The sequence below is a fragment of the Macaca nemestrina genome, chromosome 2 (genome assembly GCF_043159975.1).
Source record: "Macaca nemestrina isolate mMacNem1 chromosome 2, mMacNem.hap1, whole genome shotgun sequence".
In the NCBI taxonomy this organism is placed as follows: domain Eukaryota; kingdom Metazoa; phylum Chordata; class Mammalia; order Primates; family Cercopithecidae; genus Macaca; species Macaca nemestrina.
The window spans coordinates 100,153,654-100,421,936 of NC_092126.1; the positions used below are offsets into that span (position 1 = coordinate 100,153,654).

The 268,283-nt window shown below is 40.8% G+C and overlaps 4 protein-coding genes, 2 non-coding genes and 3 pseudogenes across 40 annotated transcripts; 6 read left to right on the top strand and 3 right to left on the bottom strand.

Moving 5' to 3' along the window:
* Positions 1-7,278: 7,278 nt before the first annotated feature.
* LOC105480175 (EPM2A interacting protein 1) lies at positions 7,279-12,888 on the bottom strand. Its single transcript, XM_011738694.3, has one exon. The coding sequence runs from the start codon at positions 12,736-12,738 to the stop codon at positions 10,915-10,917; it is 1,824 nt and encodes a 607-aa protein (XP_011736996.1). The 5' UTR covers positions 12,739-12,888; the 3' UTR covers positions 7,279-10,914.
* Positions 12,889-13,019: 131 nt separating this feature from the next.
* Positions 13,020-68,813, top strand: LOC105480174 (mutL homolog 1). 4 transcript variants are annotated; one of them, XM_071091419.1, is made up of 19 exons: positions 13,020-13,326; positions 16,304-16,394; positions 19,940-20,038; positions 23,400-23,473; positions 25,911-25,983; positions 27,574-27,665; positions 30,044-30,086; positions 30,234-30,322; positions 32,355-32,467; positions 34,771-34,864; positions 37,853-38,006; positions 43,190-43,560; positions 46,335-46,483; positions 58,135-58,243; positions 60,518-60,581; positions 65,472-65,636; positions 66,453-66,545; positions 66,815-66,949; positions 68,445-68,813. In XM_071091419.1, the coding sequence occupies exons 1-19, from the start codon at positions 13,211-13,213 to the stop codon at positions 68,610-68,612; spliced, it is 2,292 nt and encodes a 763-aa protein (XP_070947520.1). In that variant the 5' UTR covers positions 13,020-13,210; the 3' UTR covers positions 68,613-68,813. The 4 variants fall into 4 exon arrangements, with proteins under 4 accessions (XP_070947520.1, XP_011736993.2, XP_070947521.1 ...); XM_011738691.2 differs by having other exon boundaries at positions 66,836-66,949; XM_071091420.1 differs by having other exon boundaries at positions 30,237-30,322.
* Positions 68,814-69,627: 814 nt separating this feature from the next.
* Positions 69,628-199,628, bottom strand: LOC105480180 (LRR binding FLII interacting protein 2). 31 transcript variants are annotated; one of them, XM_071091422.1, is made up of 31 exons: positions 199,326-199,602; positions 197,820-197,886; positions 177,071-177,118; positions 171,927-172,071; positions 146,577-146,663; positions 145,147-145,197; positions 138,627-138,683; positions 138,484-138,528; positions 134,824-134,892; positions 132,076-132,117; positions 129,911-129,976; positions 127,964-128,038; positions 126,633-126,683; positions 126,507-126,551; positions 125,620-125,667; positions 125,058-125,114; positions 121,799-121,867; positions 119,275-119,364; positions 112,935-112,979; positions 111,191-111,307; positions 107,771-107,842; positions 101,493-101,663; positions 92,873-92,965; positions 90,649-90,741; positions 84,076-84,177; positions 83,662-83,794; positions 81,589-81,638; positions 76,736-76,856; positions 73,053-73,132; positions 72,370-72,474; positions 69,628-71,927 (listed from the first exon to the last, which is right to left on the bottom strand). In XM_071091422.1, the coding sequence occupies exons 4-31, from the start codon at positions 172,014-172,016 to the stop codon at positions 71,817-71,819; spliced, it is 2,235 nt and encodes a 744-aa protein (XP_070947523.1). In that variant the 5' UTR covers positions 172,017-172,071; positions 177,071-177,118; positions 197,820-197,886; positions 199,326-199,602; the 3' UTR covers positions 69,628-71,816. The 31 variants fall into 31 exon arrangements, with proteins under 31 accessions (XP_070947523.1, XP_011737005.1, XP_070947525.1 ...); XM_011738703.3 differs by lacking the exon at positions 177,071-177,118; XM_071091424.1 differs by lacking the exon at positions 177,071-177,118 and having other exon boundaries at positions 126,633-126,680; positions 199,326-199,601.
* LOC105480179 (ubiquitin-conjugating enzyme E2 D3 pseudogene) lies at positions 152,471-152,936 on the top strand (annotated as a pseudogene).
* Positions 158,148-158,251, top strand: LOC112426449 (U6 spliceosomal RNA). Its single transcript, XR_003017781.2, has one exon. It is a non-coding gene; the product is annotated as a U6 spliceosomal RNA (small nuclear RNA).
* On the bottom strand, positions 158,510-171,920 carry LOC139361936 (NEDD8-conjugating enzyme UBE2F pseudogene; annotated as a pseudogene).
* A 19,001-nt stretch (positions 199,629-218,629) lies between the features above and the next one.
* Positions 218,630-221,315, top strand: LOC105480177 (small ribosomal subunit protein uS9). The gene is given in 5 exon segments (XM_071091441.1): positions 218,630-219,582; positions 219,584-219,687; positions 219,690-219,729; positions 219,731-219,818; positions 219,820-221,315. Coding segments are annotated over 5 exon segments (507 nt in total). The 5' UTR covers positions 218,630-219,496; the 3' UTR covers positions 220,009-221,315.
* LOC112426471 (small nucleolar RNA U13) lies at positions 220,008-220,111 on the top strand. Its single transcript, XR_003017800.1, has one exon. It is a non-coding gene; the product is annotated as a small nucleolar RNA U13 (small nucleolar RNA).
* Positions 221,316-249,832: 28,517 nt separating the features above from the next.
* LOC139361937 (actin, cytoplasmic 1 pseudogene) lies at positions 249,833-251,295 on the top strand (annotated as a pseudogene). Its single transcript, XR_011619958.1, has one exon. The product of XR_011619958.1 is annotated as an actin, cytoplasmic 1 pseudogene (transcript).
* The last annotated feature ends 16,988 nt before the right edge of the window (positions 251,296-268,283 follow it).

Here is a 268,283-nt window from a genome sequence, read left to right on the forward strand (position 1 = left end):
TCACTATGTTGCCCAGGCTACTCTGAAACTCCTGGGCTCAAGTGACCCTCCCACTTTGGTTTCCCAATGTGCTGGGATTACAGGTGCAAGCCATCTCATCCAGCTATCATTTTAACAGTAATTCTTCCAGTCAATGAGCAGGGAATCTCTTTTGTGTGTGTGTGTCCTCTTCAACTTCTTTAATGCTTTATAGTTGTCCTTGTATAGATCTTTCACTTCTTTGGTTAAAATGATCCCAGGTAATTAATACTCTCTGCAGCTACTATAAATGGGATGGCATTTTTTTCCCAAATTGTTCTCTTTGGGTGTAAATAAATGTTACTCTTTTTTGTATCTTACAATTTTACTAAATTTATTTATCAGTTCTATTTTTTTTGGTGAAGTCTTTAGGTTTTTCTAAATATAATATCATGTCATCTGTGAACAAGTCTAATTTGACTTCTTCCTTTTCCATTTTTCTTTTTTGAGATGGAGTCTTGCTCTGTCACCCAGGCTGGAGTGCGGTGGTGCCATCTCGGTTTACTGCAACCTCTGCCTCCTGGATTCAAGTGATTCTCCTGACTCAGCCTCAGGAGTAGCTGGGATTACAGGCACCCGCCACCATACCTGGCTAACTTTTGTATTTTTAGCAGAGATGGGGTTTCACCATGATGGCCAGGCTGGTCTTGAACTCCTGACTTCAGGTGATCCACCTGCCTCGGCCTCCCAAAGTGCTGGCGTTACATGCGTGAGACACGGTGCCCGGCCCTTCCTTTTTCATTTTGGTGCCCTTTATTTTTTTTTCTTGCCTAACTGCTCTGGCCAGTCCCATTCCTTTCAAATGTTTATTTATTTATTTTTTTTACATTTTTTAAAATTTATTTTTATAGCAATAAGGGTCTTGCTCTGTCACCCAGGCTGGTCTCGAACTCCTGGGCTTAAGTGATCCTCTCACCTCAGCTTCCTGAGTGGCTGGGATTGCAGACATGCACCACTGTGCCCAGCTAGTTCCATTATTTTCAGATAAATTTTTTCAAATCCTCTAGAAACAGGTAATATTTGTGCTTTTTAAACAGTTCATAATACACACAAAATATAAAATGTTTCTAATATTTATTATGTATATAACATATTGATAATCTCAAAGAATTCTAGATTCCTAAAGGATTTCTGTGTAAGTACTGAGAGATAACCTGTCTTAGCTATTGCTAGTCAGAACCAAAGAAAATACCATGAAGATTCTGAGGTCTTCCACCAAAAAAAGTTTCTTAAAAGAAATGGAGGCATGCGGTGGCTCAAGCCTGTAATCCCAGCACTTTGGGAGGCCAAGACGGGCGGATCACAAGGTCAGGAGATCGAGACCATCCTGGCTAACATGGTGAAACCCCGTCTCTACTAAAAATACAAAAAAACTAGCCGGGCGAGGTGGCGGGCGCCTGTAGTCCCAGCTACTCGGGAGGCTGAGGCAGGAGAATGGCGTAAACCCGGGAGGCGGAGCTTGCAGTGAGCTGAGATCCGGCCACTGCACTCCAGCCTGGGCGACAGAGCAAGACTCCGTCTCAAAAAAAAAAAAAAAAAAAAAAGAAATGGAGGCATGAAGGCAGTCAGGTAGTGACAGCAATGACAGAATGAGAAAAGTACTGCAACAGGTCAAAAAACTGCTTTTTTTTCCTGGTTCTGCTACACAATTCAAGATAATTTTAACCACTTCTCTGAGGCCCAATTTCTTTACATTGCGAAGAAGTTGGAATAAATTATCTTTCTGTGGACCCTTTAATACTCAGTTCCACAAATTCTGACTCAGAGGGGTCAGTGAGAACTCCGATCATTGGGAGGCAATAAACTCACTGGATGGCTTTGAGTAAGATGACTTTTGGTGTGCCTGTCAGTTCAAATCCTCCTATAAAGTCTCCAACCTCAACTCATCCCAACCACAGGGATGAGCTACAGATTATGGATCCTTTTAGGAAAAAGTATCTTGCTAGTCACAACTATGTTCTCCCTTGAAGAAAAATGAGCAAGTGAAGCTACTGTTTAGAGAGAATGAAGCAGATGTGCAAAGGGATCACAGACAACCATCAGGGTAGGAAATACATCTTGCTTTACTGCTGAATCTCCAGTGCCTAGATCAGTGCCTTGGGCCTAGCAGGCTTTCATGAAATAATTATTGAATGACCACTGAATTTCATTCCCTCATGTGGCTTCCATGAGATACTTCTGTATTTCTCTAATCATTCCATTATTCCTCCCCCTTACACTAGTGCAAGTTGCTTTCTTACAACCAGAAAGCTCTTCCAAATACACTATGATATTCTCCCCTTCATAACCACCACTTACTTCACTACAGGTACATGTCACGCCTCAGGAAAGACAACACCAGAGACTGGATCACATGTTCCCCGCTCACGAATATAGAATTGGCACGAGATTAGGTCGGTTGGTCAGCGGCACTAGAGTAAAGGTGGTGACAGACATCAATGCAGTGCATAAAGGCTGGCCAGCAGGTGAAGTGATAAGAAAGCAGACACAGAGAGGAAAGTAGACAATGGTGGTTCTGAGACATCCCTGTATTTTCCTGCTACGGACTGAACGTTTGTGTCTCCCACATCCCCATTCATATGTTGAAATTCTAACCTCCAATGGTATTTCGGGGTGGGATCTTTCACAAGCAACTAGTTCATAAATGTGGAGCCCTCATGATAGGATTAGTGCTCTTGTGATGGTTTCATAGGTTTATGTCAAAACCAATAAAAATTTATGCTTTAAATACATGCTGTTTCTTGTACTTCAATTGTACATGAAAGTTGCTAAAAATGTGGAGAGTTCAGTTATTAACTGATTTTAGTTAGAACAACCAGTAACGTATCAATAATGGAACAACATTTAAGGCGGTCCCTTATGACTGTGCTATTTTGGACTTAATATCAACACTTACTGATTTATTCCACTGCTTTGCTAACTCCCTTTGCCCTCTGCTCCCATAAAAGTGAACAATCATGAATGCCATAACAAAATTGGTAAACTCGGGCTGGGCACGGTGGCTCACGCCTGTAATCCCAGCACTTTGGGAAGCCAAGGCGGGTGGATCACTTGAGGTCAGGAGTTTAAGACCAGCCTGGCCAACATGGTGAAACTCCATCTCTATAAAAATACAAAAAATCAGCCGGGTGTGGTGGTGTGCATCTGTAGCCCCACCTACTTGGGAGGCTGAAGTGGAAGAATCGCTTGAACCCAGGAGGCGCAGGTTTCAGTGAGTCAAGATCACGCCCCTGAACTCCAGCCTGGGTGACAGAGCGACACTCAAAAAAAAAAAAAAAAAAAAAAAAAAATTGGTAAACTCTAATTCAGAATTAATAGAACTAGGATGCAAGATCTTATATGTTCCTCAAATTTGTCAAGGTTTTGCATTTTAATCTCTAAATCCCTTCCAGGAGTTAAACATCAGTATAAACTGGGGTAACTGATTTTAACATAAACCAGTGTTATGGTTTATGTCAAAACCATCTACTTAAATTACCATCTCTTTTAAGGACAAGGCCACATATTAATTTTAATTCCCAAGTTTACAAGCACCATGTCTAGTACAGAGGAGAGTGAGAAGGAACAGGGAAAGGGATAAAGGATACAAAGTAAGACAGAGTAGGAAGAAAAAGGGTATGTGTGCAGAATATGTGTGGGTACTGATTATGCAGGGTCTTGTAGGCCATGATAGACATTGGACTTTAGTCTGATTGTAATACAAAACCATTGGTGATTTTGAACACACAAGTGGCATGGTCTGATTTATATGTATATACACACATACACATACATTTTGTTTTGAGATGGAGCCTTGGTCTGTCACCCAGGCTGGAAAGCAGTGGCGTGATCTCGGCTCACTGCAACCTCCAACTCCTGGGTTTGAGAGATCCTCCTGTCTCAGCCTCCTGAGTAGCTGGGATTACAGGCACGCGCCACCACGCCTGGCTAATTTTTGTATTTTTAGTACAGATGGGGTTTCACCATGTTGGCCAGGTTCATCTCGAACTCCTGACCCCAGGTGACGCATCTGCTTCGGCCTCCCAAAGTGCTGGGATTACAGGCATGGGCCACCGCACCTGGCCTAATTTGTATTTTAAAATAAGGATCACTCTGAATGCTATGTAGAGAATAAATTACACGAGGAAAATATAGAAGCAGGGTATATACCAAAGAGTATGCCAAGAATGGGTGCACATGTTCACTGAAAGACAGGGTGATAATTTTCATAGTAACTTTATTCATAACGACCACAAGCTGGAAACAACCTAAATTTCTATCAACGGTAGAATGGGTAAGTTGTGATGTAGTCACACAATGGACTACTACACAGAAGTAAAACATGAACTGCTACTACATATAACATGGATTACTCTCACAGATACAATGTTGAACATGACACGGAAGAGTGCATATAATTATCTCACTTATGTAAAGTTTTAAAACAGGCAAAGCTAATCCATGGTGATAAAAGGGGTTGGTGTGGGGGCCTGGGGAACATAAGCACACCTACTGAAGTGCTAGAAATATTCTACATTTTGACCTGGGTGGTGCATTCAAGGGCATATATAAAAATCCACTGAGGTGTACACTTAATATCTGTACATTTTAAAATTTTACCTCAATAACAAGTTAAAAATATATTGGAAGCAAGCATATAAATGAAGAAGTGGTGGTGTCTTCCAAATATTTCTGATTTTTCTCCCAGGTATATATAAGGACCACACTCTTCCTAGAACTTCAATGTGGCTATGTGATTTGCTTTGGCCAATGAAAGTGCTTTGAGAGTCCTTAAGTGATTTGCCATACTCTCTTTTTTCATTTCACAGTTAGCAGCCACACTCCTGATGGTATCTGCTTTGTCAGCCTGAGACCCAGAATGAAGGCAACTTAAGAGCACAAATTGGTGAACTTTGTCTGTAAAGGGCCACAGAATAAATATTTTAGGTTTTGTGAGATGTACACACACTGTGTCGCAACTACTCAACTCTGCCATTGTACAACGAAAGTAGCCACAGATATAAATAAATGGACAAGGCTATATTCCAGTAAAACTTTATTTAGACAAACAAGGAGCTAGACAGATTTTGCCCGTGGGCCATAGTTTGGTCATGGCCAACCTATGATCTAAACCAAAGTCCCTAGGCAAGTTGCAATAGAAAAGTTGTGTGAGACAGTAAGATTTTGCCTTTGTTACCCAATGGCAAGCTAGCCCATGCTGACACAGAAATTGGTCCCTTTTTTTTTAAAATGCTAAAATACTGAATACTGGCTTAATGGTTAGCTGGAAGGCATTCAGGAAATTGCTATCAAAGAAGGAAGAAATAATTTACGCAAAAGTAATTTATATTATGGAAAGGTGAAACTGCCCCTTGAGATAACCTGAAAGGCAGATCATCTTACCCTTTACTAAAGAAAAAGACAGAGAAACAAAATATTTTGTAGTTGCTGTCTACTGCACTTGACAAAACGTATAGAAAAGAGATGAACTCAGAACAGATGGGTCAGTTTGCAGGCAGAAATGAAAAGGAATACAGAATTCACAAATTCAAGTAGTTACTGGGTAGGATGAGGCAACATTTTAATAACAAAAAGATAAAAATGAGAAATCTTTTTTTTGTTTGTTTTCTTTTTCAGACGGAGTCTGGCTCTGTTATCCAGGCTGGAGTGCACTGGCACGATCTTGGCTCACTGCAAGCTCCGCCTCCTGGGTTCACGCCATTCTCCTGCCTCAGCCTGAGTAGCTGAGGCTACAGGCGCCCGCCACCACGCCTGGCTAATTTTTTGTATTTTTAGTAGAGACGGGGTTTCACTCTGTTAGCCAGGATGGTCTCGATCTCCTGACCTCATGATTCGCCCACATTTGCCTCCCAGTGCTGGGATTACAGATGTGAGCCACCGCGCTGGGCGAGAAATCTTTTAAAAAATAAAAAAAAAGAGAAATCCTTTAGCCAAAAGGCTGATTAAAAGCCAGTTTTGCAGCCAGGTGCAGAGGCTCACACTTGTAACACCAACATTTTGGGAGCCCGAGGCGGGCAGACTGCTTGAGTCCAGGAGTTTGAGACTAGCCTGGGCAATATAGCAAGACCCTGTCTCCACATAAAAATACAAAAATTAGCTGGGTGTAGTCGCATATACCTGTAGTCCCAGCTACTTGTGAGGCTGCAGTGGGAGAACTGCTTGAGCCAGGAAGGCAGAGATTGCATTGAGCTGAGATTGCACCAGTGCACTCCAGCCTGGGTGACAAAGTGAGACCCTGCAGCAAGGACCAAATCACTGGATGACTATGACACCTACTGTTAAGATCTCTGAATGACTTAGTATGCCTCAGACTAGAAGTCCAACTAAGATTATACTAGTTAATCCCTTAAATTGGTCAGAATGGCTTAAGGAAATAGACTAAGGGTGTGGCTTTCCCACCCAAGCCTGAAAAGCCTCAGTTACCCAGAAATTAAGTTCAGAGAGGCATGGGAACAAGAAGGCAAAGAAATACAACAAACTTTAGAAGTATACATTAACTAGATGTTACTTTTGGGTCATCTCCCTTTGGGTGATAAGGACATTCTGCAGGTATAAAAACAAGTGAACTGAAAATATAGTGACCAGAAGGGCTGAGTCAGTCCTCTATTTTGTTAAATTTACTTACTTTTAAATCCCAGAAGAGCCAAAAATCATCTGTAAAGGAAAGTAGCAAGTAAATAGCATGCCATTTTCTCCTAGTGTTGATGCCTACAAAAGGAAAAATGATTATTAACTCTTAGGCGGCATTATCTTTTTCCAATACTAAACGTAATATTTTAATCACTTAAGTATTGTTTTAGTTCACTAAATAGTTGTCCAATCTTTTCCATCTATATGTAGGTTCCTTTGGAAATTAAAAAAATATATATATACACACACATATATATGTATGAAACACTGTTCATAAAGGGCAAAAAAAAAATAAGATTCTATACATGGATATACAAACTTAATATTACATAGTGGATTTGGTGTGTATATCTGGTTGTAAATCCTGAGTTTACTACTTACTGTGTTTACCACAGAAAACCGCAGTTTGTTTAACATTCACATAGTAAATATTTGAGTCACATGCTAAGCGCTACACTAAATTCTGGGAATACAACAATGAGGTCCCTAGTTACAAAGAAGTTATCTTCATTTTTCAATTAGTAATATGAGGATAAAAGTTACCCAATGGACAATCTAAGGCAGAATGACTGTGAAGGTCAAATAAGACTGTGAGAGAGCTTCAAAAATTGTAAAACACTACACAAATACTCGTTTGTCCAAACATTTATTGAAATGCCAGGCATTGTGCTAAGCACTAGAGATATAACAGTGAACAAGGCTTATATGGTCCCTGCCCTTACAAAGCTTACAGTCTAGCAGTGATCAATAAGCAGTAACAATAAAGTGTGCCAAGTGTATGTTTGGGAAAGAACAGAATGTATAGGGAATGGAGAGTAAGGGCACCTAATCTAGAGAGCATCAATGAAGGTTTCCTAGATGAAGTAGCATACTGAGACCTTAAAGATGAAGATAAATTTGTATAGTACCCTAAGAGCAATGGTGAAAGCAGTGCAGTGATATGATCAGTAAGTCTTTTGGAGCAATTTAGTTGTAGTGTAGAAAGGAATAAAAATAAAAACAGGGAGACTAATAAGGAGGCTGTTGCTATAATTAGGTAGGTTAATGGCCTGAATTAAAGTGGTAGCATTGGAGAATTGGGAAAAAGGACAAATGAATGGTTGGTAGTGGTAATGCCATTTAGTGAAAGAGGAAACATGAGAGAAGCAGGATTGGGGGCAAGATCAATAACACGTAGTGCCTGAGACAGCAAAGAGGATTTGTTAGCAATTAGATGTATCAATTAGGGAAGGTCTAGAAAGGAGAAAATGAATCTGAGAGTCATTTGCATATAAGTGGTAACGAAACCATGGAAGGAAATAAGATCAGCTAGCGAGATGACATAGAATAAGGCAGTCTAAAACACATTTTTAAAAAAATACGAAGAACAGATATTTAAGGGAAGAGGCGCCTGCAAAGACTAAGCATACGCGGAGATGGTATCTTCTCAAAGCTAAAGTAATCAAGTGTTCAAGTGTTTCAAGGAGGGTAAGACTATTAACAAGGACTTAGTGAGCATAGTGGAGCAATTTGAGTAGCAATACGGGAGACTGGGAATACAAATTTGTCAAGAAAACTAGTAGGAATGAGCTACAGGGCAGTAACTGGTAAGGACATATTTTTTTTTTTTTTTTTTTTTTTGAGACGGAGTCTTGCTCTGTCCCCCAGGCTGAAGTGCAGTGGCATAATCTTGGCTCACTGTAACTTCCACCTCCCGGGTTCAAGCGATTCTCCTGCCTCAGCCTCCTGAGTAGCTGGGATTACAGGCGCACACCACCACGCCCAGCTAATTTTTTTTTTTTTTTTTGTATTTTCAGTAGAGATGGGGTTTCACCATGTTGGTCAGGCTGGTCTCGAACCCCTGACCTTGTGATCCCCCCACCTCGGCCTCCCAAAGTGCTGGGATTACAGGCGTGAGCCACCGCGCCTGGCCGATTATCGTTTTTTTTAAAAGGTACTTATTTTAACTATATTCACTGCTACAACAGGACCAGTAACAACTGTATTTATAAAAACAAAAACAAAAAAAAACTGCCATGCAGTTACAGAATTACTTAATACAGAAAACACGAAAATACACTTTTTTTTTTCTACAAACAAGACTAGCTTATAGCAAATTCTCTATAGCTAAGGGTCAATTTAAAATCCTTGGCTTATATCTCCCCCTCACTCAATGACTATACGATACAAACTAATTTTATTAACACCTTAAGCAAAACATAGTAGAATTTCACAAAATGTACAAGATTTCAATATTTAAAGAACTGGTGTTAGAAAGCGGAAGTGGCTTTCAGGTCTTCCAATCTTTCTCTCAAGTAATAAAGCTCTGCCGTGGGAAATTACCTGCAGATTTTTTTTTTTTTTTCCGTTTTCCCACTATGTTGTTTTTCTAGATATGTAAGCTTACTCTATTAACCAAAATCTCAGCTTGATCATTCTTGATAAGTACCTAATCGATATACAATTTTTTTCTGCCTTAAATATGTATAACAGGACAGAGCCCTTAAATCTGATTCAATTATTAATTCCCAATTTACAGGTGCTACTGTGAGCTAACAGAACTTATCAATGCCTTTATTGTACTTTACCAGCCAAATTTAGAAGGTTGGAATTAGTCTCTCCTATGTAGTATTCTGTCAGTTTGTCCACCTTGCACTTTTAATTTTGCTTCTAATGGTAAAGTGCCCTATCCCTTGAAATAATCTACATTTTGGGAGGGATAATTCTTCATTGTGCCAGGCTGTCCCATGCACTGAAGGGCATGAGTGTCTTTAGCCTTAAATGCCAACAGAAGCCCCGAGTAAATATGACAACCAAAAAAGTGCCCCTACACATTTCTCAGCATCCTCTGGAAGGACAGGTTACTGCCTCTATTTGAAAGCCACTGGCACAACTTTGGTTTTCAGGCTCTTATGGCATTTATTTTAATTGCCCAGACATCAATTCCATCTAAATTCTTAGTTGTAGCCTGGTTCCTTGAATTTGCTGGAAGGTGTTTCAATAGTTTAAGACAGGACTTTGGAACAATAATTTTTAAACTGTATAATACTTGAGAGGATCTATGAATATAAGTTGGGTCCTGTTTATAATTAGTTTTACATAGCAAACTTTAAGATTGCCTTTTCACGGTTAACAGAGGTTTAGAAATTACCGTTTTGGCACAAAGCAGATTATCTTAATGGAAATACAGAATTATTGAAATCTGTGAATAAGACTGCTTTTAAATATTTCTACTTGTGTGCTATCTTAAATATAGAACGTGTTCCACAGTTCCAAATTTTAGAATCCATTTCTAGCATCTAAAAAAATCTGATACTGTATCATTTTAAAACAAAGTGTTTACTTTAAGCAGGATTTTTTTAAATACAGCAGCAACATCCACGCAGATAAGACAAAAAAGCTAAAACATCTCACACCTCCTAATCCCGGAGTGCAAAAATCTTTTTTCCTCATCCTTTTTGATAGGGCCAAACTTGTGTCTACAGTAAAAAAAAAAAAATTACTAACTGGCAACCATTAAGATTCTATACTTACCATAGTCCTTTAATAGGCAAGCTGATAAAATAGCCCCTAGTTATAAAAAAAAATCCAAGGAAAACCCCCAATAATTAGTCTTATCTCCAAATTGCAGGAAATCTCCTATATCAGCAACTTAAAAATGATTCTAATGACTTCCTCTATCAGTAATGTCGGTATCACTGAGGTGGGTGATGGGGAGGGAAAAGGGAAGAAATTTGTCAGTATTACCTTCGGACTCAGAAATGTTTAAAAAAGAGTCTCAAACATTTTGATAGTTACAAAACACCTCCACTGTATGTATCATCTTCCTTTTCGGAAACTTATGAACTTGCTATGTGAGTTTCTGCAAATTGGTTCAAAAGCACATTTAACGAGTTGATAATTTAAGACTATATGAATCAGAATTTTAACACTCCATTAAAACAAGAGCTGAAATTTTTGGCATATATCTTCAGAACACCTAAAAAACAGACCGCAAATTCAACTCACATTAATACTAAATCTCTTTAAAATTAACTATATCATAAAAGACAACGACTTTGTCATTAAACTAAGTTTTAAAAAAGGTGGCATTCTCATGTTTCAGTCCCATGCTGCCATTTGAGATGAAAAAAAAAGGCAACTGTCAGAATTTTAATTGTGATCAGTTTGGACGGCTGGTACTTGGTACTTTCTCACAATCCAAATTAGTAAACTTGAAAACTCAAACCGATTTTTGCTTTTAGAATTAAATTCTTGTTGAGTTTTTCAATCTTGTACTACAAAGTCTTATGGATTAGATTCATTTCTTTCTCTCACAAGATCATCCCAACCCGGCTCCATTTCAGTTGTGGCAACCCGAAACAGGGCTTGGAGATGCTCATCTGTCAACGGCTGACTCAAAGTGTGTTGGTTTCGTGTCAAATATGAAAAAGCCTTTTCGCAGATTTGGTTACTATCAAACAAGGATGCGACCTTACAGGCAACCCCTTTGATAATTGGGTAAGATTCAGCAGACAATCCAGCATAAAACTGCCCCAAGTCTTTGACTCTGTATTCATTCCAAAGATTAGTGTTTGCCTGAAGTTTTGTCAGCTCCACCCTCACTGAAATAGGTGCATATTCAGGTTTAAAGTTAAATGGATTTGAAAAAAGTTCTAAGTCCTTTTTAATGAACCTGAGGTCCTTAAAATGCCTCTCAAATTCTTTTTGTAGACGACAGATCACCATTTGATACCTATCAGGATCAAATATTTTCTGATCTTCCTTATTTTGCTGTTTTAGCTCATCAACAACTTCTCTGAGGGCAGGAAAGTCTGTTAGATTTTTTTCCTCAATATGTCTTTGAAATAAATTCAGCTTAACTTCGAAAGTACAAATATGGTCAAAGGCAGCAGCAGCAAAGACTTTACTAACTCCTAATTCTTCACTGAGTTCTCGAAGGTGTTCCATAATGTCTACCAAGAAGCCAAAGTCACAAAGCCATTGTTTGTCTGAGAAGTGGACTGTTGTTGCCCCTACTGAAACCAAGAAAGCTTCCAGTTCTTTTCTTAGAGAGAATATTAGTTTTAAAGTTTTCCCTCTCCTAAGCCAATTGTTCAGACATCGTCCATTAACCCTTTCGCCATGCTCTGATTCAGATTCAGTTAGTAAAGTCTGAAATTCAGGTCGCCTAACGCCTCTGGTCTTAATCAAAACTATCCATTCAGATATGGTATTTATGATCTGATTAACATCTACATCATAGGAGCTCAACAGTTCCAAGTGAAGAAATCCTGAATAATGAATCACATTCCAACAGTTGGGGCTTACAGCCTTTTCTCTCATGTATGAGACGAGTCCTGAGTTCTCACCAATCATCCTCAAAGTATGGGTCGTAGTCAGTCCAACCATTCTCTGCAAGCTAAGCCCTGCTGTCTGCAGGGCCTCTAGGATTGCCGACATGAGCGCACCAACACTGAAATGATTAGTCAGGTTGATTATGGTCAGAAGATCTTCTTGCACCTCCAGCTCAGGGCCTACCCCGCGGATAAAGACCAGGAGGTAGTTCTCATAGGCCACAAAAGCCTGGTCGTCCAAGGCAAGAGAATAGGCTTTAAAGTCCCTGGCTCGGTTAAAAAGCTGGCTGCGTAGATTCTCGTCAATGCTCAGGATCCTCTGCCTTGTGATCTCTGGAGATAAGTCAATGCCTTGCAAGACGCTTACATGCTCGGGCAGTACCTCTCTCAGCAATACCTCCATACACTGGTATACAAAGTCCCCCTCACCCCAGCCGCGACCCTTCAAGGCCAAGAGGCGGCAGAGCCCGAGGCCTGCACGAGCAGCTCTCTCTTCAGGAGTGAGCGAGGCCACGGGCAAGTCGCCCTGACGCAGACGCTCCACCAGGGCCGCGCGCTCGCCGTCTGCCACATACCGCTCGTAGTATTCGTGCTCAGCCTCGTAGTGGCGCCTGACGTCGCGTTCGCGGGTAGCTACGATGAGGCGGCGACAGACCAGGCACAGGGCCCCGTCGCCCTCCGGAGGCTCCACCACCAAATAACGCTGGGTCCACTCGGGCCGGAAAACTAGAGCCTCATCGACTTCCATCTTGCTTCTTTTGGGCGTCATCCACATTCTGCGGGAGGCCACAAGACCAGGGCCAACGTTAGAAAGGCCGCAAGGGGAGAGGAGGAGCCTGAGAAGCGCCAAAGCACCTCCTCCGCTCTGCGACAGATCACCTCAGCGGAGGCACACAAACCCAGCTCCGGAATCTCTGCCCCTATTGGCTGGATATTTCGTATTCTCCGAGCTCCAAAAACGAACCAATAGGAAGAGCGGACAGTGATCTCTCTAATGCGCAAGCGCATATCCTTCTAGGTAGCGGGCAGCAGCCGCTTCAGGGAGGGACGAGGAGACCCAGCAACCCACAGAGTTGAGAAATTTGACTGGCATTCAAGCTGCCCAATCAATAGCTGCCGCTGAGGGTGGGTCTGGGCGGCGTAAGCTACAGCTTGAAGGAAGAACGTGAGCACGAAGCACTGAGGCGATTGGCTGAAGGCACTTCCGTTGAGCATCTAGACGTTTCCTAGACTCCTCTGGCGCCAAAATGTCGTTCGTGGCAGGGGTTATTCGGCGGCTGGACGAGACAGTGGTGAACCGCATCGCGGCGGGGGAGGTTATCCAGCGGCCAGCTAATGCTATCAAAGAGATGATTGAGAACTGGTACGGAGGGAGTCGAGCCGGGCTCACTTAAGGGCTACGACGTAACGGGTCGCTCCTTTCAATGGTGCGGACACGCCTCCTTGCCCGAGCAGAAGCATGTACAGCGCATGCCCACAACGGCGGAGGCCGCGGGGTTCCGTGACGTGCCAGTCAGGCCTTCTCCATTTCCACAAACCGTGTGTTTTCTTTACCGCTCTCGCGAGACCTTTTAAGGGTTGTTTGGAGTGCAAGTGGAGAAATATACTCAGTGTTGTCGTAATGGTACCGTTAACTAAGGAAGCCACTTAATTTAAAATGATGGTATGCACAAGATGCAAAGTTGAAAGATGTATAAAAGCTTAGGATGGGGAAAAAAACCTTTTTTTCAGAGGATACTGCGTTACTATTTTCTTGCTTTTCATTCATTCCAGAAATCATCTGTACACATCCAAAGGCACAATTCATTTTGAGTTTCATTCAAAACAAATCGTTTGTAGTTTTAGGACAGGCTGGTGCACTCTGGGCTTGACTTCTGATTACCCTATTGTTAGATTAGTGACCCCACTTAGTGTTTTCCTGTCCTTTACTTGGGAGGGCGCAATTCGAAGATACCAGATTTCATGGGTCATCCGTGGATTTTGAAGCTTATAACTGTCACAAAAAATGTGGAGGGAAGAAATTTGAAACATGTGGAAGGAAAAGTGAGTGTGGACTATAAACTTCCAAAAAGACATGCCCAAAATACACCTAAACGTTATGTCAGATCATTTTGTTAAAATCAGTTGATGTTAGTGAAGTCCGTATATTAATAGAAAAAAGAATGCTTCAGTTAGGAGTGGTAGGTTTCTAGAGGGATTTATTGTGAAAGTATAAACTATTCAGGGCAATGGGACTGAAAGAACAGTGGGTAGAAAGGACCACTGAAGGAAAGGAAGAGAATTGGAAGGTAGATGAAAGAAGGAACAAGAAATGGGGGGATGTTTTCTCCTTTTCACTTGTAATAGTAGTAACAGAAGCAGTGGCAGACTTGCATTTGTTTCTACTATGTTAGAATGAATGACAGAACAACTGGGCCTATTATTGTACTGTGCCAGAATACTGTAAAACAAAACTGAACGTACTAGCTTGGTGGCTTGTAATTAATTCCTTAAGTGGAGATTTTTTATTTTATTTTATTTTATTTTTTTGAGTTGGAGTCTCACTTTGTCACCCAGGCTGGAGTGCAGTGGCGTGATCTCAGCTGACTGCAATCTCTGCCTCACGGGTTCAAGGGAGATTCTCCTGCCTCAGCCTCCCGAGTAGCTAGGACTGTAGGTGTGTGCCACCACGCCTGGCTAATTTTTTGGATTATTGTATATTTTTTTGAGATGAAATTTCACTCTTATTGCCCAGGCTGGAGTGCAATGGCACGCTCTCGGCTCACCGCAACCTCCACCTCCTGGGTTCAAGTGATTCTCCTACCTCAGCCTCCCGAGTAGCTGAGATTACAGCCATGTGCTACCATGCCCGGCTAATTTTGTATTTTTAGTAGAGACAGGATTTCACCATGTTAGTCAGGATGGTCTCGATCTCCTGACCTCAGGTGATCCACCCACCTCGGCCTCCCAAAGTGCTGGGATTACAAGCGTGAGCCACCGCGCCTGGCTCAAGTGGAGATTTTTATATGGAGTCCAGCTATACTCTTTTTAATATATAAGTTGAGCTGACTAATACAACTTCAATACAGGGGCCCATGAGAAGGGTCTATAATGTTTAAGTAAGTTATTGTCTTCTTTCTTTTTTTTTTTTAAGATGAAGTCTTACTCTGTTGCCCAGGCTGAAGTGCAGTGGTGTGATCTTGGCTCACGGCAACCTCTGCCTCCTGGTTTCAAGCGATCTTCCTGCCTCAACCTCCAAAGTAGCTGGGAATACAGGCGTGCACAACCACGCCGGGCTAATTTTTTTATTTTTAGTGGAGATGGGGTTTTGCCATGTTGGCCAGGTCTTGAACTCCTGACTTCAGGTGATCCGCCCACCTCGGCCTCCCAAAGTGCTGGGATTACAGACATGAGCCCCCATGCCCAGCCTATTGTTTCTGAATAAAGAATTGTCTATGTGGGGAAGAGATAACTCTTTCTCGTGCAGCCCATGAGAGAAAATTTGTTTTCTCTAGCAGGTGGTCTATGCTTGTAGGCTACTCTTTGAAAGCACAAAAAATGTATTGACTTCTTTTTTTTTCTTTTTTTTTTTTTTTTTTGAGATGGAGTTTTGTTCTTGTTGCCCAGGTTGGAGTGCAATGGTGTGATCTCAGCTCATCGCAACCTCCACCTTCTGGGTTCAAGTGATTCTCCTGCCTCAGCCTCACAAGTAGCTGGGATTACAGGCATGTGCCACCATGCCCGGCTACTTTTGTATTTTTAGGAGAGATGGGGTTTCTCCATGTTGGTCAGGCTGGTCTCGAACTCCTGACGTCAGGTGATCCACCCGCCTCGGCCTCCCAAAATGCTGGGATTACAGGCGTGAGCCATTGCCCCTGGCCGAAAAATTGATTGACTTCCTAAAGATTTATTAACTTTCTGCATTACTGTTTTTTTCTAACCTGCATCATAAATATAAAAGGGAATAGTAGAGAAAATCGTTCAGAATTTGTATTTTTTAGTGACATTTTATTAGAGTCACTAAGGAACCTGAGGCTGAATAAAGTTCAGGTAAAAGTAAAATTAGTTAAGAAGAGGCATCTGCCAAAAGAAATCTATTTTTAACTTCTTGCTGTCTTTCCTAGAGGAACAGAAATAGTGCTGAATGTCCTATTGGAAATGATGGTTGCTGTGCCGTCTGTTCCCTCTCTCACACAGTGTGTAAACTCATACAGTGTATGAGCCTGTAAGACAAAGGAAAAACATGTTAATGAGGCACTATTGTATTTGTTTAGAGTTTGTTATCATTGCTTGGCTCATATTAAAATATGTACATTAGAGTAGTTGCAGACTGATAAATTATTTTCTGTTTGATTTGCCAGTTTAGATGCAAAATCCACAAGTATTCAAGTGATTGTTAAAGAGGGAGGCCTGAAGTTGATTCAGATCCAAGACAATGGCACTGGGATCAGGGTAAGTAAAACCTCAAAGTAGCAGGATGTTTGCGCACTTCATGGAAGAGGCAGGACCTTTCTCTGTTCTGGAAACTAGGCTTTTGCAGATGGGATTTTTTCACTGAAAAGTTCAGCACCAACAATAAATATTTATTGAGTACCTATTCTTTGCTGGGCACTGTTCAGGGGATGTGGCAGTGAATAAAATAGATTAAAATCTTTTCTGATGCTTACATTATAGTGGTGGGAGACAAAAATGGGTATAATAAATAGTATGTCAGATAGCATTAAGTGCTGTGGAGAAAACTAAAGCAGGGAGGAAGATAGTGTGCAAGCTGGAAAGGATGCAATTAAATTGAGTGGTTCAGGAAGGCTTCCATGTGGATGTGATATTTGAGGGACCAGTGGAAGTCAAGGAGCAAATTGTGAGGCTACCTAAAGGTATTGGCATACAGAATAATATATGCAAAGACTATTAAATGGAAGCATACCTGACGTGTTAAAGGACTATGAAGGAGGCCAGTTTGTCTAGAGGCTGAAAAGGAAAGAGTAATAGATGAGGTCTAAGTAAGAACATGTAAATCCTTGTGGGCCAAGGTAAAATCTTTAGCTTTTTTTCTGAATATGGTGGGATACTATTAGAGGGTTTTAAGCAGAGGTTGCGTGGTGTGGTGAGTTTTTTAAAAAAAATCCTTTGTCTTTCTGTGTGGAAAATAGCAGGACAGGGCAGAAGCAGTCTGTCCTGCAGACTGCTTGGTCGCAGTAAAGATGTAGGAAGCAGTGAGATTCTGGGTTGATTGTGGAGGCAAAGCTCTCAGAATTTGCTGATATAGGTTGTGAGAGAAAGAGGAATCAGGAATGATTTCAAGGTTTTGGTCTGGTAAATGGAAGAAGGAGTTGCCATTTACTAAGATGGGAAAGACTATGAAAGAAGCAGATTTTCGGAGAGATCAGAAGTTCATTTTGGGGCATGTTCAATTTAAGATGCCTGTTAGTTGGATGTTTATGTGAGTTTGGAGTGCAGGGTGGAGATTTAGGGATGAATATTTGGTGGTTGTCTGCATTGTAAAGGTATTAAAAGCCACAAGAAGGCTGGGCGCGGTGGCTCATGCCTATAATGCCAGCATTTTGGGAGGCCGAGGCAGGCAGATCACCTGAGGTCGGGAGTTCGAGACCAGCCTGACCAACATGGAGAAACCCCATCTCTACTAAAAATACATAATTAGTCGGGTATGGTGGCACATGCCTGCAATCCCTGCTACTCGGGAGGCTGAGGCAGGAGAATCGCTTGAACCCAGGAGGCGGAGGTTGCAGTGAGCCGAGATTGTGCCATTGCACTCCAGCTTGGGCAACAAGAGCGAAACTCCATCTCAAAAAAAAAAAAAAAAGCTTTGAGACTCACCTGAAAAGATACTCAACATCATTAGTCACTAGGAAAATGAATAAAAACCACAGTGAGATATCACTTCATACCTATTAGGATGGCTATTATCAAAAACAAAAACAAGTGTTTGCAAGGATGTAGAGACTGGAATTCTTGTGTATTGCTAGTGGGAATGTAAAATAGTGCAGGGTGCTATGGAAAATGCTGTGGCGATTCCTCAAAAAATTAAACAGAATTATCATATAATCAAATAATTCCACTTCTGAGTTATTCCCAAAAGAAGGGACACAAGCAGATATTTGTACACTCATATTCATGGCAACATTATTTACAGTAGCCAAAAGGTGAAAGCAACCTAAGCATCCATCTGTGGATGAATGGATAAACAAAATGGAATAATTTCAGCCTTAAATAGAAAGAAAATGTTGACACATGTTGCAACATATACGAACCTTGAAAACATCATCTTAAGTTAAATAAGTCGGTCACTAAAGGACAAATATTGTGTGATTCCTCTTATGAAGTTCCTAGAGTAGTCAAATTCATAGAGACAGTAGAGTGGTGGTTGTCAAGGGCCAGGGGGAGCGGGGAGAATGGAAATTATTGTTTAATGGGTACAGAGTTTCCGTTTGGGGAAGATGAAAAAATTCTGGAGATGGATCATGATAGTTACACAGCAGTGTGAATATAGTTAATGCCACAGAACGGTACATTTAAAAATGGTTAGGATGGAAAATTTTCTGTTACATGTATTTTACTGCAATTTTAAAAAATTAGAATTTTTTTTCCCCTTTTTTAGAGGCAGGATCTCACTCTATTGCCCACACTGGAGTGCAGTAGTGTAAGCATAGCTCACTGTAACCTTAAACTCCTGGGCTAAAGCAGTTCTCTCATCTCAGCCAGCTGAAGTAGTACGTGTAGGTGCACACCACCATGCCTGGCTATTTTTATTTTTGTTTTTGTACAAATAAGGCCTTGCTTTGTTGCCGAGGCCTCCCAAAGTGCTGGGATTATAGGTATGAGCCACTGTGACCAACCCTGGAGATTTTTTTTTATTTTTTTTGAGACAGAGTCTTGCACTGTTGCCCAGGCTGGAGTGTAGTGGCACGACCTCGGCTCACCATAACCTCCGCCCGCTCCTGGGTTCACACCATTCTCCTGCATCAGCCTCCTGAGTAGCTGGAACTATAGGCACCTGCCACCATGCCTGGCTAATTTTTTGTATTTTTAGTAGAGACGGGGTTTCACCGTGTTAGCTAAGATGGTCTCGATCTCCTGACCTCGCGATCTGCCCACCTCGGCCTCCCAAAGTGCTGTAATTACAAGCGTGAGCCACCGTGCCCGGCCGGAGATTTCTAATAAAGAAGCTTGTCAATTAAACAAACAACAAAAAGCCCTGAGACTGAATGAGATAATCAAGAGAGTATGTGTAGATAGAGAAGAGGTCCAAGGACGGAGTCTTGGGTGACTCTGATGTCAAGAAGTGAGGACATGAGGCAGAAACAGCAGTGACTGAGAAGGAGCCACCTAGTAAGAAAGGAGGAACACCAGGACAGTGTGGTATTCTGGATTCCAAACAAGGAAGTTACTGCTAATTTTAAAGCTCTTCTCAGGCTGGGCATGGTAGCTCACACCTATAGTCCCAGCACTTCGGGAGACTGAGGTGGGTAAATCACTTGAACTCATGTGTTTGAGACCAGCTTGGGCAACATGATGAAACCTCATCTCCACTAAAAATATAAGAAATTTAGGTCAGATGTGGTGGCTCATGCCTGTAATCCTAGCGCTTTGGGAGATAAAGGCAGCCAGATCATTTGAGGTTAGGAGTTTGAGACCAGCATCTCCAGCATGGCGAAACCCCATCTCTACTAAAAATACAAGAAAAAATTAACCGAGCATGGTGGTACGTACCTGTAATCCCAGCTACTCGGGAGACTGAGACATGAGAATTGCTTCAACCTGGGGGGCGGAGGTTGCAGCAAGCTGAGATCTCATCACTGCACTCCAGCCTGGTTGACACAAACTCTGTCTCAAAAAAAATAAAAAAAGAAAAAGAAAAAAGAAAAAAAGCTCTTCTAAGAAGATTTTTTTTCCTGGATTAAATCAAGAAAATGGGAATTCAAAAAGATTTGGAAAAATGAGTAACATAATTATTTATTCATCTTTTTGGTATCTAACAGAAAGAAGATCTGGATATTGTATGTGAAAGGTTCACTACGAGTAAACTGCAGTCCTTTGAGGATTTAGCCAGTATTTCTACCTATGGCTTTCGAGGTGAGGTAAGCTAAAGATTCAAGAAATGTGCAAAATATCCTCCTGTGATGACATTGTCTGTCATTTGTTAGTATCTATTTCTCAACATAGATAAATAAGGTTTGGTACCTTTTGCTTGTTAAATGTATGCAAATCTGAACAAAGTTAGTGAACTTTTAACTTTCTAAGATGGAGAATTGTTCATAAATAAACTATTTTACCTACAGAGACCTCTGATATTATATGTCTCTTGATGGAAGTACCCAATACCACCGATGAAGTTTTCTTGTGAAAAAAATCAAATGTGAATCTTATCATTACTTAGGTCTAAGTACCAATATGTGAAAAATATAAGAGACAAGGAAGGTGGTAAATAATTCTGAGATTGGGAGACTACATGAAAAAAGACTTGTTCCCTTCAACAGATAGACAGCAGGGAAAAAAAGAGTAGAGAAAGGAGTAGAGAACCTGTAGATTAAAAGACATTTAAGGGGCATATGAACCTGGTCCAGTGTATGACTCTTACCTAAATCCTGATGGAGCAAACTACACAACATTTTTTTTTGAGACAAATATTTGAATACAGGTTGACTATTTGATGTCATTAAGGAGAAATTATGAATTATCTTGGTATAAAAATATTGTCATGGGGTTTTTTTTGAGTCCTTATCTTTTAAGATATATCCTAAAGTATTTGTGGGTAAAATTATATGACATATCATAGGAGTATATGATTTAGAAAACAGATTAAAATATAAAAGGATAAAATATGATCTTATATTTTGTGACTCACTTCCTCATGGATATCTTTCTACCCAATAAATATAGGCCTATCTAGGTTTTAATGGCTACATAGTATTCTGTTACCTGTATGTACTATAGTTGGTTTAGTTTCCTGTTGAATATTTATGCTCATTGACTTTTTTTCCTGTTTAAGATTCTTGTTTTTTGTTTTCTTTTTTTTTTTTTTGAGACAGAGTCTTGCTCTATTATCCAGGCTGGAGTGCAGTGACATGATCTCAGCTTACTGCAACCTCCACCTTCTAGGTTCAAGCTATTCTTCTGCCTCAGCCTCCTGAATAGCTGGGATTACAGGCGCGCACCACCATGCCTGGCTAATTTTTGTATTTTTAGTAGAGACAGGGTTTGGCCATGTTGGCCAGGCTGGTCTTGAACTCCTGACCTTGAGTGATCTGCCTGCCTTGGCCTTGCAAAGTGCTGGGGTTATAGGCATGAGCCACTGCATCTGGCCCTGTTTAAGGTTCTGATGAGTATTCTTATAGGTATACTGTGTTTCGTTTAATTGTTTCCTAAGGATAAATTTATAGAAATAACATTCCTTGGTAAAAAAATATATATATATATTTTAAAAACTGTATTAGTTTCCTGTTGCTGTCAAAAAATTTCCAGAAATTTAGTGGCATTAAACAATACAAATTAATCATTCTACCGTTCTGGAGATCAGAAGATATGGGTCTTACTAGGCCTCACTAGGCTAAAATCAAGGTTTTGGCAGGGCTGTGTTCCTCTATGGAGGTTCCGGGGGACCAGAGAAACTATTTTACAGTAGTTATTTTAAGGGAATGAAAGTGAAGATGGGGTTGGGCAGTCAAAGAGGCTATTACTTTTCATTTTTGGCCTTTCAGTAGTTTGAATTTTTTTATCATATACATGTATTACTTTAATTTTTAAAAAGTAAAAGGCAGGTGTGATTCAGTCTCTGTAATTTAGATCAATTTACAGCAAACTAGGGTGGTCTCATGTATCGTCTTACTCACAGTGACCACTTGATTATTCCAAGAAGGGACAATTTCCAAGACTTGGTTTACACTGAGACTGCCCCTGATTTTAAGGATACCTTAGATCAAACTCTAGGAAGGCAGTTTCATTTTGGCCTTGCAGCTACCTGGGTCATTTTCCAAGCCCATGGCCTCCTGGAGTCTTCACCTAGTTGTAGGTTATCTTTGTGGCTGTTATTTCACTGTAATTACACAGGGAAGATTTATTGAGGGATTTCTGTGTACCAGCCATGGTTCTCAGCACTTTGTATTAACTCTTACTACTGACAGTAACTCTACAGAGGTTCTGCTGTTACCCAGTTTTACATGAGGGAAACATGGCCAGAGGACACAGTTAGAAAATGGCAAAGTGGGGATTAGAAACTAGGCAGTTTGACTCCAGAGTCTGTGCCCCTGTCCACTTGGCTCCACTGCTGGGGAAGAGGCCTCTGAAGCAGCACGACCATCTGCTGTGCCGTGTGTAATGGCAGTCTGTCTTCCTGGTGGGATGTTGTGTTCTACTCTGCATTTTCATGTCTTTCCTTATACAGGTCTCAAAATCATTTACTTTTTTTTTTTTTTTTTTGAGACGAAGTCTCACTCTGTTGCCCAGGCTGGAGTGCAGTGGCACAATCTCCACTCACTGCAACTTCTGCCTCCCAGGTTCAAGTGATTCTCCTGCCTCAGCCTGCCAAGTAGCTCGGATTACAGGCACATGCCACCACAGCTGGCTAATTTTTGTATTTTTAGTAGAGTTGGTATTTCACCATGTTGGCCAGGCTCTTCTTGAACTCCTGACCTCAGGTGATCCACCCACCTAGGCCTTCCAAAGTGCTGGGATTACAGGCGTGAGCCACTGCTCCTGGCCTTATGTTTTTTAATGGTGCAAATTAGCTCAATTACATAAACCAGGAAAATCCAGCTAGGACCTGGTGATCTCTGAGCCTGACCCATGTGCCTTTCAATGAACTGAACTTGCCACAGCTGTATTTACTGTCTAATGAGATGCTGTCACACAGACCCCATCATAGCACAGTTCCTGAGTTACACCTTTACATACTGTAATATCCTTCTTGTGAAAAAAGATACAGATTCCAAAGGTCTGAGAGACCAATCTTGGTTATAAAGGGGAAAAATGGTCATGGGTTTTTAAAATTTGTTTTGTCTTAATAGCATAATTTCAAATTTACATTTCTAAATGAATAATTGCTTATATAAAGCAGTTTTGAGTAACAACGTAAAACACTATCTATTTGGAGTGATTCCTTTACCAACTTCTGAAGGCAAGATTTGAAAAGTACTAGAAGATACTTCATTGAGAATATTATTAAACATGCCTATAGTTCTACCACCTGAACACAATTGCTTATTAACACATTAATGTTTTGGACTTCTTAATACATATTTTTCACTTGTTCTAGTAATTATGCTGCAGATTGTTTGATCATTTTTTTTTCAGCATGTCATCAAAGTGAGCAAAGTGCTTCTCATTGCCACATATTAATAAAAAATGGAAGAGGCAGTTCAGATAACCTCTCCCTTTGATGAGGTGACAGTGGGTGACCCAGCAGTGAGTTTTTCTTTCAGTCTATTTTCTTTTCTTCCTTAGGCTTTGGCCAGCATAAGCCATGTGGCTCATGTTACTATTACAACAAAAACAGCTGATGGAAAGTGTGCATACAGGTATAGTACTGACTTCTTTTACTCATATATATTCATCCTGAATGTATTTTTTGCCTGGATCTCAGAGTAATCCTGCCTCAACACTAGTGTTATCTTTTTTGGCAGAGATCTTGGGTACGTTTTCTTTTCTCCCTATTGATAAATTGATAATCCACCACGATGATTATTAGGTAATACTCTTACTTCATGGATTCTTAAAAGATATGATATAACGTATTACAAGTGCCTAGCAAGGTGTCTGTTACACATAGGTGTTCTAAGTAAATGGTAGCTGCTAATGTAATTTCTGCCCCTTTGTCCTTCAGTTGGGGTATTGCTTTGGACTGATTAGAGGGCTGTGGCTGGGATGCTAAAGGTTCATGTTTCCTTAGCTGGCTCCTGAGCCACCAGCTCCCACCACCTGTGTATGCCTGTGCTGGTTTGCCTTCCCACAAGTAGCTGCTCTCTGTCTGTTATGCTGGCACAGTTTTCAGAAGCTGATGAATGGCCTTGAAACAGAACAAAAATGGGATTCAGGATAACAAAATCGCACCTTTGTTTTTATAAGCACTGGCCATTCACTAGTTGAAGACTGGTGGGAGTACCTAATTCATGCCAAAAAAAAGATAATTTTTAAAAATCACACAGATTGTTTGTAGATTAAAAGGGAAAATAGGCTGGGTATAGTGACTTTGCCTGTGACTTTGGGAGGCTGAAGCGGGAGGATTGCTTGAAGTCAGTTTGAGACCAGCCTGGGAAACAGAGCAAGACCCCGTCTCTACAGAAAATTTTTTAAAAATTAGTTGGGTATGGTTATGCACATCTGTAGTCTTAGCTACTCCAGAGGCAGGAAGATTGCTTGAGCCCAGCAGTTTGAGGCTGCAGCAAGCTATGATTACACCACTGTACTCCACCCTTAAAAAATAAATAAATAAAAAAGGGAAAATATTTTCAACAAAGGATAGTTCTGTCTGTTTCTCAGTCTTCCTCAACAGATAAATGTGTGAAGTAATGGAAGGTGGAAATTTCAGAGTACACAACATTAATGCTAGGGGCGTCTGACTCTGTGTGAATTATAATTGCCCTAGATCTAGATGAGCTGATAATATTAGAATCCCCGTCACTAACTGAAGAGAGAGTTGTGAGTTAATGCCTCCTTAGATAACCTAGATTATAGACTCATTATCTTGGCAACCAGCCCCTTCCAATGTGCTCTCAGTCTGCCTTTCCAGCCCCTTCTCTCTACCTATTCCCAGCTGCCATGTATTCTAAAGCCTCTATGCTTTCATTTTTGTTTTTGCCTTCCTGGATGGTCTTTCCTGCTGTCTCCACCTGAAACTATTCCTCTCTAAAGAACAGATGAATTGCCGGCTCTCTGGGATGCTTTTACTCACCCTCACTCCCACCCCAGGCTGAATGGACCCTTCTCTAGATCACTTAGCATGTTGTTCTACAGTTAGGTAAAAAGTCTACGCATCACTAGATGAAGAGCTTTCTTTTTTTTTTAATTTAATTTTTTTTTTTGACACGTCGTCTCCCTGTGTCACCCAGGCTGGAGTGCAGTGGTGCGATCTTGGCTCACCGAAAGCTCTGCCTCCTGGGTTCACGCCATTCTCCTGCCTCAGTCTCCTGAGTAACTGGAACTATAGGCACCCGCCACCATGTCCCGCTAATGTTTTGAATTTTTAGTAGAGATGGGGTTTCACTGTGTTAGCCAGGATGGTCTTGATCTCCTGACCTCGTGATCCACCCGCCTTGGCCTCCCAAAGTGCTGGGATTACAGGCATGAGCCACCGCGCCCGGCCCCAAGACCTTTCTTTATTACCAGGGCTTCCACAGACCTGACACTTGGTAGCTCTTCAATAAATAATTGCAGAATTACTGGAAAATTTTACTGTTAACTTAGGCAGTGGCAAAACCATTGTTTGGTAGCTTAGGATAGCAAGTAAATAGGAACATTTGCTAGAAAAACAGATATTTTAAAAAATCCAATTCAAGGACTGGGTGTGGTGGCTCATGCCTGTAATCCCAGCACTTTGGGAGGCCGAGGCAGGCGTATCTAGGAGTTCGAGACCAGCCTGACCAACAGGGTAAAACTCCATCTCTACTAAAAATACAAAATTAGCTGGGTGTGGTGGTGGGCATCTGTAATCTCAGCTACTTGGGAGGCTGAGGCAGGAGAATCTCTTCAACGCTGGTAGGCGGAGGTTACAGTGAGCTGAGATTGCGGCATTGCACTCCACCCTGGGAAACGAGCAAAACTCCATCTCAAAAAAAAAAAAAATCAAATTCAAATGATTATGGAAGTAGTGGAGAAATAAACAGGAAAATGATAAATAATTAAGACAATATATAATATGGCTATATTTTAATCTGTTGTTGGTATGGTTTTCTTTTTTCCCTTGGGATTAGTATCTATCTCTCTACTGGATATTAATTTCTTGTATTTTCTCATTAGAGCAAGTTACTCAGATGGAAAACTGAAAGGTCCTCCTAAACCATGTGCTGGCAATCAAGGGACCCAGATCACGGTAAGAATGGTACATGGGAGCGTAAATTGTTGAAGCTTTGTTTGTATAAATATTGGAATAAAAATTAAAATTGTCTCTGAGTTTTCAGGGTAATAATAAAATGAATTTGCACTAGTCAATGGAGATCCCAAGATATCATCCTCTAAGCAAGATAAATGACTATTGGCTTTTGTGGCATGGCAGCCTGCGACCTCCTTGTCTTTTTTAAGGGCTAGGAGATTCTTTACTGGGATGGCAAAAATCAATGGCAGGGTAGTTGGCATTGAAAGAAGATTAAGCTTGACTCCAGAGGTGTGGGTTAGAGCCCAGCCTTGTCACTCAATGGTTGTACGTCCAGAGGCAAGTCACTTAACATCCCTTAACCCCAGTTTTCTCATCTATCAAATGAAGCAAAGAATACTTGCCCTCTTGACTTAAAGGGTGTCTGATGAGACATATGACTATATCATTAGCTGGGAGAAAGTCCATCATGCTGCCTATGTATAGTGCCTCAAGTTGGTCTCTTTCCCTTCTGTGATTCCACAAAGCACCCTGCTGTCATGTTATGCATCCTGCCCCTCCACCCAAGTCCCATCTAGAGCATATCTTCTCGAAGTCCACTGTAACCTGCCTAATCCTAGGTGTGACGAGGCAGGCAGGAGGCAGAAAAAAATGTGTGTTTTGCAATATATGTTAAGAGAGATCTTGGGCTGGGCACAGTGGCTCACACCTGTAATCTTAGCACTTTGGGAGGCCAAGGCGGGCGGATCATCTGAGGTCGGGAGTTCAAGACCAGCCTGACCAACATGGAGAAACCTCATCTCTACTAAAAATACAAAATTAGCCAGGTGTGGTGGCGCATGCCTGTAATCCCAGCTACTCAGGAAGGCTGAGGCAGGAGAATTGTTTGAACCCGGGAGGCGGAGGTTGTGGTGAGTCGAGATCGCGGCCTTGCACTCCAGTCTGAGCAACAAGAGTGAGACATGGTCTCAAAAAAAAAAAAAAAAAAAAAGAGAGATCTTATACCACAGTGACCACAGTGTGATTTCCAAGAACTTCAAATGATCTAAGAAATTTTGTGATTATTATTAGCTTGAAAAATATCTTTTTTTTTTTTTTTTTTGAGACAAAAGTCTCAGTCTGTTGCCCATGCAGAAGTGCAGTGGTGTGATCTCAGCTCACCGCAATCACTGCCTCCTGAGTTCAAGCAGTTGTCCTGCCTCAGCCTCCTGAGTAGCTGGGATTACAGGCATGTGTCACCATGCCTGGCTCATGTTTGTATTTACATGCGTGTCCCACTAAATCATGTACTCTTCTGAGCAAGATCATGCTTTGTCTTCATCTTTTCTGCACAAAGCAAAGACCCTGACACACAGATAGCCCCCAGTGCGTAGTTGAGAAATCAGTGAATGAATGTGGGAGGCAGGAAAAATGTCCTTTAATTCTTCTGTTAATGCTGTGTTATCCCTGGCCTCAGTCAGTTCTTAGAACTGAGCTGTTGGTAAATATAATTGGATTCACTATCTTAAGACCTAGCTTTTGCTAGGACATCTTGGGTTGTATTTTCATATACTTCTATGATTTTACAAGAAAAATCGATCTTCTGTGCAGGTGGAGGACCTTTTTTACAACATAGCCACGAGGAGAAAAGCTTTAAAAAATCCAAGTGAAGAATATGGGAAAATTTTGGAAATTGTTGGCAGGTACAGTCCAAAATCTGGGAGTGGGTCTCTGAGATTTGTCACCAAGGTAATATGTTCTAGTGTTCATAAATTGTGAACAGTTGCTGAGCTAGATGGTGAAAAGTAAAACTAGTTTCTGGTCAAGGTTTAGCCACCAATTTTGCACTTTCTCTCATCTCCCCAGGAAAGAGCAGTTGGTCTTTAGATCAATGAGAGCTCTTTGATGGCCGCAAAACAAACTGACTCTAGCCAACTTGAGCTAAAAAGAAATTTAGTGGAAGGCTGAGTTACAACATGAAGTATGTGCAGTTGCCCCTTGGAGAGAATAAGAACCAGGGTGCCTCTGGGACTTAATGTCATTACTGTACACCAGTTGTTTTTATTCTTTTCCTGACTTTGCTCTGGAGTCAGTTTACTAACAGTGCATTCGATGATCATGTGCCCATATCTATGGGGAGAAGGTTTCTTGATTGGCAGTCTTATTAAGGGTGCATATCAAATAGAATGGAATAGAGGTAGTTTCCCAAAGGAAGATATGAGAGGCTGTTACCAGAAAAAGGAGAAGGGATTCAGGACAGATGAAAACATTATATCCATGACAGACTTACTCTGCTGGTACAGATGGTACAGATGGCTTCAGTATAGGCTCTCCGAACCCACATATCATTGATTGGGATATATAATATATATATATTTCTAAAAAAATCTAAAATGAGTCAAACATTTCACACCTCTCTCTATATATATGTATTTTGAGACAGAATTTTGCTCTTGTTGCCCAGGCTGGAGTGCAATGGTGCAATCTCAGCTCACTGCAACCTTTGCCTCCTGGGTTCAAGTGATTCTCCTGTCTCAGCCTCCCGAGTAGCTGGGATTACAGGCACATGCCACCATGCCCAGCTATTTTTTTTTTTTCTTTTTAGTAGAGAGGGGGTTTAATCATATTGGTCAGGCTGGTCTCGAACTCCTGACCTCAGGTGATCCACCTACCTCAGCCTCCTAAAGTGCTAGGATTACAGGCGTGAGCCACTACGCCTGACCATTTTTCAGTATTTCTTTTTTTTCTGAATCAGAGTTTCACTCTTGTTGCCTAGGCTGGATGGAGTACCATGGTTGATCTCAGCTCACCGCAACCTCTGCTTCCCAGGTTCAAGCGATTTGCCTGCCTCAGCCTTCTTGAGTAGCTGGGATTACAGGCATATGCCACCATGCCTGGCTAATTTTGTGTTTTTAGTAGAGATGGGGTTTCTCCATGTTAGTCAGGCTGGTCTCGAACTCCTGACCTCAGATGATCTGCCCGCCTCGGCCTCCCAAAGTACTGGGATTACAGGCATGAGCCACCGCACCTGGCCCATTTTTCAGTATTTCTAAAAAAATCTAAAATGAGTCAAACATTTCACCTCAATAAAATGACACCGGTTTATACATTAAGTGTCTTTGCTTTTTCTTGAAATTTTATAAATCAGTGTCAGAATATTCATTACCTCCTAAAAATAAAGGAGTTCTATTTGACTGTTTTGGTTCTAGGTGTGGTAAAGTGAAACATTGTTACTGAAATGCATTTTGCTAGGCACAATCCTTCCCTTCACAAGCTCCGTAGAGAAAAGAGAAATAAATGACTGCCAACCAACAAAAGGTTGGGAGATACTGGAATAAGACCCAGGGGCAGGAAGAAGCCAGTGAGGAGGGCGTATTGAGGGCTCTGAGAGAGAGTAAAAGCAGGGCTTGTTAGAGCTAGCTTCTCAAGATGTCCTTGAGGCAAACCAGACCTTTGGGACACTCTGAAAATAAAACTGAAAGTGAAAAGATTGTGGGCCGAATGTGGTGGCTCACGCATGTAATTCCAGCACTTTGGAAGGCCGAGGCGGGCAGATCACCTGAGGTCAGGAGTTTGAGACCAGCCTGGCCAACATGGTGAAACCCTAAAAGTACAAAAAGAATTAGCTGGGCCTAGTGGCAGGCGCCTATAATCCCAGCTACTCGGGAGGCTGAGGCACGAGAATCGCTTGAACCCAGGAGGTGGAGGTTGCAGTGAACCGAGATCGTGCCATTGCACTCTAGCCTGGGCAACAAGAGTGAAACTCTGTCTCAAAAATAAATAAAAATAAATAAAAAAGAGATTGTGGTGTGATATCCTGGATTCTATCAGCAACCTATAAAAGCAGAGAGGAGCCTGTGTTTTGATTCAGTCACATTTAGCGTTTATATCTCTATGAAGTTTCTGCTGGTTTATTTTTCTGTGGGTAAAATATTAATAGGCTGTATGAAGATATTTTTCTTTATGTGCACCTTTGTTTAGATTACTCAACTCCAGCAACCTATTTAACTAAAAGGGGCCTCTGCCATCTAGTGTGTGTTTTTGGCAACTTTTTTCTTACTCTTTTGTTTTTCTTTTCCAGGTATTCAATACACAATGCAGGCATTAGTTTCTCAGTTAAAAAAGTAAGTTATTGGTTTATGGGGGATGGTTTTGTTTTATGAAAAGAAGAAGGGATTTTTAATAGTTTGCTGGTGGAGATAAGGTTATGATGTTTTCAGTCTCAACCGTGAGACAATAAATCCTTGTGTCTTCTGCTGTTTGTTTATCAGCAGGGAGAGACAGTAGCTGATGTTAGGACACTACCCAATGCCTCAACTGTGGACAATATTCGCTCCATCTTTGGAAATGCTGTTAGTCGGTATGTAGATAACCTATATAAAAAAATCTTTTACATTTCTTATCTTGGTTTATCATTCCATCCCATTATTTTGGAACCTTTCAAGATAGTACCTGCCTTAAGAATTTGCTTTAGTCAAATACACAGGCTTGTTTTACGCTTCAGATTTGTTAATGGAGTTCTTATTTCATGTAATCAACACTTTCTGGGTGCATGTAATCTTCTAGATGCTGTGGCGTGAATCGTGTTCTTTCAAGGTCTTAGTCTTGAAAATAATTGTTGTGTAGTAGAATTATTTTATCCTCCAATGCTCCTTCTTTTCCTTGTATTTCCAGTATCATCACTTTAGGATTTCACTTATTTATCATGCAACGTTTATTAATTGCCTCTCATATTCCAGGCTTTGTGCTAGAAGTTAGGGATATAAAGACAAATAAAATATTTCCTGCCCTTGAAGACTAGATTTGTGTCACTAAATCTTCATTTTCAAGAAAAGCATAAGAGGGGAAGGTGTTTGCATTATGGATTCCTCATAGTGCTCCTCTCTGCATATAAAAACCACCATTTCCATCATAGATTCCTAGCTGTCTCAGGACTTTATAAAGCCCAAAGTGCCTATGTCATAATCTGAGGGGAAAAATACTGAGACCCTTCCATATATGGGAGGTACATGGATGAGACAGCTCCTGACTTCATTTTTCCCAGAAATCTGAAAAGCAGCAGCAGTCATTCCAGAGCCCAGTTTCTACTTTGAAGGACAAATTTTTTATTCTTTGAGCTAAACCGACTAAGGAACAATTAGTTTGCTTTTAATTTACTATTTTCATTCTAATCACGAATGAATTAGTTTTTTAAAACTGCTCCCAGAGTGAAGGGAGAGCTCTGCTTGTACAGTGTAACTTTTCAGAGCTTCTTTAACTAGATTTTAAGATCAGAATTAGTTGTTGGGAAATCTTAGGGATTGTACAAGTTTAGAAATCCTCTAGAGCAGCAGTTCCCAAAGCAGGCTTCCAGAACACTAGCTTCTTGAGGCATTTTGAGAAAAAGAGTTGCTGGTTCAGTGTGTATGGGAAGTGCTGCAAGCCATACCCTCCGTTGAAGACACTCAGACCACACATTACTGCATAAAAAGCTTCCACCAGCCATTCGGCAAACCCTTATTGAATGTCTGCTATTTCCTGGGTATTGTGCTATATGGTAGGGATATAGTAGTGAATAAAGAAGAAATGATGCTTGCCCTCAGCTGACTTTTCAGTTGGAAAGACACATGAAATAATTATGCCATTCATTAGCAGATTGTCCTTGATGCCTCACTGGAAAAATAAAGGACATAATGGGAAACTCTGTAGGGTGAGAGAAAGGGATCATTAGAGAAGGTTCTTTGAAAGAAATAATTTTTGAAATATGAAGGATAAATAGAATTAACTAGGTACCAATAGGTTAAGAGTAGAGCTTTCCAGACAGGGACTAGTTCTTCGGAAGGTCTCCAGACAGAAATAAGTGTTGCTTGTCTGAGGACCTCTTTTTCACCTATTAACCTTCCCTCCCCAATAGACTCTCCTGGGAACAACACACACTGTAGAACCACATTGTGGTGCTATTCGGTATAGCAAGTAATTCAGCGGAGATAAGTTCTTGGAATCTCATCTTTGGGATTTGTTTACTAAGATACATTCAAGTTTCAGCAAAATAAGGTCTCAGAGCTTGGACTCATTGTTCTGTTTTAGCAATTAGAGCAGTACCTGGCGCATAGCACAGGTGCTTGAAAACACTGACCGAGTAGGATGGGTGGGTGGGTGGGTGGGTGGGTGGATGGTTGGATGGATGGATGGATGGATGGATGGATGGGATGGTTGTTGGGTGAATGGATGAACAGACAAATGGATGGATGAATGGACAGGCACAGGAGGACCTCAAATGGACCAAGTCTCCAGGGCCCTCATTTCACAAAGTTAGTTTATGGGAAGGAACCTTGTGTTTTTAAATTCTGATTCTTTTGTAATGTTTGAGTTTTGAGTATTTTCAAAAGCTTCGGAATCTCTTTTCTAACCAGAGAACTGATAGAAATTGGATGTGAGGATAAAACCCTAGCCTTCAAAATGAATGGTTATATATCCAATGCAAACTACTCAGTGAAGAAATGCATCTTCTTACTCTTCATCAACCGTAAGTGAAAAAGAACCACATGGGAAATCCACTCACAGGAAACACCCACAGGGAATTTTATGGGACCATGGAAAAATTTCTGATCCATAGGTTTGATTAAACATGGAGAAACGTCATGGCCAAGTTTGGTTTCATTGGGAAGCATGTATAATTTTTGTCCTAAGTCTGCATTTAGCCCTCCCACATGTGCTCATTGCTGGTTGACTGTTGGAGTCTGGTTCTCACCTCTAAGAGGAAGCCCAGGAGAGGGCATAACAGGCTCCTGTGAGCCAGCACACCGTCCTCACCCTGATGGTGTCAGAGTCTTTACAAGCAAGCCCTAGCCAGAACATTGCTGCAAGAGATCAAGGGCCACATTTGAAATTGCACAGCAGGACACGGAAAAGGAGTACCTTAGGTATAGGCATTGTCATTAAAGAAATTGCTAAGATACTTGAGATTTTCCTTTTTAAAGAATGAGCTTTATGATACAAAGAGAAGTTCTAAAAATTAGGGAGGAAATTAACTAAATTAATTAGGATATTTCTCAGATTCCTTTACAGTTTTTATCTCTCTGCTGACATAGTGTTTACATGATTGTTATTTACTAAACAAATGCTATTTTATATTCTGCTCCTTATAACTTAATTGTTTATTACAAGGTTTTGGTGGTGACCTAGCAACAACAGATAATCCCAAACAGTCTGAATTTTTCATTTTCCATCCAGAAATAAGATGAATCTTTCCATTTCTGTGTTTTCAGTTTTCATCATTTTTATCTTATAGATTACTTATCTTTATTGTTTTAAAGCATTTAATAATAATTTTATAGTTTTTGTTTTGTTTGCTGTTGGAAATGGAATATTCCCTCCTTCCATTTAGAGTGCTAACCAGTCGTAAATGTCTCAAAATATGCAGTTTTACAGCAGTTGTTCAAAGCAATACAGGAACAGTAAGGACAGAGCCAATCATTTTACAAACACATTCTGTTAAACTGATGTCTATTAGCAGAGTTTTTCCTATTTTATTAGGAAGGACTTACACCTGATATATAACAAAGATTGTGTTAATCAAGGCTCAGAAAATGTTTTTCATTAGTTTTTTTCCTAACCATGAAGAATAACTGCTTTGTAACACACATGCTGGCTATAAAGCAGACAAAAAATTCAATGTAGGTGCTCTCTGACTCTTCTCTGTCCGTGTTTCTGTTGGGGCTGCTTACCACAGCCTCTGCATTATGATTAGCTAATGTGTTCACAATATCAAGTTCCCAGTAGCAAAGAAAGATCGAGCTCTTATGCATGCCATTCATTTATCTACACTGTGCAGGCGCACTCAGGTGGCAGAGACAAAGAACACTCCTTTGGCGCATCTCAAGTTCAGAATTCTCAGCAGAGGGGCTCCAGCTGTCCTTTTGTCAGGTGCCCACGCCTGCTCCAGGCCTGTGTGGTCAGGACACATGTTACAGAGTACAGTGACATTAATGGTGGGGCCATGGATGTGGTGAGCACTCAGAGGATATTAGTCTCTTCATTGATAAAGTCACAACCACTCTTCCTGTTGGAAATAAAAAGATTTGACATATCCTTGTCTACAACAACACAGGACAACAGATAATCAGCAGGTCATCTAAAATCTGTCCAGAGAGAAGGGAGAGCTGTGTTTCCTGAAAATACGTCTTCCTCTGATTTTAGTCTTATTTTTTTCTGCCTTTATTGCTTTCTACCCTCTCCAAACTAGCCTCATTTCCTAAATTACCTTGAATTTGCATTGACACTTGTACTGCCCGAAATTCTGGAAAACTCATTATGGCTGCTCCACCGTCGGAACTTCCTGAGCAAAGTTAGTTGCTCTCTCGGCTCACTTTTTAGCACACATAGCTCTATAATAGTGCTGGCCACTTGGGATTGGAATTGCTTTATTTATCAGCATGTTGTCTCCCAGCACTTGGTGTGTGTGATATCCAGTATGTATTTGCCGAATGAAAAGTCTGAGGGCTGACATCATACTTCCCACTGTGCCCAGCAAAAGCACAGTTAGTCCACATGAGCTAATGGGGGCAAAGGGAAGTGAGGAGGGAGAATGTATTACCTTATCATGTTTTCTGTTATTTGACTGAAGTAAAACAGTCCCAAGCCGATAGTAAGATACTGGGCTGGGAAGTGGTGACAGGTAAAGGTGCACCTTTCTTCCTGGGGATGTGATGTGCGTGTCACTACAGAAATATTTTTCCTGAGGTGATTTCATGACTTCGTATGAATGTACACCTGTGACCTCACCCCTCAGGACAGTTTTGAACTGGTTGCTTTCTTTTTATTGTTTAGATCGTCTGGTAGAATCAACTTCCTTGAGAAAAGCCATAGAAACAGTGTATGCAGCCTACTTGCCCAAAAACACACACCCATTCCTGTACCTCAGGTAATGTAGTACCAAACTCCTCAACCAAGACTCACAGGGAACAGATGTTCTCTCAGGCTCTCCTCTTTGAAAGAGATGAGCATGCTAATAGTACAATCAGAGTGAATCCCATACACCACTGGCAAAAGGATGTTCTGTCCCTTCTTACAGGTACAAGGCACAGTTTTCCTTCATTTATTCACTAATTTAGCAGAACCTCACTAAGAGCCTCCTATATGCCAGGCTCTGTGTTAGCAATAAAAAAAAGGAATGCCATGCCTCACCCCATCAGGAGGTGCTGACAGCTTGTAGGCAGAGTGGAAACAGATGTGCTCTGAAGGCTCTAAATATTACCTCTGCTGGGGTCAGTTGGGAAGCCACAACAGCTACTGTTTTTCTTCCATAAAAGACAATCAGCTGGGCATGGTGGCTCACATATGTAAATCCCAGCACTCTGGGAGGCTGAGGTGGGTGAATCACAAGGTCAGGCGATGAAGACCAGCCTGGCCAACATGGCGAAACCCTGTCTCTACCAAAAATACAAAAATTAGCCAGGCATGGTGGCGGGCACTTGTAGTCCCAGCTACTCGGGAGGCTGAGGCAGGAGAATCACTTGAACCTGGGAGGTGGAGGTTGCAGTGAACTGAGATTGTACCACTGCACTGCAGCCTAGGTGACAGAGCGAGAGTCCGTCTCAAAAAAAAAAAAAAAAAAAAAAAAGACTATGTCCTGCTCTGTGGAGGTTCTTGTCTTAAAATATCCACTGTTGTTTGCCCAGATGTTGATGTAATTAGTTTAGCAGTCATACAGTTTAGCACTGGCATTAAATAGACCAAACCCCATAGTAGGTATTTGAGATACAGAATAAATGTGAGGTACCCCTGCTCTAAAGGAATTTACAGTCCAGAGCTGACTTATGGAGGATTTCTTTGTATTATTTCTGGCTCTGCTACTAATTTGTCTATTTCATGTCCTAATTATCCTAATTTATCATTGTTTTCATTTTGATTGAAAGGGGGAGAGCATAAAAATTGTGGTCAAAGGTAGTTTTATTTTATTTTATTTTTGAGATGGAGTCTTGCTCTGTCACCCAGGCTAGAGTGCAGTGGCACAATCTCGTCTCATTGCAACCTCTGCCTCCCAGGTTCAAGCAATTCTCCTGCCTCAACCTCCCGAGTAGCTGGGATTACAGGTGTGCACCACCACGCCCAGCTAATTTTTGTATTTTTAGTAGAGATGGATTCTGCCGTGTTGGCCAGGCTTGTCTCGAACTCCTGACCTCAGGTGATCCTCTCACTTTGGCCTCCTGAAGTGTTAGGATTACAGGCCTCAGCCACTGCACCCGGCCTAAAGTTAGTTTTAATCAGGGTCCAAACAGGAGATAGAAACCATGCAGAAGGCCGGGCGCGGTGGCTCAAGCCTGTAATCCCAGCACTTTGGGAGGCCGAGACGGGCGGATCACGAGGTCAGGAGTTCGAGACCATCCTGGCTAACACGGTGAAACCCCGTCTCTACTAAAAAAATACAAAAAACTAGCCGGGCGAGGTGGCAGGCGCCTGTAGTCCCGGCTACTCGGGAGGCTGAGGCAGGAGAATGGCGTAAAAACCCGGGAGGCAGAGCTTGCAGTGAGCTGAGATCCGGCCACTGCACTCCAGCCTGGGCGACACAGCGAGACTCCGTCTCAAAAAAAAAAAAAAAGAAACCATGCAACAATTTGAATAGATGAATAAATAATTACAAACTGGAGATTAGAGTAATAGAGAATAGAGTAATAAGACACAGGAACAGCATATATAAAGAACAACCATTTCCTCCTAGGGCTGAGATAGCATCCCCTCACCACACTCCCCCACCTACTGTCTGAGATGCATACCTTGTTGAAGAGAACGTAACTGGCTCGCTGCGAGGTAAAGTCAATGAGGCGCTCCCCAGTCCCACTCTGAGGGGAAGCTGGGAAATACTGCCCGTGAGAAGAGTACACGTGCTGCTGGCCACTTGTGCTGAAGAACTTGAAGTCTGATAGGAATGCACCCCAACCTGGCATAGAAACCCCTTTCTCCTGCTGAGTCCCTCTAGCGCCTTCTACTGGCAAAGCTTCACATTGCAAACCTCCATTATCACAGAGCAAGCAATGAAAGATGGACTCAGAGCTGAGGCAATAAATTGATAGCTAGCATAGCCTCTAAACTGATTTTTATGACTACATTTTATGGATAGAAAGTGTTCTTGCATATATTGTTTCCTCACATAATAGAGGACTTACTTATTCATGGTTGCAGATGAGAAAACAGATCCTAAGAAGTTAAGTGACTTGCCCAAGATCACACAAAAAAATTCCACTAGTTCTAAAATGAGAGTAACTACAGTTAACATATATTATATATGGCAGGTACATATAAAGCACTTGGCATGAATGTTTGTTTGTTTTTTTTTTTTGAGACGGAGTCTTGCTCCGTTGCCAGGCTGGAGTGCAGTGGTGCGATCTCGGCTCACTGCAACCTCTGAGTCCCTGGTTGAAGGGATTCTCCTCCCTCAGCCTCCTGAGTACCTGGGATTACAGGCATGTGCCACCAACTAATTTTTGTATTTTTAGTAGAGATGTGGTTTCATCATGTTGGCCAGGATGGTCTCGATCTCTTGACCTCGTGATCCACCCGCCTCGTACTCCCAAAGTGCTGGGATTACAGGCCTGAGCCACCGTGCCCGGGCACTTGGCATGAATTTAATTCCCACCATAAACCTGTGAGATAGGTAATTCTGTTATGTCCACTTTACAAATGAAGAAACTGAGGCAAAGAAAGATGATGTAACTTAACGCAAAGCTACACAGCTCTGAAGTAGTATGGCCAATATTTGAACACATTCAGACTCGATCCTGAGGTTTTGACCACTGTGTCATCCGGCCTCCTCAAATCTTCTGGCCACCACATACACCATATGTGCCATATGTGGGCTTTTTCTCCCCCTCCCACTATCTAAGGTAATTGTTCTCTTTTATTTTCCTGCCAGTTTAGAAATCAGTCCCCAGAATGTGGATGTTAATGTGCACCCCACAAAGCATGAAGTTCACTTCCTGCACGAGGAGAGCATCCTGGAGCGGGTGCAACAGCACATCGAGAGCAAGCTCCTGGGCTCCAATTCCTCCAGGATGTACTTCACCCAGGTCAGGGCGCTTCTCATCCAGCTACTTCTCTGGGGCCTTTGAAATGTGCCCTGCCAGACATGAGAGCCCAGATTTTTGCCTGTTACTTAGGAACTTTCTTTGCAAGTATTACCTTGATAGTTTTAACATTTTCTTCTTTGAACCTAGTTATAAAGGTATTGTGCTGTTGTTCCTAGGCTTAGAGTCATAAGGCCTGAGCTCACTTCCTCACTTTGCCTCCATCTGGAACCTTAGACCAACTTCCTAGGAAAACGAGCTGTCTGAAAACAGAATAGGGTGCCTCTTCAATGCGCTCTTCACTTTAGATGTTCAGGAGGAGGTTACTCCTACCTACACATGGCACAGTGGAGGGGCTGGACCCCAGGGAGGCAGTGGGAAGAGTGGAAAGAGCGGAGGCTCTACTGTTGGACAGACCTAGCTTACCAGCTGTGCGACTAACCTTCCCTGGCCTCCATATCCCTGTCAGTAATGGAGGAATGGATCATTCCCACATCCAGGGACAGTTACAAGCAGTCAGTGAACAGAAAGTCTCTGGTACAGCTTCTAAGTGCTTCTTATTCTAAGTCACTTCACTTACCTGAGTTCTCAGTTTTGCGGTTTATAAGATAAGCAGGTTGGATAAAATGCTCTTCAATATACTCCTGGTTCTGAGATGATGTGATTGTGGACAGCCCTTTAATCATGGTGAAGATGTTCATCATAAGCACACTGAAACTACAAAATAGAAATATAAATATTTTCTGCATTAAATTATGCTGGATCCTAGAAGCAGAAACTGGACTTCTGTGAGAGCCTGCTTCACAGAAAACTTAAAATTCCCAAGCAGATGAATGCTTCTCAGAAGGACACTCACAGTTACCTACCTGGAAAGAATCTAGATGGAAGTGGCATGGGCACTAAGCGGTGAGATTAAACCCAGCTAGGGCAGACCCACCAGCCTTGGACCCCCCAACACCTAGAGATTGTTGATGCAAAGAGGAAGGTTCTTACTGGTGAGACCTGAAAGGGATATGTGACAGACCTGAAAGGGATATGTGGCAGGTGGGAGGAAGAAGTTCTGTCTGGAAACCAACCCTTGTTCCTCCATTATTGATTGACTCCTGGTACCAACATGAGCCCTGGGTCTTACAGAGGCCTTAAGTCCCTATGCCTTCTAGTGCCCATGGATGAGATGAGGCCACACATGCCCCCAGTGGGTTAACGTGTCTAGCGTGAGTAAGGCTCTTGGAGCACTATGATACACAGGAAATACCCAGTAACTGTTAGTTGGTTTGATATCTGTTCCCGTTGCTCACTTAAGCTCAGTGCCCCTTTACTGCTCCTTTTATTCTGCCTCCCTCTGCACATGTGCATCGAGAATCCTGAGACACACTGTGTTGGGTGCCCAAGGATGCAGCATAGATGTTGCTGCCTTCCACAGAAGCGCTTATGGACTACTAGAGAATATATCCCATGGGAGAGAAAAACAGACTCGGGAGAATATAGCAGGGGCCCTTGTCCTGGACTTGGTCAGTTAGGAAAGGGAGGGAAGAGACATGGAGCCTGGGACCCAAAGGGAGGGGGAATGAAAAGAGTATTTCTGGCAGAGGAAATGGCAAGGATAAAGGCCTGGAGGCGCAAGAGAATATGTGTTTGAGGATCTGAAAGTTGAGTGCAATGGGTCCAGTATATGCTACCCTGGCTGCCATTAGAATTACCTGGGAAACTTAGAAAATTCCAGTGTCTGGGCCCTGCCTAAACCAATAAATCATTCTTGGGTGGTAGGGTGTGGGCCTCAGGATTGTTTAAAACCCTCCCCAGGTACTGTCATGTGCAGCTGGGGTTAAGCTATGCTGGGGTCTGAGTATGGATCTATTAGGACAAGCGGCAGTGGTAGAGTTGAGGCTGCAGAATTCAGGCCAAATAGAGAGGTTTTCATCAGGATATTGAAGAGTTTAGATTTCAATTTCATGGGAATGGGTGGGATCTTACTTGCATTTTATGAAGAGCTCCCTGGTTGCAATATCAGAATGGACTGGAGAGGAGCAAGATAGAATCCTACAATGATTTGGGAGAAGTGGTGAGGGGCTTGAGACACAGGAAGTAGCCCCATTCACTAATAGTTGAGGATGTAGAATTGCCAAGACCTGGAAATGGTTTGGCTGGTGGGGAGTGGGAAGAAAGGCCCAAAGTGTGAAATGAAGATGGAGAGCACATTGCCTAGCACAGAGTGATTGCCGTTTGCTCTGTCCCAGTTGAGGTCCAAGGGGTTTGCCAGAGATCATATATGGAGTCTGTGGCTCCATGGGGAAAAGAACCTCTCAGCATGCCTGCTTGTCTTATCCTGGGTTAGTCAGATTCATTTTGTTAGATTACATTTTTTTTCTGGTGGAACTCTGCGTAAGTCCTGACCAGTGTGTTTTCAGAAGGATCAGAGGGCCTGCCCCTGTCGGTTGGTGCATGACACCAGCTTGGTGGGCTCCTTGCTGCTCCCTGTTTTCATGGATTATCAGAATACCTTCTCTCCCTGCCAGCAGCAGGTCACACTGGCTCCTGACTTTTTGGCCCATGGAGCCACCATCTTTCTGCTTCTCAGATTGTGCCTTGTACTCCACTGATCATGGCCAGTACATCAGAAGCCCTGGTTTGCAGTGAATGCATTTGGTGTGGAAATGAGGAACCCTGGGGATTCCACACAACATATTTGGTTGCCGTGTTTTTCCTCCAATCTTTCACCATAACAACAATCAACTCAGAAGATTTCTGTAACCACTTATGTGGGGGTTTCTCCCCACACACTAAACAAGCAGTCAGTTCCACAGTGGACAGCAGCTGGTCTCCTCCAATTTAATTCCAACACTGTCTACTTGGAGATAGCATTAGATCCCACAGGTTCAGGGTACAGTCCCCTAGACTGCCCCCAGTCTCCTGCTTCAGGTACCAGTCACAAGTCCAGGACTCTAGAAGTTCTGACCAGTTTCAAGTTGGGGTTCCCAAGACCCCCCACTTTATTTTTTATTAATTTGCTGGAGTGGCTCATAGAACTCAGGGAAACGCGTACTTAGTTTTCTGGATTTATTACAAAGATTTAAAAAGATACCAATAAATAGCCAAATAAAGAGATACACAAAGCTAGGTCTGGAAGGGTCTGGAGCGCAGGAGCTTCTGTCCCCATGTACTTGGCTCCCAGCACATGGATGAGTTCTTGTTCATTTTCCTGTCAGCCTCAACATGTTCAGCTTTCCGGAAGCCCGCAAACTGTCTTCTTGGGCCTTTTATGGAGACATCGTTAGGCAGGAGTGATTGAAACGTGGACAACTGTGTCAAAATATGATTGGACATAAAGGGGTCTAAACTCAGTAAGACCTGTTTGTTCAGATTCTTCTTGGCCTCTCTGTGGCCATTCTTTCCTCCAGGATATGGGGCAGGACCCCTATGGGATGAGGGTCTTATGACCCACAATCAGATTAGAGTCCTGCCTTGGGCAAGTGAAAGGAAAGCAGGAGAAGGTAGGGAAATTCTGTTTCCTAAGACCTTCTGAGGCCTACAGCACCCCAACATTGTAACAAAAGACTATAACAGGACTATGGGAGTTATGAGCTGGAAACCTTGGACAAAAATATATACATATTAAACAAATATTAAGTGTATACGTACTTATGTATATTAAGTATATACGTGTGTGTAGATACATATATATATATATATTTTTTTTTTTTTTTTAATTTACAGGTACGTTTTGGGAAGCAGAAATTACCATAACTACTCTGAAAAATCTTTTAAGTCTGCTTGAAGTTAGAAAAGTCACTGTACCTTTTTGTTTCCATTGGCCCTGTACTTCCTAATATACCCCAGCAGGAGGTGCATAATGTCTTGTTATATCATTTTGGTGATAAGATTCATAAGTGGGTTCAGCTGGTGACAGCCTGATTCCCTCATTGTAAACTTACCCATCAACATGTAGCTTAATGGTGTCACCTTTCGTTGATGACCATTACCTGAATCAGTTATTTCATTAGATTGCAAGATTATGATTTTCTGATTTTATCATTTCTTCTGTATTGACTGTAATTCTTTCGTATAGAAGAACTTTCCCTTGTTATAGCTATTTGGTTGTCCTGAAGTACAGTTCTTACTAGAAAGTAAGACCAAATGCTGAATTATATCCCTCTAGCTATCAAGTTTCAAAGGAATGAATGATGTCCTAGTAATTTCCAGTGGTGTTTAATGATGTTTTCCCTTCTCTTTCTCCCCTCTTATTCCCTCCCTCTCCATCTCCTCCCTCCTCACTTTCAGTTTTTTGCTTTTTCAGTGTTTTGTCATAGCTATTAACAGAGCAACACATTTTAATCAATTATAGTCATTTTTCTTTTTGATGCTCAGATTATCCCATCTTAGTCCGGTGGAACCAAGCCCTTGGAGTTAGGGCCCTCTACCTTTTGACCGAATTCCATTAGTCTTGATAATTTCCTTGTTTCTGACAAGACGATGTTGCAGGCACATTTTATACTTTTCCAGCCCAAGCGCCGGAATAGGCTTTTTCTCCAAGGAGCTGTAGTTCATTTTAGTGGGAAATGGTATTTAGAGACTATAATCTGGGGTCTGGGAGTCCTCATTGCTCCTGGGTAGTCATTACTTTTAGGCCTTTCCAGTGGTCAGAGCTAGGAAATATGTGTATTTAAAAATAGACAGTTGAATGGTTGTTGCCAGGAGCTGGGAGGAAGGGGAAGTGAGAAATTATTGTTTAATGTGCACAGAGGTTCAATTTGGGGAAGATGAAAAAGTTCTAGAGATATCTGGTGGTGACGGTTGTGCAACAATGTAAATGCCACTGAGCTCTCACTTAAAAATGGTTAAAATGGTAAATTTCATATATATTTTACCACAGTAAAAAGTCTTCTGGCAGCATCCCCCCAGACAAAAGTATGAAAATTTTACACTGATTTTTCCATTTCAAGATAATTTTAAGATTATAAGTATTTTGCTTAATTCTTGAATTTTATACCTGTAAACCTTTTGTACTTCAAATTTTGGGCAGAATTGCTTCTCTAACAATCATAATTATACCTCATTCTAGCTTCTTTCTTAGTACTGCTCCATTTGGGGACCTGTGTATCTATGCTTCTTATTCTGAGTCTCTCCACTATATATATATGTATATATGTTTTTTTTGTTTTGTTTTGGTTTTTGTTTTTTTGATACAGACTTTGCTACCAGGACTTGCTGGCCCCTCTGGGGAGATGGTTAAATCCACAGCAAGTCTGACCTCCTCTTCTACTTCTGGAAGTAGTGACAAGGTCTATGCCCACCAGATGGTTCGTACAGATTCCCGGGAACAGAAGCTTGATGCATTTCTGCAGCCTCTGAGCAAACCCCTGTCCAGTCAGCCCCAGGCCATTGTTCCAGAGGATAAGACAGATATTTCTAGTGGCAGGGCTAGGCAGCAAGATGAGGAGATGCTTGAACTCCCATCCCCTGCTGAAGTGGCTGCCAAAAATCAGAGCCTGGAGGGGGATACAACAAAGGGGACGTCAGAAATGTCAGAGAAGAGAGGACCCACTTCCAGCAACCCCAGGTATGGCCTTTTGGGAAAAGTGCAGCCTACCTCCTTTATTCTGTAATAAAACTGCCTTCTAACTTTGGCTTTTCATGAATCACTTGCATCTTCTCTCTGCCTGACTTGCCCTCTGCTTCCTCTGGAATGGTGCTGTGGCTTTGTCCACTGTCTGCCTTTGACCATAACTTGAGAGTCACCCACCATAATGTCCTTCGAAATAACTTAAATGTCCACAGTTCTAAGCATGAGTTAAAAACACTTCAGACTGTGGAATAGTTGCTCAATTGAATAAACACACATACCAGAAAAAAAGCAGGTTTATCTTTTATTTTTAGTAAAGAATTTTGATAGAGCCTCAACACCAGAAATGGCTAGAGAGAGAATCTGCCTAACATATCTGGAGGATTATTTTTCATCCTACTTAAAGCCGCTTTCACTTTTTTTCAGGAAAAAAACACATGTTCTGAAGCTAATTTATAAAACTCCCTGGCTGGGTGCCATGGCTCACACCTATAATCCTAGCACTTTGGGAGGCTGAGGCAGGTGGATCACCTGAGGTCAGGAGTTCGAGACCAGCCTGACCAACATGGTGAAACCCCATCTCTACTAAAAACACAAAATTAGCCAGGCGTGGTGGCACATGCCTGTAATCCCAGCTACTCGGGGGGCTGAGACTGGGGAATCACTTGAACCCAGGAGGCGGAGGTTGCAGTGAGCCGTGATCATGCCATTGCACTCTAGCCTGGGCAACAAGAGCAAAACTCCATTTCAAAAAAAAAAAAAAAAACTCCCTGAAGTATGTGGGCTAGTGGTGAAAGAAACCTGGAGAGAAGGAGCGGGAATAATAATAATAATAATAATAATAAATGTTATTTACTATTATTTTTTTAAAAAAGTGCTCATTTGATTTTGAGCACTTCCAGTGTACATTCTGCAGGTACTGTAAGACGTTACCTCACAAAATCTCTAAGGTGGATATTCTTTATTTAATGTGTACTTATATGAAACCTGGAGCTCAAGGTGAAGGAATTTGCCCAAGGCTGCACGTGTACTATCGTGGCACTAATTAGCCATGTGAACTGAGATGCATTACTTCAGTTTGCTCATTTCTGAGTCAGCCTAGCAAGATGACTTCTAAGAATCTTTTCCAGCCAGGCACATTGGCCTGTAATCCCAGCACTTTGAGATTCCAAGGCGGAAGGGTCGCTTGAGTCCAAGAGTTGCACAAACACACACACAGATTAGCCAGGCATGGTGGCAAATGCCTGTAGTCTCAGCTACTCAGGAGGCTCAGGTGGAAGGATCACTTGAGCCCAGGAGGTTGAGGCTGCAGTGAGCCGTGGTCAAGCCACTGCACTCCATCCTGGCTGACAGAGTAACACTCTGTCTCTAAAAAAAAAAAAAAAAAAAGATTTTTTTCCAGGGAATAATAAAGGAAGCTAATATTTATGGAGCATCTACTGTGTGCCAGATACTTTGCATACGTTATCCCATTTAATGCTCTTATCCCTGCAGGGAAAGTATTACATTTGTTTATCACTTGCAGAACTAAGTGATATTTACCACAGAGTAGTCAAATATTTTTAAGCCCAAAATCAAGTGGTATCATTTTTCTGCTGAGAATGTTTCAGTGGTTTCCTTTGCACTTGGGATAAAACTTAAATCCCTCATCCAACCCTTGCTCCAGCCCTCCCCTTTCCTTCTCCCACATGGTGCTTTGGCCATACAGCTCTTGTGGCTGATCTGAACTGACTGAGCTTTTTACCCTTTTGCTTTTGCTGTTCTCTCAGCCTGGGAACCCCCTGGTTACCTCTTGGCTTGCTTGGCGTGGTGGCTTACACCTGTAATCCCAGCACTCTGGGATGCCAAGGTAGACGGATCACCTGAGGTCGGGAGTGTGAGACCAGCAAGTCACCTCTTGCCAGAGACCATCTTTGTCCATTCAGTCTGAAGTTCTTTCTCGTCTCATTTCCCCATCATTCTGTTATGCTACCTTGTTTTATTTTCTTCATTGTGTTTATTGATACTTAAAATGATCTCTTTTCTGTTGCTATTTGACTCTCCCACTAGAAAGTAAGCATTGTGGGTTGGGTGCTGTGGCTCACACCTATAATCCCAGCACTCTGGGGGGCAGAGGCAGGCAGATCGCCTGAGGTCAGGAGTTCGAGACCAACCTGGCCAACATGGTGAAACCCTGTCTCTACAAAAAAATACAAAAAATAGCTGTGTGTGGTGGCTCGTGCCTGTAATCCCAGCTACTTGGGAGGCTGAGACATGAGACTCGCTTGAACCTGGAAGGCAGAGGCTGCAGTGAGCTGAGATCACACCACAGCACTCCAGCCTGGGAGACATAGTGAGACTATGTCTCTCAAAAAAAAAAAAAAAAAAGTAAGCATTGTGAGGGCAGGTACCTTATCTGTTTTGTTCATTGCTGGATGTAGTTAGTATATAGCAGTGTCTGATGGATGGATAGATGGAGGAATGAATGAATGAGACTTGACAAATTCAGCTCACTTGTTCAACGCCCTGCAGCTCTACGGGATGAAGCTATACTCCAGAGTCCTGCTACATTGGCTGCATGGCCAGCTGCTGGGATCTGAGCGTTGTCAGATAAGCAGTCTATCAGAGAACAGACTGATCTTTTTGGCCTGCCACCAGCACAGGGGTTCATCCACAGCTCTGTGGAACCAGCACAGAGAAGTTGCTTGCTCCTCCAAAATGCAACCCACAAAATTTGGCTAAGTTTAAAAACAAGAATAGTAATGATCTGCACTTCCTTTTCTTCATTGCAGAAAGAGACATCGGGAAGATTCTGATGTGGAAATGGTGGAAGATGATTCCCGAAAGGAAATGACTGCAGCTTGTACCCCCCGGAGAAGGATCATTAACCTCACTAGTGTTTTGAGTCTCCAGGAAGAAATTAATGAGCGGGGACATGAGGGTACGTAAACGCTGCGGCCTGCCTGGGATGCATAGGGCCTCAACTGCCAAGGTTCTGGAAATGGATAAAGCAGTCATGTTGTCAGAGTGGCCACTACAGTTTTGCTGGGCAAGCTCCTCTTCCTTTACTAACCCACAATAGCATCAGCTTAAAGACAATTTTTGATTGGGAGAAAAGGGAGAAAAATAATCTCTGTTTATTTTAATTAGCCTTAATTGGTATTCTTGTTAAACCATAGGAGTCAGAGTAAATCAGTCATTTCACCAATTTTCAGTTTGTTTCTGTCTTAGCTGAAAGCAATGTAATGGTCAGCAAAATTCTTATCTTGTGTACTGAATGGCATGTCCTGTTGCTGAAAGTGCACAGCTTGGGAGGTAGCCATGAGCTCAAATTCTGGCACTACCACGTCTCTTTTGTGACCTTAGACTCCTGACCTAACCTTTCTATGCCTCAGTTCTTTTTTACCTATAAAATGAAATTAATTTTACCCTTAAAGATCATTGTGCTGTTTAGAGATAAAATGTAAATAATAACACTTGTTACAGAGTAAGGAGCTGACACTTATATTCTGAAGACAAAGTAGTAAATCATTATCATCTTTGTCAGAAATAGGTTTTGAGAATACCCGAGTATAGAACTATCTTGATCCCTGTTACTTCAAAACTAAAATAATGGTTTTAGGAATTAAAAGGTGAGGCTAGTCACCTCCAAGGGATGAACTGACTCAGGGATTGAGGTGTGTAACAGTGAACTGGCCCAAGCAACAATCCTAACCCCACTTTATGAGTGAGACAGTAATGGTCTAAGTGTAGACATTGTCTAGGGCTCCAGTAGGCAGCTCTGTACTTGAGAACTTAGCAGTGACCCTTCTATTTTTTATCTATTATACTTTTTTTTTTTTTTTTTTTTTGACACAGGGTCTCACTCTGTCACCCAGGCTGCAGTGAATTTTTTTTTTTTTTTTTTTGGTAGAGATAGGGTTTTGCCATGTTTCCCAGGCTGGTCTTGAACTCCTAGGCTCAAGTGATCCTCACCTCTGTCTTCCAAAGTGCTGGGATTACAGGTGTGAGGCAGTACACCTGGCCTATTACACATTTCTTAATTAAGGTAGTCAAATTTCAAAACTGTTGCAAAGTGTATCTTAAAATATAACAATGTGGTTTAATTTTTAAAAGAAATGAGTAGCCAAGGAGCAATTCTGTGCCTTTCCCACTAGTCCCTAACCTTTTAAAATAGCTGCTTCTTGCCCGGGTGCAGTGGCTCACGCCTGCAATCCCAGCACTTTGGGAGGCCAAGGTAGGCAGATCACGAGTCGAAACCATCCTGGCTAACACGGTGAAACCCCATCTCTACTAAAAATACAAAAAATTAGCCAGGCGGGGTGGTGGGTGCCTATAGTCCCAGATACTCGGGAGGCTGAGGCAGGAGAATGGCATGAACCCGGGAGGCGGAGCTTGCAAGTGAGCCGAGATCGCGCCACTGCACTCCAGCCTGGGCGACAGAGTGAGACTCTGTCTCAAAAGAAAAACAAAAAACAAAACAAAACAAAACCATCTGCTTTTGATTCAGTGGCTTCTTTAATTTTTTCAGTCTCAGTCACCACTTGTCTAAGCAAATTCAGGAAAACTTCAACTTGCCTTTCTACATTTGTTCCCTTTTCTTAGCATTTTGGGCCTTTGTTTACATGTGGGAAAAGACCCACAGGTCATCTCTCCCTTTGGGCAGGATACAAACTTCCTGTGACTGAGGTTTTGCTAGCTGTAGAAGTGGCTGCCAATTGGCTTCTGGTTTTTATTTCCATGATTTGCTCCAGTTGCTCTTCCCTTCCATCATTGTTAGCTTTCAAGCTAGGAACTTTTAAAATGCTTTTAAAAGGTGAGCTGTTACTTGATGCATTTAGCAGTCTTCCTCACAGTGGTTTTGATGGACAGATTCCCTCAGTTTGGAAATTATGAGTTTTCTTTAAGGGTTTGTCTCCCTCATGTATAGCAGGCTGTTGAAAGTTACAATGTCAATAACTTTCTGAATAGTATCAAACTGTTTTCAGTGCAGTGTATTAACAAAGCTAACCTGCCTCAAGTTTGGTCAGCTTTGGAGTCTTGCTGAGGCTAAAATGATAAATCTAAATGATTTAAAATTGTATATTCCTACACAGTATCTCACTTAATTATAGAATAGTCTTGTGAGGGAGGCAGAGCAGATGCCATTTTCTCTATTTTAAAGATGAGGAAAATGGAAGGGAAAATGGAGAGGACAGACCAATTGCAACATCTCCACAATCAAAAACAGGCCCAGGTTCCTGCCTTGTTGGTGGTGGGTTGCTACTGGCAGTGGCCTTCATGCAGGAAGGCTAGATGCATAACCAGGTCAACAGCCCTTGCAGGACAAGCATGCCATGTAATTCTGATTCCATCGACTGGGGCTGGTGTTTTCAAACATGCTGGTGTAGGTCTTACAGACGGAGTCGCCTGTGCTGTGGGGAATGGAATGTGCTCTTGCTTTGGAGCCAGAACTCCTCTGAAGCTCCCACCACCTACACCATTCAGAGACCAGACAGAAATTTGTTCAACATTTTGGGCATGATTTTCTTGCTTTGTAAAATGTGCTACACTGCAGCCTTTACTGGGCTGTGGTGATGAACACTTAAGATACTGTGTGTGTGCTTTATAATCGGTAAGGCACTGTTCAAGGAGAGGGACCTCTGCCATGAGCCCCTACCCGCTGGTGTCTGGTTGACACCCAAAGCCCCAGCCTGGGAGAAGCTGATTCTCTTTGAGTTGAATGCTGTATAGGGATTTGACTGAGGCTCAGATTTGACGAGGAAGACCACTAGCTTTAATAGACCAACAGGCTGACTACTCCCTGATGAAGTTCCCCAGGTCATGAAAGAAGTAAGAGATACATTCCTTGTCACAGCTTTCTTAGTTGCACCTGACCTGTATGATTATTTGAGCAGTGTGTTGTCTGTGCAGGGATCATGTTTGTGGAGCTCACTGCCTCGTCCTTGGTGCTGAGCAGAGTACCTGACATGTACACTCAGTAGATATTTGCTAAGGGAGCAAGTCAGTGATTGAGAGGAGCAGCCTGGGAGGTAAAGCCCTAGAATCTTTATTTTAAAGGGATGTCAAAGTTGAACGTTCAGTTAGACAGTTCTCTTGAGTTTAGGGATTTACCCATACATGGTGGACACATTTTGAGTTAACAAGTGAGGTTAATTTTGACAGGTTCCAGTATCCAGGCAAGCATTCTATGGAATAAGGCTCATCTCAGGGATTAGTAATGACTGAATTTACTTACTGCTAGTCCCATAATTTTGATCTGTTAATTAATGGGGTTAAGAAATGTCATAAGCTATTTGCTACCATTTAGAGTGAAAATACCCTTAACGTTTTTTGCCTCCAGATATACACACTTAATTTCATTTTCTTGCTCTTTGGTGAATAGTCCTGGGTCTGAATGTATATATTCATGGTTTGTCACTAGGTGACAGGTTTTTTTGGTACAAGAAATCAGTTCGGCAAACATTTGTCAAGTAACTTCTCTGTAAAAAATGTACTGTGCCAAGCTCAGAAGTAGGAAGTGAAATGGATCAACTATGACCCCTGCTTTAAAGAATACCGTGGTGTTATCTGGGAATTGTTTAGGTAGAATGAAAGAAATCCTCTAATAGAGATATGAGGCCAGTTCAGCAGAAAGCCAGGGTGAGATCTCCTGAGAGGGATGGAAGGGTGTCTGGATTATCTCTGGTAACAGCAAGGGTACTGGCATACAGTGGCCATTGGAAGACAGTCAGCAGGGGATGGGGGCATTTACCCTTGCAAATGAGCATTAGGAACTAGAGGACTGGTCGCCCTTTCTTCAGGTTTGGTTTCCCTTGCTGCTTCTCAGAAAAAGATGCTGAGACTCAAGGCCTCAGTTATGAACTCAGATATGTGGTTTGGCTTTGAAGTACAGACGGATTTTGTCCGATTTTGGCAGGGAAATGCCTGCAGACCAGCACTATGGGGATATTTAGGTTAGGGACGAAATGAAAGTTGTTTTAAGTCCTGATAAGAGGCTGTGAAGAGGTACAAGAAGCCTCACAATGCCCAATGAAGAAAAGCCCTGTGCTTGGTGCTGCTGCCTCCCTTCCCCGTCTTGCTGGCAGGGCTGCGCTTCAGTAGCTCTGGATGCGTCAGAGCAGTCCATGGACATTCTGTGTGGAAAATCTCTGACTGTTTTAGTGGATTACACTGCTCTCCCTTTCCTCCAGTGCCTCATTATTCAGGATTATTTGATGTTCTCCAGCTTTTAAAATAATCATTTTCCGCCTACGCAGAACATCCTGTAGAGACATCGAGTTTCCAGTGGGAACAGAGAGGAATACTTACTCTAAAAATGAAGATAATAAACCTCTTTTTATGGAGTGGGGGATAGTATTGCAGAACTTCTATAATAGTATAATTCACTTGTGGTGCCAAAGCTTAAAAAGAAAAGTATAGTAAAAACATAATGTATAGGCTTATTGCTGTGCTATGACCCATGCTGTTTTCTCCAGCCTCTCTTGTCCCCACTCTTCCTTTTTGCTGGTGATATTTTTATTTATTTCATGAAAACAAAGATACATATACACACACATAGATATATGCACAAGTATATATATATGTGCATAACACACACATACATATACATTGGTAAATTTAAAAATCATATTTATAAAATATATGTAGCGTCTACAGAAAAACATGAACACTTGTGACAATAGCACCTGCCTAAGAAATGGGACATCACCATCACCTTTGAGGCTCTTATGTGCTGCTCCCCTGTGCCATTCCCTTCCCTTCTTCTTTAGAGGTGATTACTATTCTAAATTTTGGGATTATTATTTCCTTTTTTTATTATAGTTTTTTTATTACAGTTTTATTACCTACATTTGTAGTCCTAAAAATTTGTTTAGTTTTGCAAGCTTTAGATTTTATAAAAGTAGAATTACACTGTAAGTTTAGTTTTTCTGCAATTTACATGTGGCTATACATATATTCCTAAGATTCATCCATCTTGTTACATATAGCTCTGGTTTACCTTTTCTGTATAATACAGATTCTGCTTCATGAATTTACAGTTCATTCATTCTTCTGTTGAAGGACAGTTGGAGGACTCATATGGTCTCAGTCCCTGTGTCCCCACATGCCACCTTGCTTCCCAGCCTCATATGAGTTGATTGGTGGCCTAGCATACTGGATGAGAAGCTCTAGGTCATATATTTAAGAGAATTATTGCTGGGTCATAAAATGACAGATTATTTTCCAGAGGGGTCATATTCATTTATATTATCACCAATAATTATACTGTCAGATTTTTACCAGTTTGATGATTGTGAAACAATATCTGATGGTAGTTTTTATTTGCTTTTCTTGGTTGCAATAAAGTTAAATGTATTTCAGCCAGTCGCATTGGCTCATGCCTATAATCCCAGCACTTTAGGAGGCCGAGGTGGGTGGATCACTTGAGGCCAGGAGTTCAAGACCAGCCCGGCCAACATGGCAAAACCCCATCTCTACTAAAAATATAAAAATTAGCTGGGTATGGTGTCACATGCCTGTAATCCCAGCTACTTGGGAGGCTGAGGCATAAGAATCACTTGAACCCAGGAGGTAGGTGGTGTTGTGAGCCGAGATTGTACCACTGCACTCCAGCCTGGGCAACAGAGCAATAAATAAATAAATAAATAATCAATAAATAAATTAAGTATATTTCATCAACTGTTAAGTGTGTGTTCAAGTTTTTTACCCAATATTTGATGGGCTCTTTTTTTGTCTTTCCTAACTAATTTTTGGAGTTTTTGATATATTCTAGATAGTAGTGAGTTACATGAAAATATCTTCCCCTAGTTTAGGGATCCCCTAGTAACATTTTAAAATGAATACTTGTTTTAGGAACAGAAATTCTTAGATTTAATGTAGGCAGATTTTATCAATTGTTCTTTACAGATTGGCTTTTTAGCTTAAGAAATCCATCCTAACTTTGCGATAATTAAAGATATGCTCTTAGATTGTTTCCTAAAAGACTCATACTTAAGCCTCTAGCCCACCTGGAGTTGATTTTCACAGATGCTACATTTTTTACTAGTTGTAGATTGGCCCCTTTGTAGAGCAAGTCTATTAGGTGCCATTTTTATGGCAGCCTGTGCTCACTTTGTGTCTCTGTCACATTTTGGTAATTCTCACAATATTTCCAACTTTTTCATTATTACTATATCTGTTATGGTGATCTGTGATCACTGATCTTTGGCATTACTATTGTAATTGTTTGGGGCACCATTAAGCTCACTGTCTTATGTGGACATAAACCATGCCCACATAAGACAGTGAGCTTAATTAATAAATGTGTGTGCTCAGACCCCTCCACTGACTGGGTGTTCCCATGTCTTCCTCACTCTCCTCAGGCCTCCTTATTCCTTGAGATGCAATAATATTGAAACTAGGCAAATCAATAACCCCAAAGTGTCCACAAGTGTTTAAGTGAAAGGATGAGGCCGGGTGCAGTGGCTCACGCCTGTAATCCCAGCACTTTGGGAGGCTAATGCGGGTGGATCACCTGAGGTCAAGAGTTCGATACCAGCCTGGCCAACATGGTGAAACCCCGTCTCTACTAAAAATACAAAAATTGGCTAGGCCTGGTGGTGGTCGCCTGTAGTCCTAGCTATTTAGGAGGCTGAGGTATGAGAATCACCTGAACCCAGGAGGCGGAGGTTGCAGTGAGTCGAGATCATGCCATTGCACTCCAGCCTGGGCAACAGAGTGAGACTACGTCTCAAAAACAAAAACCAAAACAAAACAAACAAAAAAACTGAAAGCAAGAACTTAATGAGAAAGGCATATTAAAAGCCAGTATAGGTTGAAAGCTAGGCCTCTTGTGCAAGTTAGCCAAGTTATACATGAATGATAAAGCAAAACAGCTTTATTGCTGTAATAAAGTTTTGGTGGTCTGGATAGAAGATCAAATCAGTCACAGCATTCCCTTAAGCCAAAGCCTAATCCAGGGTAAGGCCCTAACTTGCTTCAATTCTTTGAAGACTGAGAGGGGTGAGGAAGCTGCAGAAGAAAACTTGAAAGCCAACAGAGACTGATGAGGTTTAAGGAAAGAAGCCACAAGTGCTGAGGTAGACACTATAGCAAGTTATCCAGAAGATCTAATTGATGAAGGTGTCTTACATTAAACAACAGATTTTCTATGTAGACAAAACAATCTTCTATTAGAAGGTGCCATCTATGACTTACATAGTTAAAGAGGAAAAGTCACTGCCTGGCTTCAAAGCTTCAAAAGACAGGTTGACTCTCTTATAGGTACTAATGCATCTGGTGACTTTAAGTTGAAGCCAGTGCTCATTTGCCATTCCAGAAATCCCAGGGCCCTTAAGAATTATGCTAACTCTACTCTGCCTGTGCTCTATAAATGGAACAACAAAGCCTAGATGACAGCACATCTTTTAGAGCATGATTTACTGAGTATTTTAAGCCCATTGTTGAGACCTACTGCTCAGAAAAAAAGATTCCTTTCAAAATATTACTGCTCATTAACAAGGTACCTGGTCCCCCAAGATCTCTAATGGAGATATATAAGGAGATGAACACTAACATGGCATCCATTCTGCAATCCATGGATCAAGGAGTGATACTGACTTTCAAGTCTTATTTAAGAAATACATTTCATAGGGCTCTAGCTGCCATCGATAGTGATTCTTCTGATGGATCTATGCCAAGTAAATTGAAAACCTCTGGAAAGAATTCATCATTTTAGATGCCCTGAAAAACATTCGAGATTCCTGGGAGGAAGTCAAAATATCAACATTAACAGGAGTTTGGAAGAAATTGCATCCAACCCTCATGGATAACTTTGAGGGGTTCTAGACTTCATTGGAGGAAGTAGCTGCAGATGTCGTGGAAATCACGAGAAAATTAGAAGTGGAGCTTGAAGATACGACTGAATTGCTGCAATCCCATGATAAAATTTGAACAGATGAGGAGTTGCTTCTTATGGATGAGCATAGAAAGTAGTTTCTTGAGAGAGAACTTAATTCTGGTGAAGATGCTGTTAATATTGTTGAAATGGCAACAAAGGATTTAGAATATTATATAAACTTAATTGGTAAAGCAGCAGCAGGGTTTGAGAGGATTGACACTGGTTTTGGAAGAATTTCTACTGTGAGTAAAATGCTATGAAACAACATGACAAACTACAGAGAAATCTTTCACGAAACGAGAAATCAGTTGATGCAGCAAACTTCACTGTTGTCTTATTTCAAGAAATTGCAACAGCTTCCTCAGCCTTCAGCAATTACCACCCTGATCAGTCAACAGCCATCATCAGGGCTAGATCCTCCACCATCAAAAAGATAACAATTCGCCAACAGCTCAGATGACTATTAGCATTTTTTAGCAAAAACTTTTTAAATTTTATTTATTTAATTTATTGGAGACAGAGATTCACTCTGTCGCCCAGGCTCACTGCAACCTCCACCTCCCAGGTTCAAGTGATTCTTGTGCCTCACCCTCTCAGGTAGCTGGGATTATAGGCATGTGCCACCACACCTGGCTAATTTTGGTATTTTTAGTAGAGACAGGTGTTTACTATGTTGGCCAGGCTCGTCTCGAACTCCTGATCTCTGGTGATCCGCCTGCCTCGGGCTTCCAAAGTGCTGGTATTATTGGCATGAGCCACTGTGCCCGGCCAGCAAAAAAGTGTTTTTAAATTAAGCTGCGTACATTGATTTTAGACATAATACTGTTGCACATTTAATAGATTACAGTGTGGTGTAAACATAAGTTTATATGCACTGAAAAAAAAAAAATTTCACATGACTTGCTATATTGTGATATTGATTTTATTGCTGTAGTCTGGAACTGAACCTGCAATATCTCAGAGGTATGCCTGTATCTACTTGTTCTGTGATACTTGTTATTGTCAGTTTGTTTGGATTTGCCACATATTATCTGATCATAATTCTTTCCTGTAGCTGTTTTATGGTCTGCCTGAACCTTTAGTGGGGACTTTGGTGGCTTAGTCCTTTCACGCCTAAGACAATAGAAGTTCTAAAAACTGGGAAGTCCAAGATCAAGGCCCCAGCAGATTTAGTGTCTAGTGAGGGCCCGCTTCGTCATGCATGGCGCTGTCTAGCTGTATCCTTACATGGTGGAAGGGGATAGCTAGCTCTCCGGAGTTTCTTTCATAAGGGCTAATCCCGCTAATCCCAACAATGAGGGAAGACCTAATCACCTCCCAGAGGCCCCACCTCCTAATAGTGTCACCTTGGGGGTTAGGATTTAACCTGTGGATTTTGTGGGCACACAGACATTCAAACAATAGCCATGGCAAACTTTTTTTGCTTTGTCTAATTCACTCTTATTTTGAAAAGTATTTGTGTTGGGTTTAAAACTCCAGATTGGCAATTATTTTTTCTTAGTGCATTGAAGGTAATAGTGTATCATTTTCTGATTTCTGCTCTTGCTCTTGAAAATTCAGCTATCGGTCTTAAAATTTGTTACCTGTTGAAAATTCAGCTACCGGTCTTGTATTTTATTTACTTAGTGGGTAATCTCTCTTCTTTCTGAGTACCTTTAAGATCTCCTTTTAAAAATACCACGTAGTAACCTTGTGTGTCACGTGTGGATTTTGTTGGGCTTGCTAGCTGAGACTTGACAGTTTTCATCACTTCTGGGATATTCTCAGGTATTTTGTCTTCGAAGTCTTCAGATACTGTCCTCTTCCTGCCCTCTCTCCGACTCCTTCTGGAACATGAGTTATGTATTTATTATCTCCCATGTACATAAGTTATCTTTACATATTTTCAGTTTCTTTATCTTTCTGTGTTACATTCTGGATAATTTTATTGATCTACCATCCAGTTAATTACCTTGTTAACTTTGTCAAATCTGTTTTTAAGTTTATCTTGATTTTTCTTTTCAATTATTGTATTTTTCATTTTTAAAAACTTTATGTGCTCATTTGGAAATCTTGATCCCAGGAGATAGTGGATAGTGTTCTGCTGTTTACTCATGGTTTTAATACTTCTTTTTTTTTTTTTTTTTTTAAATTTTATTTTTTATTTTTTTTATTTTTGTCCTTTTTCTTTTTTTTTTTTTAATTAATTTATTATTATTATACTTTAAGTTGTAGGGTACATGTGCATAACGTGCAGGTTTGTTACATATGTATACTTGTGCCATGTTGGTGTGCTGCACCCATCAACTCGTCATTTACATCAGGTATAACTCCCAATGCAATCCCTCCCCCCTCCCCCCTCCCCATGATAGGCCCCGGTGTGTGATGTTCCCCTTCCTGAGTCCAAGTGATCTCATTGTTCAATTCCCACCTATGAGTGAGAACATGCGGTGTTTGGTTTTCTGTTCTTGTGATAGTTTGCTAAGAATGATGGTTTCCAGCTGCATCCATGTCCCTACAAAGGACACAAACTCATCCTTTTTTATGGCTGCATAGTATTCCATGGTATATATGTGCCACATTTTCTTAATCCAATCTGTCACTGATGGACATTTGGGTTGATTCCAAGTCTTTGCTATTGTGAATAGTGCTTCAATAAACATACGTGTGCATGTGTCTTTATAGCAGCATAATTTATAATCCTTTGGGTATATACCCAGTAATGGGATGGCTGGGTCATATGGTACATCTAGTTCTAGATCCTTGAGGAATCGCCATACTGTTTTCCATAATGGTTGAACTAGTTTACAATCCCGGTTTTAATACTTCTTGAGCATGCTGAACATACTTATTTTATGTTATTTGCTGATCTTTCCAATTCCTGAAACCTTTACAGGTCTCATTCTGTGGATTCTTCCGGATTCTAATTCATGGGGCTTTTTTTGTAATTTTGTAACTGTTAATTCCTCATACTTTATCTGTGGGGAATTACTTGAAGCCTGGCCTGACAATGAAATTCTGCAGAGAGAATTTGCATTTGATTCTACTAGGAAACTGGAGGAACAGTCAGCCCCGATTATCAGTTTAAATTAAAATCTCCGCTTAAGGTTTTCAGGTACCTGCTTAGCATGAATCCTGACTGGAAAAGCATATGAGGACCAGTTTATGATTACAGATTCACAGGGTGTCATTTTTTCTTCCAACACCAATGCTAGAGGTGGCAATTTTGCTTACTGCCCTTGGAGGGGCAGGGAAGTGGGCATGGGCATAGTAGTATGGTTTTCCTTTTCACTGGGGGTGCAGCCTTTGGAGTCTCAGCTTCATGTGTTGGGAAAGTGGCCTCCTAGTAGACTCTCCATTTCAAACCATTCCATGCTTTTGTCCTCCTTTTGCCACCTTCAGAGCCTGTGAAAACTAATGTTTGTGATTCCTGAGGTTTCTCAAATGTCTTTGGATAAAGTTGACTTCAGAGATCTCGTTACCTGAGTTCCTACTTTGTCTTAGATTTTGATCCTTGGGTGTCTTTAATCTTTTAGCAATTCCTTGTTGTGTGTTAAAAGATTAGTTCTATTTTATTCCTCATTTGTGTTTGTTTTCACCAGGAGGCTCAATTCAGGCTTCTTTGCTTACTTGGTGTCTCTAGCTCTGGTGCTTGGTGCTTTGGGCAATGAAGTGGGGTTGGTAGGATTCCATTACTTACCTGTTTTTTGGTTTTATTTTTTGTTTTGCAGTTCTTCGGGAGATGTTGCATAACCACTCCTTCGTGGGCTGTGTGAATCCTCAGTGGGCCTTGGCACAGCATCAGACCAAGTTATACCTTCTCAATACCACCAAGCTTAGGTAAATCAGTGAGTGTGTGAACAAGCAGAGCCACTAGAACAATGGTCCAGGGAGCACAGGCACAAAAGCTAAGAAGAGCAGCATGAGGTAGTTGGGAGGGCACAGGCTTTGGAGTCAGACAGATGTGGTTTCAAATCCAAGTTCGACCATTTCCCATTTATTTGACTGTAGACAAGTTACTTTCCTAAACTATGTCTCAGATTTCTCATCTGTAAGTTGTGGTATTACTAGTTAATGTGCAGGGGTTTTGTTTGTTTGTTTGTGAGGGTAAGAAATAACCCAAGAAGCCTAGTCCTTGGTAGTTGCTCAGCACCCTGTAAATGTTGTGAACCAGGTGGTGAGGGTTTGGTGCTGCTAGAGAATTCTCTGTATGCAACAGAGTATTGTAGGTGATGCAAGAGAAAGAAGACCTGATGCCTTCTTTCCTCCCAGCTTTGAGAATGGAGCAAAGGCCTACTCCAGCCACCAAGCAAGCCAGTGGGCTTGATCAGCACAGGAAAGGTGACCCCATCAGTTTCATTTGACTGTTGCATGGCTGGCAACGTTTCTATTGATTGTTTCCAGGGACCTTGGTAGATGAGCTCCTGTTGAGTCTAGAATCTGTATTAAATCTATTCTCAAATAGGTAATGCATATGGGAGGATGCTGCCACCTTGCATATACTAGACATCACCTACCTACTGTGAGACTCTCCCTCTAAGCCCTGCTGTGGCCTCAGAGTACTTATTGGCCCTGTCAGTGGGGCAGCCACTATACATTGCATGGAGTTGGTACATGAGATAGAAACCTATTTGCCATCCCTTGAAACTGCCCCAGTCCAGAAGCTTCCTGTTAGCACATGTACCTCCTTGTATGTATTCAGAACTCATTCCTGCTAGGCTCGGAAACCCATTTGGTGCAACTCTGTTCAAGTTCCATTGTCTGCTTTGAGAATGCTTGGGCTTGTATAGTGAGCTGTCACTTTTCAATTTGTTAGGAATTCTACTCCCCTTGCTTTTTCTTTTCCAGCATGTCTAAGGGAATGACCTCTAAGGCCCCAAATCACAGTTGCATTCATGTTCTTTCATCTCACAGATACAAATTCAGGCCAGTCCCAGATTTGCAAAATGTGAATTGGTTTTCCAGTAAGGGGGTAGAAAAACATAGGGAGAGAACTGGGTTCAGAGTTCAATATCTGGATTCAAGTCCTTCCTTTAGCACTTTACTGACATAGAATAACTCAGCTACTCAATAGGTGCCTCAGTTTCCCCACCAAAATGCAGACATAGCAGGTGCTTTGTCTGCTTTGATGAGAAGAAGTCTTTAAGCAAGTCTGTGGGGTTCAATGTGTTTTAAGAACTATAAAGTACCATATAAATGTGGATTTATTCCCATTGTGTTTTTGGAAGTAATTCAATATAGTGTGTACTTCGTAGCTGCTTTTGGACTATTGCCAGCCAGTGTATCATCCTAAACTACATGTCAGCGTAGTATAATCCTGCCTTAGGTCTATTTTTGATTTTTTTTTTTTTTTTTTTTTTTTTTTTTTTTTGAGACAGAGTCTCGCTCTGTCGCCCAGGCTGGAGTGCAGTGGCCGGATCTCAGCTCACTGCAAGCTCCGCCTCCCGGGTTTACGCCATTCTCCTGCCTCAGCCTCCCAAGTAGCTGGGACTACAGGCGCCCGCCATCTCGCCCGGCTAGTTTTTTGTATTTTTAGTAGAGACGGGGTTTCACCATGTTAGCCAGGATGGTCTCGATCTCCTGACCTTGTGATCCGCCCGTCTCGGCCTCCCAAAGTGCTGGGATTACAGGCTTGAGCCACCGCGCCCGGCCGTATTTTTGATTATTTAGGAAGACTCCCTGCCCTCCCTGTACATTTCATATAATTTTTAATAAGTTGTAAAAAAAAAAGTGATTTATAGGATTCTTTGTAAGTGGGGGAAAGGTAAGCAGACAAAAAACTTTTTAAATTTTACTGCAGAGTGTTAGAAACCAGTGTATAGCACCAGACAGGTAGGGACAGAACATGAGTGGTAGTAAGCCAGACTTGGTTTTAGTGCTCTAACCTATCTGTTAGAGGCTGGCCACTCAAAGCCCTGGTTGAAGATGTTGGGAATCCCAGCTCTTTGGAGGGGTAAGAGATTTTGTTAGACCGTTAAGCAGATTCCACAGCCAGGCAGAACTATTTCTGTCTCATCCATGTTTCAGGGATTACTTCTCCCATTTTGTCCCAACTGCTTGTATCTCAAGCATGAATTCAGCTATTCCTTAAACTCACTTCATTTTTATTTTCAGTGAAGAACTGTTCTACCAGATACTCATTTATGATTTTGCCAATTTTGGTGTTCTGAGGTTATCGGTAAGTTTAGATCCTTTTTACTTCTGAAATTTCAACTGATCATTTCTGAAAATAGTAGCTCTCCACTAATATCTTATTTGTAGTATATTAAATTTTTCTAAAAATTCTTAGGATAGTTGCTGTATTGTATGATTTGCATATGGAGGTGTCTATAAGAAGTTTTATACTTTTTAGCAAAATAGTCATTTGGTAGCCAACTTAAACAAATGTTTATTAGTACAGCAGTTAATAAATATCTACTGATCCTCAGCCAGGTGCAGTGGCTGATGCCTGTAATCCCAGCACTTTGGGAGGCCGAGGCGGGCAGATCATTTGAGGTTAGGAGTTCAAGACCAGCCTGACCAATATGATGAAATCCTGTCTCTACTAAATTACAAATATTAGCATGGTGGTGGGCACCTGTAATCCCAGCTACTCAGGAGGCTAAGGCAGAAGAATAGTTTGAATCCAGGAGGCAGAGGTTGCAGTGAGCTGAGATCGCACCACTGCACTCCAGCCTGGGCAACAGAACGAGATTCCCTCAAAAAAATAAGTATCTACTGACACTTAATACTTGGAAAGGGACAAAAATAAACATTGTCTAAAGCCATGGTCCAAATGCAACCCCTACCAACAATTTTAGTCCATTTCTTCCAAGACTTTTTTTTTTCCTATGCTTTTTGTGAAAACTGTCAAAAACTTTTTCAATGCCGAATTTTAGTTCTGAGTTAAAAATCATACTACCTGTTTATATGGTTTCATATCTTCTTTTTTCATGTGATATACTCTATAAAAAAGCCTGCTGAGATTTTGATAGGGATTATGTTGAATCTAGATCAATTTAGGGTGAAAAACTTTTGTTAGATAAATCCCTTAGTATTTCACATTTTTAAATGCTAAATGGTGTTTTTCAAAAATTTTTTCTCTTCTTTTTTGAGACAGAGTCTTGCTCTGTCGCCCAGGTTGGAGTGCAGTGGCAAAATCTTGGCTCACTGCAACCTCCACCCTCTGGGTTCAAGTGATTCTCAAACTGCCTCAGCCTCCCAAATAGCTGGGATTACAGACATCTGCCACCATGCCTGGCTAATTTTTTAAATTATTTTTAGTAGAGATGGGGTTTCACCATGTTGGCCAGGCTGGTCTTGAACTCCTGACCTCAGGTGATCTGCCCACCTTGGCTTCCCAAAGTGCTGGGATTACAGGTGTGAGCCACTGCGCCTGGCCTCAAATTTTTTTTTTTTTTTTTTTTTTTTTTTTTTTTAAGAGACAGGGGTCTCACTCTTGCCTAGGCTGGAGTGCAGTGGCGTGATCATAGGTCACTGAAGCTTTGAACTCCTAGGCTCAAGTAGCTAGGAATACAAGTGCGTACCACCACACCTGGCTAATTAAAAAAAAAAATTTTTTTCATAGAAACGGGAGTCTTGTGTTACCAAGGCTAATCTCAAACTCATGGCCTCAAGTGATCCTTTTGTCTCAGCCTCCCAGAGTGCTAGGACTATAGGCATGAGTTACTTCACCCAGCCAAAAAACTTCGATTTCCTATTGTTTATTTGCTAGTATATAGAAATACGTATAGTTTTGTACATTGATGCTGTATCTTGCAACCTTGTTCAACTCACTTATTAGTTCTAATAGATTTTTTGTAGATTCTATCAGATTTTCTATATATGAACATGTCTTCTGAGAATAAAGAAACTTTTACTTCTTCCTATGCAATCTGAATGCCTTTTATTTCTTTTCTTTTCTTTCTTTTTTTTTTTTTTTTTTTTTTGAGACGGAGTCTCGCTCTGTAGCCCAGGCTGGAGTGCAGTGGCCGGATCTCAGCTCACTGCAAGCTCCGCCTCCCGGGTTCACGCCATTCTCCGGCCTCAGCCTCCCGAGTAGCTGGGACTACAGGCGCTGCCACCTCGCCCGGCTATTTTTTGTATTTCTTAGTAGAGACGGGGTTTCACCGTGTTAGCCAGGATGGTCTCGATCTCCTGACCTCGTGATCCGCCCATCTCGGCCTCCCAAAGTGCTGGGATTACAGGCTTGAGCCACCGCGCCCGGCCTCTTTTTTTTTTTTTTTAAGATGGAGTTTTGCTCGTCGTCCTGGCTGGAGTGCAGTGGCTGGATCTCGGTTCACTGCAACCTCCACCTCCCGGGTTCAGGTGATTCTCCTGCCTCAGCCTCCTGAGTAGCTGGGATTACAGGCGCCCACCACCACGCCCAGCTAATTTTTTTTGTATTTTTAGTAGAGACGGGGTTTCACCATGTGGCCGGGCTGGTCTTGAAGTCCTGACCTCAGGTAATCTGCCCGTCTCGGCCTCCCAAGGTGCTGGGATTACAGGCATGAACTACTGCGCCCAGCTGCCTTTTCTTTCTCTTGTCCGACTGCACTGACTAGAGTCTCCAATACAATGTTGAATAGAAGTGGTAATAATGGGCTGGGCATGGTGGCTTATGCCTCTAATCCTAGCACTTTGGGAGGCTGTGGTGGGCAGGTTACTCGAGGCCAGGAGTTTGAGATCAGCCTGGCCAACATGGTGAAACTCTGTCTCTACTAAAAATACAAAATACAGTTGGGCATGGCAGTCCACGTCTGTAATCCCAGCTACTTGGGTGGCTGAGGCATGAGAAATGCTTGAACACAAGAGGCAGAGGTTGCAGTGAGCTGAGAATGCACCACTACACTCCAGCCTGGGCAACACAGTGAGACCCTGTCTCAAAAAAAAAAAAAAAAAGATAGGAAAAACGAAGTGGTAAGACTGGAAATCCTTCTCTTGTTCCTGATCCTACGGGGAAAGTCTTTTACCATTAAGTATGCTGTTAGCCATAGATAAGTTTTTTGTAGATGCCCATTATGAGGTTGAGAAACTTCCCTCTGTTCCTTATTTGCTAGAGACTTTATTTAGGATTGGATGTTGAATTTTTTTCAAACGCTTTTTTTTTTTTGCATCTACTGAGATAATCATAAGATTTTTCTTTTATAGTTTGTTAATATAGTGAATTACATTGATTAATTTTCATATGTTAAACCAATCTTTACATTCCTGGGATGAACCCTGCTTGGTTATAATATACAATCCTTTTTATATATTATGGGATTTGATTTGCTAAAATTTTTATTGTAATTATTTTATCTGTGCTCATGAATGTTACTAGTTTATAGTTTTCTTTTAGTCTTTGGTTTTGGTATCAGGGTAATGCTGGCCTCATAGAATGAGTTGGTAAGTATACCACACCCAGCTAATTTTTGTATTTTTAGTAGAGATGTTTCCTCCATGTTGTCCAGGCTGGTCTCGAACTCCTGACCTCAGGTGATCCACCCGCCTCAGCCTCCCAAAGTGCTGGGATTACAGGTGTGAGCCACTGCGGCCAGCCTGTTTCATATTTCTTAGGGTAGAAGCTGAGGTCGTGGATTTGAGACCTACCTTCTTTTCTAATACAGGTGTTAAGTGCTACAAATTTCTCTTAAGCACTGCTTTAACAGCATCCCACAAATTTTGATAGTTTGTTTTCGTTTTCATTCAGTTCAAAATACCTTCTAATTTCCCTTTCGATTTCTTCGACCCACAGGTTATTTAGAACCGTGTTATTTAGTTTCCAATTTCTTGAGGATTTTTTAAAAAATATGTTACTGATTTCTAATTTATTTCCATCTTGGTCAAAGAACATACTTGCCTTTTTTTTTTTTTACACTTAATGAAACTTTTTTTATGGCCCAGAATATGGTCTGTGTTGGTAAATGTTCCATATGTATTTGAAAAGAATTGGTATTCTGATCTCGTTGAGTCGAATGTTCTAAGTATATCAAGTTGATAGTGATGCCCAAATCTCCTATGTCTTTCCTGATTTTCTGCCTGTTCTATTATTGAGAAAGGGGTATTGAAACTTCCAACTATAATTATGATTTGTCTGTTCTCTTTGCAGTTCTCTTAGTTTTTGCCTTCATTTACATACACACACACACACACACACACACACACACACACGCACATATATATATAAAATTTTTTTTTTTCTGAGATGGAGTCTCACTCTGTCACCCAGGCTGGAGTGCAGTGGCACAATCTTGGCTCACTGCAAGCTCCGCCTCCCGGGTTCACACCATTTTTCTGCCTCAGCCTCCTGAATAGCTGGGACTACAGGTGCCTGCCACTACGCCCGGCTAATTTTTTGTGTTTTTAGTAGAGACAGGGTTTCACTGTGTTAGCCAGGATGGTCTCAATCTGACCTCGTGATCCACCTGCCTTGGCTTCCCAAAGTGCTAGGATTACAAGCATGAGCCACCGCGCCCAGCCTGTATATTTTAAAGCTCTGTTACTGGGTAGGGTACATAAACATTTAGGATTGTTAAATCCTTTTGATAATGGACTCTTCTATTATGAAAAAATAATGTCCTGTGGGTTTATAACATATGTAAAAGTATGAGTAACAACATAACAACATCAGAAGGGGAGAAATGGAAGATAACCTAGGCATCTTATTTTTAAGCATAGTTTTCCCTTTGTTTCTGCATTAGATGATTGACCTGAAATGTCATTCAATTTAACTTACTCTCCATCCTCACCCCTGCACTTTAGTTATGAGGCAGTACAAAGAAATGATCTGCCTCGTGGTTTTCTAGAAATATGAAAGTTGAGTCCTTAAGGCTACACAGAAGGAAAGTACCTCCCCAGGACTTCACCCTTCCCATCCGTTCAGCAGGCTTTTCATCTGTCGTATCTTCTCTGTTGAAATGGCCATTGACGAAGAGGAGGAAAGGGGTTTTGTTGTGGATTGTTCGGGCACTTCCTTTGGGGTATATGGGGGATGAGTGTTACATTTGTGGTTTCTCACCTGCTATTCTGATAGTGGATTTGTGGGAATTCAGGCTTCATTTGGATACCCCGTTAAAGCTTGCTCCTTCATGTTCTTGTTTCTTCCTAGGAGCCAGCACCACTCTTTGACCTCGCCATGCTTGCCTTAGATAGTCCAGAGAGTGGCTGGACAGAGGAAGATGGTCCCAAAGAAGGACTTGCTGAATACATTGTTGAGTTTCTGAAGAAGAAGGCCGAGATGCTTGCAGACTATTTCTCTTTGGAAATTGATGAGGTATGACAGCCATTCTTATACTTCTGTTGTATTCTTCAAATAAAATTTCCAGCCAGGCACGGTGGCTCATGCGTGTAATCCCAGCACTTTGGGAGGCTGAGGTGGGCAGATGACTTGGGGTTAGGAGTTCAATACCAGCTGGCCAACATGGTGAAACCCCATCTCTACTAAAAAAATAGAAAAATTAGCCGGGCGTGGTGGCATCCAAGCTGCTTGGGAGGCTGAGGCAGGAGAATCACTTAAACCCAGGAGGCAGAAGTTGCAGTGAGCCGGGATTGCACCACTGCACTCCAGCCTAGGCGACAGAGCAAGACTGCGTCTCAAAAAAAAAAGTTCCAAGATCAGGACTAGGCCTTCCCTCAGAAGCAGCAAGTGACATATGTGACATCCTCTCCATTCCCTATTTGCATTTCTAGGTTACATAACTGTACTGTTATCTATTCATGCCTACTTCTGTTCCCAGGGTGAAGGACCCAGACATGGAGAGTCGAATCCCTGCAGGCCATTGTAAATGAGATTATGCCATTTGCTCCCATTTCTTCTTACTCCTTGATCTTTGGGGCTCTCCATCTTGATGTGTTCTTTGGATCATGAACAGATCCAAAGAAAAGGTTGTTCTGCTGTGCTGTGTGTCAGGATGAAAAACTGTTTAAGTGTGTAGGTCTACCCCAAGTGCCCAGCCCAATCAAGTAACATGGTCGCCCAGAGTGGCAGAGAGGAGGACAAGGCCTGGGAAAGCACTGGAGAAATGGGATTTGTTTAAACTATGACAGCGTTATTTCTTGTTCCCTTGTCCTGTCTCTTTCCTGCAAGCAGGAAGGGAACCTGATTGGATTACCCCTTCTGATTGACAACTATGTGCCCCCTTTGGAGGGACTGCCTATCTTCATTCTTCGACTAGCCACTGAGGTCAGTGATCAAGCAGATACTAAGCATTTCGGTACGTGCATGTGTGCTGGAGGGAAAGGGCACATGACCACCCTTTGATATGGAATGATAAAGATGATAAGGGTGGGACAGCTGAAGGCCTGCTCTCATCACTAATATTCATCCCCAGCAATATTCAGCAGTCTCATTTATAGTTTTAATGCCTAAAATGTCATATTTAGTTTTTTAGCTTTAAGTAGTCTGTGATCTCCATTTAGAATGAAAATGTTTAAATTCATACCTATTTTGAGGTATTGAATTCTTTGGACCAGGTGAATTGGGACGAAGAAAAGGAATGTTTTGAAAGCCTCAGTAAAGAATGTGCTATGTTCTACTCCATCCGGAAGCAGTACATATCTGAGGAGTCGACCCTCTCAGGCCAGCAGGTACAGTGGTGATGCACATTGGCACCCAAGGACTAGGACAGGCCCTCATACAATCTTTAGGAAATGAAACTTGCCCATCTCTAAAATTTTGGGATTTCTTTGTACCCAACAAGGTTCAAACACAATAGTCAGCTTTTATTCATGAGTTTTACTTCCATTTGCTGATGTAGAACATACCTCCAGAGTGACCTCAGAAATTGTCAAATGTGAAAGCACAAGCCATCACAGTGAGAAATAGGAGGTTGAGTTAGATTGTCTAAGGCTGGAGAGTCCATATACTCCCACTGTTGGCTCTGAAGTGTGTAGCCAGTCTTCAGATTCTGGGTCAGTCGCCCCTGTATCTCTTAGCTTTTTGCCTTGCTCTTTATCCAACCACTGCCCTGCCAGGAAAACAAGGCTCTATAACTCCTCTTACAGGTCAACTTGACACAAAAAGGGTGCCTGGATTCCTAATGTTTCATTGTCACTTTTCCCAGTCAGATGATAATGCTTTTAAAATCAACATATATTTGGGGGGAGGTTGGAGGGGAGAGTTGAAATATTCTAAGAATCAAAGGGTAGCCCACTTTAATCAGAGTATGACCCCTGATTGGCCACAGTCATCTCCTAAGCAGTGTGAGCCAGTTTCAGATGAGGAGGCTGAAGGCCGCTCGGGCATGCTCAAGGATTCCAAGTCTGTAGGTGGGAGGGCAGAGATTTAGTCCTGTTGGCCAAAGCCTCTAGGGAGTTTCTCACTCCAGTGGAGAAGGCAACACACTTACCAAACTCTGTGGAAACTATCTCATTTGATGTGTGGAAACTATCTCATTTGATTGGAAATTTTACCTCAGGCAAAGGAAGGACAGTTGAGAAAGAACATTTTCTTACAAATGAGACAGCTAAGGCTTACAAGAAGGAGAGGAATAATGAGGCAAAGTAATCCTCATTAATATTTTCATTCCTCCCCTGGGGATTAGAACTATTTTCAGACCCGATTTTAATGGTAAGTTAGGTACTTCCTACGGTTGCCATCCAAATATCAGTCAGGATCAGACATGATGTTAGCTCCTGCTACAATAAAACCATTTTCTCCCTGAATGAAAACAAAGGTTCCACAGGAGACAGTCCCACAGAGCGGTGGCTTCTTTTCCCCCCTTAAAAACCTCATGTTGGCTGGACACAGTGGCTCACACCTGTAATCCCAGCATTTTAGGAGGCTGAGGTGGGAAGATGGCTTAAGCCCTGGAGTTTGAGGCTGTATTGGGCTATGATCACACCACTGCCCTCCAGCCTGGGTGACAGAGCAAGACCTTGTCTCTAAATAAATAAACAACAAAAAAAAATCCTCTTGTGTTCAGGCCTGTGGTATCCCTGAGAGGCTGGTGCACAAGATCCACTTCAAAAGCCCTAGATAACACCAAGTCTTTCCAGGCTCAGTGCACATCCCATCAGCCAGGATACCAGTATATGTTGGGATGCAAACAGGGAGGCTTATGACATCTAATGTGTTTTCCAGAGTGAAGTGCCTGGCTCCATTCCAAACTCCTGGAAGTGGACTGTGGAACACATTGTTTATAAAGCCTTGCGCTCACACATTCTGCCTCCTAAACATTTCACAGAAGATGGAAATATCCTGCAACTTGCTAACCTGCCTGATCTATACAAAGTCTTTGAGAGGTGTTAAATATGGTCATTTATGCACTGTGGGATGTGTTGTTCTTTCTCTGTATTCCGATACAAAGTGTTGTATCAAAGTGTGGTATACAAAGTGTACCAACGTAAGTGTTGGTAGCACTTAAGACTTACACTTGCCTTCTAGCTGGTAGCATTCCTTTATACATGGTGGATTAATTATAAATAAATAGTCAGATGTATCCTAACATAATTTCTTATTTAATTTTATTATTTATATATTGTGTCAGTTCAGAGGCCAAAAAGAGCTCATGAACATGTCGCAGGCTCTGACGGCGCTGACCATGGAGAAGGCTGGATTTGATCATCTAGTGTCTTCAGTAACCAAAGCTAATTATTAAGGAAAAAAACTTGAAGAAAGAAAATAGTCCTTACTTCATCTACAATGAGTTTTTGGTTTTTAGGGTTTTTTCTTTTTTTTTTTTTTTGAGACTGAGTCTTGCTCTGTTGCCCAGGCTGGAGTGCGGTGGCATGATCTTGGCTCACTGCAACCTCCGCTTCCCAGATTCAAGCAATCCTCCTGCCTCAGCTTCCCAAGTAGCTGGGATTACAGGCACCTGCCACCACGCCCGGCTAATTTCACTATGCTGGCCAAGCTGGTCTCGAACTCCTGACCTCAGGCGATCCTCCTGCCTTGGCCTCCCAAAGTGCTGAGATTACAGGCATGAGCCACCACGGCCGGCAAAAGTATGAATTTTTAAGTTAGCCCACTTTGTTAATGACTGTGAGTACTAATAGCTTAAGATAAAGAAGTTTCTAGGTAATCTTTTTTGAAGGATGATGTAAAAATATAAACTTAAACTGTGAGTGACAAAATAAGCTTCCTTAATAAATATTAGCCTACATTTAGAGAAATGGAGCATTCAGCTCAGGAAGGAAGAATGTCTATGGTTTTAAGGTAAAATCCAGATTCCAAGACTCAGTGAAGAAAGTTCAGTGATAAAGAACAGACTACTCTCATCTTATGAAGAAATGGAGCAATTTCACTTGGAAAGACTAGGATGACAGAATGTTACACATATATTTATTGTGCCACAAAATAGGCAAGGTCAGTTTTGAACAGTAAGAACTCCACAAAGTAGACCAGGACATCTCAGAAGTGAGGTTCCATGAGCCCAGGTGGGGCACAGGCTGAGTGACCTTTAGTGGAGAGGAATAGGGGGTTTTCTGAGCTTCAAGAGCTGGGCCACACAGTATGTTGGTTCTAGCTGGGATGGAGTTCTAGAATAAACCTGCACTTTAGAACACCTTTCCACCCACCCCCAACCACACAACTTGCTACTGAAAATGTATAGGCTGAGGCACAATGGCTCATGCCTATAATCCCAATACTTTGGGAGGCTGAGGCAGGCAGATCACTTGTGGTCAGGAGTTCAAGACCAGCCTGGGCAACATGGTGAAACCCTATCTCTAATAAAAATACAAAAATTAGCAGGGTGTGGTGGTGGGCACCTGTAATCCCACCTACTTGGGAGGCTGAGGCAGGAGAATCAAGCTTGAACCCGGAAGGCAGAGGTTGCAGTGAGCCAAGATCATGCCACTACACTCCAGCAGGGGTGACAGCACGAGACTGTCTCTCAAAAAAAAAAAAAAAGAGGCCAGGCACAGTGGCCCACGCCTGTAATCCCAGCACTTTGGGAGGTCGAGGCAGGCGGATCACTTGAAGTCAGAAGTTCAAGACCAACCTGGCCAACATGGCAAAACCCCATCTCTACTACAAATACAAAAATTAGTCGGGCGTAGTGGTGCACACCTGTAGTCCCAGCTACTCAGGAAGCTGAGGCAGGAGAATCACTTCAACCTGGGAGGCAGAGGTTGCAGTGAGCCGAGATCGTGCCACTGCACTCCAGCCTGGGTGACTAAGTGAGACTCTGTCTCAAAAAAAAAAAGAAAAAAAAAAGAAAATTTATAGAAAATCATCTCAGTTCAGGAGATTGGTATCCATATTTTTTAAATGGCTAATTAAAAAAGGAACAAATATTAGAGATTTTATTCACTTTTGAATTACCTTTTTAAAGTCTACTTTTATTATCTTATGTGCCTTTAGTCACTAGATTTTCCCCAATATATTTTCTATGTAAGCATTTTAAAGATACAATAATCATTTCAATAAAACCACCTGGGTACTAAAAGCAAAAGAGAAGCATAAATTCTGCAAAGTAATTGCACTTCATGATTTTAAAAAACCTCTTGGACAGGGTACCTCTAAAGATGAAACTAAAGTCTTTAAAAGTTCTACATTCCAGATTGTTTTTCCTCGAGAAGGAGACAAAAGAAGAGGGATGTGGTTGCCATGATTTGTTTTAAAGTCTCCTGTAACAAAATGAACATGTCAGTAGCCAATTGTGGTTGGCAAAAGGGTGTATTTAATAGAATCTGCAGGCAGATTTCTGATCTGCCCACCCTGCCCTACCCTCCCCCTTTGGGTTTGTTTGAGGTTTCATTCCACAAATAAGCAGCAGATAAAATACTTTACAAGGTACAGCACAGTTGTATTGAAGAAAAAAGGACCCAACTCTTAAACTTTAAGAGTATTAAGCCTGGACTTCCCCTGCCCCATGCAATAAAGCGAGTTTCATATACACTCCCCCATATTTTTTTCTAACATTTTCTTATATAAATTTAAATATTTTACAAAAAAAAGGCTTTTTTCCTCCAAACATATAAATTTGAGTGAAACATAGATTCCCCACCCAAGAACTTGTTTCTTCACTAAAATACAAATGTCGTCTGATATTAAGGGTAAATTTAGTCTTTTGACCACTGGAGATCACTGAAGTCTGAATTGCACCGTGGAGAAGGCACTTGTGTTTTCTGAGGTCTCCAGCAAGTATCTCAGTGAGCACTCATAGAATTGCTGTCTGTCCTCCAGAACCCGTGCCAAGGCCTCCGAGTGCCCAGTTACTGAGGCAGCTGGGGAAAAATGTTGAGTAAACATGATTCTACAATTACGGAGATAAAAAATAAAAACAGCATGGACTGGTTCTAGCCTAGAATCAAACTACAACAAAATCCAAAGTGTTCATTCATGAAGATTCAAACTGGCTTCATTCTCTCATAAATTATAAAATACAAACGTGGCTGTTTTAATGACAAAACTCAAAACAGTACTAAAAGGGGTTTGTGTCAATGGACAAAAGTCAGTCCCTCTAGGTAGGGCCCCAAGGAGCATCACCCAGGTTGAAGGGTGGTTTTCCTACTGCTGGGCCAAAAGTGCTGTCCTGTTGGCCTTCATCTTCTCCAGCCGCTTGGCCAGGTGGCTGTTGGTCATCTCCATCTCCTCAATCTTGTCCAGTGCTGTTCGTAACTGGAGACAGGGAGAGTGCAGTCACTACATGTGGTCAGAAACAACATCCAGTGCTACTCTATTTTCAACTTCCTGGGAAATGAAAGCACTGCTAATTGTGATGGCCTTGCGCAGGACCCACAGCCTCATTTTTTCTGTCAGAGGTGTTAAATGATGATACTGAGGATTATTTGTTTTAATCACAGAAAGGATATATAGAAGTTGGAGAAATAGACCTGATCTGAAGCAGAAATAAAAACTATCTTTTTACTTATTATTTAATTGACCAAAACATAAAAGTAAATGGCAGTCACTATGCAGGTCAAAAACCAACACAAATTAGTTAAGTGACTCCCCTGCTGTTTCCTTAAGTATCACATTTCTTACACAGCTAAGAATTTATTTCCAAAAGATTTTTTCTTTTTAGGAATGTGTTCTCCAAGAAGCATATTAAAAGAAGTACCTCTCGTTGTAGCTTCCTTTTTTCTGCTTTCAGTTCATCTTCAACTTTCTCAGCATTCTCAGCAGCAGTTTTATATCTCAGAACCTGTCCCTCAAGCCGGCTAATCTGTAAGTATGAGAACATAGGCCTCTAGTACTAGGCACTAGAAGTCACCACTTTTGGTAGCCAAGATGGAAATACAATGTCATTATAAATGCGAAGTAATCTAACACTAACAAGTCCCCTAAGGGTGAGTCATAAGTCCTCTTAGAACTCAATTGCTATTTATAAATCAAGAAATGTCCCCAGAGAGGATTACAGCTGTAGAGTCATTTTAGGGCCAATTTCCCATGCTAAGTTTTATTATGACCATATTGTTTAAGTGCCAAAGCAATACAGGAGGAGACTCACTAAATGGAAAAGTTCTTAGACTTTTTGGAATGTGTAAGGGATTTTGTTACAAATGATGATCTTGAATTATCTTGAAATATCTACAAAGAACAATGACAGCTATAGTTTCCTATGTTTTTAGAGAAAACAGAAGGCTAAAATGCCCCAATAAGTGCTCTCTGCTGGCTTTTCTATTTTAATACAGAACTATTATTGATCCAACTGCAAAGGCAACTCAGGCACTCATGGGGTTGTTAGCCACTTAGATGCAGGAGGGACATTTAAATCACTTGGTACCATATAGAAGTACTTACACTTTGCTCCAAGGTGGTTATATCCTGTTCTGCTTTTGAAAGCTTAAATTTGTATTCGCTAATTTGTCTATTGGCATCTCCTAGAAGAGAAGAAGACAATAAATTATCTTCACCTGTCAGAGATGATGGTATGAGCCATCAGGCAGTAGAGAGGACCATGCAATTTTAAGATTACAAAATACAGGGCTGGGTGCGGTGGCTCACGCCTGTAATCCCAGCATTTTGGGAGGCCAAGGTGGGCAGATCACGAGGTCGAGATCGAGACCATTGTGGCCAACATGGTGAAACCCTGTCTCTACTAAAAATACAAAAATTAGCTGGGTGTGGTAGCATAGGCCTGTAGTCCCAGCTACTCGGGAGGCTGAGGCAGGAGAATCGCTTGAACCTGGGAGGCGGAGGTTGCAGTGAGCCCAGATCGTACCACTGCACTCCAGCCTGGTGACACAGTGAGACTCCACCGCGCCCCCCCCGCCAAAAAAAATTACAAAATACAAATGCACACACAACAACCATAGCATCTTCAGCAGCCCAGCTTCTGGACTATATACTACAAGATGCTCTAGCATATATGTTACTACAGTATCCCTTGCAGCAAGAGTTAGAAGAAAATTCATTCTTTACCCTATGATATGTGTGAGCAGGGCTTGCAAAAGGAGCCCTGCCAATTCAGCAGCAGCCCCTACTAACCTTATGTGTGACCTTGTGGAGCCTCCATGCCCATAGTACTGGGCCCTCTAATTCCCTGAACTCGGCCCCATACCTTCCCATCTCCCAGGTTTTGCTTCTGCTATCCAATACTGTAAGGGTCCTTTTCTCCCACCTCTGACTTAAGTCTTAACCTTCAAGGACAATCTCAATTTTCACCTCTTTCATGACTCTCCTTAGTTAATTATAACTCCTTCCCTTGCTGTATTTTATTGGCATTTTTATGACATCTGTCATGCTTTTTAAACATCGTATATGTAAGGAAGGAGAGGGGCTCTGTCTTGGCCTTCCTAAATCTACCTCTGTACCTAGCCAAGTGCTCTGCACATAGTGTATGCCTAAATACATATATGTTGGAATAAATGTTGTTCAGTAACATGATAATGTATTATGGGTAGAGCTATAAGTTATTAGATGAACATCTGACCTAGGAAGTAACTCACTTAAAATGAAAAGTTTAGAAATGATGCCAGGGGACTTTTAAAATCCCTGCAAGAATCCAAGTTTAGCAAAAATCAGTCTCTGGCATGATTAGAGTATTAAGATTTGCAAAAGATAAACCAAATCTAACATACCACAGGAAATATTCAGTTTATCTAACTTAAGAACTTTGCTACATTTCCACATGACCAAGGTTACAATTACTTATACAGTCTTCAATGTGAGAGGTTTTTCTTTTTCTTTTTCTTTTTTTGAGACGGAGTGTAGCTCTGTTGCCCAGGCTGGAGTGCAGTGGCGTGATCTCAGCTCACTGCAAGCTCTGTTTCCCGGGTTCACGCCATTCTCCTGCCTCGCCTCCCGAGTAGCTGGGACTACAGGCGCTCGCCACCACGCCCGGCTAATTTTTTGTATTTTTAGTAGAGACAGGGTTTCACCGTGTTAGCCAGGATGGTCTCGATCTCCTGACCTTGTGATCTGCCCACCTCAGCCTCCTAAAGTGGTGAGAGGTTTTTCTAATTGGACAATTACTGTCACCTTAAAAGGAACAGGGTTACCATCTCCCCAAAAGCCGTATCTGGTAGTGAAAGAGAAGTATTCCTATTTCTGAGCTCTAAAACAAGCTTCAGGATCTTATTTTTAAATTGTTATCCTCAGCAATCTATTATCCAAATACACTGCTTCCTTCTCACTCTCCAAACCACCTTTCCCTTCCTGTTTTCAAAAGTTTAAGTCTCTTATCTCAGTAATTTCATGTGTGTTTTGAAATCCCATTCCAAAACACTCACATAATAGGCAAGGCATTGTCCATAACCGAGAGTTGCTACACTCCTGGTCTTCTGGTCCAGGGGAGCTGCTTGCTTTTGTCTTTGCCAGCTTTCCCACAGTCCTGCAAAGCTCACTTGGTTCTACACCTCCTCCCTGGGTACTTTACCTTCTGCAAATACCAGCTATACAACACCTACCTACTCTAGGAAGTATTCACACATTAATGCAAGCCCATTCCCCCCTAAATCTGTTTCCTTTCAAATTTGCTGCTTCAGGACAGTCTCTCAGATCTATCCCCTACCCTCTCTTTAAGACTGCTGACAGCCACTGAACTGGTTCAGGCTCACCATTGTAGTAGCTTCCTGACTAGTCAGCCTGCCTCTTCCCATGTCCTTGTTCTCATCTACCCCCAACACCAAAATGACATTCTTGAATAAAATATTCACCAGGAAATGTCACAAGTGTCCTAACTGATGTCCAACAGAAAAGATAATACCAATATCAAAAGTTAGTATTAATAAGCCTTAATCCAGAAAGCATTTTCTTTTTTTTGAAGAGACGGGTTTTCACCACATTGCCCAGGGCTGGTCTCAAACTTCTGAGCTCAAGCAATCTACCACCTCGGCTTCTCCAAATGCTGGGATTATGGGCGTGGGTGACCACGCCTGGCCCCAGGAAGTCTTTTCTTGGCAGCCCATCTCAGAAGGTTTAGATGAAAAGTCCATGGAATAAATAAGATTTTAATACTAGTTATCAGAAAAGTCACTATTCTTATTGGAAAAATACAAATCTCCTCTGTCCCAGAATTACACATAATCACTAACAAAGGGTAACTACAAACTCCTGCTGAAATCTTCCTACTATGGGAATTAGTGTGACTACAGTGATCATTTTATCATGAGGTCAAAAGTAGAAAGTGAGAAAAACCGGAATAATCTGGGTAAAATGAATAGACTTTATTTTGTGGACTTATTTTAAATTTCATCTAATAAACTCGGATTAACAAAAATACTTCTAGGAAAATTCTGAAATTATGCAATTTAGTGTGAAGTAGTTCCAAATAGATTCCTCCAATATCCAAGATAAATTCCAGAGGAAAAACTTTAATGGGGAAGGGTGCTTGCTGTACGGGAGCTTAAAGATGACACGTGGGTATGGAAAAGGACAGTGCCAGGTTGTCAAAAGGCATTTCACTATGTGCAAAAAGTTCCTAGAAATCACTTTACCCAGAAAGGAACATCATCCCCTGAAGCACACAGGCTAGTGGAGCTTCTATTCAGCTATCTTACTGACTAGGACTGTTTTTCTGGACTAGCCAAGGACTAACCAATCTTTGTAGCATAGCTCTTCTTAAGAAAAGCGTATTACGGCCAGGCGCGGTGGCTTACGCCTGTAATCCCAGCAGTCTGGGAAGCTGAGGAAGGTGGATCACCTGAGGCCAGGAGTTTGAGACCAGCCTGGTAAATATGGCAAAACTCTGTCTCTGCTAAAAACATAAAAAATTAGCCAGGCACCAGGTGGCAGGTGCCTGTAATCCCAGCTACTCCAGAGGCTAAGGCAGGAGAATTACTAGAACCCAGGAGGCAGAGGCTGCAGTGAACCGAGATTGTGCCACTGCACTCCAACCTGGGTGACAGAGCAAGACTCCCGTCTCAAAAAAAAAAGAAAAGAAAAGAAAGAAAAGTACTACAAGACACCAGCAACCTGCTGACAAACCCACCCCTGGGACAGTCTATATACAGACTGGGATTGACCTGTCCCCTGGTACCTACTCTGCATTTCGATGAACTGCAAGTCTGAGCCATTCTGCAGTCCTGCCAGGTCACCCACTGTGCCATCATTCCTGGAGCATTTCTGTCGTTCCTCCTCTAATTGAAGCTTCAGTTTTCTAATCTGAAATGAAAATAAAGGTTCATCAGCAAGATCCAGTCTCTCAGATGAAGCCGATGCTTATTCTGTGGTCACATCATAGAACAAAGCAGACCCTTATATCAGCCACATTCATTCAAAACCTATTTTCTTGAGTGCCTAATAGGAGACACCCATTGTCCTAGGTGCTAAAGATAAGCTATGAACAAACATTGAAAAGAGCGAGCCCCAGGACCAGGTGTCCCAGTAAAAAATAGCCATATTTTAAATTTGTGTCTGCTTTATGGAACAGTACATCTTTGGGGTATTTTTTGTTACTTTTGTTTAAAATGGAAAATTCCAGCCAGGCACAGTGGCATGTACCTATATATCCGGCTACTTGGGAGGCTGAGGCATGAGGATCACATGAGCCCAGGAGTTCGAGACCAACCTGGGAAACATAGTGAGACCTCATCTCTAAAAAAATAAAACAAAACTATAAACAGTTAATTGATAGGGTATATTCAAGGGATTATTTCTTAAAATGGAAGATTCCATGAGCAGTTTTTTGTTGTTTACTTTTAGACATAGGTTAAATTTTCTGTATATAAAAATAATTGGGGCCAGGTGTGGTGGCTCACACCTGTAATCCCAGCACTTCGGGAAGCCAAGGTGGGTGGATCACGAGGTCAAGAGTTCGAGACCATCCTGGCCAACATGGTGAAACCCCATCTCTACTAAAAATACAAAAATTAGCTGGGCATAGTGGTTCATGCCTTTAGTCCCAGCTACTCGGGAGGCTGAGGCAGGAGAATCACTTGAACCCGGGAGATGGAGGTTGCAGTGAGCAGAGATCACATCACTGCACTCCAGCTTGGTGACACAGTGAGACTCTGTCAATAATAATAATAATAAGAAGAAGATATATAGAGATGACTCCCCAGCGGTCCTTAACTCCATCAACAGGGGTCAAAGGGAAGCCTCTGCACTAAGATTAAGTTTGCCACTCCCCAATGGGAAAAGGGTAAGCTCTATATTGGGACTAACTCTATACTTCCCAGACACCTCTGCCCTTTCAACACACAGGATCACCGTCATTAGCTGCCTTGAGAGAACCAGGACTGATCTCATTGTCTCCATCATTCCTATTTATGTGCATCTCGCAAAGGGTCATATTCTTCCTCTGCACTCTTCCTCACAAGGGTCTGTAGGACCACTAACCTTCATCTCCTAACCTTTCCCAATGCCTGAAACTTCTCCACTGTGCCCTCTAGAATTAACAGTCCATCATCAGCAAATGCCCTCTGTCTTCTCTGAGCAGATGAGAACCCTCTCCCTTAAGAATCCTGCTGCTTCTGCAGCTCTCTCAAACACTGTTTTGTTTTGTTTGTTTGTTTGAGACAATCTCGCTCTGTGGCCCAGACTGGAGTGCAGTGGTGTGATCTCAGCTCACTGCAACCTCCGCCTCCTGGGTTCAAGCGATTCTCCTGCCTCAGCCTCCCAAGTAGCTGGGATTCCAGGTGCATGCCACCACACCTGACTAATTTTTGTTATTTTTAGTAGATGGGGTTTCGTCATGTTGGCCAGGCTGGTCTTGAACTCCTGACCTCAAGTCATCCGCCCACCTCGGCCTCCCCAAGTGCTGGGATTACAGACATGAGCCACCATGCCCCACCCTTTTTTTTGGTACTTCTACAGCCTCCTACTACTGAACCTAGAGATGGAATAGGTGTCCTCTTGCTTTCCTTGCTGGTATTTTCCCTACATCTTCCCTAAAAGTCCCAGGTCTTAATCTCATCTCTTCAAATTATATACACTAACTACTTATCATTGCCAAAATCCCATTCCTTCATCACCATTTATTAAATAGCTCCCAACTTGCACTCCCTCTAGACTATTCCTGTCTTAATTTTTGGCAATTTCAATGTATATCTAAGTAGAGGATCTCCCTGACAAATGATCTCTCAATTTCTGGTACACCTCCTCATATGGTGAAATGTATTCCCCAGTGCTGAAGGTGGGGCCTGGTAGGAGGTATCTGGGTCATGGGGCAGATCCCTCATGAATGGCTTTGCACCGTTCCTTTGGTGATGAGTGAGTTCTCGCTCTGGTAGTTCACACAAGATCTGGTTGTTTTAAGTGTGTACATCACCTCCCCACTCACTCACTCTGGCTTCCGCTCTTGACATATGACATGCCTGCTCCCCATTCACCTTCTGCCGTGATTAGAAGTTTCCTGAGGCCGACTGGGCACGGTGGCTCATGCCTGTAATCCCAGCACTTTGGGAGGCCGAGGTGGGTGGATCACCTAAGGTCAGGAGTTCAAGACCAGCCTGGCCTGAGGCCTCAGGAAAATGAGCTCAGAAGCTGAGCAGATGCTGACACCATGCTTCCTGTACAGCTTGCAGAACTACAGCCAATTAAACCTCTTTTCTTTTACTTTTTTTTTTTTTTAAGACAAAGTCTCACTCTGCCACCCAAGGCTGGAATGCAGCGGTGCAATTTTGGCTCACTGCAGCCTCCACCTCCCTTCTGCCTCAGCCTCCCAAGTAGCTGGGACTACAGGCACCCACTACCATACCCGGCTAATGTTTTTTTTTGTATATTTTTAGTAGAGTTGGGGTTTCACCATGTTGGCCAGGCTGGTCTCGACTCCTGACCTCAACCACCTGCCTCAGCCTCCAAAAGTGCTGGGATTACAGGCATGAGCTGCCACGCCCAGTCAAACCTCTTTTCTTTATAAATTACCCAGCCTCAGGTATTCCTTTATAGCCAAGCAAAAAATGGACTAACCCACCTCCCTTCCAAGGATCTTGCCATCTATCCCTTCTTGCCCTCAGCTACTCACTCCCACAATCATATACTAGATCTTATCATTAGACAATTGTAATCCCTATACAATTTAGTTCCATGTATCCTCTCTCTAACCACCATTCCTCATCTTTCTAGGTCTTTCTCTCTAGACTCAAATTCCAACAACCCTTCAACCACACTAGTACCACTAATCTACAGATTACATCTTCTTTCTACTGTACCTTGATGTGTTTCTGAATATCTCCCGAATCCTCTTCATCCAGTTTAATTTCAAGGTCTATCATTATAATAATTTTCTTTCTTACTCCCTTACCTCTCCTGCCCCATTAATACTTTCCTGGTAAAATCTAGCTCTCTACTCACTCCATGCCTGCCCCTATGCAGCTGTAAGTAGCCAGAGAAACACGTAAACGCATTCACACAAACCTTCTAACATATCATATAATACTGTTTATTGTCTGATGTCTTCCTACTAGAATGTCCCTCAGGCAGGAATTTTTTTCTAAACTAACTTATTCACTGAAATATCCCAATGCCTAGAATAGTGCATGTTAAATAATAGAATCTCACTCAACATTTGTTGAATGACTGAATAGGACTTCCAAAATAGAGAACACAGAATATGGGAGGGGAAAAAAATCAGTAACAAAATCATTCAAGAAATCTTCCCAGAACTAAAGAATGGGAGCTCCTAGAATTGACAGGGGCCCAGCATCACACATGAAAACTTCAAATCACATTGCTATCTTCAAATTACACCAGAACACTAGAGAGAAAGAGAATAGGATACAACCTTCTACAAAGAGGAGAAAAATAGATCACAAACCAGAAAAGATCAGAACTGAAAATGTTCATGAAAACTCAACAGCCATACTTGAAGTCACAGCACAATGAAGAAATGTCTTTTTAAAAAATCTTAAGGAGAACAATGGCAACTCAGGATTCTCTACCTAGCCAAACTATTTTAATCAAGTAAGAGGGTGGAATGAAGACATCTTCAGGCCTGCAAGGTCATGAAAAATTAACAATCCACAAACCCTCTTCTCAGGAAGCTACTGGAAGATGTACCAAAACTAGAAAATAAATAAGGAGAAAGACATGAGATACCGGAAAAAGGGAACCCAACCTAAATCACATGCAAAGAAAATCCCCAGATGCCAATGAAGGGTGACCACATCTATGTACCAAGAGAGCAAGCCATTAGTTTAGAAAGGGACAAGTCAGATGCACCAAGATTCGACAAACTGGAACTGAAAGAATGCCAGATGCATCTGAAAATACTGAGTGGGTTTAATCTACTGTTGGAGAGTCTGTGGTTAAATTGATGATAGAAAACCAAGCAAATACAAAGAAAAACCATAACATTAACTTAGAGGAAACTAATAGTTCCAAGGGAGATGATCCTAGAATGCAACCTGGCTCCACTGTGAGTAGAGTTTAGAGGGTCCTAATGACACAAGCAGACTGGAATTACACCGTTCCTTTATTAGGAGGATTTGGGAGTGGAAAATATGTGTGTGTGTGGCAGGGACAAAGGATGAAAAACAGCTAAACCCTCATCTTCCATAAAAGGATGTCAACATAGAACGCCTGAAGCAGAACAATCAAGACGCAACGTAAGTATGTTACACAGAGATACAAGGACAGTACACAAGAATCAGCTAAAAGCATTTAACAGAAATGGTCAGGGGTGAGGACAGAGAAGCCAGGCCAGGGGATTGCTGTGTTCATAACAAACTTTGTAGAAAACCATATGACTCCTTAAACTATGTGTCCTTAAAAAAATGTTTTAAGAACAGAAAATAACAAAGAGGTAAAATATGAATTATCTATCCTTCAAATCTCACTTGAGTGCTGATGTTTGAAATAAGCATATTTCTTTTTAATGAACATTTCAATTAGCTAGTATTTTACCATGTAACTTCGTTAAAATTATTTTACACTCCATTAAGAATGCCTTTACCTGTGACAGTAGTTCTTCCTTCTCTCCAGCAAGTTTTCGTAGCCTTACATCTAAAACAAATGAAAAAGATCGTAAACTAAATATGTGATGAAGTAGTATATAAACAATTAAAAAATTTTCAAACTCATAAACAGCTAATATTATCTGATAAATTACATTACTTACAGCTCTGAATATCTAAAGAAATAAAGGTGTTAATAGCATTACGGAAAAGTTCTTAACTCTCTAAAACGTATTTCCATACAACTGATACTTATCAGGGCACCAAATGCAACATTTGTTCCCCACAGCAGTGATTTGCCACTTAAAGACAAACTGAAGTACAAAGGAGGTCATTTCCTTGTTTCAAGCTTTCACTAGTAGACAACTCAAATGTCAAGTGTGCTCCCAAAGGCTAAGCCCTTAGCAGGAGAGATTCAAATATGTGAAAGAAGATGGGGTAAGAGCAGGACTGGGCAAAGGAAGCTGGAGGAGAGAAAAGAGAGGAGCACAATGCTGGAAGAAGCGAAGTCCCCAAAAGCTAGTAGGGAGGGAAGGGGACCCACTCCAAGATGTCGGCAGCTGGGCCAGGTGCGGTGGTTCACGCCTGTAATCCCAGCACTTTGGGAGGCCTAGTTGGGTGGATCACTTGAGATGAGTTTGAGACCAGCCTGGCCAAAATCGTGAAACCACGTCTCCACTAAAAAAATACAAAAATTAACCGGGCATGGTGGCAGGTGCCTGTAATCCCAGCTACTCAGGAAGCCATCTGAACCTGGGAGATAAGAGGTTGCGCGTTGCAGTGAGCTGAGATCGCGCCACTGCAATCCTGCCTAGGCGACCAAGTGAGACTCTGCCTCAAAAAAAAAAAAAAAAAATGTGGGCATCCATGGGTGGATCTGCGGCTTGGTAGCAGCATCAGGGTTCACTCCTGGCCTATGGAGATTTGACTCTTCCCAAGCCTGCATTAAAATAGGCCCCTTCAGCTGAGGAGACACCATTGTTCACTTAAAAAAGCAGCTGACACCTGACTGACCACTACCCTCTGTAAATGATGAGGGTCACAGCCAAATACAGATTTTGGTTTCTTCTGCACCTTTCAAGCAGGTCTGCCTGCTGGGACCTGCAGACGAGGGAAACAACAGCAGGGAAACACCCTGGGCTGCCTATAGCCAGACTCTCGTTCCATTCTCCAGATCTCTCTTGCTCACCCAGCATCTTGCTTTATTCAAAGTGCCTTACAATCACATTTCTGGAATGCTCCACATTAGAGAATGTGCTTACTAACTTTTAAAATGTTTTTCAGTTTGCTTTACACTTATATCTCTCACTCCTCTAAGAAGTTTACACATATATGAAAACAAGATGAAAAATGAAAAAAGATTGTTTTTTAAAAAATAAAAGTGAGCTAATGATACAGTATCTATCTGTGCCATTTTTCTTCCTCTAGAGTAGATTTCTTAGTGGGGTCAATAGATGGGTGACTTTGGTTTCTTGGAGAGAGGTGTCAGCAACTTTGTTTTTTCCTGGAGAGAGGTGTCAGATTCTCAAAGGGTTAAATTTAAGAGGTTTAGACTTTAAGAGTCTGGGAAGTCCTGCTCTGGAAGTCATACTTCTCTCATATCTGTCTTTTTGGTCATCTGTTTCTTGGCTTAAGAAATGTGGTAGAAAAGAGGTACAGAACCCTGGGGTAAGTAGTGGAACATAAAACCAGATGTTCCAAGGATGAGAAACTTATAGCACACATGAGAAGTCTCCTGCTAGCCTACTGCTCCCCTAGCACAGGTATACTAGACTCTCTCTTTGCAGAAAAGTTTGTAGTTAAGGAAAAAACAATGCGTATAGGCCCATAGTACTTCCATCCACGGGCCTTACAGTTACACTTATTGCCTTACAATGACACAGATGCTGGTTTCCCAAGGCCAAGGATGTCCGAAGAAAATGGGCCAATGTGCCCAGATTCTTCTGGTTAAGCGTCTACTTGAGTCTCAGACAGCCCTTATGCTGTTTTTGTTTTCCAAGCTGGGATATGAAAAAGCAGAAAACCCAATAGGGTAACATTAATCCAAGTCAAGATAGCAACCAGTATCTTACCTAATGGCCCTTCTCCTGCTGACTCCAAGACCTGAGCAGCTTCCTGAGACACAACAGTGATGGCTCCAGCCACTGGTTCATGACTGACATCACCATTGGGAGTGCCATCGGGGATTATAACTAAGCCATGTTTCTGCAAGGGGGGAAAACCCATCATCACAAAAGGCCCATATGGAAACAGTAAGCTCTGTGAGGTAACTCTGCAACAATACATGTTTGCTACAGGTAAAATCTGGTTAGAATCAGTTACATGGAATATAGCTCTGTGGAAGAAATAGCTTAAACCTACCAAATCTGGATTAGGGAATAAACATTGTAGTTTGTATTTGGGCTAGGAAAGATGGCAGGATGAAAAGAAGGAAGACAGCGAGTAAAGCAGTGAGGGACCTGAACTCCAGGCTAATGCTAACATACCTCTCCCGTCTTCACTGTCTCCTGCAGGTCAGCCAGCTCCTCTCTGAGCATATCTCGCTCATTCCTAAGGCAGGCAATGTATTCTTTCTGTTTCTCTAGGGCCTGGTTTTAGGTAAGGTAGCAAGGGAAACAATGGCAGAGAAAAAGAGCAGGTGAAAGGTAGCAGAGAAGTACCTAATTCAAATAAGCAAAGATAAAAGCATAAAAAGCAAGGAAGCAGTCAAAAGATTGGAAACAAGCAGTCAGATATGGGAGGAAATACAGAGTTACATGGATATACATCTCCAGAAGAGAGTTCTCATAGAAACTGGTTCTCATGCATCAATTTGGCAAAACATGTTTAATCACATCAAGCAGGGAAATAAATCTTTCTTTTCCAGTCAATGAAAAAAAATAAAACAGGAAAAGGAAGATGAAGAGAGCAGCCAGAGTAAAACAAAGCTTTCCTTACTGACTGCCTCAGTACATTTTTATTTGGTGAACAAAAAGAACCCCACATTTCATGTTTAACTAAACTAGTTTATTCAATAATACAGTTGAGTTTTCAAAAAAAAAAAATAGTTCTGGAATAAAAATAACTATTATATGTAAGATATTTTAATTAAATATTGGCTGTATATTGTTCTCCAAGTAGTGTGGCAAAATACTCAAATACCACTTAATTCAAAATAGTTAACCTACAAAAGAATTCAAAGATCAACTTCTGACCATTTAATTAAATATAACTGAGACTCATTGGCTTTCTGTTATATTCCCAAAATGTGAAAAAACAAAACACTGACAAAATAAATACAGCCAAGCTATGGAGAGTTACAGAATATGGATTTCAGAATCAGGCTTTTGGGTCCTGGCACATACCCATCCTATGCCTCAGTTTCCTTACCTGAAAAACAGAAGGGATAATAGCACCCATCCCAAGGGCAGAGGCATAAATCAAGGTAAAGCATTGCCTGTAATGCCTAGATAGCAGGGACAGTTCAGGAGAAGCAGGCTGGTGATTTCATTTGTAAATTCCCTGCCATTCCCTTAATCTCACAACTGTCAGCTAAGGACAATGCAGAAGCAGGAACATACTTTGGTTATCGATGAAAAATAAAATCTACTATGAAAAAATAAAATCTATTGTAAAAGAAAATAACCCAGAATTAAAAATACACCCAAAGTAAGTAGTCTATGCAGGAATCTGATAACTGGCCTATTTGAAAAAGCCTTTCCCCACATATTTTTGTTCATATATTTAATGTCTTCTGTCAGCATTCCCATTAATCCAAGAAGTTAAACTACAACAGGTAACTTTCCTCTCAGTTCACTGGCTTTGGAAGTGGGACAGAGAATTGCTGAGAAATTGATAGCTGAATAGTTGGGCAATTTAAAAAATCATCATAATCCTATTTTGCAACCAAATAGGGATCAAGTAAATAAGGGATGATAGCAACTACCATTTGTATAGCACAAATTATATGGCAGGCACTATTTTATATAATTTCTCTCTTATACGTTATTTTGTATTTGAAACCTCTACATATCCTGTGAGGTACCTGTATTATCCCCATTTAACAGATCAGAAAATTGAGGCTCAGAGTGGCTATATTTTTTGCTCAAAGTCACATTAAGTGGCAAAATCAGAAAATGAATCTGGTTGTTTTTGTTTCCAAAGCCCTTAGTTTTTTAAATATCACAGCCCTGTGGAGGATACATTATATTCCCTTATTGTTAGCCCAGATGATGCTAGGAAAGGAGCCCATAGGGCAAATCCTACTCTTTACTTATCCAAACTGCCATGTCAATATCTGACTTCTTTTCAACAATTTACAGTCATACTATATGATGTGTCTCAAGTCTGCCTGTGAATTAACAATGTGGGTTCAGCACCATCCAGCTAGTATTAACACTCCATTACATTAATCATTAGTAATAAATGAAACATTGGGAAAACAAAGCACAACAATACTTTCCCATATGTTGAGTGTCACTTTAGTCTTTATGGGTTAGGCATTTTTGGTTACTGGTATCTGCATGCATAGTTATGTCATGTATCACCACATATAAGTGGGTAAATGATCACTGTCACACATGCTCTATATAAACAACACCACTGAATATAAAAGACCTCTGAGGAACAGGCCAATTTGAAACTAGGAATTCTAGCAAATGATATACATGACATCTGCTCCTCTTCCACATCTTATTGCACTGGATTTTATTTTTACCTTCGGACTTTTTAATTTCCTCTTCCCATAATTATAGATGGGAAAATAAAATACATCCTGTAAATTCACCCATTTCACCACAAAGTTTGAAGACTACTAAAATACCTTATAATTGGATCAAATGTATTCACGCTGGATCTAAAATCCTCCATATTACCTGACCATATAACCACTACCCTTGCGTTTGTGTACAACAATAGCTCCTAGAGTACATTTTTTTTTAGGGTAAAAAGTACATGCTTGTAGAGTTCAAAATAATTCTTTATCCCTGACCTAACCTCAAATCCTACCATCCAGAAGCCAAAAGGATGTGTATAATGGGCTGAACTTTTGGGCAAAGGGTTAATTCTCCACATAATTGTACTGGGGAACAAATATCTTTGGTCAGAATGGAAGTGAGTTTACGCTGGGCTATAGAGATATGCAAGTTCTTTGTATACGCCTATTGTATACATGGGTTCCTGGTGTTTAGAACCGCAGTGGAGCTAGAGGCAAGACCACTAATGAACTGAACTTTAACCTGGGAATAATGGACATATTTCTTCATTAAGTTACTAAATGTAAATCTTAAAAATGAAGCTAGAGACAAGTAGTTACTGTCCATACTGAAAATGTGTCTTTTAAAAGTCAAGGGAGGACCACTGCCCCTGTATTATGATAACAAATATTGGCAAGGACATGGAGAAATTGGAACCCTTGTTCACTAGTGGTGGGAATGTAAAATGGGACACCTGCTACAGAACACAGTATAGCTGTTACTCAAAAAAATTAAACACAGAATTACTATAAGATCCAGCAATTCTACTTCTGGGTACATACCGAAAACAACTGAAGGCAGAGTCTTGAAGAGTTATTTGAATACCCATGTTCACAGCAGCATTATTCACAATGGCCAAAAGGTAGATGTGTCGATATATCAACAGAAGAATGTGGCATATACATACAATGGAATATGATTCAGCCTTAAAAGGGATGGACATTCTGACATATGCTGCAACATGAGCCTTGAGGGCATTATGCCAAGTGAAATAAATCAGATACTGTATGATTCCACTTATATGAAGTACCTAGAGTAGTCAAATTCACAGAGACAGAAGGTGGAATGGTGGTTGCCAGGGGTTTGGGAGAAGGGACTGAATGGGGAGTTGTTTAATGGGTACAGATTTCAGCTGTGGAAGATAAAAAAGTTCTGATGGTGATGACAGTAGCACAACAACATGAATGTACTAAATGCCACTGAACTGTACACTTAAAAATAGTTAAAATGGTAAATTTTATGTTATTTGTATTTTAGCACAATTTTTCAAATTAAAAAAAAAAAAAGAGTCTACTAGTGATTCAACAATTTGGACTAATCTTGAGGGACTTATACAGACTGAAAAAGGGTAATTCCAAAAGGTTAATATATACTATATAATTCCATTTTTATAACATTCTTAAAATAGCAAAACTACACAAATGAAGAAAAGATTAGTGGTTCTCAGGGTTTGGGAGGGGAAGGGGAGATAAAGGCTATGACTATAAAAAGGCAAGAGGAGGAGAAATCCCTTATAGTGATAGAAATGTTCTGTATCTTCACTGTATCAAGGTCAATACCCTGGTTGTGATCTTGTACTATAGTTCTGTAAGATGTTACATTTGGGGAAGATTGAGCAAAGAATATATAGGATCTCTCTGTTAAATTTCTTCTCTTTTCTTCTTTTTTTTTTTTGAGACAGGGTTTTGGTCTGTTGCCTAGGCTGGAGTGCAGTGACACAATCTCAGCTCTCTGCAACCTCTGCCTCTCGGGTTCAAGTGATTCTTATGCCTCAGCCTCCCAAGTAGCTGGGATTACAGGTGTGTGCCACCATGCCTAGCTAACTTTTGTATTTTTAGTAGAGACAGGGTTTCACCATGTTGGTCAGGCTTGTCTCGAACTCTTGACCTCAAGGGATCCACCCTCTTTGGCCTCCCAAAGTGCTGGGATTAAAGGCATGAGCTACCATGCCCAGCCCTGTTTAATTTCATACGACTGCATGTAATTCTAAAATTCTGGCCGGGCACAGTGGCTCATGCCTGTAATACCACCACTTTGGAAGGCCGAGATGGGCCGATCACTTGAGGTCAGGAGTTCCAGACCAGCCTGGCCAACATGGTGAAACCCCATCTCTACTAAAAATACAAAAATTAGCCGGGCGTGGTAGTGCACACCTGTAGTACCAGCTACTCAGGAGGCTGAGGCAGAACTGCTTGAACCCAGGAGGTTGCAGTGAGCTGAGATTGCACCACTATACTCCAGCCTGGGGGACAGAGAGAGATTCCATCTCAAAAAAGGGATACTAAAATAAAATAAAATATTCTCCAAATAAAAGCCAAATAATTTATATTTTAAACTGAGACATCTGAGGGGTTTCTATGGCTGGTCCAAGATTATCATTTGAAAATACTAAGGCACTCATACAAGCTAGAAATCCTGGGCCTACAGATCTGTGTTAAAGAAAATTATGTAAAGTCCTAAAAGAAGCCCATTCTAGATAGTGACCAGATTTTAACTAAAATTTTAAAATTACCTACTTTGTCCCACATGTTTTTTTACATCTTATGTTGTATCTCCCAAGCAAAAATTTAAATCAAATCAATGGTTCAACAATTAAATTTCACTTTCCAACTTCAAATTTCAATTTTAAAATCATAATTTCAAAACACCTAACAGATGTTTTGAAACATATATTGATTTATCCCCCAGAAGGCTTTTCTAGGTTTAGATGGAATTTTTAATAATCAGCAACTTGAATGTCAGATAATTATCTATAAAGTAGCTTTTGTTCTTTAAATTTTTGGTCTACAAACTTTTTTTTTTAAAGAAAGGGTATCACTCTATTGCTTAGGCTGGAGTGCAGTGGCACGATCATAGTTCACTGCAGCCTCCATCTTGTGGGCTCCAGTGATCCTCCCACCTCAGCCTCCTAAGTAGTTGGGGCAGGTGCATGCTCTGCAAATTTTAAAATTCTTTTGGAGAGACACGGTGGGTCTCACTATGTTGCTCAAGCTGGTCTCAAGCTCTTGACCTCAAGCAATCCTCTGGCCTCAAGCGATCCTCGAGCCTTGGCCTCCCAAAGTGCTAGGATTACAGGCATGAGCCTACAAACTCTTAAGAGGTAATGTAATCTTCCCATGTGTATATTAATGAGAGAGGTCCTTGAAGTGATGAAAAAGACTGGATCCTGCTGACCACCGGCTGGGCTTCAGAATGTTCCTAACAACGTTCTGAGGGTATGATCCAGAGGGTTTCATATCCAGGCCTGTCTCTCAGAGATGGTCTCAGGGATCTTTAACAACTATTCCCTATCCCCTCTAACCTTAAGCAGAACAAGACTTTTCTTACATGTTCTATTTCCTCTGCCCTTCCCTGACAAGGTAAGCCTCTGGCAACTATGGCTAAGTGGTTCCCCTACTGCAGAACAGAGAGCTCAGCCAGGTGATGGGACTGCCAATCAAAGGCCACATGAGAAGAACTGGAGGGAATTTTCTCCAGTTTTTGGTGTACATGGAATCCACCTGCAGAGCTTAGCAAAATAGCAATGAAGACATTTCATTTATCTGGGCCCTACTTGGGGGAGTTCTGTGGTTATAGTTAGAGACAGCCACCCTAGTAAGTCTTACTTTCCTATCTGTTTCTGTAATTGAATTGATTTTAATCTCTTCCTATTTTATTCACCAAGGATTTATAGGATGCTAATAACTTTCTCCCCACCACTACTCTCTTCTTATCCAAATTCCTGTAATGTAAGGATATCGAGTTAACCACAGAGTTTGAATTGAATGCCTGTGGCTGTTTCTGGGTAAGAATCCCAAGGGAGGCCAGTTGTGGTGGCTCACACCTGTAATCCTAGCACTTTGGGAGGCCAAGGTGTGTGGATTACCTGAGGTCAGGAGTTAGAGACCAGCCTGGCTAACACGGTGAAACCACATCTCTCATAAAAATACAAAAAATCAGCTGGGCATGGTGGTATGTGCCTGTAATCCCAGCTACTAGGGAGGCTGAGGCAGGAGAATCACTTGAACCCAGGAGGCAGAGGTTGTAGTGAGCCGAGATCATGCCACTGCACTCCAGCTTGGGCAACAAAATGAGACTCCATCTCAAAAAAAAAAAAAGAATCCTAAGGGAATACAGAGAAACTTGTTGGCTGAAAAGAAGAGTTCTTTCCAGGCACGACATCAGGTTTTCCTATGGAAGTCTCTTTCTATCTTCTACTTACTCATTTTTCATACTGTGTAAATGCTCAAGAATAATCAAAAGGACAGGTTTTTTCAATCTCTAGGTTAAATTCTATTGTAGTCCTCATCAATGAGCTTCTAACCAAAGCCCAATTTCATCTCATACCCCAATTTTTTTATCTTTCCAAAGAAGTGTCTCCTGGAGGTCAAACACCTCTTTTGTCATGGTGTCTATTTTCTGCTGCATGCGCTGCTTCTCCTGCAGAGGAAGAGGGGAAGAGAAGTAATAAAAGAGCAGAAAGAAAAGGGAGAGGAGGTTTGAGGGAGGAAACAAAAATAAAGCCGATAAAGAAACTTAACCAAAAGGGAAAGTCTGTGATGAACAGGAAAAGCAAAATTGGTTTGCCAAAAGAAAAGATGACATTCACAGTCTTGGCCACAAGATTCTCACTGGCTTGTCCCTACAAAAGTAAGCAAAGGAACCAGGAATAACTGTTCTAACCACAGCTATGTGGCAGCAAGCCAGCTAGAATTTCTGTGTACATACAGCTCCGTATGTATATTCTTTCTTTGATAACTGCAAGAACTTACATTCCTAGAGAGGGAAATTTAGATTTGCTTATGAACAAATGATCTTTTATCTCAGAGAACAAGCAGTTTTGAATTTTATTTTTTAAGCAGAACTGATCATTTTGAATTTCTGTTAGCAGAATCTATGACAGCAAGAACACCATGAATTTTGTATTATTTTAAAATTATTTATATTATTTTGAAACATTTAAACTTAGCATTTAACAATCCTTAAATGACCTTTTTAATTGTCAATGGTGCTTAACTGGTTTTCTTCTTATGCATTATTGGTAAATTATTATCTCTTCCTTCCCCTACTCATACATTAGGTACCTTACCATGGAATTTTCAATTCCAAAGACCAAAAAACATTATTTGTAATATTTAAAGATTTTCAGCATAACCATAGATACTGACATCTAAAAGATGTTCATTCTAGATGTAAAAAACATCTAAAACATCTATAGTTTTCAAAGTTTGTATACCTAGCACCCTAAGCTTTTAAAGAAGTCACAGTGACAAACTATAGAAATCAAGCATTATATTCTTCTTAAATACCATTACAATGAAAAACTAGAACTTTACCAATCCTAACTTAAGCTATTGAATTTGAGAAGCAGCCCCCAAAGCAGTTTATTATTTTATGTGGTTGGCATTTTGGCACAGAAAGATAAAAGAACAAAAAAGGAAAGAATTTCACAGTATTTTAAAATACCAGCAGGATACAGATTCTGGAAAATATGCTTCCTACCTTATATGGAGAAAAACTAAGAAAATTAACCTCATATGTAATCTGATAGATCCACAAGGTTATCTGTATCTGCACTTGAAATCCACAAATTCTGGGTATGTTCAATTATTCTTAATAATGACAAAAATTAACACCAGTCTTCAAATTTAAAAAGTCATTTCTTTTTCTCTATTAAATGGTTTTTAAAAATCATTTGTAGAGAGAGATATTAAGAGGTAGGTCTCAGGGGAAAGAGGGAGAGAAAAAGAGGGGCTAAGGTCTGAGTAGCCAGGAATGTGGACAAGTGTGGTACGTGAGATCTCTCTCCTGGGATCGTTAACATCTATGCTTCCTGACATCTCTGGCATGTCAACACTAACTTAACATTAGATGCCTTTGATAGCCACACCTAGATAGTGGGCAGGATCCCCCTTCAAACTTATTTCTATATTTATCTAAAAACATCGTCTCAAGAGGGAAAACCACATTTAAAGAAAAAAGATGGATGCAATGTAGTAGGCCTGCAAGGATGACTAATGTTTTCAAAGAGTTCTTGGTAGACTATGCTTCATTCCATTCCTAAGATGTTGCCAACAATGTGGCAGAGTCCCTTCGCTTGCAGAAACCTGAACCTTCAGACTAGCTATTCTTTACCTTTTTGTATAGAAAGTATCTTGACATTTCTTCTTTTTCATTTAGCCACCTGAGAAATGTATTTACCTGAGTGAAAATCAAACTTATTCCCCGAGAATCATGTCGCAAAAGATGGCATTCACTAATTCCAAAGAATAATGTTATTCTATAATTTTTCCTTTTGCCCATTTCCTAAGATATCTTTAGGAAACTGTATTTAGCAATAAAAGACACAAAAATTTCTGCTACCAAAGTGGGGTAATGTTTATAGGATTTATAGTATTAATTTTTAAGCATGATCTGGTTTATGTCTGAAAACTTTTAGCGTACAGTCAAATATAAAGAGACAAGTAAACTCTGATGCATCTTAACTTTCCTTCCCTCCCAACACACACATCTTCATCCCGTTCAACTCATTTTTTTCAAAATTAAGTATTCCCACAGTTCATGTACGTACCTCAATAAGCTCATCTCTTTGCCGAAGGCCTTCTTTAAGTTCTTCCATCTTATGCTGCAGCACACTACACATATGTTTCTGCCTTTCTAACTCCTGTTATTAAACAAATAATATCATTTACACAGGTCATGGCACACAAGAAATTTGAACATATACAATACAACACAGAGGTTAAGAATGACCTCCAGAAACATGTCCAAACTCCTGATTCATAGTAACTTAGAAAAATTGTGTCTTCTATAGAAAGGTTAAGAAAAATTTAAAATTTCATCTTGTATAATTATTTATCTGGAAAACTTGAACTAATCAATGGCAAAATTATTAAAAACAAAAGATAATTTAGTCAAGAAATAGGTTATAAAATGAACACATACAATTCAATGACATTCATATACAAATAAAATTCAAAGAAGGAATAATAAATACAATATCAAAATAAAATCAACATTAAATAAAATACATACATGTAAACTTATAAAATATATCCAAAACCTATATGAGGAAAATTATATAAAACATTCCCAAAAGACAAAGAAGTAGGATTGAATAAATGGAAAGGCATACCGTCTTCTTGGATTAAAAGTCTCACAACATTATAAAAATGCCAGTTCTCCCTAATCTATACATTTAATGCAGTACAAAGAAAAATACCATCAGGTTTTTCTTTTCTCATCAGAGCAAGGCAAGTTGATTTGAAAGAAAAACACAAGAAAAAGTAGCCAGAAAAATACATACTGAAAAAGAAGAAAGCCGGCCCTACTAGGTATTAAAACATATTATAAAGTTTCTATAATTAAAACAACGTTGTTATGGTACATGAATATAGACCAAGGGAGCAGAATAGAAAATTCAGGAAAACACTCATTTACATATACAAATATATTTAAAAACCACAAAAATAAGAGCATCTCAAATCAATGAGAAGGAAAGACTTTTAAATTAGCAATGGTGGGATAACTGGATATTCATTTGGAAAAAGATAAAATTGGAACTATACCCCATACCACACACCAGGACAAATTCCAAATCAATCAAGAGGTTTACATAAGGAAAGAAAGCCAGGGAGTGAATGGGGGAAGAGGGAAGGGAAGGGAGAACAAACTGTACAGGAATAAAAGAAAAGATAAGTAACCAAGGAATGGGGCAATCTTTACTGAAAAAATGACTCAAAACTCCACAAGCAATGAGGTAAAGGTACAATAAATTAGACTATATAAAAATCAAAATTTTAGGCTGGGCATGGTGGCTCATGCCTGTAATCCCAGCACTCCGGGAAGCTGAAACAAGTGGATCCCTTGAGCCCAAGAATTCAAGACCAGCCTGGGCAACATGGCAAAACTCCATCTCTATAAAAAAAAATTCAAAAATTAGCCAGGGTTGGTGGCGTGTGCCTATAGTCTCAGGTATTCTAGAGGCTGAGGTGGGAGGACCACCTGAGCCTAGGGAGGTCAAGGCTATAGTGAGCCATGATGGTGCCATTGCACTCCAGCCTGATGACGGAGTGAGACTCTGTCTCCAAAAAATAAATACATAAATAAACAAAACCCTTGAATGGCAGAGAATCTCTAAAAATAGGCCAGGCGCGGCGGCTCATGCCTCTAATCCCGGCACTTTGGGAGGCCGAGGTGGGCGGATCACCTGAGGTCGGGAGTTTGAGACCAGCCTCACCAACATGGAGAAACCCCGTCTCTACTAAAAATACAAAATTAGCTGGGCGTGGTGGTGCACGCCTGTAATCCCAGCTACTCAGGAGGCTGAGGCAGGAGAATCACTTGAACCCAGGAGGCGGAGATTGCAGTGAGCCAAGATTGCGCCATTGTACTCCAGCCTGGGCAACAAGAGCAGAACTCCGTCTTAAAAAGAAAAAACTAGAAAGAAAAAAAGCACTAACTGCATAGAATAACAAGCTACGGAAATGGACAGTTTATAGAAAAAGAAATAGAAATAGCTCTGAATATGAAAAGATACGCATACTAAGAAATGGAAACAAACTATTTGTCTCACCAAAACACTAATAAAAGTTCAAAAACTTGACAACATATTCCAGGACAGAACTATGGGGAAAGAAACAGGCCCTCATACATTTTGGTGAGAATGCAAATGGTATAATGCTTACAAAGGAGACCACGACAGTATCTACAAAACTACATACCTTTTGACCCAGCAATCTCACTCTTCATCATAGATACATTGGCAAAATACAAAAAGACCTATGCAGTATGTCATTTCTACAGGACTATTTTTAACAGCAAAACGTGACAAACTTGAATGTCTATTAATATAGGGAACTGTTGGAATAAAGCATGGTACATCCATACTGCAGAATAATTATGCAGTGGTGAAAAAGAATGAGCAAGATATCTCTATGTGACATTCATAAGGCGATAAAATCTAGATGCAGAACAGCATTTATATTAACTGTATGCTACCATTTTCTAAGGAGAGTGAGAAATACATATATTTGTACATATATTTTGAATGATTATATATATATATCTTTTTAGATTAAAAATGGCTACCTAATTTATCTTCTTGGATTTAAAAAATGGAAAGATAAACCATTAAATTTTAAAATTCCTTAAAGGAAGGAGAAAATAGAGATAAAGAGACAGAGATAGAAGATTGACTTCTTCAAATATATTTTCTTTGTTAACTTGACTCAAGATCTATGTAACTATTCTAGATAGTTACAAAATTGTGAAACAAAATTAAATTTAGAAAGCAATTCCTAGCGGAAACAATTCAAGTGGCCATTGATATATGAATGGATAAACAAAATGTGGTATATATACAGTGGATTATTCAGCTTGAAAAAAGAAACTCTTATCACATGCTACAAAATGGATGAGGCTTAGGACATTATGCTAAATGAAGTAAACCAGTCATGAAAAGATAAATTATCATATGATTCTACTTATGAGTTTGGTACATAGAGTAGCCAAATTCAGAGAGACAGAAAGTAGGATGGTAGTTGCCAAGGGCTGGTGGCAGGGAGAAATGGGGAATTGTTTAATGGGTATAGAGTTTTAGTTTTGAAAGATGAAAAATTTCTGGAGATCTGATCTACAATAATGTGAATATGCTTCACACTACTGAACTCTACACTTTAAAACAGTTAAGATAATAAATTTATGGTGTTTGGTGATGACAATTAAAATTTTTTAAATAAAAATAATTTTAAAAGTAATTCCTAAATACTGAAAATAAAATGCAGTGAACCTAACTATACATCCAGTTTGTAGCACAGAAAGAAACTATTTCAAGTAACTTCTAAAAACAACAGTTCGGCTATATACACTGACTAGTGGCAAAAATAACAGCCAAGCAAAACAAACAAAATAAAAATCTTTTAACTATTTTCAGTAATTAAATTGTTGGTGTTAATGTTGGTATTGCTATTCTAGGCAACTTGGGATAAAGCAAAGAGAACAGAACGTAACATAATTACTATCATCCCTAGAAACTTTGAGAACTAGGAATTGTAGTGTAGGGGGAACAAAAAAAGATACAGATGAAAGACAGAAGAGGTTAAACAAAAACCCTAGAGTCCTGCATATGAACTGGAACTATCAGCATGAACTCATAATATATTTTGTCGTTAAAAACAAATAAAAAACTTCACACACATATTTCCCAAATGTATCCACTGAAAAGACCCATAAACAGTCACCTACTTGGTGGCAATGAGCATCTCTAGCACTCATACTAAAACAGAACTAGGGCTCCTTGGACAAATGGCTGATTCCAGGTCTGTGGCAGAAAATGTACAAGATAAGACTGGAACATATTCTGCCAAAAAGCAAAGAAGCTATCCAAAACAATTAGACTCACCAGAAGTACTTGGGAATCAACCTCAAGAGGTTCACATTAGCCAAAGATGGGACAATTTTATCATCAAAAAGAATGAAAGTTGCAATGCAACTGAAGACATCAAATGCTTGAATTTATGACTTCATATTGATATGTCAAGAGAAAAGTAATTGGTCACTGTCAGAAGACAACCAATTCCTTTTTTTTGAAAACTCATAAAGGGAGAAAATATTTGCAAATAATATATCTGATAAAATTCTTATATCTAGAATATATAAACAACCTTACAAGTCAATAATAATAAGGCAAAATCCAACTTTAAAATGGACAAAGGATCTGAATAGACATTTTGCCAAGGAAGATATACAAATAGCCAATAAACCCATGAAAATATGTTCAAAATCATTAGTCACCAGGGAGATGCAAATCAAACCACACGTATTAGGATGGCTAGAATAAAAAGGACAGATAACAAGTGTTGGTGAGGATGTGGGAAAATCAAAACCTGCATACATTGCTGGTGTGAGAATAGAAAATGGTGCAGCCACTTCGGAAAACAGTCTGGCACTGTTCAAATGGTTAAACACAGATTTATCGTATGAATCAGCAATTCCACTCCCAAGTATATACTTAAGAAAAAGGAAAGCATATGTCCAGACCATGAGCAATGGCTCATGCCTGTAATTCCAACACTTTGGGAGGCAGAGGCAGGAAGACTGCTTGAGGCCAGGAGTTACCAGCCTGGGCAACATCTCTTAAAAGGCCCTATCTCTTAAAATAAAAAAGAAAAAGAAAACTTATGTCCAAAAACAACCTGTACACAAATGTTTATGGCAGCATTATTCTTAACAGGAAAAAGTATAAACAACCCAAATGTCAATCAATGCACAAATGGATAAAGAAAATGTAGCATACCCAAAAAATGGAATATTAATAGGCTATAAAAAGGAATTAAGTACCGATACATGGTACAACATCATGCTAAGTGAAAGAAGCCAGTCACAAAAGACCATGTATTATATGATTCCTTTCATATGAGTCTAGAATAGGGAACTCTATAGATAGAAAGTAGATTAGTGGTTACTTACAACTGAGGGGTTTGGGGGAAAGGAGGATGATACTAAAAAGTAACTGTGATGAAGGTTACACATATATGTGAATATACTAAAAACCACTGAATTGTACATTTTAAATGGATGGTTTGTATGTTATTCGAATTATATCTCAATAAAGTTGCTTAAAAATAACATTAAATAGGCTGGGTACAGTGGCTCACGCCTATAATCCCAGCACTTTGGGAGGCCAAGGTGGGTGGATCACCTGAGGTCAGGAGTTCGGGACTAGCCTGACCAACATAGTGAATCCCTATCTCTACTAAAAATACAAAATTAGCCAGGCATGGTAGTCCATGCCGGTAGTCCTAGCTACTCAGAAGGCTGAGGCAGGATAATCGCTTGAACCCAGGGAGGCGGAGGTTGCAGTGAGCTGAGATTGCGCCATTACACTCCAGCCTGGGCAACAAGAGCGAAACTCTGTCTAAAAAAATAAAATAAAATAAATAACAAAACAAAACAAAATAATAATAATAATAATAATAAAATAAAATAAAAAATAAAATAAAATAAAATAATAAAAAATAAAATAAAATAAATTGGTAATGACAAAATCAGAACATCCCATTTTGCAGTCCCTAGTCAACTGAAGGATCTAAGCATGTATCTACAGCATTAACAGCCAGCCACACATCTGGGCCTCCTGAAGGAAGACAAATGCACCATCTATGAAGCGGGTTTTCCAAAAAAACTGAAGTTATATTTGATTAAGCCTCTATGCCTAACTACCTACTTACAGAGAATACAGAGGAAAGGGGAACATGGTAAAGACACTAAGGGTATGAAAATGGAAAAACCTGTAAGACTGGGAAATATTAAGCAACCCAGTTTCTTAATATTTTATATTTTCAACATATTTATTATAAGGAGAAAAAACATGAAAGAGGACCTATACATGAAAAGAGACTTAAAAGATTTATCAGCTAATTCCAAGGTGTGAAATGTACCTGGATCCTGATTTTTTTAAGTGTAAAAAAGAAAAATCATTTATGACATTTTGAAACTACTGAAATTTTAACATTGATTGGATATGTAATATGAATTATTGTTAATTTTACAGGTGTGAAATGGTCTTTTGATTATGCTTTAAAAGAGAAACAATGGGCCAGGCGCAGTGGCTCATGCCTGTAATCCCAACACTTTGGGAGGTCAAAGAAGGAGGATTGGGCAATGTAGCAAGGCCCCATCTCCACAAAAAGATTTTTAAAAAACAGCCAGGCATGGTGGCATGTGCTTACAGTTCTAGCTACTCAGGATTACTTGAGCACAGGAGATCAAAGTTACAGTGGGCTACGATTGTGCCACTGCACTCCAGCCTGGGGAGCAGAGCGAGACCCTGTCTGTAAAAATAATAAAATTAAATTAAATTAAAATATAAAACAAAATAGTTATTGTAATTCCAGGAGGAGACACTAAAGACATTTTGAAAAATTTTATTAATACTGTATAATTATTATTGAACGGTCCTTCTCTACTCTCACTACCTGCTTCTGTAATGAAATACACCAGAGTGCCTGACCTCTTTGTGTATCTCTGAATATAAACATTCTACTGTATAAAGCAATAGTTGTTTAGAATGAGAGAGCTCGGGATAAAGACATGTTAGAGAGAGATACTGTCACAAAGTCTTCTGCATCACACTACATGAAGCAAATTTCCAGGGTATTAAAAAAAAACTTAATACATTTTAGGTTTGAAAAGTACAACAAGGCCCAATACGGTGGCTCACAACTGTAATCCCAGAACTGTGGGAAGCTAAGGTGGGTGGATTGCTTGAGCCCAGGAGTTCGAGACCAGCCTAGGCAACATGGTGAAACCCTGTTTCTATGAAAACATTTTTTTTTTAATTAGCCAGGCGTGGTGGTACATGCCTGTAGTCCCAGCTACTCAGGAGGCTGAGGTGGGAGGATCACTTGAGCCTGGAGACAGAGGCTGCAGTGAGCTATACTTGTGCCACTCCACTCCAGCCTGGGCTACAGAGTGAGACCTTGTCTCCAAAAGAAAAAAAGGACAAGATTAAGAAAAAAACTCTATGCATACTAAAATAACTCTATTGCCTTCTAAAATGATGGAGGGAAACACTAAGTTGGTTAAAATAGCTAATTATAAGGGTTTTCTTCATTTTTAAAAATGCTGAAGGATATTTGAGATGATGGAAAGATAATTCATTTTAGTAGTGACCATTAAATACTTAGCATGAGATTTTTACTCTAGTCTGCTACAAACAAAGAGGCAAAAATAGGTAAGAAAAAATATGTGGGACAGCAAAAAAAGGAGTCCAGAGGCTCTAGGAAAAGCGTGATGGCCCAAAATCTCCAAAAATGGCCTACTGGATATACAAGAAGAATCAAAGATATACCTATTTAACATATATAATGCTCTTCAGTGGGCCACTGTCAGTCCAATATGAAAACAACTAGAAGCCTCTTTTTCACCATCTAAATACCAGTCCTAAATAAACAATTTTAGAGCAGTTTTAGATTCACAGTAAAATTATGTTTAAAGTACAGAGAGTTTTCATATACTCCCTGTCCCCACACATGCACAGTCTACCCTATTATAAACAACCCACACTAGAGTGGTACATTTTGTCCTATCACTGAACCAACATTGACAAATCACTATCATCCAAAGTCCAAAGTTTACATTAGGGTTCACTCTTGGTATTGTACATTCTATACTTTTGGACAAATGTATCATAACAACATGTATCCACCATTATGATACAGAATAGTATCACTGCCCTAAAAATCCTCTGTGCTCTGGTCTATTCATCCCTCTCCTCCAAACGCCTGGCACACTTCCTAACACTTTTTGAATGTGACCAAAACAGGCTGGAATGGGCATTTCTAGTCCTCAAGGAAAGAAATTCCTATAAAGACTACAGTAATAATGCTGGCCTCTTCGAGGTTATATAAACAGCTTCTCTCACTTTATTATGCACAAATTCAGATTGTTGTTTCTAACAATTTATCAACATGCATTTCCTAAATTATTTTCTGAATGTTTTATATTGGCAATGTAGTAGCAATCCATTTCTGGCAATAATACCCATTTGACCTCTGCTTGAACTGACATCAACCCTTCAAAAAGTCTAAAACATATGCTTTTAAAAGAATCCAATTTGTTTTCTGCAGTTATCAAAGAGCAAATCTGGGCCTTGGACAATGCATTTTATTCTCCATCTGTACATTATAACATTACAGCTTATTAACCTCTAAAGAAAATATCTTTCAATTTCTGACCCACATCTCCAAGTTGCTGATTTAAAATAACTGATTAAAGACTTCTATCCAATTACTTAGAAAATGGATTCTCTTGAACCGTTCAGAAGTTCATAGAAAAAAAAATGAATCATCTTACTGACAGTCTTTGGAGCTTTGCGGGAGCTCCAGTCACTTGTAACCGGAAGAAATAAGTAACACACTGTAATTACAGTCCCAATTAAGAGACAGAAAATGAAGATAAAACTTGAGTTGTATTCTATTTTCAGAAACTTAACAGAAGACATAAGCTTTTCCTTAAGAAAATATTTTTTTTAAATAAAAAAATTACTTCAGGGCCTGATATCTCATGGTGTTCTGTCAATTTCCTTGGGCCATTCAGTTTTGACTGAAACATCATTCCTAAGTAAGTATGCTGCAATCTTCCATCACTTTATATATCAATTCCATCACTTTATACAAGATAAGCATTACCTTTGATTTTTCTTCATTTTCTCTATAAAATTCTGCCATCTGTTCCTCCTGCTCTTCAATAACATCCTTGAGTGTGTCTACTTGGTAGATCAAATTGTTCTTCTCATTGTCTAACTGTGCATTGGAAACCATGGCTTTCTTGTATTTTTCTTCCACTTCAGACAAAGATTCCTAAATGAGAGTTGAAGTCATCAGTCTGATATCTAAAATATGTTAATTGAATATATGCAATATAACAGGAAATTATAGCACTGCCACAAACACATAAAGATGCATTTTCATAAAATACAAGCGGTTTGGGGAACTCCTTGTTTAGTAACATGCACGTGAAACAGGAAGACAATAATAAGCCAATAATGCCTTTATAAGAACAATATGTGCTGTTCCCCAAGAAAACAAAATTAAGCAGCAATATAGCCTCTGAAAGAAGAAAAGGAGTGCAAACAACGTATATCTGTAAGAGTCATAAAATGAAAAATCGTCAATATTTTCAGAAATTTTACTCTTATAATTTTAATAACAGACTGGTGTTCAGAATGCAGTGATACCACAAAATACAGCCTCTCTTTACATAAGTGAACTTCATACTCATTTGAATTTTGCCACTTTCTAGACAGTTGTTTTTAGTACTTTCCTGTTCTGCATAAAAACGCTAATGTAAAGGTAAATATTTTTTTCTAGCAATTATCCAAATTTCAGTCATGTTTAAGCAATATAAAAATTAATATTAAAAAAAGAGCTTGGCCAGGCACAGTGGCTCATCTCTGTAATCCCAGCACTTTGGGAGGTCAAGGTGGGTAGACTGCTTGAGCCCAGGAGCTCAAGACAAGCCTGGGCCACATGACAAAACCCTGTCTCAACAAAAAAAAATACAAAAATTAGCCAGACAGGGTGGTGCACACCTGTAGCCCCAGCTACTTGGGATGCTAGGTGGGAAGACTGATTGAGCCCAGGAGTTCAGGGCTGCAGTAAGCAGAGATCGTGCCACTGCACTCCAGCCTGGGTGACAGAGTGAGACCCTATCTCTATCAATCAATCAATAAAATAAAACAAAATAAAATAAAGAGTTTGATCTAATGCCACAGTTTTGATGTAAAAAAAAAGAAAAGGTACCACAAAATGCCTGAAATGTTACATATCTCAAAATTTTCTGCCTAAAATAGCTCACATTTTTTTTGTGTGTAACTGTATCTACTTTAGTAATTACTACTGCCTAGTGACTTTTTTTAAAGCTAAAAAAAAAAATGTTTCACACAGGAAAAGTAATCATTTATGGAAATAAATTTTAAAACTACTAGTGCAAATGTTTATCAATGAAATGGAACTAAGAGCCCAGAACTTACATTTACAATCAGTTAATCTGGACAAAGGGATCCATGTAACTCAATGGGAAAAGAATGAATGGTATTGGGACAAGTGGATACCCACAAACAAAAGAATGAAGTTGGACTCCTACCTCACACCATACACAAAAATCAATTCACCAAGAGCCATAGATCTAAATGTAAGAGCTAAAACAATAAAGCGCTTCAAAGAAAATATGGATAAATCTTCATGACCTTGGGATAGGCAATGGTTTTTTAGATATACCAAAAGCACTATAAACTAGCCGGGCGTGGTACCTCACGCCTGTAATCCCGGTACTTTGGGAGGTTGAGGCAGGCAGATCACTTGAGGTCAGGAGTTCAAGACCAGCTTGACCAACATGGTGAAACCCTATCTCTACTAAAAATACAAAAATGAGCCGGGCATGGTGGTGGGTGCCTGTAATCTCAGCTACTCGGGAGGTTGAGGCAGGAGAATCACTTGAACCCAGGAGGTAGAGGTTGCAGTGAGCCAAGATCGTGCCACTGCACCCCAGCCTCGGTAACAGAGTGAGACCCTGTCTCAAAAACAAACAAACAAACAAAAAGCATTATAAACCAAAAAGAGACTTCACCCAAATATAAAACTTTTTTTCTTTTTTTTTTTTGAGATGGAGTCTCACACTGTTGCCCTGGCTGGAGTGCAATCGCACGATCTCGGCTCACTGCAACCTCCACCTCCTGGGTTTACACAATTTTCCTGCCTCAGCCTCCTGCATAGCTGGAATTACAGGCGCACACCACCACACCCGGCTAATTTTTTGTATTTTTTAGTAGAGATGGGTTTCACTTTGTTGGCTAGACTGGTCTCAAACTCCTGAACTCATGATCTGCCCACCTCAGCCTCCCAAAATGCTGGTATTACAGGTGTGAGCTACCACGCCTGGCGCAAATGTAAAACTTTTATGCTGCAAATGATATGATCAAGAAAGTAAAAAGATAACCCACAGTATGGGAGAAAATATTTATAAATCTTATATCTGATAAGGGACGTACATGCAGAATAATATATAAACAACTCTTACAACTCAACAATAAAAGACACACAAATCAATTTAAAAATGGGCAAGGACCTGGATATTTCTCCAAAGAGGATATGCAAATGACAAATAAGCACAGGAAAACATGCTCAACATCATTAGTGATTAGGAAAATGCACATGAAAACCAAAATAAGATACCACTTCACATTCACTAGGATGGCTATAATCTATAATCAAAAACACAGAAGCCAAGTGTTAGTAAGGATGTGGAGAAACTAGATCTCCCATACATTGCTGGTAGGAACATAAAATGGTGCAGCTACTTTGGAAAACAGTTTGACAATTCCTCAAAATGTTAAATATAGTGTTACCATAAGACCCACCAATTCTATTCCTAGCAATCTACCAAAGAGAATTGAAAAGATATGTCTACACAAACACTTGTACACAAATGTTCACAGCAGCATTATTCATAATAGCCAGAAAAGTATGAACAACCCAAATGCCTATTAACTGACAAATGAATTGACAAAATGCAGCAAATCCATACAGTGGAATACTATCTAGCCATTAAAAAAAGACTGACAGATAATACGACATGGGTGAATATTGAATATATTATGCTAAATGAAAGCCAATCACAAAAGACTACATATTGTATGATTCCATTTGTAATAAATCTCCAGAATAGGCGAATCTACAGAGACAGAAAGTTAGTGATTCGGGTTTCTTTTCTGGGTGATGAAAATGTTCTAAAGATGGGTTGTGGTGCTAGTTGCACAACTCTGTGAGTATGCTAAAAACTACTGAATTATATATTTTAAATGGGTCAATTTTTATGGAATGTGAATTACATCTAAATAAAAATACAAACATACACACTTTTTTTTTTTTTTTTTTGGAGACAGGGTCTCATCTGTCACCCAGGCTGGACTACTGTGGCACAATCTCAGCTATGCAGCTTCAACCTCCCCAGACTCAGGTGATTCTCCCATGTCAGCCTCCCAAGTAACTGGGACCACAGGCATGTGCTACCACACCTGGCTAATTTTTTGTAGAGACAAGGTTTCACCATGTTGCCCGGGTTGATCTCAAACTCCTGGGCTCAAGTGATCCACCCGCTTTGGCCTCCAAAACTGGATTTTAGGTATAAGTCACCGTGTCCGGCCACACACACTTTTAATAATGCTTCATAAACCAGAATTAAGTTGTCAGGTAAGATTTAAACTATGATTAGAAACAAATTTAACCAAAACAAAGAATATAAGCAAAGTCAATTATACAGTGCTCTAAATATATCTAAATGTATCTTACTATAATGCAGACTTTAAAATAATTCTCATCCATCTGAGAGGCTAATAGCAGAAAAAATATCAATATCAATAAAGCAAAAGTCTTCCTTGACAATGCTCCCTCCAGAGGCACAAGCGCTATTGGTTTGGTAGATTATCTTTCAGGCCATTTCCTATTTGTTTATAGTATAAAATATATACCCTTGACTTCATATATATTTTTAATACAAATTATATACTCTACATTTTGTTCTACAGTTTGCCTTTTTTCAATACATCTTGGAAAGTTTTCAGTCACTAGATATAGATTTACTATTGTTATTTATTGCTGTAACTCTGTACTTAAATTTAATAAGGTATTCATTTTAATAGTTTTTAAAATGGGTTAATGGGTTTAGTCGTTTGACTTACAAAATCATTAATCTTTTAAGAAATAGATCAGTTAAATTTTACAATTAATATTTTACTGCATTTTCTGGGTAACAGTGTACACTATATACTAGTACAGCATGGGCAAATGCTGTATTAGTAATAATAAACTTTCCCGATAAAAGGGTGGAGGGGAGAGTGGTAGAGAACATCCCAAAGGCAAACATAGTTAAGAGTAATGTCACAAGCAATGAGCCAACATCCTTTTTCAATAGGATGCATCATCCCACCATGCTTGGTCACCAATCAGACAATCTTTTCTTTATTTTTATGGTATTTTTTTTCCACTTCAAGTGTCAAGGATAAATGTAATCTGAAGTCAAGTTCAGTTATACTCTGGCATGAATTAGGAAAAGGGATCTCATCTGTTCAAATCTCAAATCTAATCTGTTCCTTTGTATTCGTCAAAGAATGCAATAAATGGTAGATCTAACATGAAAGGAAAAAAAGTTTTAAATAAAATAAAATGACAGTAAGAATGCCCCTGAATCACACGACTGCTTTCCTGATACACTGTTACACATGTGACTTTAATATAAGCATATTTATTTAATGTACCGTTTGTTTGATCCAAGATATTTCCAAAAGTCGTATCTCTAAAACCTTAAAAGAGAGATTAAATCCTGAAGATTAAAGGAGTAAGATTAAATGAGAACATCAACTAATTCTGTAATTCTTCTGATATTTACCGATAAACTCATGCTGCCCTATCAGCAACTTGCAGGCTTCCCTCATGGGCACTTCCCATTGGACTTCTCACCTTTTTGGGTCCTGAGTCTTACTCTGTTTCTCATGAACCATATCACTTGCATGAAGAGTTTGGCTGATAGTGAGGCTACTCCAAATCATGCCAGGGAAGATGACAAAATCCTTGCCCATGAAGTCCATGCTTTGTCCTTTGGATATATCCTGAGTCATCTTTCTAAATGTCTTGCTTTTTGTTTTTTTAGAGGTGTAGTGGGTATTTTGCTTTTTTGTTTTTTGTTTGTTTTGAGACAGAGTCTCGCTCTGTTGCCCAGGCTGGAGTGAAATGGCACCATCTCAGCTCACTGCAACCTCCACCTCCCAGGTTCAAGCAATTCTCCTGCCTCAGCCTCCCAAGTAGCTTGGATTACAGGCGCCTGCCACCATGCCTGGTGAATTTTTTGTATTTTTAGTACAGACAGGGTTTCGCCATGTTGGCCAGGCTGGTCTCAAACTCCTGACCTCAGGTGATCCGCCTGCCTCGGCCTCCCAAAGTGCTGGGATTACAGGCGTGAGCCACCGTGCCTGGCCTGTAGTGTGTATTTTGATTTCAAATCAGGACATACATGTGTTTAAATAAACTTCTGGTTTCTTCATAACACGAGGCTTGAACTTCAGAATGAAATGTGAGGAAAGAAGAGCATGATAACCAATGCTATTTACAACCAAACTGTCTGCCTCACACATTTACATTAAAAAATGTTAGTCATCCTTTCTGGGAAAAGATAAAGACCATTTACATTTACCTCCAAATTCTTTAAGGCACTAGATCTGTGTCATCATTTTTGACCTATAGGTTAAAAAAAATCCAAGCCAAAAGAAAATATAGGCCTCATGTCTTCATGTTCCTTCCTCCAGGGGGGGGATATTTATAATAATGGTGTCTCAGTTGCTACTTCCTCCCACATTTAATACTGACTGAGTTTGGTAACAGAAATATACAACACTTTTTCATTTAGCGTGGAAGAATTTTGAGGTCCAATTCTCAATAAAAATATTCTTAGTATTTTTTTAGGTGTTTGACCAATTTAATTTTGTATGGCTAAGACACAAGGGATATGCATGTACTTTACAAGGTTTTAAAATTGTAAAAGAGGCTGGGTGAGGTAGCTCATGCCTGTAATCCCAGCACTTTGGGAGGCCAAGGCAGGAGGACGGCTTGAGCCCAGGAGTTCGAGACCAGCCTGGGCAACATAGTGAGACCCTGTCTCTATAAGAAAAAATAAAAAAGAGAAAAAAAACTGTAAATGATATCTTCTGCTGAATACTTAAAAACTCTACTACACATTTAAACATAAGCAGAGATTGAAAGTTCACCATTCCTATGCGCTGCAGGTTAAGCACATGCTTGAAAGACAAACACTGTTAGTAAAGCTATGTGCAGTTGGTTAACAGAACTTGCAAAGCCACCACTGCCAACACTTCTGCATACAGAGCATGCTTGGGCTGCAGAATGGGCCCTGATACCTTTAGTTCTTTAAGCCCCTGCATGTATCTCCCTTCTACATCCTGTATCTGGTCCTTAAGGTCATAGATATCCTGCAGGACATAGGAATGAACCATTGCATAAAACCATGCACAAACATATCTTAAATCACAAAGGATTCAGAAGAAATGTGACTCACTTTTGTATATTCCAGACTAAAAGCAGAGAAATCAAAGTACAAAAACATAACTCCCACTCCCAACCACTGAAAAGGGCAAATAGGTCAGGGGATAGTGGGATTGGGGGAAGGTCTAGAGTAATCAATCTAATGTTAAGTATTTTCTTGGCATTAAATTCTGTTAATAACAGCGTAGCAAACGGGGACAGGGCTATACATGGAGGAAAAAGCTATATAAATTATAATATTTAAAATCATACAACTTTTAATATTCTATAAATCACTTAAAATTTTTAGCATAATGCTTCACCTAGAACTAGTAAAATATACAGTAAATAAGAGACAGTAAATAACATTTAAAATCATACAACTTAATATTTTATAAATCACTTAAAATTTTTAACATAATGCTTCACCTAGGACTAGTAAAATATACAGTAAATTAATAAGAAGGAGCCAATTTTAATGAATCATGCAAAAGTTTTTAAAAAATATAATAAATGAATATGAACAAAGTTTTCTTTCAATGACTTGGTTACTGGCCACAATTAACTTGAGAAAGGGAGTAAAGGAAAGGAAGTTAAACATTTTGAACAGAATGTCAAATGAGATATTCTATCCTGAGGATACCATTTAAATGATGAGAAAAGCACTTGCTCCAAATGTTACCATAATCCTTATAAGAAAAGTGAAACTGGTCAAATTTTAAATGGAAAATATTGTTTCCCTGTGCCTGACCTTGTTATATAAGGTCTATTCTGAGTGCTCGATTTATGTCTGAAATAACTGTACAAGGCCCGAAATACAATTCTGCAATTACAAGCAGGATCAATTATTAAAAGCTGATTATACACATTTTTGGTATTATACTTTCCCTGCCTCCTTCATTGCCTCTCCAATAGGTTTGACTGTCTTTTACTCATTGATTCATTCAATAGACATTTACGAAGGACCTATTAGGAGGCAGATGCTAGGATACAAAAATAACACTTCCTTCAAGAAGGTCATTCTCTCAAGGAAAAAAAAACAAGCTGTTGACAAAAGCAAGCTAAGTCTAAGGCTGGAAGGCCTTGTCCTCATATCCTTTTGTCCCATTAGAATGCAGCAGCTAATGGCAAGAGTTCATCTTATTCAACTTTCCACCTGGCACTTATGTCTGGTACACAGTAAGACCTGTTAAGAGTTCAATTAATACTGACACCTTCAAACCAATGGCCATGCTGGCCTAGGTGCTCTCCTTCTCTGCCACTGTTGCAAGTCTCTCCATCCTCCCCTAACCCCCTAACCCACTTTCATTTTCCAACCCTACCGACAATTTTTTTTTTTCTTTCTTTTTTTTTTTTTTTTTTTTTGAGATGGAGTCTCGCACTGTCGCCCAGGCTGGAGTGCAATGGCGCGATCTCGGCTCACTGCAACCTCCACTTTCTGGGTTCAAGCAATTCTCCTGCCTCAGCCTCCCAAGTAGCTGTGATTACAGGTGCCTACAACCACGCCCAGCTAATTTTTTGTATTTTTAGTACAGACAAGGTTTCACTATGTTGGCCAGGCTGGTCTCAAACTCCTGACCTCGTGATACGTCTGCCTTGGCCTCCCAAAGTCCTGGGATTACAGGGGTGACAAATTTTTTTTTAAAGGCTAGTCAAGTGAAGCAATGAAGGTGGAGAAGGAACAAATAAATCTGTAACTGCTTGTGATCAATTACTTGTAAACACTACTGCACTCAGATGAGCCCCTACCTACAATCTCAGTCACCACCTGTCCTCTACCTCCCCTCCAGTGAAGAGGGGACCTCCAGTCCAGGCAAGCTCATCCATCTGAGTCCTGGACTCTCCTCTCACCCACTCAGGCACTTTGATCTGTCAGTTACCCCTCTCCTTCCTCAACCTTCATCTTCTCTCTACTGGCTCAACCCAACCAAAGAAAATAATAATCGATCTCACCTTCAAAAGAAAGCTAAAAACCTTTTCTTAAATTTCTCTCTCCCTACCTATTGCCCAACCAATTCCCAGTCTCTCGTATTCACTCCAGAGCAAGTTTATCACATTTTCTCCCCTTGCAGTTTTGACTTGCTCACCTCATCCTCATTGTTGAACCACTGCTCTTCTGGCCTGCAATGCTTCCTCTGACTGTGATCAAGTTATTTTTTAAGAATGCAAAGCAGATAGTGTTGCTCTCCTAGATAGATCCCATAATTGTCAGGGTAAAACTGAATTCGTTTCAGGCTAGCATACAAGATGCTTTGTGATTTGGCCCCCCACTACTTTTCCAGCCTTCTCTCTTACATGCTACTATTCTTCACTTCTCATCCTACCCTCTGGCAACTTTGCTATACAGGTAGCTTTCTGGGTTCTCTGAATGCATCTCCTTCAGAAAGCCTTTCCCCTTCAATTTCTTTGCTTGGTTAATTTTTATTTTTCCTTTAAACCTTAGCTCAGAGTTCGTCTTTTCTGAAAAGCTTTTTGTTATCTCTTCTCCTGGTCCAATTTAGATCATGCTTTTTTGAACTACCTTAACAGCCCCATTCTTGCTACTACCATTGTATAACACCACCTGGTTTTATTGGTTTGTATCAGTTTGTCTTCCCTATGAAACAGGGAAATCCTGAAGGCCAGAATGTATTTTGCCTCTTAAATCTCCAAGGCCAAGTGCTCAATAAATCTTGAGTGAACGAATGTATACAATTTCTCTTACTACCCCTTGCTTCACAAATAGCAAGTTCAGCAAATAAAATATATATTTTTTAAAGTACTCTTTTTCTAAGTAAAGGGGTTAATAAAGATGGAGACTTAATTAATGAGTCAAATAAGCTTTTCATTATCTCAGGTATTTCTGTTACCCAAATATTATTACACTTCTATTACTATGAAAAACTGAGAGATAACTATGTTCAAGCAGCTGAATACCATCAAGGCTCAAAAAACTAATAATTCCCACAATCTAGTTCTTTGTACACCCACATATTTTCCATTTAAAACATGGCCAGTTGTTTCTGAGAGAATTAATTTTACAGACATTACAAAGTGGTCTTTTCTGGCATCTGTAAATTAGCAGAAATTCCAACACCATCAAATTTTCAGGAAAGAGGACAGAAAAAACAATTAACTCATCTCTTTCCTTTCAAGCTCTGAAACACCTGAGTCACACTTTTGTACTGTACTTATTTTTTAATAAAGAAATCATATTCCTTCTTTCTACTCAGTCACATTAAAGGTTAAAAGTTCCAGTATATCACCAAGAAGTCAAAAAACTGCTTTTAAAAAGAAAACCAAAAACTTCAGTTTACCCGCAATTCACTTAATGAAGTGTCTGGATCTATTAAGCTGCTGGTGTCCCCACTTCCTCGTCTGGATGAGTTTCCACTTAGAGGGGTTGTTGCTGAGGCAGAATTTCGAGATGAAGGCTAGAAAGAGAAATATGACCCTTCTAAGTCTCATTTCTTTAAAAATATGTTTGTAGTGGAAACTAAAAACAGGGCAGGGTGGTTGGGGGAAGATGTGGGCTTCAGATGAAGAAATTACCATGTGTAATCAATGGTCAATTTAGATTGGCTTTGCAGGTATCCAGGTATCCAGAGAAGGGCCCAAGCATACTAAGCAAAATTTCATGAACACAAATACCTCATCAAAATCTGTAATTCATCATAACTACAAAGAAAATAGTTTTTATGAGGGTTATTTTCTAAGTTTATCTTTGCTATCCTGTAAACAATACTGAAGTGAGCACATCAGATTAACTTAAAGCAGTTTTAGCATTTTATAACTGATACGCTAAACAGCACTTCCCCTTTTTAATTTCTGAACTGCTTATCAATCTCTTCTTTCTCTAATACTGTGTTGAGTTGATAAAGATGAAGATACTATTTGTAGCGGAGAGCAGCAACACTGGATATCACTATGAATGTAGACTGTTCTTCCCAAAATTCATTTAAACGTGAGATTATGCTATCGATTAATAAACTGCATGAATCTGTGCTGTCCAATATACTTGCGATTAGCCACATGCAGCTACTAACACTTGAAATGTGGTTAGTCCAAATTGAGAGTTGGGTATAGGATACATCCCAGATTCTGAAGGCATAGTGTAGAAAAACGAATGAAATATATCTCATTAACAATTTTATATTTATTATTTTTATTTATTTATTTATTTTGAGGTGGAGTCTCGCTCTGTTGCCCAGGCTGGAGTGCAGTGGCACGATCTCAGCTCACTGCAACCTCTACCTCCCAGATTCACGCAATTCTCCTGCCTTAGCCTCCCAGACTGAGGAGTAGCTGGGACAACAGGCATGCAAAACCATGACTGGCCAAGTGATACACCCACCTTGGCCTCCCAAAGTGTTGGGATTACAGGCATGAGCTACCTAGTCTGGTCTAGTAATTTTATATTGATTATATGTTGAAATAGTTTAGATATCTGGATTAAATAAAATATATTACCTAAATTAATTTTACCTGCTTTTTACTTTTTAAATGTGGCTACCAGAAAATTTAAACTTACATATAAGTTCGCACTTGGGGCTTGCATTACATTTCTACTGGACAGAGCTAATTTTTCTTGGGTATAGCATAAAATTAATCTTCATAAATCATCTCCCTGACTTTCTAAAAATACTTTCAGAAGAGACTTTAACACAAAGCAAATTCTAGAAAGGAGTTATTTTACTTCAAGAAACAATTTATATATAAAAGGAAAACACATCTCAGAGTCTGCCACCACCATTCCTAAAGAAACTTCATTTTCAGTGTTTACTGGCTTCTTAGGATCAATTTCTAGAGGAATGAAAATCAAAAGAGCAGCCAAAAGCTAAAGAGGTGACATTCAAGGAAATAAAATGCAGTGCCTTTTCTCTTCCCAGGGTCTCACATGATTTAACTTCGAAGGAATTTTGGAGGGTCAAGGACAGGAAATAGATAAAGGGAGGAAAAGCGGCTACATCAGACCAATTGTTGTAAAATAAATAATGAACAAGTTACAGATAGCAAGTTTAATTGACCTTGAGAATTTCCCTTAGGAATTTACATACTCACTCTTGTATAATTTTCAGCATACTGTTTGTCAGATTTTTCATCCAACTAGAAAAGAACAAAGATAAAAATCAGGAAAGATGCTTAGCAAGTTGATTTTTTTTAGGAGGAAAAAAAGTGATCTTGAGTTTTCCAAGTTCAATGATGTTTGAAGCCTAAAAATAAACATATTAAAAATGAAATAAAAATTCCAGTTTAACATAAGACAAAATGTCGGCAACTTTAATTTTTATCCTAAGGAAGACACTGAGTAAGCAATCTATGTTTACTCAAAAGTTTAGAACTTTTGGGTAAATTTTCTGTTTACGGTATTTAAAACACATTAAAGAAGGCTACATATAAAAAGTTTTAGCACTGCAAATGTTAATACAAAAAAACCTTGTACATATCAAAAAGAAAAGTCTGATAAAACCAAAAGTGATAAACCTTTATTTCTAAGCACTATTAGGACACAGGACACATAGATAAAGACTAGTACACTCAGTCAAGAAAGTTCAGATTGGATTAAAGCATGTTAAATATGTCACCAAAATATTTTTCCCCACATCAAGGATTTTTTGTTTTATCAGTAATACATGCACATGTGACCAAAAAAAATCAAACAGCACAAAAGGGTATGAGTAGGGCTCTCTCCCTACCATGCCATACCCTGACCACCAGTCTCTAATAGCAACCAACCACAAAGTCTTTAAAAAATTCTAGTAAGTGTCCCATACGTGTTCTACACCTTCTTTTTCCCCTTACCAAGTCTCAGAGATTTGAGAAAGTACTTCATCTTTCTTCATAGCATTTATCACTCCCTGACACTATGGTATTTATCCATTTATTTATTGTCTGCTGTCTTTCTAAAATGTAAGCTCTATATCAGTATGTTCTTTTCTGCACTCCTAGTATCAAGAATAGTGTCTGGCATACAGAAGGGCTCAAAATTTGTTGGATGAATGAATAAATCGTACCCCATCTATACTAATAGACTTCCCTCATTTATTTTAAATAGCTTCATAGTAGCCTGTTATCTCAACTTGCCATAATTAAGTTAACCTATCTTCTGCTGTAGGCCTTAAGGTTGTTTCAGACACTGTTTCAAGAAGGGAAGTACCTTAAAAGTCTAGTCCAAACCCTGAGTTTTACAGCTAAGGAAAAAGAAATTGAGAGGTGAAAGATTTTGCTGACAGTTGCAGAGCTGAATCCAACCCTTAGTTTTGTAAATTTTCAATTCAGTGTTCATATTGTTTACCTGAATATATATGCTATTCCAATTATCACCAGGAGAAAAAAGGCACATAGGGATGTAACTAAATGAAAATAACTCCAACTCCGACACAAACCTTCTAGGCCCAATCTAGAGAAGAGATCTGAAAACATTTCTCAGTTAATTATTAAAACATGAAACATCATTTCTGGCTCTACTCAGATCACTTCACCCTAACTTCCACATATTTGAAAGTTTTTAGTGTTCTTTTTATTACCCACACTTATGTTTATAAATATTCTTTATTATGATGATAGTAATACATCAGTAATATAAACACTATTTTTAGACATTTACTCTTTGTTACTTCATGCTGTAAAAACTCTGAAAAACTAATTTTAGTTCATTTTGATTTTTAAAACAACATATAAATGTTTCAAAGCAGGTAGTGACAGCGATTGAAATGGTTTTTTGGTTTTTTTTTTTTAATTTTTTCTTTTTTTTTTTTGAGACAGAGTCTCACTCTGTCACCCAGGCTGGAGTACAATGGTGCGATCTTGGCTCACTGCAACCTCTGCCTCCCAGGTTCAAGCTACTCTCCTTGCCTCAGCCTCCCAAGTAACTGGGATTACAGGCACCCATCATCATGCCCGGCTAATTTTTTTTGTATTTTTAGAAGAGATGGGGTTTCACCATGTTGGCCAGGCTGGTCTCAAAATCCTGACCTCAAGTGATCCGCCTGCCTCAGCCTCCCAAAGTGCTGGGATTATATGTATGAGCCACCATGCCTGTCCTAAAATTTGTTTTTAAATACTATATTGGCAATTATTGCCATAAAAAGGAATAATCCTTTTACACATCTATACTGCCTTGCCCAATATTTAATGTATTATTCTTCAAGATGAAAGAAATATTATATTTGAATAAACTGCCTTATTTTCCTGAGTATTTTCCAACTCTTTTCTGCTAATGTGTTAAAGAGAAAAGCACGTAGCATTCAAAGTTAAAAGTCTTCTAAGCTTATTTGAAATCCTTCCTCAAACCCACTTCTCACAAAACTGACCTCCAAACTCACCCAGTTTTTTAACAGACTGTCCCTGGAATAATCTTACATTTCAGAGGTTGCATCACTGAACTAATCCATCACAATGTTGACTCTATTGCTTTCACTGTCTTCTAAGAGATCCCAACTGTCGCAACCCAAACTGATCACGCACCAAACCTCAGAGACTGTCAAGCCAGCAAAAATCACCCAAAGCAACCATGTCACAGTTCTCTTATTTTGGCTATACTAACTTGGCCAGTCCTCACTTCTGAGACTTGTACTATATTGCATGCCGTCTTCCATTTAGACAAAAACCTAGTTGAAACTTGGTATTCTAAAAGCCCAATAGGATCCAACAGCCAAGAGTTCTACGTGGCTGCAATGCAATAACAAGCTAATGTTCATAATGGTGATCCAGAGTCTGCCAGATCCAGAAAAAAGCTTTTTAAACAGAATAAAATTTAATCATATTTAATATATTAACATGTAAAACTGTAGTTTAATAAAGTATTTACAGTGCAGTTTCTTCAATGCAGTCATTGGGTCTTGATCCTTTGTTAATTTCTAATTTATATACATACTAACTTGATAAAGCTACTCAAAAATTGTTTGAAAAAATACCTGAGTCCACAACCACAGAAGGGAAGACATCAATCAATTTTAACAATTCCCTAAAGCAAAACTGGCTAAGGATTCCATTTAGAAATGGGTTTAATTATTAACAATCAGCAAAATTTCAGTTTTAATTAAAACACATTTACATTTGTTTGCTTTATTGTAACCTGACTTACAAAACAGAAACAAAGCCAATGCAGAAGAAAATTAGAGGCTAGAGCCACCAAAAATATTATATAGGCTTGCAGAATCATGACCTGGCACCCTTTCTCAGCACCTCCTAGCTCAGAAGTTATAAACTATCAGCCTACAAACATATTTAGTACACAATGAGGTAACCAGAAAATGTCTTTTAAAATTCTGAATTCGTTGCCAGCATTTAAAAATCATATTTCATGTTGAAGTATCTCCAGGTCATCTTTTTTTGAAAGTGGGAGGGAAGGGAGGTCTACCAACATGAAGTCCCCTTTGTATTCATCTACAAGATGAGCTGGACTACAGCATACTCTTTAAAAGAAATACTACTAGAGAAAGTTACTTGCTCCAGAGAGAGGCCCAAAAATACTGTATGCTTTGCCAGGAGGCAAAATTAAGGATAAGGTACTTGTATATAACCATTTAAAAATATACAAATTGCCTGTAATCCCAGCGCTTTGAGAGACTGAGGCAGGAAGGTCACTTGAGCCCAAGAGTTTGAGACTGCAGTGAGCTATGATGGCTCCACTGCACTCCAGCCTGCAAGACAGAGCAAGACCCTGTCTCTTTAAATATATATATAATGTATGTGTGTATATATGTATGTATACATACATATATGTATACATATGTGTGCGTCTGTGTGTGTGTGGATACACACATACATACAAATAAACCAGTGGCTTGCATAACAGGGGTTAGCCAGATTTGTAAATCCCTGCTCTAGAGAACTTTACCTTATGTTAAAGAGTTATAGTTAACTAGTAGGGGCAGGGGGAGATTTTTTAAACTGTCAGCATTTTCACTTATATGTAATTACTAAAGTAAATCATCACAAAATAAATGTAAGGAAGACATAACTATTAATTCAGATATTATAAATTAAGAGGCTGACAGAATTCAGTTTTTAAGAGAACAGATATAAACAATAAGTTTAATTGTCCATACTTACAGGGGAAAAAAGGGGATTAATAGCCAATTTAATAATAAGGGCAATATTTCAGGGGAATGACTTGGAAACCAGTCTTCTAACTTTGTATGCAGAGAGAGTTATTGATCAGACCCACACCAAGATGATACTGTTGCATAGCCAGATTTGAGAACCAATGATCTGGAATGCTTAAGAACCACACATAAAATTATCTTCTAGAATTAAAATAGTTCAGAAATTGCTATTTAAATACCATCAGTGAAATGCTAATTATAAATAATTATTTCTTCATTTAAAAACTACTCTCTAATGTTTCTATTAAGAAATGTTTGCTGGGTGCAGTGGCTCATGCATGTAATCTCATCACTTTGGGAGGTTGAGACGGGTGGATCATGAGGTTAGGAGTTCAAGACCAGCCTGGCCAAGATGGTGAAATCCCGTCTCTACTAAAAATACAAAAAATTAGCCAGGCGCGGTGGCAGGTGCCTGTAATCCCAGCTACTCGGGAGGCTAAGGCAGGAGAATCGCTTGAACTCAGAGGGTGGGGGTTGCAGTGAGCCGAAATTATGCCACTGCATGCCAGTCTAGGTGACAGAGTGAGACTTTGTCTCAAAAAAAAAAAAAAAGAAATGTTGGCCAGAAGTGATGGCTCACGCCTGTAATCCCAACACTTTGGGAGGCTGAGGCAGGTCGATTGCTTGAGGTCAGGAATTCAAGACCAGCCTAGGCAAGACAGCAAAACCCTGGCTCTACAAAAAATATAAAAATTAGCTGGGCATGATGACACACGCTTGTAGTCCCAGCTACTTCGGAGGTTGAAGCGGGAGGATCACTTGAGCCCAGGAATTTGAAGCTGCAGAGAGCCGTGATTGTGCTGCTGCACTCCAGCCTGGGCAACAGGTCTCAACCCTGTCACCAAGAAAAAAAAAAGAAGGAAAGAAAGGAAAGAAAGGAAAGAAAGGAAAGAAAGGAAGAAAGGAAGAAAGGAAGAAAGGAGGAAAGAAAGAAAGAAAGAAAGGAAGGAAGGAAGGAAGGAAGGAAGGAAGGAAGGAAGGAAGGAAGGAAGGAAGGAAGGAAGGAAGGAAGGGAAAGAAAGAAAGAAAGAAAGAAAGAAAGAAAGAAAAAGCAAGCAAGCAAGCAAGCAAGCAAGCAAGCAAGCAGGCACCTCTCACCCCCTCCAAAGTGCTTAGCAATGAGTACAGTCAGTATAGCCTTGGTCAGTTGGCAAAACAACACAAAGTCAGCAAGAGGAGAAGCATCAGAGAGATAATCAGGCTGTTATTTTGAGATGAGCAGGTAGATCCTAAGTTGTTGGCTGGAGTTCATTCATTAAGACAAATGCCTGAAGGACAACCTTTCCTAAATTCAGTTCCTGATGAATATGGAAGCGATGGATAGGCACACTTCTTCAGAACAATGCCATAATCCAAATATTTAAAATATATTCAGATTCTTCCTGGTTAGTACAAATTAGTGACACTTTACTAAGTGGTATATTTCATTATTCAACTTTCTAAGTCTACCTATCACTTTATAGATTCACTAAAATCAAAAAGGAAAATAATTTTTTTAACCAATAAAGAATGTCTGAACAAGGGTTAGGTATTAGATGATACTAAGGAATTACTTACTTCATTAGTGATGATAATGATATAAGAGATCTGAAAAAATGTTCAGTTACAGATACATATTAAACTATTTATTGAGAAATGACATGACGTGGAATTTGCTTTACAATAATTCAGGGAAAAAAGGAGGGAAGGGGGAAGAAATCAATGAAACAAAATTGGCAAAATATTGATAATTGTTGCAGATGCTGATGGGTTCTATGTGGAGATTTTTCCACAGGGGGGGAAAAGTTTTTTTAAGAAAGGACATATTAATAAATACATTCCAAAACAGAGCAAATGTATTTGATTTTAACATGTTCAAACAATTCTTTCTTTCTTTGTTTTTTTTTGAGATGAAGTCTCGCTCTGTTGCCCAGGATACAGTGCAGTGGCATGGTCTCGGCTCACTGCAACCTCCACCTCCTGGGTTCAAGCAATTCTCCTGCCTCAGCCTCCAGAGTAGCTGGGATTACAGGTGTGAGCCCCACACACAGCTAATTTTTTTGTATTTTTAGTACAGACAGGGTTTCACCACGTTGGCCAGGCTGGTCTCGAACTCCTGACCTCAGGTGATCCGCCTGCTTCGGCCTCTCAAAGTGCTGGAATTACAAGCGTGAGCCACCGTGCCCGGCCCAAACAAATATTTCTTAAGACAATAAATCAAGTTCCCACTTTTATTATAAAATAGCTAACATATTAGCTGTTAGTCACAAGCCTGGGACAACATAACCAACCACCCCATGCAATACACTCACACTGGACAAATCTGGGATACTGATGTCATCCACCTCGGAGACAACACTTCCCCTACGATTGGAGCGACTGAAATAATCAGCGGCAGAAACCTTTCAGTCAGAAAAAAAATGAGATGCTTTAAAAGTTAAGAAAAAAAGAAAAAAATAACATTGGCCAATTAGAGAAAGGCTTTTTAAAATTTTGATGTGTGATAAAGTATCAAGAAATAAAATGAGGAAACTGCTGCAATTAACCTACTCAAAAAAATAAAGAAAAGGGGTTCCTAAATGAAATCACAGCTCTACAATCAGCTTTTTTACTCATCTTAACTAGAGTCCTATGCTACAGAGAACATTTACTTCCTGAGGACCAGCAAATCTCTCATGTTTAAGATATTCATCACCCTGAACAGAAGCATTTCGAGGTTAGTATCTACCTCTACTATAATTCTCAAAATTTATAATTCATTATAGCTATCAATTCTGTTAAGAATATATATGCTGAATGCAGAATTATTTGCAGGGTGTTTACTGCACCTTTTCTCAGTTTACACAGTTCCCTCTTTTTCATATTCCCAAAGACCAGGAAATGTAGGACAAAATAAAGAACGAAATGAACTATACTGGCCTCTTTTTGGTTCCCCAAACACACCAGCAGTTCTCCCTCACCTTAGGCCTTGGCACTGGCCTAGAATGCTCCTCTCCCAGCTCTTCAAGCAACTGGCTCCTCACATTTCAGGTCTCAGCTCAATGGTCAGTTTCTCAAAGAAGCATCTCTAATCACCCCATCCAAAGGGTCACCCACATACATACCGGCCCCTCCATGTTCCCTATCACATTACCTGTTCTCTTCACACTCCCTGACATTTCTTTCTTTTTCTTTCTTTACTAGCTTATTTTCCATCTCTTTCACTAGGATATAAACTCCATAAAGTCAGAAATCTAGTCTGACTGGCTTAAAATAGTATTCCTAGCACTCAACACAGGGCTTTGAATGTAACAGGCACTCCACAAACATTTATTTAATTTTAAAGTAAGTGATTTTTTTTTTTACCTCATTCATTATCTGTTCCTTACTTCAGCTGACTGTTTGCCTTGCTTTAAAATATTTCTCAAGGAAGGGAATTCAGAAGCCCATCCAAGAGATAAAACAGGCTTACAAGTATGAAGTTTTGCTAATAACCAATACAATCAAGCAATGGTATTTTTATTCACAGTAATAATAATATAACTTGCATTTATAGATACTAATATTTATTGGCACCTGAGAATTTTGATAGGTATTTTCTATATAGTATTCCATTTAATCCATATATTAAGCTTACCTACAAAGATAGTATTAACATCCCCAACGTACAAATAAAGACACTGCCATTTACACACTAATAGGTAGTAGAAGTGGATACAAGCCCAAGCATCATTATTTAGAGTCCCTGCCCTTTCCACTCCACTGCGTTCCAAGGTGTTTTTAGGTATTGTGGTATATTATTTCTCCTTCAGTTGTAAGCATGATCATTAGTTGGTTTGCTAAGGAACTACAACTGCTTTAATTAAATAAATGAATTTTGGTAACAAATCTCTCCAACATTTAATGTTCCCCTTCTCTATGAAAACTCGGGTTTATAATCTTTCACATAACGTAACACTCATGTTAAATGGCCTATTTTTCTTTAAGGAATTACAGCCTCTTATGCTCTTTATTCTAGCTCTAAGCTGACATACCATCCTCAACAATGTATTTTCCAAACCAATTTCTTAAATATAACTAAAATGTCATCAGTTTTCTGTAAAATTTCCAGCTTCATTAAAGAATAACCTGAAATTATATCATTTGTATTCTAATATAGCTATTTGTTGCCTCTACAATTATTATCCAATTGAATGTCTAAGACTAGAATTTTTAAATTTTGTCATCAGCAATTCTTAAATTCACCAGCTTTTTTTTTTTTTTTTTTGAGAGGCAGAGGCTCATTTTGCTCACCACGCTGGAGTGCAGTGATGCAGTCATAGCTCACTGCAGGCTCAAACTCCTGGGCTCAAGCAATCCTCCCACCTCAGTCTCCCACGTAGCTGGGATTATAAGCATGAGCCACCATGCCTGGATTACAGGTCTTAACAGATGGATAAACATCGATTAAATCTAAATACAACAATATAGAAAGCAATTAATGGTAACATAATTTGTAATCCATAGTTATGAGTTTTATACAATATGGAAACATTAATTTTGCTGAAGAAATTTGTCTTTGGTGAACTGCACACACATGTGCATAAAACAGCAACAAAGAATAACAAGTAAAAACTTTTCAAATAATGACTCACTCCTAAGAGATGTAAAAAGACAAGTTATTAATGAAAGCTTGCACAGCCGACAGAGAATGTGTGTGCTCAACATGTTTTATAAGGCAAATTATTTATATAACTAAATTTGAGGAAAATGCTCTTATTGTCAAATGCAAATTTCACTTTACAACAGATTTCACATGAGCATGCATTGTTGTTATTTAAAACTCATCTTATTTCTTTGCATGCAAATCACGCTCACCACACTCTCCCTTTGTCCACGACTGGCACGATCAGAAGACACAATGCTTGCGGTGTCATCATTGGTAAACTATAGATATTAAATGCAGATAATGACAAAGACGCAATTTTGCTATGGTGTTACCTCATTATAAGCACATTAAGGAAGGTTTTGAGATGCATACGAATAATGATATAAGCAGCATAATTGGTATAATCTATTGTACACCCTATATATTAATAGAAAAGCTGGTACAAGGCATAATAAACTGCTATTAAAAATCAGGAGACATTTCCAAAAAGCACAAATAAAGTAAAACCTTACATTTTATTTAAGTTAAATTAAAGAAAGCCAGGTGCGGGGGCTCATGCCTGTAACCCCAGCACTTTGGGAGGCCAAGGCGGGCGGATTGCTTGAGGTCAGGAGTTCAACACAAACCTGACCAACATGGTGAAACCCCGTCTCTACTAAAAATACAGAAATTAGCCAGGCATAGTGGCGGATGCCTGTAATCCCAGCTACTCGGGAGGCTGAGGCAGGAGAATCGCTGGAACCCAGGAGGCGGAGGTTTCAGTGAGCAGAGATTATGCCACTGCACTCCAGCCTGGGTAACAGAGCAAGACTCCATCTCAAAAAATTAAAGAAGGGGAGGTGCATAGTAAGCCAACTGAAACCAGCTAGGGATTTCATACTTTTAAACCTCTGGGCCCTTTGTGATCCTATCAGGGGTCAATAAATATACTTAATGTTTTTGCTTGAGAGAGAAAATAAAATAATATTTTAAAGCGAAACAATGTAAGTCAATGACAGAAATTCCTACAACAGGGACAACAAAGTAATGGTTCTTATTTTCCTTTATTCATTACTATGCAACTAGTGGAGATGTTGCTAACATCACCCTACATGGCTCTGTCATCTTCTTGCTTTACCAGCCAAAGACTCATCTTCAGTATGTGTAGTTTATCTCCATTCTAACATCACTAAGAAACCATTCTGGCATCACTAAAATAGTCATTCTGACCCCAACCTGCAAATGAAATAGGATCTAGCCAGCCTATAAGGACAAGATCCTACAAGTGAATGAAAATATAAGCTGGGTACAGTAATACACACCTGCAGTCCCAGCTACTGAGGAGGCTGAGGCAGGAGGATTACTTGAGCTCCAGAGTTCGAATCCAGCAGGGGCCACATAGAAAGTTACCCTCTCTAAATAAAAATTAAAAATAGGCCAGGCATGGTGGCTCATGCCTGTAATCCCAACTTGGAGGCCGAGGTGGGTGGACCACCTGAGGTCGGAAGTTTGAGACCAGCCTGGCCAACATGGTGAAACTTGGGAGGCTGAGGTGGGAGAATTGCTTGAACCTGGAAGGCAGAGGCTGCAGTGAGCCAAAATCACACCACTGCACTTTAGAGACTGGGTGACAGAGCGAGACTCTGTCTCTGAAGAAAAATATATACATATTAAAATTTTAAAAATTATGTGTGTATGTGTATAAAATCCAATTTTATTTGCAAGTGACCACCACACTCAGGAAACTAAAAATGCTACCAGGTCCAATAATTGCCAAGTGGAATTTTATTACAGGGTAGGTTAGAAGTAAACTTCCTTCTTATGTGAAAAAAGTTCTTACCTTCTTAAACATCCCTGTGTAACTTTTGTTAAATACAGCAGTGGTATTTTTAAGCAGTGCCACTTGGAAATGGTAGAACTGAGACAAACATATATGTAAAAGAAAACCCATATAGCTCACCTATTCCACTTCACAAATTAACCTTTGATGACCTTTAAAAAATTGCTTTAATTATTTCTCTAGTTTTGACATTATCAAGGATAACAAGGTAGCTCGTAAAGTCATCATTTGCCATTGGGAATGTAAATCAGTACAGTCCTTTTGGTAGACAACATGGTAATTTACATCATAATTTAAATGCATATCCTCTTTGACCCCATCATTTCATGATTCACAATTTACCCTGCAGATTTACCCATGTAAGTACACAAAAATATACTTGGATAAGAATGGTCATTGTGTAAGTGTCTATAGTAGCAAAAATATGACAATCTAATGTCCATCACAGGGAAATGACTTTTTATTTTTTTACTTTTTATTTTTTTTTGAGATGGAGTTTTGCTCTTGTTGCCCAGGCTGGAGTGCAATGGCACGATCTTGGCTCACCGCAGCCTCCGCCTCCGGGGTTCAAGTGATTCTCCTGCCTCAGCCTCCCAAGTAGCTGGGATTACAGGCATGTGCCACCACACCCGGCTAATTGTGTATTTTTAGTAGAGGTGGGGTTTCACCATGTTGGTCAGGCTGGTCTTGAACCCCCGACCTCAGGTGCTCTGCCCGCCTCAGCCTCCCATAGTGCTGGGATTATAGGTGTGAGCCACCGTGCCCAGCCAGGAAATGACTTTTAAAATGTATACTTGCGCACTAACGGAATATATTGCCATTAAAAAGAATGTGCTAATATGAAACTATCTCTAAGAGACATGAAGTGGAAAAACTAAGGGACACGGCTTACTTGTTGAAAATTTTTATCAAAAAAAGAAAGAATGAAATAAATTTATAGGTGCTGATACAGAAAGCTACTTTAAAGAAAGAAAATATATTGAGGAGCAATATGTAATATGAACCTGTTTGCACTCAAAATAAAGAGCACTCATATATGCATAAAATATCTATGAAAGGTTATTGAAGAACAGAGATTATATTTGGGGAAGGAAAATGGGGAAGGAGGGGTCTGGGGAATTTTACTTTGAATTTTCCTTAACTAATATTATTTTTACAAATTTTAAAAAATACTCCAGAAAGATTAGGTAATTATAATTGTCCCAGTTTTGTCTTTTGTATAATATATTTTTTTAATCAGTTTGTTTTATTTCTTCTCCTTTCACTGCACTGATAGAAGTGCTAGCAAGCAGGTGAAATGGCTGAATGTGCAGAATGTAAAGATGGAAAGGAGAAACACAGGATAGTCAACCTATACACTGAATTATCATCACTGAAAGACAAGAAGTTCTACACAAATGAAAATTAAATATAAAAACTTAAAAAATTCTAATGGCACTGGTTAGAGACTCGTTTAAGAAATTACATGCTAAGTCACATTTATAGAGAAATTACCAATTATTAGGACAAATTAGTGCTTGAGTTTATGTACTAAGGGAACACCTAATCCATACACAACAAAGTGAATCACAGAATATTCTAAACAGTGAGTACAGATTAATGCAACAACCAAAAATTTCTACAAAGCATGCAGAGACTAGACAGCTCACCACTGGACTGCTTCGGGCTGAACTTGTTCTTGATGAGTAATAACTGCATTCAGATGGCTATAAAGTTCCCAAGAAGAAAGGTTTTACAATGAACACCTCATTTTTCTAATGAGAATACATTAAGGACCATGGACCTAACTTGCCCCTGGTTCTCAAGATAAAGTTAACTATTATTCAGTGGTCTAGAACTCTACCTCATCCCCAACCTCAAGATCTACCAGCCCTTGGCTAGAGGGAGAGAAGAAGAAGGGGACGCCCTGAGAAGTGCTGCTCAGAACTTCTTCAGGAGGAACTAATGAACAAGAAAAGTGGTTTTTCTATGTATTTCCCTAATACTTGAAGCCATGATTTCCAGCAGGCATTTTATCACGGCTTGGGTGAGAGTCACAACTGGCTAGCTGAATGACTTGATCACAGCTTAGAGAGTAATTACAGATCAGATTAAATAACTTTTTCTTTGTGTACTCTTTTTTTTTTTTTAATTTTTGACTTTTTCTTTGAAAGTAAACTGTGCCCACCCACATTTCCCTCCTCCTCACCACCTTCCCCTATTTAGACTTACAGTTCGAGAACCATAAGGGTTATATAATCCACCATTGTACAATGATGCCTAAGGAACAAAGGAAATATTACTTAGCTATTTAGCATCAAGGTTGTTTTGAAAATGACTTAATGTTTTCACAATACTCGGTACCAAAAAAGTTTTGGAGAATGATATAAGTGTATAGCTTCCCAAAGTGAAAACCCTGAGGGCGGTAATACTCATTTATATGCACAAATTGCTATCAACCTTACACTTCATTTTTTAAAAAACTACCCCTGGTTACAGTATTTTCTTTCACCATCATGTTATGAAACTGGGAGAATTAACATGTATAAATGTATTTCCTCAAAAGAGGAAACAGAGCAGGAAAGGAAACTGAGGTACAAAGAGTATTTTGCCCACTACAACAATAAAATTAAGTTATAAAACCTCAGGATCCCAGTCCACTAGAACAGGCCACAACACAACAAACAGCTTGAAAGCAACAAATTCACAGCTCACACATTACACAGAGCTATTGCTTTTACTGTTCTAGTCAGCTTGCTTTATTAGATCCTAGTATCAGAGGCCAAGATCATAACTGTCCCAAAGAAAAACAATATCCTTTCCATAAGCAGCCATCTCACAAAAGTATGTGAGTGTGGTGGGACTCAAGCAAATCTATCTTCTCTATGAAAAAACTGATTCTAAGCAAGGGCTACCAACAGCCCTCTGTGAAGGGAATATGCTCATTTTTAATACCCTAAAGTTTTATATTTTAAGCACAGGCAGCACAATCTGAAGTACACATGACATTAAAATCATGTGTCCTTAACTATTTTGGAGAAAAGCTGTCAAGCCATAGAGTTAGCACCATGACATTGACCCCACCAGCACTGCACACACTGGAAGAGGAAAATACAAACCAGACTGGCACTTCTCAGCAGACCAGAATTTGCAGTAGAAGAGGCCTAAGAAAAAAGTGCATTATTAAACCCAAAAAAAAGCAACTGGTAGCTCTGAAGGCAGAAAATTCCTCAGAAAGTACTAACCCTGTCACTCTTATATGTTGCCAGAGGGTCACTGTACAGGGAAGAAGACTGCTAAGAGACAAAAACAAAATAAATAAGCAAAAACAAAAAACAAAGATGAATTGGTCTCACCATCACAAATGCAGAGGATTTAAGTTTATGATTTTATACTCCATAATTCATTAGCAATTCCTGAGTGCTTAAGGTACTTAAGAAACACAAGAAATAAGAAAAACTTAAGTCATTAGAAATTGTTTTGAATATCAATTGTAAGGGATAAGAAAGAAAAACAGTTGGAACAGTTTTCTGTAAATTATAAATATGTTTATGTCCTATTGGTCTTCAAGCATTATTGTTAGGATACGGAATGGTAAGCAAGAAAACACTGAGGGAAAGAGGGCCATGGCACTGGGAGTGTGGCAAACAGTGGCCACATCCCACTCACCCAGTTCCTATGATATTTTCAGTGATTTTATGACCAACTCCTAATTGGCTTAGACTGATTTTTGGAGAACCAGATAAATAAGCTCCAAGTTAGCACTACAAACACTCTTTTCCAAATAGATTAGAAAACCTGTTCTTCAAAACAAGCCACGGACAAAGTGCCTTAGTTGAATTAGATAAATTGTACCAGTCAATGAATCCATGCACTAAAAGGACACAGCATGTTTTTAAAGGAATTAAATCTTGCTTTTCCTGATGTCATCTGAGGACATACTTTTCAAGTTCTTTTTCACCAAACCCAATCAGAGATGAAAAATAAGAGTACTTAAGTTGTGTGTGCAGGTTTTTTAAACAAAATTATTTTAAATGTACTGTGTGCCATACATTTAATGTGTCTTAAATGTATGATGTGTCAAATGTCTTTAAAAAAACAGGAGATTCTAACATTAAATAACTACATTCTTCTCATGCCACATGTAGTTTACATTTTTATATATAAGCTTTTTTAAAAGGGTACCCACTCTGAAGTATATGGAAGCTTACAACTTATTTTGAAATGTATCAAAAACTAAGATGAATTGATGGTTAGAGGGACAAATAGATACTTATGTGATAAAGGAAATATAATGAATTACATAATCTAAATGACAAGTATGTGATATTCACTATATTAGTCTTTAAACTTTTTGTACATTTAAACATTTTCATTAAAAAAAATTTTTAATGGTACTGATTTATAAACATGATGATTCAATAGTTCCCGTTGTTTAAAGAGACTCCCACAGACTATATAAATTCAGTTACCAAAAACTAGTATATACATAGCCATTTACAGATTATTTACAGCTAGTCAAAATGCAAAACAGGGAGGTTAGAAAACACATAAAGCCAAAAAACTTTAGACAAACCCGAGTGTAGTAGGCAGAGGTGGGTTTGCTATGTCTAAGACTGCTATAGTTTCTCTGGTCAAAGTAGAGGCCACTCTGCAAAAAGCAAAATTAAACACATTTTTCTTAGGTTAAATGTTAATAACCTAACAACACACAAAGGTAAAACTGAACACACAAAGGCAAAATGTGATATTGCCAAATCCCTTCTTCTCCAAAATAATGTTTTTAAATCATCATATCACATTAAGTCAAAGTAACAATTATTTCAAGCCCCTAAAACAAAGATATTACTAACTTTTTAAATTTAAAAACAAGACAATAAACTCTCAGACAAAATGAAATGAAAACAATTTATTCTCTTGCCATTCTTAAGAATGTCCTTGAACACTCCTGGACCACTGAATAATTACCAGTTTTAAATCCATCTGGCAAAGCCACAGAAGTGGTTAAAGAGCTATGTATTTGGTTCCAAACATTTCCTAGTCCCATTACTTGTCAAAATAAACTGACAAATTACCAAAATAAAAGAGAGAGTGCAATAAATGTGGTTTGATCTAAAACACTATGGCAGGTTCATTTATACAATGCACAAAATAAACAATAATAGTATACATTATAGCTAACTGAGGGAGAGAAAACCATCTATAAAATTCCCTTCCCAACTTCTCTAGCCATCTTTTTCACTCAAGGTTAAGCAAATTTAGGCAATTTCTGATTTAAAGACTCCACCAGTGTTGACACTGCAGTTGAGGATACCCCTACTCTCACCCCACCCCTACCACCCCTAGCCCTGCCTTCCCACACCACTCTTCACTCCCAACTCACACCCTCAGCTAGGCACTAAGGTTCACCTTTCCCCAGAGATCCCAAGACCTTACCTTCCAGGGCCTCTCGTTAATGTTCTCCCCATTACATTCTCCCTTCTCTCCTTCCTTCTACCAACCAAAGCCTTCCAACCCTCTCCCCATCCAACCCATGGGAACCCTGAATTATGAATTAGCAAAGAGTTGGGACTGCACTTCCTTTGCCAGTACTGTTGCAACCTAACAGGAAATGGGTGTTCCCAATGTACCAAGTGGGCATTCTGGAGATATTCCTTTCCTCACAGAAATTTGTTTAGCGGCCAGGCACTGTGGCTCATGCCTGTAATCCCAGCACTTTGGGAGGCTGAGGCGGGAGGATCATCTGGCCAACATGGCAAAACCCCGTCTCTACAAAAATACAAAAATTAGCCAGGAATAGTGGCACATGCCTGTAATCCCAGCTACTTGGGAGGCTGAGGCAGGAGAATTGTTTGAACCTGGGAGGTGGAGGTTGCAGTGAGCCGAGATTGCACCATGCAATCTAGCCTGGGAGACAGAGCGAGACTCCAACTCACAAAAAAAAAAAAAAAAAAAAAAAAAGAACAAAAGAAAAAGAAAAAAGAAATGTTGTTTTGCAAAGTGACTAGAATAAAGAGTATATTCATTCTGCAGTTTAATTACATTATAGATTAATGAGTTTTCAGCAAGCTAGTATGGAAACTTTGCCATTACACATTTATTGTAGAAACGAGAAAATGCATTCCAAGTTTCCAAAACACAAACTTTTAGAATGAAACCTATTTGTGAGTTTAGTTACTGCCCATAATGCCACAACTAAATCAATTCAAATTCCTAAAATAAGGATGAGAATCTTACTAAACCTATTCTTCAGGTATATTCCAAAGGACAATTCATAAATGAAAATACTTGTTAATGAGCTTCTTGTGATATAATACTAACTCTGCCTGCTGGGGGTTGCATTTGTTAATACTAAAACTTGCAAATGAAAACAAAATTATTTTTAAATTTCTGATAAATCATGTTTCAGCAGATTATCAAGTTTCAATAATGCCCTAGTAGCACACCAAAGCAATCATAATCATAATCCTTAAGTTCCTAATATTACTTTGTGAATTGTGATATGAGACACAACAGAACTAACCAGTAGGTCTTTATGAGAACCAGAAGACCTCTTCTTCATTCCATGAGAGTGACTATAAGAATGATTCTGGAAGTAAATATTTCAAGTTAACTTCAATGATTGCATAGGGAAGTTATGAAAATAATTTAATAAAATTCATCTTGAAATTATATGCACAAAGGTCTATATGAGATACACAATAGTTTACATGCAATTTATTTCCCAAAGGTTAGTAAACAATTCACTGCACTTTACTAGCTAGGCTACCTGGCCCCTCTACACATTTGCATTCCTCCCTCACCTCCCTCTGTGCCAAGCATCTCTGTGTCTGGCCAGCTAAAGAAAACCTGATTAGAACTAAGAGCCAGGCAGGATATTTGTGGAGACCTTCATCCCACACTTGAGTCCCTCTGGCTTCTTTTTTTTCTTTTTCAGTAGAAACAGGGTGTTGCTCTGTCACCCAGACTGGGGTATAGTGGCACAATCATGGCTCACTGCAGCCTAGAACTCCTGGACTCCTGCCACAGTCTCCTGAATAGGTAAGACCACAGGTATGTACCACTACACTCAGCTAATTTGGGGTTGGGGGGAAAGGTAGAGACAATGTCTTGCTATGTTATCCAGGATGGTCTTGAACTCTTGGTCTCAAGTGATCCTCCTGCCTCAACCTCCCAAAATGCTGGATTACAGGCATGAGACACCACTCCTGCCCCCCCCATCTTCTTTATAAGGATATAGGTAACAAGATAATTCATTTCCTTCTATAGTCTTCCTTACCTAAAGGTCAAATAGCAATCTTTTGGAACAATTAAAACAGGACTGAGAGAACGAAGAACATGACATTAAACTGTCCCAGTCCCAGACAGTACTCTTAACCCAAATTAGTGAATCCACAGTATGTAATGCTCAGGAGGGAAACAACCAACATGGTATGGATTGCCCAGCATACCATAAATGGTCACCTTATAAAAGGGTCCCTTGAAGGCAGGACTGTCTCAATATCTAACTTTTCCTAGGAGTACAGAGCCAAGTACATATGGGAAAATTAAGGCCAGCAATACTACTAAATAGGTAAATTGGTAGATAAGAAATCTAATCTAGGTACGTACTACTTGCCTGAAATAAGAAGGTGTGGCTAGAAGTGCCCTACCTATCAAGAGCCAAAGGCAACAGACTGCTCTAGGTAAACCATCTCACATATATATGGTTGTATCCCCAATCAATGATTAAAAACTCATTTTTCTTTTTTTTGAATACGCATCTTTTTATATATTACTCTGAACATTTTAAGAGATGTCTATGTAATTTAGAAACTCAGGCAACCTAATGACAAAATATTAACCCAAGAAAAACAAGCTATAACTTAAATTCCTTGGTTAATGACATACCATAAAAAACTAACCAAATCAAACCAAAATGTATGGACATAACTGATGTCTTAGGTGTCCTCTAACACTACTGGATGTTTTCTATCTAGCAACTTCACACCTGCTAGCTTGTGACATATGACATAAAACACAGTTAGGGCTTGTGCTCAACATTAAGACATGTTTATAACAGTGTTAGAATGACAATTAGTATATGTTAGGTGGGTGGCTCATCGTTTTAAGAAAAGATACATTACTACCAGCTGGGCATGATAGCTCACACATGTAATCCCAGCACTTTGGGAGGCCAAGGTAGGAGGATCACTTAAGACCAAAAGTTCGAGACCAGCCTGGACAGCATAGCAAAACCCCATCTCTACAAAAAAAATAAAACAATTAGATGGGCATGTTGCCACATGTTTATAGTACTCGCTACTCAGAAGGCTGAGATGGGAGGATCCCTTGAACCCAAGAGTTCAAAGTTGCAGTCAGTAAGTTATGATTGCACCACTGCACTCCAGCCTGGTTGACAGAGAGGGATCCCATCTTTAAAATTAAAAAAAAAAAAAAAAAAAAAAAAAGATATTACTACCAATCCTAGTCCTCAATAGATAAGAATAACTTGTGTCTAATTCTGAAATCCTAAAGAAAAAAATTACTATTCATGCCACAACCACAAAACATTAGCTTTTTGCTTTGTCACATTTTCCCCAAAAGTTCATAATAAAGCCATGAAAGTTAGTCATATTCTATAATTAGCATCAACAGATGTTTATAAAGCAAAACTCCAAATATAACACAAAGTCATGCACTACATACTAATGATGAAAGTCTTGATGATCTATCCTTGAACATATCATACTGGGTTTCAGCAGAACATGAAAGTTGGTTTGTTTCCAAATTCAGAAATATAAAGAAGAGAAGAAGTAATATTTGAGGTTATTAAAAATCCAGCACTATTTTAAAAGAAAAAATTATTAAACATGAAAGCTAATCCAGCTGAATTAAAAAAAATATTCTTCCTCCTACTCTTTCCTAGTATAAAGTATTGCTAAACTGTATGTATATTCAAAACTGTATGTTTATTTTTCTTTTAAATAACAAAATTCATAATCACTAATAGTGATATGATTCAATCTCAGTACACTATAGCACAAAACATCCTAAGGGAGCCTTTAAATACAAGAATTAAGCATTCTAAAGTCAAAAGTGCTTTTTAAGAAAATTATTATCACTTTTAACATCATTTCCTATTGTTTGAAAAGTGGCAAAAGCAAAGAATGAACAGGCAATAAGGCAAGCACACATAACTAGCATGGTCAAGCTTACAAAAGAACAATTGCAGCACCAAGATGTGGAACATTCCCTTGGATCTGCTTGTGAACAAACACCTAAAATTGTCCTTCCTCAAGAAAATGCTGAGTTCTCACTTTGAGAAATCTGGTCAAAGTGTGAACTGCACAGTATCACACAGGTGTGACACAGAATATAAATCAAAGAAAAATATACAAAAGTCATAAGACCAGAACACGCATATTTCATGTAGGAGCCTTTTAAAAAGATAGTATGTGTAATATCACATTTCAAATCCAGGAAAAAAAACCAAATAGTAACTACATAGATTTATGGCTTTCACACATCGTTTCTTAAACATTCTAGTTTATATTTTTAAGCTATCTACCCAGAAAGTCATATATAAAACAAATAAAAGCAATGAACAAGTTCCTTAGGTAGTTTAAATACTAATTGTTTGGTAAAAATATCTTTCTTTTCCAACCCTTATATTCATTTAAAATTTTAAGGAATACTATTCAAAAACCCAATAGGTTACAGTTCATCAGTAGTTCATAAAATCAACTTAGTAGCTTCAACCAGCTTTTTTTGAGACAGGGTCTCACTCTTTTGCCCAGGATGGAGTAGAGTGGAGTACAGGTTGGAGTACAGTACAGTTCACTGCAACATCGAACTCCTGGGTTCAAGTGAACCTCCCATTTCAGGCTCCCAAGTACCTGGAACTGCAGAACTACAGGTACATGCCACCATGCTTAGCTAATTTTTTTATTATTATTATTTTAGGAGATGGGGTCTTGCTATGTTGCCCAGGCTGGTCTTGAACTCCTGGGTTCAAGTAATCCTCCCACCTCAGCCTTCCAAAGTGCTGGGATTACAGGCAAGAGCCACTGTACCCTGCCCTCAACCAGCATTTTAAAAACTAAACTAGAAGAGAAAATATTAGAGGGTGCTGTGCAAAGTAAGTGCAAATATCATTTTGTGAAACTTTTGTTTCAATAATGTATTTTCTATACTTTTACATATATACAAATCCACATGCATGAATCTTCATGTGTATACTGACTTACGGTGTAAAATGTATTCCTTGTAGAGATCACAATTTTTAAAAAGCTTAAAATATATCACAAAATCAAATTATATAATCTAGTTCTAATAAAACATTAAAATAATAGTTCAGTCAAAATAAAGCCCTTCCTTTCATGCCTAATGAAATGGTCATTTATAAAAAACATTGCAGAAACCTCAAAAAATAAATTCCATAAGTATCAGACTAAGTGGTACCATTTTACCACTGGTATAAATTCATTGAAAATGTTATTGTAATAAACACCAATTTTATTGGAGCAAAATATCTGTACTGAATGCTTTTCTTATATTATCCTGAAACTAACAGAAAACATAAGCAATAAAAAAATATTATTAATACATGTGTAACAAAATCTTGTTACAAAATTTTCCAAAATACATAATAGTATGCATTTGTTAAACTGTGTAGTAGTAAAATGTCACTTACCATGGAGTGACACTTCCCCAAAAATAAAGTTGCTTCTCTATGGAAATTTCTAAATATTTTATATCTAACCCTTTTGTTTAAAAAAAAAAAAAAAAAAAACCTCCATGACCAAAACGTATATTACTCAAGTCACACATTCTAGCACACAAGCTATTCCATCCTCCAAATCAGGTAAGTTCATGCAAAAGGGTAGCTGTCTTTACTCTTATCATCCTTTCTGTAGCACCAGTGGCATTTTACACAGGCACAGGATTTAACAAGCCAAACTGGAATTAACCTGTTTCAATTTTCCTTTTCCAAAATATAACATAGAATTCAGCTGGTTTTTAAAAAAATGTTGAATCTATCTGGTAGGAAAATCCATAATTTGGGCATACCAACTGCTACTAAAACAATGGGCAAACAAAAAAAGTCACCCCAATAAGTAAAAGTTGGCATTTATATTGTTGTAAAATAAGAAAGATTCATCAAAGGAGGAAAAGTGAAAATAGTAAGGGCTTATTTCCAAATTTTTGATGCTATAACTATAGAGCAAAAAAAATCCAAAATTTGCTATTGTAATCTTTTAAAGAAATTTTAACTGTCAAACTTGACTGAAAATTTTCATTAGGAAACAAACTAGAAAGAAAATACATACAGCAAACAAAGTTCATCAAGTGTTAATTTCTATCAGAATGTACCTATTACTCAAATATTCAGGACGCTGGAAGTCAAAAGTGAATGCACAACACTAATACCACACATTTTCCTGGGCTACACACCATGGTGTCTTTCCTTTTGGGTGTACTGGCTCTGCTCCAAAGTGTCCCAGTTATATCCTTCGATGGGTTCTTCAATGGAATTAAACAGTGTAATAGTAAATGATAAAACACAAAATTGTAAGTATATTTTAAAAATTAAATTCATTAAAATTATACCAAGGCTACTGGTATATAAATAATAACTAAATACATGCAACAGTAAAAATCTCCACCAACGAGAAAAGGCAATTTATCCCTACTGCTCTGATTCAATCAAGATCACTTTTTCTTCGTTTTTATGCTATGGCACAATCAACGCTCAACGCAGCCTCGACTTCCTGGACAGCTCAAGCAATCCGCCCACCTCAGCCTCCCAACTAGCTGGGACCACAGGCGTGCAGCACCATACCCAGCTAATTTATTTTATTTTTATTTATTTATTTTTAGTAGAGACAAGTTCTCACTACATTGCCCAGGTTGATCTCAAACTCCTGGGTGATTCTGCTGCATCAGCCTCCCAAAGTGCTGGGATGAAAGGCATGAGCCACTGTGTCTGGTCAAGATCACTTCATTTTCTAATTTTGGATCTCTACCTTACTGTCTTCTTGTATTTCAATGTATAAAGCAATGACCAAGCAGCTACTAATGTTCTGCACTATTAATAATCCAATCATTATATAAAACTAATAGACACAGACTGTTTCAATTCTAAATTCCTAACTTTGATGTAATCATCCCTCCCCCAATCCTACCATTCACAGTCTAGAACTACCTTTGCTGTTTTTATTTTTATACATAATGTCTATAGCACTGACACCAACATTTCTAGCCCAGATAGCTTCTGGTAAGCCACCTTTCAAAAAGATAGTATATCAAAGTTAATTGGACAAAAGGAGAAATCTAAAGTCCTAAGAATGCACCATAAGACCATAAATATATCCACCTCACATTCAGGTACTGCTAATGTTCACACATCAAATACTATGTTCAGAAAGTATTAGACCTCTTAATACACGGCCTTAAGTTTTTAAAAATAACTGGCTGAGAAATGCATAACTCCAAAATTATATAGCAAACCACAAGGAAATTTAGGTCAGTGTTTTAGGCCATCACATTTATTTCTACAGAGGACAAAAGTTGTCTAACATATTCAGCTTAAAGGAGAAGTTATTTTAAAAGCAAATAATTTGATGAAAACTTAGAACTCTCAATATTATTTGGGTAAAACAGAAAATGTTTTATCTCAACTATATTTCTTTTAAATGAAATTAGTAGTGAGCTTTCAGACTTGTTTCCAGGGAAGTCTAAACATTTAAACTGTGCTAGATGTACACTTACAGACAGTAATGTACTAGAATCTCCTCTAGGATGTAAAACTTTTATTAATTTTTACATTTATACATTGACGTTTTTAAATACTGGGAGTTTTATTATATCCCATATTAACAAATTTTCAAAATTAACATAATGAAATTAAATACTGCAGTTATATCTTAAATTTGTTTAATGATACAAATGCCATAAAAATAAAATCAACCTGATTACTTTATATACATTCTGGGTATACAGTTATTATCAGTTTAACTGCAGATTTCTTTTTTTTTGCAGATTTGTTTTAAAGGCTCCCAAATGTTCAAATTTTGCTGGTTCTACCTTTAAGTTAAACAAATATATAATCAAGTTTCCTAAGGTCACAAATAAGCAGCTTAATAACAACTGTGTAAAAATACACACTACGAACGTTATAATGAAAAGCAAAAGGAAAAAGCCATAAATACAAGAAGAGGATTATTTTCACAGCCTTTAAGACTCAACTTTAAAGCTTTTATTGACTGACTCCCTATATCATTCTTTACAAAATAATTATTTTAATTTTTATTTTGAGACAGAGGCTTACTCTGTCACCCAAGCTGGAGTGCGGTGGCACAATCTCAGTTCATTGCAACCTCCGCCCATGGGTTCAACTGATTCTCGTGCCTCAGCCTCCCAAGTAGCTGGGATTACAGGCATTAGCCACTACACCTGGCTAATTTTTGTATTTTAGTAGAGATGGGGGTTTTTGCCATGTTGGCCAGGTTGGTCTGGAACTCTGAACCTCAGGTGATCTGCACACCTCAGCATCCCAAAGTGCTGGGATTACAGATGTCAGCCACCGCTCCCGGCCTTTTCAAAATATTTAAAGAGAAAAAAACAAAGTACTATATCTCCAGGGAGAAGTATGATGAATTCACCATTAAAATTTTTCTACTGTAAAATCATTTATAGGCTGCCAATTATCTTAGATTTCTGTAACGATCTGTTAATATTCTTTTTTTTTTTTTTTGAGATGGAGTTTCGCTCTTGTTGCCCAGGCTGGAGCACAATGGTGCAATCTTGGCTCACTGCAACCTCCGTCTTCCAGATTCAAGCAATTCTCCTGCTTCAGCCTACCAAGTAACTGGGATTACAGGCATGTGTCACCACACCAGGCTAATTTTGTATTTTCAGTAGAGACGGGTTTCACCATGTTAGCCAGGCTGGTCGTGAACTCCCAACCTCAGGTGATCCACCTGCCTCGGCCTCCCAAAGTGCTGAGATTACAGGTGTGAGCCACCGTGTCTGGCCAATATTCTGAAAAATCTAAAGTTTTATAACTAAAATATTCCTGATTTAGTAACCAGTTTAGTAACTTACTCTAAAAAGACAGTACATTACATTCGACAAGAAAAATAACCAGCCTGGAGAACATTCACCAAGAAAAATAGCCAGCCTGGAGTTTATATTTATGAATATAAACATGTCAATAACTAGTATGCCAGAGCACACTCAGTTTATTAGAGTCTATTTTTATCATTTATACAAGGTGGAAAGAAAATTAGAGTCAGGGAAAACTAACAAATAGAGACTTCAACATGTAAGATCATCTTACTGATTAAAAAAACTACATGGAAGTATACATATAACATTGTAACCAAAATGCAGTTGTATCCTAAAAGCTATTAAAATTTAAAAAATTTAAATAAAATAAAATGGAAAAAAAGCAAGTATACACATAGCATTATCAATGTGCAAAATAAAAGTACCGCTTTAAGGTTTAAAGTATACTTTTTTAAGAGAGAAATTAGGGTCTTGGCATAATACGAGGGTTTTTAAGGAGCAGCTTCTTCTTCCTCCTGATGTATAACAATCCATGCAAAAAACAACCTGGGGCATTCTATAAAATGTTAATCAAAATGTCAAAGCATGATAATTCCTATACATATTCAGGGAACTTCTCAAATCAGATGTTCAAATTTTCCACATAATAAAATTATAATTAATCATCCAAGCCCCAAAGCTATTTTGCATTTAATAAACTGTCATTTTTTAAGATATGAAAGTAGGAAAAGTCTGAAAGTTAGAACCAAACAAATGTTATTTTACAAGATCAATCTTAATTATTTTTTTCCAAAATCAAAGGTCCTTCTATAGAAAAAGAGATTAGACCCATGTTAATAGATTAAAGTATTCATGATTTTAGAGTTGATTTACTTATGACAATAATTTGAAAGAAAGCATCATTTTCCAATGAAAGGTCTTTGCCAATATTTTATACTTCTTTTAAAAAGGCAAAGAAATATATGAACATTGTCAGATTGTTTAGGCAATTGAAGAAAGTTCACATGTAAGCTTTGTATTGTGTAGACAAGTTAAAATACCAACCCTGTGACTGCCAAGACTTCGAATGGACAATGCATCCTCAACTCCCTGATAAAAATAAAAATAAACACAGTAAAAGTTTGTGAGTGACTGCATTAAGCTAATGAGGAAAAGTATCAGAGGCAAGTTTATAGGTTATTACAAACCAGATAAGGACGATGGTGACTGGACCGGTGGGAATACCTGGCCCTTTCCGAATCTTCCTGGGAAAGGAGAAAGTACATGCAGAGTTAATCGCTGAACAGACAGTTGTTTATCAGAACTGCGCAAAGAGCAGTCAGTTAACAGCACAGCAACAACTCCTGAGAGCAGGTGGGTTTGGACAACTTATCTTTGGGGCAGCCACATTCTTTGGTTGGAAAGAAAGTAGAAATTATCTTGGCAATGTTCTTATTTTATCAGGAGTATGTATGTCAGACCACTTGGAATAGTCTGTATAAGACCAAGAGAGTTCAATATACCGAGATAAAAATGTGCAAGTATACTCAACAAAGAGAAGTTGAGTTCAGCATTAAAAAAAGACATTAATCTATTTTTTTCATTGTGCTCATCAGTTTATGCAGGTAGGAAGAAGTGTTTACATTATCACTGATGTATTTTAACAAAACAGTATATGATTCTAAAAATACTTGGATTATAATTTTGTGCTTACTGTAAAGATTTCTTTTTTTTTCTTTTACCACTCTAACTAGAAAAGAACTGAAACAGAGCCTGAAACAGAGCCTGTGTGTTGTTAATATGAAAAACTACTTATACTTAGAAATAATTACATATATATTTTAGAGTTGGTCAAGTTATCTCAAATAATGCCGTAAACAGATTATTTTTAAAAAATGATTGCAGCCTAACAGTTGACTAAATTAAATGTAATTCTAAACTTTTCCACATTTAGCTATTAGCAATGGAGCATTAAGGCCTGAGTCATGCGGGATAAAATGGCTAGTCCCTAAAACCTACTCATCTCAAACAGTAAGGAATTTCTGATCTTTCAGAATTTCAAGTCCAAAGTGTTAATGTGCACTGACTGAAAATCTATACATTACTGATCAACTGGGTTCATGGCTTATCAATGCTGTATTTTTGTAAAATGAATCAATGCCTCAAAACTCCCTGGTTGACATCTGCTGTGACTGATGCCCTTGACCAAATCTATGCTGAAGTCTGTTTATAAGCACTACTATGACTCCAATTTCTAATCAGATATTCTGATCTTTAGGAATTCATCACTGATTTACATTTGTTGTTGTTGTTGTCGTTGTTGTTTTTTGAGATGGAGTCTCGCTCTGTCGCCCAGGCTGGAATGCAGTGGCGTGACCTCAGTTCACGGCAACCTCAGCCTCCTGGGTTCGAGCAATTCTCGTGCTTCAGCCCCCTAAGTAGCTGGGACCACAGGCACCCACCACCACACCCGGCTAATTTTTGTTTTAGCAGAGATGGGGTTTCGCCATGTTGGCCAGGCTAGTCTTGAATTCCTGACCTCAAGGGATCTGCCCACCTCAGCCTTCCAAAGTGCTGGTATTACAGGTGTGAGCCACCATGCCTGGCCACTGATTTACATTTTTTGTTACGCAATAGACACATGTAGTCTGCAAGAAGCCAAGAAAATTTCTTCCCTTTCTTTATCAAGTGATACCACAAAAGTTTTGGGGGCATGTGTGTTAGCCTAGCAGGATGGGTACAGCTTATTAAGTGGTAATCAGTTCTAGGCTCCTTAGTTTGGTTAGTTTGAAAAGCCTTTACCATAAAGGTGAGTTAACTCCACATGCCCCTTCCAATATTATTTAGAGTACTAGGGTAAATATATGGTTTAATGTCTAATCTTCCCTTTATTCTAGCCTTTTTTCCATTCCATCTATCACATAAGAGCATTTTCAAAAACCTCATCTAAAGAGCACACCCCATTAAAGATGCAGCAAAGACAGATGAAGTCATAGTTTCAATTATGTCCCTTATATTAATAAAAATAATTATAAATTAAAATACCTTATTAAGTATTGATATATAGTACCTCTATATTTAAAGAGCTTCTCTTGCTCCATTTGAAAAATTGGCCTAAAAAGACTTCCAAAAACTACAGAATAAAATATAAACCCCCATACAGGTCAGTTAATTTGGACAGAGAGTATACTTATAGTCATAAACTATATCTTAAATAAGCACTGTCCAATACAACTTTCTCTGACCACGGAAATGTTCTATATTTGTGCTAATATAGTATCCACTAGCCACATGTGGCTACTGAGCACTTGAAATGCAACTGAGAAACCAAATTTTAAATTTTATTTAATTTTAGTCAATTTAAATTTAAATTTAATTACCTACATGTGGCTACCATACCTGATAGCACTTCTCTAAACCTATTTGACAAATATGTTTAGGTAAAACAGTAAGGCAAGCTCAAGGCAAATTTTAATTACACCAAAAACTTCCAAAACACATATTCTACTAAGAGCCTGCCAAGTAGGACCACTCTGATATAGAAAGGCAAAACATTTGGGTCGTTTTTAATTACTTCTACCTTGAATACTTTTGCACAGCGGCAAACATGAGGGAAACAGACCCTGGTAGCAATGATATAAAGTGACCCTGGGGAGGGGAGGGGAGGGGAGGGGAAGGAAGGGGAGGGGAAGGGAGGGGAGGGGAGAGGAAGGGAGGGGAGGGGAGGGGAGGGGAGGGGAGGGGAGGGGAGGCGAGGGGAGGCGAGGGGAGGCCAGGGAAGGCCAGGGAAGGCCAGGGAAGGGAGGAAAGAAAATGGCAAGGTATTCTGGTTTTCACTCAGAGATTCTCCCTTCTCTGGAAGAACAAAAGCTTCATTTCCCAGGTATTTCTAGAGTACTATTTACATTGCCAATTGGTTTCTCTTGAATAAATTATACCAGCGGACAAAGAGAAAAGATTACAGCAAACTATGTTCTTAGGTGCCAGTTACAAGGTGTATCCCTCTATTCCACAATGAGGAAAATAATACATCGTCATTATCCCAAAAGTCCTTATTAATACTAAAGCACTAAAGACTGAACAAACAGTACAATGCCTTAAAAAATAGACATATGTTTGTTCAAAATGATGTTCTGATACATTTAATGAAAATGAAATATACTCTTTGTTTTTAAAAGTTCACCTGAAGGGAGGATGAATGGTTTTATTAAAAGAAAACCACAGTCCTATGAATATACCTGGCCATCTTTTCTGTCAACAAATAGTATTTATTATTAAGTTGAGGCTAAAGTCATTCCTTCAGTTTCAAATTAGGAGGAACTTCAAAAACCATTATTTACTCTTCCAGACATGCATTTACTCTTTTGGATACAACAATGATTAAGACAGACACCCAGTTTAAAAAAGAATCAATAGGTTCATGGAAAGTTGACTAAACTAACACTAATGGGAGGCCCAGGAAGGTATAGGTCCTTTTCTTCCTGGTCCTTTCATCCTTCCAACACATTACCAGGTGTGGCACTCTCATACCTTCAAATACTGGTTCTGCCAATGACTATGCAAGTTATTTACTTCACCAATTCTTTATAAACATATCTATAAAATTGGGACAGTAATACCTGCCTTATAATGTGAAATAAAACCTACGTAAAAAGCACTAGTGCAGTGCTGATATACAGTTTGCACTCAAAGTTGTATTCATTTCTGAGCTTCCTTCCTTTTCACTCCCTATTCATGTCCCAACATCACACTTCCAAAAAAAGGTCTTATAATGAGGGGAAATTGTAAATACAAGAAAATTTCCTTCCTTCTAGTAACTGACAATCCTATTGTGGATTGTGTGTGTATGCATCATTTATTTTACTATAAATATTAGCCATTTATATTTTGTATTGTAACTATTACATGCCAACTTCTTCTTATGGGGTCATAGATAAAGCAGCCAGAGAGACAAAGATAAGAAGTGAGAGGAAGAATCGGTTTAATTTTTTTCTTTTTCTTTTTATTTGTTTACTGTCAACCCACTCACACCAAAGAATCAGTTTTTTGTTGTTGTTGTTTGTTTGTTTGTTTGTTTGAGACAGAGTCTCACTCTGTTGCCCAGGCTGGAGTACAGTGGAACAATCTTGGCTCACTGCAACCTCCGCCTCCCAGGTTCAAGCGATTTTCCTGCCTCAGCCTCCCCGAGTAGCTGGGATTACAGGTGCCCGCCAGCACACCTGGCTAATTTTTGTATTTTTGGTAGAGACAGGGTTTCACCATGTTGCCAGGCTGGTCTCGAACTCCTGACCTCAAGTAATCCACCTGCCTCGGCCTCCCAAAGTGCTGGGATTACAGGCATGGGTCACTGTGCCCAGACCCAAAGAATCAGTTTTAACAGGGTAAAAGCAAGTGTCAGAAGGGGTTAGAAGTGATAATTATTCCCATCTGTAAAGAAATGCCACTTTCTCTGCATGTCCAAGTCCTGCCTATAAATCTCAAGACTTGGATTAGTCACTTCCTGAATTTTAAAACTCTAGCCCAAAGGTCACCCCTTTCGATGAAAATCTAGCATACTCACTGCCTAAACTACACACATTTCACAGAGGTTTAACAACAAAACAAAAAAAAAGATTTGGCTGGGCGCGGTGGCTCACGCCTGTAATCCCAGCACTTTGAGAGGCCGAGGTGGGTGGATCGCCCGAGGTCAGGAGCTCGAAACTAGCCTGGCCAACATGGTCAAACTTCGTATCTACTGAAAATACAAAAAAAATTAACCAGGCATGGTAGCAAGTGCCTGTAATCCCAGTTACTCGGGAGGCTGAGGCAGAAGAATCACTTGACCCCGGGAGGCAGAGGTTGCAGTGAGCCGAGATCACACCACTGCACTCCAGCTTGGGTGACAGAGTGAGACTCTATCTCAAAAATAAACAAATAAAGTAAAATAAAAAAGAAAAATTTCATCTTCCTGGCCTGTGAACACAGAAATCAAACATTAGACTTATCTTAGGCAATTTAATTTTAGAATTATAATGCATAATTAAAAGAACAAATTAACATTTCCAAAGACATTTTGCAAGCCAAAGTGATTTTTTTTTTTTTTTAAGGGATGGGGTCTTGCCCTGTCACCCAGGCTGGAGTATAGTGGCGTGATCACAGCTCACTGCAGCCTGGACTCCTGGGCTCAAGCAATCCTTCTGCCTCAGCCTCTGGAGTAGCTGGGACTACAGACTCATGCCAGCAAGCCCTGCTAATTTTTTTTAGGACAGGGTCTTGCTATGTTGCCGAAGCTAGTCTCAAATTCCTGGCCTGAAGCAATCCTCCCACCTCGACCTCCCAAGTAGTGGGATTACAGGTACAAGCCATAGCTCCCAACAAAAATGATTTCTTTTATTCACACAAAACATTCTTAATGCATCATCAATAATATTAACCCAATTACATGCAGAAAACACTTCAAATAAAATTAATTAGGCAAGTTCTGGTTACAAGAAAGGACAGATTCCACTCCAAAATAACACACACATACCTGAGGGGTCATTTAATTTTAAGTAACCAAACATCTTCTTTCTCTTTTTTTCTAAAACACTATCACAACAAGAATTACAATAAAGTTTTAAATTTGAAAGTCATTATAGTAATAAATATTTAAATTCTGCTTGTACCTTAAAATGCTGCTATAGAAGAGATTTGCTCATAAAGTTGCTTGTTTAGACCGGACATGGAGGCTCACGCCTATAATCCCAGCACTTTGGGAGGCTGAGGTGGGTGGATCACCAGAGGTCAGGAGTTTGAGACCAGCCTGGTCAACATGATGAAACCCTGTCTCTACTAAAAATACAAAAATTAGCTGGGCGTGGTGGCGGGCGCCTGTAATCCCAGCTACTCGAGAGGCTGAGGCAGGAGAATCACTTGAACCCAGGAAGCAGAGGTTTCAGTGAACTGAGATTGTGCCACTGCACTCCAGCCTGGGCAATGAGCGCAAAACTCCGTCTCAAAAAAAAAAAAGAAGGAAAGTTGCTTGTTTAGCAGCAATCAGACAGTGGTTCTGTAATTCCTTTAGGAATTACAGACTACCTTGAGAATCTGACAACAAAAATACCTGTGGGTATTTCCCATAAAAATAATTACATTTGAAAGTCTGCAGTAGAATCTAAGGCTTCATACCCCATCTCCCAAGCCTAGTCATATACAAGTTAAGAAGCCCTGTAATAGGAGACAGTGGGGAACTTACCAAGCTTTAAAAAAGTTCAAATTTAGGAATGATTCACATTAACTAACATTTTACTGATTCATAATTTGCTTTTATAGCTGACAATTTGAGAGTAGTGGTAGAGAACTTAAAAAGGACCTGAAGGAGTTGATAATAATAAGAGTAATTTTCAGAGGAAATGAAAGAATTACCTAGGTCATCTTTCAATGAAGACCATGTGGACTTAGTTTTTTTAAAAAAGGGGAGAGAGAAGTGGGGAAGAAAAGAACAAATCCAAAAAAGAAAACACATTCATTTTCTCACTCTTTCTTGATCAGGAGCATTCATGAGATGAAGGTGAGGATACTGACTACAACACAAAATGGTTGGACTCCAAATATACCTCTGGTCCACTATAGACAGAACAGACACTCTGACCTTTAGGTTCACACAGGCCAAACACTTCTACTTTGCAAACGATTAGTTAATGTTTTACTTCAAGACTGCATTATTTCAGCAACTGATCACAACATGCAGTACAGGCAATACTGGCCTACCAGCCACTTCTGAATCTGTCCCCATTTCCGATCAAAGGAATGATGAGAGTGCTAGAAATGCAAAAGTTTCATAAACCAAATCGTTTCTAACATATTGCATTCTCCAAAAACCTTAATCATACACATTTTCCCTAAAGAGCAATGATAGCTGACTCAAAGTTACACATTCGAAATACAGAAAATTAGTAAGCTAAATATGTTCAATAATAAGAGACGGATGGTTCCCTGTAGTTAAGAGAATTGTAAATAGAAGTTACATTTAACAACTGTCTCATTCACTTATTTATTTATTTATTTTTTTGGAGACAGGATCTCACTTAGTCGCCCAGGCTGGAGGGCAGTGGTGCCATCATAGCTCACTGTAACTTCAAACTCCCAGGCTCAAGTGATCCTCCACCTCAGCTCATTCACTTATTATTATATTTAGTATAATTTTAGGAATAAAAAGACAACAGATTACAGCACTTCCATTTCAAGTCGAGAACTGCATTCCATATTTGAAACTATACATGAGGTTAAAAGAAAATTAGCAACATGTCAATTTTAGTGTTTTTCTTGAGCTGTGACAACATAAAATATTTACATTGCTTTTTAACCTGCTCACAGAAAATTCACCACCAAAATCAAAAGAAAGTGTTTAATACCGTCCCACAGGCTTTTGCCCCTTCATACTACTACAACATCAAAAATATTTATTATGGGACTTTTCAGGACCAAGTCAATGCCAGAAAAGTAAAAGCATATTTATTTCATTTTAATCAGCCTAATTTCCATATGCCTATTCCTAAAATTTTTTTCTTGTTTTCCTTTCCTATAAAAGCATATTGGAAATTTGTAAATTACAGAAAAGTATAGAAAGAAAGTAAAACCAACAATAATTCCACCATAGACAAACCACAGTATTGATAATCACTTCTTTCTAGTAGTGATTTTTGATGCTATATAGGGATACTGGATTTTGTAACATAAAATTGGGGTTCTACAAATTGTATTGTTTTGGTTTCCTTTTATCTCATATTCTTACATATTTTCCTCTATTATTAAATATGCTTTAAAATTGTAAGTCTGAATGACTTTACAAGGTTTTACCATATAGATACCATAATATAATTAATCCAAATTTTAGGACAATTAGAGCTATACTACACTTTATCATTGCTAAAGCTACCTTAGCTAATATAAGTAAAGCACTCATAATACTAATAACTTATAACAATGTACATGATAATAGCTTTATATGTGTTTGTTGTTACTACTTAAAACAAATATCACATTTAATTTGCTGGCACAGAATGGCTTGATAAAATACATACATCAGTTTATACTATTCTCAGTGTTTCAAAGGAAACCAGATTCACATCAGAATAAACTAGCCAAGCACTGATTTTCAGGGAAACAAACATGAAATTAGGGTTATTCCCTCAAATTACCTCTTTTTGTTGCCGTTCCAGTTCTCTCATGCGTATATCTCTTGCTTCTGCCCGGGCAGCCCGTTTTGCTGCCAGCCTTGCCTCTGCCTGAAAAGTAATATAAAACTCAGCTTTATACAACACAAACAAAAACAACCTGTACACCAGATTTGAAAATAAAGAAAAAATGGGACATTACTGTGCAAAACGGGTGGGGAGGACAAGATATTATCTATCAGCAAGTTTGATTGATTGCTTTAATCAACTCTTATAAACTCATTTTTTTCTCTAGTTCCTAAGTCTCTCCTCAAATCCGGGCCTTTACCTTTAACTTCTTGTTTGATTACACACTCAACACACTTTCACACAGTTTGTCATATGCCTCTCCAAACTTACTCTTTTTCCAGCATTTTTTCCCCATTGATTCAATCATATAAACTAGAAACTTCAGAGCCAACCTCTCTTTCACTTTGGACACTGCCAATAATCAGTCTCCAAGTACTGACAATTCTCCACCACTGAGTCTCTATCAAACCCATCTCAGCTTTCTTTATTGTCACTGTTCCTGCTCATTTCAGGAACTCTTCATCTCCCCATTCCCCAACTCTCTGTTTTAAAATTGAGACAGAATTCACATATCATCAAATTCACTATTTAAATGTATACAATTCCGATGCAGTGGCTCATGCCTGTAATCCCAGCACTTTGGAAGGCCAAGGCAGGAGGATCACAAGAGGCCAAGAGTTTGAGACCAGCTTAGGCAACATGATGAAACCTGTCTCCACTAAAAATTAAAAAAATAGCCAGGCGTGGTGGCGCACACTTGTAACCCTAGCTACTCGGGTGGCTGAGACAGGAAAATTACTTGAACCTGGAAGGTGGAGGCTGCAGAGAGCTGAGATCACGCTACTGCACTGCAGCCTAGATGACAGAGTGAGGCCCTGTCTCAAAAATAAATAAATAAATATATACAATTCTGTGGTTTTTAGTATACTCACAAGGATGTGCAATCATCATGACTAATTCCAGAACATTCTCATACCCCAAAATGAAACCTGGTACCCATTAGTAGGCACTCCCCATTAACCCTTCCTCCCAGCTCCTGGCAACCACTAATCTACTTTCTGTATCTATGCATTCACTTATTCTGGACATTTCATATAAATGGAATCATACCATAGGAATTCTTCATCTCTTGTTTGCACTACTGCAATTATCTCCAAATCCATCTACCTACTTCCAGAATCTGCCTTATAATTTATCTTCTATATGGTTATATGTTGGACAAATCAGCCTTTCAAAACGTATTATTTCTGATCACGTCATTCCACTGCACAAAATCCTCCACCAGCTCCTTATTACTTATGGTTAAAGCAAAAACTCCACAGAATAGCACAAAGGGAAGAACAGAAAGAAGAAAGGCAAAAATGAAATAAGGCTCCTCACAGTCAGGTCCCCACCTTATTTCCAAGTCCAGTAGTCCCCCCCTTATCTGTGGTTTCAGTTACCCATGGTTAACCAAGGTGCAAAAATATTAAGTGGAAAATTCCAGAAATAAACAATTCATAAGTTTTAAACTGTACGCCATTCGGAGTAGTATAATAAAAGCTCTCAGGACGTCAATCATCCCTTTGTTGAGCATATCCATCCTGTCTATGCTACCCACTTGTTAGCTGTCTCAGTTATCAAATCACAGTGATTGTGTTCGAGTAATCCTCATTTTATTTAATAATGGTCCTGAAGAGCAAGAGTGATTCTGACAATCCAGGTATGCCAAAGAGAAGCCATAAAGTGCTTCCTTTAAGTGAAAAGGTGAACATTCTAACCTTAATAGAAAAAAGAATCATCCACTGAGGTTGCTGAGATCTATGGTAAGAACAAATCTTCTATCCATGAAATCGTGAAGAAGGAAAAAGAAATTTGCGCTAGATTTGCTGCCGCACCTCAAACTGCAAAAGTTACAGCCACAGTTCATGATAGTTAAGATGGAAAAGGCATTACATTTGTAGGTGGAAAACATGAACAGAAACGTGTTCCGATTGATAGCAATCAACTTTGCTACTATCCACAGCTTCAGGTATCTGCTAGAGGGCTTGGAATGTATCTCCTATGGATGGGGGTGGTGGAGACTACTCTACTTGCTCCACGTGTACTGGATGCATCCCATCTCTCTCCATTCCTGGATTCTATTGTGTTCTGTTATGCCTCTCTTCACAAACTGTTTGGCAGGAGCTGTTCTCCCTTCTCTTATTCAGTAAAATATTACCTTCTATGAAGATTCCTCCCAGTCCCTCTTTCATAAAGTAAGGCTCTATACCCATGTCTCTATTGTGGCTTTATTATGTTGTATTAAAATTCCATGCTTCTCTCACCCCACAACTTTTACGCCTTAATGTCTGCTAAAAAAACAAATGAATTGCAGGGCATAGGTCACCGTATCAAGGAAATGAGATAAGGAAGTAGCTTAACGTGCCACGTGAAACTTAGAAATCTACTGTCTGGTTTCTATATGGTAGTGGAATGGTTTCCTCTGTCCTTGGTCACATCTTAATTCTGATTCAGACTATTCCCTTGGATAATAGTTGTTGTCTTCCCATTTTGTTATATTTGTGCCCAAGTCTCATAAGAATAAACTCAGCCAATGTTTAAAAGGATCTACTACATGTAAGCAATTATGCTAGGTGCTGAAAATACAGAGTAAGATATGCTCTGCCCTAAAGCAACTCACAAAGTTGAAGGATACAGAAACACAATGCTTATGGGAAGGAAGCATGTAGGAGGGAGAAATTAGTTTCGCCTGGCAAAGTCATAGCAGGCTTCTAAGAAGCAGAGAGAGTTAAATAGTTAACTGCTACTCAACTATTCCAATTTTGGCAATTTCCCAGTCTGTGTAACTGGTCTTTCAATAGAAAAACCCCTGCAAAGTATATTGTAATCTACCAGCCGTAAGCTGTAACCACTAACAATCTAGAGCAATTAGTTTTCTCCCATGAATTTTACACTGGCCTCCATCTTTTCAAAACCTATGCTCTGCTTCAAGTTATCTGCCTTCTTCTCCCCTCTATCAGTAGGCACTACTTTCTGATTAGAGTTTCTTTTTTTTTTTTTTAAATAGGAAAACACTTCAAGGCTTTTATGCTTCAGTAGATAGCAAATATATTTTAAAATCACAAAGCATCAAAACTTTCAAACCTTTTTAAGAAAGCCCTATCAGTGTGCAGGAATTTTCATTTACATGTATATTAGCTTTGTACCCGAAGCTTCCTTTAGAAATTTAATTCAAGAATGCCAATTTTATCCTTCTAAGATTTGTCTGTGGCCAATTCTGTACAATCTATACTAAAATGAGACTTCCTTCACAAAACCCAACTTAGAGATAATTAAAATATATTCTTTAATAAGACATTTTTAACTACAAAAAGGAAAGGAACAGAAAGAACATGGGCTTCAGAGACACACAAACACTCTTCCCTTTGTTACTTAGCCAACTCAGTGTTACCTCCCTTGGAGACTGTGTTGAAGAGAGGCCACTAAAACTACATGCTTTAAAAGAAATAAATGGGATTTAAAACTACTTTATCTGGTTCTTTCTATACTTGTTACTAGATGCTTGAAGGAACATGGATTAGCAGGAGTAGCAAGGAGCCAACACTGATTCCAACCTAGTAGACAAAATATTATGATATATTTTAAAATTATTTTTGAATAGACAATTATGGGTACATAAAACACACTTCTAGGTAGTTAACACTAGCATTTTCACCTCAGAATACAATCACATGAAAGAGCTGCTACAGAATCATTTTAATATACACCTCATACATACAAAACAAATGGGATACAACAATAAAGGACAACCAAGATTTAACTAAATTCACAGTAAAGGCTGGGCGTGGTGGCTCACCCCTGTAATCCCAGCACTTTGGGGGGCCAAGGCGGGCGGATCAGTGGAGGCCAGGAGTTCAAGACCAGCCTGGTCAACATGGCGAAACCCTATCTCTACTAAAAACGGAAAAAATTAGCTGGGCGTGGTGGTGCACACCTGTAATCCCAGCTACTCAGGAGGCTGAGGCACAAGAATCACTTGAACCCGGGAGGCAGAGGTTACAGTGAGCCGAGATTGCACTACTGCACTCCAGCCTGGGCAACAAAGTGAAACTCTGTCTCAACAAACAAACAAACAAACAAACAAAACAAAATAAAGTTGGCTAAAACACAGAATTACCATTTGATCCAATAATTCCACTTATGGATATATATACAAAAAAACTGGAAAGCAGAGACAACATATATTTATATACCAGTGTTCATAGCAGCATTATTCACAATAGTCAAAATGTAGAAACAACCCAAATATCTATCAATGGATGAATGGATAGACAAATTATGGCATATACATACTTTGGATTATTCAGCCTTAAAAAGAAAATTTTGATACATGCTACATGGATGAATCTTGAAGACATTATACTAAATGAAATAAGACAGACACAAAGGGACAAATATTGTATACTTCCACTTAATGAGAAACCTAAAGTAGTCATATTCATACAGACAGAAAGCAGAATAGTGGTTGCCACGGACTGAGCGTAGGGGGAAATGGGACTTACTATTTAATGAGTACAAAGTTCCAGTACTGGATGATGACAGAGTTCTTAAGGATAGTGGTGATGGTTGCATGACAATGCAAATGAATGTAATGCCACTAAACTATATACTTCAATATAGTTACCATGATAAATTTCATGTTACATATATTTTACCAAAATAGGTTGGCTAATTTAAAAGTCAGAATAAGATATAAATTAGAAGTATTCAGAAGCCTAAATTATTTAAATACTTTTAGAGTCTTTAGGCTGATATGACCCCAACTGTTATAATAAAGTTAATATAGAAATTCAGAAACTGAAAATTCAGGTTCCGAAGTTACCTGAAGTCAGGTAGGTCATAGGACCAGGTTTCTAAAAGTGATTCTGATTATTACGCTTCCAAATACGAGGCATATTAAGATTGATTATAAAGGATATATCCTATTGCATATTTATAGAAATTTATTCTTCCTATAGTAAAAATGATAACACACAAAAAAAATTTAGATACAATTACATTCATTTCTCACTACATGCTTGAGTCAAATGGAAACATAAAATGACAGTGAAAATCGAGGCCGGGCATGGTGGCTCACGCCTGTAATCCCAGCACTTTGGGAGGCCGTGGTGGGCGGATCACAAGGTCAGGAGTTCAAGACCAGCCTGGCCAATACGGTGAAACCCCATCTCTACTAAAAATACAAAAATTAGCCAGGCATGGTGGCGCGTGCCTGTAGTCCCAGCTACTCGGGAGGCTGAGGCAGAAGAATCACTTGAACCTGGGAGACAAAGGTTGCAGTGAGCCAAGATGGCACCACTGCATTCCAGCCTGGGCAGCAGAGCAAGACTCCGTTTAAAAAAAAAAAAAAAAAAGTGAAAATCATGGGCTTTGATCACTCCCAGAACAAATGCATTAGGTTGTATTTAAACTCACAGAACTTTTAAATTTGTAGAATATTCACTTTATCACTCAATGAATAATTAGGAATCATATAAAGGGCACTAAGAAAGAACTTCTCGGCCTGACGGTGGCCTGTCCCAGTTCGAGCCAGTACCTTACTGCAGCTCACAAGAATTTGTGGATTTGGGGGTGGAACCCCATCAGGAAGAGCACAAAAAACTGCTCTTCAGTCATTGCAGAGCTACAGCTACAGTTAGCCAGACACGAAGTTGTCGTGAGAGTCGTCTCCACAATACCAACAGCTTGTGTCTGGCAGAGCCGGTGTGAGACGAGACAACGCTGTCCCACCTCCGGCGTAACCAAGAGTTTTGTCCAGATCTTTAAGCACATACCAAGAGTGAGGAGCCAGAAGACAAGCACATACCATGGCACTAAGACAGATTAATAAGGAACTTAGTGCTTTGGCCCATGATCCTCCAGCACAATGTTCTGCAGGTTCAGTTGGGGATGATACTGCAGATACTTGCCAATGAAACCACTGGCAAGCCACAATTATGGGACCTAATGACAGCCCATATCAAAGCAGTGTATTCTTTTTGACAATTCATTTTCCTACAGACTACCCCTTCAAACCACCTAAGGTTGCATGTACAACAAGGATTTATCATCCAAATATTAACAGCAATGGCAGCATTTGTCTTGATATTCTAAGATCACAGTGGTTGCCTGCTTTAAAATTATTTCTAAAGTTATTTTATCTATTTGTTCACTGCTATGTGATCCAAATCCAGATGACCCCCTAGTGCCAGAGAGTGCATGGATCCATAAAATGGACAGACATAAAAGTACAATAGAGTATCTCAGGAATGGACTCAGAAGAATGCCATATGATGCTACCTTAAAGTCAGAATAATTTGCATTATAACTGGAATAAACTTTAAATTACTGTTTTAAAAAAAAAGGCTCTGTGCGCGGTGGCTCAAACCTGTAATCCCAGCACTTTGGGATTACACTTGAGGCCTAGGCGGGTTGATCACTAGGTCAGGAGTTCAAGACCAGCCTGGACAACATGGTGAAACCCCGTCTCTACTAAAAATACACAAATTAGCTGGGCATGGTGGTATGAGCCTGTAATCCCAGCTACTTGCGAGGCTGAGGCAGGATAATCACTTGACCCAGGAGTGGAGGCTGCAGTGAGCCGAGATTATGCCACTGCACTCCAGCCTGGACAGAGCAAGACTCAGTCTAAAAAAAAAAAAAAAAAAACCAGAACTTCCAGGAAAAGAGAACTAAACATGTACTATGGTTTATGTATTTCTACATTAGATACTTCCTCTACCAGCAGAATTTTGTATTATGTTCTTTTGGAATTTGAGAAAAGTAGATGAGATACAATAAAAACACAAATAATTTTAAAATGAGCAAAGGATTTAAATAGACATTTCTCCAAAGAAGATGTAAAAATGACCAATAAGTACATAAAAAGATGCTCAACATCATTAGTCATTAAAGAAATGTAAATTAAAACCATATTGAGATACTCGATATCCACTAGGATGGCTATAACAAAAAATGTTTTTCAACTAAAAATAACCAAAATTGGCAAGCATGTGGAGAAATCAGAATGCTCATATAGGAGAAATCAGAATGCTCATATATTACAGGGGTAAATGTAAAATGGCACAATTGCTTTGTAAATTGCTGAGGCAGTTCCTCAAAAGTTAAATACAGTGATACCATCCATCCACCTCTAAATATGTACCTAAGAGAAATGGGAACATATATCCACACAAAAACCTGTAAATGAATGTTCATAGCAGCATTATTCATAATAGTCAAAAAGTAGAAATAACCCAAATATCCATCAACTGATGAAGGAACAAACAAGCGAGATTATCCATACAATGGAATATTATTCAGCCTTAAAAAGAAATGGAGCACTGAAACAGGGTACAACATGAATGAACCTTGAAAACATTTTGCGAAGACAAAGAAGCCAGACACAAAAGGTCATATATTGCATGATTCTTTGTGTATGAAATGTCCAGAATAGGCAAAAACATAAAGACAGAAAGTAGATTACTGGTTGCCAGGGGTTGGGGAAGGGGAAGATGAGGAGTGACTGCTAAGTGGTATGAGGTTTCTTTTTGCGCTGATGAAATATTATGTAATTAGGTAGGTGATAGTTGCGCATCTTTGTAAATATATTTTAAAAAACAATATTTTTAAATGGTGAATGGTTTTGATGGCATGTGAATTATATCTCAATTTAAATTTTTTAAATAGATGAGACTGAATGCATCAAAAATGCCTCAGCTAAATAAATACTAAAATACATAAAATTCTAATATATAAAATTTAATATATAAAATGGGATAAAGGGGAGTTTATAACCTATTAATAACAAGTTTGGAAAATGCTAAGTTAAACTTTTTTTTAAAATCACAGTCCTTAATAATATGCTTTATGTATTTCAAAGAAGAGGATAGAATATATAGTATTTCTCAGACTTGACCACATTACTAAATAAACCCTAAATGATACTTCAAGTTCAAGGGTCATGCTCCAAGAAACACAGTTTGGGAAATAATGATTAAATAATACATCAGGATCCAATTACAACTGTACTAAATCTTACCTTTGCTCTTGATATTTATAAAATTAAACTAAATTATCTGAATAACCACCTCACAATAGAAAACCCAAACTATCCAGATAATATATCTACCATGGTTTGACCACTTACTTAGCAAGGATAAATCCTTATTTTCTTTCTTTTTTTGCGGGGTTGGGGGCGGGGGGCAGGGACAGGCTCTCACTCTGGCACCCAAGCTAGAGTGCAGTGGCGTGATCTCGGCTCACTGCAGCCTTGACCTCCCAGGCTCAAGTGATCTTCCCATCTCAGCCTCCTGAGTAGCTGAACCTATAGGCATGCACCACGACACCCAAACAATTTTTGGTTTTGTTTTTGTAGAGACAAGGTTTTACCGTGTTGCCCAGGCTGGTCTTGAACTCCTGGACTCAAGCAATCTGCCTGCCTCGGCCTCCCAAAGTGGTGGGACTACAGGTGTGAGTCACCATACCTGGCCTTATTTTCTTTTATTCCACAAAATAACCCCTTGAAGTACAGAAGGGTTAAGTAACTTGCCTTCCCCCAACAAGCAAATATTGGAGCTAAGATCTACATCCTAAGAATCTTACTTCAGTTCACACTCTTAACCGCATTGCCTCCAACTTACATATTTATAGTCCAAGTATAATTGCATATCCTTAGACAAATCATAAAAGCTTACTTTGGATAATTATCCTAGGATTTTCAACTTAGCACAGATTATCTCTTTTCTATGAAATAATACTATTCTAGTTCTCTGAATAGAGAACTAGATATGTAGACAATCTTCTCCTTTTACTATACACGGTATCTACTAACCAAATGTAGATATCTCCTTTTACTGTACACAGCCTTTACTCTCATTTTTTACTCCACAGTTTCAACTACCAGCCAATGAGAATGACTCAAATCTAGCATCTCAAGCTCTGACTTCTCTACCAAAATAAAAACTTACATTTCTAACATCTGTCTTGTCAGCACCAAAACCAGAGTGAATAAAATCAATCTCATCTTCCCCCAGCCAACGGGCTTGGCTTCCTTATTTTCCAGTCTCCAGAAATGGAATCTTGCCACTCTTGTTCAAACCCAAGGTCTGAGGACCTCCTATTTCCTTAACAAATCTTCCTTTACAACATCCCTTGAATCCATCCTCTCCACCTACTCCAACAGACTCCCTCCACTTCCAAACAGGCTCCTAGTACTTTCACTTACAATACATCAAGTTTTCTAATTCTAACAAGTTTCTCCATCTCAACTCTATCCCCATCCTTACTATTCCATTGTGGAATTAATTTACCTGAAACAAGGAACAAGTGAGGTAAAAATGTCTCAAAGTAAAATGTGATTAGTTATATTCTGTGATGCCCAATACCCAAAGCACTCTTAAACTTTCTGATATTTAAATGTGGATTTTGTTACTGCTTCAGTTAAATAAACAGAGGGGAACAGGCTAAAATTAACTTGTTGTGGCTCATGGTGGCATTCCAAATCAGAGACTCCTGTGAGGCCAATCAATCATATTCTAAATTTTCCATCCATCCAATGGGTCTACAAGTAGGAGGAATCTACTCAATGGGCTAGGCAGTGCTGTTTCCCTAAAATATAATCCATAAATTGAATTTCACTTGAGACTACTATCTGGGAGGAGGAGAAGGGTATGTATATTTAAGTACTGTATCTAATGAACCACAAATAAGTGTATTTCTTCAGGATGTATGTACTCTAAGTAGTAGTTCCCCCCTATCCAAGGGAGGTAAGTTCCAAGCCCCCACATAGATGCCTGAAACTGCAAATGGTACCAAACCCTATCCCACTGACATCAATCAGAACATGTTTCTGTTCATGTCTTCCACTCAGAAATCTAGTCTTTTCCATCATAATATACTTATCACACACACTGGCTATAACTTCTGCAGTTTGAGATGTAGTAGGAAAACTAGCATAGATTTTTCTTTTCTTTCTTCACTATTTCATGAATAGAAGATGCGTTCTTACCATAGACCTTAGCAACCTCAGCACACAATTTTTTTTCCTTACTAAGTTGAGAACTTCCATCTTTTCACTTAAAGGAAGAATTTTATGGCTTCTCTTTGGCATATCCAAATTGCCAGAATCACTCTTCCTCTTTGGGGTCATTATTAAATAAACTAAAGGTTACTCAAACACAAACAATGTGATACCATGACAGTCAACCTGATAACAGAGCCGGCTCCCGTGAGACTATCTAGCAGGTAGCATACACTGTGTACATACACTAGACAAAGGGATGATTCATGTCCTGTACAGGATGATGCGAGATTTCATCATGCTACTCAGAACAGCGCACAATTTAAACAAAAATAAACTATTTCTGAAATTTTCTATTTAATATTTTCAAACTATGGTCAAACGTAAGTAACTGAAGCCTCAGAAAGCAAAATCACATGAAGAAGAGACTACTGCACAATGAACCATACAAGGTTTTTAAAAACAAAATGGGTACCAATCAATGTGTAGCCTATTTAAAAAACAACAACAAAAACAGGAAGGTATTTCCAAGATATATAATGTAAATGATCTGATTTATCAATGGAAAAAGTTTCTCTGCAAGACCTTATCAGTTCAGCACTTCTTTCATTATTTCAGTTCTGATACTTTTAGTATTTCCCCTCCTGTGCCAATGTTTTCATGACAGAAGGCATTTCAAGGTCTGAAGAAGGCATTCCCTCCACACCCTCCAAAGCCACTAACAGACTTCCCAGTCTTCCCTTCTTTCTTACTTTCCCTGTGGTTCTACTGGAAGAGCTGTCTCTTCTGTTGTTGAAAGTCAAACCCTCCCAAGCCCCATCACACACACTCACACCCATACACGCCCTCCATTTTATAATGTCCTTCCCTGGACTTTGTCCCAATCATCTGATCTCTCTTCTGGGTCTTTGCTCTCTACTTCTATTGGTTCACTCTCTTCATCATAACTAGGTTCAAAGTCTCTCTGATCTTTAAAAGGCAAGCAAAAAATCTCACCCTGGTCCAATTCTACCCTATCTTCTCTTTACAGCTAAGCTTTCTCACACCTCCCTTCTCACTTCTCACTCTCTTCAAATGACTGCAATCTGGCTTCTGCTCACATCGCCTTATTGAAATTGCTCATCACAAAAGTCACTAATGACCTCTAACTACCAAACCCAATAGAATTTTTCTATTCTATCTCATCTGTCTTTTCTGGACTTCTGCTATCACTAAAAACACATTCTTTCTTAAAACTCTCATCTCAGCTTTCTCCAATACTAGTGTCTCCTGGTTTTCCTCTTTATTCTCTCCTCTCTCTCCTTCAGAATCCTTCATAAGCTAGCATCCTAAATGTTAATATAACCAAAGCTTTCAAGCTTCAGCTCTTGCTCATTTCATTCTATATTCTCTTCTGGGTCATACTGTTAGTCTGTAAATCTCTATGCCCAAGCTAGAATTTTCTCCCACAATCCTGATCCAACTGGCTATTAAAAATTGAGGCTGTGTTCACTATGGCAGCACATATACTAAAATTAGAAAGCTACAGAGATTAGTATGGCCTCTGTGCAAGGATGACATACAAATTTGTAAAGCATCTTTATTTATTTATTTTTTTATTCAGGCCGGACACAGTGGCTCATGCCTGTAGTCCTGGCACTTTGAGAGGTGGGCAGATCACTTGAGCTCAGGAGTTCAAGGCCAGCCTGGGCAACATGTAAAACCCCATCTCTACTAAAAACAAAAATTAGCCAGGCATGGTAGCGCAAGATCTTGCCACAGTGCTCTAACCTGGGCGACAGAGTGACACTCCGTATCCAAAAAAAAAAATTGAGGCTCTCCCACTAGAACCTCAGACTCAATACAACCCTAATTTAATTTATAATCGTTCCCTTAACCTTCCTCTTCTTTTTTATATTTCCCATCAACTACCCCATTACCCAAAATATGACACAAAGACTCATCATAAGGGTCCTTCCTCTTTTCTATTCTCCCTCCATATTCAGTTGCTAAGTCTCAACTACTTTGCTCCCATCAAGATTCTCTTTACTATTTCTTCCATCCAGACCTTCCTCTGTATTCCCATTGTCACTGTCTTATTTCATGTTCTCATCATCTTTCACTAAGATAACTACAACAGCTTCATGACCAGCCTGGGCAACAAAGCAAAACCCCATCTCTACAAAAAACACAAAAATTAGCTGGTTGTCGTGGTGCATGCCTGTAGTCCCAGAACCCAGGAAGCGGAGGTTGCAGTGAGCTAAGATTGTACCACTGCACTATAGCCTGGGCAACAGAGCGAGACCCTGCTTCAAAAAATAAATCAAAAACTATAACAGCTTCCTAACTGTTTTCTGCCTTCTACCTTCCACCACTCACTCTCCACTGGGTGGCTAAAGCAATTATACTGTAATTCAAATCTGAAAAAGGATTTACCCTTTAATGGCTCCCCACAGCTTTGAAAATCAAAAGTAAATTCCTCAGCACACAAATCTTTTCATGATTGGTCCCTATTTCCTCTCTAACATCACCTCCTCCCATTCCCTAGCCCCTCTCCAGTTATACTGAACTACTTACTATTCTGGCAGTTTTCCACCATAGTGCTACCTGCTTTACACCCCTGTGTCTATAGAGCTCTTAGAAGGCAATATACAAAAACCCTATAAACAAGGTTTATGATGATACATATTAAAATGTTTTTTTGAAACCAGACAAATATTTATTTCTCATTTGATTTCATTAGTTCAAATGTTTAAAAACTGGAATAAATCCACCTGTCTTTTTTCTGGGCTCTTCCTCCAATGTGTGTTAACCTGGCCAAGTATGGCACATGCTGCTGCTGAATCCTGGTCCTCCAAGACCTAAGAGGCTCACCCCAGGCAGGGCGCGGAGTCAAAGCAAATAAGAAGGTGGTCACAGGTACAGTCTCAGTAGCATCAGACATTGTTTGGGCTGATTCCTGAGGTATCTCTCCTGTCCCTCAGGACAGCCAGGGTCTGGCACTCTAAGAAGTAGCTACTGGCTCATGATCATATGACCACTGCAGGAACACCAACCCCAGCAGGTCCCAGCTCCAGCCAGTTTCCTCTGAGCGGCATGTGAGAATGGGCTTCCTGCCTTTCTGTTTGTTTGTTTTTATTTTTATCATCCAGATCTAGTTTCAAAGAGCTCCAAAATGTCCTTGCCACATGTGGACTTGAAAGCAAGAGATGACTTTTCAGAGCCATATTCTTGTTGCATTTGGACAAAACGAATAATGTCTTTCATAGTTTCTTTGTATTTCTCTTCAATAGGTGGCTGACCCAACATTTTTCCTTTTTTTTTTTTTTTTTTTTTTGGAGACAGGGTCTCACTCTGTTGCCCAGGGCAGGATCATGGCTCATCACAGCCTCGATCTCCCTGGGCTCAGGTAATCCTCCCACCTCAGCCTCCTGAGTAGCTGGAACTACAGGCACGTGTCACCATGCCTGGCTAATGTTTGTATTTTTGGTAGAGACAGGGTTTCACCATATTGCCCCAGCTGGTCTCAACTCCTGGGCTCACACAATCTGCCCACCACCTTGGCCTCCCAAAGTGCTAGGATTACAAGTGTGAGCCACCACCCTCGGCCAACCCAACATCTTTGCCCTATACAATGAAAATACAAAATACAAAATGAGAATACAAAAAATAAAGCATTACATTGTAAAAAATTAATTTAATTGGTCCAAAATATACTTAAATTAAATAAAATATGCATTTCAATAAAAATGTCTACAGTGAAAGACTTTATGCATTCTGGGAAACTTCACGACATCTAGATAGGGCCAACATGCACAGAGGACACTAAGGGCATTTGCATCCAATCACAATTTGTAGCAGGCTTCTTATTCCAATCTGCAAGTTACACTGAACACATCATGAGCATCACTTCAGCAGAAAACCAATTTTGTCTGGGAAAAGAATAAGAAAGCTCCAGCCTCAATTTTGGGTCCATTACAACTTCTCAAGAATATCACCAACAGCCTAAACAATATGAGTTCAAAAAATTAAACATGTTAAGATGATATAGTTTAGATGTCTCTTCCAAATATCATGTTGAGATGTAATCCCCAGTTTTGGAGGTAAACCTGGTGGGAGGTATTTGGGTCATGGGAGTGGATCCCTCACAGCGTGGTGTGTCCACACAACAGTTAAGTTCTCATGAGATCTGGCTGTCCCCCTTGCGCTCTCATTTCTGCTCTCACCACATGACATGCCTGCTCCTGCTTCACCTTCCACCATAAGTAAAAGCTCCCTGAGGCCTCCCCAGAAGCCAAGTAAATGCCAGTGCCATGCTTGCACAGCCTGCAGAACGATAAGCCAATTAAACCTCTTTTTTTTATAAATTACTCAGTCTTGTCTATTAGCAATGAAAGAACAGCCTAAAACATAAGGTAAGCAGATAATTCTTTAGAAACCCAAATACGTTTTCTTGCTGTCTTTATGTTGAATTCTCCATCTACAATGGGCAGTCATGAGGATGGTCTTCTTCAGGACAACATGGTCACAGGACTGGGACAATGCAGGGGGACTGAGAGGGAGAGTCAGGGGATAGGGGAGAGGAGGCGCTGCCTCTTGCTGCTTTTTCACGCTAGAGACAAACTATAACACACAATCCACGGGCCTGCAATCTTCTCCTTTTATCATCTGGCATTAACACTTGATGTAGTCATCTACTTTATTCAAGAAGTCCTCCTTGTCCCACAAATGATGTTCTGCAGCTTCAACATTCAGTGGATCATCAAAATTCAGAAGATTAGTAAACAAATAATTTAATCTCCAAACAACATCCTTCAATGTTCTCGTGGGAGCCCAGCCAGTGCTGTCAATCGAATGTCCTCAGTAAACTTTAGATGTATTTCCCCCATCTCTGTGATGTTGGGGTACCAGATCCTGGTCAGGCATTTGACTTTGGAAGGCACCATGTTACAAGCATCAGGAAGTCCAGTTTCAAGCTGAAATTTTCCACCCTGGTAGTAACCCTTGTCTGGGGTTACAGTCAGCAGAAAGCAATGAAGCTTTTTAGATCAGGAAATACACTTGACATGTACAAGGTAAATAAGCTCAAGCTCTGCAACCTCTTTAACAATCAACTTGTCTCTCACAGAACCCTCTGAGTGGGGCCAGATGCTATGGCTGACATCCCAGACCCTTTGAGACTGTCATCGCACTTCAGTGTGCTTACAGGTGTCAGCATTACTCCTGCCTTTACCCTGGGCACCCCAAGACATGTGAGGCAGGCCTGACACCCAACACCATGCCTGGCCTGGGCAGTGGTGGCAAGACACAGCCCCTCATAGCTACATTGGCTCCAGGTGGCAGGACCAGAAGTCATTAGAACTTTTAAAACATGAACAGGAAGGACACATTTTTATTTTATCACACTGAATCCTTAATAGAAGGAAGGAGGGGGATAGGCCTGGGGAACGAAACAAAGGACCTTAAACTTGGTTTATATCTCTTTCTCCCTTCCTTTCTTCCTAACATTTTAAAGAAAAGATCTGAAACAACTGTGACAACATGTTAACATTTGATAATGCTGGGTGCTGGACTCATGGATACTTATATTATTGCCAAAATCTTAATGTTTTTCAAAAACAAGCCAGGCATGGTAGTGGTGCCTGTAATCCCAGCTACTCAGGAGGCAATGTGGGAGAATCACTTGAGCCTAGGAATTCGAGTCTGGCTTGGGCAACCTAGCAAGACCTCATGTCAAAAACAAAACAAAACAAAACAAAATACTACAGTAGTACATGAAAACACACTCAAATGACTTTAAAAGAAGAAAATCCTCTAGCTTTAAAACTTTTGTATCACAGTGTTGATGGTGCTAAAACTGCTATTTTACAGGAGGCAAATTTACAACTCATAATTTGACAGAAATGCACCAAACTGAGCCAACAAGGTCTGGAATTGCCAGCCGCACATACATCCATAATATAAAACCTATGCAAATGGCATGGACAAAAGAGAGATTATGTACAATTTAGGCCTTTAAAGACTATGCTTTAATTTCAAGAAATTTGAAATGTAAAATTTGAGAAAGTCAAACATTCAAAGAAAATGACTAACTCAGGTAGCAAAGACTCAGAGTTCACTGTGTTTAATTTTGTTTACTCTTCCATGACACTCATGCCAAAAAAACACTGAAAGACAAATTAAGAGACATAATATTTACTGTGTTGCCATGGTTTCCAAATTAACAAAAATTATTGCTCTATTTCCTAGCAACTTCCCTTTAGTACAAAAATTTGTAATTAAATCTTACAACATGATAATGTTTAACCACTTTAAGTTTTTGGTAGTTGAGGACAAATATTTAAATTTTTCTGAGCATGAACACCAACATGCAGTAAACTATAGAAATTATAACTCATCTTTTTCTGATGTCAAACAACTATATCTTCCATTTACTCAGAGACTTTTTGACAGCAAAAATATTCTTTTGAAATGAGAGACGACTTTATACAACCCAATAAACAGTATATAAAAAGTAAAACTTTGGATCTGCAATGACATATTTAACCAAAAATACTAATTTGAGGACTAACAAAAATACTTGTGATGGGGGAAAAAAAGGTGTTGCTAGTAATGTCTTCAAATTTAGGTTAATGATATTGTGCTATCTGAATATTTTTCTCCAAATCCCTATAAGTCACAGGAATGGCAAAGATTATGACAAGGAAAGTTATACCAATACTTTTCAGTCACACTAAGACAAAACTAAGTTTTAAGGCTCAATAACCCTCCCTTAATTCCAGTAAGAGGAATTCCATCAAGGGACAGTGAGATGCTGAGAGTAACACTGGCTATCACAAAAAGTGTACAGTACCAGGCTCTAGAAGTAGGGAAAAAGTACAAGCAAAGTGTAACCCCAATCACATCCCTTACCCTCCTCTTTTGCCTTAGTTCCAGTGTGTAAATGGAGAAAACACTGAGTCTGCACTCAAAGAAAACTGGCTGAGGGCCTGTAATCCCAGCACTTTGGGAAGCCAAGGCAGAAGGATCTTTTGAGCTCAGGAGTTTGAGACCAGCCTGGGCAACACAGCAAGACTCTGTCTCTATTGTTATTATTAATAATAGTAACAAAAAAACAAATAGAATTGGCTGAATTCATGCACTAACACCACCTGAAGGAATCCTAAATGACTAAAACCACAACTTAGATTTGCTCTTTCAAAGAATCTGTCTAATAAAAACAATAGGCACAAAGGAGGATAATTATTTTTTAACCGGGTAGAAATGGACAGAAAAACATTCACTTTTTATAATTTAAAAAAAACTCATATTTCATAATATTCTTTCTTTTTTAAGAGACAGGGTCTTGCTATGTTGCTGAGGCTAGTCTCGAACTCTTGCGCTCAAGCAATCGTCACACCTCAGCCTCCCAAGTAGCTGGGACTAACAGGTATGCACCACTGCACCCGGTCATTTCATAATCTTCTATGAATTTTTGTGTACCACCACTGAAAACATGAGTATTTTAAATAAGAGTAATTCTGCCTCCTGTGGAGTTTCTTTTCAGACAAATCCAATTTACACAGAATAATCCAAACCAAACACATGGGATAATATCACTGAACTGCACACTTTAAAAAAAGAAATCCAGGCTGGGTGCAGTGGCTCACGCCTGTAATTCCAGCACTTTGGGAGGCCAAGGTGGGGGGATCACCTAAGGTCAGGAGTTCAAGAACAGCCTGGCCAACATGGTGAAACCCCATCTCTACCAAAAATACAAAAATTAGCTGGGTGTGGTGGCGCGCACCTGTGATCCCAGCTTTTCGGGAGACTGAGGCAGGAGAATCACTTGAACCTGAGAGGAAGAGGCTGCACTGAGCTGAGATCACGCTACTGCACTCTAACCTGGGTGACAGAGCAAGACTCCGCTTCAAAAAAAAAAAAAAAAAATCCAAATGTTCTAGCAGACACAAATGTGAAACAGCCATGGAGCTTCCTTTCTTACCTCTTACAAGTAAATTTACACGCCATATTTTTTATTTTTAGAGGTGGGGGTCTCACTCTGTTGCCCAAGCAGGAGTGCAGTGGCAGGATCACAGCTCACTGAAGCCTTGAACTCCTGGGCTCAGGCAATCCTCCTACCTCAGCCTGCTGAGTACCTGGGACTACAGGCACATGTCACCACACTCAGTTAAACCAGTTATGTTTATGTGTAAATTCTGCTCAACACAAAAATCTCTGGATACTCTTTACTAGACTCCAATTCTTATGATCTTTTCCTGAATGAGCTCAGGAGTTTGAGACCAGCCTGGGCAACATAGCAAGACCCTGTCTCTATTAAAAATAATAATTATTACATAATTATTAATCATAGTAAGAGATTAAATGTACAGACTCTGGAGCCAACCTTCACGAGTTTGAATCCAAGCTCTGCTATTTCTTACCTATGTAACCTTGGGGAAGTCACTTATGACTTCCTCTTCAGGATCCTATCCTCTAATCTAGAAAAGATAACCAGTTTCTATGTCTGACATTCATTCTCTAGATTTAAGAGAACTATGCATAAGAACATCAATTTTCTTTGGGTTCTGGACTTTGGAAGAAATCACAGAATTTTAGACCCAGAAAAAAAAATCTCAGATCATCAGGGACAAAAATCAGCAACATTTTTGTGGCTGGGCATGGTGGCTCATGCCTGTAGGCCGATGCCGGCGATCACCTGAGGTCAGAAGTTCAAGACCAGCCAGGCCAACATGGTGAAACCCTGTCTCTACTAAAACTACAAAAATTAGTTGGGTGTGGTGGCACACGCCTGTAATCCCAGCTACTCGGGAAGATGAGGCACAAGAATCACTTGAACCTGGGAGACGGAGGTTGCAGTGAGCCGAGATGGCGCCACTGCACTCCAGCCTGGGCGACAGAGTGAGACTCTCTCTCTCAAAAAAAAAAAAAAAGAACATTCTTGTGACTTTCACTTGAAGAAGTATGCATAAAACGTGTTTTCTTCGTAATTTCAGCTCTAAAACAAGAAAAGCAATAATACTCCAGGCTTCCGTGATGCCTTAAAAAGACTTTGCAAACCCTTCAAGAGGCTTCAATTTCTTCTCAAAAGGAAACTCACCATTAACACTCACCAAACTGACTATGGTAAGGCAGCATAACTAGCTTTCACTCTACCCTCATCATTCTCCTTTTGAGAGGCTAGGTAACTAAGGGTCCCCAATTTGATACACCAGGTATGTGCTTTCAGACAATTTCATTGAAAGTCAACTCTGAAATGGCATTTTTCACAAGCCCATGAAAATACCAAAGCCAAACACACACAAAAGGTAAGCATTCAGATTGGTCTTCTGAAACCCTAGGGAAAATGATCCCTTCCGACATTTGCTCTTTTGAGTTCTTCCTACAGCTATAATAGCCTGAGCTCCCAGAGCTAAACAGCAACATGCCTATTACAGACAGACAGGACTTATAAATCTACTCACATTCCTGCCTTCACAGAATAGTCTTCAAACATTTCAATATCTTTTAAAAATGCACTTAGAGGAGGCCAAGGCAGGTGATCATTTGAGTTCAGGAGTTTGAGACCAGCCTGAACAACATGGTGGAACCCTGTGTCTACTAAAAATACAAAAATGAGTTGTGCATGGTGGCACATGCCTGTAATCCAAGCTATTCGGGAGGCTGAGGCAGGAGAATCACTTGAACTCAGGAGGCAGAGATTGCAGTGAGCAGAGATGGCACCACTGCACTCCAGTCTGGGCAACAGAATGACATTCCGTTTCAAAAAAAAAAAAACCCCCACCACACTCAGAGGCCGGGCGCGGTGGCTCATGCCTCTAATTCCAGCACTCTGGGAGGTGGAGGCAGGCAGATCACTTGAGGTCAGGAGTTTGAGACCAGCCTGGCCAACACGCCGAAATCCTACCTCTACTAAAAGTAAAAAATTAGCTGGGCATGGTGGTGCTCACATGTAGTCCCAGCTACACAGGAGGCTGAGGCAGGAGAATCACTTGAACCCAGGAGGCGGAGGTTGCAGTGAGCCAAGATCATGCCACTGCACTCCAGTCTGGGCGACAGAGACCCTGTCTCAAAAAAATAACAATAATAAAATTAAACATAAAAATGCACTCAGGTTTTTCAAGATGAAAAGCATTCTGGGCTGGGCACAGTGGCTCATGCCTGTAATCCCAGCACTTTGGAAGGCTGAGGTGGGCGGATCACGAGGTCAGGAGATCGAGACCATCCTAGCTAACATGGTGAAACCCCATCTCTACTAAAAAATACAAAAAACTAGCTGGGCGAGGTGGCAGGCGCCTGTAGTCCCAGCTACTCGGGAGGCTGAGGCAGGAGAATGGCGTAAACCCGGGAGGCGGAGCTTGCAGTGAGCTGAGATCCGGCCACTGTACCCCAGCCTGGGCGACAGAGCAAGACTCCGTCTCAAAAAAAAAAAAAAAAGATCACACCATTGCACTCCAGCCTGGGCAAGAAGAGCAAAACTCCATCTCAAAAACAACAACAACAAAACAAAACAAAACAAAAAACAGCTAAACATATTTCCTCTAAAGTTTTAAAAGTATTGTATCACATATTAGACACTCATCATGCAAATAAAGTCCTGAATCTTAACAATGAAAACTGGTCCTTTTCCAGGTTTCAAGTTAAACTTGAGCCTTTTTATCTTGTTACTAAAGTTGCCATATGCATGTTCAGAGCTCTGAAGACATAAATAAAAACTAGAATTATTGGTTTTTTATATCCTTTTATAGTAGTAATTTTTATTATTATGGTATACATTCTAATAGAATAACTATTAAACTCAGTTATTTCATAACAAAATAATCACATAAAGGAAGGATAATAACCTGGAAGTATTAAAAAGTGACCATTCAGGATAGGATCATCTGTATATTTGGGTTCATGGTCCCCAAACTTGGCTGGCCATCAGAATCTCATAGGAAGGAGTTGGGGGGGGGGGGGGCGGGGAGAAAGAGAGAGAGAGAGAGAGAGAGAGAGTGTGTGTGTGTGTATGTGTGTAGTTAACTACAAATTTCTGCCTGGGTGTAGTGGTGCGAACCTGTAGCCCCAGCTACTCAGGAGGCTGAGGCAGGAGGATCACTTGAGCCCAGGAGTTCAAGTCCCGCCTAGACAACATAGCAAGACCTCATCTCCTTCAATCAACCAATCAATACAGATTTCTGGGCTCAACCCCCATAGATTCAGATTTACTAAGTATGAGGTATAGCTTGGGAATCTGTACACTGATAAAGCTCCCCGGGAGACTCTGATGATCAGTCATGTTTTAGAAAACCTATCGTAATAAGTTTATTTTACAAAAAGAGTCCATTTTACCTTTCTACCAGTCTTCTATTATCATTTTCAATTTCTGCTTTTCTGTTTTTTGTTTTGAGACGGAGTCTCGCTCTGTTGCCCAGGCTGGAATGCAGTGGTGCAATCTCGGCTCACTGCAATCTCCGCTTCCTTGGTTCAAGCAATTCTCTGCCTCAGGCTCCCGAGTAGCAGGCGCCCACCACCACACCCAGCTAATTTTTGTATTTTTAGTAGAGATGGGGTTTCACCATGTTGACCAGGCAAGTCTTGAACTCCAGACCTCGTGATCCACCCGCCTCAGCCTCCCAAAGTGCTGGGATTACAGGCGTGACCCGCCACGCCCAGCCCAATTTCTGTTTTTTAATAAGCAACAAATAGCCTACTGCAAGCCTAACACTGTTCTAAAGGTTAATGTGCCTTATCTTCTCTAACCATCACAACTCTGTGAGACAGGAAAATAATATTACTGCCATTTCACAGACGAGGAAACTGAAGTCTAGAGAAGTTTTAACAAAATTATTCAACCAGCAACTAGTATAGCCAGAATTCAAAGTCACACTTGTAAGTCTCCAAAACCTACCTCTCCTGGAACATGAACAATGACTCAAATGGCTGAATTTTTAGCCTTGCTTCTGATACATTTTAGACAGTTATCTGAACATCATCTGTTTCCTCAGCTGTAAACATGGCTAATAATAATATCTATCCTACTTAGCTCAAGACTTTTGAGAGAATCAAGATGTGAAACTGCGTTCAAAGTCACGAACAATTACTGAAAAACAAAAAACAAGCTATTAATGGTGGAATTAGAGAGGACTGAGAAACAATCTGGCATAGTAAAAGCTTAAATGCACAGACTCTGGAGCCAAGCTTCAGGGTCTGAATCCAAGCTCTACTATTTCCTAGCTATGTAACCTTGGGGAAGTTACTTAATTTTTCTGTGCAATGGTTTCCGCATCTGCAAAATGCAGATAAAAAAACTGATTGCAGAATTTTTTGCAGAATTTTATAAGGATTAAATGAATTAATGCATGTAAAATGCTTAGAATAGTGTTTGCCACATAGTAAGCACTCAACAAGTGCTGGATGTTAGAATCCTATACAATTTTTTAAAGAAAGCATCACATTTAAAAAAAAAAAGTTCAAATACTTAGTGACAACACAAAAGGACACTAGAAGGTGGTGGCATTTTCCTCCCTTATAGAAATCAGGGTAAATCCCACCAATTTTGAAAGGAAACATTCTGGGTAGTTTCAATTTTCAACTACAATTATGTTGCTTCCAAAATGCTTCATTTGTGCAAATAGTTAAGATCACTCGCTGTAAAGTCGTATCTACTTTTTCATTTTTAAGTATCTTTTAACTGAAAAATATCTCTTTGATTTTTATTTTAAGTTCTGGGATACATGTGCAGGACCTGCAGGTTTGTTATATAGGTAAACATGTGTCATGATGGTTTGCTGTACCTATCAACCCATCACCCAGGTATTAAGCCACATATGCATTAGCTATTTATCCTGATGCTCTCCCTCACCCCACTGTGCTCCCTCTCCACAGGCCCCAGTGTGTGTTATTCCCCTTCCCGTATCCATGTGTTCTCACTGTTCAGCTCCCACTTATAAGTGAGAATATGTGGTGTTTGGTTTTCTGTTCCTGTGTTAGTCTGCTGAGGATAATGGCTTCCAGTTCCATCCATGTCCCTGCAAAGGATATGATACAGTTCCTTTTTATGGCTGCACAATATTCCATGGAGTGTATGTACCACATTTTCTTTATCCAGTCTATCATTGATGGGCATTTGAGAGTTGATGTAACTCAAATGTAACCCAAAACTATAAAAACCCTACAAGAAAATCTAGGCAATGCCATTAAGGACATTAGCACAGGCAAAAATTTCATGATCAATAGCAATTGCAACAAAAGCAAGAATTGACAAATGGGATCTAATGAACTAAAGAGCTTCTGTAAGGCAAAAGAAACTACCATCAGAGTGAACAGACAAACTACAAAATGGGAGAAAGTTTTTGCAATCTATCCATTTGACAAAGATCTAATATCCAGAATCTGCAAGGAACTTAAACAAATTTACAAGAAAAAAAAAACCATTAAAAAGTGGGCAAAGGACATGAACAGATACTTCTCAAAAGAAGTCATGTATGCAGCCAACAAACATGAAAAAAAGCTCAACATCACTGATCATTAGAGAAATGCAAATCAAAACCACAATGAGAAACCACTCACACCAGTCAGAATGGCGATTATTAAAAAGTCAAGAAACAATAGATGCTGACAAGGCTGTGGAGAAATAGGAATGCTTCTACACTGTTGGTGAGAATGTAAATTAGTTCAACCATTGTAGAAGACAGTGTGGTGATTCCTCAAAGACCTAGAACCAGAAATACCATTTGACCCAGCAATCCCATTACCTGAAGGAATATAAATCATTCTATTATAAAAATACCTGCACATGTATGTTCATTGGAGCACTATTCACAACAGCAAAGACATGGAATCAATCCAAACGCTCTCACTGATTTTTAATATATTTTTGTTATAGTAATATCACGATTTCTTATCAGGTTTTAGGTAGTAACTTTCCTTTGCTTCAAATAGCCTCCTACAGCATTTGACTTCTAATTCAAAAGCTAACTGAGTAGCTTCCAAAAGGAAAATCGTAACAATGAGCTGGATCAAAAGAGTGTGTAATGTGTCAAAACGAAACTACACTATTCCTAAATGAGTTATTTACTAATAACAAAGAGGAAGTGCTATGGTAATAATTCTCACCAAAAAAATATAATTTAATGATGCTCTTAATGATGCTCTAAGCAACTCTCATACCATATTAGTTTACGGTCAGTCTGCAGTTGCAGATAGAGTCTGAAACAAAGTTGGCAATTGACTAAGAAATCCCAGCTGGTAGTCATGTTAAATTTCCAATATACTGCAGGAAATGTTGCCAGTGATTCAACAGGTAACACCCCTTCCCTTTTTCTTTTTTCTGAGTTACAACAAATTGAAACAAAATTGCCCCAGAAGTTCTGTTACCAACTAAAAGAATTAAACATAAAAATTCCACTGCAATGTTTCAAAAAATAAAACACTGAATCTGAACAGACAAGAAATATTGTTTCCATCAACATTTATATACCACCTCTAAAGCATATTAACAGAATAGCCCAATGAGTATGTCTATATAGTCCTCATATCTTCAACATTCTAATTATCCTAAGTTTACATTCGAAAGATTAATTATAAATTTCAATACATTATAACAAGTACATGGAACTCAAGTAACCCACAAAAATATAAAGAAAAATTAATTTTGGATGCATTGGATATTGTGAAAATTGATTATATACATTGGAATTATCTTGTCATACCCAATTAAATTAGAGTCACGAGACCAGGGGGGAAGAAAAGGGAATGAAAAGCATTTAGGGAACAAGCACCTGCCCAGGGATTATCTGGCAAGCCAGCTGCTGAAATGACCTATTATAACCTTAAGATCAGTTTTACCTAGTAGCTGCGGAAACGAACTGCTGTAACTCTAAGACTAGTTTTACCTTCCACAGTCACTCACAAATCAGACCATGCCAGCTCCCAAAAACTTTGCTAGTGCCAATGCATTTTCTTTCAAAACAACGCATAACATTTCTCTAATAAAAACCTCAATCTTTTCTTTGTTCTTTGGACATACCAAAGACCAATGCAGTCTGTGTGTATGCCCAAATTACAATTCTATTGTCTCAAATAAAACGTGTTGTTCAGAGATTCATCTCTATATTTGATTTCTGTTGATAATATCCAACTATATTTTATTCTAATACACTATTTTAGAGACCAGTTATAACATGTTGCTCATGATAAACATCTGAAACTAGTTCAATTAGTAAACATCTATCTCTGTCAAATCGGCATTTTTACAATACATCTGTGCAACTCAGTGTTGAGAGGGGATTTACCAAACATACCTCTCTGGCAATGTTACTCAAAGCTTCATCTTCTGCAGAAAATCGGTCTTTCACAGGTGTTCTTTTCCTCCCAGAACCAGGAGTCCCCATCTTGTGTTCTTAACAGTCTTTTAACTTTGAAAGTGATTTAACTGTGTTTTCAGCCCTGAAGTAAACAAAAACATAATAATTTATTTCTTTCTGTGCGATTTTCATGTTCATTTATACATTCACTTTTAACAGAGAAATTGTATTTCTTCTTAGAGAAATCAGTCACCAAATACCTCTTCCCACTACCAAATTATTCCAATAAATTTTAGAATATTTAATTTTATACTAATTACTAAATCTCCCAACTCTTTTCACTATGCTACCCACGGCAACCTGTGAGAGTGTATTATAATATTAGCCTCAGAAAGCTGCCATCAGCAGAAATTCTACTTAACCGCTTAAAATTACTATAGCTGGGCAGCCTGGCCAACATGGTGAAACCCTGTCTCTACTAAAAATACAAAAATTAGCCAAGCAGGGTGGCACACATCTGTAATCCCAGCTACCCGAGAGGCTGAGGCAGGAAAATCACTAGAACCCAGGAGGTAGAGGTTGTAGTAAGCCAAGATTGTGCTACTCCAGCTTGGGAGACAAAGTGAGACTCTGTCTCAAAATAAATAAATAAATTAAATAAATAAATAAATAAATAAATAAATAAATAACTATAGTTATTTCTAAAACCAATCTCCATCCCAGAATGAAAAACATTTCAGAAGTTATTCAGCCTAAAGTTTTAGAAGATGTTCAAGAGGTTTTACTACTAAGCCTTATAGTTACAAAACTAACTTTGCCTTTTAGTGTAATTTAATAAAAATTCCAATTAAATCACAACAACGCCAGACACGGTGGCTCTCACCTGTAATCCCAGCACTTGGGGAGGCTGAGGCGGGCAGATCACTTGAGGCCAGGAGTTCGAGACCAGCCTGGCCAATGTGGTAAAACCCCCATCTCTACTAAAAATACAAACATTAGCCGGGCGTGGTAATGCATGCTTATAATCCCAGCCACTCTGGTGGCTGAGGCACAAGAATCACCTAAACCCAGGAGGCAGAGATTGCAGTGAGTCAAGATCATGCCACTGGACTCCAGCCTGGGTGACAGAGACTCTCAAAAAAAAAAAAAAAAAAAAAGGACAAAAAAAACCAACAACCATATAAAAGAAAAAAATGGAGGTTTATTATTCTTCAATTAACGATAACCAACACTGTCCATGTAACAAATACCTGAGTTTCTGTTGTTACCAGGTACTATAGGAGGTGCTAAAGGTACAGTGATGAACAAAACTGATGTAGTCAAATTATTAAGAACATATCGCCAGGCGCGGTGGCTCATGCATGTAATCCCAGCACTTTGGAAGGCCAAAGCGGGTGGATCACCTGAGGTCAGGAGTTCAAGACTAGCCTGACCAACATGGTGAAACCCCATCTCTACTAAAAATACAAAATTAGTGGGACATGGTGGCACATGCCTGTGATCCCAGCTTACTTGGGAGGCTGAGGCAGGAGAATCACTTGAACCCGGGAGACAGAAGTTGCAGTGAGCCGAGGTTGCACCCCTGCACTTCAGCCTGGGCAACAAGAAGGAAACTCCTTCTCAAAATATAAAAAAAAGAATATATCTATGAACCTGTTACTATTACTTATTAGACCTATTTTAACAAAAGGGAGAAGAAAAACCCATCCGCCAGGATTAAATAATAAGGATGAAAAAGACCATCTAACCTTTCTAACACATGGTATTTGAGATTAAAGATTACCATGAAAGAATGCAAGCCAAATTTCATGATCTGTTTTCTTCTATACACATTGCTAACAAGTATAGCTCATTTAGCTAAATATTCCGTAACTTAAAAAAATTTTGACTTCCTTTAACAAAATAAACCAGCAAAATTTCATTACAGTATGAATCACAAAAGAATTCTCAAGTAAGTCTGTCCTCACAGAATTGTCTATATTGAAATTCTAAATGACTTTAATGTACTGGAATTTACTTGATTCAGGCTAAATAAAGCAGAACTACTCCACCAAAAAGTTTTCTCCAATAAAGATTCAGGACATTCCCAACTTATCTGACACCATTTCTCATTCATCAGAGCTAGCTTATTATTCTGTCCACCAGAATAAAGACTGATGATGGTTTATTACTTTTATTTCACTAGAGAAGATATATCTGGATATGATTATTAAGAACTCATTTAAAAATGGAAACACCAGCTGGGCGTGGTGGCTCACGCCTGTAATACCAACACTTTGGGAGGCCAAGGCGGGCAAATCACAGGAGATCAGGAGTTCGAGACCAGTCTGGCCAACATGGCAAAACCCCATCTCTACTAAAAATACAAAAACTAGCCGGTTGAGATGGCACATGTCTGTAATCCCAGCTACTTGGGAGGCTGAGAGAGAAGAATCGCTTGAAACCAGGAGGTGGAGGTAGCAGTGAACCGAGATCATACCACTGCACTCCAGCCTGGGCAACAGAGCGAGACTCCATCTCAAAAAAAAAAAAAAAACGGAAACACGAAAAAATGTACTTCTTAATGTAGCACCTGATACATCCCAGACACAAATCAGAACAACTCCTGAAAAGGACAGAAAAGTTTTCTCAGGGGTCTCCAATCATCTTCAGCATAATTTTAAAGATTATACACTTAACTAATAGTAATAGTGTATACATTGCTGGTGGGAATGTAAACTAGTACAACCACTATGAAAAACAATATGAAGATTTCTTTTTTTTTTTTTTTTTTTTGAGATTGGAGTCTCGCTCTGTCGCTCAGGCTGGAGTGCAATGGTGCAATCTCGGCTCACTGCAATCTCCGCCTCCCAGGTTCAAGCAATTCTCCTGCCTCAGCTTTCCAAGTAGCTGGAACTATAGGCGTAGGCCATCATGCCCAGCTAATTTATGTATTTTTGGTAGAGACAGGGTTTCGCCATGTTGGCCAGGCTGGTGTCAAACTCCTGACCTCAGGTGATCTGCCCGTGTTGGCCTCCCAAAGTGCTGGGATTACAGACGTTAGCCACCAGGCATGACCCGAAGATTTCTTAAAGAACTAAAAGTAGAACTACATTTGATCCAGTAATCCCACTACTAGGTCTCTACCCAAGGAAAAGAAGTTATTATACGAAAAAGACACATGCACACACATGTTCATAGCAAAACAATTCACAATTGCAAAGATACGGGAAAAACCTAAGTGCTCATCAACCAACGAGCAGATAAAGAAAATGTGGTACATACACACCATGTAATACTACTCAGCCATAAAAAGAAATGAAATAATACCTCTTGCAGCGACTTGGATGGAGTTGGAGGCCATTACTCTAAGTGAAGTAACTCAGGAATGGAAAATCAAATATCATATGATCTCACTTATAATTGGGAGCTAAAATATACAGACGCAAAGGCATAAGAATGATATAATAGACTTTGGGGACTTGGTGGTGGGGGCAAGCACAGGGGCGTAAGGAATAAAATACTACATATTGGGTACAGTATAAACTGCTTGGGTGATAGATAGGCGCACTAAAATCTCAGAAATCACCACTAAAGAACTTACCCATGTAACCAAAAACCATCTGTACCCCAAAAACTATTGAAACAAATTTTTTTTTGAAACGGAGTCTCGCTCTTTCTTGCCCAGGCTGGAGTTTAATGGCACGATCTTGGCTCACTGCAGCCTTTGCCTCCCGGGTTCAAGTGATTCTCCTGTCTCAGCCTCCCAAGTAGCTGGGACTACATGTGTGTGCCACCATACCTGGTTAATTTTGTCATTTTAGTAGAGATGGAGTTTCACCATGTTGGCCAGGCTGGTCTCGAACTCCTGACCTCAGGTGATCCACCTGCCTCAGCCTTCCAAGGTGCTAGGATTACAAGTATAAGCCACATGACCAGCCAAAATAAAATTTTTTTTAAAAAATGGTAATGGTGTATACAAATATTAGCCACCTACTAAAAAAAAGCAACATGCAACACAATGTTCCTTTTCAGACTACAGTGACAATTTAGTGAATGCACTGTAGTATCATCCAATATTTGTCCATCAGTCAGCTTTCCAAGGACACAATGAAAGATATTTCACAGAAGCAGGAGAAAAAATGTAAGCATTTTCTAATTTCAGACACATAAAAATAATTAGAGAATAAAAATAGATTTGGCTAGAAGTATATCAATAGTTTAACAGTGGTTTTGTTAGGAAGATAGCATTATGGATGCATTTTTTTCTTAATTCTCTAAAATTTCAATAGCACTGAGGAAAAAGAGATGCATTTTAAAACCAGACGTGGTAGCTCACATCTAATAATCCCAGCACTTTGGGAGGCTGAGTCAGGAGAACTGCTTGAGCATAGGAGTTTGAGACCAGCCTGGGCAACATGGCAAAACCCTGTCTCTACAAAAATTAAAAAAAATTAGCCAGGCATGTTGGCATGTGCCTGTAATTCCAGCTATTTGGGAGGCTGAGGTGCGAGAACTGACTGAGCCTGGGAGGTCGAGGCTGCAGTGAGCCATGATCACTGCACTCCAGCCTGGGTGACAGAGTGAGACCCTATCTCAAAAAAATAAATAAATAAAAATAAAAACATTCCAATCTAAGGTGCAAAAATTAAACTAGCCCCCAACTGGATCACATCCAAATTAAACATAATATGCTATACTACTGAGACACCAATCTGAAACCACTGCTGGTAGCATTCTTTTGAACCTTTCTTTTCTTTCTCCTCTATCCCCATGATCCATTTTCTTTCTTTCTCAACTAACAATGCCTAAGCCTTACACCTGCCAGAGTACTCCTGGACCACAGATTTATGTAAAAAATTCTTTCTTAAAATTGCTTCCAAACAAAATGGTTTCAACAAGCTCCAGAATAGGCAGCACTGAGAAAGAGATGACAGGAAAAAGCAGCACAGGACAAGCAGGAAATAGGAACAACTTCCTATCTTCCTTATCCTTCTTGTCATATCTACAGAGGGCACCTAGGTGTTTATATGACTGATTGGCCAGGTCCAGTTGCCTTTTTCAGTTCACATAATGCAGATCAAGAATGACCTAGCTCAAAGGATAACCTAGCACTTTTAAAAGAACTGTATTATTTGTACCCTGCAGGCAGGTTTCCTTACCAGTATTAGAAAAATGACGAGACTGGGCAACACGGTGAAATCCTGTCTCTACAAAAAAAAAAAAAAAAAAAATTTATCCAGACAAGTTGATGAACACCTGTAGTCCCAGCTACTTGGGAGGCTGAGGTGGGAGGACTATGTGAGCCAAGGGAGGTCAAGGTTATGGTGAGCCATGATAATACCACTGCACTCCAGCCTGGGTGACAGAGGGAGACCCTGTCTCAAAAAAAGAAAAAAAAAAAAAGGAGAAAGGAAAGGTTTTTCAGTTCTCATGCAATCTATTTTCTAGTAACTCCAGGTCATTCTGTATCAGTGATGGAGGAAACCTTGAAAGAAATAAGATTCCTAACATAGCCAATGGGAAATCTTTCAACAAAATGACAAAACTGAGAATGTAGACTCAAAGGAAACCTTAAATACATTATTTTGTTTCTGATCCTAAAGGACTTGCCGTAAATTTCTACCCCAAAGGTTCCTCAAGAACACTTTTCTTCAGGAGCACATTAACTCCTTGGAGTGTTTCCTTGGTGGTATCAAACAACTTAAAGAGCTAAACCTTTTCCTCAATTGATAAGAACAAAACTGCCTGTATTTTTGTCAAGTCCTTTACCCACACAGTGTCAAGTTGATTTTCCCCAGATGGTTTTATCATGAAGCATTTGTCTACTTAAGGAAAAGAAGGAAAGTATCTTCAGGATCTTGTGGAATATAAACCTTCCAAAACAGACCGATATTTCAATAAGGCTTTCTCTTCTCCAATGAGCTTCTCATATAATACACATCTGAAATAACAGGCATTTTGCCACAGTAAAAGTGGCACTTCAATCATGATATTGTCCACTTTTGTAAGAACAGAATGTGCATGTAGCACCAGTATGTCACATTCTAAATATAGGACACTTAGAAAGTTCTGTGCCTAATCTGGATCCTGATAGATAGCTCCTTTATATCTAAGTATTGCATCATGGAGAATTCAAAATATTGTCCCTATATGTCTTTGCATCACAGCTGCCATTACTGTGAACGCTAGTCTGCACAAGAAAACATTCTGTAGTTATTCATAAACAAATCCCAGTACATGGAATTGTCCCTGAACTAAAGACTTAGTGTGATTGCAGTTGTTGCCACTTGACAAAACTTAAAATGAAAAGATTCAAGTTCAATTGATTGCACTACCACTTGCTGTGTTACCCTCCCCACTTTCTACGCCTCCATCTCTTTATTAGTTTCATCGATATAACATGGTTAATGTGAGGCTCAAATGAATGAAGAAAAATCCAAGCATTTAACAAACTATAAAGCACCCCATAAATATTTAAAGCATTCTAAATTAACTACCTGTTTTGCATATTTAGCTTGTGAAATTGACAAAAAAAAGCAATCCTGGCCTTTCTTTATAATTTCATACTTTTAACTAGACAAAAATATCCTTGATTTCCTCCAGCATGCACTGTCTAATAGCATTAAACCATGCTAAGAGTTTCTGCTAAAGTACAGAACAATTTGGAAAAAATAAATGCCTTAACTATAATCATTTTGCCGTCTAGCACATGTATATAATAAAAACAAAAAAGGAGAAATTCTTAAGGAACTTTGTATCAAAGTTTATTTTTAAAACTCTAAATGAGTAACCAAGTTTTGGGAGTGCAGCCTTATAATGGTTATGCTAGTCCTCTTAGTAGAACACAAGTGACTTGAAACAGAAGACAGAGATCATTAAACGTTGTATTTAAAATATTTGCATATTGTTCTATGTAAATTTTACCTCAAAAGAAAAAAGTCCTCTATACAAATATTAAACTCTAGCCAATCATGTGCATGCTAAAATATTTAGGGTTGAAGTGCACTGAGATCTGCTACTTCAAACTGCAACAACAAAAGATTAAATGACGGAATCCAGATGGTAGGTACATTAGTGTTCACAGCACAACTCTTTCAATTTTTCTGTATGTTTAAAAAAAAATTGTTTTTTGAGACAGGGTCTCCCACTCTGTCTCCCAGGCTGGAGAGCAATGGTTCGATCTCGGCTCACTGCAACCTCTGCCTCCCAGGCTCAGGCGATTCTCCTGCCTCAGTCTCCCAAGTACCTGGGACTACAGGCCCACACCATTGCACTTGGCTAATTTTTGTATTTTTGGTAGACACAGGGTTTCACCATGTTGGCCAGGCTCATCTTGAACTCCTGGGCTCAAGCGATCCACCTGCCTCAGCCTCCCAAAGTGCTAGGATTACAGGCGAAAGCCACCGTGCTCAGGGTATGTTTAAAATTTTTTATCATCGGCCAAGCATGGTGGCTCACTCCTGTAATCCCAGCACTTTGCGAGGCCGAGGCAGGCAAATTGCTTGAGCCCAGGAGTTTGAGACCAGCCTAGAAAGCAAAGTGAAACTCTGTCTCTAAAAAAAAATTTTTTTAATTTTTTATAATAAAATGTTGGGGAAAGAGTAACTGCTTAAGAAGTGTGGATGACTAGGTGAAAAAAAAGGCATGGGAATTAGGAATTGCAATTAAAAATCTTGAGTGAAAAAGAAAAGGAAGGCAGAGGTAATCATAGCACTGAAGAACACTCAATAGTTACATGCACATTAAAAATAAAGATTATGTGGGGTGTGGTGGCTCACGCCCGTAATTCCGGCACTCTGGGAGGCCGAGGCAGGAGGATCACCTGAGGTCGGGAGTTTGAGACCAGCCTGACCAACATGGAGAAACCCAGTCTCTACTAAAAATACAAAATTGGCCAGGCATAGTGGCACCTGCCTGTAATCCCAGCTATTTGGGAGGCTGAGGCAGGAGAATTGCTGGAACCCGGGAGGCAGAGGTTGCAGTGAGCCAAGATCGTGCCATTGGACTCCAGCCTGGGCAACAAGAGTGAAACCCTGTCTCAAAACAAACAAACAAACTAACTAAAGATTATGGCAGGGCACTGTGGCTCATGCCTGTAATCCCAGTACTTTGGGAGGCTGAGGCAGGAGACCACTTGAGCCCAAGGGTTCAAGACCAGCCTGGGCAACACGGTGAAACCCCGTCTCTACAAAAAACACAAAAATTAACCAGGCGTGATGGCACACACCTGTAGTCCCAACTACTTGGAAGGCTGAGGTGGAAGGATTGCTTGAATCCAGGAGGTAGAGGATGCAGTATGCCTTGATCACACCACTGCAATCCAGCATGGATGACAGCGTGAGACCTTGTCTCGAAAAAGTAAGATAAAATAAAGATTATAGGCAGGCAGAAAATGGCTCCAACCAGAAGAGGAAAAAAGGAAAGGAAAGAGAGAGGAAGACAATGAGAAGGAGAGGGAGGAGAGAGGGGGGAAAAGAAGAGGGAGGGAGGGATTACAGTTAAAGACATCAATCCTGCAAATATCTAAATGAGATTGTTACATTAAAATGAATAAATCATTAGCAGAACCTACAGGAAGAATACAGAAGGTATATTCAGAAATTGAGGCAAAGTACAAAATGAAAAAAATATATACAGGCAAAACTGGAAAACTTGGCAAAACAAGGAAAGGCAAATGCTAAACACAAACTAAATGTCAAAAGAACATTAGAAACTATAACGGTTCACTTAAACTCATACTTCATAAAGAATAATGCTTACAAAGATGAGAACCTACATAATCATTCCTTCTACTTTTATAGTCAGTTGTCTTAAGAATTACCGAAGATATTGTTAAAGTCTCATATTTTGACTACCCACTATCCTCATATCTCCAATGCAACTGATTATCTTTCCATTTCCTCTCTTCCTACGATAACATGCCAGCGGTTGCATTTCTCTACTTGGTAAATTTATGTTCATTTAATGTTCATTTACAGAATAAATGGGCTATATGTTGGACATAAATCTTTATACTATTTCATCAACTGTGCAGAACCCAAATTAGGAAGATAAACTAAACAACAATTCACTTATCTGTATTTTCTGAGAAGCAAACCACTTTCTAGTACCATTCAAATAGCTTCCTTTCTTGATACCTTTTAAAGTATCTCAGAGATGTATGGACATACAATCAGAGGATAAAAGAAAGGAAGACTGACAATTACATATTGCTGAGAGTAGGAAAGACTTAAAAGTGTGAAACAGGTCAGGCAGTGGTGGCTCACACCTGTAATCCCAGCACTTTGGGAGATCAAGGCAGGGGGATCGCTTGAGGTCAGGAGTTTGAGACCAGCCTGGCCAGCATGGTGGAGCCCCATCTCTACTGAAAATACAAAAGTTAGCCAGGCATGGTGGCGCATGCCTGTAATCCCAATTACTCGGGAGGCTGAGGCAGGAGAATTGCTTGATCCTGGGAGGCAGAGGTTGCAATGAGCCAAGGTCGTATCACTGCACTCCAGCCTGGGCAACAGAGCAAGACCCCACATCAAAAAAAAAAAAAAAAAAAAAAGGCCTGAAATAAAGCAGAAAACAGGAAAGGACTAGAAGTATTAGAAAGAAAAATATAAGCCCAGGTAGCAAAGAACCAAAGAATCAAGATGAAACAAAAAATAAGAGAAACGGGAACACATGTAAGGAGGATATAATTTTTCAATATTAAAAAAATGCAATCAATATGAAGGAGGCTCTAAAACTAGAAATTTTCATAAAATAAAACCTATCACATACCTTTAATTTTTCCCTTTTCAACAAATATCTACTGAGAATTTGCAAGGCACTATTTACATAGCACTGTCACTGCCTTGTAAGTAGACAAAAGAGAACACTGGGAAAATAAAAGTGGTAAAGAGATCAGAGAGAAGGTTCTCTGAAGCACAAAAGTTTTTATTCTGAAGAAGTCCAATTTATCCATTTTTTTCTTTTGTTGCTTTTTTTGATGTCATATCCAAGAAACCTACCTCAAGGCCATGAAGATTTATTTTTATATTTTCTTCTAAGAGTTTTACAGTTTTATCTCTTATATTTAAGTCTATGATCCATTTTCAGTTCATTTTCGTGTATGGTATGAGGCAGGGATCCAACTTCACACTTTTGCACATGGATATCTATTTGTCCCAGCATCATTTGTTGAAAAGACCATTCTTTCTCCCACTGAATTATCTTGCCACCCTTGTCAAAAATCAACTGACCATAAAAGGATTTACTTTCCGGATACTTAATTCTATTTCACTGAGCTTAATGGCTATCCTATGCCAGTATCACACCATCTTGATTAACATAGCTTTGAGGTAAATTTTTTAATTGGGAAAAGTGAGTCCTCCAAATTTTTTGTTCTTCCTCTAACACTGGCTATTCTAGGGCCCTTGCATTCCCATATAAATTTTAGAATGAGTTTGTTACTTTCTCTTTTTTGTTTTCGTTGACACAGAGTCTCGCTACCAGCCAGGCTGGAGTGCAGCGGCACGATCTCGGCTCATTGTAACCTCCTTCTCCCCGACTCAAGCAATTCTCCTCTCTCAGCCTTCTGAATACCTGGGATTACTAAGGCATGTGCCACCACACCTGGCTAATTTTTGTATTTTTAATAGAGATGGGGTTTCACCACATTGGCCAGGCTGTTCTCAAACTCCTGACATCAGGTGATCTACCTGTCTCCGCCTCCCAAAGTGCTGGGATTACAGGCGTGAGCCACTGTACCCAACCTGAGTTTCTCAATTTCTGGGAAAAAAAAAAAAAAAAAAGGAAAGAAAAAGAGAGGGAAAAAAAAGGCAGCTGGGGTTTTGACACAAAAATTAGCCAGGTATAGTGACTCACACCTGTAGTCCCAGCTACTTGCAAGGCTGAGGCAGAAGGACTGCGTGAGCCCAATGAGTAAGCCCTAGGCAAAACAAAACAAAACAAAAAAAATCACTTAAAAGTCTTTATATTAAGTAGTTAGACCTCCAAGTCCCCCTTTCCATTGCTAGGCTACTACCTCAGCTTCAACTTCATCTCCTATTCCCCAGGATACCAGAAGTTCTAGAAGACAAAGGAGCTCTGGGGAAGGGAAGGGTGAGCAATGGGAATAGGAATGGAGTAGTAAGTGTGGGCTTAGGTGAAAGTATGCATTTTGAAATGTGGGACTGCTTCAGCCACCTTTAAATCACCCACCCTGCTACCAAAATATATACCGCTCTTCGAGGGAGGTCAACATTGACCAACCCCACCTACTTTCAAACCAAGAAGTCTGTGAAAACTCCCTAACTCAAAAGAATAACTTCGTGAAAATAAACTACACAGGGAGAAGAAAACTTCAAAAATAACCATCATTAATATCTTCAGAAAATTAAGACAAATTATAGCCATGAAACAAGAACAAGAGGCTATTAAAATTTTCAGAGAATAGGGTCGGGCACAGTATCTCAAGCCTGTAATCCCAACACTTTGGGAGGCCAAGGCAGGCGGATCACCTGAGGTCAGGAGTTCAAGACCAGCCTGACCAACATGGTGAAACCCCATCTCTACTAAAAATACAAAATTAGCTGGGCATGGTGGCACACGCCTGTAATCCCAGCTACTCAGGATGCTGAGGCAGGAGAATCACTTTAACCCAGGAGGCAGAGGTTGCAGTGAGCCGAGATCATGACATTGTACTCAAGTCTGGGCAACAGGAGCAAAACTCTGCCTCAAAAAAAAAAAAAAAAAAAAAAATTCAGAGAATACAAGATCTTGCAAATTAAAACATGATAGCAGAAATTAAAAACATAATAGAAATCAGCAATTCCACTCTTAGGTATATACTCAAGAGAATTGAAAACTTATGTCCACACAAAAACTTGTAACTGAATATTCACAGTAGCATCATTCCTAACAGCCAAAAGTGAAAACAATCCCAATGTCCATCAGTTGATGAACAGATAAGCAAATGTGGCATATCCATACAATGGAATATCATTCAGCCATAAAAACAAATATATTGGGCCTGGCACGATGGCTCATGCCTGTAATCCCAGCACTTTGGGAGGCCAAAGCAGGGGGATCACTTGAGGTCAAGAGTTGGAGACCAGCCTGGTCAACATGGTGAAACCCCACCTGAAAAAAAAAAAAAGATTAGCCAGGCATGGTGGGACGCATCTGTAATCCCAGCTACTCGGGAGGCTGAGGCATGAGAATCGCTTGAACCCAGGAGGCAGAGGTTACAGTGAGCCAAGATCGCATCACTACACTCCCTCCAGCCTGGGCAACAGAGCAAGACTGTCTCAAGAAAGAAAACAACAACAACAACAAAAAGGAATAAAGTATTGACTCGTGCTACATACAACAAGAGTAAATCCTGAAAAGTGATAAAAGCCAGACACAAAAACTACATATTGAATAACTTCATTTATGTAAAATGTCCAGAACAGGTAAATCCATAAGGACAGAAAGTATAATAGACTAGTGCTTTCCACAGTCTTGGGTAAAGAGGAAATGGAGAGGACTGCTATGGTATGAAGTTTCTTTGTGGGGGTAATGAACACCTTCTGGAATTAGTGCTGATGGCTGCACAACTTTGTGACTACACTAAAAAACCACTGAAAAGGTCACTACTTTAAAGAGGTAAATTTTATGATACATGAATAGTACCTGAATAAAAAAATTAGTTTTAGAAAACTCAGGTTGGGAAATAAAGTTCAGGAAGTCTGACAGAAAACAGGAAAAAAAAAAAAAGAGAGAGGTGGAAAACAAGAAAGAAAAATATATAAGGTTAAAGTATCAGTCCAGAGGGACCAACATTCAACTAACTAGAGAAAGAGAAAACAGGCTGGGTGTGGTGGTTAATGTCTATAATCCCAACATTTTGGGAGGCCAAGGCGGGCAGATCCCTTGAGTTCAGGAGTTCGAGCCTGGGCAACATGGCAAAACCTCCTCTCATCTCTATCAAAAACTACAAATATTAGCTAGGCGTGGTGGGGACTGAGACGGGAGCATCACTTGAGGCCAGGAGGTCAAGGTTGTAGTGAGTCATGTTGGTGCCACTGTACTCCAGCCTGGGTGACAAAGCAAGACTCTGTCTCAAAAAAGAAAAAAGAAAAGACAGAGAGAGAAAGAGAAAACAAAAATAAATTATTAATCAAATGACTTCCCAGAAGTTAAGAACATGAGTTGCCAGACTAAAAGGGCCCAAAGTGTTCAACACAAGTCCTGAGTTCACACCAAGGCATATCTTAGAGAATTTTAAACAACGAGAACAAAGATGACTTTACAACCTTTCATGGGGTGGGAAAGTCAGGCCACACATCAAGGATTAAGAATGGCTTCAAGGCCGGGCGCGGTGGCTCAAGCCTGTAATCCCAGCACTTTGGGAGGCCGAGACGGGCGGATCACGAGGTCAGGAGATCGAGACCATCCTGGCTAACACCGTGAAACCCCGTCTCTACTAAAAATACAAAAAACTAGCCGGGCGAGGTGGCGGGCGCCTGTAGTCCCAGCTACTCCGGAGGCTGAGGCAGGAGAATGGCGTAAACCCGGGAGGCGGAGCTTGCAGTGAGCTGAGATCCGGCCACTGCACTCCAGCCCGGGCTACAGAGCAAGACTCCATCTCAAAAAAAAAAAAAAAAAAAAAAAAAAGAATGGCTTCAAGACTTTCAAAAGTAATTCTGGAAACAAGAAGACGATAGAGTGATGCCTTCAAACTCCTGAAGGAAAATTATAGATGATCTATAAGTAGCCTGTATCAGTCAAATCCCTCTATTTCTCATACTTGATTATTAAAGACATTTTTGGACATGAAAGGTCTCAAAAATTTACCTCTTTTACACTCTTTGTCACTAAGCTACTAGAAGATAGGCTTCACCAAGTAAAAGTGAAAAACCAACAGAGAGGGAAACTTAGCATACAGGAAATAAACACAGAAGAGGGGCAAAAGGGAATCTCCAAAAGAATGATAGGTATCTCAGAAAGAAAGCTACAGATTAGAGCAATATGACTCAAGAGACACAATGAAGGACTGTCATTACCAAAATCCCCACAGCCTTTGGGGCACATCCATTTAACATGAGATGTGCCTGGTCCAGGTTTTCATTAGAATTTAGTTTGTCTTGACCCCGTGTTGATGAAGTTTCTGGAGCCTAGATGGGCTGAAGTCTTATTTCACAGCACAGATGTGTTTTGCTTTTCCTTATTCTTGAGAGCTAGAGCATGATGAGCTTAGCTTAGAAGCAAAACCATATAGAGCAATCTACTCTCCCAATCACATTTCTTCTAGATATTTACCATAGTATCCTGTAAACACTTTAGTTTCGCCAGATTCCCTGATTATGGTGAGCCTGTGTTTCTCCAGACTCACTAACAAACTTTCCCAATGACTTGCCAAAAAGGATCAAGGAAGACTCTTTTCAGCTTATCTGCTGGGAGCTTTCATCTAATAGCAGCAGTATGTACCTTTCCTTTCACAGCCTCAGCTGATGCTTGCTATTCAGCTTTCCAAAACAAAATGATATACTTCTTAGGGATACATACCATGGCAGAGATTGGCTTATTGTTCACCAAGGCATTTTCCCTTTTCTTCCTTGCAGTTAAGTGTAGCCATTTGACTCAGTTCTAGCCAGTGGAATGTGGACAAAACTGATGTATACCACATCCTGGCCTGGCCCACCAAACTTGCCATGCAATCTACCACAGTCCCTCTCTTTGTCCTCACATCTGCCAGCCAGATGCAGGAAACTCAAAGTCTCTGAGGCCCCAGGGGTTGGTAGAATCACTAGTCGAAAGCAGCCTGAGTCCCTCAATGACTCTGTGGAATAGACTACCACTCTGTCACTGCTTTTCAACTCACAGCAAAGATGTGAGTGAGAAATTTTGCGTTAAAAACCACTGATTTGGTAATTATTCACTAAAGTAGTTCAGCCTATCCTGACTAACAGACTCAGAGAGGTAGTAGAGCTTTTCAGTTTTTCAAAATTAAACATTTTGGCCAAAAATACATGTATGGACATGGAGGATATTGCAGGCTTGAGCAGAGAATGGTCCCAAGAGAATGAATAATGTGTTAAAATAGGCTTGTGATTTCCTGGCAGGGAGGGGGTGCCATTAAAGGATATCTTGAGGAAACTTCTAGGATAACTGTAATATGTAATTTCTTGACTTAGGTAATGAGATCACAGGTGTTCATGTATTACTCTTCCTAAAACTATATTTTTGTTTTATATTTCTCTATAGTTCACAACTAATTACTTTACACAAAATAGTTTTATAACTTATAAATTAATTGATGTTGTAAGCTAGAATGGATGGATGGACACATAGATAAACAGATAAACAGACAAGACAGATAAAGGCTCTTGAAAAATCTGTTGGAGCATTTAGGGGGAAAGCAACAGGTAAACAGAAAATTATGCAAACGTCAAAGTCAAATTTTAACTCCCTGAAAAAACAAAATTAAACAAGAAAGGAAACAAGTATGATATACTACATGGCTGATCAGTAAACAATATTTATTTCATTATAATGAAAACACCAACTATTGTTTTAAAATTTCAAAATTGGAATGTTGCAGGGAGGGAAAGTGGGATGAAATAGTGAAGAAACGCAAAACAACAATAAAACCACCAGTAAGCCCCATCATCTGAAGATACTCCTATTTTAATAACTTTTTTTTTTTTTTTTTTTTTTTTGAGACGGAGTCTCACGCTGTTGCCCAGGCTGAAGTGCAGTGGCGCGATCTCGGCTCACTGCAAGCTCCGCCTCCCGGGTTCCCGCCATTCTCCTGCCTCAGCCTCCTGAGTAGCTGGGACTACAGGCGCCCGCCACCGCGCCCGGCTAATTTTTTGTATTTTTAGTAGAGACGGGGTTTCACTGTGGTCTCGATCTCCTGACCTTGTGATCCGCCCGCCTCGGCCTCCCAAAGTGCTGGGATTACAGGCTTGAGCCACCGCGCCCGGCCAACATTATTTTTTAAACAAAAATTGGTTAATATGGCCGGGCATGGCGGCTCACGCCTGCAATCCCAGCACTTTGGAAGGCTGAAGTGGGCAGATCACCTGAGGTCAGGAGTTTGAGATCAGCCTGGTCATGGGGTGAAACCCCATCTCTACCAAAAATACAAAAATTAGCCGGGCATGGAGGCAGGTGCCTGCAATCTCAGCCACACGGGAGGCTAAGGTGGGAAAACTGAAGGCGGGAGGTGGAGGCTGCAGTGAGCCAAGATCACACCACTGCACTCCAGCCTGGACGACAGAACAAGACGCCATCTCATAAAAAAAAAAAAAAGTTTCTAAAACATGCTATTTTGTAATCAGTTATGGTAGACAAATTCTAAGGTGGTTCCCCACCCTAATCCCCCTTCCTAGTGTTCACATCTTTGTATAATTACTTCTCCCATGAATGTAGGTGAGTCCTGTGACTTACTTCTAACCAACAGAATATGGCAAAGGTTATATAGGATGTTACTCCCATAACTATGCTACATTATATAAGACTGTCTTGCAGCCGGGCGGGTGCGGTGGCTTACGCCTGTAATCCCAGCACTTTGGGAGGCCGAGGCAGGTGGATCACGGAGTCAGGAGATCAAGACCACCCTGGCTAACACGGTAAAACGCTGTCTCTACGAAAAATATAAAAAAATTAGCCAGGTGTGGTGGTAGGCGCCTGTAGTCCCAGCTACTCGGGAGGCTGAGGCAGGAGAATGGCGTGAACCTGGGAGGCGGAGCTTGCAGTGAGCCAAGATTGCATCACTGCACTCCAGCCTGGGTGACAGAAAGAAAAAAAAAAAAAAAAAAAAAAAAGCACGAACCCTATAGTGAACTGTGCATGTGAGGGATCTAGATTGTGAGTTTTTATGAAAATCTAATGCCTGATGATCATCTGAGAAGAAATGGTTTCATCCCAAAACCATTCCCCCACCCATCCCACCCCCGTCCACGGAAAAATTGCTTTCCACAAAACTGGTCCCTGGTGTCAAAAAGGTTGGGGATCACTGCCTTACACCATATAGAAAAGTTAACTCAGGGACCGGGCATGGTGGCTAATGCCTGTAATACCAGCACTTTGGGAGGCCAAGGCAGGTGGATCACCTGAGGTCAAGAGTTCAAGACCAGCCTGAGCAGTGAAACCCTGTCTCTATTAAAAATACAAAAATTAGCTAAGCATGGCGGCAAGCGCCTGTAATCCCAGCTACTTGGGAGGCTGAGGCCAGAGAATCACTCGAACCCAGGAGGTGGAGGTTGCAGTGAGCCAAGATTGCACCATTGCACTCTAGCCTAGGCGACAAGAAAGAAACTCTGTCTCAAAAAAAGAAAGAAAAAAGAAAAAACTCAAAATGGATCAAAGACCTAAACAAATGAGCTAAAACCATAAAATTCGTAGGAGAAAATATATGGGAAAAACTTCATGATATTGAATTTGGCTATGATTTCTTGGACATAATACCAAAAGCACAAGCAACAAAAGAAAAGGTAAGTTGGATTTCATCAAAATTAAAAACTTTGGGCAGGGTGCGGTGGCTCACGCCTGTAATCCCAACACTTTGGGAGGCCAAGGCAGGCGGATCACGAGGTCAGGAGTTCAAGGCCAGCCTGGCCAACATGGTGAAAACCCATCTCTACTAAAAATACAAAAATTAGCCAGGCATGGTGGCGTGTGCCTGTAATCCCAGCTATTCAGGAGGTTGAGGTAGGAGAATAGCTTGAACCCGGGAGGTGGAGGTTGCAGTAAGCCAAGATTGGGCCACTGCACTCTAGGCTGTGACAGAGCAAGACTCCATCTTAAAATAAAATAAAATAAAAACTGTATACATCAAAGCACACTATCAGAAAGTAAAAAGGCAACCCATGGAATAAAAAAAAAATTTGCAAATTATATTGCTGATAACGGAATGATATAAAGAAATCCTACTTAAAAAGATAAAAGACATAAGTAGACGTTTCTTCAAACAAGATACACAAATGGTCACATGAAAAGATGCTCAGCCGGGCCTGGTGGCTCAACATATGTAATCCCAGCACTTTGGGAGGCTGAGGCAGGAGTATTGCTTGAGCCCAGCAGTTGGAGACCAGCCTGGACAAAGTTGCTTGAACCCAGGAGTTGGAGACCAGCCTAGGCAACGTGTGTCTACAAAATATTAAAAAAAGAGGCGGGGCACTGTGGCTCATGCCTGTAATCCCAGCACTTTGGGAGGCTGAGGTGGGCGGATCACCTGAGGTCGGAAGTTCAAGACTAGCCTGGTCAATGTGAAGAAACCCTGTCTCTACTAAAAATACAAAATTAGTTGGACGTGGTGGCGTACGCCTGTAATCCCAGCTACTTGGGAGGCTGAGGCAGAAGAATTGCTTGAACCCAGGAGGCAGAGGTTGCAGTGAGCAGAGATCATGCCATTGAACTCCAGCCTGGGCAACAAGAGCAAAACTCCGTCTCAAAAAAAGAAGAAAAGAAAATCAGCTGAACATGGTAGTACATGCCTGTGCTGTGGTCCCAGCTACTGGAGAGGCTGAGGTGGGAGGATCACTTTAGCCCAGGAGGTCGAGGCTGCAGTGAGGCATGATTGTGCCACTACACTCCAGCCTGGGTGCCAAAGCAAAATCTTGTCAAAAAGAAAAAAAAAAAAGAAATAAAGAAAAGAAAAGAAAGAAAAGAAAAGCGAAAAAGAAACAATGCACAATATCACTCATCACCAGGGAAATACAAATCAAAACCACAGTGAGATACCACCCTATTAGAGATTTTATTTTAAAATCTCTAGACATTTTTCTGTTAGAAAACAGGGCCAGGCACAATCAGGCCAGGTGCAGTGGCTCACGCCTGTAATCCCAGCACTTTGGGAGGCAGAGGTGGGCAGATCACAAGGTCAGGAGTTCGAGACCAGCCTGGCCAATAGGGTGAAACCCTGTCTCTACTGAAAATACAAAAATTAGCCGGGTGTGGTGGCGGGTGCCTGTAGTCCCAGCTACTTGGGAGGCTGAGGCAGAAGAATTGCTTGAGCCCAAGAGGCAGAGGTTGCAATGAGCCGAGATTGCACCATTGCACTCTAGCCTAGGCTACAGAGCAAGACTCCATCTCAAAAAAAAAAAATAGAAAAAAAGAAAACAGGACCAGGCACAATGGCTCAAACCTGTAATCCCAGCACTTTGGGAGGCCGAGGTTGGCAGATCACTTGAGCTCAGGAGTTTGAGACCCTCCTGGGCCACATGGAGAGACCTCACCTCTGCAAAAAATACAAAAATTAGCCGGGCACGGCAGTGCACACCTGTGCTCCCAGCTACTCAGGAGACTGAAGTAGAAAGGAATACTTGAGCCCGGGAGATCAAGGCTACAGTGAGCTGTGGTCGGGCCCCTGCATTCCAGTCTTGGTGACAGAGTGAGACCCTGGCTTGACATAAATAAAAATCAATCAATAAGAAAACAGAAAATAACAAGTGTTGGCAAGGATGTGGAGAAATTGGAACCCTTGTGCATTGCGGGTGGTAATGTAAAATGGTGTAGCCACTATGGAAAACAGTATGGTGGTTCCTCAAAATATTAAGCATAGAATTACCAAATAAAATTTGATAACTATCAAATTACTAGCAATTCCACTTCTAGGTACATACACAAAAGAATTGAATGTGGCACTCGAACAGATACTTGTTTACTCATATTCATGGTGGCATTATTCCCAAAAGCAGAAAGATGGAAACAACCCAACTATCAACAGGTGATTAAACAATATGGTATAAACACACAAAGGAATATTATTCAGTCTTAAAACAAATGAAATTCTGATACATGCTACAACATGGATGAATCTTGAAGAGATCATGCTAAGAGAAATGAGCCAGACACAAAAGACAACTATTACATAATTCCATTTATACGAGGTACTTACAGTAGACAAATTCATAGAGTCAAAAAGTAGAACGATGGTTACCAAGGGCTATGAGCATGAGGTGATATTGTTTAATGGGCAGAGCTTGCTTGGGATGACGAAAAAGTTATGGACATGGATAGAGGTGATAGTTACACAACAATGTAAATGTACTTTATACCACCAAATTGTACACTTAAAAATGGTTTAAATGATAAATTTTAGGTTATGTATACAGTCATGTGCTGCATAAGGATGTTCCAGTCAACAACGGACTACACATATTACAGTGGTCCCATAAGATTATAATGGAGCTGTCCTATACAGGTGTGCCCTTTTAAGAGATGGGGCCTCACTATGTTGCCCAGGCTGGAACGCACTGCCTATTAACAGGTGCGCTCATAGCACACTACAGCCTAGAACTCCTGATCTCAAGTGATCCTCCTACCTCAGCCTGAGTACCTGGAATTACAGGTGCACACCACCATGCCTGGCCTACTTTCTGATCTTTTATATCATATTTTAACTGTATCTTTTCTATGTTTAGACACACAAAAATTTACCATTGTGTTATAATTGTCTACAGTTACAGTATTCGGTACAGTAACACGCTGCACAGGTTTATAGCCTAAGAACCACAGACTATACCATATAGTCTAGGTGTGTAGTAGGCCACACTGTCTAGGTTAGTGTAAGTACACTCTGTGATGTTTGCATGACAAAATTACCTAATGATGCATTTCCCAGAACATATTCCTGTCATTAAGCAACAAATGACTGTATTTTACCATAATAAAAATTTTAAAAAAGGTCAACAGAGTAAATTTTATATTCTCTATATTTTACCACAATTTTAAAAACAAAACAAACTTTATTTGATTGCAAAGGATGAATCTGGCAAGACAACAAGAACAATGCCCTCTCATTTCCTTGACGGTTCATCTAGATACCGCATTATCTGTGACAGGGGAAAAAACATCTAATCTAAAGCTGAATTTTTTACTATATTTAGTCCTATAATCCTTGGGTCACTTAACTGGGATACTTACTTTTTAAAAAAGGCAACGCTATATATTCAGTTTGTTCATGATTGAAGCCATTTAACAGGGAAATAAATATTTTAACATCCTAATCCTCTGCATACAGTATAGTATACTCTAACTTACAAAACAGAAAGCCAAAAGATTGCTCCTAGCTATTAATATATTTCTACTTAGGAAAGTGGGCATGTAAGGAACAACATGCTCAGAACAGTAACATAAAAATTAAATTTGCTTCCCTAAAGCAGTAAAGTTATCTGTTATATCAAAAGTAGTTAAAATGTGGTAATGAAGGAACACTGAGATATACAGGGTTCAAAATGAAAACAATGGAAAAAGATAATCCATGATTCTTTAACGAAGATGTTTATAGTCCACCTCTGAGAAAGCACCCTGATATGTATTCCAAGGCTTTCCCCAGCTCTTTACCACTTTCTCTCTCTGCTGGTCTTTATTTCTTTTCTTTTTCTTTTTTCTTTTTTTTTCCCGAGGATGAAACGAAGGCTGAGACAGAGAAGGGAAAATAAGATAACGGGAATAAACTGATGACGAAGAAAGAAAAATACGAGTTTATTCTTTCTCCTCACACTGAATCCTAAATACGTTATCATCATCATTCTCATCATCATAAATGTGAACAACCGCAAATAACTGACGGCAAAGGAAAACTAAATTTCCTCTAGTCACAATCTAATCTAAAGCAAAAAAGTGGGGGTGAAGGAGTCCATGCCAAATTCTTCAAACAATCTTGACTGTAATACAAAGCTGCAGTTAAATATGGTGACATGAACCTTGGTCTAAGGGTGGAACACTAAGTTCTTTAACAGCTTTCTAGCCTAAGAAGTGACATCAGTCAAAGAACTTTAAACTCAAGTGTTTCATTCACTAAGTATAAACAAATCAAGGTTTTCGTAAGACACCACATAGTACAAACTAAGAGTTTAAAGATAAAACTTCATGATACTATATAGTACCACAGGAAAAACAGAATGAGAATTTGGGAAGAAGCTAATTTATCTATCTGAACTCAAAATAATCCTGTAGAATAGTCCATTATTCCAACAGTCCTTTTGATCCTATCGACAAATATGAAGGTCTCTGAATTGGACTGCTATTTTAACTGGGGCCCTCCGTATGCCAGTAACAATAATGTTTTTTCGCTATTGTAAAACATTCTACTGATTTTTGGCAAACACTCTCATATAACCAGAAGATAACATCAATGCTGGCACAATCCCTATGCTCTTTCTTGTGCACATTTTTCTAAAAACTTTCCTCCTGGCCGGGCGCAGTGGCTCATGCTTGTAATCCCAGCAATTAGGGAGGCCAAGGTGGGTGAATAACGTGAGCCCAGGAGTTGGAGACCAGTGTGGGCAACATGCGGACACTCCGTCTCAACAAAAAATACAAAAATTGGCCCTGTGTGGTGGTGTGTGCATGTAGTCCCAGCTACTTGGGAGGCTGAGGTGGGAGAATCACCTGAGCCCAGGAAGTCAAGGCTGCAGTGAGCTGGGTTCATACCACTGGACTCCAGCGTGGGCATCAGAGTGAGATCCTGTCTCAAAACAAACAAACAAACAAACAAAACCTTTACTCCTTAGTTTTCCTTAATAAGAGGAAGAAGCAGGGGAGGAGGAGGTAGCAGCAAAAACTTGGATCCTCAGATATACAGGCTAAGTAGATATTCACCCCAAAACCTAGCCTTAATCTTCTGAAGGCAAAATGTCCTTTTAACTCCCCCTTCTGTGGTTGCTACTGATCCTAAACCACAGGCCTTCCTGACTTGCAGCAGGACCAGGCCAGATTATGGTTATGTGGTAGGTTCTGTCAGGCAAGCTTTGACAAGGTCTCAAAATAGACCCTGGGCACACGCCAGGGAAGCTACCACTCACGAGTTCCAACTTCATCAAACTATAGCCCTTCAGCATGTAATTTTTTTTTTCTCTCTAGTGTCTCTCTCATTTCAAAAAGGCAAAGAATCCTGAACCTCCTCCTGGCCACAAGTAACCTGTATAACATTAAAATGTAAAACCTAAGCCTCCTTTATTCTGTTTACAAACACTTTGCAGAATAAAGATTGAATCTGTACCTACTTCCTGCCTTGAGAAAGTAATCCATCAATAGCACTATGGTTTGCAAAAGGATTTTTGGATCTCAAACTCCACAGAGGTTTATTTTATCATGTATAGATTAGGATGTGGAAGGTAAAGGAAAAGAGAAGGTAGATTATTTACTTCTTTCCTGACTAATAACATAGTAGCCGACTTATGCAGGGCAAGAAGTTAAACTATACACAATGCTTTTAATTGATACTGGTCATAAAATTCTGAAACAATCAACCTACTATAAGACGTAGTCATTTAACTATTTTCAAATATAAATGCTTCTATATGATAGCACCAGTTTTCAAACCACAATATTTCTACTTTTACCAATACAAATAAAATTAATCACCTGACACTCAAATGTTTTCAAGTACCTTATAAAATACACTTGCAATATTTTTTAAATGGAGAGATGGATGAAGAATACAAAGTAATTAAGAGCTCCTTTCCCCTTCCACAAGCCCAAGAAATAAGTTAAATTCCATTATAAATAAAGCCAATATAGGATTGAAATAATTTTAACTTTTCATAACTTCAGTCCCAATCTTACAGTCACACTTTGAAAATACATTTTGTATAGACACTTACTAACTAGTGCAAAGACTTATATATGAATTGTTCATTATAGCAGTGTTTGTAGCAGGCTAAAATCAACCTAAATATCTGTCAGTAGAAAATGGTAAAATAAATTATGGAAAATGAATAAATTATGGTTCATCTACACTAGCAAGACATGCAGTCTTTAAAAAAAGAAGTAAGAAACGTGCTAAATACAAAAAGATCTTCATAGGTCAAAGATAAGAATGAAAGATACAGTATATTTCTCCTAGACATATGTCATTGTATATGGTTGCTTGGATTGGGGGTTGGGGTAAGGAAAGGCTGGGAGTTCGTGGTGGAAAGCAGACTTTCTTTTCATCATATACCACATTTTAAAATGTTTTATCAATTTTTAAAAGTCCCATAAACATCTACTGAACCTATGAAGTAAATAATGCCATTTCTTCCCCCTCCCTAATTATCTCTACTTTTATCTACTGCGCTCCCTACCACTAGGCTAAAACAAATGCATACATATGTTCCCTATGAAATGGAATTATCTCTTGACCTCCCCATCAAAATAAATGAATAACAGAACTAATGAAAAAGTATAATGCATGATCAACCCACTTTTTAGCCTAGTGTTTGACTCCTTTGAAGTCCAGCATAATTTATTATAAGCCGAAAACTTCACGAGGTAAGTTTTGTTCAATTCCTTCCTTCTGAAGTTTTAAAAGTTGAGTTTTCTTGGCTGGCACGGTGGCTCACGCCCGTAATCCCAGCACTTTGGGAGGCTGAGGCGGGCAGATCACGAAGTCAGGAGATCGAAGCCAACCTGGCTAACACGGTGAAACCCCGTCTCTACCAAAAAAAAACAAAATTAGCCGGGCGTGGTGGCGGGCGCCTGTAGTCCCAGTTACTGAAGAGGCTGAGGCAGGAGAATGGCATGAACCTGGAAGGCGGAGCTTGCAGTGAACTGAGATTGCGCCACTGCACTCCAGCTTGGGCGACAGAGCGAGACTCTGTCTCAAAAAAAAAAAAAAAAAAAAAAAAAAAGTCGAGTTTCATTTATTTATTTTTGAGACAGAGTCTCACCCTGTCTCCCAGGCTGGAGTGCAGTGGTGCTTTCAGGGCTCACTGCAGAGCTCATGTGGCTTTCCCACCTCAGCCTCACAAGCAACTGGGACTGCAGGCACACACAACCAACTAATTTTTTTGCAGAGACAGGGTCTCACTATGTTGCCAGGACAGGTCTTGAACTCCTGGGCTCAAGCACGCCTTCTGCCTTGGCCTCCAAAAGTTGGGTTTCAAATGATGATCACAGATTATATTCTTTATTTGAAAACTGGACAAAGTAGTACATTTTCCCCATTAAAGGACCATCTCTCAATTTAGATGTTCCAGATGGAAAGCAATTACCTAAAAGGAAAAAGCTATGAAACAGCCTCTATTTTGCAGGTGCAATGGATAATGATCCTAAGGTAAAGACGGAAGAATTTTATTTCGTTTTGAATGATACTCGTCAACATTCCCAACACACTACAAGAATTATTTTTTTTCTATATATCATCAATTCTGTTCCTTCTCACACTAGCAACAGGCTAAACAATCCACAAACAGTTTTGTGAGAAATTGCTCCCTCCCTCTTGCTAAATTCACATCTAACAAAGATTTGATTTTGTTTTGAGAGACAGAAATACTTTGCCAAATGCATTCTCCATATCACCTTTTCCTTTCATTACGGAGATACTTAAATCCTGACCTGGAAAGGTTTCCCTTGCGTATTTACCTATCAAGACTGTCAGTTACGGTGATTTCCACAAGGGATTTTCCAAAAGGGAATCTGTGTTCACAGGGAACTGAAACTCTTTAGTCACTATTAGCTGGACAAAAATCAAAAGCAACATTAGGGAACACTCTGAATATAATGGATATCCAAAGTAAAAGAAGATGTCAAAATTTAGTGAAAGAAGTAAAGGAAGTTAGTAAGCTAGACCAACAGGACAGACTTGCCATTACTTTATAACTAGCTAAAGTTCTTCATAAATGAAAATCAAGGTAAAAAATCAGCTGAACTCCAACAGAAGGAAAAGAAAAACAAGGCTAAGGGTATCAAGAACTCTGTGATTTCAACCTTATTTTACTTAACATTTGAAAGTCAAAAATGATCAAATTACATTTCAGCAATAAAAAGCTATTTCTAGTTTAAAGTGAATCCATTCCAATCACAACTTCAATACACACTTTCTTCTAGAACAGAACTTAAATAATAACTCATGTAGTTTCATTCTACATTTTTAAAGACAGAATCACAAAAATGGGTGATGCTTTCCACTCAAAAGACTATTTTGTATAGTGCAAATTCTTTCAGTGAACATTTTCATACCTTAGTGATGGTGGCTCTCCTTTCCACTGACACTTACTTCTAGACCCCTTCATTTATCTTCCCACATCTGGCAAAAAAAAAAAGTGGGGGGAAGGGTAAAACCAAAACAATCACTTAAAAACCAACAGACTATTCTAAATTCGAGCATTCTGCAAATACTTCAACTTTTATTTCATTACCATTCTTCATGATGACAAATATCCAGCAACAGACCTAACAAAACATAATACAACACTTTCTATTAAATGAGTAAAGAATGCCATCTCATTAGGCAGACACGAACTTAGCTTTTCTCTATTTCAATATTCAGATTCATAGCAATGATTCACAAAGTGAGTGATCTACCTTCGAAATGAATCACACTTTCCGAAATTCTTATTCTACATAAGTATATTATAATACTAGGTCATTATCTCTGTATCTGTTAAACAGAGCATGATGTTGGTTAAACAGGGTTAGTGCTGCAACAACCTTGGAGTCCCTGCCAACTAACTCTATTTGCAACACTGCATTCTCCAATAATTGCACTTTTTCATATAGATTTATCCCCAAAATAAAATGTTATCTTGAAAAAATATTATTTTAAACACTGATTAAGAACTTATACATCCACACCCTGCTCTCCCTCTCTGTTCCATTACTGCATCCACATTCTCTTCCAACTATGACAACATAAAAAAATTAAGAACCACTCTTATCCTTACATCTCATTTTTAATCAATCAATCCACTCTACAATTTTTTTGTTTATACTAGAAATGCTGAGTTATTAAATGGAAACTCAAAGAAAACCAGCTACTAACAGTTAAGGTTTAGGATACAATATTTATCTAGTCATGTCTCCGCAGCCTGTATTTGTAGCTCCCACGGTGGAAAAAGTAAAGCAAACACTTGAACTTTTTTCTCTCTAAGAAAGAAAAAGAAGTGGGTTTCCTTAGGTCCTCCTGCATCCTGCCGGTTACTCACAGGCAGGGTTGACTGGAGCTCTGTAACTTAACAATCTGGGTGTCAATAACGCCTCATATTAGTCAAGTATTAACCCAGCTAGGGCCTGTTAAACCCGCGCTCCAGCTCAGGTCAAGGAAGAAGTAAAATTCCCCAAAAAATGCTACGCCCTACACCGTCCTGACACCGTTCCCTGGGGGTGCTCGTCCCAGGACAGAACTGGAGTGTGGCATCTAGGGAGGAAGAGAAGGCGCCTGGGGCACCCGAAACGGAGGGACAGCTGCCCAATTTAATTTCTCCCACAGTGGGAGTAACACGTACCTTTCCCCTGCGCGGAGGAAGGGTGAACGTTAGAAATCAGACGGGATGTCTGAGAACGCCGCAGGCAGGGGGCGACCCCAGTCCGGGAGCCTGCCGGGGGCCGGCCAGTCCCCAGGGAAGCCCGGCCCCCTAGCCGAGGTCAGAGGCGGCGCGGATCCCAAGGGACTGCGGAGGCCGGGAGGGAGGTCCCCAACTCCCTGCTCCCTGCTCCCACCGGGCTGGCGGGAGGAGCGGCCCTTACCTGGGTTAGGGCGCGCGCTGTGACTGCGTCGCTGTCCGGGAAGGGCCGAAGAGCGGCTTGCCCGCCCGGCGCCCGCTGGGGCTAGGGGCGAGGGGCGCAGCTGGACGACTCAGTCCTGGGTCCCCCGGCCAGGCGGGCGGGGATGGACGCGGCGGCTCCCGGCACCGGCAGCCGGCTAGTCGGTCAGGCCGAAGTGCCCTCTGCGCCGCGGCTGAGACAGCGGGAACCGGCCCCGGGAGGAGCCGCAGCCTGAGCGGCCGACTGAGGAGGCAAAGGATGGGCGGGGCCACAGGGTCGACGACCCGCTCACCCGGAAGCAGTTGTGGCCGTGACTGCCCGGGAGTGGCGTTTGCCGCAGGCCGGCCTTGCACCCCGCTGGGCAAAGTACCCGGGGCTGTCAGACGGCGAGCTGAGCCCTGGGCCGGCGGGTGAGGTTCCCCAAGCGGCGGTGCTCCTGCCTCCCTGTTCCGCCATTGCGAGCCGTTAGGGCCAAGCTGGAGGGAGGGCGGCGAGGCGCGGCTGCCGGTAGGGCGGGGCCCTGGGCTGCTGGTGGGGCGGAGGCTGGAGGCGGCCTTGGGCGGGTGGCTTCTCTGGGTCGCACGGTTCCTGCCCAGGCTTTCCGAACCAGGACCAGTGCCGGTAATGTGAATTGACACTTGTTCCGATTCAGGGCTGCCCTTACCCTGGTTGCTCCTAAACCCTGCGGCCTGGTGGGCTTGGGCAAGTGGGCTGGAGTAACGCTCTGTTAGGAAACGAGTATGCGAAGGAGGGAGGGTGGGTGTGGTCGAAATGCCCAAGCTTCACTTCAAAAATGAAGACGCATGACCTTAAAATTATTTCTGGAGAAGAATACTTGCCCGAGAGGTGGAGTGGGGGACGGAGAGCGGGATGGATGGAGGAGTATAAAGTCTGTTAAAAATCTGATAGACACGGACTTGTCATTTATTCCGGAAGTATCTAACGAGGCCCACCAGGTTCAAGCCACTGGGGAAGGACCAGGGTTGTGCATTTGGAAAGCTCACCTTAGTGGAATAGACGGACTGAAGCAAACAAACAAGGTAATGACAGGTGTAGTAAGGCTTTGCAGGAAACACACAGAGTGATGAAAAAGATTTTGTGGACGAGGCCTCTGGCTGGATAGGATGGCTAGAGAAGACCTCTAGGAGGAAGTGATAGTTGAGGAGCCTCCTAACAAAAAAGGCACGAAATACACCTAACCACAACTTTACATACAGGGACTGCAGATTCCAGAAGCCCCTGAATAAGCCCACTAATTCCATGTTGAGCACCTGTCTCTAAAGCCTTCTAAGGACTGTTTCTGTGCTGCCCACTTCCCCTGCAATTTCAGAAGGCTTGATCACCCTTACAGTTTATGGGGGCTGCCACTGTGGCACTAATGGGGAAGGTTCGAGAGACAAGGACAATTATACCCATCAGCTTTGAGAAACAAATTCTTTACCTTTTCACTGTTTCTATGTCACTATATTTCTCAGAGCCATGAGTAAACATTAAAACTATGATTTTTACATTGGTATGTTATGATCTGAATAAAATGATTAATGACATATTTTGCCAAATTTGTTGAAGACAAAGGAAGAGGATCTATTCAGATGCAGTACCTGAATAATACCAAAAACCCAACATGTATTAAATATTAACGACATAATTTATAGAAAGATTGTCAGGGCCGGGCGCGGTGGCTCACGCCTGTAATCCCAGCACTTTGGGAGGCCGAGGCGGGCGGATTACGAGGTCAGGAGATCGAGACCATCCTGGCTAACACGGTGAAACCCCGTCTCTACTAAAGAATACAAAAAATTAGCCGGGCGTAGTGGTGAGCGCCTGTAGTCCCAACTACTCAGGAGGCTGAGGCAAGAGAATGGCGTAAACCCGGGAGGCGGAGCTTGCAGTGAGCAGAGATAGCGCCACTGCACTCCAGCCTGGGCGACAGAGCAAGACTCCGTCTCAAAAAAAAAAAAAAAAAAGAAAAAAGAAAGATTGTCTGGATAATTCATTAGATTCTCTTGCCCTTTTAATTTTACTCCTTAGCCACTTGTTTTAATTCATGCAAACCAGCAGAAATATTTTGCATTGTGTTTCTGGGAAAACGGACTGGGAGGTAGCTAACACTTACTGATCACTTTCTATTTACACAGCATTGTGCTAGGAACTTAAATATCTCTTCCATTAGGACTAACCTTGAGATATGGGTATCATTGTACCCACTTTAGTAACAAAGACATTGAGATTCAGAGAGATTGTGACATACCTAATGTAGCAAAACTAGTAGCTGGAAGAGCCAAAAATTGAACTCAGATCTCTCTGGCCCTACTAAATGCATCACCATAAATTATTTCATGGGCAATCTTCCCTGCACATTAATTGATTTCTTTCTGCCAAATGTATGTGTTCCTAGATCTTTTTGTAATATTCTGACATGGGAATGCCCCCAGGTCTGTGAGGACTGGCTTCTCTGGGGTTGTATCAATAGATGAAGGAAAATTTTGCGATTGTTTATACAGTTTGGGGGTATGAGGTGGTACAATTTGTATATTTTTGTTACTTTCATAGCAAAATCTTCAGTTTTCTTTGATGAGGCCAAGAAATAAATTTTTTCCTTTCTTAACAGCAAATACTTATTTTTGTGGTTTTCACAAAAGTTGTCTTTCACAAACACAATAATACTGTGTATATTATAATAATAAATTTATAATAATAATCATATAAAATAAATAAATAATAATAAAAAAACACATCTCTAAGATGTGAAAGATCATTAGTTCATACATTAAAAGTAGGATACCACTTTTGAAAGCCTAATATTTTTATTAGTAAAGTGTGTCTAGACCAGGCGCAATGACTCACACCTGTAATCTCACTACTTTGGGATGCAAGGCAGGTGAATTGCATAAACTCAGGAGTTCAAGACCAGCCTGGGGAACATGGTGAAACCTTGTCTCTACAAAAAAATTAGCTGGGCATGGTGGCATGTGCCTGTTAGTCTCAGCTACTTGGGAGACCCAGGTGGGAGGATTGCTTGGACCCAGGAGGTCAAGGCTGCAGTAAGGTGTGATCAGGCCACTGCCCTCCAGCCTGCATGACAGAGCAGGACCCTGTCTCAAAAAGAAAAAAAAAAAAAAAAAGTGTGTCTGTGTGTGTGTTAGAAACATTTTTCTAATTTTATTTAACTCCTTACAAGTCTGTGGAAACCTGGCAATGTAACTGTCTTTTACTATGTATATTTGTTTTAAGTTCTCCTTGTAAGAATTCCTATCTAGATTTATTATTTTTTCATGTTATTTTTCTCTTTTTTATTTTTTATTTGGAAATAATTATTTAAAAGTTGCAAAAATAGTACAGCAGTCCTGTGTAGTATTTGCCCAGTTTACCCTATTGGTATCTTACATACCTATAATACCCTATTGGCATCTTACATACCTTATTAAAACCAGGAAATTGACACACTACAGTCTTCTTTAGGTTTTTAATTTATTTTTATGTTTCATATCAAAAAGTTTCCATTTTGCAATAATTCATTTCTATTATATTTGACTTGGCCCTTCCTCTCCTAAATTAGCAAATGTTAATAAGCTTGTCCTGCTGCTCATCTTGAATTACAAGTTTATTTTTAAAATTATCTGGGTCAACACAATTGAAAGTGATTCATTTGTAAGGTTGTTGCTTTCTCTGGTCATACTGTTCCATGTCATCCTGCCCTAATAAACCTGCAAAATTATACAGCTTGTGTGTGTATATTTTAATACATCTTCTGACCACTGCAGTTTTTTCACAGATTGTTATCAAAGGAAAACAAAGAGGAATACAAGACATCCTCATTTGACTGGCTTTTTAAAAAAGTTTCTAAACATCTAACTGTCAAAACAAGAATACTGGGTGGGCATGGTGGCTAACGCCTTGTAATCCAGCACTTTGAGGGGCCAAGGTGGGCAGATCCCTTGAGCCCAAGAGTTCAAGACCATCCTGGGCAACATGGTGAAATCCTGTCTCTACAAAAAAAAAAAAAAAAAAAAGTTGGTTGTGGTGGTCCACACCTGTAGTCCTAGCTACTCCAGAGGCTGAGGTGGGTGGATGACTTGAGTCCTGGAGGTCAAGGCTGCAGTGAGCCATGACTACACCACTGCAAGCCAGCCTGGGTGACAGAGCAAGATCCTATCTCAAAAAAAAAAAAAAAAAAAATGCTATGGTTTGTTAGTGTGCAAAATCTCACTTATGGCTAATTCTAGTTCTACATGGATTCTCCTACCCAGGGCACTCACCCTTTCCTCCACCAGAGAATAAACATAGAAAAATGAAGGGTAAATTACTTTGTTCAATCTTAGTCTTGAGGAAAGGTTAATGAGAGGGGAAAATTTGGGACTTTGTATAGGTATCAATTATGTTATGAACACCTAATCACTTATTATCAAGTGATGGTTTTTCTGCATTATATACTTACTATAAATGAGTAAAAAACACCCTTCATATTACAGCTTATTTAACAAACTATTATTTATCTGCTGTGTATCAGGCACCCAATTAGGTACTTGACACAGGGACAAAACAATCTCTGCCCTTAAGGAGCTAGAATGCCAGAGTTTCTGTTGATATATATTTTGTTAATGCATGTTAAGCTCTCACTATGTGCTAGATAATTTGCAAATGCTAGACATCCAACGGGAAGCAAAAACAAAGCTGTTTCTTTTTCTCATGAAACTGGTAAGGGAGACAATCTCACAAAAGTACCTTTAAAATCTAACAGGTATTACAAAGTGTAGGTATGTGCTGCCATGAGGGCATAAAAGCATTGGGACTTGACCTAACCTGAGGTGTCAGAAATGCCTTCTTCTGGGAAGAGATGTTTCAAGCTGAGATTTAAAAGTGCCTCAGAGTATAAACTACATGCGGAAGTGGAGGAGAGCAAGAAAGAGCACATACAGAGCTCATGATAGAACCAACAGAGTCCCAGGGGCTGAAATGAGAGAATGTGAGATGAGTCTGGAGAGTTAAGGGCCCACCATTCAGGGTCTTAGAGGCTGTGGTAAAGATTCTAATCTTTGTTATGAAATCTGCAAACCAATTGAGTTTTTCGTGAGAGCAACATGGTTTGTATTTTCAAAAGCTCACTCTGACTTCAATGTTAAGAATTCATTCATGCATAGTGGCATGCACCTGTGGTCCCAGCTACTCGGGATGTGGAGGCACAAGAATCGCTTGAACCCGAGAGGCGTAGGCTACAATGAGTTGAGATCATGGCACTGCACTCCAGCCTGGGCCACAGAGTAAGACTTTGCTTCAAAAAAGAAAAATTAAAAAAAAAAGAATTCATTCTTGGCCAGGTGTGGTAGCTCACACCTGTAAGCCCAGCACTTTGGGAGGCCAAGTTGAGAGGATTGCTTGTGCCCAAGAGCTTGAGACCAGCCTAATCTATATGGTGGGACCCTATCTCTACAAAATATTTTAAAAAAATGAAAAACTTAGCCAAGTGTGGTGGTGCATACCTGTAGTCCCAGCTACTCATTCTTTAAATAAATGCATCCTGAGGGCCTGCTATAGACCAAATCCTATTCTGCACACAGAGCACACGGCAGTGGACAACAGACAAATTCCCTATCTGTGAGGATCTTACATACAGACAATGTACAAATAATATATAAGATAATAGTGCTGTAAGAACATTGAAACAGGGTGAGAATGAAAGGGTAGGGTGGAGTTGCTATTTTATAAACTTGAACCCTATGAAATTACTGATTTTTAAAAATAATTTTTGACCTGAGAATGACATTACACCTTAGGTTTAAATGGTTCAATCCAGTTGTGTGATATGAGGGTCATATGATTCAACTTAATACTTGGAAGAGTCAGAACTAATGAGGTGATCTAAAGAAAGAGAAGCAAGCCATGTAAATACCTGGGAGAAGAGCATTTCAAGAAAAGGAACAGCAAGTGCAAAGGCCCTAAAACAAAAATGTGCTTGCCATGTTTGAGAAGCAATAACAAGGCTGAAGACTAAAGAACAAGTGGGGAGAATGGTAATAGACGCCAGATCATACTGGTGACCATGGTAACAAATTGACTTTTCTCCTTTTTTTTTTTTTTTTTTTTTTTTTTCCTTAAGATAGGGTCTCACTTTGTCACTCAGGCTGAAGTGCAATGGCTTGCTCATAGCTCACTGCAGTCCTGAACTTCTGGGCTCAAGTGATATTCCTGCCTTAGCTTCGTTAGTAACTGGGACTACAGGCATCCACCACCACGCCCGACTAATTATTTTTTTTAAGAGATGGTATTTCACGAAAAATTATCCAGGCGTGGTGGCAGGCGCCTGTAGTCCCAGCTACTCTGGAGACTGGGGCAGGAGAATGCCGTGAACCTGGGAGGCGGAGCTTGCGGTGAGCCGAGATCGCGCCACTGCTCTCCAGCCTGGGCCACAGAGCCAGACTCCGTCTCAAAAAAAAAAAAAAAAAAAAAGAGAGATGGTATTTCATTATGTTGCCCAGGCTGGTCTTAATCTCCTGCCCACAAGTGGTCCTCCCACCTCAGCCTCCTAAAGTCTTCCAAAATGTTGGGATTACAGACGTGAGCCACCACACCCAGCCTGGTTTTTCCTCTTTGAGAGAGCTAAGCCGTGGGAGAGTTTTGAGCAGAGGAACTACCATCTGCCATTTTTTTAAAGGACTATTCTGTTAATGGTAGAATGTAAGTGGTGGATGTAGAAGTGATTGCTGTAAAACACACAACTTTGCTGTGTGTTTGAAATTTTTCCTAATAAAATAAGAATAGTTTAAACTGATACATCGTGAATAGACTTTAGAGGAGCAGAGGCGAGAACAGGAAGACCAGTTAGGCTATCACAATAATTCAGGTAGCAGTGGAAGTGGTAGGAAGTGGTTGGGGATAGAGGTGGTGTTTGAATTACAAGTTAGTAATTCAGAGGAAATGCCCAGGTAGGAAATACAAATGTATAAATCCACCTAAAGATTAGGAAAACAAGGACAAATGTCTTGAGAATTAAAAGAAAATGCTCAGGAGTGTAGCCTAAAGCCTCTTACTCGTGCTATTTTTCTAGGCTGGTTTTGGTTGTAGATAGTTATCAGTTATATGTTGTCGTTCAGATTATTTATATGTATTACTGTCCACAACTCACTTATGTTCTAAAGGGCTGTTTTTTTAATGTTGTTCTTGTCTTCTCAAGCAGCGTATACGCTTTTTGAGAAAAGATCTATTTTCTTGTATACACCCCACAATGCCATATTCCTAGAAGGCATTTACAGTGTTCACAGAATAAAAAATTTGAATACAGAGCTTTTCATGTCTTTTGTTTTTATAAAACATCAATTTTCTTATAAATGTTTAATTTAGACACTTCTGAAAATAAAGGTAGAGTTAGAATTTTCAATCTGTTGCAACTTATGCCCATTTCGGGTCAGAGAAATAAAAAGAGAGCCTTCTGGGGGGAACAAAAAAGGCCCAGGTGTGTGCCTGTAATAGTAGTGTCAGCTACCTTAAGAAGCTTGAGCCCAGAAGTCCAAGGCTATATGGCACCACAATCGTGCCTGTGAATAGCCACTGCACTCCAGCCTGGGCAATATAGCAAGATCCCATTTCTTTTAAAAACAAAACAAACAAAAAAACCCAATCAGCTCTTCTCCATATTGGCTTATACTCAGACTTCATCATGTGGCAGCAAGACAGTTCTCAAAAACTTCAGTTCTAAATTCACTCTGGTCCAAGTCCAGCAAGAAAGAGATCCCTTCCAGTAGCTCCTAGATTCACTGAACCAATTACCTTGCTACAGTAATTTGTTAAAGGATAGGGAGTTACCTTCCCATCCTTTAACAAATTACTGTAGCAAGGAAAACTCCTGTGCTATGATTAGCCAAATTTGAGTAATATGCTTTACCTCTGGTCCACCCAAAGATCATGGACTATAGGAGAGGAGTGGTTCCCAGAAGAAAAAAAATGGAGTACTATCACCAAAATATGGAAATGGACACTGATGGTGAAAACACAATACTTACTACACCAACTAACTCAAAGGCCTATGCATTGTTTCTTCCTTAAGCTTTTGAAAGAAGTTAGTCACTGCCATGGCACTCACTTTGAATCTCTTCCAATTCCACACACAATACTGCATTTTTTCCCCTGAATCATCAGGCTGTCATATATTCAGTTGCCATTGAAAAGTAAATGCATGATTATGAAAGTTAACCAGCTGGAATGATCAGTATTTTAGCACATCACTTTTCGGGACACTCCCAACTGGTATTGCAGGTAGTTTCTTGTCCTTATAATTCTTTCCTACTGTCAAGCTACCTGAAACATATTTATTTGTCCTCGATACCCTAGGGGCAGGGTGGCTGATAACTAAGGTGCCTGGGAAACACTTCAGAAGCAAGTGACAATGGACATTTCTAGATGGACTTCTAGATGTACATTTACACTGTAGAAACTTGAAAGGAAAATTTATCTACAGATACGTCTGTTTTCTCTTCAGTTTCTTTTCCTTTTTGCACTAACAAGTTATTTTCCCCACATGACGTTTAATCTACCTTACATAACATTTTTTAACATTTTAGTTCAAAATTTACTTCAGAAAATGGATGACTTTGGTGTGAAACAATTGTTGATTATTATTCTAGAATTTGGGATGGCACCTCTAGTTTGCTGCTTCCTTGGACACCAAACATAACATTCTCTGTTCTAGGACGTGCTTCAAGTGGGTCATAAGACTGGCAGAAAATCAAACCAAACTAAATGAATAGTTGTTGAAGTTAATCTCCCATCCTGGAGCTGTGCATGCCATGGGGTAGCCAGCTATTAACAGGCACGATCCTGATCAAAATCACTGCTCTGTGGTCCTGTTTATCAGAATTTCACATTATGGAAACTAGATTTGGGCCTGGTTTCTTTAAAAAGAGATGTGATAATGAAATAATCATGTATTATAGCCATTACAATTTCTATTGTAGGAGAAAGTGGATAATGTTTTAATGTAAAACAGTAGGTTATTAAACAATATGTTCTAGATGAATATTTAACATTTTTGTTTTAATTAGCCAGGCGTGTGTGGTGACCTGTGCCTGTAGCCCTAGCTACTCAGGAGGCTGAGATGGCAGGATTTGCCTGAGTCCAGGATTTCAAGGTTACAGTGAGCTTTGATCACACCACTGCACTCCAGCCTGGGTGACAGAGCAAGACCCCTTCTCACAAATAATAATAACAATACAAATACAGAAAAATACTAGAAAACACACCCAAATATTGACCTTAAGGAATGGAATTATCAGTTATTTTATTTTATTTTTATTTTCTAGAATACTCAAAGGTGAAATGTACTACATCTGCAGCCAGGCACGGTGGCTCATGCCTGTAATCCCAGCACTTTGGGAGACCGAGTCGGGCAGATCACTCAAGTTTAGGAGTTTGAGACTAGCCTGGCCAACATGGTGAAACTCTGTTTCTACTAAAAATACAAAATTAGCTGGGTGTAGTGGTGCACACTGGTAGTCCCAGCTACTTGGGAGGCTGAGACAGGAAAATCACTTGAACCCAGGAGGCAGAGGTTGCAGTGAGCCGAGATTGAGCCATTGTACTCCAGCCTGGGCGACAAGAATGAAACTCTGCCTCAAAAAAAAAAAAAAAAAAGTTGTCTATTACTGCTATGGTCTGAATGTTGTGGTCTGCTATTGTTTGTCCTGCCAAAACTCATATGTTGAACTCCTAACCTCCAAGGTGATGGTATCAGAAGATAGGGCCTTCCTGAGGTGATTAGGCCATGACAGCAGAGCACTCATGAATAGGATTAGTGCCCTTATAAAACAGGCCTAAGGGACACCCCTCCCTGGTCCATTATGTGCTATTAGAATGAGAAAACAGCTGTCTATAAGGAAGCAGGTCCTCACCAGACACCAAATCTGCTGGCACCTTGATCTTGGCTTTCTCAGCTTCCAGAATTGTGAGAAATAAATTTCAGTTGTTGATAAGCCACCCAGGCTATATTTTGTTATAGCAGCCCAAATGGACTAAGACAAATACCAATACCACAGAATCAAAATAAAAAACTAAAAATTAAATCTAGGCTGGGCGAGGTGGCTATAATCCTGTAATCCCAATGTTTTGGGAGGCCAAAATGGTAAGACCACTTGAACCCAGGAATTCGAGATCAGCCTGGGCAACATAGGGAAACCTTGTTTTTACAAAACAATTTTTAAAAAGTATGCACGTATGGTGGCATGTGCCTGTAGTTCTAGCTACCTGGGAGCCTGAGGCAGGAGGATCACTAGAGCTAAGGAATTCGAGGTTACAGTAAGCTGTGATCGTGTCACTCCAGCCTGATTGACTAAGCAAGACCGTGTCTCAAAAAAAAAAATTCTAATTATGCTTCTCACTGCTCAAAACCATGGAAGATTTCTCTCTTGTCTTGCATACTTCATTCATTCTTTCATTTAAAAAAAAAAAAAAACATGTACAGGGCTGGGTGCGGTGGCTCATGCCCAGAACTTTGGGAAGCCGAGGCTGGCAGATCACCTGAGCTCAGGAGTTCGAGACCAGCCTGATCAACATGGTGAAACCCCATCTCTACTACAAATACAAAATTAGCCAGATGTGGTGGTGCATGCCTATAATCCCAGCTACTCGGGAGGCTGAGGCAGGAGAATCGCTTGAACCCAGGAGGCGGGGGTTGCAGTGGGCCGAGATTGCACCATTGCACTCCAGCCTGGGCAACAAGAGCAAAACTCCATCTAAAAAAAAAAAAAAAAAAGCATATACGGTTTGTACAGATGCTAGGAGTAAAAAATACAGATGTGGCTCCTGTTCCCCCAGAACTAACTGTCTAGAGGAGATATAACGAGTAAGCTAACAGAAACAATCCAGTATGTCACAGTCAATAACAGGGTTTTATGCATCCTCCATCAAAATGCCGAAATCATCTTTTACACATCAAATGCTGGCTTTGATAGCTAAGCTACCAAGCAAGGGGTACTCACATACAATGGCACTGACTGTCAGTCATTGTTTCAGTTTAAGCAGCATCCTTGTGGTTGTCCACATGGTATGGTAGTGTTCAGTTAGTTGAGTAGTGTTCAATTATTGGAATATTTATTTACTCTTATTTTATGAAAATGCAGATGCGAATACTAGTTATAGGAAGAGTAGGTCTTATAAATGTAATATGAATGACATACAGATGGAAATTATTAGTAGGGCCAGGCGCAGTGGCTCACGCCTGTAATCCCAGCACTTTGGGAGGCCGAGGCGGGCAGATCCTGAGGTCAGGAGATCGAGACCAACCTGGTTAAACATGGTGAAATCCCGTCTGTACTAAAAATACAAAAAAAAAAATTAGCCGGGCATGGTGGCAGGTGCCTGTAGTCCCAGGTACTCAGGAGGCTGAGGTGGGTGAATGGCGTGAACCCGGGAGGCAGAGCTTGCAGTGAGCCGAGATCGCTCCAATGCACTCCAGACTGGGAAACAGAGCGAGACTCCGTCTCAAAAAAAAAGAAAAGAAAAGAAAAGAAATCATTAGTAGGGTGCCAGAGCAGTCAATCTTTAGCCTCAGACACCAAAAATTCACTAAATAAAAGCCAGTAAACTGGATAAAGGAAAAGGAGAAAATCAGAGAACAGGTAGAAAATCCTGGAAATATTGCTCAAGTATGTTTAGAGATTTTGGTCTTACATTTTAGTTCTTCAGGAAAATATTTCTCCTTAAGGCAAAGGTTCTCTAGGCGGGGTTTCACCGTGTTAGCCATTAGCCAGGATGGTGTCGATCTCCTGATGTCGTGATCCGCCCGCCTCGGCCTCCCAAAGTGCTGAGATTAGAGGCGTGAGCCACTGTGCCCGGCCAACACCCAGCTAATTTTTTTGTTTTTAGTAGAGATGGGGTTTCACCATGTTGGCCAGGCTGGTCTTGAACTCCTGACCTCAGGTGATCCACCTGCCTCGGCCTTCCAAAATGCTGGGATTACAGATGTGAGCCACCGTGCCTGGCCTATTGTTAGATTTTTATTTTATTCTTTTTTTTTAATAGAGCCTGGGTCTTGCCATGTTGCCCAGGTTGGTCTTGTACTCCTGAGCTCAAGCAATCTTTCCACATTGGCCTCCCAAAGCACAGAATGTATTTTAAATCACTTATCACATCAATGACATTAAAATTGACAAGTTCATAATGATACTAAGAAAATAAATTCAGGCCAGGTGCAGTAGCTCACCTGTAATCTGAGCACTTTGGGAGGCCAAGGTAGGAGTATCGCTTGAGCCCAGTAGTTCAAGACCAACCTGGGCAACATGATGAGACTCTGTCTCTACAGAAATTTTTTAAAAAGGAAAGAAATTCACTACTTGCCTATAGAAGTTGCCATGGCAAGTTGCTAATTATATGGTAATAGTAATTGGTAAACAAAGGGAAGTAACTAAACATTTGTTCTGCCTTTATTGTACAAATTGTATTTCAGTGTAGCCAATGAGTTTTAAAGGAAAAGTCCTTTTGTATAAATTATATTCAACTAATAAATTGAAAAGAAATGATAGGCCGGGCGCGGTGGCTCATGCTTATAATCCCAGCACTTTGGGAGGCCAAGGCGGGCGGATCACGAGGTCAAGAGATTGAGACTATCCTGGCCAACATGGTGAAACCCCATCTCTACTAAAAATACAAAAATTAGCTGGGCATGGTGGTGGACGCCTTTAGTCCCGTTTAGTCAGGAGGCTGAGGCAGGAGAATGGCATGAACCTGGGAGGCGGAGATTGCAGTGAGCCGAGATTGTGCCATTGCACTCCAGGCTGGCAAGAGAGCAAGACTCTGTCTCAGAAAGAAAGAAAGAAAGAAAGAAAGAAAGAAAGAAAGAAAGAAAGAAAGAAAGAAAGAAAGAAAGAAAGAAAGAAAGAGAGAAAGAAAGAAAGACACACAAAAATTGAATATAGTATGTGGATCTTTATTTCATAATCCAATTATTTAAAAATAAATTTCTGAGACAATGGGGAAATTTTACTATAGGCTGGATATTAGATGATATTAAGGAATTAACATTAATTACAGATTAATACTTTTGTCAATGTCATAATGATACTGTGGTTGTGTTTTTGAAAACAGTTGGCCTGGTGTGGTGACTCATGCCTATATCCCAGCAATTTGGGAGGCTGGGGCAGGCTGATCGTTTGAGCCTAGGAGGAATTCAAGACCAGCCTAGGTGTCATAGTGAAACCCCATCTCTACAAAAAAAATTTAAAAATTAGCTGGTCGTGGTGGTGCACATCTGTAGTCTTAGCTACACAGGAGCCTGAGATAGGAGGATCTCTTGAGGCTGGGAGGTGGAGGTTGCAGTAGCCCAGATGGAGCCATAGAGCAACAGAGTGAGTCTCTGTCTCAAACAAGAAAAAGGACTGTCTCAGACAAGAAAAAGGAAAAACAAAACAAAACAAAACAAAAAACAGTCTTTTTCTGTTAGAGACATATACTGAATTATTTAAGGATGAAATTATATGATCTCCAGTATTTCCTTCAAAATACTTCTGAGGGGAGGAAGTGGCAGCACAGAACATTAGGAGAGAGTCAATAATTTTTTTTTTTTTTGAGACGAAGTCTCACTCTGTCACCCAGGCTGTAGTGCAGTGGCACGATCTTGGCTTACTGCAACCTCTGCCTCCCAGGTTCATGCCATTCTCCTGCCTCAGCCTCCCAAGTAGCTGGGACTACAGATGCACGCTACCATGCGTGGCTAATTTTTTGTATTTTTAATAGAGATGGGGTTTCACTGAGTTAGCCAGGATGGTCTTGATCTCCTGACCTTGTGATCCACCCGCCTCAGCCTCCCAAAGTGCTGGGATTACAGGCGCGAGCCACCGTGCCTGACCAGTCAATAAATATTAAGGCTTAGTGATGGGTACATGGGAGCAGGGGAGAAGCATAATACCATTTTGTTTGTTTGTTTGTTTTTGAGACAGAGTCTCACTCTGTTGCCCAGGCTGGAGTGCAGTGGCGCAATCTCAGCCTACCGCAACCTCTGCCTCCCAGGTTCAAACTATTCCCCTGCCTTAGCCTCCCAAGTAGCTGGGATTACAGGTGTGCACCACCATACCCGGGTCATTTTTTGTATTTTTTAGTAGAGACAGGGGTTTCACCATGCTGGCCAGGCTGGTCTCGAACTCCTGAGTGATCCACCCGCTTCAGCTTCCCGAAGTGCTGGGATTACAGGCATAAGCCACTGTGCCCGGCCTTCTTTTTTTTTTTTTTTTTTTTTGGTATGTTTGGACATTTTCATAACAAGAAGTTAAATTTTAAATAAGTAAATAAATAAAGGCTTTAGTGCAATTTATGTCTGCTCTTGGCTTATGCCCTGGGGAAGAGACTGAATGAATGAATCCAAAGAACTGTAATATTGGGATCCCTGTACCACTTGGTTTTGAGTGCTCTTGTCTAAATGTGTAATCCTGAGGAAAAAGGCTTCTCTCTTCCTTTTTTAATGGAAGCCTTAAAGGAAGCTGTACCAGCATCAGCCACAGCAAGGACACAAATCTCAATCCAAGTCATTTCTTTAAGATGGCCTATGTGTCAGCAAGATGTCACTTGGGTTTGAGATGGGCTGCAATTATTTCTGACTGGGGCTTTAGTAGACATAAGGACACTGTGCTCAAATCCTGTGGTCAGCAGTGGAAGTTGACAAAAGGCATGGCTTTTCAAGGGTATAACTTTGACAAAGATATTGCTTTAAAACATTTCAGAATCAGCAGTGACACCAGGCTCTCAGCTTCTGCAGCAGCTAGGGTGATACCTTCCAGAGCAATCAGCTGTGGTTGTGACCACTGTGATTCCTAAGCTTATCAGGGGAAGCAGGTTGAGCTAAGATGGGGGAAGGAAAGGTCTAGATTTTCCACTAATCTAGGCACTTGGAGCTTGAGTTGACAAACTGAAGGAATCCTTATGGTGAGATGTCTTATGTTCCTCAGCTAGTGAAGCAGGATTTACTCATTACCTGTTCTTGAATTGTAAGATTGTAGCATTATATTTTACGGAAACAACTTTTGACTATGATTCAGAGATGTGACTGGAGTATTTCTCCCACTCCCTTGTCACTTGTGTAATCTTGGACAGATTGATCTTCTTTAAATTAGGATAATAAGACCTTGCCTGTCTACCTCCAGGGTTGTTGTGAGGATCATAAGAGATAACATATAAAACTATAATTTTTGTAAACTAGCAAATGCTGTATAAATCTAAGGTATCATTATTATTGTAAGTGACTAAGTGATTTACATCTTAAAGCCCCTTATTTTCCTTGATTCTATGTTAACAATAAATGTTTAATTATTATGCTATAAAATTAGATAGTCCCAAAACAACTACAAAGAAATTTAGTATATGGTATGATCTTTTTACGTTCTGTTATGTTACATAGGAATTCCTGGGAATAAGAAAAAATTTATCCAGTTCCTATTTTATACTTATATCCTTGAGTATATTCTCATCAATTTAGGAGACAAATAAGTTACTATTTATTCCATAAATAGTGCCAATTATTTTATAATCTGAATTTAAGAAGTCACTATTTCTTCTGCTCAATAAAGTATAATCAGGCCAGACCTGGTGGCTCATGTCTATAATCCCAGCACTTTGGGAGGCTGAGGTGGGTGGATCATTTAAGGTCAGGAGTTTGAGACCAGCCTGACCAACTTGGCGAAACCCTGTCTCTACTAAAAATACAAAAATTAGCCAGGCATGGTGGCACTCGCCTGTAGTCCCAGTTACTCAGGAGGCTGAGCTGGAACGTGCCACTACACTCAACTCGGGGCAACAGAGCAAGACTCCATCTCAAAAATAAATAAATAAATAAAATACAAAAATAAACATACAAAAATTAGCTGGGAGTGGTGGTGCGTGCCTGTAATCCCAGCTACTCGGGAGGCTGAGGCAGGAGAATCGCTTAAACCCAGGAGGCGGAGGCAAGATCAAACGCTGCACTCCAGCCTGGGCAACACAGCAAGACTCCGTCTCAAATAATAATAATAATAATAATGTATAATCAGTCAGGAGATTAGAGCAGAAGTTGGTAAAGTGTGCCCCATAGAATGAATCTGGCCACTATGGCCTGAAAACTAAGAATCATTTTGACATTTTTTAAATGGTCTTTTTAAAAAAATCAAAGAAGAATATATTATGACACGACACCTGAAAATTATATAAAATTCAAATTGCAGTGTCGGCCAGGTGCAGTCGTTCACACCTGTAATCCCAGCACTTTAGGAGGCGGAGGCGGGCAGATCACCTGAGGTCAGGAGTTCGAGATCAGCCTGGCCAACCCCGTCTCTACTAAAAATACAAAAATTAGCCAGGCGTGGTGGCACGTGCCTGTAATCCCAGCTACTCAAGAGGCTGAGGCAGGAGAATCGCTTGAATCTGGGAGGCAGAAGTTGCAGTGAGCCGAGATCCTGCCATTGCACTCCAGCCTGGGCAACAAGAGTGAAACTCCATCTCAGGAAAAAAAAAAAAAAAAAAAAAGGCCGGGTCGGGCGGCTCAGTCCTGTAATCCCAGCACTTTGGGAGGCCAAGGTGGGTGGATCACCTGAGGTCCGGAGTTCAAGATCAGCCTGATCAATATGGAGAAACCCCGTCTCTACTAAAAGTACAAAATTAGCCAGATGTGATGGCACACGCCTGTAATCCTAGCTACTTGGGAGGCTGAGGCAGGAGAATCACTTGAACTCAGAAGACGGAAGTTGCAGTAAGCCTAGATCGCACCATTGCACTTCAGCCTGGGCAACAAGAGCAAAACTCCATCTCAAAAACAAAAACAAAAATTGCAGTGTCTATTTATTAAGACATGGCCACACCCATTCATTTATGTACTGTCTGTGGCTACAACAACAGTTGAGTAGTTATGAGAGAAACCATGTGGTCTACAAAGACAAAAATATTTACTATCTGGCTCTTTATAGAAAATTTTGCCTCCCCTTAGACTAGATGATTCAAAGGGATGGAAAAAAAGTGTTTTTCTAAGTTGCTAGCTCTCTGTTAGTATAAATAAACCTGGGATATAGGTACTCAAATGATGCATGTTTCAAAAACTTACAGTTATGGTTTTTTAAATTAAATTACGTTTAATTTTTTTTTTTTTTTTTTTTTTTTTTGAGACAAAGTCTCACTCTGTCTCCCAGGCCAAGCTGGAGTGCAGTGGCATGATCTCTGTTCACGGCAACCTCTGCCTCCCGGGTTCAAGGGATTCTCCTGCCTCAGCCTCCTAAGTAGCTGGGGTTACAGGCATGCACCACTATACCCGGCTAATTTTTGTATTTTTAGTAGAGATGGGGTTTCACCATGTTGGCCAGGCTGGTCTCAAATACCCTACCTCAGGTGATCCACCCGCCTCAGCCTCCCAAAGCGCTGGGATTACAGGCATGAGTTACCATGCCCGGACAATTTTTTTTTTTTTTTTTTGAGACAAGATCTCACTCTGTCAACCAGAGTGCAGTGTTGCGATCCTGGCTCACTGCAACCACTCCTTCCTGGGCTCAAGGGATACTCCAGCCTCAGCCTTCTGAGTAGCTACAGTTATGGTTTTAACATGCAATGACCAACTAAGCCAATTTTAAGAAATTAAAAGCCAATTTTGTTTTTCAGACGGTCTCACTTTATTGCCCAGGCAGGAGTGCAGTGGCATAATCTCAGTTGACTGCAACCTCTATCTCCTGGTTCAAGCGATTCTCCTGCCTCAGCCTCCGAGGTTTCTAGGACCACAGGTGCGCGCCACCATGTCCAGCTAATTTTTATGTTTTTGTAGAGACAGGGTTTCACCATGTTGGCCAGGCTGGTCTCGAACTTCTGACCTCAGGTGATCTGCCTACCTCAGCCTCCCAAAGTGCTGGGATTACAGGCATGAGCTTTTGCACCTGGCCATGAAAATCTTATTTACAAAATGTAATAAATAAAATATAAATAAGTATATTGCAATTAAATAATTTTAAAATTTCCCATTTTGTTCATTGATGGTGGCAGAAAAAAAGAGAATTGGGATTATATTAGTTCTCTGACTAACACACAGTAGAAATTGACTCTGACTAAAGGAAGAAGGGGTTTATTATAAAGAGGATTCTTGAATAGTTCCAGAACTGAGGGAAGAGCTAGAGGTCGTGATCTTTGGAAGGACAGGAAACTGGGAAGCTCCAGGTCCTTACCAGCAGGAGACCCTGGGTCTCTTCTCAGGGCACATCTATGAGACTTCAGGAGCCTTTCATTTGAGTTTCAAGCTTTATGGAGAAATAAATTGACGGGTCCAGTTTATGGCTGGGTAGCCAAAGGGAGGGAATAATGTGATTGGTAACCTCCCCGGAGTCCCATGGTTGAAATGGAGAAGGAAAAAAGGAGAGGTTAGTAGGATTAAGGGATGCCAGGCCGATGAGAACCAACAGATGTGTGCACAGCTTGTCAGGAAACATGGGCTATAATCTCAACTTCACCAAATGGGTGAATACACTGGGCTTCAGTATTATGTTCAATATGTAATAATTATATATTAGTGTAAAAGGAGGGGCACAACACCCTTCTGCCATGAAATTATTCATTGGCCACAGTGCAGAGGATTTGGGTTTTTTTTTGAGTTAAAGAACTTTTTTTTTTTTTTTCTTAAGAGACAGGGTCTCACTCTGTCACTCAGGCTGGAGTGCAGTGGCACTATCATAGCTTACTATAACCTCAAATTCTTGGCCTCAAGCCATTGTCCTGAATCAGCCTCCCAAAGTGTTGGGATTATAGGCATGAGCCACCACACCTGGCCAAGAGCTTTGTATATTAATGTACAGAATTCATAAACAGTTCACCTGAACCAACAGGAAAAGACATCAAATAGTGCTTGACTTCATTACTTATTAGGCAGATGCCAAATACTTTTCTTTTCTTTCTTTCTTTTTTTTTTTTTTTTTTTTTGTTTGTTTGTTTGTTTGAGACAGGGTCTCATTCTGTCACCCAAGTTGGAGTGCAGTGGCAAGATCATGGTTCATTGCAGCCTCCACCTCCCACACTCAAGCGATTCTCCCACCTCAGCCTCCTAAGTAGCTGGAACTACAGGCATGTGCCACTTGTAGCCAGCTAATTTCCTTTTATTTTTAGTAGAGATGGGGTTTTGCCATGTTGCCCAGGCTGGTCTCAAACTCCTAGTAATCCACCTGCCTCAGCCTCCCAGAGTGCTGAGATTATAGGTGTGAACCACCATGCCTGGCCTAGAGATACAAATTTAAACCACCATAAGACAATACTGCATATCTACTAGACTAAGTAAAATGAAAAAGACAGACAATACCAAGTGCTGGCAAGGATGTGGGGCAAGTGAAACTTTCATACATTGTTTGTTTGCTTGGGGACAGTCTCTTGCTCTGTTGCCCAGGCTGGAATGCAGTGGTGTGATCTTGGCTAACTGCAACCTCTGTCTCCTGGGGTCTAGCAATTCTCCTGCCTCAGCCTCCCAAATAGCTGGGATTACAGGCATGCACCACCACGCCTGGCTAATTTTTGTATTTTTTTAGTAGAGATGGGGTTTCATCACGTTGACCAGGCTGGTATTGAACTTCTGACTTCAGGTGATCTGCCCGCCTTGGCCTCCTACAGTGCTGGGATTATAGGCATGAGCCACCATGCCCAGCCTACTTTCATACATTGTTAAAAGCAGTATCAAATGGTAAAACCATTTTGGAGAACTCTTCGGCAATATACGCTAAAGTTGAACACATTCATGCCCCAGAATCCATAAATTCCACTTCTACACATGTACCTAGGCACCTAACATACTCTTCCTTAATGGGTTTAGGCCTGGGGTCACAAACTCAAATGCACACAGAAAGAGTCTATCATATGATCAATTGTGGTAGACAATAGGGAGTGTCAAGGACTGTGTTTAAACTGGAGAGCTCCCTATTAAGATTATGTTAAAAAAAAAAAAATGAAATAGACAGCCTGGCCAACATGGTGAAACTCCATCTCTGCTAAAAATACAAAAATTAGCCAGGCTTCGTGGCACGCACCTGTAATCCCTGCTACTCGGGAGGTCGAGGTAGGAGAATTGCTTGAGCACAGGAGGCAGAGGTTGTAGTGAGCTGAGATTGCTCCACTGCACTCCAGCCTGGGCAACAAAGCAAGACCCTGTCTCAAAAAGAAAAAAAAGAGAGGAGTTCTTATCCACACCTGTAGCCATGCTTTCCAAGGGCTCATTGCAGTTTGTGCAGGTCTTCAGATGCAAGAAGACAGCCACAGCTGTGGCACACTGCAAACACAGCAATCAAGGTGAATGGGCGGCCCCTGAAGATGATCGAGCTGTACACACTGATATACGAGCTGCTGGAACCAGTTCTGCTTCTGGACAAGGAGTGATTTGCTGGTATGGACATGTCCATGTGAAAGGTGGTGATCACATGGCCTGGATATATGCTGTCCATCAGTCTAGCTCTAAAGCCCTGATGTCCTATTACCAGAAGTATATGGATGAGTTTTCCAAGGAGGAGATCAAAGACAAAGATCAAAGACATTCTCATACAGTATGACTGGACCCTGCTGGTGGCTGACCTCCACCACCACTAATCCAAAAAATCGAGAGACCCTGGTACCCATGCTTCCTACCAGAAATCCTACCAATAAGCCCATCATGAGAACTGGGGTTTACTTGTATGATAAACAATGTTTGAGAGATTTTTTAAAAAATAGATGATCCTTTTGTAGTTCATGAGCATGATGATTGGGTGTTCCCACCCATGTGTGAGATGAGCCACCCTCGAACCTTGTTACTATGTCAACATATTACCTGTCTGACATGAGAAAAACAAAAAAAAAAAGAAAAAAAAAAAGAGATTATGTTAAGTGCCTGGGAAATATTCTTCTTACTGAGGAAGAAACACCTGGCCAGTTGTACACATTGACCAGGAGGGCATTTTCATTAGAAGTGATTCAAGTGGGTACTGTGGACACCATTTGGTATAACTGCCCATCACTCCTGTTTACTTTCCTCTGGAAATAGCCCCTGCTGCCATGTCTAGACTTCAAGGCTTTGCCTCTCTCTCAATGGCTAATTGCTGTTGAGTGGACACCTTACCCAAGCCAGAAGCAGTGGATTCTGTTGGTGCTCTGCCCAGAGCTCCTTGACTAGGCAGTGTACCATCCCCCAGCTGCTGTGAATGTCAGCTGTGAACACCTCACAGGTGGCCCTGCTATTGAATCATCTTGCCCAAAAATGCTTGAGAAAGTATGTTCTCCCCCTGGAGGGAGAGGTACACCATTGCTTCAAAGTGGGTTAACTCAGTCATGTCATTCACTCTCCAGGTCCCATCATGGGATCAGGCTGAGGCTAGGCTTGCTTAGCTCTGTCTCCTGTACCACCCTGCTTCCCTCACTCCCTTAACAGATTTCTCCTGAGAGCACTCTCTCCGTACATCACACCAGAATCCCTCTGCCTTTGGGGAACCCAAGCTAAGTCACAAGGCCCATAAGATCCTTTTATCCCAAAGAACCAGAAAGCCTGGGCACACTGAAACAGAATCGTATCAATGGCAACACAACCATGAACTCCTGGTGCTCAGTTTCTTCCCTTGCTGAGCTGTGGTTATCCAGCTTTCTTTTTGATTTCATCAAAGCCCACAGGAGCTTCCCAATAATCCTCCTTTTTGTTTAAGTCAGCCAAAGTTTCCTTTTTTTTTCCTGAAACCAATATAACCTTAACTAATGTGATGGGTAACCAAGGCCTGACCTAACGTGGCTTTGGAAATATGACCCAATACTTTATAGGATAACATCTCAGTTGGAATCCTGAGGGAAAAATTAATTGATTGCCCTTACTATCCCTAGGCATCAGTAGCTAGAAGTGTTGCTGGGAACACTCCCTGTCTTTAATCCTCCAGGAATTTGCCTTGCTGGGGAACTAATTTGTTACTCATGGCTGTTTTCCTGAGACCTTGTGATTCCCTGGAGGCAGAGGAGTTAAATTACTTCCACTGGCCATCACACCCTTGCATCTTTTGTTGTTTTCAGTACTGTTCAGGAAGGCTCTAGCATCTCTCTGAGCCTTCTTGTTTCTGAAAAATGCTTTTCTTCATCTTTGTATTTCTCTGTGTATGTACACATGTGGTACATTTGCAAAAGTTAGGAGAGTAGAAGGAGGTGGGGGGAAGTCAGAGGAGGAGTGGTCAGATTTCAGATCACTGAACCGTGGGTTATAAATAAAGGGTGACACAACACAAACCTGATTAGTTCCACTCAGAATTGCTCACTGATTCATCAGAAAATTGATCCTTCTGACCCAGACACTCCTCTCTCAATAGTCAAAGGCGGCTTTTGTTTGAATCAGTAATTGTGCCTCTATAGGAATTTTATGGAGTTTAGCTCAAGAAAACATTCTATCCAAGCCAAACGTGGGTATGGTAGAATACTATTTAAGATATTAACCTACATTCTCCGATGGGCATGTCCTCCTCTTCTTTCCCTCCATTCAGGCAGCCATGTGATCTCAGGGAGACATGCCGCAAAGAGAAGAATGAAAAGTTGACAAGTTTTTCTGGCTTGTTTCTAATAATAGATGCCATAAACTGATAGTTCACTGATCTTCGAACACCCACACATGAGTGCCACTGTTTTGGCCCACACAGTACTTTTTAAAAGTATGATTCTGTTCACATGAGGCTCAGTTCTCCAGGTCACCACAGTCCCCAGCATTCCTTATTGTCTGTCACAGTTGACATTACCTGCCTGGCCTTTTTCTGTGTGCCCTTGAACTTGTGACCCCAGGCTTAAATCCATTAAGGATGTTTATATTAGGTGCCTAGGAAGCAGACATTCTTTCCTCTTAGGAAGACCCGGCATATTAAGAGAGGGAGGGTTTCCCTCATAAGAGGAAAACCCCTAGGGTTATAGTCAATAATGAGCCAGGGCCTCTTCTTTGTATCACAGAGAGTGGAAATTCTGGACTCTCAGGCCTGGAACACTTGGGTCCAAATGCCTGAGGAGATGGGGGAGTTACAGAAGGAGCAGTACTCCCAAGACAGGAGTACTTGGGAGTAGTACTCCCAAGGAGAGAGGGAAAGAGGCACATGTGAGGGCCTCGAGTCAAAGTGAGGAAATTCTCCCTGCAGCCACCCATTAAGTCCCCTTCTTTTTCCCACATGATTCATCCACCAAACAGATATTTAGTAAGTGTTCACTGCGTTCACTGTGTGCCAGCAACGAACTAACATTTGTGGGCTTTTAATTATGTAATCTCTTTCTCTCTCCATCCATCCAGATTCTGAACTATTTCCAAGAAAATGCCACCACTTGCTTCATCTCCTGAGGCACCTTGAATACCCCTTTGCCTTGAATGAGAGAGAGAAAATTGTTTTTCCTTCATTCATATAATTGTGGAATGATAGCTCTGAAAAAGCCATGAGAGCTGATGAAGGCCTCCTGTCTCCAAGAAAGAACAGAAATGGAGAAGATTTGGTCTCTTTCGTTCACCACTATATCCTTAGCAGTGTCTTGAACAATGCCTGACACATAGTAGGTTCTCAGTATTTATTTGTTGAATGAATGACCAGCTAAGCAGTTAAGGGCAGAGGTGGTCCCAGTTGCCACATGTCCTGAATCTTTATCCAGGCTGTCTCCCAAACTGCAGGTTAGCAGAAGGAAAGCCAATGTTTTTTGTAAGAGCCTTCTTTTTTTTCTGTTTGTTTTTGTTGTTGTTTGTTTTTAGAGACAGGGTCTCACTCTTTTACCCAGGCTGGAGTGCAGTGACATGATCATAGCTTACTACAGCCTCAAACTCCTGGGCCCAAGCAATCCTTGTGATGCTAATTTAAAAAAAAAAAAAAAAATTTTTTTAAATATATATACACACACACAAATGGAGTCTACTATGTTGCCCAGGCTGGTCTCAAACTCCTAGCCTCAAGCATTCCTCTGACCTTGGCCTCCCAAGGCACTGGGATTACAGGTGTGAGCCATGCACGCAGCCCCCATGAAGGCTCTTAACAAGAAACTAAGAGGGAAAAAAGAATCACAACAGGAGATTTAATGACAGCAACAGTTTTCAGAAGTATATATGGCCATGGTGGGAGTCTAGAAGAACCCGGCCTAATGGAGCCAGTCTTGAGCTGCAATTCTTTTATCTAATTCTCCCAGAACCCCTTGACTTAGTTGCTTTCACTGGAGAATAGGTGTATTCTGGGGGTTAAAAAGTTCTCCAGGGAAAGCTTCCCACTTACCTCACCATCTTGGTATCCTGCTCTTCCACCCAACATGCAAACATGCAGCTGGTCACTCAGCCAGTTCCTAAAACCTGTTAATTGGCCCATAGTTTGGCTCTGAGCAAACCTGTGGACTTAGGAGCCTCAGCTCTTGCCTCCCAGGAGTTTCCCAACTTTGGGGGAAGGTAACATATGTGCTCTGAAGCAAGCACAATGATGGCTATGACAGGAATTTTGCAGCACACGTTTAAATAACAACACTAGGTAAGGCAGGTCAGTGAGAGCCCATCAATAGGGAAAATGGCAGTGTGGGTCTAAGGCTTAAGAAAAGGGAGAGAAGGCTGTGGCCTTAGTGTCCAGCCTGCTCAGCATCTCTTCTCCCCTCTTCTGGTTGCAGCACTGTTTTTTTCTTTTTGTTTTGAGACAAGGTCTCACTCTGTTACCCAGGCTGGCCTGGGTTCAAGTGATTCTCATGTCCCAGCCTCCCAAGTATCTGGGATTACGGGTGTGCACCACCATCCCTGGCTAATTTTTATATTTTCTGTAGAGACGGGGTTTAACCATATTGTCCAGGCTGGTCTCAAACTCCTGACCTCAAGTAATCTGCCCTCCTTGGCCTCCCAAAGTACAGGGATTACAGGATTGAATGACTGAGCCCAGCCTGATTGCAGCACTTTAATTATCCCTTAAGAAACTGTCCCCAACTAGTTGCATGTGGGTGGACTTGGTGGGACTATGAATTAAAGTGCTATGGTCAATGGGTATGTGTGGCCCAAAGACCCAAACTAGGCCATTCACACTCTCTCTTCCAGGGATTTGAATCTTTTTTTTTTTATTTTGAGACGGTGTCTCGCTTTGTCATCGCCCAGGCTGGAGTGCAGTGGCATGATCTTGGCTCACTGCAACCTCCATCTCCCGGGTTCGTGATTCTCCTGCCTCAGCCTCCGGAGTAGCTGGGACTACAGGTGCGTGCCACCACCCTGGCTAATTTTTGTATTTTTAGTAGAGACAGAGTTTTGCCATGTTGGCCAGGCTGGTCTCAAACTCCTGACCTCACGTGATCTGCCTGCCTCGGCCTCCCAAAGTACTGGGATTACAGGCATGAGCCACCCCACCCGGCTGGGATTTGAATCTTGAGTACAGGAACATGAGGGTAGAAAATCTATCCTGGATGGAAGCTCTCTGAAGGGACCTCCCATTAACTCCTGCTACTTAGACTCCTCAGGTCCCCTAACTGCTCTTCCTGGGGCCTGCCGGTTCAGATTCTGTAAATTCTGCGAGCTTTCCCATATCATTCCAATAAGGTCTTTTAAGGGTCTGCTTCTGTGGTTGGCAACCTGAGAACCCTGCTTGGTACAACAAGGGTTCCTGGAAAACGTAGGAATGTGAACTGGTGGCATGAATAGCTGAAAAGGACGCAGAGCTTATTCCAGGTCAGGAGAACATCACCTGTAAGGCCTCTCCAGAACCATACTTGGCCTAACTCAAGGGGAGATTTCAAAGGGGGAAGTATGAGAAGTTAGGAGGGGGATGTGGAGTGGAGCCAGAGTGGACTGGAGGGTATGGCCTTTCTCCTAAAGCAGAGGTTCACACAATGTTGTTGGATACACTGCTGGGCCATAGTCAGTGAGAGCTGCAGATGGAAGTAGAGCCAGCCAACAGACAACTTGGCAGGATGCACTAAAAATTGGAGCTGGGCCTCAGAACTGGGTTATTCTGGCCAAATATCATCTGTCTAGTGTGTCCAGACAGCAAAGAGTTGGGAACCATTACTGAAGAAAAACAAGAGCTATGGAGGAGGGGATTGTTTGAGGATGCAGTGATTGTAAAGAATAGAGTGAACTCTTTGGTCAGCCTGGATTTGAATCCCAGCTCCATCACTGATGTTGTGTGGTTGATTTTCTTACCTTTAAATGGTCCCTACCTCAAATTAATATGGTGGCTGGCAAATAATAAGCACACAATAAATGATGGCTGCTGCTATTATTTTCATCAATAAAATTTTATATTAATCTATATTGTTAATTAGTAATTATTATTATTATTTCCAGTTAAACTTCAGATTTAAAGCCATAGACTATCCCTGCATGCATACTCACCCCCACACAAAACACACAATTATATTCAGAAATACCCCTGGGGCCCAATCTGAAATTACAGACTAATAAACCCTAGACAAAGCTAATAAGGTATAAAAAGCAATGATCCAACTAGTCATAAACTTCTGCCACTAGGTTAAAAGAGAAATGGTGATCTATGACTCAGAGCTGTGGAATAGTCAGGGACCCAAGTGACTGGCAAAGTTGGGACAATAACCTGGGTTTACCTCCTGTTCTGATAAGACCGTTGGAGACTGGATGCAGATGCAGCCCAGATGCTTGAACAGGAGTGCGATGGTTCATGAAGTATGCAGTGAGTCTGAGGAAATGGACCTGAAAATGTCACTGTATTATGAAAACAACTTCATTTATCACTCTTCGAGAAGACAGAGTGATCAGGAAGGTGCTGGCCTGGGACTTGAAAATCCTAGAGTCCATGGAGGGTCTATTAGGACTTCTGGAAAGTGGTTGATCCTCTCAATGCCTAGGTTCCCCATATCAGTAGCCCCTGACCGTGGCATGAACATCCCTTCTCCACCTTTGTGAATATTGCCCATTCTGCCTGGAACACCATAATCTCACTCTTTCTCCACCTCATCCTGATGCTCTCAGGATCTCTGAATTTTGAACACAAATATATCCTCCCCCACAGCAGACATTTTATCATCAAGGCCAATTGGCACAAATATAGACATAGCCATTGTGTTATCATAAGCCGCAGGTGGGTCTTTTCCTTAGGATATTGAAGCATAGGGATTTATTTATTTATTTATTTATTTATTTATTTATTTATTTATTTATCGGGGACGTAGTCTTGCTGTGTTACCCAGGCTGGAGTGCAGTGGCGGGATCTTGGCTCACTGCAACTTCTGCCTCCCGGGTTCAAGCGATTCTCCTGACTCAGCCTCCCGAGTAGCTGGGATTACAGGCACCTACCACAACACCTGGCTAATTTTTGTATTTTTAGTAAAAACAGGGTTTCACCATGTTGACCAGGCTGGTCTCAAACTCCTGACCTCAGGTGATCCACCTGCCTCGGCAGCTGAAAGTGCTGGGATTACAGGTGTGAGCCATCGAGCCCTGCCAAAGCACAGAGATTTAAACTAAAAGGCCACACTTCCACCACATGCTGCAAGGCAGGAGGGACAAATATTAACCTCATTTCACAGGCAAAGAAATTGAATCTCAGTGAGGTGGGGTGACTTGCCCAAGATCACAGAGCTGGGAAATGTTCAGTTAACTCCACATCTACCTTATCTGCTCAAATTCCAGGGTTCTCTCCTTCATAATCAGCTATGTCTTAGGCAGCTTTATCATCTCCAGGTTATATGGTCTCTGAGGGATCTTCTGGGCTCATGGACTTGGGAACAGTCCCCTCCAGGTAGAGGGGAATTCTTGGGGAAAGCCTCAGGGTGTAGCTGGAAACATCCTAAGAGACTTTCGGATTGTATCAGTGAACAAGACACCAAGAGCTCCATCTCTGTGGAATTTACATCCTAGTGGGAGTAAGAGTCAATAAGCTATAAACATAACAAATTCAGAGATTATGTAAGATGTAAAAAGGTTATAAGGGATACAAAGAAAGAAAGAAAAGGGAATGGGAAATGGGTATCATAAGTGTCAGGATAGAAGGAAATGTTGCAATTTTAAATCGGGCAGTCAGGAAAAGTCTCATTGAGAAGGTGACATTTGAACAGAGACTTGAAGATCAGGGACAGAACCACAGGATATCTGGGCAAAGAGGATTCTGGGCAGACAGAGGAGCCAGTGCAAAGGCCGTGAGGTGGAAGCATTGCTGGTGTGTACAGGAGACAGCAAGCAGGACAGGGTGGCTGCAGCAGAGTGAGCTGGTGGTGGAGAGAAAGGGAGACCAATCATGTAGGGCCTCGGGGACCACTGTAAGAACTTTGACTTTTACTCTGAGTAGAACAGCAAGCCATTGGAGAGTCCTTAGCAGAGAAAGGACTGATCTGGCTCATGTTTTAAATCTGGCTGCCATATTGGGAGTAGATTGGAGGAAAAAAAAGTGGAAGCCCTGGGACCCACCAACATGAACAATCAGGGAGAAGACAAGAGGCCAGCAAAGGAATGAACAGAGGTAGTAGAAGCAAAACTGTAGTGTATGTTTTCCTGGAAGCCAAAATGAGGAAAGTCTCTCAAAGGAGGGAGTGGGTCTATTTGGCCCCCTTCCAAGACTACAACTGCAGTGAAGGTTCCACAAAGCATATCAAGTCCTTTAAAATACTTGAAAAACTTCTTGCTACCTTCAGGAATAGCCCGAGGCAATTATCAGGACTTATCTAGCCTTTCATGAGCCGACCTTGCTTGTCTCATACCAAGCCCATCCCTACCTGAAGCAATTGCAGCTCCCCAAACGGGGTGCTTGTTCTAAACACTGAGCCTTTCCATAGTTCTTCCTTTGCCTGGAAACTTCCTGTCAATCCTTCATGTCTTGGCTGAGATGAGACACCCCCTTTCAAGTCTTCCCCTGCTCTGTGCTCCCTGAACATCTACTGCTTACTCCAGCTGGAGCATTTGTCAGGCCTCTGAGCCCAAAAGCCATCATATCCCCATGACCTGCATGTATACATCCGGATGGCCTGAAGCAACTGAAGATCCACAAAAGAAGTGAAAACAGCCTTAACTGATGACATTCCACCATTGTGATTTGTTCCTGCCCTACCCTAACTGAAAAGATATATTCTCCCCAGCCCTTAAGAAAGTACTGTGTAATATGCTCCCCCTCCCGCCCTTAAGAAGGTACTATGTAATATTCTCCCGGCCACCCTTCAGAAGGTACTTTGTACACCTATCCCAAACCTATAAGAACTGGTGATAATCCCGGCCAGGCGCGGTGGCTCACGCCTGTAATCTCAGCACTTTGGGAGGCCAAGGCGGGCGAATCACGAGGTCAGGAGATCGAGACCATCCTGGTTAACAACGGTGAAACCCCGTCTCCACTAAAAAAATACAAAAAAATTAGCCAGGCGAGGTGGTGGGCGCCTGTAGTCCCAGCTACTCAGGAGGCTGAGGCAGGAAATGGCATGAACGTGGGAGGCGGAGCTTGCAGTGAGCCGAGATCCCGCCACTGCACTCCAGCCTGGACGACAGAGGGAGACTCGTCTCAAAAAAAAAAAAAAAAAAAAAAAAAGAACTAATGCTAATCCCACCACCCTTTGCTGACTCCTTTTTTGGACTCAGCCCGCCTGAACCCAGGTGAAATAAACCGCCTTGTCGCTCATACAAAGCCTGTTTGGTGGTCTCCTCACATGGACGCGTGAGACATTTGGTGCCGAAGACCCGGGTCAGCGGGACTCCTTCGGGAGACCAGTCCCCTGTCCTCACCGTCACTCCGTGAAGAGATCCACCTACGACCTCGGGTCCTCAGACCAACCAGCCCAAGGAACATCTCACCGATTTTAAATCGGGTAAGCAACCTCTTTTTACTCTCTTCTCCAGCTTCTCTCACTATCCCTCAACCTCTTTCTCCTTTCAGTCTTGGCGCCACCCTTCAATCTCTCCTTTCTCTTAATTTCAGTTCCTTTCATTTTCTGATAGAGACAAAGGAGACACATTTTATCCGTGGACCCAAAACTCCGGCGCCGGTCACAGACTCAGGAAGGCAGCCTTCCCTTGGTGTTTAATCATTGCCGTGATGCCTGCCCGATTATTCACCCACATTCCATTGGTGTCTGATCTCCGCGGGGATGCCTGCCTTGATCATTCACCCACATTCCCTTGGTGGCAAGTCAATTGCGGGGACGCCTGCTTTGGCTGCTCACCCACATTGCAGCCCAGGACTACTCACGCTACCCCTTCTCTCCATGTCTCTACCCTCTCTTTTCTCTCCACTTTCCTGGGGGGCAAGCACCCCCCCACCCCTTCTCTCCCTGTCTCCGCCCGTTTTCTACTTTCCTGGGGACCAAGTGCCTCCCACCCCTCTTCCACTTTCCTGGGGGGCAAACACCTCCCACCCCATTTCCACTTTCCTGGGGGGCAAGCACCCCCCACCCCTTCTCTCCATGTCTCTACTCTTCTCTTTAAACTTGCCTCCTTCACTATGGGCAATCTTCCACCCTCCATTCCTCCTTCTTCTCCCTTAGCCTGTGTTCTCAAGAATTTAAAACCTCTTCAACTCTCACCTGACCTAAAATCTAAGCATCTTATTTTCTTCTGCAATACCACTTGACCCCAATACAAACTCGATAATGGTTCTAAATAGCCAGAAAATCGCACTTTGGATTTCTCCATTTTACAAGGTCTAGGTAATTTTTGTTGAAAAATGCACAAATAGTCTGAGGTGCCTGATGTCCAGGCATTCTTTTACACGTTGGTCCCTCCCTAGTCTCTGCTCCCAATGTGACTCATCCCAAATAGCTCTTCTTTCTCTCCTGTCTGTTCCTTCAGTCTCCACCCCAAGCTCTGAGTCCTTTGAATCCTCCTTTTCTAGACTCATCTGGCCTCTCCCCTTCTCCCCAGGCTGCTCCTCGCCAGGCCGAGCCAGGCCCCAATTCTTCCTCAGCCTCTGCTCCCCCACCCTCTAATCTTTCTATCACCTCCCCTCCTCACACCTGGTCTGGTTTACAGTTTCGTTCTGCAACTAGCTCTCCCCCACCTGCCCAACTATTTCCTCCTAGAGAGGTGGCTGGAGCTGAAGGCATAGTCAGGGCACATGTGCCTTCTTCTCTATCAGACCTTTCCCAGATCAGCCAGCGTTTAGGCTCTTTCTCATCAGACCCCACTAAATATATACAGGAATTCCGATATCTAACTCTGTCCTACAATTTAATCTGGAGTGACTTAAATGTCATCCTAACTTCTACCCTCTCCCCAGATGAGGGGGAAAGAGTTTTTTCTCTAGCCCAATCTCACGCTGATAATCGCTGGCTTCATGAGCCAGACCTCCAGGAAGGCATTAGAGCAGTTCCTGAGAAGATCCCCCAATGGAACTGTCAGGCAGATTCCCCAGGTATAGCTAGGTGAGATTACATGGTTTCCTGTCGACTTGAAGGGCTTAAAAAGGCAGCTTACAAAGCTGTTAATTATGATAAACTTAAAGAAACTACCTAAGGTAAAGACGAAAACCCAGCCCAGTTCATTGCCTGCTTAGCAGCAACCCTTAGACGCTTTACCGCCCTAGACCCAGAGAGGCCAGAAGGCCGCCTTATTCTTAATATGCATGTTATCACCCAGTCAGCTCCTGACATTAGAAAAAAGCTTCAAAAATTGGAATCCGGCCCTCAAACCCCACAACAGGAATTAATCAACCTCGCCTTCAAGGTGTAAATAATAGAGAGGAGGCAGCCAGACAGCAACGCATTTCTGAGTTACATTACCTCTGCTGTAAGACAACCCACAACCACGTCTCCAACATACAAAAACTTCAGAACATCCAAGCCACAGCTCCCAGGGCCTCCTTCAAAACATCGTCGTGGACCTTGCTTCAAATGCCAAAAGCCTGGCCACTGGGCCAAGGAATGCCCGCAGCCCAGGATTCCTCCTAAGCCGTGCCCTGTCTGTGCGGGCCCCCACTGGAGGTCAGACTGTCCAACTCACATCGCCGCCGCTCCTAAAGCCCCTGGAGCCCAAACCTAACGTTCCTTGGCCGACTCCTTCCCAGATCTCCTTGGCTTAGCAGCTGAAGACTGATGCTGCCCGATCGCCTTGGACGCCCCCTGGACCGTCACGGACGCTGAGCTTCGGGTCACTCTTACAGTGAAGGGTAAGTCCGTCCCCTTCTTAGTCAATTCGGAGGCTACCCACTCCACATTACCTTCTTTTCAAGGGCCTGTTTCCTTTGCCTCCGTAACTGTTGTGGGTATTGACGGCCAGGCTTCTAAACCTCTTAAAACTCCCCAACTCTGGTGCCACTTTGGACAACATTCTTTAATGCACTCCTTTTTAGTTATCCCCATCTGCCCAGCTCCCTTATTAAGTCGAGACATTTTAACTAAATTATCTGCTTCCCTGACTATTCCTGGGTTACAGCCACACCTCATTGCCGTCTGTTGCCCTGGTTCAAAGCCTCTTTCACATCCTCTCCTTGTATCTCCCCACCTTAATTCACAAGTATAGGACACCTCTACTCCCTCCTTGGCGACGGATGATGCACCCCTTACCATCCCATTAAAACCTAATCACCCTTACCCCGCTCAATGCCAATATCTCATCCCACAGCATGCTTTAAAAGGATTAAAGCCTATTATCACTTGCCTGTTACAGCATGGCCTTTTAAAGCCTATAAACTCTCCTTATAATTCTCCCATTTTACCTGTTCAAAAACTGGACAAGCCTTACAGGTCAGTTCAGAATCTGCGCCTTATCAACCAAATTGTCTTGCCTATCCACCCCATGGTGCCAAACCCATAGACTCTCCTATCCTCGATACCTCCCTCCACAACCCCTCCATAACTCATTATTCTGTTCTAGCTCTCAAACCTGCTTTCTTTACTATTCCTTGCACCCTTCATCCCAACTTCTCTTTGCTTTCACTTGGACTGACCCTGATACGCATCAGGCTCAGCAAATTACCTGGGCTGTACTGCAGCAAGGCTTCACAGACAGCTCCCATTACTTCAGTAAAGCCCAAATTTCTTCCTCATCTATTACCTATTCCAACATAGTTCTTCATGAAAACATACATGCTCTCCCTGCTGATCGTGTCTGGCTAATCTCCCAAGCCCTAACCCCTTCTACCAAACAGCAACTCCTTTCCTTCCTGGGCATGGTAGGATTCTTTTGCCTTTAGATACCTGGTTTTGCCATCCTAACGAAACCATTATATAAACTCACAAAACCAAGCCTAGCTGACCCCATAGATCCTAAATCCTTTCACCACTCCTCTTTCTGTTCCTTAAAAACAGCCCTAGAAGTTGCCCCCACACTAGCTCTCCCTAACTCATCCCAACCCTTTTCATTACACACAGCCAAAGTACAGGGCTGTGTGGTCAAAATTATTACATAAGAGCCGGGACCACGCCCTGTAGCCTTTCTGTCCAAACAACTTGACCCTACTGTTTTAGGCTGGCCCCCACCCCCATGACTGTATCTCTCTGATCCACCTGACATTCACTCCATTTCCCTATATTTCCTTCTTTCATGTTCCTCACCCTGATCACACTTGGTTTATTGATGGCAGTTCCACCAGGCCTAATCACCACTCACCAGCAAAGGCAGGCGATGCTATAGTATCTTCCATATCTATCATTGAGGCCACCACTCTGCCGCACTCCACTACCTCTCAGCAAGCCAAACTCATTGCCTTAACTCGAGCCCTCACTCTTGCAAAGGAACTACGTGTCAATATTTATACTGACTCTGAATATGCCTTCCATATCCTGCACCACCATGCTGTTATATGGGCTTAAAGAGGTTTCCTCGCCATGCAAGGGTCCTCCATCATTAATGCCTCTTTAATAAAAACTCTTCTTAAGGCCACTTTACTTCCAAAGGAAGCTGGAGTCATACACTGCAAGGGCCACTAAAAGGCATCAGATCCCATCACTCAGGGCAGCGCTTATGCTGATAAGGTAGCTAAAGAAGCAGCTAGCATTCCAACTTCTGTCCCTCATGGCCAGTTTTTCACCTTCTAGTTGGTCACTCCTATTTATTCTCCTACTGAAGTTTCCACCTATCAATCTCTTCCCACACAGGGCAAATTGTTCTTGAACCAAGGAAAATATCTCCTTCCAGCCTCACAGGCCCATTCTATTCTGTCGTCATTTCATAACCTCTTCCATGTAGGTTACAAGCCATTAAGTCCACCTCTTAAAACCTGTCATTTCCTTTCCATCGTGAATATCTATCCCCAATCCTCCACTCTTGACTCCCTCTTGGAGTGGATAGATGATCTTTGCTGACAGGACACATTCCAACACTTTCACCCTGATGAAGTCCTATTCTTTACTGTTATACTCACTCTTATTCTCGTTCCTGTTCTTATGCCACCCTCTACCTCTCTCCAGCTATCTCCACCACACTATCAATCTCACTCACTCTCTCCTAGCCATTTCTAATCCTTGTTTAACAAACAATTGCTGGCTTTGCATTTCTCTTTCCTCCAAAATCGCCAAGGCCTCAATTTACTCACTGCTGAAAAAGGAGGACTCTGTATATTTTTAAATGAAGAGTGTTGTTTTTACCTAAATCAATCTGACCTGGTATATGACAACATAAAAAAACCCAAGGATAGAGCCCCAAAACTCGCCAACCAAGCAAATAATTATGCTGAACCCCCTTGGGCGCTCTCTAATTGGATGTCCTGGGTTCTCCCAATTCTTAGTCCTTTAATACCTGTTTTTCTCCTTCTCTTATTCAGACCTTGTGTCTTTCATTTAGTTTCTCAATTCATACAAAACTGCATCCAGGCCATCACCAATAATTCTATACCACAAATGCTCCTTCTAACAACCCCACAATATCATCCCTTACCCCAAAATCTTTCTTCAGTTTAATCTCTCCCACTCTAGGTTCCCATATCGCCCCTAATCCCACTTGGAGCAGCCCTGAAAAACATTGCCCATTATCTCTCCATACCACCCCCCAAAATTTTTGCTACCCCAACACTTCACCACTATTTTGTTTTGTTTTTCTTATTAATATATGAAGACAGGAATATCAGGCCTCTGAGCCCAAGCTAAGCCATCATATCCTCTGTGACCTACGTCTATACATCCAGATGGCCTGAAGCATAGCCTTAACTGATGACATTCCACCATTGTGATTTGTTCCTGCCCTACCCTAACTGAAAAGTTACATTCTCCCCAGCCCTTAAGAAGGTACTTTGTAATATTCTCCTCCTGCCCTTAAGAAAGTACTTTGTACACATATCCCAAACCTTTAAGAACTAATGATAATCCCACCACCCTTTGCTGACTCCTTTTTCGGACTCAGCCCACCTCCTGCACCCAGGTGAAATAAACAGCCTTGATGCTCACACAAAGCCTATTTGGTGGTCTCTTCACAAGAACGTGTGAGACAGCATTTACTATGCTATTGAGATTGCCTGTTGAACCTTTCTGCCTCCTCCAACAGAGAATAAGTTTATTGAAGGCAGAGAATATTTATCCTTCACACAGAACTTGAAAAAACAGTTATAATTTTTTTTTTGATAGAGTCTTGCTCTGTTGCCCCGGCTGGAGTGCAATGGCAGGATCTCAGCTCACTGCAACCTCTGCCTCCTGGGTTCAAGCAATTTTCCTGCCTCAGCCTCCCAAATAGCTTGGATTACAGGGACTTGCCTTCATGCCCGGCTAATTTTTGTATTTTTGTAGAGATGAGGTTTCACCATGTTGGCCAGGCTGGTCTTGAAGTCCTGATCTCGGGTGATTCACCCGCCTCAGCCTCCCAAAGTGTTGGGATTACAGGCTTGAGGCAACACAGCCAGTATTTTTGAATGAATGAGAAAATACATTTTGGGACATGTTGAATTGAGGTATTTATGGGACACAGAAGGCAGAAGCATCTGGTAAGAGCAGTGGTGTGCTGGCAAATGTTTATCAACTGGCTCATAGTGGAAAAAGTTCCAATTTGTAGCATTTGTTGAATTCCACAATGTCAACACTCCCACCATTGGTATTCAAGCTGCCAATGTGGCATTGCTAAATATAGAATTGAGAAGAGACGTGCACTCTTGGCTCTCACAAGTTGGTACAAGCAGGCTGCAGCACACCACTGCCTGTGGGTAGGTGGATTTAAGGGTATGAGGTTCAGGACTGCGATGTGGGCTGGAGAGATGGATTTGGTGGTCATCTTCAAAGTGATGGTCATTGGAACTAGAGGAACAGCAAGACAGCCCAAGGAGTTTGTTCAGGGTCAAAAGGAGAGAACAGGAATCGAATTTGACATAAGGCCAACATTTTATGTATCATGTGGAAAAGGAGCATCTTTGAAGGAGAAAGACCTGAATGAAAAATTGTTCAGGAGAACAATTCAGGAGAAAACCTGAATGATTTTTTCATTCGGACAGGAAGACCTGAATGAGAAAATCAGGAGAACAAGGTTAGAACAGTGTCAAGGAAGTCAGAGAATAGGAATTTTCAAGAAGATTCTTCCCATGGTAAATATTATGCAGAGAGATGCAGTAATGCAAGGTCTGGAAAATGTCTATTATGTTTCAAAGTTAGCAGGTTATTATTACTTAGCCAGAATAGTAAGGACAGTGGCCAGAGTATAGAGAGGAAAGTGAGAAGAGAGTGGATATGGTCAGGGATGGTGGCATTTGGGGTGTTGTATTAGTTACCTGTTGCTGCATATCAAATTACTTTAAAACTTAGTAACTTAAGCCGGGCCCAGTGGCTCACACCTGTAATCCCAATACCTTGGGAGGCCGAGGCAGACAGATCACTTGAGGTTAGGAGTTCAAGACCAGCCTGGCCAACATAGCAAAACCACATCTCTATTAAAAATACAAAAAACTGGCCGGGCGCGGTGGCTCAAACCTGTAATCCCAGCACTTTGGGAGGCCGAGATGGGTGGATCACGAGGTCAGGAGATCGAGACCATCCTGGCTAACACGGTGAAACCCCATCTCTACTAAAAAAAAATACAAAAAACTAGCTGGGCGAGGTGGTGGGCGCCTGTAGTCCCAGCTACTCGGGAGGCTGAGGCAGAAGAATGGCGTAAACCTGGGAGGCGGAGCTTGCAGTGAGCTGAGATCCGGCCACTGCACTCTAGCCCGGGCGACAGAGTGAGACTCCGTCTCCAAAAAAAAAAAATTTAGCTGTGCATGGTGACACGTGCCTGTAATCCCAGCTCCTTGGGAGGCTGAGGCATGAGAATCACTTGAACCCAGGAGGTGGAGGTGGCAGTGAGGGAGATTGTGCCACTGTACTCCAGCCTGGGTGACAGAGCAAGACCCTATCTCAAAAGCAAAACAACACAGTTGCTTAAAACAAAAATGAACATCTCAGATTCAGTGCTTCAGGAATTCAGGAGAAACAGATCTGAGCAGTTTAGACCTGGGGTCTCTTATGATGTTACCTAGGGCTGTGGCCATCTGCCAGCTTGAATGGGGCTAGAGGACCTCATGTGGTTGGCAAACTGCTGACCATTGGCAGGAAACCCCAGTTCTTCCCCATGTGGACCTCTCCATAGGGCTGCTTGAGTGTCCTCACAATATGGCAGCTGGTTTCCTCCATAGTGAATGATCCAAGATAGCATGGCATAAGAAGCTGTAAGTGTCTTTAATGGCCTAGCCTTAGAAGAAATGCACCATTACTTCTACATATCTTGTCAGTCATGCAGACGAGCCATTATTCAGTGTGATGGGGACGATACGAGGGCATAGATATCAGGAGGAAAAGATCATAGGGGGCCATCTTGGAGGCTGGCCACCACAGATGGAGGCAAGGGCTGGTAGGATTGACTGGCCTCAGGGTTGCAAAGAGAACTCTGATATTAATCTGCTTCATTGAATCACTGGTATATTTCAGTTCCCAAGTAGAGGTGTTATTCAAGCTCCTAGAGCTGAGACGTCTTTCTGTAGACTTTGAGGCTGGTGCAGCAAGAAGATTAGCAGTGTGGATAATTTTTTCTGTGAGAACCATAAGCCAACATAGGCTGAGACTAATGTGCAGCCTCATTATTGAGGCTATTTCAAATACAGACTCCCTCTCTTGGAAGGTACACAATGATTAGGCTTGGAAACTGTGCAGTCAGATGGAAGTAGCACCATGATCAGAATGTAAGAAGCACATTTTCTCTGATTCAGGATAAACCTCACTGATCAGGGCTTACCTCTTTCTACTTCTGAGATTCTTTTCTTTCTTTCTTTTTTTTTTTTTTTTTTTTTGAGACGGAGTCTTGCTCTGTTGCCCAAGTGCAGTGATATAATATTGGCTCACTGCAACCTCTGCCTCCTGGGTTCAAGCGATTCTCCTGCCTTAGCCTCCCGAGTAGCTGGGATTACAGGTGTGCACCACCACGCCTGGCTAATTTTTGTATTTTTACTAAAGATAGGGTTTTGCCATGTTGGCCAGGCTGGTCTGGAACTCCTGACCTCAGGTGATCCACCTGCCTCAGCCTCCCAAAGTGATGGGATTACAGGCATGAGCCACCGCACCCGACCTTCAGATTCCTTATTTTCTAATAGTAAGATATAAAATTTGGGGGAAATGTTTCTACTTTCTCAGTTTTGTGTGTCAGAAATCTATAAGGGCTTATAATAATGGACATAACACTTATCATCACAGTTAGAGTTCAGAATCAAATTTGTGGAAATGGCCGGGCGCGGTGACTCATGCCTGTAATCCGAGCACTTTGGGAAGCTGAAGCAGGTGGATCACCTGAGGCCAGGAGTTCGAGACCAGCCTGGCCAACATAGTGAAACCCTATCTCTACTAAAAATACAAAAAATAGCGGGGCATGGTGGTGGGCGCCTATAACCCCAACCACTCGGGAGGCTGAGGCAGTAGAATCACTTTAACCCAGGAGGTGGAGGTTGCTGTAAGCCAAGGTTGTGCCACTGCACTCCAGCCTGGGTGACAGAGTGAGACTCCACCTGAAAAAAATAAAAATAAAAAATAAAAAATAAAAAATTGTGGAAACAGCTAGAATTTTCTACTTTTTCTACTTAATCACCTGTGGGATGTTCTCTGCTGCTGCCATCTTGTGGCCACTTGGAGTAATAACAATCACAATGTGCCTTTAGTCCAGTGACTCACCAGGCGATGTAGGAAGGTCCTCTGGGTGAATACTTCCGATGGCAGGTTTCCAATTATTCTGCAAGGCAGGCTCTACTTATGGTGTAAAGTTTTGCTTATTAGAAAGTTCTTTCTGAAACTGAGTCAAATTCTGCTTTTATTCAATTTCTATGCAATTCTTTTTCTACTTTATAATTTTTTTTAATTAATTTTTTTTTTTTTTTTTTTTTTGAGACAGGGTCTTGGTCTGTTGCCTAGCCTGGAGTGCAGTGGCATGATCATAGTTCATTGCAGCTTCAAACTCCTGGGCTCAAAGGATACTCCTAGCTAGCCTCTCAAGTAGTTAGGACTACGGGTGTGTGCCACCACACCTGGCTAATTTATTATTATTATTATTATTTTGAGACAGAGTCTCACTCAGTCACCCAGGCTAGAGTACAGTGGCACAATCTTGGTTCACTGCAAATCTCCAGCTCCCAGGTTCAAGTGATTCTTCTGTCTCAGTTTCCCAAGTAGCTGTGATTACAAGTGTGCACCAACACGCTGGCTAATTTTCATATTTTTAGTAGAGATGTGGTTTTGCCATGTTGCCCAGGCTGTTCTCGAACTTCTAACCTTAAGTAATCCATCTACCCCAGCCTGCCAATGTCCTGGGGTTGCAGATGTAAGCCACCACAGCTGTCCTGCCTGGCTGATTTTTAAAATTATTTTTTGTAGAGAGAAGATCTAGCTATGTTGCCCAAGTTGGTCTTGAATTCCTGGGCTCAAGCAATCCTCCTGCCTTGGTCTCCCGAAGTGTTGGGAATACTGGTGTGAGCCACTGTACCCAGACCTCTAATTCTTAAAAAAAAAAAAAAAAAAAAAGAGGCAGCTGCTTATCATATTTCCCTGAATCTTTTTTCCTAAATATTTTAGCTTCTTTATCTCTCCTTAAATAATATGATTCCCAGAGCCCTCATTCATCATCTAGGGTCTGAGACAGGCATGCTGGTACAAGTGATTTACTGGGGAGTGGCCTCAGGAGAAACCTGTAGGGAAGCCAGGGAAGCAAGATGGTGAAGAGGGCAGAGCTAAGCAAGGATGCAGTTTAGCCAGAGACCAGCCCAGCCTATGCCACGGGGAGCTCTGGATCCTGAGTGGTACTACAGAATGAGTCTCACCTTGAGGCAAGGGGTTCAGTCTTGTATACTGTGACACTCAGTCGTTGGCTCTTGGGGGCGAGGGGAGTTGGAGGAAACTTTCCTGAGTGAAGTGGTTCTCATTTGGGCAAGGGCAATTCTCAGGAGGGCTAGCAGCCAACGCTCAACAGCATGTGGGGAATGGGTGACCAGGAAAGAGGATCTGTATACCTTCTGCTCATATCTCATTTCAGTCATTATAGTCAGACCAGGACCCAAATATCCCAGGTGTAGTCTGAAGTGTAGTATTCAAGGGATCCAGGCCGAGTACAGTGGCTCATGCTTATAATCCCAGCACTTTGGGAGGCCGAGGCAGGCAGATCCCTTGAGCCTGGGAAGTCGAGGCTGCAGTGAGCCAAGATCGAGCCACTGCACTCCAGCCTAGGCAACACAGTGAGACCCTGTCTGGAAAAAAAAAAAAAGAGTTCAAGGGATTCATTATATCCCATTCTCCTTAGCCCAGTATTAACAGTCTAGTCTTACATTTGGGTTGTCTGGTTGAAACCCCAAGAAATTTTTCACATAAAATTGCTCCCAGGCCAAGTGTCTTCCATCAATGCCTATGGCACGGTGATACCAAAGGCAAAAGCAAGTAAAATTGTATTCCTTTAAAATTTCCTCTTGTCAGTTTGGACTCACATTCTAGCTAACTAAGCCCTCATTGAAACTGAATTCTATCATCTAATCCAGCACTCTATGCTCTGTCTTCTGCAGACAATCCATCCTTTGGGCTGGTCATCTCTCTTTTTGTTTGTTTGTTTGTTTGTTTGTTTGTTAAGATGGACCCTCGCTCTGTTGCCTAGGTTGGAGTGCAGTGGCACAGTCTCAGCTCACTGCAACCTCTGCCTCCCGGGTTCAAGCAATTTTCCTGCCTCAGCTTCCCAAACAGCTGGAACTACAGGTGCGTGCCACCACACCTGGCTAATTTTTGTATTTTTAGTAGGGACAGGGTTTCACCACGTTGGCCAGGCTGGTCTCGAACTCCTGACCTCAGGTGATCCACCTGTCTTGGCCTCCAAAGTGTTAGGATTATAGGCGTGAGCCACAGCACCTAGCCAGGGCTGGTCATCTCTTAGTGTCTGGCTGTCAGTGCCCCTGCCTGATGATATCTGTTCTGTTGCTGTCTGCAGAACAGAACCACAGAGGGAACTTTGGTTGAAAACAGTCAGCAGCAAGCCTGAGGCCAGGGCCGTAGAAAGAAAGCCAAGGTTTAATGGAAACATGAGTCTGAAATAAGTAGACAGCCCGGAACCCAGGTGGTTATGTAGTTAATGTTATGTGACCAATATAGAAAACTTGAGACTATCAGCTCAGTAGCTCTGAGCCTTCTTGTAGCTTGACAGTGCTGGGAAGGTATCTGAAAATAATTTAAGAAAAGTATTCGGACCAGATGCGGTGGCTCACACCTGTAATCTCAGCAGTTTGGGAGACTGAGGATCACCTGACATCAGGAGTTTGAGATCAGCCTGGACAACATAGTGAAACTCTGTCTCTACTAAAAATACAAAAATTTGCCGGGCATGGTGTCACATGCCTGTGGTCCCAGCTATTTGGGAGGCTGAGGCAGGAGAATCACTTGAGGAGGCAGAGGTTGCAGTGAGCTGAGATTGTGCCACTGCACTCCAGCCTAGGTGACAGAACAAAACTCTGTCTCAAAAAAAAAAAAAAAAAGAAAGAAAGAAAGAAAGAAAAGAAAAAGAAAAAGAAAAAAATGTATTCAACCAATATTCAAGTCATTTAAATGAGTTGTAGAGTGGCATATGATTACCTTAAACTTTATAATTTGCAGATAATTATACATCATCTAGGATAACATTTTCCACATATCCAACTGCACCATCATTTGCAGCATCACACCCAGAGGAGGCAGGTAGCATGGTACCTTCTCCCTCCCTCCATCAGCTCCAGGGCTCACACATCTAACTGGCCCTGGGACAGGGAAGGTCACCCCTCCTCCGACCCTGATTGAGGTGTTGAGACAGTTTTTTCTCACCAGGCCTCCATTAGCAGAAGAAGCCAGCTTTCTGAGCAGTTCTGCAAGCGTGTTTCTCTCTGCCAGCCTTGTCGAGAACTGGCAAACCTTTTCCCCTAAAGGGCAGTAGATGAAAAGGGTCACCATGAAAGGCAGATCGTACTTGGGAAATACCAAAGAGCACCTAAAATCACCTTATGTACCCCCAGAGATGTGTGTGTCCCACTGACCTTTGGGATACACCAAGTTGCAGCATATATTCTGGAGTGGAGAATCATCTAATTATTCCATCCTCCCATCCCCATCCTCCCAGACCAAAGACCTAAAAATCTTGAGAGCAGTAAGATTGCACAGTAGAAACCACATTAGAAACTTATTGCATTTGTCACCTCTGAACCACAAAGTAGATTTTTTTCTAACCTAGTTAAAGGCATGGAGCTTTACATATGACAAGCGTTCTCTCATTTGTTACCCTGCCCACCAGGTTCAGTAGGTCTCTACATGACTGGGCTCTCTTTACAAAGCAACTTAAACAAATTATGATATCAAGGAGAGATTCCAGTGATGAAGAACAGCCTGTTTTTGAATGTACTCCCCCAAATGCAGGCACAAGATGAATTTCATATTGGGATGGCTTAACTAACCTGTCTTGATTTCAGAGTCACTATGTCTGTCTACATTTAAAACAGATAATTATCTTTTAACTAGGCCAAAACATTCAGGTTACAAAAGGTCACAGTGAAAAGTTCTTGTCTCTGCAGGGAGCAGGCAAGAGCCCCACCCTCCTGGGCACAGCTGCAGCTGCCCAAGTTGCGGCTGTAGACCCAGGCATCTCTGCACTCTCCGGGGCCAAGAAGGGCCCCCTTGTTCCTGCAGGCTCAGAGGTGTCTGTTCCCACTGCCTGGCCTCTCCCTGCTCCTGGCACCCACTCTGATCTTGGAACAAGGTTGGGGTCAAGCCTGGATGCTGTTACAGCCCAGCCAGGTTGTGACACAGCAGACCCCTGCTGTGTTGGCCCCCTCTGGATTTTGGGCACTGATGAGTACAGGAGGGAGGCTGAGGTGGGGGCTGAGGGCAGCTTGATGCTGGTCTGCAGGCACCCCTTGGCACAAACAGCCTGGCATGCCATGAACTGTGGCAAGAGGCAGAGAGGCTCCTGGGCAGAAGAGGACAGGTCTCCAGTGAAGCTCCACCTTCAAGCTGGGGAGAGCTTGAAGCCTGATGGCCAGGCTGCTGGTCCCATGGACCAGAGTGGAAACTTGTGGTGCTTTTTCTGGGCCTGTCCATGGCTGCCTATGGACCAATCAGCATGCACGTCCTCTGCTCTGAAGCCCATAAAAATCCCAGACTCAGCCAGACTTGGGGACATGACAGGACTACCAGTGGTGAAGAGGAGCTACTGACCCCAGGGTTTCCTCTTGGCTGAGAGCTGAAGATACAACGTGATGACCAGCTGCAGAGAGGAGCTACCCACCCCAGGGTCTCCTCTCTGCTGAGAGCTGAGCAGATGTCAGGACTACCAGCTACAGAGAAGAGCTACCCACTCCAGGTTCTCCTCTCTGCTGTGAGCTGAATCTCATGAGGACATCTTGCCTGTGGAGAGGAGCTATCCAATGCAGGTCTCCTCTGAGCTGTTCTGTCACTCAGTAAAGCTCCTCTTTGCCTTGCTCACCCTCCACTTGTCTGCATACCTCATTCTTTCTGGACACAGGACAAGAACTTAGGACCTGCCGAATGGCAGGGCTGAAAGAGCTGTAACACAAACAGGGCTGAAACATGCCCCTTGCTTGCCACATTGCAGGTGACAAGAAGGAGAGAAGAGAGAAGGAGAGAAGAGCTGTGGCCCTTTGGGGAGCCGAGATCTAGGAGCTTCCTGAGCCAGGGCTGTGACACTCTCTTTGGAACTCTGGGGTTCCTGGCATCTCCAAGGTTCTGGGCACCACTGTGTTCCCTGGTGCCAACCATGGAAGCTGCTTGCAGTATGCCTGGTCCAGCTGCAGCCTCCCAGGGACTCATGCCAGCACCTGGAGCTGCCCACTCTGCCATAGCTGGTGTGCCTGGTTGTGTGCAATGGCCAGACCCTACACTTGCTGACACACCCCTTGCTGCTCCATGCCTGGCTTGCCCTTGGCAGGCAGTGGGCTCCAGGTCAATAGCGCAAAATGAGCACAGCCTGCTAGGCTGAGCAGCCAGAATGAGCCCAGTGGGCCTGAGCAAAACTCAGGCAAAAAAAAGCCACTGGCCTCAGAAGTTTCCAGCTGGTGAAGTGACACCCCAAGAATCCCATGACACAGGCCGGGCATGGTGGCTCATGCCTATAATCTCAGCACTTTGGGAGGCCAAGGCAAGTGGATCACGAGGACAGGAGTTCGAGACCAGCCTGACCACCAACATGGTGAAACCCCGTCTCTGCTGAAAATACAAAACTTAGCTGGGCGTGGTGGTACGTACCTATAATCCCAGCTACTTAGGAGGCTGAGGCAGGAGAATCGCTTGAACCCAGGAGGCAGAGGTTGCAGTGAGCCGAGATTGAGCCGTTGCACTCCAGCCCAGGCGACAGAGCGGGACGCCATCTGAAAAAAAAAAAAAAAAAAAAAATCCCAGGATACTAAAAATACAAATAATTAGCTGAACATGTTGGCACATGGCTGTAATCCCAGCTACTTGGGAGGCTAAGGCATGAGGATCACTTGAACCCAGGAGGCAGAGGTTGCAGTGAGACGAGATGGCACCCCTGTACTCCAGCCTGGGTGTCAGAGTGAGACTCTGCCTCAAAACAGAAAAATAAATAAATAAATAAAAATAAATAGAAACACAACTGATCACTGACTTCTCTAGCAACAAGTTCCTCCCTTCTCAAGCTCCCTTTCCCCTGGCAATTGATGTTAGTTAACTGGAGAGTGAGCATTCTATCAAACTCCATTTAGAGTCCAGAAGATAAACAGCTAGGCTTTCCTGTTGGTGACAGCTGCTTTGCAGATGCCAAAATCACCTCCAAGATCTTTTATTGCATTAAAAAAATGATCCCAGATGCTGCTTTCCACAAACTTCATAGATGGTTTTCCAATATATTAGTCCACAAAGTGGAATCCATTATCACATTCATTTATTTTTCATGAGGTGCTGTAACAGGAATCCTGGATTCAGCAAGTGAAGCTGAAAGCCATGTAAATAATGTATGTTAAGTACAACTGATAGGCACCATTGTCATCTTGACATCGCTGAGAGTGTTAAAGAGGCATACATGTGGCAACATGATCACATTCTTTATCCTTCTGCCAAGAGACTGGTAATGAAGGGACTGAAGGTGAATTTTTAATTTTCAACTTAAGTGAGTGGTTCTCCAGCATTAGTGAGTAGAAAAACCATCTGCAGGCGATTCCTTTTTTTTTTTTTCTTTTTGAGACAGAGTCTCAGGCTAGAGTGCAGTGACATGATATTGGCTCACTGCAACCTCCGCCTCCTGGGTTCAAGCAATTCTCTTGCATCGGCCTCCTGAGTAGCTGGATTACAGGCGTGCACCCACACCCAGCTAATTTTTTTGTACTTTTAGTAGAGATTTGGTTTCACCATGTTGGCCAGTCTGGTCTCAAACTCCTGACCTCAAGGGATCTGCCCACCAGGGCCTCCCAAAGTGCTAGGATTACAGGCATGAGCCACTGCTCCCAGCCAGATGATTCTAACTCAAAAGGTCTCTCTCTTTCCCACCCTTCCTTCCTTCTGACAAATCTCTTTTATTTTTATTTTTGGCTTCCCAGAAAGTATCTCACCAACAAGTATCTTTTAAGCTCCTGCCATGCATCAGACAATGTTTGGGCCTCATAATCTGCATGTTAACAAGCCCTCTAAATGATCTTTGGGTAGGTGGTTCAAAGAACACATTGTAGAAGCTGGCCTAAAGAAGCCTGTAATTGATACTGTGGTTATCTTTAAAAAATTTTTTTTAAATTTTCTTTCTTTATAAAATAGAGATGAGGTTTCACCATGTTGCCCAGGATGGTCTTGAACTCCTGGGTTCAAGCAATCCGCCCGCCTCAGCCTCCCAAAGTGCTGGGATTACAGGCATGAGAAACTGTGACCAGCCAATACTGTGGTTACCATTCATTTTATCCAGTTCCTCAACCCCTACAACAGATGCTATGTTGTGTTGAGGTACCCACCCTTCTCTGCTCAACCATGTGCTTCAGGAGAGGATGGTCACAGACCCAGGGGGTAGATCCTGATTGTTCAAAGGCAATCATGGTCTTCCCATTTCCCATTGTAGGGACCGGTTTAGATAAGGCCATGCGATGCAGCTCTGACCAGTACAATGGGGGAGAAATCTGCAGGGGGTTTCTGGGAAAGATTTTCTTGCTCCTAATAAAAGACATACAAGAAAATATGGTCTTTTCTTATTCTGAATATGGTTGTATCCAGATATAAAGGTTGGCACTAGTGCAGTCACCTTGCAACAAGAAGGGGAAAGCTAGCCCCCAAATGAAGCCTGCCCAGCAGGATGACAGAGCAACAAGATGGAAAGAACTTGGTTCTTGAAAATGTCATTGAGCCATGGAATTACCCAACCCTGGAGCTGTCCTATTCTTGGACTTGTAGGTGTAGAATAACACATTTCCTTGTTTAAGCCAGATGGGCTTGGGACTCTTTTATACCTTCTGCTAAAAACATTCTGACTGGCATTGAATTTGCATGTGCACTTTTGATTCAGGGTTTAAGCTTTCTGTAATTCACTGTTAAATAATTATAACAGTGTCTCAGGTGGGTTCCCTGGAAGCTGAGTCTGAGATAGGGATTTGAGTGCACATGATTTATTGAGGTCATGCTCTCAGGAGATTGGTAAAGCAGGAGGTGAAATAGAAAAGGAAAAAGGGAAGAGATGAGCAAGGATGTGGTTGCATGTGAAGTCTAGCTTTGGCCTGATCCATGGACGGTTCTGGAGCTGTATTGTTCAGTATGGTAGCCATTAGCCACATGTAGCTATTTAAGTTTAAATTAATTAAAAGGAGTTAAAATTTACAGCTCAGTTCTTTAGTCACATGCCAAGTGCTCAATGACCACAGAAACTCATAGGTAAAGTAATCAGCCACATCAATCATAGGAGCCCGAAACTCACCATTAGTTAAAGGTATCTGGAGAGAGTACCAATTGTGAGTACTACCGATGGTATGTAAGCAGACATGAGCTGCATGCAATGCTATTGGCGGAGAGGTTAGGTAACACTCCTTTTTTGCTAATCCACATTGGGAATTTAGAATCTCCCGAGACTGCTCCTAAGGAGCACCTTTATTTCCTAACAATCTGTAGAGTTCAGACACATACCAACTATATAAACATATCTGATAGGCGGGTCACTCCAGTGATCCTCAGATTGCAGGGGGGACAATGGAGGCTCAGAGAGCAGACTCAAAGGGAGAAAGGGACCTGGCGCAATGAGTAAGAACTAGAAAAAAAGTGCCTGAATGTCAAAGAGAACTGGTGGGGACAGAGGTCTGACTCTGGACAGAACTTGAAGCTGCTGCTGGAACTGTCTCATCCAGCCACTGTGTCCTACAAGAAAGAAAGAAGAGGGTATATATTTTCACTTTTTCACTATGTTCATCTCACTTTTTTTTTTTTTTTTTTTTTTGAGTCAAGGTCTTACTCTGTCGCCCAGACTGGAGTGCAGTAGTGCAATCTCAGGTCACTGCAACTTCCCTATCCCAGGCTCAAGTGATTCTCCTGCCTCAGCCTCCCAAGTAGCTAGAACCACAGACACGTACCACCACACCAGGCTAATTTTTTGTATTTTTTGTAGAGAGGGGGTCTCAACATGTTGCCCAGAGAGGTCTCAAACTCCTGGACTCAAGTGATCTACCCGCCTTGGCCTCCCAAAGTGCTGGGATTACAGGCATGAGCCACTGCACCCGGCCTGTAATCTGGCACGGTTTGAAATCCAACCACCCTGCCTATCTCACTTCTATAGTATGTTTTCGTATGTTTTATGTCTGTCTACTCATTGGTTATCTCTTCATATGACACCAACTTTGTAATGCCATCTTCTAGAAAGAGAATGGAAGATAATTCAGTCTTTCCTCTTACGTGGTTGGCCACAATTTGTTTTTTGATATTACTACTTTAATTTTATTTATTTTTTATGACTTTAAAAAAATTTTGTGGGTACATAGTAGCTGTATATATTTGTGGGGTACATGAGATGTTCTGATACTGGCATGTGATGTGAAACAAGCACATCATGGGGAATGGGGTATCCATCCCCTCAAGCCTTTATCCTTTGAGTTACAAACAATCCAATTATATTCTTAAAATATACAATTAAGTTATTATTGACTATAATCACCTTATTGTGCTATCAATAGTATTTATTTTTATTTTACTATTATTATTATTTTTGAGACAGGGTCTTGCTCTGTTGCCCAGGCTAGAGTGCAGTGGTATGATCATAGGTGCAACCTTGACCTCCTGGGCTCAAGTCATCCTCTTGCCTCAGCCTTCCAAGTGGCTGGGACTACAAGTTTGCGCCATCACGGCCATCTAATTTTTTAATTTTTTGTAGAGATGGGGTCTCGCTTTGTTGCCCAGACTGGTCTTGAACCCCTGGGTTCAAGTGATCCTCCCACTTTGGCTTCCAAAGTGCTGGGATTACAGGCTTGAGTCACTGCGCCCTGCCTATTATTCCTACTTTAGAAATATTTCTTTTTGCTTCACAACTTACTATGGGAAATGCCTCATCTTTACCTTCCTTCTCAGTTCTTTGATCAGGGGTTTCTTCTTGCCTGGAGGGAAGTCCTCAGATTTCCTAGCCATGTCCTCCCAGTAGCTGCTACCAGAGCACTAGCTGCTGGTTCAGCTCAGGTCAGGTCCTCATTGCCCTGTTCCATCACTGGTTTGGTCCTGGGGGGTAAGCAGGAGGGGCTTGGGGGTGCAGGAGAAGTAACTATGAGCCTAAGTCATAGTCGCCCCTGAGCAGGAAGCAGAGGAGCTTCTCATTCAGATTCTTCTCCTTGAGGTCAAAGATAGAATCCAGAGGCTAACCCACATCACCCCTCAGGGCACACCAGCCCAACTTCCAACTGCTGGCACCTGCACCTTTGGCTAAGGGCTGTTCTCTGGTCACTGAAGCCCACTTTGCTCACCTGTGTGGCAAGCTGCAGATGTCCAGGAATTACTGTTCCTCCCCACAACTCCCAGTAGACTTCAGCTAATGATTAATGGAAATTAGTGTGTAAATACCAAAGCTCGTCGTTCCTTGGGTGGGATACCTGTGCACAAGTCGACACTGGCTCCCAGAGTTTCCCATCATGATTGAGCTCCATTTGTCCTCATGGTAATTGACTGGGTAATGCCCATGCCTCCTTTATTTGGCTACCTTTCCTATACTTTCTCACTTCCCCTCCTATTGGTGTTTCTTTGTCTCTCAAATGAACTCCTTGCACTCTCAGCATCTGCTTCTGGGGGTACCCAACTAAGGCATTAGATGAAGTCTACAAGAGCAGTTGTCACTGGGGGCTGGGTGATTTGGACACAGTGCTGGTAGCCTGCTGCTTAGCCTAACCCTGAGGACCATTATCAGGGCACAGAGACTGGGGCAGCACACTCTGCCTCCACATCTTCTGCATGGTTAGTTTAAATCTGGAGTGAAGATTACTAGCAAATATATGGACCATACAACAAGCTACTTACTCCCATATCACTCTTACTTATTTTTTAATTTTTATTTTTTTGAGACAGGTCTCACTTTGTTACCCAGACTGGTGTGCAGTGGTACGATCTCGGCTCACTGCAGCCTTGATCTCCCAGGTTCAAGTGATCCTCCTGCATCAGCCCCCAAGTAGCTGGGATTACAGGTGTGCGCCCCCATGCCTGGCTGATTTTTGTATTTTTTGTAGAGATGGGGTTTCATTATGTTGCCCAGGCTGGTCTTGAACTCCTGAGCCCAAGTGATTCTCCCACCTAAGCCTCCCAAAGTGCTGGGATTACAGGTGTGAGCCACTGCGCCTGGCCTTCCATATAATTCTTATCAGTTCTAAAACTGCTCTTTTGTTCGCCGTCTGTTTGACTTCTGTGTTTTTCTCTCAATTGGTTCAGAACTTGAAAGTAGAAGGTCATTAATTGAGCCTCCTGAAACTGTTAAAAATAAGCATGGTAAGCTGGGCATGGTGGCTCACGATCGTAATCCCTTTGGGAGGCTGAGGTGGGCAAATCATGAGGTCAGGAGTCCAAGACCAGCCTGGCCAATAGGGTGAAACCCTGCCTCTACTAAAAATACAAAATTTATCCAGGTGTGGTAATGTGTGCCTACAATCCCAGCTACTAGGGAGGCTGAGGCAGCAGAATTGCTTGAACCCAGGAGGCGGAGGTTGCAGTGAGCTGAGAACATGCCACTGCACTCTACCCTGGGCGACACAGTAAGACTCCATATCAAAATAATAATAAATACCGCCGAGACCGCGTCCGCCCCGCGAGCACAGAGCCTCGCCTTTGCCGCTCCGCCGCCCGTTCACACCCGCCGCCAGCTCGCCATGGATGATGATATCGCCGCGCTCGTTGTCGACAACGGCTCCGGCATGTGCAAGGCCGGCTTCGCGGGCGACGATGCCCCCCGGGCCGTCTTCCCCTCCATCGTGGGGCGCCCCAGGCACCAGGGCGTGATGGTGGGCATGGGTCAGAAGGATTCATATGTGGGCGACGAGGCCCAGAGCAAGAGAGGCATTCTCACCCTGAAGTACCCCATCGAGCACGGCATCGTCACCAACTGGGACGACATGGAGAAGATCTGGCACCACACCTTCTACAATGAGCTGCGTGTGGCTCCTGAGGAGCACCCCGTGCTGCTGACCGAGGCCCCCCTGAACCCCAAGGCCAACCGCGAGAAGATGACCCAGATCATGTTTGAGACCTTCAACACCCCAGCCATGTACGTGGCCATCCAGGCTGTGCTGTCCCTGTACGCCTCTGGCCGTACCACTGGCATTGTGATGGACTCCGGTGACGGGGTCACCCACACTGTGCCCATCTACGAGGGGTATGCCCTCCCCCATGCCATCCTGCGTCTGGACCTGGCTGGCCGGGACCTGACTGACTACCTCATGAAGATCCTCACTGAGCGCGGCTACAGCTTCACCACCACGGCCGAGCGGGAAATCGTGCGTGACATTAAGGAGAAGCTGTGCTATGTCGCCCTAGACTTCGAGCAGGAGATGGCCACGGCGGCTTCCAGCTCCTCCCTGGAGAAGAGCTACGAGCTGCCCGATGGCCAGGTCATCACCATTGGCAACGAGCGGTTCCGCTGCCCTGAGGCTCTCTTCCAACCTTCCTTCTTGGGCATGGAGTCCTGTGGCATCCACGAAACTACCTTCAACTCCATCATGAAGTGTGACGTGGACATCCCTAAAGACCTGTACGCCAACACAGTGCTGTCTGGTGGCACCACCATGTACCCTGGCATTGCTGACAGGATGCAGAAGGAGATTACTGCCCTGGCGCCCAGCACGATGAAGATCAAGATCATTGCTCCTCCTGAGCGCAAGTACTCTGTGTGGATCGGCGGCTCCATCCTGGCCTCGCTGTCCACCTTCCAGCAGATGTGGATCAGCAAGCAGGAGTATGATGAGTCTGGCCCTTCCATCGTCCACCGCAAATGCTTCTAGGCGGACTGTGACTTAGTTGCGTTACACCCTTTCTTGACAAAACCTAACTTGCGCAGAAAACAAGATGAGATTGGCATGGCTTTATTTGTTTTTTTTTGTTTTGTTTTGGTTTTTTTTTTTGGCTTGACTCAGGATTTAAAAACTGGAACGGTGAAGGTGACAGCAGTCGGTTGGAGCGAGCATCCCCCAAAGTTCTACAATGTGGCCGAGGACTTTGATTGTACATTGTTCTTTTTTTTAATAGTCATTCCAAATATGAGATGCATTGTTACAGGAAGTCCCTTGCCCTCCTAAAAGCCACCCCACTTCTCTCTAAGGAGAATGGCCCTGTCCTCTCCCGAGTCCACACAGGGGAGGTGATAGCATTGCTTTCGTGTAAATTATGTAATGCAAAATTTTTTTAATCTTCGCCTTAATACTTTTTTATTTTGTTTTATTTTGAATAATGAGCCTTCATGCCCCCTCTTTTTGTCCCCCAACTTGAGATGTCTGAAGGCTTTTGGTCTCCCTGGGAGTGGGTGGAGGCAGCCAGGGCTTACCTGTACACTGACTTGAGACCAGTTGAATAAAAGTGCACACCTTACAAAAAAAAAATAATAATAATAATAATAATAAATAAATAAGCATGGTGGAAAGATAGGACTTCAGGATGAGCACAATCCAGGGAGATTGGAAAGAGGATGGCTAGATGCTGGCCCCTGGCCTGATGGAAGGAGCAAATCTATAGTCCACAAAGGAGGAGGCATAATGAGGTACTAGGCAGAGTACGAGAATAAGAATTTAGAAATAAAGAGAAGGCAGAAGCCAAGTAATTGGAACACATGGCGATGCTGGATGTGATCCTGTTGAAACTAGAGCTTAATTATCAGAACTGGGTCACTGCAACCAGAATAGAGTAATCCATGCTGATACATAGCTTGTGAGGTAAGAGCTAGTCAAATGCTTTCTTAACAGGCTATGATTGGACCTGGGGTGGGAGGCTGAGGCACAGCTGAGGACATGGTAAACCCAGGTGTGGACAGACATTGAGGAAACAGGCTGGCAGGCTGGTACTGATTGGTTCTGCAATCAAGCATTTAAAAGACTGGCGCAATTCTATCCTTCTGGTTTGTTTTGTTTTATTTTTGAAATGGTGTCTCGCTCTGTCACCCAGTCTGGAGTGCAGTGGCATGATCTCGGCTCACTGCAACCTCTGCCTCCCGGGTTCATGCAATTTTCCCTGCCTCAGCCTCTCATGTAGCTGGGATTATAGGCTCCTGCCACCATGCCCAGCTAATTTTTGTATTTTTTAGTAGAGACGGGGTTTCACCATGTTGACCAGGCTGGTCTTGAACTCCTGACCTCAGGTGATCCACCCGCCTCGGCCTCCAAAGGTGCTGGGATTACAGGCGTGAGCCCATGTACCCGGCCTTATTTTTCTTATTTGTTAAGGGGCAACACTGTGCTTTATAAAGCCACAAAGGAAAATGTCATTCTTTAGTCCTTTTTCTCAGATTTTGCAGATATTAGACTTAAAAGCCTCCTTGCCTAATCTGTCTCTTTTGTCTTCTCTGTTGAGGTTCATGCATCATGACGAAATACCAGCTGCTCTAAATGACTTCAAATTTGCCTGATCCAAACGAGTTGCATACCAGGTATAGATGTCGGGACTTGGTCAGTTACGAACGACAGAAACCTGAGTAAAACCAGCTTACGCAGAAAGAGATTTTTTTTTGATTCAGATAACTGGGAAGGATCCTGGGCTAGTTTAGAGGGTGGAAGGAAGAGCCCAAGAATCTAAGGCCTCAGAGACTTGAACTCTGGACTCAAGGTCAACCAGACTCTCTCTCCATTCAGTTCCCAAGCCAGTTTGTCACAACTTTTTTGACATATTTACCTTTTCCTGTCTTACTGCAGACAGAACTTTACAATACCTTTAATCTCCCCAGCAGCCTGAGTCACATGCTATCATGCAGCTCAGCCAGCTCAGGTCAGGTCCTCACTTCTCTGCTCCATCACTGATTTGATCCTGGGGGGTGATGGGAGGGGAATGCCAGCAGGAAGAGATCTGTGTATTGCATCCCTGGAGGACACTGATTAGTGCTGCTTGCATCTTATACCCATTTCATGGCCCAGCATGTAATGGACAATCAATAAATACTCTTGAATGTATGAGTAAGGCTTTCATAAATAATGTGACAGAGGTAGCTCTCATTGTTGTAAATTAATAAATTTTAGTTTACGTCTCTATCTGGAGATGCTGGTCCATGTGTGCTTGCTTCTGAGACATGTCTGCTGTCAGTGTTTTGAGGAAACAGTTTCTGAGTCTGCAAGCTTTGGTAAATTCAGAAGGTAATTAAATGCCACCCTTGAAGGTTTCCTGGATTACAGTCTGTTCTAGATGACCACCTAGACTATAAGCCTTTCCCTACTTAAATCTCTACACTAAGAACCTATTAATGAAACATATACGTTTTTCAAACTCATGTTTACAACATCACAATGAAGTAATTATAGTCGGATAAGATGTTATTGTCTCCATTTAATAGCTAGGAAGGTCCAGGCATATATTGGGTAAGTCAGTGTTTTTCAAGGAATGTCTTCCAGAACACACAACTCCTAGATGATTCATGAAAAGGCATTCTGTGGTCAGTTATGATTGGGAAGACTCTGAGTGATTTCCAATATATGTTAGTATGCTAAAGGTTCTGAAGGAAGCAGTTAAGAACTCTATATGGGGCAGGTACAGTGGCTCATGCCTATAATCCCAGCACTTTGAGAGGCCGAGGTGGGAGGATCACTTGAGCCCAGAAGTTCAAGACCAGCCTGGGCTTGTAGAGACCCAGTCTCTACAAAAAATTAAAAAGTTGGCTGGGCATGGTGGTGCTCACCTATAGTCCCAGCTACTCGGGAGTCTGAAGTGGGAGGATCACCTGACCTCAAAATTCAAGGCTGCAGTGAGCCAAGATCATGTTACTGCACTCCAGCCTGGGCAACAGAATGAGATGCTGTCTTTTTTTTTTTTTTTTTTTTTGTGAGACAGAGTCTTGCTCTGTCGCCCAGGCTGGAGTGCAGTGGCACAATCTCAGCTCACTGCAAGCTCCACCTCCCGGGTTCACGCCATTCTCCTCCCTCAGCCTCCCGAGTAACTGGGACTACAGGTGCCCGCCACCATGACCGGCTAATTTTTTTGTATTTTTAGTGGAGACGGGGTTTCACCGTGTTAGCCAGGATGGTCTTGATCTCCTGACCTTGTGATCTGCCCGCCTTGGCCTCCCAAAGTGCTGGGATTACAGGCATGAGCCACCGCGCCCGGCCGAGATGCTGTCTTTTAAAAAAAAAGCATCAACAGAGAAAGCTATATTAAGTAAAATTCATTTAACATTGATCAAAAGGATTTAGCAAAATTATTGGACCTTAAAACTGCTGTTTCTATATATACCTTCTCTTATTCCCTCCTGTTTTCACACAGGATCTGTCTCTTTCCACCTAAGGCCAATCTCTCCATTTATACCTAGGACCCTATTTTCCTTTCCATCCATTCTTAAGAATCTTCTATTTTTCAAGTATTCTCTCTCCTTCCTCATCCTAGGGGTGGTAGCAGCTCCCTGCTCTTGCTAATCATCCCGTTTGATTTTCCAATACCTATTTAATTAGTTCCCCTTACTTGGTATGAGTTATGTTTTCCTGATTTGACCCTAACTGATGATGATACATGGAAATATCAGAAAATAGGGAATGGGGGAAGGAGAGCATTTGAGAAACAGGCAAATTTTACTTGACTTGGTAGATTACCTTGAAGTCAAGGTACCTCAGGGAAAGTAGAAGAGACCAGGAGGCAATGGCAGTAGATTGATGTCTATGAGCTCTTACCTAGGCATCATTCAGTTTCCTGTGAAAGCAGATGTCCTCCACACTAGCGGTCGTGGGGAAGTTGTATGAGTAGAGAAAAGGGCAGGTTACAGAGGACAGCCCATCTCCCTGTATATGAGCGATTCTCTCTGGTTGTTAGTAAGTCACAAATAAGTCAGTGCTGTCATCTAGTTGCCTGGGGTGGGGGTCAGAGGACTTGCCCCACAGCAAAAACCTCTTTATCTGGGAACAAGCTGAGCACAGCTTCTTTTGGCTGCATCTGCAACCTGTCCTGGGTTGGGCCAGCTGCTGAGTTGTCACAGTTTGTGGTTGGCGCCTATTGTTAAATGTCAATATTTTCACAGTCATCCCACACTGCTATGCTATGGCATTTGTCCTTTGGCCCTGGGAAGACAGGCAATTCTTTCATACATAACAGGAAAAGATAGAAGAGAGACTGTCTTTTTCTCTCAAAGAGTGTTCAAGTCAGTAGCAGGTTATTGTACTCTGAATAATGCCCTTTCAAATGGAGAAAAAATATAATTCTGAAATCACACACTTCTGGGACCATTAGAGACACCAGTTTACTGAGCATAACTTTTGCAAGATGATTTTGTAATGAAATGTCATCTTCAAAGTCTGAAATAAGTAAAATATATTTATTCAGAAAATGCGTGTTTGTGTATATGTATTAAAATCTATTACCTTTAAAGCATCCCATGATCAACACAGGAGATGAGAATTATACTGTGCTTGAAGTATAGACAACATTGAGTCCGAGAGTGTTAGGCAGACTTGAAGTTCCACATGTAAGAATGTCCTCAATCGAGGTGTCTCTGGAGTTTTCCGGAGGTTGAATCTGGAATGACCAGTTCTTGGGTGTGCCCTGTTGAGGAGCTAACTGGTGCAGGAGCTATCTGGGGTGAAATCACTACCTATGAGAAGAAAAGCCTCTCCTCTACCTTTCCCAGGCTGAAAAGACAGCTTGGCTTGGGGATGGCATGGGTGGAGCTTTCAGCTGACACTTAAGGCCCAGCTCTCCTCCCAGTGTGAGGAGAGGGTGACCCTACCCTCTTCCTGTTGCCACAGGAACCATGGAGGGCAGCTGTTGAGGAATTACCCCTGAATGAAGGAGGGCATAAATGCTCATTCCCCTCTGAAGGTCTGTAAAGTGCAGACATAAACATCCCAGACTCTCAAACATGAAATACTTGTCCTTTTGCACCTGGGTTGAAAAGTCAAGCCTAATTATTTTAATAATGCCCCAATGCCTTGAACTTCATCCATTCCTATAAAAGCCTAGGACCCCAGGAGAAGGAAACCTAGCACCCCAGAAACCCTGCTTGAGACAAATAATCCTCAGCTGGATTTTGTGGCTAATGCCCGTAATCCCAGCACTTTGAGAGGCAGAGGTGGGAGGATCAGTTGAAGCTAGGGGTTCAAGACCAGCCTGGGCAATATAATGAGATCCCATTTCAAGAAAGAAAGAAAAGAAGAAAGAAAGAAAGGGAAAGAGGGGAGAGAAAGAAAGTAAGAAGGAAGGAAGGAAGGAAGGAAAGAAAGAAAAAGAAAGAAAAAGAAAGAAAGAAAGAAAGAAAGAAAGAAAGAAAGAAAGAAAGAAAGAAAGAAAGAAAGAGAGAGAAAGAAAGAAAAGAAAGAGTATTGTAAAAATCCTTAGTGTTGAAAATAAAGTTTCATGATTAGGAAAATGTCAGTGAAAATACTTTATTTTTTAAGATTTAATTTTCTTAAATTGTAAATGCTACCCTTTAAAAATTATTGATGATAGAAAAAAATTTTCCTTCCTTCCTCCTCAGGAGGCAGTTCCTAGTAATAAGAGGATTTTTTTCCCTCTTTTTTTCTAAGTGCAAAATCTTTCTTGTAACTTCCTCATAACAATTGCCTCTCCCGCACATGAGGACAGGGTTCAGTGTTAAGTGTAGGAATGCAGGAGAGGTGGGGTGGAGAAAACTCTGCTTCAGGAAGGGAGAGACAAAGATGACCAAAGTCTCTGTACTGGGTAGAGAAGGCTGAGCCAAACAAGGCCAAAGTCTGCATGGGAAGGATTAAGACAGCAACCCAAAGGGCAGCACGGAGAGTTGTTTGGGGAGAAAAGATACTTTTAATAAGATTATTCGGAGTAAATACTGTGCACTATACAATGTAGACTATGCCCTTTGTTCCTTATAGAAAACCTAGACTGTAGAAATTCTACATTCAAATTCTACATTTAAAAAATATCTATTTTTTAATAGTGTGTGGAAGAGTCTGTTTTCTTTTGGAGATTTGGTTCCAAGATTGAGACAAGAAGGGTATAGCTCCTGCCCTTGGGGCTCAGCTACATGTTGGCTACACAAAAGTATTAAATTCTCATGGTAAAATTTCAAAACATACAGAAACACACAAAGTGAAAAGTGAAATTTTCAGAAAATTTCACTCCCCCACCCTCCAATTCTGATTAATTACATTGTTCAGCGTTAACCTATCCACAACTAATGGTTTGGTGCTTTAATGTTTTTCCTAAGCATTTATGGACACATATAATTGAATATTTGGCTCAAAAAGAATTCAAGGTTGAAAATAATTTTCCTTTAAAGTTTTGATGGTATCAGTCCATTGCCTACTTCTTCAGCATGTTAAAATTAATTTTTGAATAGTTAATACATGCTTGGGATATGAATTCAAAAGGTAAAAAGGATATAAAATAAGTCTCTTCACCACTGATCCTGCCATCTGCTTAGTTCCATCGCCGGTTGTAACTACTGTTACTGGTTTCTTTTTTCTTTTCTTTTCTTTTCTTTTTCTTTTTTTTTTTTTAATGAGACTGCATCTTGCTCTGTCGCCCAGGCTGGAGTACAGTGGTACGATCTTGGTTCACTGTAACCTCCACCTCCCGGGTTCAAGCAATTCTCCTGCCTAAGCCTCCCAAGGAGTTGGGGCTATAGGCATGCACCACCACACCCAGATAATTTTTGTATTTTCAGTAGAGACGGGGTTTCGCCATGTTGGCCAGGCTGGTCTCGAACTCCTGACCTCATGATCTGCCCACCTCGGCCTCCCAAAGTGCTGGAATTACAGGTGTGAGCCACTGTGCCCAGACTTTTTTTTTTTTTTTTTGAGACAGGGTCTCACTCTGTCACCCAGAATGGAGTGCAGTGGCGTGATCTCAGTTCACTGTAGCTTCTACCTCCCTGGAGCAAGGATCCTTCTACTCAGCCTCCAGAATAGCTGGGACTACAGATGCACACCACAAACACAGCTAAATTTTATGTTTTTTGTAGAGACAAGGTTCTGCTATGTTGGCCAGGCTCAAACTCTTGGGCTCAAGTGATCCATCCATTTTGGCTGCCCAAAGTGCTGGAATTACAGGTGTGAGCTACTGCGCCTGGCCAAAATTGCCATTTTTGAAGTTAAAAAAAATCAGCAATTCCATGAGATTCAATCTAACATAATATGTACAACATATGCTTATGCATATAATTTTTAATCACACGGATGATAGCATCCTGTATACACTATAGATTTCTCACTTAACAATCTTGAGGTCTTCCCATACCCATATGTATAGAGCTGCCTCATTCTTTTTTTATTTTGCGCCTATTTATTAGTTTTCTTGCCTAACTATTATTATTCTAAAATTTACATACAGAAAAATTGAACTCTATGAGTTGTAATGCATGCATAAATTGTAATGCATGCATAAATGTAAGCTCTATGAGTTGTAATGCATGCATAAATTTGTGTACCCACCACTACAATCAGGAAACAGAAATAATTCAAATATATCAGTGTAACCTCCAACAATGACCAAAACAAAATATTACCAGTGCTCGAAAATCTCCTCATCTCCATTGCTACGCCTTTCCTATACCCCAAGACAATATTTTCCTTTACTTCTAACACAATAAATTAATTCTGGCTTATATGGAATTGTATATGGAATCATATACACTAAAACATCCTTTCATCTGTCTTTTTTTTGTTCACCATAATGTAAGATTTGTCTATATTGTCTTCTGATGACTATAGAGCAACGAATTGCACCATATTTCACTACAGTATTTTTGATATAAAGAATTCAAAATAAACTTTTGCATAGATTGACAAACTATTTTTATTTATGGTGTCTGGATCTTATGTTATACTTAGGCCTTTAACACTCCAAGATTATAAAATTATCTTACATTTTCTCCTAGTACTTTAATACTTTCTTTTTTTTTGTTTTAGATGGTCTCGCTCTGTCGCCCAGGTTGGAGTGCAGTGGCGCAATCTCGGCTCACTGCAAGCTCCGCCTCCCAAGTTCACGCCTTTCTCCTGCCTCAGCCTCCCAAGTAGCTGGGATTACAGGCGCCTGCCACCACGCCCAGCTAATTTTTTGTATATTTAGTAGAGACGGGGGTTTCACCGTGTTAGCTAGGATGGTCTTGATCTCCTGACCTCATGATCCGCCCGCCTTGGCCTCCCAAAGTGCTGAGATTACAGGCGTGAGCCACCGTGCCCAGCCAATGATTTCATTTTTTTCAAACTTAATTCCCACTCCCAACCCGCCACCAAAATATATTAACCTATTACCCAAACACTCATGTAATCCTTACAGGAATTATGGTGGCTACAATTACATGTCTTTATTTTAGAGATGAAGACACTGAAACATACAGAAGTTATTTTCCCCAATGGCAAAGTTGGCATCTGAACACAGTCAGTTGACTTTAATGTCAATGTGCTTATTCATTACTCTATCCAGCCTTTCTACGGGAACCCATCACCCATTATCAACATGACTGGCAAGCACCTCTTTAAAAAAAAAAAAAAAAAAAAAACACAACAGAAACACCGTATTTAAATGTTTGCAAGAGTGAATTAGGTTACTTAGGAGTCTAATTAGCAAGTAGTTACTTAGTAAGGAGTAGGGAATTTGACACCTTCTCATTTCTATTTCATCAACAGTTCTCTTATCAAGGGACCTCATTCTTGAAATAAGATTTACTTATCAGCCCAGTGTTGTTTTCTCTTCAGATGATTGTTCTGATTCAATTTTTGAGTCATCAGCCACATAAATATTTCTGGAACATGTCATGTAAACAGATGCAAAACTGTTAAAAATTAAGTTGAACAGCTTAAAAATATTAGTAGACTGTGACTCAGAGAAGTGAAGTAAGTGTTAAACACAGCTGGAGACCAGGAAAGAGGGCAAGAAGGCCTGGAGTCACTTTCCAATTCTATCTCTGAGATCATATTACTACGGACAAGTAATTTTTTGGTTCTTCTTTGTGTCTATTTGTCAAACAGAGCCAGTAAGAGTAAGAAGTAGCTCTTCATTTTTCCATAGTTTATTTACTTTCTGCCAATAATGGGAATTAAATTAACACCAAACTTTTTTTTAATTTTTAAATTTAATTTTTTTTTTTTTTTTTTTGAGACGGAGTCTTGCTCTGTCACCCAGGCTGGAGAGCAGTGGTGCAATCTCAGCTCACTGCAACCTCTACCTCCCAGGTTCAGGCAATTCCCCTGCCTCAGCCTCCTAAGTGGCTGGGATTACAGGCACATGCCACCACGACCGGCTCATTTTTGTATTTCCAGTAGAGATGGGGTTTCACCATGTTGGTCAGGATGGTCTTGAACTCCTGACCTCGTAATCCGCCTGCCTCAGCCTCCCAAAGTGCTAGGATTACAGGCGTGAGCCACCGAGCCTGGCAACAACAAACATTTTAAAAAACCCTTTAAAGATAACTTATACTAGGCTGAAAAGTTGGCTAAATTCCAAAGGGTCTAAGTTTAGACTCTGATGTGTAGACCTTTCTTCCATGGGAGGTTTTCCAATGGTTTTATAATTGAAATTTAAATAGCCTTACAATATTCTCTGGTAAAAGTAATTATTAGCAACATAACATTTTGAAGCATTCTGATGAAATATATTAAAACAATATAGTAATACAAATATTTCAATCTCTACATCTTTGTTACTTGTTACAACAAATGCCTCTCTCCTCCCACCTCCATGTCTTGAGTATAGCTATAATGGAAGGAAGTAAGAGCTGGGGTCATAGAATACGTGACACCTACCCTAAATTCAACCCATTTCCCCCCTCCCCCAACTCCCCTTGGAAGCATAAGCATCAAGATCCCCAGGGAACTGCAATCATTCCAGTCTGAGACCAGTAAAAAACGGAGAAGTGTCCCATAGCAGAGTGGAGATTTAGCAAAAGTAAAGAGACAATGAGAAGAACACACAACTTGGAAGATCAAGGGCTATTTTACTAAATATACTTAGAGGGAATTGTCCCTTAGGGTAAAAGGAAGAGCTAATATCTGGGTTACATGAATTGTATAATACAATGTGAAGGAACTCTGATAACATACACACTTAAGATGACATTTTAACATTGCTTATATTAAATAAATGGAAACTACAACAAAAGTAAAATACCATTCACCATCTTTTTGATTGACAAAAAATTAAAAATATATTCATAAGGGCATTTCCCACACTATCAGTAGAAATATAAATTGCTATATATTTTGGAGATCAAGTTGTCATTAACCATGCTCATTGGATAGAACTCTCAATTATACTTCTAGAAATCCATTCCTTTCTTTTCTTTTTTTTTTTTGAGATGGAGTCTTGCTCTGTCGCCAGGCTGGAGTGCAGTGGCACCATCTTGGCTCACTGAAACCTTGGACTCCCTGGTTCAAGCGATTCTCCAGCCTCAGCGTCCCGAGTAGCTGGGACTACAGGCACGCATCACCATGCCAGGCTAATTTTTGTATTTTTAGTAGAGCCAGGGTTTCACCATGTTGGCCAGGAGGGTCTCAATCTCCTGACCTCGTGATCCACCTGCCTTGGCCTCCCAAAGTGCTAGGATTACAGGCATGAGCCACCACGCCTGGCCAGAAATTCATTATTTTCTACAGAAACATACACACTAGTATACAAACATTTATTTATAAAGTTGCTTACTGTAATAGTTTCTTTCCTTTTTTTTTTTTTTTTTTGAGACGGAGTCTTGCTCTGTCGCCCAGGTTGGAGTGCAGTGGCGAGATCTCCGCTCACTGCAAGCTCCACATCCCGGGTTCACGCCATTCTCCTGCCTCAGCCTCCCGGGTAGCTGGGACTACAGGCGCCCACCACCACGCCTGGCTAATTTTTTTGTATTTTTAGTACAGATGGGGTTTCACCATGTTAGCCAGGTTGGTCTCGATCTCCTGACCTCGTGATCCGCCTGCCTTGGCCTCCCAAAGTGGTGGGATTATAGGCATGAGCCACCGTGCCCGGCCTTCTAATAGTTTCTTATTAGCAAAAAATAGGACAGAAGCTAAATGCCTACCAATTAGAAATCTTAAATTATAATTCATATATAGTATAAAATACTATGCAGCCATTAAAGAGATTGAAATACATATACTGCCGGGCGGCCTTTGGGAGGCCGAGGCGGGTGAATCACGAGGTCAGAAGATCAAGACCATCCTGACTAACATAGTGAAACCCCGTCTCTACTAAAAATATAAAAAATTAGCTGGGCGAGGTGGCGGGTGCCTGTAGTCCCAGCTACTCAGGAGGCTGAGGCAGGAGAATGGCGTGAACCCGGGAGGTGGGTCTTGCAGTGAGCCGAGATCGTGCCACTGCACTCCAGCCTGGGCAACAGAGCGAGACTCCGTCTAAAAAAAAAAAAAAAAAAGAAATACATATACTGATTAGAAATGATATTCATGGCATATTAATTGAAGAAAGCAAGATATGGATTTTGTAGAATCAACTTTTCCTAAAATAAAACAATTAAAACTAAATATATTTATGTATAAGTAGATAATTAAATGTATATATTTCATATATTTTATGTATAGACAATTAAATGTATATATTTCATAAATACAGAAAAATTGAAAAAATGAAAACTGAATTACTAATAGAGGTTATTTGCAGGGACCAGATTATTTTTGTTACAGTGAGCATATTACTTCTGTAAGAAACGAAGATAAAAATTCAGCGTGATACATACATTAACAGCATGTAAGACTGAGGCTGTATGGAGGAGAGTATGATTAACTCCACTGGTATGTATGTGTTGGGGGTGGTTTGGGGAGTGGTATTAGAGAATGCCTGAAAGAGATAATGAAATGAGAGCACAGCGTTGTCCAGGGTAGAGAAGAAAAGTGGAAAAGGAGGAAAGGTACAGTCAAGGAGGACAATGAGTGTACTTCCATACTCATTACGATTTTCACAACTACTCTGTATAATTTGTAGACCAAAAAAAAAGAAAGACAAGCATGTACATAAAAGCAGGTTGTGGGCCGGACACGGTGGCTCACGCCTGTAATCCCAGCACTTTGGGAGGCTGAGGCAGGTGGATCACCTGAGGTCAGGAGTTCGAGACCAGCCTGGCCAACATGGCAAAACCCTGCCTCTACTGAAAATACAAAAATTAGTGGGGCGTGGAGGCACATGCCTATAATCCCAGCTACTAGGGAGGCTGAGGCAGGAGAATCGCTTGAACCCGGGAAGTAGAGGTTGCAGCAAGCCGAGATCATGCCACTGCACTCTGGCCTGGGTGACATAGTGAGACACCGTCTCAAAAAATAAAACAAAAGCAGGATGTGGCTGGGTGCGGCGGCTCACACCTGTAATCTCAGAACTTCAGGGAGGCTGAGGCATGTGGAACACTTGAGCCCAGGTGTTGGAGACTAGCCTGGGCAACATAGTGAGACCCTGTCTCTCTCTCTTTCTCTCTTAAGAAAAAGCAGAATGTACCAAGGGAACCCTGAGTTAATTTGATATTTCTGGAGCTTTGAAGCGTGAAGAGTGGCGAGGGTTTAGTATGAGGGAAAGCAGGAGCCAGGCTGCTGAGGGCTTCTAGTACTGCCTGGGAGTACGAACACTGTCATGTAGGACAGGGTGACCACTGATGGGGTTGCAGCAGGAGAGTAACATCAGCTATGTGGAAGATGGATTGGAAAGAAGCAAAACTGGAAACTGGGGGGCCATTTAAATAAGCTATAATGAAGATTGAAACTAGTGGCAGGGTAAATTAGGAAAGCAGATGGATTTCAGAACTATTTCAGAGGAAAATACACAAGACTTAGTGATTCTCTGGATACTGGTGGTGTATAGAGAGGGATGTCTTGATTGACTTCCAAACGTTTGGCTTTGGTAACTGGGAAGATGGAGATGACACCAGCCAAGGTAGAAAATATATATGAAAAAATAAGCTTATGAAAAGGAGAAGCAGCAAGAGGGTGAGAGAAAACACAGAAGTGACAAGCCTGATGGTGATGGTAGAAGGATAGTAGCAGATGATTTTATTTTTGGAGATATTGAAGGTGAGATGCCTATGGGCCATTAAGGAGGGCCATTAAGGGAAGTTGCCCAGTTGGCCATTAAGGCAATTGGATGTATTAAGATTAATTAACTGTTTTTTTTTTCCCCAATTGGCAGTGTATTGGGAAAAAAAAAAAAAACCTGGCATGATGGCTCACTCCTGTAATCCCAGCACTTTGGGAGGCTGAGGTGGATGGATCACTTGAGGTCAGGAGTTTGAGACCAGTCTGGTCAACGTGGTGAAACCCCATCTTTACTAAAAAATATAAAAATTAGCCAGGCTTGATGGCACTGGGCTTGGTGGTGCAGGCCTGTAGTCCCAGCTACTCAGGAGGCTGAGGCAGGAGAATCGCTTGAACCCTTTGGTGGAGGTTGCAGTGAGCCGAAATTGTGTCACTGCACTCCAGCCTGGGCAACAGAGTAAGACTCTGTCTCAAAAAAAAAAAAAAAAAAAGAAGACTAACTCTGTAGAAATGTAGTGTCAGGCTCTGTACTAGCACTGGCTGAGCTGCATGACAGACATAGTCCTTGACCCTGCTCAACCTGAGAGCCCAGTGGAGACGCTATAATCTAGAGCAGGGGTGTCCAATCTTTTTGCTTCCCTGGACCACACTGGAAGAATTGTCTTGGGCCACACATAAACTACACTAACAATAGCTGATAGCAAAAAAAAAAAAAAAAAAAAAAAGACAAAAAAATCTCATAATGTTTTCAGAAAGTTTATTAATTTGTATCGGGCCACATTCAAAGCCATCCTGTGCCATATGCAGCGCCATCCTGTGCCACATGCAGCCTATGGGCTGCGGGTTGGACAAGCTTGATCTAGAGCTCAGGGGAAAGGTGTAGGCTGGAGGTCTCAACATACAGAGGGAGAGTGAGAATTAAACTCTTAGAATTTAAAAGTTTCATTTACTATGAACTGTATGCTTTATGCATATCATCTCATTTGAACTTCACAACAATCCTATGAAATACTATTAAAATGTTACAGATGAGGAAAATGAAATGCAGAGAGCTAAGACTCAGAGGTCACAATCTGGCTTTTGGGCTGAATTTTACTCTAAGAGTTGTTTCGTTGCATTGATTTAAAAATCCTCTTAGATGGGTTTACACTGTCATTTGTTACTTTCCTACATTTTCCATTGTCTGAAATCCTACGTATACGTGCTTTACTCATAGAACCTCCTGTTTCCTTTAGGCATTTGATTTTGTATACTGTGGTTTGCTTAAGTGCCAAAGGTTAAAGAACTAGTAAATGGATGACTTTATGTTTTATTTTTGAGAGAGAGTTTCGTTCCTGTTGCCCAGGCTGGAGTGCAGTGGCACGATCTCGGCTCACTGCAACCTCTGCCTCCCAAGTTCAAGCGATTCTCTTGCCTCAGCCTCCTGAGTAGCTAGGATTACAGGCACCCGCACCACACCTGGTTAATTTTTTTTGTATTTTTACTAGAGACGGAGTTTTGCCATGTTGGCCAGGCTGGTCTTGAATTCCTGACCTCAGGTGATCCACTCCCCTCGGCTTCCCAAAGGGTTGGGATTACAGACATGAGCCACGGTGCCCAGCCTAAAAATGGATAACTTTTATGTAAACCAAAAACTGTGTTCTTAACCATTATGCTGTACTCTGTGGTTGGCAGGTACAAGGATTCTTGATAAAGGTTAAGAAAATGCATTGTGTGGCGACGCAAAAGGACTGATGACACATTTGTGGTCAGAAAGTAGGAAATCAGTTGAAGGTTTCAGATGTGTATTGGTTCTTGACTAAAAGCATTTTCTGACATGCTATTTTGTTATCTAAGGCTTGGAAAGCAATCTGAACCCCTAGCAATAATGTTATTCTGAAAATTTTCTGAATCATGGAGATAGTATTTGCATTTTGTGCAACTGGAAGGGGTGGAAGAATGACAATTAGGCTTGGTCTATAACTATTAGAATTGCTTCTTTGTGTTGAAAAAGATGGGTACTAGTTCCACTAGGAAAATAAATTCATGAGGTCTTTGATCATTACAATTGAGATGCAAGCCTGTTTTAAATGTCCTGCTCTGCAGTGAGGTGTGCTAATCCTTGAGCAGCTAGATGGGAAATGAGTTCAAATTACCAACATAGAAAATAGGGGCAGGCCATGTGCTTCAGCTGGATTGGTGCAGAATTCTGAGAAGTGGGCCAAAACCTGACACTATAGAAGGTGATTTGTATCCAAATTTGTGCCACCCAGAGGAGCTGAAGAATTGAGTAATTTCTAGGTTTAATTAAGAGCAGTCAGAAAGACTGTTCTTTCTGACTGAAATAATGTTAATTTGTAGAGACGTGAAGCAGAATGTGGCTGTGAGGAGGTTTTATGTTTTAACAACATTGTGTTACATGTGATGAAGGGTTTCAACCCTGTCTCTTTTTTTGTGTCCTGGCAAAGCTATCCCCCTTTTCACATAATTAGCACTCTTCTGATGTCTTTCTCTAAGTGATATCTTGGATCCTTTTTATTTATTATTTATAGTAGTTGACTTTGATAGGGCCCACATATATGTACAAACACAGATACATGCATATATATTATACATATAAAATTGGCAAACTTTGATGTACAATTGTGAAAGTTGGGAGAAAGATGTTTATTGGGCATCCGGAGCTGGGAGCAGCTGAAGGCCTATTGAACTTCAGTCAGTTGAGAGTTAAGTACTCTTTTTATTTTTATTTTGAGATGGAGTCTCATTCTGACTCCCAGGTTGGAGTGCAGTGGCACAATCTCAGCTCACTGCAGCCTCTGCCTCCTGGGTTCAAGTAATTCTCCTGCCTCAGCCTCCCGAGTAGCTTGGATTACAGGCATGCACCACTACACCTGGCTAATTTTTGTATTTTTAGTGGAGACCGGGTTTCACTATGTTGGCCAGGCTGGTCTCGAACTCCTGACCTCAAATGATCTGCCCGCCTCAGCCTCCTAAAGTGCTGGGATTACAGACATGAGCCACTGCGCCCGGCTGAGAGTTAAGTACTCTTGAAAAACAAAACAAAACAGCCTAGAAAAAAAACTCAGTAATTATATAAGGCAGTGGTCCCCAATCTTTTGGGTACCAGGGACCTGTTTCATGGAAAACAATTTTTTCCTGGGGGTGGGGCTGGGGGATGGGGAAGGATGGTTTGGGACAATTCAAATGCATTATATTTATTGTGCACTTTATTTCTATTATTATTGCATTGTAATATATAATGAAATGATTATACAACTCACCATAATGCAGAATCGGTGGGAGCCCTGAGCTTGTTTTCCTGCAACTAGATGGTCCCATCTGGGGGTGATGGGAGACAGTGACAGATCATCAGGCATTAGATTCTCATAAGGAGCACACAACCTAGATCCCTCTCATGCCTAGTTCACAATAGTTCCAGCTCCTATGAGAATCTCACGCCACAGCTGATATGACAGGAGGTGGAGCTCGGACGATAATATGAGCCTTGGGGAGCAGCTGTAAATACAGATTAAACTTCCCTGGCGTGCCAGAGATTCACTTCTTGCTGTGTAGCCCGGTTCCTAACAGGCCATGGGCTGGTACTCGTTTGTGGCCCAGGGGCTGGGGACCCCTTACATAAGGGGTTCACTATGAGATATAAGAGGACTTAGCCCAGGTGTTAAGGCAGTGTTCCAGGCCCCACTTTGGCTCTAATACATTTAGGGATCAGAATATGGACTCTCGAGAGCAGGTTCCCCCTATTATTGCTGGAAAACAAAATTTGCTAAAACGTGGAGATCAGCATATACTGTTAGATTCTGATGCCTCAGACAATGTAAGCAGTTTCAGATGATACCAAAGGTACAGCATGCAAAAGTGGGTTGCTGAAATTGGACCTGAGGATTCGCAGGCAGCCAAACTTCGGGTTTTGGATAAATGAGGCACATAAACATTAAAATCTTGTAGGATGACTGCAGGTGTTAGGAGTAAATTTGGACTCATTAGGAATCTGTGTCTTCCACTAGGCTGTGAAATCTCCAAGGCCTGATAAAGGTTTCTGAATGAATTTGTGAAATATACGATTTCGGTGAAGAAAAGAATAAAGCAGGTGTCCAAACAGTTGAGGTTTTACGGTATTGGCATAAAACATTTG

Coding starts and splice junctions, on each gene's coding strand:
- LOC105480175 (XM_011738694.3), bottom strand. CDS start 12,738: ATGTGGATGACGCCCAAAAGAAGCAAGATGGAAGTCGATGAGGCTCTA.
- LOC105480174 (XM_071091419.1), top strand. CDS start 13,211: ATGTCGTTCGTGGCAGGGGTTATTCGGCGGCTGGACGAGACAGTGGTG. Junction 25,984..27,573: donor ATCAAGGGACCCAGATCACG/GTAAGAATGGTA, acceptor TCTTCTGTGCAG/GTGGAGGACCTTTTTTACAA. Junction 43,561..46,334: donor CCCACTTCCAGCAACCCCAG/GTATGGCCTTTT, acceptor TCTTCATTGCAG/AAAGAGACATCGGGAAGATT.
- LOC105480180 (XM_071091423.1), bottom strand. CDS start 172,016: ATGGGGACTCCTGGTTCTGGGAGGAAAAGAACACCTGTGAAAGACCGA. Junction 112,980..119,274: donor GTATCCCAGATTTGTCCAGT/GTGAGTGTATTG, acceptor GTTCTTTTCTAG/TTGGATGAAAAATCTGACAA. Junction 71,928..72,369: donor AAAGGAAGCTACAACGAGAG/GTACTTCTTTTA, acceptor CCCTGTCTCCAG/TTACGAACAGCACTGGACAA.